The sequence below is a fragment of the Arvicola amphibius genome, chromosome 1 (genome assembly GCF_903992535.2).
Source record: "Arvicola amphibius chromosome 1, mArvAmp1.2, whole genome shotgun sequence".
Classification (NCBI taxonomy): Eukaryota; Metazoa; Chordata; class Mammalia; order Rodentia; family Cricetidae; genus Arvicola; species Arvicola amphibius.
Genome location: NC_052047.1, coordinates 122,662,149 through 122,950,506, shown reverse-complemented (window position 1 = coordinate 122,950,506; position 288,358 = coordinate 122,662,149). Strand labels below are relative to the sequence as shown.

Below are 288,358 nucleotides of genomic sequence, written 5' to 3'. Positions count from 1 at the left end.
ACACCACCAACGCACAAACCCACACCATACACAACACATTATACACGCACACACGCACACATCACACATGCAGGCACACATCACACCACACACAGACACACCCTCCCACCCCTCCATACCACATACCACAACACACAGGCACGCGCGCGCGCGCACATGCACCACCCCCCCCCAGTAATAGTCATAGTAGTAGGAATATTAAAAACTAACAAAAATGAAGATAAAGGACTCAGTCGTTAATCCAGGTCAATGGATCTGGGTCTGATGAAAGGGTTCGGGAGTGGCAGGGATCCGAGCCTCCTGCTGGCGGACTGAGCACGTCTCACACAGCTAAAGCAAGGGGCGGATCCCCATCCCGGTCGTCTTTGCCTTCCTTCCCCAGCCACCACACTCCACTCCGGCACTCACCTGGCTCGGGCTCCCGCAGCGCTGCGTTCTTCCTGAACCTCTTGGGTCTCGGCGCCAAAGCCAGCACCGCCCGCGGGACGGCAGCTCCAGTTGGGCTGGTCCCTGGGACGGCCCCGCCCTCTGCCTCCGCCCCCAGCTGTCCTGCCCGGTCGCTCTGCGCTCTCCAGCCTAGAGCTCGGCAGCCCCATCACCTGAGGGTGAGAGAGCGGTGCACAGGAGCTGCGTTTCCTGGTAGAGAAAAGAGGCGAAGGAACTGCGAAGCCTGCCCTGTCCCTCTCTGTTCTACTCACCAGTCACCGTTCTTCCACGCCGTTCTTTATTCCAACCTTCTCCTCTTCATCATTCCACCTGTTCCCCCTTCCAGCTCATCAGCCATTGTGTGTGTGTGTGTGTGTGTGTGTGTGTGTGTGTGTGTGCGTGTTTGATTATATGTATACCCCTTTGTCCATCCATCCAGTTATCTGTCAGTTTCATTTCTCTGTATCTGTCCTTTCAAACTCACCCATACACACATCAGTCCGTCTTTTCTTCAAACCATTCTTATGGTTCACTTGTCCATCCAACCTTCCATCTACCCAAAGCCGATTTCCATTCATTTATACACCTGGTTTCCTTCCATCCATTCATCTACCTAAGAATATTCTTACACTCTTTTACCCCCTTCTTCCCTGTGATGCTAGAGGCCTCACAAAATGCTGGACAACTGTTCTACCATAGAGCCACATCCTTGCCTCCACCGCCCCACCACTTTTTTTTTTTTAACATTACTTCCTCTGTAGCCCAGGCATTGAAGTTGTGATCCTCCTGCCCTCAGCTGCCTAGGAGAACAGGAATAAAGCCTGTGCCCCTAGGCTTGATTCCACTGTTCCATTTTAACGGATGCTTCTTTATCGTTGACTTTTCCTCTGTACTGGGGAGCAGAATGGCTTTTCCCCACCCCTGGAAAACTCCTATTTGAGAGACAGTAGCGGAAGGGCTGGCTTGTGTCCAGCTTTCTACACGTCTCTACAATAAGCCACCAGTTCAGAGTAGGGAGCGTGCTGCTGCTTCCTTTACTCTGAGAGAGACCCACAAATAAACTCTCCATCTGTATGAGCAAGTTCTACGAACATCAGGTGAAGGAGGCAAATGCCAAACTTTGGCCTGCTCCTTCCGTGTGCTAGGGAGAAGAGTGTCCCCATTCAATCTCCAGATTTGTTTCAGCCTCATTTTAGAAGTAGAGAAACAGGTTCAGAAAGGAGGCTCAGGGAGAGGTAGGCATAGGCCTTGGGGTTCTAAGATCTTGGCTTTGCCTCTTTTTTTTTTTTTTTCCTGAGACAGGGTTTTACTTGGTAGACCAGGCTGGCGTCGAACTCACAGTGATCCGCTTGCCTCTGCCTCCTGAGTGCTGGGGTTAAATGTATGTGCCACCACCGCCCCACTCTTTTTTGTTACATTTATTTATGTGTACGCGAGTGCACGCATGAGCCATAGTGCACACTGTGGAAGTCAGAAGACAATTGGCAGAGGTGGCTCTCTACTTCCATCGTGTGGGTTCCTGGGATTGCATTTAGGCCACTAGCCTTGGTGGTAGGCACCTTTACCTGCTGAGTTCCTTACTGGCCCTTTGCTACTTTCTTGCTGTATTTTTGGGCAGTTGCAAGGCTTCGTTTCCTCACTCACAGATTGGGAATGATATGTAGTGTATTCTAAGCCTATGGCCGATGTGATAGAGCGTGTGCAAACCCCAGAACACGGAGCTACTCAACAGTAGCTGCTATCCCTATCTGAGAAGGTTGGATGCAAACCCATTGCTCTCCATCACCACTTCCCAAGCCCGTGTCTTCCCCAACCCTCCATTCACAAGTCCAGCTGGACCACAGAGCTCACGTTTCTCAGGCAGCTGCCGGTGTCGGCCTGCCCTCTCGAGGGAGGCGTCGCCATTCACAACTCTGCCACCAAATTTGTGTCCCCAACCATACGTTTGAAGCCCCCCAATCCCTAGGACTTCAGACTGAGTCTATTAAACATGGGATTGACTTCCACGGGGGTTTTCAGTAGCGAAGGCTCTCCTTCCGGTACAAACAGACGTCCATTGATGAGGGCGTAAACTCGGGCACAGACACGAGCCCACCGGGAGAACGTCAGAGCGGGACGAATGGGAGCTGTACTGCGGAAGCGCAGTCAGCTGTGGGAACTTAGGAGCCTGGAACAGATCCTTCTCAGGGCCTCCAGGGAGCCAGCTTTGCCAAGACCTGGATTCTGGATCGCCAGGCTCCAAAACTGTGAGATAATAAATTTATACGGAGTGGGGGCTGGAGAGATTGCTCAGTGGTTAAGGTCATTTGCACACCAAGGTTTGGTTCCCAGCATACACAGTGGCTTATGACCATCCATAACTCCAGTTCCAGGGGATTCGACAACCTCCTGGGGCATTAAACACACATATGGTGCATATACATATACACATGCCCACAAAACACTCAAACATCAAATAAATAAATTCTTCTAAAAAAACCTTAGGGCTGGAGAGATGGCTCAGTGGTTAAGAGCATTGCCTGCTCTTCCAAAGGTCCTGAGTTCAATTCCCAACAACCACATGGTGGCTCACAACCATCTGTAATGAGGTCTGGTGCCCTCTTCTGGCTTGCAGACATACACACAGACAGAATATTGTATGCATAATAAATAAATAAATAAATAAATAAATATTTTAAAAAAAATCCTTAAATAACTATTAATGATTATTTTTTCCCAAGACAGAGTTTTGCTCGTTGGGTTTCAGGCTGGTCTCGAACTCTCAACATAGGCCAGGTTGGCTCTAGTTGACAGCAATTCTCCTGCCTCCTGAAACTGGGTGTTTTTATAAATAAGACATTTGTTTGGGCTTAAAACTTTTGAAAACTTTATGTTAATTTCATGTGTGGTGAGTGTTTTGCTTGTATGTATCTACATGTGCAGTGGGTGCTTGGTGCTCCAGAGGCCAAAAGAGGGCACCAGACCCCCTGGAACTGGAGTTAAGCATGATTGTGAGCTGCCATGCGGGTGCTGGGAACTGCACCCAGGTTCTCTGCAAGAGCAGCAAAGTGCTCCTAACCACAGAGATTTCTCTCCAGCCCCAGCTCAAAGTTCTCAGGGTGCATAGTTAAGATGCCTTCTTCCTGGCAGAGTTCTGAGTGGCACAGGGCAGAGGGCACGTCGTGTATGTGTGTCTCTTTTGACTCCTCTTACCCTTCCTATATAAAGTCACCAGGATTCAATCTTGGGGGATAGAGCCTCAGCACCTTGTCTAACCCTAGTCACCTCCCCAATGCTCTATCTCTGAACACCATAGCATATTTAACATGCAAATGTTTGAAGGGCATTTTCAAATCCTATCTAAACCACAGCAGCATCCTAATGAAATACTTCTCAGGCAAAGACAGGGCTTTGTAAGCTCCCAGCACCCTGGACGTTCACTCTGTACTCCCCACAGCAGCTATTACTGTGATTTCTGTCTCAGTGACAAATACACCTGTTCTTAAATTTCATAGAGAATAGTAAGCACATACTCTTAGGTTTAATTCCTCCTCCTCCTCCTCCTCTTCTTCTTTCTTCTTTCTCCTCCTCCTCCTCCTTCTCTCCCCCTCTTCCTCCTCCCCCCCCTCCTCCTCCTTCTCCCTCCTCCTCCTCTTCCTCCTCCTTCTCTCCCCTCCTCCTCCTCCTTATCCTTCCCCCTCCTCTTCCTTCCCCCCCCTCCTCCTCTTCCTCCTCCTCCTCCTTTTTCTTTTCCCCAGAAGCCCAGACTGGCCTTGAACTTGCTGTAGCCAAGGATGACACTGAATTCCTGATCCTCCTGCCTCCTTACCTCCTTACCTCCTTACCTCCGTTTTATGCAGGTCAGGATATCAAGGACCCAAGACTTCATGCATGCCTGGCAAGCTCGCTATCAGCTGAGCCGCACCTCCAGCTTGTGTTAGGCTTTTACCTACTCACTGTTTATGAGTTTGATACATCTTATTGAACACAGCGACTATATTTCATGCTCTTTTCATTGATTCATAGTTTGGCAATATACAGACATGTCATGATTTGTTTGCACACTGCACCATGGTTGGATACTGGGTGGTTTCCAATTTGGGGCTTTTACAAATCGAGCTATTGTACTCATTCTTGCATCCACACACTCGTTTCCTCTGGAGAAGGATTGTTGGGCCAAACAACAGATGTGCTCTGCTTTCATAGAAACTGTCAAATTTTCAAAGCGGTGAAAATTTACATTTCCTTTCACTGAGCCCATTCCAGCAGCAGGAGCCTTCCAGTCAGTCGCTCCAGTGTCTGAGAGTGACAGTTGTCGTGTGTGGAGCCGTGCTACTGAGTATGTCGCTGCATTTCATTGTGACTTTAATTTGTATTTCCACGACAGATGAGGCTGCTGTGTGCCTTTCCATCATTCTTTAATGAGGAGTGACAGGGGTTGGTTTTTTTTTTTTTGAGAAAATGTCTTAAGTAGCCCAAACCTGGCCTGGAACCTTTGATTCTTCTGTCTCCAATTCTCAAGTGCTGAAATGATGTTTATGCCTTACCCTGTCTGGTTCAACTCTCTCTCTCTGTGTGTGTGCATGTGGTGTACTGTGGGACAATGGTCTTGTACCCTGTAAAGGTTTGTCACTTGTATTGGTTTAATAAAATGCTGGTTGGCCAGTAGCCAGGCAGGAAGTGTAGGCGGGGATACCAGAATAGGAGAATTCTGGGATGAGTCTGCAGTCATCACCCAGATGCAGAGGAAACAAGATGAGAATACTTCACTGATAAAAGGTACCAAGCCACGTGGCTAACACAGACAAGAATTATGAGTTATTTTAAGATGTAAGAGTTAGTTAATAAGAAGTTTGAGCTAATAGGCCAACTAGTTTATAATTAATGTAGGCTTTTGTGTGTTTCATTGGCACTGAATGACTGCAAGACCGGGCAGGACAGAAACCTCTGTCAACATGTGTGTGCGTTTGTGCATGTGTTCATGTGTATGTGTATGTCTTTTGTTATTGAGGAGTGAACCTAGAACCTTGGGCACGCTGGGCAAGTGAGTCACACCTCTAGAAGTTAAGCATTTTTGCTTATGCATTTCCATTTGTGTTCATCTGAGTTTCTGTTAATTTTTAAAAATAAGTATATTTATCTTTTTCATATTGAACTTAAATCCTCTAGATAATCTAAATGAGGTTTTGATTTTTGTTCTTTGTTTTTCCAGACAGGGTTTCTCTGTATAGCTCTGGCTCTCCAGGACCTCACTCTGTAGACCAGGCTGGCCTTGAACTCAGAGATCTACCTGCCTCTACCTCCTGAGCACTGGAATTAAAGGCATAGACCACCAACACCCAGCATTTAATAAAGTTTTATCTCACTCAGAATTCACACACCCCAACACACAGACACCTCATTACCAGTACTCAAGTATTTCCAGTACTCAGGCATTTGAAATCATTTTGACTCTATTAGTAAAAGCAATTTTCTCATTTTAGGAAATAATACCAGATCATCTAACACATGATGCCCCCATTCATGTGTACATAGGATAGCGGGGTTCAAAGGATGTATCTGCCTTTCAGAGGCCATGTTGGGCCATAGTAGCCTCTGGTTAGGAGGTGATAGAGGTGATGTTGGGGCTTGGCTCTTGGCTGTGTCTTCCCCCAAGCGAGGCTGCTAGTGGCTGCTTTGGCCCATAGATCTAGATGGTAAGAAGTATAGGGAGGAACCAGGAGAAGCAGCCTCATTGGGCTGCTATCCAGAACTGGGTGCTCACTGCTTACCACGCCATTGCCATCTGGCAGGTTCTGGGATCCATGGACAGTTAAGACAGCAGCTTCTTGGGGTGGGGAGAGAACCATGGTCAAGACGAGTTAGGACATTGGGCAGGCCATCACAGTCTGCAGTGCTGAAATTTGCAAGAGGCACAGTCGGTCAGGAAAGCCAGAAGAAGAGGAAGGCCAGAAGCATCCTTATGGGACTGGAGGTCCTTAGCTCTGGACGGGTACCAGGGCCATCTTCACAGTGGAGCCAATGCCATCTGAGCTGTGCTTTGACAGATAAGCAGGAATCACTAGGCAGAGGGTGGCAAGAGAAACCTCTTAGTGAGCTTGTTCTAGAGTATATGGTGTGTGGAGGGACATGGCAGGGGAATGAGGGAGGCCCGGGAGGCCCCATACACAAGTAAAAGAGCCTCCCTGCCCTCGGCCTTCTGAGTGCCCTAGCAATAACATTTTATTTCCTGCAGGTAATCTGGGAGTCACAGCTTTCTCTGTCAGTTTACTCTTTAGGTCAGGGGTGCTCGGTGGGTGGTCTCTGGTGGAACAGCTTTTCGGGTCAGAGGAATCACAATGTCTGGTCCTTCCTCGCAGTTACACTTGTGTGTAAAGCAGCATATGCCTGGCCCCTTGGTGGGCACTGGGCAGGTGTAGCACTTCTTTTCTTACCTGAGAACATGTCTCTAGCAAAGAGCAACTTTCGGTTCCATGTTATTTTTCTTCAGGAGCTGGGATCTAGAAGGCAGAAGGCAAAGTAAAATGGTTCCCTGAGATGGTGGGGTGGGGAAAGGCAAATACCGTATGCTTTTTTCCTGTATGTGAATTTTTCTTTGAGACGAGGTCTTACAATGCTGCCCAGGAGCTATGTAAGGCAGGGTGGCCTCAGACTCACCTGCCGCTCTCTCCCAAGGGCTGGGATTAAAGGTGTGTCCATCTGGGTGGTCAGACAGGTGGAAGGGGCAGCTAGAGAAACCTACCTGAAGACCTGGGCTTGCTTGAGGAGGCTTCTAGCCTTGGTGACCTCCCTGCCCAGTAGCCTCAGGTCATCCCCTTCAAACAGTGGCAACTTGGGATCCTGGGGAAGGGGAGTGAAGGTAAAATTCAATACACTAAACAGACAAGATGAGACCTGACGATCTGAGGCCCCAGAAGATGGTTAGAGCACATCAGAAGTACCCTCTCACCAGAGGCAGGGGATCCTTGTGGCCGTGGTTCACCCATCTCCACCATCCAGGCAGCCACTCTATACACGGGATAGTTTGAAATTCAATGCCTGAGAGTCAGTGTGTGGGGTGGGGGCAAAGGAGGGAAGGGACCAAATAGTGCCCAAATTTCAGTGGATTTAACCCTTCCCTGGGCCCGTGAGATGAAAGTGGTATTACTGTATCTAAACTGCTGGTCAGACAGTAAAGTATCTTTTGCCCTTTCTCCACTTCTTCTAGTAAAATAGAGCTTCACAGGGATCTTTCTGAAGACAGTAACCGCTAAAACTACAGAGCCTGGCTCTAAACAGACTCCCAATGAACCAGAGACAGAGAAGAAGCTGCCACCAGCCTGGCAGCAGGTGACACCAGCTGCTCCCACTCTGCAGGCAGAACCCTTCGGATCTGGGAGGTGGAGCCCATCTCTAACCCCAGCACTAGAGGGAGGGAAGCAGGAGGATCATGAGTTCAAGGCCTGTCTCAATTACGTAGTGAATTTGAGGCCAGCCTAGGCTATGTGAGACCCTTCTCAAACAACCAAGGCCTGGGGATCTGCAGATGTCGGTCAATGGAAGAACATAGCCAGGCCTGGGGCTCAATTTCCAGCACTCCTGAACAAGAGAGGCAGAAGTTAAAGCCAGGCCTGGTGGCACACACCTGAAATCTAGGTACTAGGAAAGTAGAGGCAGGAGGCTTGAGAGATCAAGGCTAGCCGGGGCTACGCAGAAAAACACTGTCTCAAAAAGACTATATCAAAACGAAGAAAAGTTATATATATGTATCATCTTCTCTGCTAAATGGGAAGGGCTCTTTAGAACCTTCGGCTCCTCAGTTTTGTTTATTAACCAATGGAGGGCTCTCATTGGTTAATAAAGAAACTGCCTTGGCCATTTGATAGGCCAGACCTTAGGTGGGTGGAGTAGACAGAACAGAATGCTGGGAAGAAGGGAAGTGAGGCAGATGCCTCAAGCAGTCTCCATGACTCTCCTCTCTGAGATGGATGCAGGCTAGAATCTTCCCAGCAAGCCACCCCTCGTGGTGCTACACAGATTACTAAGTATGGGTTAGTCAAGATGTGAGAATTAGCCAATAAGAGGCTGAAACTATTGGGCCAAGCAGTGTTTAAATGAATACAGTTTCCGTGTAATTATTTTGGGTGTAAAGCTAGCCGGGTGGCGGGACGCAGCCCGCCACTTCATGTTTCGGGGCATAAGCTAGCCAGGCAGCAGGGACCAGGCAGCAGGGATGCAGCCCACTGTTCCTCACTACATGTAGTAGCTAACCAGTGACTTCATTACATGTTACTTAGATAAAATGCGTGTCTGTGTTCCAGAGAAAGAACACAGGAGTCCAAAGGACTAAAGCACAGTGGCTCTGAACCTTGTCGCAGGGCTCAGCCTTGCCCTCTGACTTTGGACACACACCTCAGCTTCTTGAGCTGTTTGTCTGGGTAGGGATGAGGATGTAAGAGTGGCTGATCCAAAGAGGTCATCGACTCCTTCGCACATTGTAAATGCTCAACAGGCGGAAGCCGGCCTGACATCACCATAGCATCTCTAGTCTGCTTCCACATTCAAGGGGAGCTGGCCTAGAGGGATAGCCATGGGAGAAACCTCCTCTTGATGAGCATTGTGTGTTACAAGAGAAGCAGAACTCTCAGGTAGAAGGAAGCCAGTACTTGTGGAGGCTCCTTGAGACTCACATTTATGACTGGTGACCTACCTTTTCCTCGATGAAGCCTCTGGTGAGCAAGCCTTGAATCCCGCTGAGGGTATCATCACTAACAGGACAGTGGTAGCGTCCCCCGCTGAGGGAAGCCAGCTTCCTCAGGAACTCAACTGCTTCTCTGGAGGAGGAAGAGAGGCTCAGGGACTCACAGGAGAGGCAAGCAGAGTCCCAGGCCCACAGTGGAACTGAAGTCTCGTGGGGTTTAAGGGAAAGCAGCCTGGCAAATGGGCCTCTGCTTATGCCATCAAGGTCATTGTTAGCACCATCAAGTACGCTCTCAGCTGGGGGATGCACATTCACCAGTGTCTGCCATGTGATGGGCCTACAGGGACACAAATACGGCCCTAATAGAATTCATAGTTCAGCCAGAGAGAGAGAGAATAGGTACCCAAGCAATCAATTTTATTAATAAATAAAGTTTATCTTGTTATTGGGGATTGGATTCAGGGCCTCATGCACTGTCACTGAGACATGCCTTTAGCCCTCACGATAAAGAGTTTTTTGAAGAGGCTGCGTCTTCTCTAACATATGTTCTTCTAAATGGCCATCTGTAATAATGATGATTCTGGCAAGATCAAGCCAGTTAAAATGGCAGCACGGAGTGGGAGGGGTTCCAGAAGGCCTACTACTGGCTGAGGAGCTAGTGAGAGTTGGCTAGGCAGGGAGGGAGAGTTGCTTTTCTCTGGGTGTGTGGCCATGGGTTTCTCAGGCCCCAGCAGATGGCCCTATATCTATGTACAGACGGGCAGCACAAACTGGACTGAGTGTTCTATTAATAAAAAAGAAAGATGGGGCTGGAGAAATGGCTCAGTGGTTAAGAACACTTGTTGCCCTTGCAGAGGACCTGGATTTGAGTCCTAAGATCTACAACCATCTATAATTCCAGTTCCAGGGTGCACGAACCCCTCTTCTGACTTCTGAAGGTGCCAGGCACTCATTGGCATACATACCTACATGCAGACAAACTTTCATGTGTATAAAATAAAGTCAATAATAACTTTTAAAAAGGAAGAAAAACCATGAAACTGAGAGGGAGATACTGTGGCGGGCCTAAGGGAAGTTGGAGGTTGGAGTTGGGAGCAGGTGTAATCATTCATGTATATACATCAATGAAATTTTCAAAGACTAAATAAAAATATTAAAAAGAATGCTATGATGAGGCTTTCTTTTCTAGTTTCCCCAGGTATTCATTCATGTTTTCCCAAGAAAAGAAGACTAGAAGGGAGACAGTAACAGATCCATGAACTGGGTGCACCAGTTTAACGGTGCAGAGTGACGTAAGAACGGTTTGTTGCTTGGTCAGCCTGGGGTGGGGAGAGGGCTCCTACTTTGCAGTTTCTAGGCCACGAATTAAAGCAACGCATTTCCTAATTCCTGTGTCTAAGGGAGGCCTTGGGTTAGTGGAGGCTCTCAGGCCTTCAGACCAGTAGCTCAGGAGAGGCGAGCTCAGCTTACTCCTGTTGCTCACCTGTCTGTGCTGCTCAGGGAGATCGTATGCACCTTCACGTCTCTCTCCTTGTGTAGCCTCTGCACAGCATCGAGAATAAGGCTGCAGCTTGTGTCTGGCTCCCCATCCGTTAGGAGATACAGGCCTTGCATGCCCTGAAAGCTAAAAGCTTTCTAAGAGAGCACAGGGAGGCAAAGTCAGGCCTGGGTAGGGAGGTTCTCTAGGAAGGATAGAAACAGCTCAAGGGAGGAGACTCTGTCCCCAGGGAAAATGTGTCGGATAGGATTCTAAAATTGCCTATTAAGATTGAGATTCTGTTCCAGGACAGCTCTAAAAAGCGCAGAGAAACCCTGTCTCGAAAAACCAAAAAAAAAAAAAAAAAAAAAAAGATTGAGATTCTGAGCCCCCAAGGACGGTTCGATGTGTAAATTGCTTTCTGGACAAGTCTGGCAACTTGAATTTGGTTCCTGCAGCCCAAATGAAGTTAAAAGGTAAAGAACTAACTCTGTGAAGTTGTCTTCCACACATATGCCAGGCCATGTTTGTCCCCACACAAATCATACAACACACACCACACACTCACACACACATACACAATGACAACAAATTTTAAAAAGATTGAGGCTGGATGGTGGTGGTGCACGCCTTTAATCCTAGCACTAGGAGGCAGAGCAGGTGAATTTCTGTGAGTTTTAGGCTAGCCTGGTCTACAGAGAGAGTTTCCAGGACCAGCCAGGGACTACACAGAGAAACTCTGTCTTAAAAAAAAAAATTGAAATGAAATTACACTTCCAGCCTAAGATAGAGAGCAAGGGAGCTGCTGAGGCCACTTTCTGTCTTTTAATCCCCGACACGCCACCCAACTTTCCCCTAAAGCCTCTGGGTCTCCTCTGAAAGTGAGAGCCCGTATCACCTGCTGTTAGGAGGATGACATGAAGCTACACGCTGCAAGTCCCAAAGCTTCATGGGCTACTGGTGTGGCATGGCACTGTTTCTGTGATGCTACAGGGTGGGGGTAAGAGGCAGCAATTGCCATTAAAGCTGATACGAAACGCGGTGTTCCCCTGGGCTTGCAAGTGGGCCCACCCATTTCATAGCCTCATGACACGCTGCATCTGTGGTCTCCACCAGAGTGTTCTGCCATGGCTTCAGGTCCTTTGCAAAGCTGAGCAGGTTTAAAGCTGGGGAGGAAGAAAAGAGCAGGGCAGAGGGAGGAAAAAATGATTGGTGAGAGCAGGCGAGTTTGTGCTGATGTTGTAGAAGTCATCTCTGTGAGGACTGTCGCTTGGAGACTCTACAGTGAGTCCAGACACCGAAAGGGGGAGAAGGTACCCCCTTAAAATGCTAGATGCATATGTAAGCAGTTTTAAAACGCTGAAGAGGTGCAAAAATACAGTGTTCTTTCTCTTCCTCTTTACAATGATTCAAAAGGGCAAGGATGCTCAGCCTGGGACACCAGGGGCCTGATGTGATCTTCTTGGTCCTACCCTCCCCAGCCCAGCCATCTACCTGTCACAGTGCTTCCTCAGCTGCTCCCAAATCAGCAGGACCATCTCTGTCTTCATCCACTGCAAGTGGGGGCTCATGGATCCTGACGTATCCAGTACAATACACACGTTGCTTTCCAAGATGTGCCAAACAGCCTGCGGCTCCCTGCTCCATGGTGGGTGGCAGAGGCCAGGGAAGGGGTAAGATGTTAGTGTTCCTCATGGTATCTACAAAATACAGAGTCTTAAAGCACCTACTGCCTCCCCGATAATTGGTCACAAGTTATCCACTGGGAGATGGCCCCGTGGCAGAGAGATGGGGGAGCCAGCTGTCCAAGGGCAGAGATAATCAGCTGTATGAGGTTTGGGAGATGAAGATTTCAGCTCTGGGGTGGAGGAGAAAGCTAGGGTGAGGACTACATGGGCACACCCGTGGGGGATGGGTGAGACATACAGAAAAGTTATTCAAGGCCTGGAGACTCAGTTCAAGGGGGTCTCTAGAGGGCTAGAACTTGTCCAGAACCCACAGCGTAGAGCCTAGGTTCTGTCTTGCGCCTCTCATCTACACTTTGGTCATGAATCCGCTAACTTTGGTCTTTGATTGCAGTGAGGAAGCTCAGCAAATATTTGGTGCGACCAGTGTCATGAACCCTGGTGCTCCCTGGGACAGCAGAAGAAAACGAACAAAACGGCTAGAACTATCAGCTAGTCACTCTCCATGAGTAAGTGACCAAGTTTGTTGGACCTTGTTGCCTAGGGTCTTCCAGGATTCACCTGGCTGTCACAGCGAGACTAAGAGGAAAGTCAGCCGGAGATCGGAAGCTGGCAGGGTGCTCTATGGGACTAGTCAGCCCTTCAAGGGTCGCATCCACAAACACCCCCATTTAGAACCCCCTGGCAGGACTTTAGTGTGAGCCACCATGCCCTGCCCATTGTCACCTACCAAATCCTCTCATGCTTGCCCATGCCATCTTTCTACATCCCCTTCTACTGGACCGGCTCTCTTCATCTCCCAAAAGGCTAGGACCAGTAATCCTTGTTCTGCTCTCTCCCCAAAGAGTTTCACTATCCACAGAGCGGCCAGAGGGAAGACTGCAAGGCTGGCTGGTCATTTTCTGCTTATGGGACACCCTGCTAATGGTTCCTGTTGCTCCCAGGAATGACAGTGCCCTGGCTGCCTTTCTGTCTCTCTCTGAACACTCTTTGCTTGGCTCCTCCTTCCCACACCGTCCCCTTCTTTTCAGTCTCCGAACTCAGAGTTGTTCCTTCCACTCAAGGCCTACTGCCCACAGACTGTCTATCTTTCTTCTTTTGTCCACTCAACATCTCCACAACTTTAAACATCACTTCGGGGCCAACCGCCCCCACAGTATGGCTGCCCCACCCCCATTTCCCCTGCCACTTGTCATTTGTGACTTTTTGGTTAAGATTTCTCTCCTGGAGCACACGCTCCATGAGCTCAGGCACCCTGTTGGGACTTGCCGTCTACCCTCTCCACACACCTGGAAGGAGTCCAACATTCTTCATTGAATAATGAATGAGTGAACAATGAATGAAGTATTCCCCCAGGTGAATTTGTGTGTGGGAGTCCTGGGGCCCCGAGTTGTGCTTGTAGGTGCTAGGCAAGCACTCTGCCACTAAGCGATAGCCTTGGCTCTCAGTGAGTCTGATGTACAGGGGTTTGGACATGGACCTGTGTGTGAGGTGAAGGTGCTCCATCATCAGCTTTTCCAAGTGGCTGGTGTAAGTTGAGAACAGGTCACTCTACTTCCCCTTTGAGCCGCCCCTAACCATGACCTGTCAATCACCCTCTGGAGCTTGGAAGAGAGGCTTTGGAAAGCTGCTGTCATAGCCACATGCTATGACACAGACTATTTAGAGTCTAATGAACTCCACAGGACCCTACATGACAACACGGGAGAGCCCATAAGGCTCTCTCATCCTGTTACCCGAAACTCTCCAGATCCCAAGGCTAAGTGTTTCCTATTTCATTTCCTTTTTACTTCAAGATGTCTGACCTCTTGGCCTTGATGCTCAGCTAAGGCTTGCCCTGGACTCCTGGTCTTCTGGCCTCTACCTCACAAGTCTGGGCTACAGGTAAGGACTACCACACTTGTAATATAGTTAGCACCTCTTCTGGAATATGAGCCTGGACCTCCTCATCCTGCCCCATTTGTGCATCGTTCTTGGAGGCACCTTGGTACCCCAGGGAAGAAAGATGTGGGATTCCCTTCCTGTATGCTGTGAATACCATTGATTGGTAAAGAAGCTGTTTGGGCCTGTGAAAGGGTGAATTGAGCTAGATGGGGAAAACTAAACTGAATGCTGGGAGAAAGGAGGCAGAAAAAAAGATGCCATGTAGCCTCCAGGAAACAGATGAGCCAGAATCTTGCCGGTAAGCCACAGCCACGTGGCAATACACCGATGAATAGAAAATGTGTTAAATTAAGATGTAAGAGCTAGCCACTAAGAAGTTAGAGCTAATAGGCCAAGCAGTGATTTAATTAATAAAGTTTCTGTGTGTGATTATTTTGAGTGTGGGCAGCCGGGAACAAACAAGTGGCCTCCTACAACAGAAGAAGTACGGAAGATATCTTCTGGGTTGGAACCTCTTCCATGTCTACCTTCACAAATGTGTTCAGGTAGGGTCCCCACTAATTACACAGGCCTTGCTCCTCTCATAATGTCGTTTCCTACTACCCAACAGCCACGGTCAGAACTGGGACATCCGCAGTCACGTACAGGGAGGCAAAGGAAGCAGCCAGCTTTGTAGGACGGGCAGAAACTCCCTCTGGTTCCCGTCCCATACTCTGTCACCTATCACCTTGCCTGATCCCTGGACCCTGAGTTTGCTAATTCAGTTCAAGGAGAATGGCTCGGATAAACCACTGGCCTGACGTTCCTGAAGAGTTGGCCTTGAAGGACTGACCCCTGAATTTCTGCGATAGCCTTCACCACTTCCTCTTAGGCTCCTCCCACCTTCCTGGGATGTAGTCAGACTCACCAGATATCAGCCACTGCAGCCTCTGCACATAGCCCCTCATCACCTTCTTCCATGGACGTGATATACGTCTCCATTTCCCACAGTGTCCACGGATGTGCCTCACTACTCCCTGGGGAAGGCACGCAGAGGCCCAATACACCCCATCAGTGTTGGTTCATAGTCTCAGCACCCCCAAAAGTGTTCATACCATTGCAATAAACAACTCTCCACATATTTTTATATATGTGGTGTGTGTGTGCGTGTGTGTGTGTGTGTTTGCATGATTGATCTTGAAGCAGAGTCTCACCATGTGGCCCATGCTGGCCTTGTATTATCATCTCCTTTTTCCTGCCTCCTGAGTCCTGGCATTGCAGACATAGAGCACCATGTTTGGGTCAGTTTTATTTATTGAAAAGTTATTTTAATTTAGATGTACTGCCCAATTCCATGATTCTGTGAAGGAGTGGGAACTAGGGTAATGGTGCTATGTCAAACAGAAACCGCGGTGGGAACAGTGTAAAAGTCACAACATCTCCAAGTTTTAAAACAGGAAAATCCTTATTCGAGGGCTAGAAGGTCCACACATTTCAAATGGAAAGATACCCTCAGCAGAGGGGTCAGCATGTGGAAAAGGACCCCACATTAAGTGGATAATTTTTTAGGCTATTTTTAGTTTCCTCTGATGTTGTATACACGGGTATCAAGGGGCAAAGAGAAAAAGAAGCCAATTTTTACTTTGTACTGAATGCACTTATTGCAACCCCAGAATAATGAGAAAACACCTCCCAAATAGCAAGCAGGGAAGAGAACCTGCTCCCTCCTGCCATCCCTACTGGAGCCATGGCCAGCGTTAGGGTGCTGTGATGATTTGAGTAAAGAACAGCCCCTAGGTGGCTTTCATATGTTTTGAATACTGGGCCCCAGTTGGAGAAGTGTTTGGGAAGGATCAGGAGGTGTGATCTTGTTGGAGAAGTTGCCATCCTTGGGGTGTGCTCTGAGGTTTCAGGAGCCCATGCCATTCCCAGTCAGCCTCTCTGTAAACTCTCAGATCTGCCATGCCTGTCCGCATGTCACCATGCTTCCACCACTAGGGTCACGGACGCTGACCCTCTCAAATGGTAAGCCTCACTAGACTCTTTTCTCTTACAAGTTGCCTTGGTCATGGATTTTTTTTTTAAATCCACAGTATCAGAAAAATAAAGACAATTACCAAGTGCTTTGGAGTGGCTACGTCGTCACGGATGGTTGCTTAGCATCTGCTTCTAGGTCTTACCATCTACTCCAGGGTGTGATCTCAGACCTGGTGGGGGGGGGGGCTTCGCTTATTTTTTTTTCTACCAGAAGTCTATATCTGCCACTCAACCGAGTGAAGCCCTACTTTAGGGAGTGAGACTATATAAGCAGAGAATAGATGTCAGTGCCTCCTGACCTTCTCGCTGCCACTAGCAACTGACAAAAGGTAAGGAACTGGGGGGTGAGGAACAGCATGTGTGACTTACGTTGATCTCTATACTGGGATGACAGAGCAGTGTTTGGCCGACACCGCCTTGTGTGCCAACTTCTGACATCTACAGCTGGGGCGAGGCATTTGGACAGTTCCAAGCTTCAGCTTTCTCAGCCGCAGGTGGCTATCCACTCAGAATAAACAGGTAAGGTGAGTAAGTCAGGCCTACGTGAGCAGCTGACTACGGGTCAAAAGCTCTTGTTTGAAATATGCTCCTGGTCCTCCCGGAGCATCGATACTTGCAGATTCTCTTCCCAAGCTCTGGGAGAGAGAGACACAAGAATGGCCAAGAGGAAACCATTGCATTGACCATATACTTGGCCTTGTTGATTCTGGAAGATATTGTTGATTTTTTAGCAGCCCAGTATAATCTCCTATAGTGGTTGGAGTTAAATGGTCTAAAGTTCAGACTCTAAAACCAATCAGGATAACCTCAGCCTCTTCATCCAATGGAGAGATGTCGGATGTAGGCTCCAATCCATTTGAGCCTGACATCCAAGGTCAGCCCAAGCAGAACCAAGGGCAGACGTCATTGAATGGTTGTGTGGAGAGTGATGGTTTGAACCAGAGGGGGATTTCTGTTGCTTATATTCCAAAGGATCTGACATCAATAAGGACTATGACAAAATACACTTTAGTCATGCCTCATACCAACCTTATGAGATAGGCACATCTTCATTTTATTTATTTATTTTTTGGACTTTTCTTTTTCTCTTTTCTTCTTTTTTTGAGATGGGGTCTCTCTATTAGTCCTGGTCGTCATGCAACTTGCTATGTAGACCAGGCTGGCCTTGAACTCATAGAGATGCATCTGTCTTGTCTCATAAGGGTTGGGAATTAATGGTGTGCTCCACTAGAGCCAGCTTATTTTCATTTTACACAGTGAGACTGAGTGCAGCCATGTGACTTCCCAAGGCTATCCAGCTAGGAAGTAGCAGACTCTGATCTTATTGCCATTACTGCGTGTGTCACAACCAGCAGTCATTTTCAAAAGGTTTGCCCTCTTTGCCAAGCATGCCCACCCTCCTAAAAGCCATGGTTGGTAGAGGAATTACTAAGGGGCGTGGCTGATGTGAACAACTGAATACCTCTCGACTTGAGCAAACAGTATCCTTCCTGGGCAGCTCAATAGAAGAGTTGGTCCTCTTAACCGACTTCCCTTGGGGGTACCTCTTGTACACAGAGCCTAGGAGAAGCACAGCAGAATTACCATGGATCTGCCTCTTCCTTCCTCCCTTTCATACCCATTTCCCTGAAGTCAAATTCACTGCCAATTATTTAGGTAGAACTTGCTGAAGATGTAGAAAGTAAATTCATGAGGGTAGGGCTGGGCAACGCAGGCTGCCCCTTCTCCATTTAGCAGGGAATCCAGCTAGATGGGCACCGAGATGGCTCCATCTTCATTGCTGAATTGCATGGATGTAGAGTCACCCTAGAAAGATGGGCCTCTGTGTGTATCTGTGAGGGGAAACTTCCAGAGAAATTTAACTGAGGGGGGGAAAAACCCGCTCTGAATGTGGTGGCGCCATGCATGAACTTGGGCTCTGGACAGAATAAATGGGGACAAAAGGGAAGAAGTACCAACATTCAGTTTTCTTTGCTTCCTTACTGTGGACACGGTATGACCAGCATCCTTGTATCTCTGCTGCTACAGCTTCTTCCTCAATACACTTTTCTACTAGGATGTCCTATAGCTCATCAATTGTGAGCCGCAAGACAGCCTTCTTTGTTTTTGTTTGCATTGGTAATATGAAGAATAAAAGTAACTAATACAGGTACCGTTTCATAATGACCCCATGGTGGTCTAGGGAAATTCTTCAATTCATCCCTCCCTTAAACTGTCCTCACGGCTCAGAGAAACTGCCTGTCCCAGAAGGCACGACTGTGTTCAAAGACAGCGAGAGAGCCCACCCGCTCATGCTCATTGCTTTAGCTGGGAGAAAATGGGTTGTTTAAGGTTAGGCCTACTTCAGAGGCTGAGTCCTGAGGGAGCTGGACAGGGCTACTATCCTCAGCAGGTTTGCAGAGGGCCAGGAGCTTGTTCAGATGCACGTATTGGCTTCAGCTTACCCACACGGTGTTTCCCCGAGTCTGTGTAGAAGAGAGAGAGGCTGGCTCTCTTGACTTGGGCTTGCTCTTCCTCTTCTGTTCCAGCATCCCTTCTTTCCCAGGATGGGCCGAGGCTGGAAGACATTGAGTTGTTGGTTGGGCTACTCTCTATAGGTCCCACTGATGGAGCCATGCTGCTAGGCTATCTCAATTTCAGCTATCATCTACCCGGACATGGAATGTTCAGGCTCCTGGCCCCATCTCAGGTTCCTTGCCCTGTCTGGACCGGTTAGGTAATAGCTGGAGCTACCATCCCCAGGTCCTTGGATTTCCTGGAAACAGTGTGAAGTGCTTAGCGTGCCTGTGCCATTTCATCGGCTGTTCCCCCAGATTACAGATGGGCTGATGAGAAACAGAGTGGAGACCTCCTGGGCTTGCTGCCTGAACCGCATGGCTATAAATCTTTTTCTTCAGAATGAGATACGTAGTCACAGGTTATTGAGGTACGTACTTCACAGAACAGTTATGACTTCTCTTGATGAACCCCGTGGGCCTGAGCCCTGTGAGTAAAATTACTAAAACAGGGAGCTGGCTGCTGAGAACTGAGGGCTGCAGGTCTCACGAGGAGCACCTTAGATAACGGCCTGGCAGCCGTCAAGCATCACACCATTCAGTCCCTTTCATTATTAATTTACGCCTCAGTGGTGCCTGAGCTGACCCTCCATCCCTTGCCTTTCCCAACCATGCCTTACCTGGAGAGGGGCTTCCTTCACCACCAAGGGGTAAACCCTTCAGAGCTTTCGGGTTTTCAGCTCTCTTTTCTCCATCCCGGGCATCTTTAACGCTCTAGAAAACAGGCCGTCTTTCCCATCAGAGGCCTGCTGCCTGTGGTGGGCAGTTCCCCCAGTCACCCTGACCTCAACCTGTCAATCAGAAGGTTTCCAGGGAGGGATCTAAGGGACTTAGCACCTCGGAAACATTTAGCCTACCTTCTGTAGCAGGATTTCACTCTGGGTTTGGGAGGGAAAAAGAGGATGAATGTGTGCATTTATGTATGTAGTATGGAGGAGCACTGTGTTTTGCCAGATGTTCTTTCCTAGTCTCCTTGATTCTCTTCCTACTAGACTAGATTTTTCTGGGCCTCCAGTACGACAAACAAGCATTTAGGTAACTTTCTGTGCTCTGTTTTGCTGCTGTTTTGAGTCAGGTCTCACTATGTAGTGTCTTGCTGGGCCTGGAGCTTGCTTGTATTGACCATCTGGTCTTGAATTCATAGAGATCTGCCCTGCCTCGACCTCCCAAGTGTTTGGGAATTAAAGCATGCACCACTCTGCCTGATGTTTCTATGTCCTCATGGGCCCCTCAGTTTTAGAGGAAGTCTTTCCTACTTGGCATAAGTAGAATGTAGAAATGGTTTAATAATGTCAGCCAAGGGCACCAGGCCAGCAAGGGATCCTTTTTTGAACTGTGGTGAGAAGGGCCTAGATGCTATCATTTTAGGGGGTGCTCAGCCTGACAAGATGACCTAATAGAGGCCATGGTACAGCCTAGCCCTCCTCACACTGAGTCAGCTCATGGCCCACTGAAGGTCCCACACAAAGGCCCTGAGATGCTGGGGTTCTCCCATAATGGGGAAATAGTAAGAGGGGTGGGAATGAGTCTGGGATGCAGCCTCGTGGATAAGCTATACCTCCCTAGGATAGACTTCCCCACTCTGAAATGTGTGTGCTCACTAGTCAGCCACCTGCTGGACAGTCTTCAGGTCTCACCGACTCTTCTGATCATAGACAGCCCTGGTTTGTGAAGGTCTCCCCTCTAAAAGGTCCTCTGACCACTTAGGTGAACAGTGAGTGTTTTATTAGGACACATTTGATGGCCATGAATGAAGACAATCCCCAGCAGGCTGAGGGTGAGTCTCAGAGTCCCATCATACCCCCACTAAGCTTGGTATGTAGCAACAAGATGCTATTAGACCTTACCCTTTCCCCCACAAACCCTCCCAGGGTGAGTTATCCCTATGTAGAGAGGAAGGTGTAGTTCCATGGAGATGTTAGAACTGGGCTAGGAAATGGAACTGAAGTCGGCATAACCAAAGTACAGGTGAGTAGGGGAGCCATAGGTACCCCCCTCTAAGCTAAGAGGCAGGTCTTCTTCCCAGGGACCCCGAGGGGAATGTCCCTCCCCGAGTCTCTGCCCCCTCCAGTGCTAGCTCTGGGGCCTGGCCCAGTCCTTTTAAGATCTAGGGAAAGACAAGGAGACAAACTGGAAACAAATCCTCTGTGTGTTATTAGGGAAGGGAGTCAAACATTCTGGCCACCGAGGGGGCTGTGGGCTTGGGAGGACAGAGATTCTTGGGCGGACTTGGCTTGAGCATCCTTTGGCTTGTCTTTCTGGAGGGCTGCGTTTTGCAGTTCTTTTCCCCGAGTGGTTCTTCAGAGAAGCCACGAGGAAGGCACACTGCAATGGGGGTGGGTGGTAGCACACACTGGCCATTGTGGGTAGACAGACACACATGTACATCAGGACAGAGTCCTCTGGATGCTTCTTTCTGCCCAGAGGATGCAGTTTGGGGCTTGGATTAATCTTATGAAGAATAAGGACTCCTTTATTGTATTGGACACTGGGCAAATTAATGTTTGGGGGTCTCAAGCCCTCAGGCCAACAAGACTCGCTAACCCCACTTTATAATCAAGTCTTACAGTTTTGAATATGAAAAGTCTTCTGCTGGCTCATGTTGGAATTCTTGGTCCTTTGCACTACTTTGAGAGGTTCTAGAAACTATAGGAAAGAGGAGCCTCGCTGGAAGAAGGTCATCTGGAGGCAGATCCGTGAGAACTAGGCCTCTCTCTGTCCCACCCTCTCTGCTTCTCCTGGCTGCCATAAATTCAGCTTTTCTGTTCCAGAACATGTCCCCCACCATGGTGCTCACCGTCATCTATGTCCCTAGCCGTGATGCTCAGCCTCACCTCAGGTCAATAGCCAAGGAACCAGCTTGGGTTGAAATCTCTGAAACTAGGAGCTAAAATAGTTCCTCCCTTCCTTAACTTGTTTTTTTCTCAAATATTTGTCACATTGATGAAGAAGCCAAGATACTGCTTTACAGAACAGGAACCAAAAATCTGTGAGCACAAGGTTCTTTTCCAGTAATGGAGGGAACTTCAAGTCAACTCCAGGGACTGAGCAAGCCAGCATGTAAAACCCTTGAGTGACCACACAGTCAGCTCACCACACCCCAGGGCCAACACAGACACTGGCAGAACTGCAGGCAGTGATTGTTCTTTTTGTCTAAACGTTTCTTCTCTATTCCACTACTTCACACTCAGAGAACCAAGGAAGACTTTTCAAACATAAACAAACATCCGGAAGTTTGAGATGGCATTTAAGAATCAGGGATTTACAGACCCCAGATGAGCCTTTTCAGGAAGAGAGCTAAGGCACATCTGGGAGCCTCCAGTTCACTGACCTAGTGGCCACGGAGCAAAAGAACATGAACCGTGGCTCTATTGTCTTGTGTGGCTACAGTCTTGTGTGCAGATGAGTCATCCTACAACTGGCAGGAAGTACCATTTGCAGCAGGATGAGACCTTCACAGATTCTTCCCTTGGCTTGACTATGGGCCCTACAAACACCCTGGCCATCCAGGCTTGAACAGCTCCAAATCTCTCTCTCTACCCTATATATTTTCCCATCTGCCTTCAGGCCATCCTCGGTTGCTATCTCATAGGCAAGCCTACTTTTCTCTTAGCTTTACCCCTGTTCCCCAAACTCTCCCACCATAGACTGCTCCTACATTCTCTTCACGTTGGTCAGTGACACTGCTGTCTGCTAGCTGTCCCAGAGAAGACCTTGGGGGACTGCTTTTAGGTTTCTCCTTGTCCTTCACCCTGTATGTTGCATCAGCTGTAAATTTGGTTCATTCATCTTTAGATGTTTTCCTGTCTGTTCCCTTATCCCCATATTCTCACTGCTCCCGGCATGATCCTTCCCAGCTTTCTAGTTGCACAGGTACTACTCAAATCTCCTTTGGGGAAGTAGTTTTTTAAAATGAATTTTGAATAACAAAGTGCAGGCCATGCATAATCTAGGAAGAAATAGCAGGCAGAGAATACAGCAGTTGCAAAGACTGAGTTTAGAGCCGGGTGGCGGTAGTACACGTCTTTAATCCCAGCACTTGGGAGGCAAAGGCAGGAGGATCTCTGGTTTAGAAAGCAAGTTCCAGCAAAGACCACTACATAGAGAAATGCTGTCTCGAAAAACCACACACACACACACACACACACACACACACACACACACACACACACACACAGAGGCTGAGATTAGGAAGGGGCTGGGTGTGATGAAGGAACTCAAAGGAGACCAGTGTCTACAGCATATTGATCAAAATTCAATGAAAGACAGGAAGTGTCCACGTTCCCTCTGAAGGTTTGGCTCTCAGTGGATCTAGACATGGAGAGGGAAGCTGGGGTGAGCTGATTTGTATCTCCTAAGATATGTTGCAAAGGGTAATTGCAAATATGACCTTAAAAACAATGTCTCTTGCAGCTGAAATTGAAACCTAAGTCAAGATGATGTCATATCGGAGTAGGGCGGGCCTTTTAATTTAATACGACTGGTGTTCTCGTGAGAGAGAAAAGACCGCACACAGAGGGTGGAGAGGCACGTGCAGGTGGAAGCATAGGTCAGAATTATGACTATACAGCTGAGGAATGCCCACGTATGGACCAAACTTTAGAGACACCTTCTTGACTAGGTAGGCTATCTCAGCTCAGTTTTAGCAAAGAATTGGCTTAGTAAGTTCAGCAAGGCCACTCTCCCCTTGATAGCCCTTATTGCCTATGCTTGAGTGCTAGGCCCTTGGGCTCTCTTTACCAGGAACCTCTGCACCCCTGAAGCCTAATCAACTCCCTTTTAGTGATTTTCCATCCATTGACTGTTCACTGGCTACAAACCCCCGCTATTTCGGCCGTGTTTGGGGTTTTGTGTTTGAACTGTATTCCCTATTGCAATAGCCTCAGAAACCCTCCATGCCATTTATAATAAGCATCCAACATACTTGTTTGTTTTTTTTTTGTCAAAACTAAAGGGATGTGATAACGAAGGGTACTACCCAAAGCCTACAGAAGGAACATGGCCCTGCTGCTAGCTTGATTTCAGACGTCTAGCCCCTGGAAACACAGAAGCATAAATGTTTTTTTTTTTTTGGTCCAAACTACTCTGCTTGTAGTATTTTGTTGCAATAGCCACGGCAGTTAGACACAAGGACCACACGTGTATAAACCCGAGCCCAAGGCACAAGGCATACCTTTTGGGAGTAGTTGAGGGCCTTTTCTATCTCAGACATGATGGCACTGACGTCATCACTCTCATAAATACCTGGAAACAAAGCAAATCTTGAGCTATAGGTAAGGTTGTGGCACTGGGCACATGTCAATATTGGCTCACAGGAAGGCCATGCGGAAGTGACATGCCCACAGGACAAGACCGAACCATAGTGGACTGAACCGACCAGCCCCAACCCCGTATCATCCAGTGGTATGTTGTCACCAAGAGTGCAGCTGACCATGGGACTCAGTGTCCTGGCCCTCACGGGAAGGGCAAGTGGGCTCGAAGGTTTTTGTCACTCTATGGAATGAGAAATAATTACTGACATGGTAACTATTTACGGTGACTAACATCTGCAGTGAACATATCAATGTCGCTCTTGAGCGGGACTCTAGTATCTGGCAAGTATGCTGGGCATTAATGTTGACCTGTCTGGGTTCAGCTTCTGTCCTTTAGGCTGAGCTAAAGGAGCAGGGCAGATAGTCACCTGCTTCATGGGGCTGTGGTAAAGATCAAGCTATATAGTGTCCATAAGATGCTTAAGCTGTGCCTGTCATCTTATAGCTGTTCCCTGTTTGTATTATTAGTGATCATTGCTGGGAATGTCAATGAACACAATCAACAAGTTCATAGCAAAAAAGATCTGCAAACTGCTCCAGAGCTCTGAGCCCAGGCATGTCTTGCCTCGAAGTCATTTCATCTGTGAGTCACAGAGTTGGCAAGGAATTAGTGTGTCCTAGGCTCAATCCCTCCCACATTGTAAGAATTTTTCCATATGTATAGCACCTAAGCCATCACTCATTTCATATATTTTAATTTAATTTTCTTCTTGTGCTTTAAGAGTACTTTAAAAATGAGGGGCTAGAGAGATGGCTCAGAGGTTAAGAGCATTGCCTGCTCTACCAAAAGTCCTGAGTTCAATTCCCAGCAACCACATGGTGGCTCACAACCATCTGTAATGGGATCTGGTGCCCTCTTCTGGCCTGCAAGCATACACATACAGAATATTGTATACATAATAAATCAATATTTAAAAAAAATGAAAATTCATTACAGCCAACAAAGTCAGTGTTTTTCTAAAATTTTAAAATGTTCATCTTAATTATCACAACGATTACACAAACACACGGAGTGATATAGAGATAGGGAGAGAGCATGGCCTTGCTCCATGTACCATGTACAGATATATTTATGGGTTCCTTATGAATATACCACACTTTTGAAACTATAATTCTAAAGGATCTTTACAATGTGTTCTAGATCTGATGTGTGTGTATACTGTAATTACCAACATGTACTATACACATACACACACACAGAACACACACATATCAATGTGGGGCATCTTTCACAGGGCTTTGTGCATGCTAGGTAAACACTCTACCACTGAGGTCACCCTCAGTGAAATATATCCGACATAAACGTCACCATTTACTTTTGGGGGGTTGGGTATTGAACCTGGGCATACAAAGGACTAACCTCGCCACTGAGCTGTGCCATCTGCTCATAGTCACCTCAGCTCTGTAGTTCAGTGGCACTAAGCACATCCACACTATTGCACACCCAACATCACTAGTCATTTCTAGAACATTAGTTTAACACTCGAGGGTTGAGGATGGAACCCACGGCCAACAAATGCTAAGTGTGCCTGCCTTTGACCATGAAGTTATGTCCCTAGTCTCTCATTTCAATATACCTTTTTATGTGTGTGTATGCATATACATACATGTGCATGCCGTAACATGTGTGTTAAGATCAGAGAACTACTTGTGGGATTTGCTTCTCTTCTTCCACCATGTGTAATCCAGGGATTGAGCTCAGGCTCGATGGCAAGCCCCTTTACCCACTGAACCATGTCTTTGGCCTCCTAATTTTATTTTTTTAGGATTGTTCTACTATTTTATATATATTTATTGCCTGCTTGTGTGACTGTGTACCATATTAGTGATAGATAGCTTGGAAGACCAGACCAAGGTATTGAATCCCCTGGAACTGGAGTTACATATGATATGAATTACCCTGTGGGTGCTGGGACTCTAACTTGGGTCCTCTGGAAGAGCAATCAGTGCTCTTAACAGCTGAACCATCTCTCCGGCCGGCCCTCCTGATTTAATAAATGTGACTTTCATATGTTGTTTCTTGGGATTATTTTAGTGTCAAGGGAACCAGTTGTTGAGACACCTTCTGGAAAGAAAGAGGCAAGGGACCAGGGAACACCCACACACCTGTTTCCCCAAACCAGTGCAGGCGACCTCTGGCAGCCCGGGTGATCTCTTTGTAGGCAGCAGCTGTGTCAGTCCTGCTGGCGTAGCAGGCTGGGGGCATGGTGTCCAGTAGTGGTTCTCCCACATAGAAGAGACAGACGTTCAGCTGGAGGTCGCAACCGCTGCAGGCCTCTGCCACATAGGTGCTGAGCAAGGACTGAGGGGAAGAGAGACAGGAAATCCACACCCAAGGGCCTGGGAGCTGCTGATCTTCCAATAGTTCGGCTGGTCATCTTCCTCTGAAACAGCAGTTTCTGATTGTGTGTGTCGGGCTGTGTGTGTGTGTGTGTGTGTGTGTGTGTGTGTGTATGTGTGTGGTGGGTATATATGTACGTGAACACAGGTTTCCATGGAGGCCGGAAGAGGGTATTAGACTCTCTGGAGTTGGAATTGTAGACAGTTGTGTGCAACCCGACATGGGTGCCGGGAATTGAATTTGGCCTTCTACAAAAGTAGTAGATGCTCTTAACTATTGAGCCATCTTTCTAGCCCTCTGTCATTTTTTTCTGAGGCCTACTGTGTGCTTGGTCCAGTGCTGTGTAGAGACAGAAAGACATGGGCCCGAGATTCTCCCCATGTTTTATCAGGGCATGTTTTAACTTCTCATGTTTTAACAGGGTATGGCAGAGAGTGAGGCCTGAACGCCTGATGATGCCACTTAGGGTCTGTAAGCAGCAGCACAGACATGCCGGGAGCCTGTTAGTGATGAGATTCTCATCCCCTGACTGAAACCTGCTGAGCCGGGCGGGAGCTGTGCTGTGACCATATCCCTAGGCTCTTGTCTTTGCTAAAGCGTGAGAAGAGGTAGTTTAGATACTTGTGCTGGGTTGAGAGGTGTGGCTCAGTGGCAGAATGATTGTCTAGCAAAAGCAAGGGCCTGGAGTCTACACACTGCAGAAAGTTAAAAAAAAGAAAGAAAGGAAGGAAGGAAGGGAGGAAGGAAGGAAGAGGAAGGAAGGAAGAAAGAAAGAAAGGGAAAGAAAGAAAGAAAGAAAAGGAAAGAGAGAAAGAAATAAAGAAAGAAAAAAGAAAGAAAGAAAAGGAAAGAAAGAAAGAAAGAAAAGAAAGAAAGAAGAAAGAAAAGGAAAGAAAGAAGAAAGAAAGGAAAGCTACAGAAGGCAGGGGCAGGCAGATCTCTGTAAGTTTGAAGCCAGCCTGGTTTATATAAGCAAGTTCCAGGCCAGCCAGGGCACCACAAGGAGACCCTGTCCCGACAACGAAAAAAGACAACAGATGTCTAGGAGGGAGGCTACTCACCATATCTTGGTCAGGGACACCCCCCTGTGAAGAGGTAGATGCCCTGAGACTCATGTTTGCCTTTATCCTTGAAGTCCACTTCTATGGCCTTCTGCAGGGCACCGAGGACATTTCTGCTTCCTTGACACTGTAGGCCCAGGGCCCACCTGGGGAGGCAGGGATGTAAGGCCTTGAGGCCCCAAGGACGGAGAAAAGAAAATTGTTTTCTGACATCTGCTCTTGGCTGCGGGAGGGCGGGGCTGCAGAGGACTACATCCAGGGAGAGAGGGGGACAGGGAAGACAATGCCACAGGGCAGCTAAGGTACAGCAACAGGAAGGCTCTGCCGCCGTCACCTACCGCCAGGCTCTCTGTAAGTTGTCATGGCTCACGGGAACCATCTCTGGCCTCCAGCTCTCCACTGTGCTTCCAAACCTTTGAGGAAGCAAAGGGGGCTTGTTTTTAGGAGGTGCGTCCATTCTGTGTGCCTGTTCTTTGGGCTTTACAGGCCTTTAGGGAGACGAGATTCTGGCAACAACCCCTCAAATGTTGGAATGTTGCTGGCCCAGGGTAGTCACTAAATTTTCTTGTTCCTCATAACACATCAAAGCCAACTCCCTGTGGGACAGAGCCAGAGTTCTCAAGCAGGGACAGTGCAGGCCAGCTTTGGCTGCTGCCCTCTGATACTATTAGGTTTCCCTTCTGTGCAGGAACTTCCTTTTCCCCACAGGGAACAATTCATTGTTTCCTTAAGACTCTTGGAGCCTGGCCCCTTCACAGCACTTTCCTGCTCAGGTTGAACTTTGAACTTTTTCTATAAATGTGCATGATCTCATTTTCTTTATAAGACAGCATTTAGAATTCCCAAGAGGAGAATTTATCCCTTTATGGATAACAATGTACCTTTCTCTGGGTCAAGATGGATCTCTCATACGGAACCCAGGCCTCCTCTGTGCCAGTCCCTTCTGGGAATCGTATAAAACTCCTCCTTAGTAGACACACGCCATGCCCTTTCCCATCACCCCATATAGCCGTGAGCCCCCTACTCTTTAGAACCCTGGGAAGCTACTCTGTCCCCCAGCAACTCCTCTCTCTTCCCTTTGACATGATGGACAGGCTCCCTGGAAAATGCACCACCCTGGCTCCTGCTTCAGCCCATCGCCCTCATGCTTCTGCCTGGGAAGGCGCTCTTGCCTTCTTCCTGCCACCTGCAGTGGTGCGTCTCTAGGAGTCAGTTCACAAAACTTCTATGGCCCTTGGGTGCTGTGGGAGAATGCTCTTGCACCCTGTAAAGATTTGTCACTTGTATTGGTTTAATAAAATGCTGACTGACCAGTAGCCAGGCAGGAAGTAAAGGCGGGGCAACCAGACGAGGAGGATTCTGGGAAGAGGAAAGGCTCAGTCTGTAGTTGCCACTCAGATACAGAAGAAGCAAGATGAGAACACTGCACTGAGAAAAGGCACCAAGCCACGTGGCCAGACATAGATAAGAATTATAAGTTAGTTTAAGTTATAAGAGTTAATTAATAGTAAGCCTGAGCTAATAGGCCAAACAGTTTATAATTGATATAAGCCTCTGTTTCTTGGGGACTAAATGACTATAGAACCAGGTGGGACAGAAACTTGTGTCTACAAATGGCGCCCAAATACTTGGCAATGTACATCCACATAAAGCCTCAAAAACTTAAAAAAAAAAAGGTTTCTAGAACTACAAAAATAAGAGTCAACTGGAACTTCTTGGTAGCTGCATTTTTTTCAGATAGGCTCTGTTTGCTGATGGCTAGCAGAGGCATGGCTCCTTTAAGAAAGACTTTCTGACTCAGTGTAAGCTGCCAAAACTGTGCAACTCAAAAAAATCAAAAAAAAAAAACAAAAAACAAAAAACAAAACAGGAGCCGGGCGGTGGTGGCGCACGCCTTTAATCCTAGCACTCGGGAGGCAGAGGCAGGCGGATCTCTGTGAGTTCGAGACTAGCCTGGTCTACAAGAGCTAGTTCCAGGACAGGCTCCAAAACCACAGAGAAACCCTGTCTCAAAAAAAAAAAAATAAAAAAAAACCCACAAAACTGTGCAACTCTTCAAGAGGCCCTGACACTAAACACTTAAATGGTGTTTATGAGCAGCAGGGGATGTGCTTCTTAGTCCTGGGACCAGCCAGAATGGGCTGAGCCTGCCTTCCACCCTTCACAGTCCATGGAACTTTCTACCTATTCATAGCAAAGGCTCACGGCACTCATCTCTTCATGGGTCTTCCCTACTAGGCCTTAAGTTCCTTGAGGACAGGCACTGTTTATACTCATTTCTGGATCCCAGTGCCAGTATACTACTGCCTTGCACACAGCAGGCTCTCAATGAAACCTTGTAGACTTGATAGGTAGACTAAACAGACAAAAATACTGTATAAAATGTTTCTCCAATGTCATAATACAGCCCATTATTTTTGTGTCATTGGTATGTGCTAATTAAAAAGGAAAATGTTGCCCTAGGCATTTCTTTTGATTTTTATATTAGATTTTATTAAGGAAAGATTAGGCCCTGGCCTGTTATTTAATACTATCTGTGACTTAATGGACTGAGGACACACCCTGTGAGCTCAAGTTAGGCCTTCTCTAGTTAAAATTGTATGTAATTATTTTTTTTTTTTTACAAAAAGTGTATTTTCTATTTTCAAAACAGGGTCTTGCTATGCATCCATGGTTGACCTGGTATTTACTATGCAGCCCAGGCTGGCCTCAAAATTGTAGCTCCCAAATGCTGTGATTATGGGCATGAACTACTGTACCTCACCTCCCAAATGCTGGGGTTGCAGGTTTATGCTACCATACCTGATACATAGTATCTTATTTAAATTTAATAACCTCTATATATGACATATAATTAGATATAACATATAGCATTTATTTGTTTTTTGTTAGTTTGGTTGGTTTTTGGTTTTTGGTTTTTCAAGACAAGGTTTCTCTGTAACTTTGGAGCCTGTCCTGGAACTAGCTCTTGTAGACCTGGCTGGTCTCAAACTCACAGAGATCTACCTGCCTCTGCCTCCCAAGTGCTGGCATTAAAGGCGTGCGCCACCACCACCTGAGACAGGGTCTGTCTATGTAGTTTTGGCTGTTCTGGAACTCACTATGTAGACCAGGCAAGCCTCCAACTCACAGAGATTCTCTTGCCTCTGCCTCTCAAGTGCTGGAATTAAAGGCCACCATGATAGCACATGCAATTTCAAACTATATATATATGCATAATTTGCAATTTTAAAGTTACCTATAACATGTAAAATATAACATATATATAATTTTTTAAAAATGAATGTATGTTTTAGAAACTACATATATAATTTTGAAATGATACATAGTTTTTTAAAACTATAGCTAAGCTATATACAGCTTCAAATTTTGTATACTATTTATTTATAGATTAAAATTAAAATTTAATTTAAATTGGAGTAACGAGTATTTGCAGTGCTTGCTAGAACCAGGCTAAGGCCAGGGCATGGCTGGGTCCCTCTCTGCTGTGTTTACTAGCTTAAAAGCCAAATGGGGCAATGGGCTGAATTACATCACCCTGGCTGATTAAATCATGTGTTTTGGGGTCACTTACCCCCTTTGCCCCAGTGGGATAGCCCTGCAGCCATTCAATTATTTAAGACCCCAAACAAGATCACCCGAATCAGATAAACCGATGGGCACCCTAGGGTGCTGGGCCCTCATAACATCGCTGTCTGCCCGAAGCCTCAGCCTGGTGGTGGCATCCGCACACAGCCTCTCCCCCCACGCCCGTGGGGACGCCGGGGACTTACGCGATGATGTTGAAGTGGTCTTTGTTGGACATCTGCTCCTCCAGCAGCAGACGCAGGGAGTGCTGGATGTGAATAATGTACATGGAATTGGTCACCGAGACATCCAGCAGTATAACAACCCTAAAGGGAAACACAAGCTTCAAGAGGCAACCTGAATCGCTCAGATAATGTTTGTTCCATTCCATTTTACTATTTAAAGATTTTTCCAGGGAGAGTTTGCATGCCAGACTCATAGCCGGCCAAGCGTCTCTGTGGGCTGAGCCCAACAGAAGTAGGCTTAGAACAGTAATGGAGGTGCACTGTGGGACCTTGTGTCTTTCCTCTGTGGTGAAATGTATGAAGGCAGCTTAAGTGCTGAGGGTACCTGTGGTGACATTCAAGTCACAAGGTCTCTCTTTCCGTTGGTGTGCCACAACAAAGTCTTTGCCAAACGATTCCTTATAGTCAGTTATAACGAATCAAATAAGGCATATTGGGATGTCCCTCCTCCCCCATATGCCGACCAATTCAGCGTCTGTCATCTCTTCTGCCAATGGCACCCTCACTTCTTCTCGGGAGCAACACTATCTCTATCAGTTCGTGTGAGCTGGGTGAAGCCGGCACACACCATGCTTAAGGGGTGGGCATTTGACCCTGGGAATTCAGAATATCATGTCTCCCTGGTCAGTCTGATGGCCCACGGATGCTCGAGCCCTGGAAATACAATAGTAGAAAGTGTTTCCACAGCTATAATTACGACCTGCAGGGAAAACCCTATCTGAAAACAAAGCCCACAGTGAGGAAAGCAGAGCTGGAGGAATGCTTGACAAGACTGACCCTCTGGATGCAGTCACACAGCTAACAAGCCTGGGCTAGAATTCTCAGTTACCTTCATCAGCCTGCTACCTTCCAAGCTCACTTTGAGCTTCAGTTGCGTGTGTGTGTGCATGTGTGCATGTGTGCTTGTGTGTGTGTGTGTGTGTGTGTGTGTGTGTGTGTGTGGTTTGAGTGCCAGGTCTTAACCATATAACCCAGGCTAGCTTCACATCCTTAACCCTCTTGCCTCAACCTCCCGGGAGCTGGGAACACAGGTGTGTACAACCACGCCCATCTCTCTGTTGCTTCTAACTGTACGAATCCTGAGATACAATGATGATGGCTGGTGTGGATGACGATGGCTCTGAGGGTGCCCATAGGGAACCATGAGCTGGAGAAACGCTGGGTCACACAGCAGACCCCACGAGGAACAAGAGCACACTTGGCAGGATAAATACCTCCTTTCGCAGACGGTTCCCCAGATTCTTCTGCTGCCCAGGGAGAGCCACTGGAGCCGCTGTTCGTACATCTGCACCACTTTCCCGAGTTGCTTCTGGAAACGCATGAGCTACTGTGAGTGAGTGTGCCAAGAGTGGCGATTAAAGCCTGGGGTTGTGAGGAGGGGACACACCCCAGATGACTTCTGGAAATGGTACCCGCAGGCAGTATAAATATTTTTGCTAGGTCAGGTGCAAGTGCATCGTGACAGTCTATCACAAAACTAGGGAAGGAAGAGACTAAGTAGTTCCTTCAAATGTGGGACAGGCAGATATCACCCCAAAGGTAAAGACTCTTGTTTGTGGTATCTATGTCCTGTATAGGGAGGTGTCCATAGGACACACAGGGAAGCTGGTCAAAGGCTCGTTGTCTATATAGCCCATAGCTCCTTCCTGCAACCCATATTTTAATAGATTGGACCCATTACTAACCTGGTACTCATAAAGGAAGGGTGGTTCCACATGGATATTCTTCACTGTCCCATCATGCCATTCAAATTGTACCATTGCTTTCTGACATGGATAGAATGGAGAACAGGTAAGCAGAGGCATGAATGGGAAATACTACATTTAAGTTGGGCACTGGGCTCTCCGGCTCGTATGCATGAGAGAAACAGGTTCTGAGCATATCTGGAGTCAGATTCCCTACCTAATCACACATATACCACCCCTTGGTCTTGTCTGAAGCCTTCAGGAGAAGGATCCCCTATAAGCCATACCTGACAGCAAGCCAGATGCCTTCTTGGGGGATCCTTTGAACACCAAAGCCACCAAGGCATGGTTCAAGTGTTGTGGTAACACAGGTGAGAATCAGAGATATTAAAACCTACTGACACCTAGGAGTGGTGACACATGCCTCTAATCCCAGCATTCAGGAGGCAGAGGCAGGCGGATAAAGCAAGTTCCAGGCTAGCCAGGCTATACAATAAGACCCTGTCTCAAAAAACAAAAACAAACAAACAAAAATCCATACCAGCTATGGTTTCTCACATTTGGGAATCCAGACAGGCCTTACAGACACTCAATGCCTATTTGTTATCCTGCTTGTTCGTGTGTCACTGAGGCGCCACTGTATCTGTGGCTTCAGTCATTGAGGTGGTCATTTTTGCCCTGCTAGTATTGCCCACCTTCCACATCTCCCCCTTTCCTTTCGCCTTCCATCTTTCCAATCCTTCTTCAAGTCTCATTCTCATCTTTCTAGTCTCATCTCGTCTCATTCTTCTACTTGGCCATCTCTCCACCCTTTCTTGAATTTTTCTTTCAACCTTTTACATTTTCTTTATTCCTTCCTGTTAATCTACCCATTTTCCCTTCCATGCTTCCATCTGTTCCAACTTCCATCCAGCCACTTACATTCCTACTCATTCATCAGCATTTCCTTCCATCCATCCATCCATCCATCCATCCATCCATCCATCCATCCATCCATCCACCCACTCACCCACCCACCTATCCACCCACTCACCCATCCATCCACCCACTCACCCATCCATCCAACCACTCACCCATCCATCTATCCATCCATCCATCCACATTTCCATTTATTTATCATTATTTCCATTTGGCAAGTAATCTACCCATTTATCCATTCATCTATTTGCTTTTTATCTATTTATCCAGCTAACCATGCACTTTTCTATGAATATTCACCAATATTTCATTCATCCAAATATACATAATTTTTGCCTTTCTTTCCAACTTCCCTTCCATCTTCCTGTCACTCTGCAATCCAGGAAACATTCATTGACTGTACTTGTACCAGACCTGGGGCCACTGAGTCAGAGAAGAGAGTCTTTTAAATGGTTCATATTTTGTAGGACTCTACATGGGGCTGAAAACCAAACTCAGGTCTTTCATGCTTGCAAAGCAAACATTCTATAGACTGGGCTATTGTCCCAGTCCCCATTTTCAGATCTTTGAAAATCAACAGTTATGGTAGATTTCTTGGTTTGCTTGTTTATACTTTGACTCTGGGTGTCGAATCCAGGGCCTCATGCATGTTGAATATACTCCATCCTTAAGCTGCATCTCCAGCCTCATTACTCTAGATTTTATAAGGAGTCCTGGAGGGAAAACCTGAATCCCACCCAGGCCCTCACACCCATGCTATGCCTTAAGCTTCCACTGTTCAATTATAATGTAAGATGGGATGTGGCATAAGGGAGCACTCCTGCAGGGTGCTGGAGAGAATCCGAATATAACATAAGACAGGACGTAGCGTAAGGAGGACTGGAGAAAAGCCTGACCTGAAATTACCTCATGGATAGTAGCTGATACTGTTTTCTGGAGAATGGGCACAAATTCTTCCACAGGATTGAAGGTGTTGGGTGCCAGAATCTGATAAAGGTTTAACTTCTTGGCTGAAAAACACGTTAGCTGTAAGGCATTGCCTGGGAGGCCTTGAAGGGTCCAAGCCTGGTCAGCCACCTGGCTCCGCCCTTTCTGGGGATTTGGTACCTTTTAGGCCATTGACCTTCAGCCATTCTGCAGAAGTCTTCTCCAAGTCTGGGAACTTGATGGTGAGGGGAGCTTCATGACTCGGGGGTTTGGGCAAGAGGCTTATGAATGGTCCTTTGGCGATCTCTGTAGAGATCTACGTGCAATTTAAAAGCTCTCCTTACTTCAGAGCTCATAAGTCCTTCCTCACTCTCACACACCTCTCCCCCACCCCTGCCATGTGGAGGTTTTAAAAACATTAGCAGGTGGCTTGAAGGCAATTCTCTGAGGATCTTCTGAATTTTCAGGGGACAGAAAAAGGCCCCCAGAAACCTGTTTCTCTTCCGTGTGTTCACCTCTCCCCCTCACCCAAGGTCCAAGATGACTGTCCACAGGCTTAGATCACAAGGTTTCTGGAAACTCAAGTGACAAGTTCACCATGCCACTGAGGAAGTCTTGGCCTGGCCCCACCTCCTGCTAGGCACAGATTTAGGGTGCACAAATGAGACCCCAAGAGGTTAACTCATAGCGAATGTGTCAGCAACAGAAAGGCAAGCCCAGACATCAGCAGTGGAGTGCTACCTACCTCCTTGGTCATGTAGGTCAGCTCCTCACATGGGCTGCTGTGACACAGGGCTTGCACCTGGCCGAGGAAGTCTTGAGCCTTCTGGGTTTCTGCTCGGAGCGCATCCACGTCCCTGCTGGTATAGAGCTGGGGTGATGGAAGCAATGAGTTATCCAGAGGTATGACAGGAGTTGTCAGTGTAGGAAAAGGCAAGCATCCAAATCAATTCCCAAGGTGGAGTGGCTGTCTGTTTAAAACTAGGGTGATAGACCGAGATCCATATATTAGACAGGACCCACCAATATATTTGTCCCATGTATACAGTATTAACTTGCAGAATTCTACCTTTACAAGGGAACATTTTAAGCCAGCTGTGGTGCACCCTCATTTTGTGTGTGTGGTTTTCAAGACAGGGTTTCTTTGTGTAACAGTTCTAGCTGTCCTGGAACTAGCTCTTGTAGACCAGGCTGGCCTCGAACTCACCTGCCTCTGCCTTTTGAGTGCTAGGATTAAAGGTGTGTGCCATCACCGCCCAGCTATAGTGCACACCTTTAATCCCAGTACTTGGAAGACAACAGTCAGGACTACATAGAAAGATCCTGTCTTCAAAAAAGGAACATTTTACATCCTCTGGGATGACAAGGATGATATTAAGAGCAATTTTTAAAAATTGCTATAGCAAGATGTTTCAGTGGGGAAAAGAGCTTGCTGTACAAGCCTGAATTTGGTCCCTGCAATTCATTTAAACATGAAAGGAAAGAATTAACTCTACAGTGTTGTCTCCTGACCCTCACATACATGCCTTGGCATTGAGCACCGCCAACATATGTGTGCACATACACACACTAATAATAATTTTAAAATAGTAAATATTGGTGGGAAAGTGGGGAATTAGAACACTTGTGTAGTGCTGGCGAGAATGTGGGATGGTGTAGCTGTTGTAGTTTCTCAAAAAAAAAAAACCATAGATTCCAAGTGTGCTAGTCAACATCTGTAATTTCAGCACTTGGGAGGCAGAGGCAAGGAGACTGCTAAGTTCAAGGCCTGCCTGGGCTATATAGTAAGACTGTCTTTCAAAAACCTACAAAGAGCTGTATCTGGTGGTATATGCCTGCAATCACAGCAATCAGGAGCCAGAATTAGGAAGATGGCTATGAGTTTGGGGCTAGCCTGGGCTATAGTGTGAGACCGCGTCTTTTAAAGTTTTATTTTATTCTATGTATATAGGTGTTTTGCCTGCATGTATGTCTCTGCACCGCATCTGTGCCTGGTCATGTTGGCAGCCAGAATAGGGTATCAGATCCTCTGGATCTGGAGGTGCAGACAGTGATGAGCTACCCAGGTCCTATGGAAAAGCAGTCATGGATTTAGTTTTAAATCTTGTCTTAAAACAAACAAACAACAACAACAACAAAAACCAAATGAATAAAAACAGAAAGCACATCTTCAATAACAAAGTCAAGCCTGGAGTTACCATGGACCCAGAAGTTTTACTTTAGCTGTGTGCTGAATCACTGAACACGGGGACTTGGGTCCTGTTCCTGCTTTCAGAGCTGCAGCATTTACAGAAGCCAAAAAGTGGACAGCCCAACGTCCATCGTTACTCTGTCTAGACAACGGAATGTCACCCGTCCGTGAAAATGAAGTACGACAGTGGCTACAGCATGCCATGCTGAGTGAGAGAAGCCGGATACAAAAGACGTATGCTTCCATCCGGGGGAAATGCTTACAACAGGCACGTCCACAGAGACCGAAGCAGCTGAGGACTGCCAGAGAGTGGGTAGGGGAAGTGATACTTATGGGTGCAGCTTCCAGTTTTTCCTTTACATACATCTATTATCCCTCTATCTATCTACCACCTGTCTGTCTGTCTGTCTGTCATCTATCTGTCTGTCTGTCTGTCTGTCTATCAATCTATCTATCCGTCCATCCATCACCCATCATCTGTCTGTGTGAATATGCACACACACACACACACACACACACACACACACACACACACACACACGAGTACCATAGCTCATGTGAGGAGGGCAGAGGACGACTTGTGGGAGTTAGTTCTTTCCTTCTATATCGGTCCTGGGAGATGGGATGCAGGTCATTAGGCTTGGTGACAAGTGCCTTGTAAAAGCAGTGACGAGCCATCCCACTGGCCTTTATCTTTCTTTTTCCTTTGAGACCAAGTCTCATGAAGCCCAGGCTGGTCTCAAGCTCTTAACATAGCCAAGGAACTCAATCTCTTTCCTTCACCTCCTGAGTGCTGGGATTGTAGAAGCCAGATTTTAAGATCTCTCTCTCCCCTCCCTCCTTCTCTCCTCTCTTCTCTCTTTCCTCTCTCCTGTCCTCTCCCCTCCCCTCCCTTCCTCTTTTCTCTCTCCGTCTTCCTCTCTCTCTCCTCTATATATATAGTCCCAACTATCCTGGAGCAGGCTGGCCTCGAACTCGCAGAGATCCTCCTGCCTCTGCTTCCACCTGAGTGCTGAGATTAAAGGCGTGCGCCACCATGCCCAACAAGATAAACGTTTCTTCCACCTACTGTTTTCTTTTTCTTTTTCTTTTTTTTCTTTTTTTGGTTTTTCGAGACAGGGTTTCTCTGCAGCTTTTTTAGAGCCTGTCCTGGAACTAGCTCTTGTAGACCAGGCTGGCCTCGAACTCACAGAGATCTGCCTGCCTCTGCCTCCCGAGTGCTGGGATTAAAGGCGTGCGCCACCACTGCCCTACTGTTTTCATTCCTTTCCTTCCCCAGCCCCTGTAGCCCGTGGCATCTACAATCAGAGCCGGACTGAGATAGCAAACGGACTGTTGCTTGACCTTGAGTCTTCAACATGAAAGCTAGACTTTGTGACCCCTAAATGAGGTTGAGAAATCTGGGAGACAACTTGTGTGGGGCAAACATTCCTTCACTTGGTGCCCTGGGTAGCTATTGGCAGGCGTGGCTGTTGACTGGTGGTTACATTCCCTTTGTTTTATTCTGAGACAGGGTCTCACTATGTAGCTGACTTAGAACTTGAGCTCTTCCTAATTCTCTACAACTACATCGGCATGCCTGGTACGAAGCCCCACAGCCCCCAGACTGAATCCTCCACCATCAGCCAGGGGGAACCGCCAGCTGGGACTGTGTTTACTAAGACCTCCTCTGATAACACAGAGTAGGCGGTGCTTAGCTGTCACCGGGGACAAGGACACCAATGCGTGGACTGCTAAGGAGTGGAGCACCCCTTCTGCCTTTCTGAGTCTCTCCCAATAGCAGGGGCTTATTTAGGGAAGACATTTGGAGCCACTGTCTCCGTCTGAAGGCTCTGGTGGGAGTTGAAACGAGCCTGGGCTATGTTCATATTATAGAAAGTGATGGAGGAGTCTGTTGAACCGGCTTGGAACTGCTCCTAGATTCCCAAGTGTGTGGCCAGTCCATCAGACAGCTTACCACTTCGGCTTGTCCCTGTTCTTTCCACATTTTCACTGTCATGTGATTTACCCATGTGAAGTCACTGAGCCCCGAGAGCCAGCATAATGATATGGGGGGGAGCAAGCTTGTGGCAGAGTCTGTCCCGGCCAGATCCCCAGGTACAGTCCCAGGTGGGAGGTACAGCCGGGCTTCAGAAGGCTTACCTCAGATTCTTGACTGTAGCAGTGGTAGGAACCCCCAAATGCATCCGTGAGGTTCTTCAGAACAGCCTGGGGGATGGTGACAGAGTCAGCCCTGGAGAGGCCACACCGATGTTCTAACAAACCCTTCCTAGTCTGAGCTTTCAGACTCTCCCACACTTCCTGTTTGCCAATGGGAGAAGCGGGTACAAGAGAGGTGTGTTCTATCTAGTCCACAGCGTGAGCGCCCCGCTCAGGCACAGTCTCCGAGGCCAGCCCAGGCCACTAGTGCCAACTGTAAAAGGGGAACTTTGGAGAAGTCCAGGTACTCACAGAGGGCACGTGACCATCGCATTTGTAGGTGGTGATATGAATGACGAGGTCCCGCCCTATGGTGGTCTGCTGGATGTAGTCAGACAGGAGTTCAGAAGGCTGATCTGGACTGGGGAGCAGAAGGAAGAGGAGGCATGGGCACTCCTGAAACTAGGCTGTGAACAACCCAGACCAAAGTGGTAATTCCCAGAGAACATCTCATTGTGTGTGTATTTGTATGTGCAAGTGTTCTTGTATGTGATTTTTACACGCATGTGTGTGTGCATGAAGAGGCCAGGAATCCATTTCTTGTGTCTTCCATCATTATTCTCTACATTATCGTCGAGCTAGGGTTTCTCACCGAACCTGGGACTCATCGACTGGCTAGTCTGGCTGGTCAGTAAGCACCAGGTGCCCCTGTCCCCACCCCTCCAGTGCTAACATTACAGGCATACAATGTTTTTTTTTTTTTTATGTGGGTGCTGGAGATCTGAACATAGGCCCTCATGCTTGCAGGCACTTTACTGACTGAGCGACCTTCTCACCCCTCTACTCATTCTTGACCGATCACCTATGTCCCAGGTCATCTGGGTTAAGATGTGGAGCTGGGTGGGCAGCAGCCCTAGCCAGCCCTGGCTGCCCTGCCACAAGTATACACAGGTAACCTAGGAAGAGAATTATAATAAGTGTGCATGAAGCATCACGCGTGGTAATGCTTTTTCTCAGACACGGCTTGGGTCATCAACTTCCTTCATGGAGTCTATTACCTGCTTAGTAAGGAAGGAGACCTACCAGTTTCTCAAAATGGTCACCAGAGAATTCAGCTCCTTGTGAGCAAAGGCTTTCTTCAAGGCGTGTAGCAGGTTGCTGCTTCCCTCAGGCTGCAGCTTCTTTACCCAGAGCTTGAGTTCCTGGAGGCTGGAAGGAGACACAGCAACCTAACTATAGTCATGTGCAGCTTAATAACCTGGTTTTCCAAGTGAAGGACTCCAGTCCACTTGAGCATGTGGCTTTGGCAGCTCTTACCCTTCCTGAAGCTAGCCCACAAGGTCCGTTCTCTTATTTGGCCACTTTTTCCCCCTGAGCTGACTACCAAGGTCCAGAAATCAAAGTCCTGAAGTCCAGCAATCGAAAGCCCCCTTTGGCTCACCTAATTAACATGCCCAATTAAAGTTAAAATACTTCATCCTACACAGGGTTTCCCATTTTACCTTATAAACTGCCACTTTCTCATGTGTCATGTCTGTTTCCTCTCTATTCAGAATCTTCTATTATTATATAATTCTCTATTATTTGTCCCTCTGGGGCAAATTTTCCTTCCCCCCTCTCCCTTGCCCCTTTCTCCCCTCTCTTTTGTTCCCTTCCACATCTCCCCCTTCTATCTCCTGTCTTTGTCTCTTACCCCTGCTCTTTGTCACTCTGGAGCAAATAAATCTCCTTTGTGTTGAGAATTTGGTCTTGGGAGTCCTGAGCCAATACTTTTTTTTTCTTTTGCCAAGGTTCCCTCTGACTTGGTGATAGCCTGAGAGATCCTATGCTTGGATAATAGACCAGGACATATTCTAAGAAATGTCTGGGTGATTTTACTGTCCTGTGACGTCACTGAATATACTTATACAAACTTAGACAGCAGAGCCTACCACATACCTGAGCTGTATGGGGTATAAACATGGTATAGCCTATTGCTTCTAGAGCCACGATGCACTGAGCTGCCAGCGGCCATTACCGTTTAATACAGCAGATAAATTAATATTCAGGTGTCAGCCCACCAGAAGCTCAACTCTGACAAGAATGTCTCGTCCAAGCAAGGCTTACGGGAATATAGACTCCAGAAGGTCTTTTGCTCATGCTGTGCCTTCATATTGTTGCTGCTCTTCTCTGGTTTCTGATATGTTGTATTTATATGTGGGGAGTCCCTTACTACCTGTATTGTAGTGTGTTTATCACATGATTTCATCCTGATCTACTGGGCATTTTTATTTGTGGATTGTCAAGAAGGTGACTCCTCCTTAAGCTGTATTATCTAGTTGATATTAAAAATGTTAGCTGATACAGATTTGATGATTAAAAATGGACACAAAGAAATGCTACCTAAGTCAGGGGTTATAAATTCCCATTAAAAGTTGTCTTGGAGGGGGCTTGAGAGATGGCTCAGTGGTTAAGAGCACTGACTGCTCTTCTGGAGGTTCTGAGTTCAATTCCCAGCAACCACATGGTGGCTCACAACCATCTGTAATGAGATCTGGTGCCCTCTTCTGGCCTGCAAGCATACATGTAGGCAGAATAATATATACTAAATAAATAAAATAAAGTTGTTTTTTTAAAAAAAAAAAAGCTGTCGGGCTGGAGAGATGGCTCAGAGGTTAAGAGCATTGTCTGCTCTTCCAAAGGTCCTGAGTTCAATTCCCAGCAACCACATGGTGGCTTACAAGCATCTGTAATGGGGTCTAGTGCCCTCTTCTGGCCTGCAGGCATACACACAGACAGAATATTAAATACATAATAAATAAATAAATAGATAAATAAATAAATAAATATTTTTTTAAAAGCTGTCTTGGATTACGGTTTAGCCTGACATTAAGAAAACAGCTGTATTTCTCCAACTGCCAAGATAGCTGATTTAAAACTTCAAAGCAGATTTGGATTAGACCAGGTGCATTGCCAATGGATTTTAAGATAAACTATTCCCAGAAAACCACAATCTTACTTACAAAGACATACAGTCAACTGTCACCTTTGTGGAGCCCAGGTAAAGAGTGTGTGAAGCAAATTATTGTGCCAGTCTTTCTGTGAGGTATGGCTGATAATCCAGCATGATTAACTCTCTGCACAAATTTCTAACCTCCATTTTATGGCTTTTGTTCAGATATACCACGGGGAAAGATTCCCTAACTGGCCAGGGCTACAAAAAGTTAGCTTCATAGCCCCAGGGAAGAGTACAAGTTTCCCTTTTTATGGTCAAGGGTTACATGCAGGACAGAAAAAAATATATCTTACGACTTAAAACGTTTTTAACGTCACTGTGCCTCGGAGAGTGCCCAGTGAGCAGCTTATCTGTGCTCTGCCCTGCAGCTCATGGTGCTGGGGGGCTCTCAGCGGCTGCTCAGTAGCACTCTCCCTGATGACACACCTCGCCCTGACATTTCCACAGCTGTTAATCACAAAAGATTAGTTTAAAATGTTTATTCACCTAGAAGTATAGGATATAGTGCACAATTTCCTTTTTTCCCCCCTTAGATTCCTTAGTAGTTTGGTTTTTAACTCCTTTAAAGCCCTTTCTTAACAGCTGCGAGTTATTAGCCCACCAATTAGGGATCGACTGAGAGAAAGTGCTCCTTCCTTGCTCTTGACCATTTATCTGGATCTGTTGCACTGTGAGCCGTTGGAAGGACTCTGCTTCTTATCATTTGCTTAAGAAATGGTATGTGACCTTCAGATGTAATGCCTGCAAGATTGTGTGGGTCTCTAAAAACTGTGAGGAACTGAGAGCTGGGCTTTTTCAGCATGAGAGACTAAAGAGAGATCATCAGAGCACATTAACAAATGTGTTAATTTAAGCTAAAAAGCAGCTAGCTAGAAAGAAGCCTAAACTAAAGCCGGGCATTCACAATTAATAAGTCTCCATGTCATTGTGCTCAACTATGTTCATAGTAGTATTATTTGGAATAGCCAGAACCTGGAAACAACCCCACTCAACAGAAGAGTGGGTAAAGAAAACGTGGTACATTGATACAACAGAGTACTACACAGCAGTTAAAAATAACGACAGCTTGAAATTTGCGTGCAAATGGTGGATTTAGAAAAAAACATATTGAGTGAGGTAACCCAGACCCAGAAAGACAAATATAATATGTACTCACTCATAAGTGGCTTCTAGACATAAAGCAAAGGAAAAAAAAAAACAACCTACCGTCCGCAACCCCAGACAACCTAGGCAACAAAGAGGACCCTAATAGAGACATACATGGATCTACATAGAAAGGAGAAAAAGACATCTCCTGAGTAAATTGGGAGCATGGGGGACACGGGAGAGGGTAGAAAGGGAGGTGGAGGAAGGGAGAAGAGCAGAGAAAAATGTATATAGCTCAATAAAAACAATTAAAAAAGAAAAACAAATGAAAAGTCTCCATGTCATGATTTGGAGGCTGGAAGTTCAAGAAAGCCTGCTACCTACTGTTTTACAATAAACATTTGTTATACATAGAAAGGGTTCTCTCTGAAACTAACTAAAAGCACAGACTAGGGGCTGGGGATGTAGTTCAGTTAGGAGAGGTTTAGCCTAGCATGGATGAAGCCCTGGATCCCATCCCTAGGACTGGAGGGGTGGGGTGGGTGGGAATAGCATGGTATAGTAGATCCACAGGAAGACAGCCGTTTACTGTCATTACCACGCGTTGCACACTATAACGGGGTTGCATTGTTCAGCTTCTATACGGCTGGCTGGAAGCGCAGCAGCTCTGCCAAGGTAGGAGGTGTTCTGCTCTGCTGTCTTTGGTTTTTATTCTTACTTTAGACATCTAATCTATCCATATAGCATGGTATACGTAACACACAGGGTCAATCAGAGACACAGCCATCATGGACAACAAATCTCTACTTCCTGGCATAACGGACATTCTTATGTACCTCCTTCCCGAATCCCACATGAACCTGTACGACTAGAGGGCATCCATGAAACAGAACAATATGTAGCTGTTACTACTGAAGTGAGTCTGTATGCAATGGTAGGAAAGAAGAAAAAACTGAGCGAAAAGGCCAGGACTATGAGCTCCTGCTTAGGCTGTTTACTTGTTGAGGCTCAGGTCATTTACTTGATGTGGTATTAGGGATAGTGCCTGAGTCAAGGCTCTAACACAAAGCCAAATGTCCTTTGCCCCTTTTTCCTCTCCCTTCCTATTTTGAGACAGGGTTTACGTTGCCCAGGCTAGCAACTCTATCTCAGGCTGACTTTAAACTCATGATCCTTTTGCCTTAGCATCTTGATTAGCTGCAGACATAGGCATGTACCACCAGGCCCAGCTGTCTTGCTTCTGCCCTAAACCATGTGGAACACGAATGTGTGTATGTAGCCTGTCTGTGGAGATAGACTGGGTGGTAAAAGTAGACATGTCAGGAGCAGGGAGATTCATTCGCTGTTATTTGTCCATTCAGATTGTTTGGGTTTCTAAAATTATGCATGTCTTATTTCATAAAAATAAAGCTATCATTTCTGGTTTGCTCTGTAGCAGTGGCGTCCGGACCTGGGGATGTAGCTCAGTGGTAAAGCACTTGGCCGGCATGCTCAAGGCCCTGGCTTCATCTCTGAATCATTAAAAATAAAACTAAGAAATAAGCAAAATAAAAATAAAAAAGCAAGCAATCAGGCAAGCTGTTTTGTGGTGGTCTTATTTTGTAAAAGTTTGTGGAGGTAACCATCTTTCCAACTGTTACCTGCCCATATTTCTGCAGTTGAACTCACTGCTGTGTGCTCCCCTACCTGCTGTGGTTTGGGGGTTTTCATCTTAAGCATTCAGGGAAGTGTTAGGGACAGAGCTCAATGGGTAGTGTTTGCCCCACATGTATGCAGTCATCAGCATGTATGCAGCCATCAGCATATGTGCAGCCATCAGCATGTAGGCAGTCGTCAGCAGGTATGCAGCCATCAGCATGTATTCAGCCATCAGCATGTATGCAGCCATCACATGTATGCAGCCATCACATGTATGCAGCCATCACATGTATGCAGCCATGGCCTCCATCCCCAGCATCTCATAAACAAGGTACACACTAATGGCCCTAGCACTCAGAAGCACTCAGAAACAAGAAGATCAGAAGTTCAAGGCCATCCTCAGCGGCATAGCAAGCTTGAGGCCAGCCTGGGCCACACTAGGCCTTGATTCAAATGAATGAACAAACCAACACAAACATCAACATTCCACTGGATGGAGAAGTGAACATCCTGGTGGAGAGCTGGCAGTCACTCACGTGGAGGTGCTGACTTCCACAGGGTCCGGCCAGAGGGGTTTGCTGGTGACACCGAAGGACAGGACATACAACTTTTCCTTGAGGCTCAGCTGCTCATCAATGAGACTCTGTGAACAAAAGGAGACGAGTTGTTCACAGAGCCAGGGTTCTGTGGCCCTGGCTACACAGTTACACCTAATATAGGCTGCCCTTATGGGTGGGGAGTTGCGCTGTGCTAACCAGTGCTGAATGAGGATGGCTGTCCCACATGGAGCCTTTAGGTTCTGCTCAACCTTCATAAAATACAAGCTGTTGCTGATGCAATTGGTGCCTACCCCAATCTATAAGCATTTCAATGGAGACGTGCCCTTCCACATTGCCTCACGTGTCTGTCTGAGCCAGATGTAGTCCTAGGGGTTCATCTATGGCAGCTGTGTGAGGGGGCCAGATTGTCCTCCCCACTTGCTTTACAGAGGAGATAGCTGGGTCATAGCCTGGAAGGGGTGGAGGGAGCCAGGATCTGGCTCCATGTTTCTGTTTTGGAGATGTCCAAAGAAGCCAGCATAGCTTCAGCATCTGGAAAAGGCCTGGAGCCCAGCGCTGTGTGGTTCTATGCTGCAACCATCCCCGGACAGATGAACGAGGAAGGAACAGACTCCAATCTACATCCTGTCTTGAGGGAACTTGGGCTTTTCTAGGGGTGGGGTGTCTATCTGGGAGGTTCTGTTGTGAGGAGAATACTAGAAGTTCACACTGTAAGTGAAAATGAGTCTGTGGGGAGGTTTACAGAATTCAACACATTTCTTCCCCTGGAGGTGTTAATTGAGTGAGGAACTGTTCTTCGTGAATGGCCCCGGTTTGCATTTGCTATAAACACAGTGAGGTTGTGCAGCCAGCGGGGGAGGGTGGAGAAGTGGGAAGCTGGGGAGGTGCCCCCTATGCAAGAGACTCACTGTGAGGTCATTTTCAAATTCTTCTTTCTGAGCGTCACTGCCAACCTGGGACGCACCGATGAGGAGTCCCACTCTTGCTCCCTTGATGAGGCCAAATGCCTAAAACCAAAGAGGAAATGTGCAAACAGCCTGGCCCTGCACTTTTGAGGCAGAAGTGTGAACAACACTCTCACTGCAACAGATGTGGCAAGGTGGGAGCCCCGTTCTACAAGAGAAAGAGCAAGACCCAAGGTCCTGCCCGGCTCCAGGTGCTGTCTGCTCCGGTTGATGGCAGCCTACTCTTTCTAGGCACCTCCTCTTCCTGAAGCTATTGGCCAGACTCATGCAATAACACACATTGTTACATCAGCCTCATACAGTAACACGCATTGTTTTTTTTTGTTTGTTTGTTTGTTTTTGTTTTTCAAGATAGGGTTTCTCTGTAGCTTTGGAGCCTGTCCTGGAACTAGCTCTTGTAGACCAGGCTGGTCTCGAACTCACAGAGATCCGCCTGCCTCTGCCTCCCAAGTGCTGGGATTAAAGGCATGCGCCACCACCGCCCGGCTAATAACACGCACGCATTGTTACATCAGCCTCATACAATACATACATTGTTACATCAGCCTCATACAGTAACACGCATTGTTATATCAGCCTCATACAATAACACACACTGTTATATCAGCGTCATACAATAACACGCATTGTTACGGAAAATTTATGGGAAAACACGCTTCAGTGGATGCGATGCCTTATGTCTAAAGCTATCAGGTTTTTTAACCTAATTCCTTTCTGTTCCTATTTATGTTTTGTCTTCTCTGTGAAAGACAGACTCCTGAAGCTCAACAGCGGCCATAATACCTCTCATGACGCCAGAAGCGGGCATCAGATCCCACTATAGATGGCTGTGAGCCACAGTGTGGTGGCTGGGACTCAAACTCAGACCTCTGGAAGAGCAGCCCGTGCTCTTAACTGCTGCACATCTATCCAGCCTATAACACTGATTTTTAAGTTGATGTGCTGGCTGGTTTTTATGTCAGCCTGACACAGAGTCTTCTGAGATGAGGGAGCTTCAATTGTGAAAATGCCTCCATAAGATCCGGCTGAAGGAAAGCCTGTAGGACAGTTTTTTTTTATTATTATTTTTATTTATTTATTTTTTTGTAGGACAGTTTTTTTAAGCAAGTGATTGACGTGGAAGGGCTCACTGTGAGCCGTGCCACCCCTGGGCTGGTGACCCTCAGTACTATAAAAAGAGCAGGCAGGACAAACCATGAGGAGCAAGCCAGTAGGCAGCACTAGGCCATGGTCTTTGTATCAGCTCCTGCCTCCAGGTTCCTGCTCTGAGTTCCCTTCACAATAGACAGTGATGTGTAAGGTTTTAGTCACAATGATGCAGCATCCACTCTCAACTCTGCAACATCAGGGCTCTTGGGCTTTGGCACGGTGGATGTCTGTGGCTGGATGTGTCTCTGCTGTGGCAAGCTGACCCAAACATTTCAGTGTGTTTAACAGTACCCTGGGTATTTCTAAACTAGATGTCAGGAGCACCTCCACAGCACCAGCTGTGACAAATGCCTTGCCAAATGGCACCTGTGACAGCAAAGTCACCACTAAACACACATCAGTTGAAACACTAAACACACATCAGTTGAAAAATCACTGTTCTACACCCATTCCATATATTTTTTTATTTTTAGGATTTATTTATCACATATACAATGTTCTACATGTATGTATGTATGCCTGCATGCCAGAAGAGGGCATTAAAACTCATTATGGATGGTTGTGAGTCACCATGTGGTTGTTGGGAATTGAACTCAGGACCTCTGGAAGAGCAGGCAGCGCTCTTACCCCCTGAGCCATCTCTCCAGACCCCTATTTTCTTCCTTCCTTCCTTCCTTCCTTCCTTCCTTCCTTCCTTCCTTCCTTCCTTCCTGCCTTCCTTAATAGAGCTGAGGACTGAACCTAGGACCTTGTTCTCACTAGGCAAGTATTCTACTACTGAGCCAAATCCCCAACCCCTGAACTCATGAGTCTTATGTTTCTCATCTGAATGCCTGTGATTACACCTAGGGATCTCTCTTGGACCTTCAGACATGTGCCACTGAGCCCTGTTTTTCACTCTATCTGGATAGTTGGTCCAGATACTTCTTAGGTCCCAGGCAAGGCCTCCTGATTCCCCACCCCCCCCAAACCTTTTTCTCCCTTAGCCTTTCACAGTTCAGTCAATAGCTTTCAGCACTGGCCTAGGTACCCACAAATCCCGCCTGCTTAACTATTTCCTGAATCTATTTCATTCCGTCTATAGCAGCACCTAACTTTAAGCCACCATGGTTTTCACCTCGCCTGTCCTGTCTTCCTTTCTGTGCACTCAACTGTGTGCCTAGACAGAAGCTAGGCTGCTCCTTGGAAGCATGTCTTCCTGACTAGCCTCATCTCCGGTCTCCACATTGCTTCTTCTAGCCTGAGACTGCCCTGCTTCTTGCTTCTGGAATGGTGCTGATATTTCTCTCATAAATATTCATTGTATTCTTGATTCACCTGATATTGATCCGTAAATATTCCCATATGGTACTTATGATCCAAATGAAGGCTGGATTTCCCCAGGGCATTGCCACCCTCATGGAAACAGAAGTTAAAAGTTGGAGCTCTGTCTCTTCCCTTTAAAAATGTAAGGAGGGGGCTGGAGAGAAGACTCAGCTGTTCAGGGTACTAGCTGCTCTTCCAGAGGACCTGAGTTTCATTTCCAGCCCCCACAGGGTGGCTCACAATGGTCAATAACTACAGTTCCAGTGGACCTGATGTTATGGCCCCCGTGGGTACCAGGCACACATCTGGTGCACAGATATGTTTACAGGAAAAACTCCCATATACAGAAAATAAAATAATTGTTTTTTAAAAACCTGTAAAAAAAAAATAAAGTGTAAAAAACGGCTTGAGGAAATAGCTCAGTTGGATAAGAGAGCTTTTTGCTCTTGTGGAGGACTAGTGCTTAGCTCCTAGTACCTAACCCACATCAGCTCACAATCATCTGTAACCTTTACTCCAGGGGATCCAACACCTCTGAGGGCTCGTACACACACACACACACACACACACACACACACACAGACAGAGAGAGAGAGAGAGAGAGAGAGAGAGAGAAAGAGAATAAATCTTTTAATGTACAAACGCTATCATAAGAGTTTGAAAACACACTATCAAAATTGTAGGATTTTCCCCATAAAAGTAACTGTAAGTGTATCTGAGGAGCCAGAGCCCGGTGGTACCAGTTTCCTTTTTCTAGAGAAGTCAGAAACAGGTCCCAAAGTAAACTAGGAAGATTTTGAACTCTGGACAATTAAGGTGAAAACTTTGGAGCAGACCTGCTGGGGGCTGCACATGGCTAGCTTGGAACCTGCTTTAGCCCCGCCCCCCCATGCCCGCCCAGATGCACGTATACTCTTTCCCATCTGGGAGCCCACTCTGCCTTTCCATGTACCGCCATCTGCCTTCTCAGTCCACGATGTCTGGAAGCGCTAAGCTTTCAGCCCTCCTTGTTTACCCCGCCCTCCTGCCTCTATTTCCCCAATCATAAGCACCGCCTCAGGCCTAGCCAGCTGGCATGCTTCATCCTTTGAATACGGGAACATAGTTTGTGAGCTAGGAAGTCTTTGTTTTAGTGGAAGCCAACTTTAGTTATAATGCCATCGTCTGCAGGGTAAAGGGCTCTACCCAAGCAGCCGGGCTGAGGATGCCGCTAGGAGCTCCCCCCCACCCCCCGTGTCATTACCTTCTTGCTGTTTTCTGTGAGCCACCGCATCCTCTGCTGATAGAGCTCAATAGTGCTGGGGAGACACCGGAGAGACTCATCACCGGACATTGTCACACACAGGGGAAAGGGGCTAGGATTTTACAAGTTCTGGTTATCTAAATTTTTAATTAAAAACTTTCTCTTTTACTTTATTTTTTTGAAACAGAGTTTCACAGTATAGCCCTGGCTCGCCTAGAACTTGCTATATAGATCAGGCTGGCTTCGAACTCACCAAATGCGGTCTGCCTCTGCCTCCCTGTTGCTGGGTTACAGGTGTGCACCACTATGCCTGGCCTTTTCCACATCTCTGAGGGAGAATCTTAGTCTGCAGCCCAGGCTGGACTCAGACTCTCTCTTTTATTGTTTTTTAATTCTAAAATTTAATTAAGCACTTTGTGTGTGTTTGTGTGTATGCATGTTGGGGGAGAGGAGAGGAGGAGGAAGAAGGAGGGAGAGAGAGTCTGTGTTCTGGGGCAAATGTGTTAGTGGGAGGAGTCAGCTTCCCACCACCACCTTCTGGAGTGAGTCCAGTAATCCGGCTCAGCAACCTAGGCCTGTACAGCAGCCTTTATTCATGGAGCCTTCTCACGGGTCCAACCTTGGACCCTGGTCCAGCCTCAGACACTGGTCCAATCTCAGATCTTTTGCTTCAGCCTCCCCACTCTGGAATTAGAGGCATGAGCTAACTTTTTGGCTGAATTTTTTTTTTCTTTTTTGAGACAGGGTTTCTCTGTGTAGCTTTGGAATCTGTCCTGGAACTTGCTCTGTAGACCAGGCTGTCCTCGAACTCACAGAGATCTGCCCGTCTCTGCCTCTCCACTGCTGGTATTAAAGGTGTGCACCACTGCCTCCTGGCAGAATTTTTAATTTTTAAGGCCTTGTGGAGAATGTAAGGCAAACATAATAAAGAGAGAGCTAAAGGTATGTGTTCGCCCAGGCACCATGCTGCAGTGGTGGCAGGGGGCAAGGGGAGGGGGAGGGCAGGTGGCACCTGTGCAGGGACGGGCTGGGCTGCAGCTCTCCTATGAAGCAAGGCAGGGTATGAATGAGCTGCTGGGACACAAGCCTGGGAGGATGGGGCAACATTTTCCTGCAGAAGGTGGAGGGGCAAGCCTGCTCTTACTCAGATGTCAGTCTTTAAAAAAATATTTTGTGTGTGTTTTCGGGTGTTTTCCCTGGATGTGTCTACACCATGTGTATGCCTGGTGCCCGAGGAAGAGAGAAGTGGATGATGGTATGAGACCTTCTGGAACTGGAGTTTTGGGCAGCTGTGAGCATTTGTGAGACTGCTGGAATACCAACTCAGGTCCTCTCTGCAAGGGCAACAAGGGCTCTTAGCCACTGAGCCTTCTCTCTGATCCCTCAGACATGAGTCTTACAGAAGACACGGTTCCAAGTATCCTGGGGACTGGCCACGGGGACAGTGGCAGGGAGCAGCCATTTCTTGGATTGATTAACAGAATTATCAGTTCCTAGAAAGAAGCCAAGAGGATGTACTGACCACTGTGCCTACAGCAAAGCAAACACCACCTTGATGGGGTGGACACCAGCAGGTGACAGGTGCTCGTGGGAAGCCTCAGTCACTTGAATCTTACTGAGCTGCCTCATGGACAGCAGCTGGGAAAGAAGAGCATGGGAGGCCGGAGGTTAATGGGTATGAATTCATGAGGCTGGAGCAGCAGGTAGAATCATGATGGAGACATGAGTGTGAACATATAGCTAAGACACGAAGCCGAAGCCTCATACTGAGACATGCTTGTGTTTCAGACTTTGCTTTGCCATTTACAAACTGTGTGAGCTTTGGAAGGTGTAGCAGTCTCACCGAATCCAAAAGGTTCATTATCTTCTATGTAAAGATAATCCCAGGAGTCTGTCCAAGTCAATGTGCCAAATGCCTGATTAGTTAAGCAGGTTCGACTATTCCTTAAGGATATTGGATTCCTGTCTTTCTTTGTCAGGATGGTGACTGGTACATTCCCCATGCTCCAGCGGGTGATCCCACACGGAAGCACATATGAACAGAACTAACTAGACTTAGTGACATATCCAAAGGAAGAAAAGGAGGGGCTATGACATGAAGTTGGGAGGGGGTGTTAGGGGAAGGATCTGGGAGGAAATGAAGGATAGATATGACCATATTTAATGGCATAATGTATTAGATTATCAAAGAACAAATAAAAATGAAATGTTGCACTTATAATTCAAAACAACAGAGCCAAATATTATATAACTTTAAATATGTTCAGGGACACATACTGTAATCCAGTAACTTGGGAGTCTGAGGCAGGAGGATCTCAAGTTGAAGGCCAGTCTGAGTTACATAGACCCTGTCACAAATGAAAGAATGAACTAACTGAACATCATGTAATTATTTAAAACCTTTTAAACATTCTGACCCCCAAAACTTTCTATAAAATTTATAGTTAAAGCATTTTGATAAACCCCACTAATTGGGTGCTGTATGGATCATCATTGAGCAACTGACTTTTGGTTAAAACTGGTTTGACTTTTGATAATTAGTTTGAGAATAATACAGTGTTTTGAGCAGTTATAAAGATGAAATAAGATTTTGTAGGCAGCCCTTAGCAGAGTTTTTGGCACATTAATAAATGTTAGCTATTAATTATCATCATAACCTTTTGGGATACCTTAGGCAGAAGTAATTATAGATCACAGATTACTGCAGCTACAGCTGGGATGGGATCTTTTTTTTTCTTTCTCTTTTGTATTTTTCAAGACAGGGTTTCTCTGTGTAATAGTCCTGGATATCCTGGAACTCACTCGGAAGACCAGATTGGCCTTGAACTCACAGAGATCCGCTTGCCTCTGCCTCCTGAATGCTGGGATTAAAGACATGCACCACCCCCTCCCAGGGACTATTAAGACTATTCTGTATAGTGATTATGGAAAGAAGTTTGTGAGTGTGTGTGTTTGTATATGTGTGTGTGCATGTGTGTGCATCAGTGTGCACTCAAGTGTCTGTGTGTGCTACTTGTGCTATCTAGATTGGTTTGGGTGGGGTTGGGGAAATGGCTCCTCAGTTAAGAGCACTTGGTGATCTTGTAGAGGATCCAGGTTCAAATCCCAGCACCCACCAGGCAGCTCATATCATCTGTAATTCCAGTTCTGGGGGAATTCAGCACCCTCCTCTGGACTCTGTGGATACCAGGCACTTATATGTGCACTCACATACATGTAGACAAGACACCCACACACATAAGATAAAAATAATTGGTTTGGGAGTTGGGTACATGCCTGTCTGACATACATCTGCAAAGGTGGGAGCCACACCAGTCTGGCAGAGCCCTAGGCTGTTAACCAGCGGATGAAGCTGGGACATCTGGGGCATTCATCCAAGGGCACCTGGGAGACGCTGATCTAGTCCAACGTTTTTTGTTTGAGAAGGGCAAATTCAAGGTAGATGAAATGAGCTTGTCTACCACTGAAATTGCTGATTGGTCCCTGTCACATGCAGGCCGTGAGATGAGAAAAGGCCTCAAGCACAGGGGCGCTGGAGGACTCTGGGAAACTTACTTGGAGAGCCTTGATTCAAAGTGCCGGATGGTCTGGGTGGAGAAATGCACTTTAGGCATGACATTGCCACGCTCGTCCCTAGAAGAGCAAAGCTTTATTTGGAGTTTCTCAGGCTCAGGACCGGGTGCGCCACTGCAGCCTTGGGGTGCTTGGGGGGAAGGAGGGGAGAATGTCAGACTTACAGCTCAGCTGTGCCGTGGCTTATCAGGTCAGGCAAGGTGAGCTTCTCAAACTTTAAACTGTGAGTTGAGAGCCAGTCTTCAGAGTCTTCCAGATCTGAGGCCTGAGTTTCATTTCCCTGCAGCCTCTGCAATGCACAAGCCAGAGTCACAAAGTAAACAGTGGGAATCGGGGACACGGACAAGGGTGCAATTGGTTCCCTTCACACAGACACCCAAGGGCTGCCAACTCTGGGAGCCTCTATCTCAAAGTATTCTAAAAACAATTCTCCCTGCTAACTGGGAACAGTGGTACATACCAGTAATCACAGCACTTGGGATGCTGAACTGAAGTTCAAAGCCAGCCTGAGTTACAGAGCAAGACCCTGTCTCCAAACACCAACACCAACAACACAGCAACCACAAAGCTAATCTCCTTGCTGAGAGAGCATGTGAGATGAAGCTGGTAACCCTGGAAACACCACCTTCATGTCAGGCCCCAAATGGGGTTCACAGAGCCAAGGGCAGCTTTGTGTGCATGATCAGACACAATGACCAGACAACCCGATAGTAGAATCACAACTTCTGTAAAAAAAAAAAAAATGCCCCAGAATGGCTGGGATTTCATCTATGATTGCTAGCTTCTCATGGTTTTGTGCCCCTGCTTCCAACCCAGGATCATCTGGAGAAAGTAAAATATGTTTCCAGAACCAATCAAGTAAAATGCCTTCTTCTGTTGAGTCTTTCCCCCAGCTCTCCCACACCGAGAGCTTATAGATGGAGGTGTTGGAGGAAGCCCTTTCTTCAATTTGAAGTTTTCTATTTCCTATCCTACTGTCAAATCCATGGCAAACACAAGTCACGTGGTCTGTCTCCCTTGTAGTGAGAGAGGTCTGGATATATTTCTGGTTTGTTCTCAGTGGGATGATCTTGTTTATTCCCACAGTCATGTACTCTGGATCTTTTCAGGTAAGTTCTCTCCCCTAGCATCCTAACAGAGCCTCAGAAAACACTAACTGGTCTAGCAGAGACCCGGCCATTCTAGCTCCACCCCAGAGACCAGAACCAGAGCAGTGAGTGGGTCCTATTCATCACAGGACTCAGCCGTCAAATGCATAATGGCATCTTGTGCCTAGTGACATCTGTGTCATTCAGCACTAAGCTCAGGCTGTGTGTGTGGTCCTGGTAGTGGAATTCAAGCCTCGTGACAAGCACTTAGCCCTGATGATGTTTTCCAGAGCCAGTGTACAGACAGTCTTGACTTAAAACTGAGTCTGCCTTCTCTCGTCTCTCTCTTCTGGGGTATTTCTGAGTCACTGCTTTGAACTGGTCCCATCCTTGGTGCCTGGGCTACAGTGCAAGTGAGAACATTCTTGTCTTCTCAGTTTGTGCTCTAGTGTGGATATGTGGTCAGTGAAAAAGAAAGGAAATCAGCATGCAGGAGAGTGTCAGAAAGGAGCATTTCTGCTAAGCAGCAGGGAAAGTGGCCAGAAAATGACTTGGGTGGTTTGGGAGGCTGCCTGGCTGAGCAGCAGTCAAACAAGGCCTCTGAGCCAGGCACTGAAGGCTAAGAAGGAGCCAGCCCTGCACACAGCCAGAGAGACACATTCCAACCGCAGCCATGGAGGTATGGAGGGGTTGGAGTGTGTGGAGGTGAGAGGGGCAGTCAAGTGTTGGGGTGTAGTTGTGGTGCTTTGAATGATTATGGTCGCCATAGGCTCATATGTTTGAATGCTTGGTCCCCAGCTGGTGAACTGTTTGGGAAGGATTGGGAGGTGTGGCCTTGTTGGAGGAGGCGTGTCACTGGGGGTGGGCTTTGAGCTCTCAAAAGTGTAGGCCATGCTAGTTGGCTCTCTTCTCTGTCTCGTGGTAGCTGTAGCCTCTGCATGAAAAGCTCTCAGTTGCTGTTCTAGCACCATGACGGCTTTGCCATGCTGTTTGCCGCGAGGGTCATGGGCCCTCTGTAAGCAAGCTCACAACTAAATGCTTTCTTTTGTAAGTTGCTGTGGTCATGGTGCTTTGTCAAGGCAACAGAACACTAAGACAGTGGGAAAGCAGAAGTAGTGTGATAAAAGTACAGACCGCACCGATACAAGCTGCACAAGAGCACGTGCAAGGCAGGGTCAGAAAGAGCTCTCTGGGTAACAGTGGCTGTCTATGGGCTACAGAAGGGTCTCAAAGACTGATGGAGTTGGACATAATTCACTTCACCTCATCTCAGGCAAAAGGCTGAGAAGCTGTTGTTCTCTAAGGGTCTGGAATCCAGCTCAGTCCCACTGTGAGACACATAATGAGAATATACAAACACATACACACACAGACACAGATACATACACACACATACCACACAGATGCACACATACACACACACACACACACACACACACACCACACAGAGACACAGACACACACAGCATACACACAGGCAGATTCACACAGACATATATATGTTGTGGGATATTTGTACAATCTATGAAAATGTATTGCTGTGATTGGCATAATAAAAAGCTGAATGATCAATAGATAGGCAGGAGGTACAGGCGGGGCTTCGGAGGCAGAAAGAGGACTTGGAAAGAAGGTGGAGTTGCCTGTCAGATACAGAGGAAGCAGTATGGGCAGTATGGAGAGGGGAGTTACAAATGTCACAGTTACATATGGCACAGTTACATATGGCAATTACATATGGCGCCCAACATCTAGGCACATAATTTCCACAAAGGTTCTGAGAAAGCTTAAACAAACAAACAAACAAATAAAAGGACATGGTTTCTTAGAACCTGATATTTGTAGTACAGAGAGGCACAGCTCCGCTGTATAATAAGCACTTGAGTAGCTCACGTACTAAGTAGAAGCAGCATGCTAAGTCAAAACGCTTGCCACATCGCAACAACTTCCCAGAGATGGGGTGGTTAAATGCAGCTCCTGGTTAAACACAGCTCCCAACCACACTGCAGGATAAAGGCTGGCTCTCATGGACAAAAGAGTGGGTAGAGCCGGTCAGCCATGCTAAGCAGAGTGGCAGGGCAGGTTTAAAGCTTGGCTCATGTGATGAGAGAAGGCACAGGAAAACAGATCAGACAAAAAAAAAAAAAAAACCAACCTTTAAACATATACAGTAAAAAAAAAGGGGGGGTATAGACAGTCATAAAATAATTTAAAATAATAAAATCTTTAAAGACAGAGTAAAATAATGTAAAAAGAATAAGCCATACAAATCCAGGAAATACACAGGGGATCTGGATCCTGTATGGTACTATGTTGACTTTGAATTTTTTGCATGCTGATGAGTGAATGAGTGAATGGCAGATGCTGAGCTGGATTGTCCCTCACGAAGAAACTGCTGAATTAGATCAGCTTATATAATTTAGGGATGTCTTAACTTTAGAATGGAAATCAGTATATGTGTTATGTTGGGGGAGAGGATATGCCCTTGTTTCCACAGGAAACAAAAAGCTACGGATCGCTTCAAAATTAACAAAGATCAGATTTTATGGGGGAGACTTCCTGAGGATCTTGGCTACAGACATGAGGGAAAAAGCCAAGAAAGACTGCAGGACAGGTGATGTATAAGTTGATTCCTTGTCAAAGAAACAGCTCTGAGACTGGAAAAGACATGATAAATCTTGCTGGCTACAGAGTTTTCATGACTTATTATTACATGACATCCTTTCATATGGTATAGATAGAGATTTATATTATAGTTATAAAGTTATGGTTATATTAAAGATACATAGTCCAGCCAGGACTTCAGATAAGTCCTGCACTTTCCCATTACACAGAGACTGGACAACAAATGATACAGCTAGGTCTCCCAGGACTTGATAATTATCCCAATTTTATCAGGGTTCCTTAAAGGTGCTATTACCCCGAGACAACAACAACAACAAAAAAACAGTCTAGAGAACACAATAACCTTATCTCCAATAGGTGGGATGGGTGGTTTTTGGTGTTTAGGTGGATTATGGATGTCCCTCATTATTTGAGGGGTTCATTAAAAGTTGTTATTGGTTATGATCAGGAAAAAGTTGAACAAAGATTATATTCAGGCATCTCTTTCTGAAGGGAAAAGGGAGATACAGAATGATGGGATAAAAGGGTGGATTGTTGAGTCTACTTTGAATTACCACTATTCTCAAATATTTGACACAGGTATGGATTTTTACATATTGATATAAATTTAAGGTTATTTTTTCTATACTGCATTTATGTTTCTACTCTTGTTTAAGGTACTGTACCTATGTAGCTCACTTAAAATGTAATGTATAATTAAGAAATATAGGTTAGTAGTTAGCCATCTCTAATGATTGAACTTGTAGTTATGTTAGGTATGTTTTCAAGGTTAAACAGATGTATACTTTTGATAGATAGGTGGTCTTCAGAGACCTACAGAATATGGTACTTAAAATGTTTTAATAATCTAAGGCTGTTCATGAGAGTGAGATACATCTGCTCCTGGTAGCATCAATTTATTTCAAAAAAGGATGATGGGCATTGAAGAACCTCCATATGGAGTTTGTTTTCACTATGGCAAAGTTAGCCACCTGGGCAAGAAACTGCCCTTGCCTCAATTGCTGACAGTATGCTGTTCAAACTGGACAAGCAGGGCACAAAAGAAGGTGACTGCTGAACTTTGCCAAGACAAGGTAGGACAGTCCTTCAAAACTCCTGCTTCACGGGAAAGTCTTGTTAGATATTCTAGGCCTGTCGGCTGAAGAAGGATGCTGCCAACACTGCAGAGGAGTGTTGGGTGACTGTCCAGTCAGTTAGATGTCTCTGTCATTTTTATAGTTTTGGAAGTTATTTGCACTTACTGTTTACTCAGGTAATATTATATCCCTCTTAGGTCTCTGATGGAGTTGAAGACAAGATAGTTACAGTTTCCCTTGTTACTAAATTCAGAAAAGAAGCTCACAAAAGAGGTATAAAGTATATAAGGTTGAGAAATATAAAAGCTTAAATTGTTTAAGAAAATGTTTTGAGGGGGCTAGAGAGATGGCTCAACAGTTAAGAGCACTGACTGCTCTTCCAGAGGACCCAGGTTCAACTCCCAGCACCCACATGGCAGCTCACAACTGTCTGTAACACTAGTTCCAGGGGCACCCTCATACAGACATGCAGGCAAAATACCAATGCACATAAAATAAAAATAAAAAGTTTTTTAAAAAAGAAAATGTTTTGAGGTCTAAAATGATAGTTTTAGGATAGTAATACAACTTATTATAGAAAAAGGTTTAGGCATAAAACTTTAAATTCATCAAGATAAAATATTATTATTATATTATCTATTTTCTTCAAACATGCCAAATACAAATGAACTAGACATGGTGAATGTCGTCCCTTCCCCGACAATTATTCTTATTGTATATAGTTTTACTGTGTTTGAGTCAAAACCTTTTCTTTTTATTTAGACAGTAGGGGGAAATGTTGTGGGATATTTGTATACAGTATGAAAGTGTATTGCTGTGATTGGTTTAATAAAAATCTGAACGGCTAATAGTTAGGCAGGAAGTATAGGCAGGACTTCTGGAGACAGAGAGAACTCCAGGAAAAAGGCAGAGTCGCCAGCCAGACATGGAGGAAGCAGCATGAACAGTATGGAGAGACAAGGTGACGAGTTACACACAGAATGTAGATTAAAATAAATGGCTTAATTTAAATTATAAGAACCAGTGGGACAAGCCTAAGCTAAGGTCAAGCTTTCATAATTAATAATAAGTCTCCGTGTCATTATTTGGGAGCTGGCAGTACAGAGAAAGACTCATTACACTTATACACACAAACATACACATACATACACATGCACACACATATGCACACATACACATTATGTGAAATGGAAATGGCCTGAATTCAGCTCAAAGGTCCCTTCTGGGTACATACTTGACCTTGGTGGTCTGTCTTTGGACTTGCATGTGTCAGGGCTCTCACCAGAGTGGGCAAGGTGCTGGTCCGAGGCTGAAACCTGTCTACTGCAGAGGAATGGCACTCTGCAGAGAACAGAGGACACAGAAGGAGCACAGCACACGGGCGTCTCTGTGTCTCCGCTTTCTTTCGAAGCAGTGCCCCCTTCTCCTTAGCTGTGTGAGGCTAGGGCACCTAATGTGAGTAACCATGAGCTCCTCTGCACCTAGTTCTCAAAGGGGGGTTCTTTGCATTCAGATTTGGTTGTCAGCGGAGGGTTAGCACCAAACAAAGACAGCGAAAATAAAAGGCTGTTAGCACATTCCAGCTCCCTGGTGTCGCTCACCTTGCATTCTTTCCCAAGACCCATTTAGTTCCAAAAAGAAATTAGCAAGTGATCTCAGGATGTGTGAAAACACACTCCTAATGACTGCAAACACTAACACCGCGCCTAGGATGTGCGGCGCACTCTCCATTTAATAAAATTAAGTAATCCCGGGAGAGCATCACTTTGCTGACAAGCAAGCTGAGGCAGAGAACTGAAGTCATTCGCCCAAGGTCACACAGCTAATGAGGGTGGCGGAGCTGGGGTTCACTGGAAAGCTCTATCAAGTCAAGCTTGTAGCCAGCACACTTCACGGCTTCTCTGAACATAAACTCAGTGTCTGCACGAGAGTCCTTCTCATTGTGGGATTCAACCCCAAGAAAGCCCCTCCTGCCTTTGAGAGGCTCGGTGCCAGAGATCACAGTCTCAGCCGTTCGCTTCAGGAAACCAGGCTCTGTATCCTGTGACCACTAGGTGGCACTGTTCCCTTCCAGGACACCTTGAACATGACACTGATCATGCGATGCACCCTTTTTCCATCTTGCACTTGAAATGGTGTGCCATGTTTTAGGCTGTGGCTTTTGCCCTGCAGATATCTGAAAGTCCATCCCTACATACATTGCTTGTGACTGAGGGCCTTGCCTCTATTCTGTTGAAGTGTACACTTTCCATTTTTCCACTTTATATATACACCTGTATATATGCATATGCATATATATGTGTGATGTGTGTACATATATCTTCCAGTACTATATATGCATATGCATGTGTGATGTGTGTACATATATCTTCCAGTACTATATATGCATATGCATGTGTGATGTGTGTACATATATCTTCCAGTACTATATATGCATATGCATGTGTGATGTGTGTACATATATCTTCCAGTACTATATATGCATATGCATGTGTGATGTGTGTATATATATCTTTCAGTACTATATTTATATTTATTATAAATCTATATATTGATTGTTCTAGACAAGGTCTCTATGTGTAGCCCTGCCTGTCCTGGAACTTGCTTTGTACACCAGGCTGGCCTTGAACTCAGAGATCTGCTTGCCTCTGCCTCCTGAGTGCTGGGATTAAAGGCGTGCACCACCATGCCCAACTCATACAATATATTTTCATCATGTTTTCCCCATGCCCGAACTCCTCCCAGATCTTCCTCCAACTTTATGCTCTCTCTCAGAAAAACTACAAAAACGAAAATAAAAACAAGCACACAAGAAACCATTAAGACAACAAACATGCCCAAACAAAACAAAAAATTCTACAAGTAATTAAAATAATTAAGTTCTTTTTGTGTTGGTCAACTACACCTAGGCATGGGGCCTGCCCAGGAGTGTGATCATCTCATTGGAGGAACTGACTTTCCCTTTGCCTGTGGGCATCAGCTGCAAGCAGGTTCTTGGCTGGAGTGGGACCTTGTGTCTGAAGTGGACACTTTGCATGGAGAACAGTACGGGCTCAGCACTGGGCAATCAGAACTCTCCCACTGCTGAGAGGAGAAACGAGAGACCTGTCTGCATCTGATAAAGTCAGGTGTGTCCCACATCTGGAAAGAGAGTTGCTCTGGTATGAAATCAGATGAAACAAAGATCCACGTCACTGGTAACTGGTGTCACTGAGTGATTTCTTCTTAGAACTACCCATAAATCCTCATTTCTTTTTTTCCTTTTTAGAAATGGTCTCATGTAACCCAGGCTGGCCTCAAACTCACTACACAGCAGAGAGCCGAGTTTGGCCTCGAATTCCTGATCCTCTTGCCTCCACCTCTAGAGTGCTGGGATTTTAGGTCAGTGCCACCATGCTTGGTTTCCTTGTTTCTATTACTTGAGAAAGGTAGACGCTGGCTCCTTTTCTGGTTGTTTAGTTGCTGGCATCATAACTATAGGACTGGACATCCTTTGACTGGTGTCTTTGTAGTCTAGTGTGGATTAGTAGGTGGCTGCTGCCTGCCTTGCACTCACAACCTAGAAGGACAATGGCTTCCACGGAAGAGAGAATTCTGAGTCGTGCGTGACTGTAGGAAGATAGTTCACGTTTGCTCGGAGCGAGCCTGAAACCAGCGTGGAGCTTTTGCTTTCTTTCCTTAGTTACGCCTTCCGCCCTGACTCTCCCGTTCCCACAGAGCTTCCTGAAGTGGACTTCAGGATCTAATGCTTACAGAGTCCTTCAAGGAAATCTCAGCAAGGGGAGCTTTCAAATCAAATGCTTCAGGCTTTGATAAAGAAAACAGAATTCTCACAGGCTCCTAAATACCTAACCATGTTCCTGGAGGCTGAAGGGCTCTATGGCCAGTACAGAAACTCCCTGTTTCTGTATAGAAACCTAGGGGCTAAGCCGGGCGGTGGTGGCGCACGCCTTTAATCCCAGCACTCGGGAGGCAGAGGCAGGCGGATCTCTGTGAGTTCGAGACCAGCCTGGTCTACAAGAGCTAGCTCCAGGACAGGCTCTAAAGCTGCAGAGAAACCCTGTCTTGGAAAACCAAAAAAAAAAAAAAAGAAACCTAGGGGCTAGAGAGGAATGCTCACATTCCTACTGAAGGAAGGGTTCAGTACATCCCACATCCCCCACAGATTTGAAAGCATCACTGGTGAACGGAAGCACTATGGTTCTTACCAGTAGGTCTTGGGTCTGGTTTATATGTGTAACCAGCAATCCATCATCTGGATTTTGGGCAAGTGCATTCATGGCCTTCTGGTCCGGTTGCTTCTGTGGATCTCTGTCAGTGTTTCTGTCCATGCTACAAAACAAAGTCATTCGATCAGTGCTCAAAACCATGGCAGCTCTCTGCCAGGAGCACCTCCCCCACCCCCACCCCAGAAACCCCCACCCCACCTCCTAAAAGGACCCAGAAATCGAAAGGATTACTACAGAGTTTTGATTTTAAAAAATGTGGTTTATGAGTTTTTGTTTTGTTTTGTTTTGTTTTGTTTTACAGTTTAGGTTGATCTCAAAAGCCCTAGTCTATGTTAAGATGTAGCAATGACCATTTATCTGGTCTCTCTTCAGGGTTCATTCCCCCTCAATGCTCATGAGCAAACTCTTGCTGCTGTTTTCATTTAGAACTCCAGAGAATCATATTTATTAGGTATTTCCTAGAAATGTATTACCCTGACTATGGAAGATATGACTGCTTTGAGCTGTCATCATGAAACCACCTAACCTTCCTCTCTGACTGCTGCCAGACTAGGAAACAACCTTTAGACAATGTTTTCCGGAGTGCACAGGAGACTCCTCAGGCACCTGCCGGCTGTAAGGCTCTGTGCTCCACGCTGAGGACACAGCAGTCAACAAGGTGACAGTCATTCCCTTTGCACTTCATTTCTTCCGAGACAGGGTCTCTCTATGTAGCCCTGGCTGTTCTAGAACACATAACATAAACTAGGCTGGCCTCGGAGGTCTACCTCTGCCTCCTGAATGCTGGGATTAAAGGCATGTGCCACCATGGTCAGCTACCCTTGGTATTTCTGGTATCTGGGTGAACAGCTCTGTTGTGGGGCTGCCCTGTGCACCAAAGGGTGTTCGATGACATCTCTGGTCTCTACCAGCCAACTGCACTTTGTTGCCTTCATTTTGACAATTGTGACCCCAAGTGCCCTAGGCATGTCCCCTGGGGTCACAATTGTTCCCAGTTGAAAATCACGGAGATAGACATTGCCTTTATCCTTGCAGTTTCTATTTCAAAAGAAAAAAAAAAGATTTACTTTGTGTGTCTGAGTGTTTTGCCTGCACAAACACAGGTGACCTGCATGCATCCCTGGTGCCCACCGAGGCCTGGATTCCCAACAACTAGAATTACAGGTGATTGCAGGCTGTATGTGGCTGCTGGGCACTGAACCCATATACTGTAACAGCAACGAGTGTATTTAAACTTTGCATTATCTCTCCAGTCCCAGAGCTTGTATTCTTGATGAGGAAGTTGCTATTAAAAGCATTAGTAGCGGGCTGAGATGGCCCAGCGGGTAGAGGATTAGCCACCAAGCCTGACAACCTGAGTTCAATTTTCAGAACATACATGGGAGGAGAGATCAGACTCCTGAAAGTTGTCCTCTGACCTCCACATGCATGTGCACTGATATGCATACATGCATATTAGTATGCGTACATACACATTCACACACAAATAAATTAATATCAGAAAGCTAACAGTTACAGGGATGAGCCTCCTTTTTGGCTAGCCAATGTGGAGTCAGACCTGAAACCATACACACACACCGAAACCAGATTCAGTCAGTTGTATTTATATATTTGCACACAGATGCACATGCACACCAATAATAATAAAAGAAAAATGGCTGTCAACTTGATGGGGACATGGAAAGGGTTGGATGGGTGATAGCTGAGGGGCTAGAGGTGGGAAAGGGAAGGGGAAAGTGACATAATTTCATATCCATTAAAATTACTTTTAAAAAAGCAGTAGTTACAAACTAGCAAATGCTACAAAGGAAAGAACAAGCCATCAGGAATAGGATCCTTCAAGGAGGGTGTCTTCTGAACTCAGACCTTCTGGAAGGATGGAGCATGCTAAAAGCTGGAGGAGCTGGAAGATCCTGCATGGGAAGAGCTCAGCCTCTACAGGGATGGGACTCAAGACTGCTGGGCCAAAATACAGGGATTTCAAGAGGGAGGAAGGGGAAGCATCCAGAGGAAGCCATGCTCTGTGCTCAAAGAGTGAATCCCTACAGGGTGCAAACTACAGTTGGACTGCCTGCTGGATAGTTTGATGTCGACTTGACAGGAGCTAAAGTTATTTGAGAGGAGGGAACCTCAATGGAGAAAATGACTCCATAAGATCCGGCTCTAGGCGAGCCTACAGGGCATTTGCTTAGTAAGGGAGTGATGGGGAGAGTTAACTAAGGCTGAGCAAACAGATCCTTTCTCAGGGAATTTGGGCTTCAGAATGGAGGGCTGAGCATGTGTGCTCAGACCAGAAAGATACACACAGGAAAGTGGGTGGGTGGCCATTCCATCTCATGGCTTCAGTGGAGCCCTTCTCTGGAGCATCTTCACTCCGTCCCTGTCCCACTCCCAGGCTCATCTCTCTCTGTCCCTCCTAAGTGATGTTCTCTGAGACTAAACAGTGCACACCATCCCTGTTATAGAGGTCCTATTGCTGTGATACAACACCACGACCAAAAGCAGCCTGGGGAGGAAAGGGTTATTTCTTTTTACAACTCTCAGATCATAATCCATCACTGAGGAAAGTCAGGGCAGGAAGTCAAGGCAGGAACCTGGAAGTAGGAACTAAAGCAGAGGCCATGGAGGGACACTGCTTACTGGCTGGATCCCCACGGCTTGTTCAGCCTGCTGTCTTATACTATATAGGATCCCCTGCCCATACTACAGATTTGCCTTTAGGCAGATCTTAAGGGGGCTTTCCTCAGTTTAGAGTCCTTCCTAGATGATTCTAGTTTGTGCTGTGCAGACATAAAACTAATGAGGAGAATCTTCTCTTGCCTTTGCTCTTTCGGGGTAATCTTACACAGGCTTAAGATTTGAACAGTAGCCACCCTCAGCGACTGTCACTTGTACATCAAGAACTCAGACATCTATGATTCCAGATTTGTATTCTGAACTAAAGAGCCACTCCTCCCCACTAGCCCCATCCCCTGCTCCCATCCCTCATCCCCCAAGCCACACCCTTGTTAGGAGACTTTCCAGGGCAGATTGATCAGAACTTTGTGACTGTGGAGAATTAGAATGGTTGAGATTTAAAATCAAATTATTTGGGGGCAGTCTTTAGTTCATTTAATTCTCCACTGCTGTGTCTGATCTAACATTCTTTGAACTGCCAGGCAAACCCTTTAGAATGTATTAAGAGACTCCTAGCTGATGAACTAACCTAACTCCATTTTAAGATTAGAAGCCTGGTGGCGCACGCCTTTAATCCCAGCACTCGGGAGGCAGAGGCAGGCGGATCTCTGTGAGTTCGAGGCCAGCCTGGTCTACAAGAGCTAGTTCCAGGACAGGCTCTAAAAAAGCTACAGAGAAACCCTGTCTCGAAAACCAAAAAAAAAGAAAAAAGAAAAAAAAAAAAAGATTAGAAGCCATCTTGTTACAAGGTCAAGATAAGTCATTCCTGTTTTCTGTAAAAAGTTCGCATCATGTCTTGACCCATTTTTCTGGAATCTGACTCAATCCCTGACTATATTCTGACCTCTACCCTGATAAAATAAAAATATCTGCCAAATAATTTTGAGATGTTCTGCCATATTCCTATGTAACTAAATTCCTCTGAAAATCTCAACCCTTGGAAACCCCCAAGCCTTGCAGTTTTGGGGCTACAAAACTCGACTTCTATGTTTGGGGCCGACCTCTCAATCCCACAGTTATGGAGAGACAGTCACCGGCCCAGCAATATTGTGTATATATAATAAAGTTTGATATAAATTTGGCTAATTTGGGTAATGGCCTTTACTCTTATTTGGTGGGATTAACACAGCTTCCAAAAACCTAAACCTAAGACTGTTATCTGATAACATGTATAGGTTTCCCTCACGGACTTGTAACCTACCTGATGGACCAGTATCATTGTAAAATGCCTTAGCTCAAGACTCTTATTCTTTGATTATGAAAGTTCACACACCACTTATGATGGAGGACTCTCATTGGTTAATAAAGAAACTGCCTTGGCTTTTTGATAGGGCAGGATTTAGATGGGTGGAGTAGACAGAACAGGTTGCTGGGAGTGAGGCAGACGCCTCGGGCAATCGCCATGCCTCTCCTCTCTGAACCAGATGCGATGAAGCTCCAGCCCAAGATGGACATAAGCTAGAATCTTTCTGATAAGCCACCACCTCGTGGTGCTACATAGATTATTAGATATGGGTTAAAGCAAGATATGTGAGAATTAGCTAATAAGAGGCTGAAACTAATGGGCCAGGCAGTGTTTAAAAGAATACAGTTTCCGTGTAATTATTTTGGGGCATAAACTAGCCAGGCGGCGGGGAGCCAGGCGGGAATGCAGCCTGCAGCTCCTCACTACACACTTACACACAGGAATTTTGTTCCTGGGCCATGGTCACTCACAGCAGCTCAGAAGAAGCCATCTTGCATTCCCTCTTAGTTGGGAGCCGTATCTTGAATCCAGTGTTCGCTGGCACTGGTTCTTTCTGCTGGAGAATTCAAACTTGCCTCACCCAAGATGGAAGCTGTAACATTCCATATAGACCTGTCCCCTTCTCCAGTTCTCTGGCTTAGAGAAGCCACCATCTTTGAGTCAAAACCTTCAACCTGTTCTTGACGCTCATTCTTCCAGATATGTAATCCATTCTCTAATCTCATTAATCTTACGTCTCCCAAATGTCTCCATCCACTCTGGTGTCCCTAGGCATTTTCTGCCCCTCCCAACTGTTTTCACAGGTTTTCAATCATATGTATTAGTTACATATGATAATGGGTTTGATTTTGACAGTTTTGCACATGTACATAATTTGTTTTGGTTTTTTGAGACAGGGTCTCACTGTGCAGCCCTGGTTGTCTTGGAACTCACCATATAGACCAGGCTGGCTTTAAACTCACAAAGATCCACCTGAGTGCTGGGATTAAAGACATGAGCTACCATACCCAGTTATATAATGTACTTTGGTATTTATCTTCCCCTTTCTGCTTGAAACTGTCAGAGGTTCCCCCCAATCTCTGACCAGTCTTGTCTTTATTTTAATTAATTAAGGTTTCTCTTGAAACAGGGTTTCTCTGTGCAACAGCCCTGGCTGTCCTGGAACTCGTTTTGTAGACCAGACTGGCCTCAAACTCACAGAGATCTGCCTGCCTCTGCCTCCTATTTGCCTTTATTTTTTCTTCATCTTCCCCCCCCCCACACATACAATTCTGATGACCCAGTGTGTTTAATCAGAGTTGCTCAGGAGCAGGGGCACCTTACGGAGCTGAGGGGCCCAAGCTTGTGGAGTCTTGTACTAATAACTGCATTTGCGGCGTTCAAGAGTTGCAATAGCCATGTCACACCTGAGAGAAAATCCTCCACAACCTTCCCCACCTCCCATGCTCTTTTTGCCTCCTAGTCTGTGGTGTTCTCCGAGCAGTGGAAGTCCTCTGACGTCCGGGTCACAGGTAGCTGCAGGGTACTGTGACTGGCCTGGCTGCGCCCCCTCAGGTTGCCTACCCAATTGATTCACTTTATTAGGTAGAGGGCTTTTTGTTTGTTTGAAACAAGGTTTCTCTGAGTAGCCCTGGCTGTCCTGGAACTTGCTCTGTAGACCAGGCTAGCCTTAAACTCAGAGATCTGCTTGCCTCTCCCTTTTGAGTGTTGAGATTAAAGGTGTGCACCACCACAACCTAGCTGATAGAGGTCTCATTACACAGAGAAAACCTGTCTCGTAAATCAAAAACAAAACAAACAAAAGCTTATGAATTCACTGTTAGCACCCATTTTCACTGTCCAAAGGCTTTCCTCTATTTCTAGGTGGAGTGTAACACCCTTAAGATGGCTTTCCAGACCCCACATAGTTGAGCTGCTGGCCACTGACCTCTCCAGAGCTCCCAACCCGTCACTGCTCTCCCACCATGGCCATGGGAGGTCCTACAATGACGTACAGTTCCTTTAACCATGGGACCTTTTCACCTGTTTTTGCCTGCACTCCAGAACATTCTCCTGTCCCCACACATTCCTTGCCTTTGATGTTTCAGCTGAGCCACCACGGCCTCTAAGGAACTCTCCACTCTTCCTTTCTGGCTCAGGATCCTTCCTTCTATGTGGATTGTCATACACCTTTGACCCTCCCTTTGAGGACATTCATTTTAGCTTGGGCTCACAATCACTAGTATGACATTTGAAAACCAGCATTGTAGCTGGATGGTGTTGGCACACATCTTTAATCCTAGCACTTGGGAGGCAGAGGTAGGCTGATCTCTGTGAGTTCAAGGCCAGCCTGGTCTAGAGAGTTCCAGGACAGTCAGGACTACACAGAGAAATCTTGTCTCGAAAAACAAGCAAACAAAAACCCAACCAACCAACCAACCAAAGCAAAACAAACAATCGGGCACCGTTCCCTTTATACCGTACACTGCATAAGAGTGGAAGATGAGACAAGAATTGTGTTTGTTGTTTAGGAAATAGTCAGGTGACAAGTCATGGTTTTGAAAGTGCAGGTTTTCCTGCCTCAGTCTTGTGAGTGCTGGGGTTACAGGTGTGTGGCACCATCTCCAGGGAAAAGACAAGGACAGAAGGGACAGGGCGGGTCTTGCTTCTTGGATTTCTATTTATCCCAGGAACTTGTAGAACTCACTCACTGTCTACTTTTAGGCCCTGTGAGATAGACGACTCATTTCAATTCCCTCCCTTCCCCAGTGAGCACGCTGGCTCATTAACATGTCTGTCACTGGCATCCCTCCCTCCCCACCAAACTCTAAGACATAGGCAGCGAGAGGCTGAACAGGGCTGCCGCATCACCGTGAACTCAGGGCTCCTTAGCTTATGCCAGCTGGCAGCTGTTAGTTCCTTTCTGTTCTGTGGCTTTCACTTAGCGGTTGCTTGTTTTCAGGGAAGCACCAGGACAAAGCGGCTTCTCCTCAGCTAGATTTCCTTGGAGATCATTTCCATGGCACGGAGGGGGAAAACCTCCCAGAACACCGGCACCTGCAACCCCGGGGTCTTGGTCCCTTTTCCTTGGGGAGTGATTAACAGTTTTCAGTGAATTTAACAGACCTAACCCTCTGGATTCTGGGTGACTTGTGGGCAAATGGAGGTCTGACCACACAAAGCTACCAAAGTAGTGTTAGAAAGAGCCCGGAACTTTTGGTTTTTCAGCTGAGAACTGGATGGGAATTGTACTCACCACCCTGCCCACTGACTCCACTGTCAAAAGCCGGTGGGGGGAGGGAGGTAGATGGATGAATAGAGGGAGGGAAACTGTTCAGACTATACTGTACGAGAAAAGAATCTGTTTAATAAAAGAGAAAAGTAATCTTTTTTTCATACAAACGAACAAAACCCCGACCAAAACCAAGCTGAGGGAGGAAAGGGTTTGTTTCAGCTTTGCTTGTTCCAGCCCATCCTCCAGGGAAGCCAAAGCAGGAATCCAGAGGTGGGAACTGAAGCAGGGGCAGTGAACAGGAAGCTCCCCATAGCTTCCTGTTCCGGCTGCTTCCTGATCCAGTCCAGAACCACCTGCCCAGAGGTGGCACCACCTACAGTGGGCTGGGCCCTTTTACGTCATTTAATCAAGAACGCGATTGAGGTATTTTCTCACAAGGTCTCCCTTTCCCAGACGACTCGAGTTTGTGACAGGCTGATAAGAGCAAACCGGCGCAGTTGCTAAACCATGAGCTGCACCTTGGAGCACTTCAGTGTTGGGTTGGGAGCAGTCACTCGCCCCTTGTACTTCTGTAGTGTGCCTTTTTGGGGGCCAGAGAGCGCTGCCTTCCCGTAGGCTTGTCTGAGCCCCCAACTGGAGCCGCACACCGCTGCAATGTCGCTCTCTTTTCTGTAGCCTGTGTCTGCATCTCACCTTCTCCGTGTTTACTGTCTGCTCCGTTTCTCCCCCTGGAGACACTTGAGGGCAGGAGCGCTGAAATGTTCACCACTAGGACTCTTGTGCGTAAACGGTGCCCAGCGTGCAGCAGCCGCTCAACAAAGCTCAATTGGGTAAAGAGTAGCACGGCCCTAGGGAGTGGGCTTGGGGCTCACGCACTTTAATTTTTACAAAGATTTATTTTATTCGTTTGAGCATTTTGCTTGCCCTGTATGTGTGCGCCTGGTCCTGAAAGGGGTCAGAAGAGGACAGTGGACCCTTGGAACTGGAGTTACAGTTGTGAGCTTCCATATGGGTGCTGGGAACTGAACCAGGGTCCTCTGGAAGAGCAGCCAGTGCTCTTACCTGCTGAGCACCTCTGTTCTCACCCTTAATCTACAGAGCCTGCTGCCTGTTGTCAGTGCATGTAATGTGCTGTCTCTTTGCTCTAAATCTTACCAAGGGAGAAAACCCACCAGATACAGGAGAATGTCAGGATGCCCCCCAGGACAAACTGGCCACTGAAGTGTACTTTTTATGAGAAACATCTTTAATCCATGAGGAAAAAACTTTAAAAAATGCTATTCTCATTGGACATAGGGGCACATGTCTTTAATCCCACCAATTGGTGGGCATAGGCAGGCAGGTATCTGTGAATTAGAGGATAGCCTGGTTTATATAGTGAGTTCCAAGACAGTCAGAGCTATATTGTGAGACCCTGTGTTAGGAAAAATAAAAATAAAAAATAAAATAAAATAATGCTATCTATCCTCATAACTCCTGGGGACCTAGAGCTGCTCTTGACAGCCTGATGGAAGTGCCTGTCCCTCTCTCCGTGGGTGTGGGATCTCCCCCATTCCGCATCTACGCTCTCTCTGCAGGTGCGGGGTCTCCCCCTGTCAGCATCTACCCTATCTCTGCAGGTGCGGGGCCTCCCCCTGTCAGCATCTAGCCTATCTCTGCAGGTGCGGGGCCTCCCCCTGTCAGCATCTACCCTATCTCTGCAGGTGCGGGGCCTCCCCCTGTCAGCATCTACCCTATCTCTGCAGGTGCGGGGTCTCCCCCTGTCAGCATCTACCCTATCTCTGCAGGTGCGGGGCCTCCCCCTGTCAGCATCTACCCTTTTCTCCTCCAGCACAGGCTGTTGTCTGGGGTTCCAATCAGTCTCAGCATCCATTTTCCAGTCACTGTGACGTCTTCACTGCAGGGGTGGAGTTCAGCAGGAGTGCACTGAGGATGCACTGCCCTGTGTGACTGCGGGGAGGGGGGGCAGAGGAGAGTCTTTGAACTGATCCCTTGGGCAGATTAGCATTTTGGTCAAAGCACATTGTTACTGTATAAAAGAAGGCCTGGGGCCAACTTCCCAGGTGGTTAACAGCTGAAGCTAGGATGCTCCCAAATATTTATTCATGAGAGGCTGTCCGGAGGGCTGACATTTTTACACTTATCTATGTTTTTATTTAGTGTATACGAATGTGTACAGGTGTGTGTGTGTGTGTGTGTGTGTGAATGTGTGTGTACCTGCACGTACATGCCAGTGTACCTGCAGTCAAGGGACAACTTGGAGTTCTTTCCTTCCACCATGTGGGTCCCAGGAATCAATCTTAGGTTGTCGGGTTGGTGGCAAAAGCCTTTATCTGCTGAGCAATCTTATTGGCTCAGAGCTTGTTTTGCTATTGATGCAGATTTAAATGTTTACTTTTACTTTATGCATATGATTTAATTTGCTTCTTTGTTTTCAAGACAGGGTTTCTCGGTGTAACAGTTCTGGCTGTCCTGGAACTCACTATATAGATGATCAGGCTGGCCTTGAACTCAAGAGATCCACCTGCCTCTGCCTCCTGAGTGCTGGGATTACAGGTATGTGTCACCACCACCCAGCTCGTATGGTTTAATTTTTAAAAAAGATTTATTTGATTGGTTTGATCATTTTGCTTGCCCTGTATGTGTGTGTCTGGTCCTGAAGGAGATCAGAAGAGGGCAGTGGACCCCTGGAACTGGAGTTACAGTTGTGAGCTTCCATGTGGGTGCTGGGAACTGAACCTGGGTCCTCTGGAAGAGCAGCCAGTGCTCTTACCTGCTGAGGCCCCTCTCCAGTGCCCAGGGCTTGTTTTTCAAGTGCGGAAACCCAAGGTCTGCCATTCCTTCAGAATCCATTCCTTGTTTGTCTCCTCCCCATTCACCCTTTTCTGCTCCCTGGCAGCTGCTGCTTACACACGTTCCTGTTCCCTAGCATCCTTAAGCCATGCTTGTTTCCATAAACACCCTTTATTCCCGCGGGCTGCCAAGAAACCCCAGAATCCGATTTGTTACCCCAAGCCCCACAGTGGAAACCCCGAAAGCCCTGCTTTCCCTGCACTCACACATACCCAGATGCATTGGCATCTGCCAGAGCCCCAGCACCTAGTACACCAATCTTTCCCATTTGGCTAATGCGTAACCAACAACCACTCTCTCTTTCTGCTTGCCAACCCTTGTGACACTCACCTGCATTTCTGCGTTTCATTTATGTACTCATCTTTGGGAGAAGGCACAGCAGGACGCCTCTTCTCCTGACTCCCACTTCACCTTGCTCCAAGCTCCTCCAAACAACTCTACGGTGCCACTTGCTTGTGAGATAAGTGTTAGCTGTCTCCAAGGTAACAGGCTGCACCTCGGCAGCTTGGGGCCAGGAATGGCAAAGAGCTTGCTCACCCCAGGGAAGAAGGGGCTGCTAGGCTGTTGCAAGCTTCCCTGGCAGGTTAACCTGCATTTCTTCCCCTCTGGGTCAGTCCAGTCTATGGTTTAGGCCGGTAGAGCCCTGCTGCCTTCTTGTGGTAGGACTGGAAGAAAGATACACCGGAAGCTTTCCTCTTCAATTCTCCCCGGGGAACTGGAGCAAGCCCAGGGAGAGAGATTTGGCAGTCTCCGCCCACACCAGGCCCAGCCCCACCCGCAGTCAGCTATGGACAGCAGGCCAGTGACTCCCGGGTGAGGTGCTGTGAGGTTATTCACTCCCGCAGCTCCTAAAGCCAGGGACTCAGAGGAATCACCTGGCTTTTCCGATCTCATTTAGGAGAGTGGCCCAGAACTGTGCTACAGTGTGGCAACGGGCCCTTTAACAAGGGCCTCAAGCGATTATGATGTAACCAGCGCTTGGCACACGGTGTCAGCCGCCTCTGAGTCCTTCTACAGAGGCAGACGGAGATGAAGGGGTTTACCCCATGTCCAGCAGCTAGTAAGTAGCTAAGCTCTTTGATCCCAGTCTCTCCGTAATCGGTCTTCATTCCTGGGTCCTTTCACTTCGGAAGTTGGAACTCCTGCTACTTGGGGACTTACCTTTCAGGTGTTCCGCTGGGTCAGCAACAACCAAACTTCCCAAACAGAAGCTGTTGAGTGATTGTAAGGTTCTCTGGGTTCCAAACACCCTGTGTAAATTTAGGGCATGCAGCACTCTGTTGACACCAACAAGGCAGGTGAGGGGCAGGTCAGAAAAAATCAGGAACTCACAGAGCCATGAGCACCCAGAGGGCTATGACCAGGACAGAGGAGAGGGCCCATCCACCCATCTTCAGAAGAATCCTAGGTGGAGGCCAAGGCTACAGAATTTCAAGTTCAAGGCCAGCTTGTACACAGTGAGACCCTGTCTCAAAATGCTGGGAGTGGGGTGGGCATGCAGGAGGAAAAAAAGAAAAACCCTGGGTGGAAGCTAACTAAGTTTGCAGCATCATAGTTTGAAACATAAGGTAATCTACTTTTCATGTCCCTTGCTTCTAAGATTCAGTTTTTTTTTTTTTTAACATTTCAAGTAAAATCCAACACTGAGAACTCCTGTTGCTTTCTCTTCTTTTCTTTTGGTGGGGAGATTTTTCTGTACAGCCCTGGCTGTCCTGGAACTCACTCTGTAGACCAGGCTGGCCTCGAACTGAGACCTGCCTGCCTCTGCCTCCCAAGTGCTGGGACTGAAGCATGCATCACTGCCCAGGTAGGAGTATCTATTTCCTTACCATTAGTTCTTGTGAGCTGATCAGAATCCATTTATCCATCTCTGGTCTTTCTTTTAAGGCTCTTACCTGGTAACGTTATTCCCACACTATGGTGGGATATATTTATTTCAAGCTGAAGAAGAGATACTTTTTGTGGGGTTAAGCAGCTGCATGAGGTCAGTTGCTTTAGAAAATTTTGTGTACTTTTTATGTATGAGTGTTCTGTTTGCATGCCAGAAGAGGGCACCAGATCCCATTACAGATGGTTGTGATTCACCATGTGCTTGCTGGGAATTGAACTCAGGACCTCAGGAAGAACAGTCAGTGCTCTTAACCGCTGAGCCATCTCTCCAGCCCTCAATCGTTTTTTTAAAAGCCAGAGCTGCTAAAAGAGTGACATGCTAAGGGAGGGGAAGTGAAGAACGTCCTTAATGTCAAGGGGAAGGTGGGAGCACATCAAGACCCTTTCGATTAAGAGACAGAACCTAACGCAAACTGCTGGGGGTGGGGACATATTTGTGTAAGTAACACAGAAGTCCAGATAGCTCTGGCTTTGGCTACTATGAGGCTAACAAAAACATCTTGAAGCCTCAGTTCCCTTTCTTCTGTGATGGCTCAATTCTCAGGCAGGCTCCTCGGGTGTGCCTGGAAAATCTGGATACAGTGGCACCAATTTCTCCCCCACCAACTTAGCAGCAGTGAAAGAGCTTTCTTCCCAGGAGATCCAGCTCAGTCCCAAGTCTGGCTCCTTGGTCCATACCATCATGCTTCCTGAACCAACCGTACGACTGACTGTATTGTCAGAGAGGCTGTGATCCAGCTCTGCAGCCAGGTGGACATGCACACATGTCCTGTCTTCCTCTACCACTCTCTACTGTCTTCCTTTAAGGTAAGGTCTGCGCTTGAACCCAAACCTCATTTTTTTTTTTTTTTTGGCTAGGCTGGCAGCCAACATGGCCTAGCAGTCCTTCTGTCTGTCCCCCACAGTGCTAGGGTTCCAGGCACACATGACAGCACACTTGGCTTGTTTCCTGGGTGCTGAGAACTGAGCTCAGGTCCTCATGGCTGCACAGCAAGTGCCCTTAACTAGAGCCAACTCTTCCTTCTTTCTTCTCTGCTTTTTAACTATGAGGTTCAAACATCTCTGAGGGAAGCCATAGGCAGAGGAAGTTCTCCAGAAGGCACCGAGAAACAAGAATATGAAAATGAGAAGGGGTAGAGGCATGCTCTACCCCTTTGTGAGATGGGAAGACCGAAGATGAGTCCTCGGGGTACAAGGGACGGTCCAGAGTCATGGGAGTTCCTGGCACTAGTTTGTCACACCCCATGTGTGGGTTGGGCACAAGAAAGACACTGCACGACCCGGCATGGGTCAACTGAAGCCTCATCAATATGTGTGGACAGACGACAAAGAGTTCAGAAATCCAGGGATGTCAGCATGATTTGTATACCACAGGAATGAATGCACGCCCACCTCTAGGGAAGAAGGATGTGGTTAATTTTTAAGTGCCCTTGCAGGACAACGGGTGTTGGGGACTGAAGACCACCAGACCCTGACTTTCTTGTAAACAACTTGTTTTCCTCTGCTCTGAGCAGCCTGCAGCTTCTCTGAGCATGAGACCTTGATCGCAGGCTGGTGGGGCTGCAGCTGAAAGATCCTGAGAACTAGGGCACGACCTGAGCTCTGTATAAGCTGTCCCTGAGCACAAAGTGGGCATTCTTGTATCAAGGATGTCCCCGTGGTCCCTCCTGTCTGTCTGTCTCTGTTTGTGTGTTTTAAATTTTCAGCCTAGTTCCTGTAACGCATAGTGAGTGGAGCGCGGCATGGAACCGGCGGAGTTCTACAAATAGGAGCAACCGGTTTTAAGATATTTTCCTGGGGGTTCAAATCCTGAAAAAGCCCTAGAAACCAATGGGTGGTCTTATTTAGCTTCACCAATTAAGGGTGTCAGCATTGTATAATACCACCGAACAGTGACTGCAAAGAGAAGCCTTGGCAAGAAACAGATAATGAGATACTAAAGACAATTTGAGCATATTATTCTATTTTTCTTTTACAAAGTAGACAATATTCACCAGGTGCTCTTAGTAGGGAGCAGCTGCTTCATGGGGGCCAACTTTTGTGGTTCTCTGCATCCTGCATCTAGAGACAAGCCATAGATTTAGCTTCTGATGCTAGAGCCAAGGAATCATGCAACTGGGACAAGCTATTTTTGCTTCCTTTAGACTAGCCAAACTGGCAATGCGAGACAGCAGGAGTCCTAAATCTGAAGTCAGGGAACCTGGATGGGAAACCCAGATTTATACCAATTACTACTTTTATAGAGCTCGGACAACTTTCATTGTTCTGACCCTCAGTTTTCAGCCTAGAGAGGCCCTCGTCTTACTGCGCAGGAGAGGGTAAAGGTGACACAGAAAAAACAAACTGCATAATTTAATGCGATTCTTTCCCTAAACATCCTGAGTACCAGTATTCAGCCACAGCACTCTGTAAAATATGAACTGCCTTAATAGACAGGTAGACTGTAAAGTTATTTTGGTATTTGGTAAATTGTTTTGTAATTGGAATTTACAGCAGCGTTCTTTGTTTTTATTAAGAATTTTTAAAAATACAATCTTTTCTCATTTTACATAGCTATCCCTGTTTTTAGTATTCAAGCATCTATACTGGCCTGACTTTGGGGTATATGTCTTCAGCCACAGACACTAAGAGCAACACCCGTGCACATTCACTACGTTCCTTTTTAAGGCCCCTGTTCACCTCCCATCCCTTCCTCCCTCCCTCCCTCCCCGTTTCTCTTCTGTACCCAGAGGCTGGTCTTCCCTCCCCTATCCAATTTCCCCCAATTAAAACAAAAACCCCCCCAAAACCCGAACTGTCACATGGTCTCTTTCTCTGCCCGCTGCTTTTTCTAAGTTACAACATTGGTTCCCTGATCGGGAAAGGGTCTTCTGGAGTTTCTTTCTGCCCACAGGCAATTTAAGGCACGCCAGAATCCAGGAACCCGGTCCACGTGACAGCCTCACTTCCCAGGATCGCTGGTCCCTCCATCCAAAACCGGCACGATTGGTGAGCCCCTCCCCTTTCTCCATTTTTGGCTCTTTCGCAAGAGTGAGGGATCGTCTAGTCTCTCGGATGTGTTTTCTTGCCTTTTGGCTTCATTAAGTACTGGTACCAGGCAACCATGACTCTTTTGGGCTCAGAGCCCTTGGCCCTCGCCCTTTGCCTGACGACCCACTGGGTGGTCTGTGCCAGTTGCATTTCTCAGACCCCCTTTGACTGATCACCAGGCAGCTTGTGCCTTCCTAGCGATCCTTGCTTGATTAAAAAGCCATTGGATCTTGTTCTGCTTGACTCATGGGAATAAGTCTAGCAGAAAATCTGCTTCCTAGCACTTTATATCGTGATATTTTACAGGACCTTTGCAACATTCTGCCAGCTATCCTGATCTCTGTGGCATGTTTGCTCAATAGCAGAGCTCACTGAAAGGTAATCACTTCACCCTACCCACCTGCTCCACCCCCAACAGATCTGCTCTTTTCCACCTGCAACCAATCTGCTTTCTTGTTCACAGGTGGCTCCGTCTTCCATTCCATATTGTCAGTTGGGTCTCTGGTGGGGCTACCCGCCTCTGACCTTTCCCCTGGATGTGAGGCTTCCTTTCTCAAGCACAGTCTTCTCCTCACCTTCTGGCTTTTCTCGAAGTCCTGTTACCAGGTGACTGTGTGTCTCAGGCTCAGAGCCCTTGGTCCCCACCCTTTGGGTGACGACCCTCTGGACGGGCCTGTGCCTATCTCCAAACTGACCCTCTCTGAATTCCTGGGACACTAGGGATTTGCAGACCCTTGGGTCTTCTGATACCTCCTTGCTCCCAATGGGATGTTTCTGGAGACCCCTGACCACTTCTAATCAGCTAGTGTTGCAGGAGGACTACCAGCTGCTGGCTGTAGAGCTGGAGGTGCAAGGACCATCAAACATGTCCAGGTGATGCTGTGGCGATGGGAAAGGATCAGGTGCTTTAAGCCCTCGGGAGTCGACTTGGATCCACGTTGGACAGCATTTGCCAGGCCCAAGCGGCACTTGATTGTACCACAGAGCATGAACAGTGAAGTGAAAACAGTTAGCTACTCCAGGATGTGGCCAGCACTCCAGCTTTCCCAGGTCCCCCAAAGATGAACAATGCCCAAATCAGCAGGAAGTAGTCCTGAGAATATATATGGCGTCCTCATCCCTACCTCACCTGCTACCCCTTTCTAATTCCTCACCTTTATATAATAAATAAAAAGGGAGGCATGTTAGTACTCAAGCCTCTATACAGCAGCCCCACCAGAGACCAGACTGACAATTCTGAATGGAAGGCAAAGCTACCAGTGAAGGAGAGAGCAGATCTGTTGAGGGTGGGGCAGGTGGATAGGGTCGGTGAGCTCCGCAATACTTGGGTTGTCCATCCTCTGCTGCAGACACTAAGAGCACCTCCTGTGCACATTCACCACGGTCCCTTTTAAGGGCCCTGCCCACCTCCCATCCCTCTGTCTCCATCTGCCTGTCCATCTGACCCCTTTTTCTTATGTCCCCAGAGGCCAGTCTCCCCTCTTCCTTCCCCCATTTTCCCATTGACTTTCTCCCAATAAAAACCTCTCCACCTGAGCTCTGTTGCATGGTGTCTTTCTCATGCCACTTTTTCTAAATTACAACATCTGTTCCCACTCCCTCCCCTCCTCCAGCTTCACCCTTCCTCCCTAGCCCCCCCCCCCCATTCACTCCTCAGAAAGGGTAAGGCTTCCCAAGGGGAATCACCAAAGTCTGACACTTCTCTTTGAGGCAAGACCAAGGCCCTCCCTCCTATACCTAGGCTGAACAAGGTATTCCTCCAAAGAGAATGTGCCAATTCAAGCACTAGGGATAAATTCTGGTCCCGCTGCCAGTGGCTCCACAGACTGCCCAAGCCTCACAACTGTTCCCCACATTCAGTGGGCCTAGTCTGGTCCTATGCAGGTTTCCCCCTATCAGTCCAAAGTCAGTGAGCTCTCACTAGCTCAGACGAAAAGCCTCAAAATCACTCAAGAACAACAAAAGCCCTCCCAAATCTCTCAAGGGAGAAATAACCTGCAGAGGAAATTATGTGTCCACACAAGTATTATTTATAAGATGGAATGCCACCTAGAAAAGTCCTGGTAGATGTGTGCATGTGTGTTTGTGTAAAACATTATCTCTTATATGGAAGTAGTGATGTACAACTTTAACTCCAGTACTTGGGAGGCAGAGGCAGGCTGATCTCTTAGTTGGAGGCCAGCCTGGTCTACAGAGTGAGTTCTAGGATAGTCAGGGCTACAAAACAAAACAAAACAAACAAACAAACAAAAAAAAACAACAATCACCTACCCGCCAAAACCCAAACCAAGCAACCAACCAAAAGAAAACAAAAAATAAATCACCTTATTAAGATGAACAGCTGTAAAATGCCTGTTGCAATACCCAATAAATCATGAGGTGAATATATCTGTGGAAATAAAATCCCTTTATCTTAGCTGAGGAGTTACTGGCAATTGATGGTTGTGAGGGATGGGTAGCAATTTTCAGCAGGGGTGTGACTGCTGGTAGGTTGCCCTTGTGACCTAGGCAGCAGTGACTGGACTTGATGGGCTGCAAGAAAAATTTACAAAGATATGAAGGTGGGAGGGTTACCTGGGAGGAATTAGAAGTGGGCAGGATCAAGACATACTGTATATATGTAAGAAACTATCTAAGAATAACTATTTAAAAATAAACTTTTTAAAAGAAAAAAGAATACTCACTAAGCTATTAACAATGGTTCTCAGGAAGGTGGGTTATGAGTGGGTACTTATCATGTTCGATACTCCTGGCTTTAAAAAGGGTTTTAATTTTTGTAAATGTGTGTGCCTGTGAGTATGCACACGTGTACAGTGCCCATGGAGGCCAGGAGAGGGCATCAGATCTCCTGGATTTGAAGTTGCAGGTTGGCTGCCCGGTGTGGGTGCTGGGGACCAAAAGGTCCCCTGCAAAAGCAGTTAGTGCCCTTGTTCTTAACAACTGAGCTCTCTTCTCAGCCCCTTGGGCTGTTTTGTTAAACACACATACACACACTTTGTTGTTAAAAAGAAAATCCTTTTATGTCAGCTTATACTTGTGAAAACTGCCCTTATAATAGCACTTGGGGCAGACGTTGCTGATGGTCCAAACAGTGATATTAGAGCAGTTAGCCTAAGGTGGCATTCCAACTAGTAAGTTCATCTTGCTAGTCACTAACCACATTAGTAAGTCAAGTAGGAGGTGAGCTGGTCAGACTTAAGATGTTCAGAGTAACTTTTACCCCACAACAATTATGGATGACCCAAAAGATCTTTGGTTCTTCAACTACATTTCAACAAAAAACAAGGCAATGTAAGAGGATAGAGTTGCTTTAATGGGTGAATAAATCTGTCTTATACAACTACTACTAAATATTTAAGCAATGTGAAAAAGTGCCAGAGAAAGGGGCACATTATTTATTTTATTAAAAAACTGGCCTAATCCATCCATGTCTTGGAATATTAATAATAAGCGCACTGTTATTTTTCCGTTGCTGTAATGTAACGACTAAAGCAACTTACCGAAGGAAGGAAGGGCTTGTTTGGCTTGGTTTCAGAGGGTAACAGTCATGGTGGGAAGCATGGCAGCAGGCATGACAGCGGGAGCAGAAGCTGGGGGTTTACTTCTTGAACTGCAAGCTTGGAACAGAGAACTGGGAATGGCATGTGGCTTTGAAATCTCAAAACCCATCCCCACCCCAGAGACATAATTCTTCCATGAGGCTACACCTCTTCTTAAACTTCCCAGACAGCCACCAACTAGGGACCAAGTATTCAAATATCTGAATAAACTATGAGAACCTGAGGCTATGGGGGACACTCTTCCAAACTGCAACTGTTCTTGTCAAAGACGAGCGAGGAGTGAGAGTGGAAGAGTGGGCTCCTCATATGCGGTGCTAACAACAACATCACCCAAGAGGCCAGGTCTCTGTGGATGTGCACAAGTGCTGTGAGACTGTTCTGTTGGCTTTAAGACAGGCTGGCCTCAGACTTCCCGCGTAGCTGAGGATTACCTTGAACTTCTGATCCTCATGCCTCTACTTCCTGGGCACTAGAATTACAGGCAAGTACCATGACACCTGGTTTATTCAGTGCTGGGGATTGAACACATGGCCTGGGAGAGCTACATCCCTAGGAGTAAACATTTAAAATCAAAGCTTATTAAAAGTAATAGAAGCCTTTTTAGTTTCTTTAGTAGACAATTTATTTTGATAAACTTGCTCAATAACAAAAATACAAGTGAAGAAAATTATGTTCACTTTATACAGTCGTATTAACAATTTGTTTTCAAACTATTAATTGAAAAAATGTTATAACCAATTAGAAAACAATTCTCAATAAAGTTGGGATAATATACAGATCTTGACCACAAACTAAAACCTCTCAAGGCAATACAACTAAAATCTCTGTGTAGGTAATTCTACACAGACCACCTTTTTCCTTCATATATTTTTATCCTTCAAAATTTTTCTGAAAGCTTACTGTTTTGACTTGTGAGTGAAAATTTAAAAGAAAATCAAAGTGGGTTGATAAAACAGTTACTGTAACCAGAGTAACCGGTGACTAGTAGTCTTTTAATAAAGACAAAATAAATGCAACACGTTCTTCTAACGAAGCCCATGATGCAAAATCATAGCTAAGAATAGATCCAAAGTTAGTTTCCACACCTTTTCAGGACCTTTCTTCTAAATCAATAGATTGCCTGTCACCAGGGCTATCTGCTGTTTCACCGAAGAGATTAAACAGTGAACTCACAGAACACCACACAGAGAAATCAAAGCTGTAGGCAAAAGGATAAAAACCAATGTGTTTTGGTCATCTAGAACATTACAAAGGAAAAAAAAGGCATCCTTCAAAAACAAAACAGATGGAACAGAAACTAGGTTTGTGAGAGATGAAGAGTCGGCAACGTCACACCCACACACGAACAACACAGAACATGGGTTACCTTTGGAAAGGATTGTACTGAAATGTTTGCTTTTAATGAATTGGAGATTTTTATCTTACAGATGTTTAGGTTTGTTCAATAGGAGCTTCCCCAAAACTCAAACTAATTCAGTCTTGTGCAAATAAAACCTAAAAATAGTTTTCAGCAGATTTTACAGTGATACTCTTAGGCATGAGAAGAGCGTACACTCTAAGACAATGTAACAGACAAAAATTTGACAAATGATTGCACCATAAGTGTTTTATATACATTTTACAAGATATGACTCCTGCTATAAATTAATACTGTGCTATGTAGTACTCATAGTGACCTTTTGAAAGCAGCTGCTGGCAGCTGGGCGTCCTTCCACTTAGAGGACAGATTATACGGATGAGCCCACTTCAGCAACATTTGGTCTGGGAGAGTTTACAAGGACGGGACTTCTCACACTACTAGATGGGATGGTCTAATCCTGGGTTAGAGCGCTGAGTGGCTAGAGAAATGTTCCCCCACCAGCTCGTCATGCACTGGTCCTCCAAGACAATGATAAAATTAAAGACAATTTAATGGTTTGGGTAATAGATACAAATAAAACCTAAAATTTCATGATCTTAACTGCAATCCCACTGTGAGAGGAGTAAACAGCGGGGATTCATAGCAGCTGAGAAACTTTCTCTCCCCATGCTCATGATCCAGTTAAAAATATCTTGAGAAACTATTTACAATAAAACCCATCTTTTGAAAGAGAAAAGCTCTTGGTCATGTCAGTTAATTTGAACTGTATGTTGCTAATACTTCATATCAGTGGTATAATGCCAACTACCAATGCTTTCCTTCAAAGTGACCCATCTGACTGAGGGATCATCAGAGCACAATCCACAGTGTGCACACAACAAACATGTCTAGTGGTGGCCTCAGAACTGACTGGATGTAATACTTGGTGAAGTGTCCTTCCTCTCATTTACAGGCTTCACACAGAAGGGTCTCCTCCAGGCTTCCTGGGTGAGCCCAAACACTGGCTTTTCATCCATAACTTAATACTGTGAGACAGGAGAACAAGCTGGCGGGAAGGAAATGAAGAAGCTCCGTTTTGGACTGTCTCTGAGGAGGCAACTCCACCTCTGAGAAACTATTCTGAGGAATAATCAAGCTTCTTAGAAATCACTCTGGCTTGTATGAAGCCCGGGCTGCGTGCGGCTCTGTTCTGTTCACCAACAGGAACATCTAGACTGCCATTCACTATAGAGAGGACAAACTCGGCTCCACTGCCATGAAACACCCTCCTTGTGACAAACTTCAAACGGCATTAGATAATGTTCACCAGGAAAAATCTAGGTGTTGACAGACATGGACATGTGGAGAAGAACGGACTGTGTTTTAAAATATTCATGAATTCAGGGTAAGCTGTACTGTTGCTTCTAGAAAAACCCTTAAGGCCGTGGATTTAATGCAGCCTTAGAAACAAATGCAAGGGTGTTAGCTTTTCAAGCAAACAAAGGTGCGAAGCATATAAAGGAAATAGTGTATTGCTCAAGTGTTTGGTAAAGATGTATTAGCAATGCTTATAGATAAAATGCCATTTTTATGGTAGAGTAGAATTAGTGTTGTAAATAGGCCAAGCAGCCAGATATTTGCTAGTGAACTTGTGTTTACATGAAGTTGTGTGCTTGAACATATATAACACATTATGAATGTAGAAGACTGTGCCAGTGGGGAAAACAATTCTCTATAATACAACAGATGACAGTTGCCAATCATTCAACAGTGTCAGATTCCCCAACCTATAAGGTTTGACATGACCTTACCTTTACTATCATATACAAATAAATTAAACCTAGAAAGAATCTTTAGCTTAACTTAAAATTGCACCTAGAAAGGTATGGAGTTATTTGTACCTATTACAGAAACCTGTCAAAATCAAGGGCTACTACAAAGAATGAGGTAAACTGAAGACTCTCTCCACTATGCAGCCTTCAGATAAATGGCTTTTTTCTATTGAGTTCTAGGTTGCACACCACAGTGTTTTGCTAGCAAGCATTCAGAGTTCTCTTCCAGGAACTGTTTGCATGTGTGCATATAAAAATGTACACACACATACACACACACACATATACACACTGTATACTGCATCAGCAAAATATATATATTATATATATATTTATATAAATATAAGGAAGATTTCCCCCACCCACCCCAAACTTGTTTCTTAGTGTTTTCTTTTTTCATTTGTACACAGAGATTAGGGAGTTTTAGAATTTTTACATACATTTTAGCAAACAAGTTTTGATCTATTGGCTTCTCGGTGCAGTAATGCAACGGCAATCCATTGCAGTGCCAAAGGCTCATAACATGACAAAGAAGTTGAGAACACTAATGTCTTAGGAGGTGAGGCCAGCCCCACACGAACCTCCAGCACCCCTCTGGTCCATCATGATTCATAAATACTAGGCCCCCCCCACGAATCATTAGACATTAAAAACAGATCACCAGAGTCACAAGGGCCACATGCTTTCAGTATAAAGCACTCTCCTTCACTAGGTCGCTATCACAGTGCAGACTGCCTGCCTGAATATGCTCAGGAGATTTAGTCAATATTGTATTTGGTTATGGAAAAGGCTCTCATTCTTTTTTAAAATCCAAAGTGCATAGTGAGAACAAATCAAAACATTTTTTTTTCCTTTTCAGCATCAGGTTCATCTAAGCATCTTCCTATGAGAGGACTGCCCAGACGCCTTCTTTTTGTCCTCCCAACCTCTAGAAATAAAAAATAAAATTAAAAGTAAAAGCAAGTTAAGCCATTTAGACATTCGTCAGCCTGGTAAACAGACTTTGCCAGCAAAGAGAAGTCCTACTATTGTGAAGAAAATCGATAAGACAAAAAGTACATATGACGACCCAACTACTGTGTTGTTGGGTAACTTATAAGGTTGACCTCCGACTTCATTGATGTAAAATCCTATTGGAAATATTAGGGCAGCCATACAGAAAAGGATCACTGTAAAACAAACCAAAATACAACATTAGTAACATGCTTTGGTGATGCGAAAAAAAACAAAAACAAAAACAAAAACAACAATGAAGATTTGGTACAAATCAATTTATATGTCCTGTAGATAACACGGCCACACCTGTGAAAACACGAGCCCCCTTGTCAAAAGACTTGTATGCACTACAGGTCACACCACTCCCTGAACACAGTCGATGCTGAGCCACAATTCTTTTTTTTTTTTTTTTTTTTTTTTTTCGAGACAGGGTTTCCCTGTAGTTTCTAGAACCTGTCCTGGAACTAGCTCTTGTAAACCAGGCTGGCCTCAAACTCACAGAGATCCATCTGCCTCTGCCTCCTGAGTGCTGGGATTAAAGGCGTGTGTCACCAGCACCCAGACATATCAGTATTCTTTTATGCTCTGTATCACTTTGGTAGATTATTCTATACTATACAGACAGAAAACCTAGTTCACTTTAGACAAATGACCACACAAAACAATATCATACAAGCAAATCTGAATTCTTTGTATTTTCTTTCTACAAAGGAAAAATGTAGGCGTCAGATTCCATTAGAGTTTTGGCCCTTTTGACTAGTTACCAATTAACAATTTTAGACGTGCTCTAAACATCCACTTATCAGTGTGAGTGAGAGGATGACACCAGTCTAATAGGAGCCATGGGGTTGAGGGAGGTGTATGTGAACCAAGTGCAGCTCTTGGGGGTGCAGGCAAGAACTCAAGCAGCAGACTAGCTTGAACTATACACGAGAGCCCGCATCAACACACTGTGTAAACACACACACACTTGTCCACTGGGGGCAAGACTATTTTTAAAACATTTTTTTTCTGATATTGAGCAACTTAGGAAACAGTAAAATAATTCAGAAACACTTTAGTAATATATAAACATTAGTTTGTGTTACTGTGCCAATTTTCTCTACTGAAAAAATTCTGTCCTTTATTAATGGACAATAAATACCACTCATTTAACAGCTACAATTATAGATAAAAATTTGAAGAGTATTTTCTAAACTGGTTATGAATAGTTCAACATAAGTGGAGAAAGCAACAGCTTCCTATTAATTCTGGTTTTAAGGCCTAGGAATGAGGTTCTCTAAACTTTGTAGGGTCTAGATTTATGTAGTTGGAGTTTCTATTTTAAGCTACTGAGAACTGTGAAGTTACTTCAGATCCGAAGTCACCAGTGTTTACAACAGCAGCTGTCACATGTGGAGATCAAGCTCACAGAGCCAGCATGTCTCTGCCATGAGACAGATTTCTTGGTAGTGACAACAGGAGCACCTGTACCTGAGGCTGTGATCAAGAGCGGTAAAAAGGGGGCTGTGGAAAAGGCTCAGTAGGTGAAGTAGCAGCTGTACATGGAGAGGTACAAGTTCAGATCCCCAGCACCACACAAACTGCTGGGTAAGGCTGGTGGAGACAGATGGCTCTCCAGGGCTTGCTGGATGTCCAGTCTAGCCAAATGGTGAGTACACCAAGTTTAGTGAGAGATCTTGTCTCAAAAGTTAAGTTGGAGAGTGATAAGGAGGACACCTGATAAAAACCTTTGGCCTCCACATGAGCACACACTTGTGGGTACACACACACACACACACACACACACACACACACACACACACACACACACGAGTGATAAAAGAATAGGGTCAAAATTAAAGAAAAGAACTCATCTTTGCTTCTCTTGTCCCCACTGGCAAGGCCCATCACATGGGGTTCTCCTGACAGAGGATCTGTCATTAGAACATTACTCTCACATTATTACAAAAACTACTACCTAACTAATGAAAAACTATATACGCATGGGCAGTGGTGGAGCACGCCTTTAATCCCAGCACTAGGGAGGCAGAGGCAGGCGGATCTCTGAGTTCAAGGCCAGCCTGGTCTACAGAGTGAGTTCTAGGACAGCTAGGGCTACACAGAGAAACCCTATCTCAAAAATTCAAAAACAAAACAAAACTCTATATACAGCAGGGCTCAAATACATCTTCACAGCTGAACCACTAGGGGGAGCTCAATTTCCCCCTGAACTGCTCCCCAGCCAGCAAGCACAGACTAAATGTCAACTTAAATTTACTCCAAGCTATTTTACGTTAAAGAATAGAGATAGAGAATGGAGACATTTTAGTATAAGTATGTATTTTTTAGAGTAGATATGAGTTTCTGTGTATAGAACACTACTCTTTAGAAACTGCTGGAAACAGCAAGGGCCTCCGGCAAAGAGGCTCTGAAGGCTGGTGGCAGTGAAGAATGATACTTCACTTGGTTACCATCCATCAACTTGAATCACTCCCATATGCACATACAATTTCAAAAAGAAAAGAAAAACACATTGCATTTTAGAGTTGACTATACACAAAGACCTTTTTGTTGAAGGGGAATGAAAAGCAAAGATAAACCCTAATTCCTCTCCTTTCCTGGCCCCTACGAGTGTCTTCCCGCTGTCCTTGCCTAATGTAAATTTGTCACGTTGCAGTTAGGTTTTTGGTCCCTGATATTATCTTACTCATTAGTGAGTGAATCAAACCTGGATAAATGAGTGTGTCTGTGAGTAGAAGATACAAGAGTAGATTCTCTTTATTAAGTCCCCATCAGCGCGCTTTCAGCTAGCAGCCTCCTCTCTACAATTGCCTCTGGCCTCACTCTCTGGAAAAGAGTTGTCTCAGGTCTCTGACAAGAACAAGAACAGATCATCAGATTGTTTCTCATTTTTAATAAGGGCAAGGAGGAGCTGCTTACCTCAAAGGCAATTTGATCTAGAGTCTACTATTCAGGAAGACGGTAAGACAAACATGAACAAAGTCGGAAGTAAAGTTCCACGGCAGCTGGAGAGACGGGAGTCCCGGAGGAACAGCGCTGCCCTGGGCTCTGAAGACAGGGTGAATATCTGGGCTGTCCTCGGTGGTGGGGCAGCACCCAAGGCCTCACATAGTTAGCAGTACTCTAACTCAGCTACATGTCTAGCTGAGATAAACTTAGTTTTACGTTAATAGGGTTACCTGAAGTTATCTTTTACTCTGGTTATAGTTGTTATAATAAAAACATTAAGCAGAGTGAGCTATGTTAAAATCATCTTTAGAAACGTATGCAACCTGAGATGAGCCTAAGACTCTGCACTGGAGACCTCAGTGTTCTGTGACCATGGCTACTGTGCACCAGACACTTCTCTTCATGGGGGATGTTCAGCAGCACACCTGGCCTCTGCCCACTAGCTGTGATTATAAAAACGTTTCCAAATATTGCCAAATATACCCTGTGGTGAAAAACTATTTTAGAGACAAAAGAGCAGAATCATAGAAATGTTCTTGTGTGTGTGTATTTGTTTTCCTTAAACTTGAAATAAGTTTCTAAAGTGTTCAGCAATTAAACCAGTTTTGCAAATTATAAGTGAATACTATATGAAATGGATAGATTCATGACACCACCGCGAATAGCTTAGTAGAATAAGAAACTGTGACAGTTACTAAAAAACTAAATGTGTTGATTTTTCAATGGTAATCCAACCCAGAAGAAACAAAAATCAACAATATTAAAAAGCAAATCATTGCCTTCATCTAAGTTATATATTTTCCTAGATTTATATTTATTTTGATAGAGGATACCAGTACCTTCATGAAGTGGAAACCACTTGGACTAGTGGTAGCTCCAAGTCACAAACCTGAAACACTATGTTACAAAGAATAAAAGTGAGCCTCATTAAAAGAGCATTCACACAGAGCAGTGACAGCTGTGGGTGTCCTGGTCCTGCAGTGACAACGCTGATGAGCTGTGGGACTGTGCGGTCTATCTCATGGCCACGTGAGTGGTGCTCCAGGAAGATTTACTGAATCCTTAGGACTGATCTTGATAATCTTCATACAAACGCCACTGTGCGTGCCTTCTAGACCAACTTAGTAAGCAGGGCTACTTACTTCCAGTGAATGCTATCCATCGAGCATATTTTGTAGCTTCTCTTCGCCAGTGGGAAGCCACCAGCAAACCACATGTGACAGTCAAGGAAATGATTCCCATGATGATAAAAAACAGGGTGGTGACCCATTCTGGGGGAAGCCGGGGAGGGATGCAGGTCCGGTCTCGTCCATGGATTGTTTGACACTGTCGCACTAGGCCCACCGTGAGTGCTCCTGGGAAGATGCAAAGGTGGAATACTTTAGTAAGTCTGGCACACCCAAGAATATTCCCACAAAACCTCTTTCACACTTAGATCTTGTTGGTACCTGGGTGGGTAATCCAAGCACTTAATTCAGAAGCTGTCTTCAGCAGTCTGATGCTGTTTATAATGTGGCAATGCTTGGATTAATGTAGCAAATGAACATAAGCAAGGAGAACAAGCCCCGAGAGCTGTAAAGCAGTCAGTCCGGTCATTTCCTGAACAAAAGCACTTCTTTCTGTCGTGGCTGCTTTTCTAGAGACAAGACCACAGTCCAGGTTAACTGGACACCTGGACACCATCAGGAGTCTGCATTCTAAATGCTCTTCTCCAAGTACTTGTGTCAGGCACTGATTGGGCTCCAGGGAAACATCAGCAAAAAGGCTGGCTGAGGCTCCTGCCCTTCTTGATCTTGCACACTGGCAGCAAGAACTGCATTTTTCTCTTTCTGGATTCAAGACTGTATAGTACTTTATTTTGACTGATGAAGAAGTATGTATAGGAAATTGAATGCAAACTTGGTATATACCTAATAATAATATCTAAAACTATTAAACACTAAGGTGAACTTATCAAAAGTAAAAGGTGTCGCTCACTATTTTTATCATTATGTAAGAGCACAGCTGCAACCTTACTGGCATGTGTCAACAGGAAAACAAAAGTGACCAAGGCAAACTGTGAAGTACCCCACTATCATTAATTCTCAAAACTTTATTATTTTATTAGTATCAGCCTGTAGGGCAGTGTGAGAGAGAAAGTGATGCGTGTGTGTGTGTGTGTGTGTGTGTGTGTGCATGGGCAGGGAGGCTGAGGTCAGCTCTCCTTTCTGTTTCCCTGGGTTCCGGGGATCACACTCACACAGTTGAGCTTGTGTGCAGTTTGCCTGTGAGCCCTCTTCCTGTTCCCTCCCATGAAGAGATGTGAACTGATTTCTCTGAAGCACCAAGTGCCATTTGGATGGAATTACTTTAAAGAAACCCAGATTAGGAAGGTAAGAGACTATTTTCTGTTTTCCACACAAAGAATTACAATTTACTTCCAAATAAGAGCTGTCCCCTCTGCAAAAGTGACTGCAAATGGGGAGCAGCTACTAAACACAAGCGTAAACCTCGAGAGCCGCTGAAGACAGCAGATTCCCGCCTGTTTCTAGGGAGGGCGCGTCTTTCTTGGCTGTCCTTTTGTTTCTAATATGAACAATCCCCTCCTCCTAGTTCACAGCAACACTCCTTCAGAATCATGGCATTCGGCAGGAACAGGGCCTTCTTAAGGACTGGCAGCAAAACGGGAGCAGCGGACGGGGGCTGGATCTGTCTGCAGAGTTCGCGGGTAGCTGGGTTTCTTAGGAAGGAGTGCTTGGTACAACTTGCATCTTTCCATCAATCCCATTTTAGAAATAAAGCATGTGTTAAAAAAGAAAGAGAAACATGGACTGGAGAGACAGCTCAGTTGTCAAGAGTATCTACTGTTCTTGCAGAGAACCCAAGTTTAGTTCCCAGCACTAAGTTGTGAGTAAGGGGCTCACAACTGTCTGTACCTCCAGGTTCAAGATCTGAAGCCCTCTTCTGACCTCTGTGAATAACTGCATTTGCTCCTACAAAGACACACACACACATAAACTATTAAGATCTTAAAGAGTAAAGTAAAGTAGGTTTTGGGAAGGGGCTCAGTGGGTAAAGTGATTTCTGAGCAAGCATGAATTTTGGATTCCCTAGCTCCCACTAGGGACAAAACAGTACCAGCTGCGATCCTAGTGTGGGGAGGTGGAGCTCAGAGGATTCTGCTGTCTTGCTGGCCACAGCCTAGCTCAATCTGTGACCACCTCAGTGAGACAGCCTGTCTGAAAACACTTGCAAACTCACATGTACCTTTCCCACACTATGTACATGATTAAAACAAAACCAAACACTAAAAAGATTTAGAAAAGAAGGGTGATTTAAAAAAAAAGTTCTCTGAAAAATGAATTATGGGGGCAGGAGAGATGGCTGAGTGGTTAAGAGTAATGCTGTTCGTCCAGAGGTCCTGAGTTCAGTTCCCAGCAACCACACGGTAGTTCACAAACATCTATAGTGGGATCTGATGCCCTCTTCTGGCTTAATGTCATACATGCAGATAGAGTACTCACATAAGAAATAAATAAATCTTTAAAAAGAGTTATGGTCTCCCCTCTTCTCCAATGCTAATTCTCCCTGGCCAGAACTCTGAGATGATAAACAAGCTGTACTTTTTCTTTTAAATCAAATAATCAGGTCCAGCTGCTGAATCCTGCACAGGTGCAAGAAACACAGACACAATATGGAGACTGTCAGGCAGCACGGAGACCAAAGTGAGCAAACTCTTACGGCACTGTCATCTACTACGTCCCCAGCTGCTGTGGGGAACCTAGAGACTTACAAAGAGCAGGCACCGGGGGTTACATTACTTCTGAAACAGTAAACGTTTCCTCTGAATGCTAAGTTGAGGCGGGGCAGAGCCTACCATGATAAAGCATTATACTGTAATTCTGGAAATAAAGAAAGCATTCACAGCTGTACCCACGAACTCCTAACAGGAAACCACTCCTGATCATTCGGCAGAAAGACTTCTAACAAACTACCCTCTCGGAGTCGTGGTTCCATTTAGGAAAGCTGAACTGTAATGATGAAAGACACTTGCACAAATGCAACACTGGATTTCCATTATGGAGGCAACTGTCTTCACCATGCAACAGACAAAGGAAGCCTTACTGGCAGCTGCACACACCTACTGACGAGATCTGCACTGAGGATTATCCAAACATTCAAACCCTGTCCACAGCATTAGAGGGAAAGCTCTCTCTCTCCTTGAGAATATTTCTGAGTACTCCCGTGTTCCCCCTCTGACTCTGGTTAAGAACAGGGTGAGGATGCCTACTGTGCCTGCCAATTGTCAAGGCTTTCAGAGTAAGACTTCTTTTTGCCGCCTCTTCTGCCTAGCAAACCACAGCACGAACAAGCAAGAAAATGGAAATGATGGCTATAAGCAAACTGGAGAAAACCCAGTGGATGTTCAGCTGTAGAGAGGCTCTGCTCCTGTATTTCTAAAATTCCGTATCACAACAAAGCAAGACCAAATACTCAGCACCTCTGAAGGCATGCAAAGCAAGCAGACATTTACAATAATGTCACTCACTCTGCGCTGTAGCTGCTCTGTAGCTGTCTGCAGGAAAGGTCAGTTAATTTTAATCAGCAATTAGATTGTATACTGCATAAAAGAACACTAATACCCAAATATCTTTCTGTGTGCTGGGTTTGTGTGTTCAAATGCATGAGGTCCCAGGTCCCATCTCTACATCCCACAGAGGATTCCTGCAAGGCTCTCAAATGCTCGGCTATTAGAGAACGAGATTCCCAACACAATACTCTCATGCTTCCAGTGAAAACAGATTTTCCTACAATAGAGAGGGGTTAGTATTAACAGTGGTCAGTCAATGTTGTTATACTTTGCCCTCTGGAGTAAGACTGTAATTCAGTAACATTTATGATGTACTCACACATATTCTTTTTTTTAAAAAATAAGATTTTATTTGTTTATTATGTATACAGCTTTCTGCCTGTATGTATGCCTGCAGGCCAGAAGAGAGCACCAGATCTCATTACAGATGGTTATGAGCCACCATGTGGTTGCTGGGAATTGAACTCATGACCTCTGGAAGGACAGTCAGTGTTCTTAACCTCTGAGCCATCTCTCCAACACCCTCACACATATTCTATGGGCTAACTGGGAGACTCTGCACACAGCCAATTGCTTGGAGATTTAGATTTTGTTAGTGCCCACACTTTGAACAGGCCTTTAAATTTCATCTTTATTTCAATGAATTATCTCTGGCCCATCTTTTACTGCCTCTATATTTTCTAATACACTCTGCATCGCACAGTCAAAGCTAATGTTAAAAAGCAGCTTTGAAGGTAGTGGTGGTCCTGAGTATTGAGTCCAGGGATTGTCTACCCTCAGAAGTGGGGATTAAAAAAAATAACAACACAGCTGGGCATGGTGGCGCGCACCTTTAACCCCAGCATTCAGGATGCAGAGGCAGGCAGATCTGAGTTCGAGGCCAGTGTAGTCTGCAAAGTTAGTTCCAGGACAGCCAGGGCTACATAGAGAAACCTTGTCTTGAAAAACCAGAAAAACCAACCAAACAAAACAAAAAAAGCCCACAAACAAACAAAAAAAGAATGCCATCTTTTCAGAGAAAAAAAATCCTTTGTGCGTCACTGGCGAATCATCAAATGGCCTGCAGCCGTGGATGCACAGCAGGAGTCAAATGGGTTAAAACAGCTACAATTAGAACCATGCCGCATCCCAGAGGTTCTCTGGAAAAACTGTTGTTCAGTGTGGCTTTTTACAGCACATCAGGTTAAGCAAAAGTCCAACCATTTACTAATTTTTGTTTTACACAACAGGATTTTTGTCTTTTTAAGGTGCCTGTGACTGCATTCCCCAAGCAGCCAATCTATGTTTACCCTGCAGTTGTTGCCTGGGTAACCAATCCATCCAAACAAGAGATTTATACACAATAGAAAAAAGGAAATCAAACTAAAGGTTCCAGCCTTCCACGAGCCTCACAGGACCGCTCGCGCCTGTGTATCATCCATGTGACAGGAGTCCCGCTCTGCTGAGTGTGCGACCTTAACTAAAACTGACTTTTGAAGCTCATCCTCTATAGCAGACAGTCTGAGCATGTCTGCTGCCACAGTGGACGTCTTCACTGGAGACAGAGGAGGTGTGTCATCACTGGGTTAAAGGCACTGCCACAGAAAATGTGTAGCCCAGAGCTGTGAGGCACGCCCACCAGAACCTGTGACAGGCAAATCATGTGACGTGCCCACCAATCTGGACTTATCCCTGCCATCAATGTGATTTCTGGCTTTTTACCAGAAAGCGTATCCTTGGCAAGCTGTTTATTGGTTACACACACCAAACAAATGCTTCACCACAAATGTCTTAATGACTGATAAAGGTTCACTTTCTGTTCTCCCAACAGCAGTGGTGTTTAAGCCAGTGACACCACTCCAATTTTAACTGAAAGGATGGAGATTCTCATTTTACAGACAGCTTGGGTAAGGAAGTTTAACAGAACTCAGGGCAGGTTTGGACAGAGACGGTTGGGGGTGGCTAAGGCAGCCAGGGATGCGCACACAGTGTACTCCTGTCACTGGGGCTTCTCGTCTCCAACCCCAACTTTCCTCTCAGCTGTTACTTTCCTTTCTCCAGTTGGTGACTTCTTTACCCATTCCATCCCGACAGCTCAGATGCTGAATGAGTGGTAGCACAGGTAGAGAAGCTCTAACACTTGCCAACAAGGGTTCAGTTCCCAGAACCCATGTCAGGAAGCTCAGGGATCTGGCCACTGGCACCAACATAGACACGGCGCTTAGCCTGGCCACTGGCACCAACGTAGACACGGCGCTTAGCCTGGCCACTGACACCAACGTGGACACGGCGCTTAGCTTGGCCACTGACACCAACGTGGACACGGCGCTTAGCCTGGCCACTGGCACCAACGTGGACACAGCGCTTAGCTTGACCACTGACACCAACGTGGACACAGCGCTTAGCTTGGCCACTGGCACCAACGTGGACACAGTGCTTAGCCTCACCCTCATGTTACTCAGGATTTCAGATATCCTAATATGCCGCTCATTAAATTGTCTCTTTGGCCTATTTGATTTTTGGTCAGTTCAATTTTTATAAACTTCTGTGTCCTAGCATAAACACAGAAGTAGCAGAAGAAAATGACTATTAGCTATGGTTCTGGAAGAGATATCTTGATGATATTGCAGAAACTAGTAAGTACACCTACCACAGGGTCCAAGGTATCAAAGTATAAACAGCTGGAAGCCTTTCCTGTAAGAGAATGCTGCTTGAACAAGGCTACCTAAGGAAATGATTCAAGTTCAGTTGCTAACACACCCAGAAACCACTGCGGCTATAAATCAAACTACTACTAAACTTAGTACCCAAACTACTCCTAAGCTTAGTGCTGTTCATGGGATGCTGGTTTTGCAATCATGCAGAACTGCAACAATTTACAAGATCACTAATGCTTCCATTCAGGTTTCAGAAGAAAGCCTGGCAGCCAGTCAATGTGTAGAAAGGTCAGATCATTGTGGGAAACTTGTGGGAGGGCACTTGAAACTGTGACAGTGAAGTTGAAGATGACACAGAAACCACAGGAAGCTGGAGAAGACAGGAACATGGACTGTCTGCCAGGGAAAGCCACAGGAAAGGAGAAACTAGCCCAGCAGAGAGGCCATGTGGGCTTTGACCAAACTGCCCATGGGGTGGAGCTGCCAAGTCCACTGGCACTCACCACATGCCCAAAGTTATGGTTTAAAGCTCCCCCTGCTGAGTTTTGGTCTTTGTCCCTATTCCTTTCTACACTGTTTGTAAGGGGAAGGAATGCTTACTCTGCTATTGTGTATTGTTTTGTTTTACCCCCCCCCCCCCCGAGACAAGGTTTCTCTGTAGAGCCCTGTAGACCAGGCTAATCTTAAACTCAGAGATTCACCTGCCTTTGCTTACCGAGTGCTGGGATTAAAGGCATGTGCCACCACTGCCTGGCGCCAAATTGACAGGCACCCAGCAGATTAATAAAGCACACCTCTGGATCCATCTGTGAGGGGAGCTAGAGAGACAACTAGTTCATGAGACCTCTCATCAATGGCTTAATTGGAAAGACCCTCAGGAGGTGTAGAACTTGGCTGGAGGGAATGGGTTCCTGGATGTGCCTTTGAAAGACAGGGCTCAGTCCAAGCCTCCTCCTGCTTCTCTCCGCCTTGAGTCATGAGTTGAGCAACCCTGCTCCACCACATGCTCTTGCTGCTATAATGTCTGTGTCGCCGCGAGCCCAAAGCAATGGAGGAGGCTGAGCATGAATGAAACCTCTCAAACTGCAAACCATAATAAACCTCTCCCCATTAAAATAATAATAAAAGTACTGATACATGATAGATGAACCCAGAAAGCATGATGCTAAATGAAAGAAATGAGACATGAAAGGCTACATATGGTATGATAGCACTTAAGTCAACTTTCCACATTAGGCAACTCCCAAGAGGCAGGAAGCAGATCTGTGGTTACCAGCAGAAAAGGACAGACTGAAGAGTGCTGAAGAAAGCTTACTTTCTAGCATTTTAAAAATAATTTTTATTATTTTAGTGTATGAGTGTTTTTCCTGCATGCATGTGTGCCTGGTTACCATGGAGGCCAGAGGGCATGGATCTAGAACTGTAGTTACAGGCAGTAGTAAGCTCCATGTGGTGCTGGGAACTGAACTTGTGTCCTCAGGAAGAGCAGCCTGTGCTCTTAACCACTGAGCCATCTCTCCAGGCCCTGAACTATGTATTTTAAAAAGGTAATTTTACCACACTCCTCAGTCTAGTTTGAACTTCTATTGAACTCAATAGCATGCCAAAACTCCTCCTGCCCTGTGTAATTACATTTCCTCTGTAGTTTCTGCACTAGGCAAATCCCCTCCTTTATTGTAAAGCCATCGGTAGTTTTATGTCTTTTTTTTTTTTTTTTACAAAAGAAAAGGTGGGACTGGGGAGATGGCTCCGTGGTTCCTCTTTCAGGGGGCAACAGTTTGGTTCTCAGCACCCCCGCAGGCAGCTCCAGAGGCCCCACTTCCAGCCTCTTCAGGCACCCGTACCCACATGCACATGTCATTCTCTCTCGGGCTTGGCTGGGACTGGCCTGTTTGAGAGAAGTCAGTTCTTAATAGTAGTGAGGATTCCTTGCATGTGAGAAAATCATTGTCTTTCTGCTACTTTCAAGATTCCCTTTAAGTCTTTCAACTATTTAGGATATGTTTAAGTGTGGGTAGTTTTAAATTTGCCCTATCTTGGGTTTGTTGACAAGCACTGACTCAAGTGGGGGATCTTCCCCACATTTTTCCCCTAGTGCCCTTACAGCTCCTCTCTTTCTGGAACTTCACCGCATGTACCTGGCGTACGTGGTACCACTACCTTACTCGCCTTCAATGCTCTGTTCATTTTCATTATCTGGATTTCTGCCCCGTGCAATGGGAGATCTCAATCAACATACTACTGATACTTTCTTCTGCTGATTTTTCATTTTGGATTCTGAACTTTTCCACTCCAGACTTTCTACTTTAAGGTTTTCTCCTTATCAGGTCACTGCTCACTTTTGGGATATATTTATAATATATATGAGAATCTCTACTTCAGCAGTTCCCAACCTGTGGCTGCAAGCCCCACAGGGGTCACTTACTGGATATCCTGAATATCAGATATTTATATTACAATTCATAATAGTAAAAAAATAGTGTTATGAAATAGCAATGAAATAATTTTATGGTTGGGGGCCACCATAACATGAGGAACTATATTAAAGGGCTGCAGCACAGGAAGGTTGAGGACCACTGCTCTATCTAGAGAGTCACAGACTGAGATTCCTCAGACTGGCTGCTTTTATTTATTTCCTCTTTATAAGCCATAATTCCCTGTTTCTTTGAGTGTCTTAGAGTTTTCGGTTAAAAATGGAAATTTTAGCCAAGTGTGGTGGTGTACACCTTTCACTCCAGTACTTACGAGACAGAAAGCCTGGCCTATACATAGCAAGTCTGAGGACAGCCAGAGCTACACAGAAAGATCCTACCTTTAAAAAAAGACAAAAAGCCAAAAACCCAGGAAAGGCAATTTTGCATAGCACACAATGTGCCACGTATACCAGGATGGGGATCATCTCCCTTCCTTTCTGTGATTTATTCTTGTTAGTGTTTGGCTCACAACCCTGATGGGATAATTACATAAAGTCTGCATCTTTTTGCCCTGTGTGGCCTTTGAGGTCTCTCATCCATTAAACCTTTGAATTTATCAGTAGAGACATCTCAGCCTGTGCTGAGGATGTGTACACAGGGTAATTTACAACTCTGCCTAAGCCTTCACTTCCTGTCTGAGCAGAAGTGGAAGGTCAGCTAGAGGTGAAGAATGCGAGGTGCCGTCTGCACCCCCTTTCTGGGCATGAGGACAGCCTGATGATGTCTCTGGTCATCTAGAGACTCCATGGACATGGTTTTCCCCTCATGCCTGCCTGCCTGCCTGTCCTTTCTTTCTTCCTTTCTGTCAGCCTTCTGTGATCTTCAACTGGTGAAAGAACTTTAGGTACCTCCTGTGTTACAAATAACTTGGCTCTGACTGTATCTAACAAATGTCATGTGGTCAAAAAAGATAAATTCTGAAAAGGGAGATGCTCAGTGAGCCAGCAGACAAATCAAAGCAGTAGCAGGTCCCTGGAGAAGGGTCTGTAAGTGTAACTAAGCTCTCAGCTCATAAGGGGGCAGCTATTCTTCAGAGCCACAGGGCTGAGGCACTGGCTCCAGAGCTGACAGGGAGAGGATGAGCGCTCAACTGAAGCCCCAGAGCTTGCTGTCCTTGCTGAGAAAGCTAGGGCTGCTTCAAGACCTTAATGTCCAGAGTTCCATATCTGACATTTTCATTTTATTCATTGATTTAGCCATTGGTTTTGTTGCTTTTGTAGAGAAACAGCTTTTTGAGGGTCCTTACTCAACTGTTCTGGAGTTAGACCCAAGCTGGTCACAACTGGAACCTAAGCTTTGCTGTTGGTTGGACAAATTATTGAATCTTTTTGCAAGCCTACTTTTGCAGCAAAGGAACACAACTTACCATTCAGTTTGTGTGAGAATTAAACAACAAATAATAGCCACAAAGCAAATGGAACTGTAAGGACTGAAAACTTATTGGGTCAGGGAATTAGGTAAACTTTTGTTTAGATTATTTTATACACACACACACACACACACACACACACACACACACCTCCCACAAACATAACAGGCAGCAGACATCCTAATTTAACATAGCCATTTACTTAGGAAACTAGCATTCCAAGATAAAAAATTGGCCATATGATGGTTGTTAAAGCTGCTAGTCATTAGAAAGAAGCCAGCTATACTCCTGTTCTAACTACTCTGCTGTATCATTCAGGCTGAAGACTATACAGGAATCAATGTCTAAAGAACTCAAAGAAGATATGAATATGTGCTGGAATGAAGACGACAAAAACACAAACACACAGCACAATGAAATAAAACAATTCAAGATAAACAGAATTTAATCAAAATAATTTCTGAATAAAAATCAAAAAGAAATAAAACATAAAGTGAAAAACAGAGTAAGTCAAATTAAAAGTTAAGTGGGAGCCTCACCAACAGTGCGGATCAGGTGGAAGAGGTGTCAGGGTGAGAAGGTAAGTAAAGGATTTGGGTCACTCAGCCAATGTCAAATCAAAACAAGAAGGACAACAAAACCCTTTGATGAAACATGCAAGAATCCTGAGACATCATAAAAAGACCAAATCCCGGGGGCTGGAGAGATGGCTCAGAGGTTAAGAGCACTGACTGCTCTTCCAGAGGTCCTGAGTTCAATTCCCAGCAACTGCATAGTGGCTCACAGCCATCTGTAATGAGATCTGGTGCCCTCTTCTGGCATGCAAGCATACATGGAAGGAATGTTGTATACATAATAAATAAATTAATCTTAAAAAAAAGACCAAATCCATGAATCACTAAGTATAGAAGGAGGAGAAGAAACCCAAAGCCACGTAAAATATTTTAAGGAAAATCATATAAGAAAATGTCCCAGAATCTAAGGTATCAGATGCCTATCAAGGCACAAGAGGCACACAAAGCACCAAGCAGAAAAAAAACTCCCCACATCATATAACATTCAAACATAAAATGCACAAAACAAACAAAGGATTTTGAAAGCTGCAAGAGAAAAAGACCAAGCCACATGTAAAGCCAGGGTCATCAGAATACCATTTTATTTTTCAGTGGAGACTTTAAAAACCAGAAGGGCTTGGACTGATATTCTACAAGTTCTGAAAGACCACAAATGCCAGTTAACCCAAGCTATCACACCAAGAAAAGTTATCCATCATGATCTAAGGAGAAAGAAAAACTTCTATCATAAAAATAGATTGAAGGTTTTACATAATAAAAAAGCATATTTATTTTTCTGAAAATATGGATGCTTTACAGAAGATTCTTCCTACAAATCATTTTTTGAAAATAGTAACAAAGAAATCAAAGCTATAAAGACAATATTGTCGATACTGAACTCAGGGGATGAGCTTGAACTTGTCTACAAGCTTTAGAAAGCACCAGTAAAGAAAACTCCATACTGACCTAAGCAAACATACGTAAGTGCAAGAAGTAAAAAGAGAATTTCTTCGTGTAGGGTCAAGGCCTTGTGGGCTTTTTTCACTGTCTCTGTCCAGTGAAAGCTGGGAAAGCTGGGAGCAAGAGGAGTGCCCTCCCCAGGGAGGAGCAAACCAGTTGGCTTGTCCAGTGCTAAATGGTCAGCCCTGAAAACATACAGACCTACAGCATTGTATGAACCGAACAGGTTGTATTTAGGAATATAATAGATTAAAGAAATTTACAACCACTAAGGTGGCTCTACAAAGGATAATAAAAGGAATACTTTGGCCTAAAGAGAGGATAAACAAATTCAAAAGGGAACAGGGAACAATAACCCCAGGACAGTTTAAGAAAATACTACAAAAAAAGCCCATGGTGGGAATCAGATCACACTGTCCAATAATAATTCTTAACAGCAACAGATACATTCTCCAATAAAGAAACACAAACTAACAGATTGGATTAGAAAACAGAACTCATCTTTTTTTTCCTCTAAGAAACACACCTCACCATCAATGATAAACACCATCTTGGGGTAAAAGGATGGAATAAGTGTTTCCAACAAATAGAACTAAGAAATAAACAGGCATAACTATTCCAGTATCTAACAAAAGAGACTACAAACCAAAACTAGTCAGGAAAAGGTAAAAAAAAAATCACCAAGAGGATATGACAATTCTAAATTTACATGTACTAAACACAAGTGTATGAAATAAACATAATCTGATTTAAAACAACAGATTAATTTCAACAAATTGACACTAGTGAACCCAAGACCCTCTTTCACCAACAAATAGGACATCCAGTCAAAAACTAAAGACATAGCCGGGCGGTGGTGGCGCACGCCTTTAATCCCAGCACTTGGGAGGCAGAGGCAGGCGGATCTCTGTGAGTTCGAGACCAGCCTGGTCTACAAGAGCTAGTTCCAGGACAGGCTCCAAAGCTACAGAGAAACCCTGTCTCGAAAAACCAAAAAAAAAAAAAAAAAAAAAAAACTAAAGACATAAACATAACAGTTTAATGATATCACAACCCGAATGGATCTAACAGACATCTACCGAACATTCCACCCATTATTAGTCCATGGAGACTAAGCAACACATTATTAGAATGATAACTGCATCAAAAAAAAAGCAAACAAGAAGAAAATTTTAAAAAGAAAATGAAAACACAACATATGAAAATCAAAGGGACACAATGAAGATATTCTAAGAGGAAGCTTATAGCATTATCTACATCAAAAACTTGAGGGGCTAGAGAGACAGCTCAACAGTTAAGAACACTGGCTGCTCCTGTAGAGGACTCAAATTCAGTCAGCACACACATGGCAGCTCACAACTGTATGTAACTCCAGTTGCAAAAGATCCAACACCCTCTTCTGACCTCTGAAGGCAGCAAACATACATGTGATGCACATACATACATGCAGACAAAGCACTTACAAAGTAAATAAATCTTAAACATATTTTAAGAGATCTCCAACTAATAACTTAATGGTGCATTTGAAGGCTTGAGTACATAAGAACACCCACCCACCCCCAAACAGAAGATAGCAAGAGATCAATAAGATCAGGGCTCAAACTAGTGAAATAGAAACAACACACAAACAAAAACAATACAAGGAATCAATGAAACAAAGAGTTGGTTCTTTTAAAATATTAACATGATTGACAAACCTTTAGCCAAATAACCAACACAGAGAGAAGAGCCAAATTAATGAAATTAAAGGTGAAACAGAAGCCATCACAACAACAGACACTTAGGACATTCATAGAGCTTTAAAAGACAAACAAACAAACAAACAAACAACTCTACTCCAAGGCCAGGCAAGGTGTACACACCTTTAACCTCCACCCTCAGAAGGCAAGAGGCTATAATCTCTGTGAATTCCAGGCCAGAAAGGGAAACAAATTGAGACGTTGTCTCAACAAAACAGAACAAAACAAATCTCTATTCTACTAACTGAAAAAAAAATCTAAGAGAAATGGATGAATTTCTAAATGTATATGATCAGTCAAAACTAAATGAATATGAAATAAATAATTTAAACCCATGACAACCAATGAGATAAAAAATTTCCCCACTAAAAAAAGCACAGGACCAGATGGCTTCAGCACAGAACTCTACCACACCTTCCAAGAACCAACTCCAACACTCCTCAGATTACTCCAGAAAAAGAAAAGGAACACTTGAAAGTTCTATTATAAACCAGTGTTACCCTGATAGTAAAACCAGAAAAAAAGGCCAAGCAAAAAAAAGAAAATTATAGGCCTATCTCTCTGATACAAAAATTCTCAATAAAAGACAAATTTTGTAAGACAAATTCAAAAACACATTATAAAGATCATTCACTATGATCAAGTCAGTTTCATTCCAGAGAGGCAGAGAGGGCTCAAGACAAGCTGCAGAAAAGGCTTCTGGCAAAATTTAACATCTTTCATGACACAAGTCCTAGAAAATCTAGGACTACAAGGGACACATCTCAACAGTAAAGGTAACTGCTGTATAGGACTGGTTTTTTTGTTTTTTTGGTTTTTTTTGTTTTTTTTTTTTAAGATTTATTTATTATGTATACAACATTCTGCCTGCACGCCAGAGGAGGGCGCCAGATCTCAGTACAGATGGTTGTGAGCCACCATGTGGTTGCTGGGAATTGAACTCAGGACCTCCCGAAAAGCAGCCAGTGCTCTTAACCTCTGAGCCATCTCTCCAGCCCCCTATAGGACTGTTCTTAGAGCCAAACTGCTACCTTCAGGAGCTCAGTTGACTCTGCTCACCAAACAGTATCACAACTGGGCTTGCTGACTATGACGGAGGGACCAAGAAGAACCATGGGACTCTCACTAGAGTATCCAGCCACCTCTCCCTAACTGTGCGTGGCCTCAGGGTCTCTGGGAAGGGCTGGATGATGTAGGCAGGGAATGCTTAGGGGAGAGGACTCCATTTATGTTGTCACGGGGGAGTCAACATCCATGCTGCGTGGAAACTTTCCAATGTGGCTACTTTAAAGTCACCCATGCTCCTACTCCAAACCCCTAACCCACTGACTACTCTCTTTGTAAGTAAGCCTAATAACTTTATCGTTTCCCCAGGGTAAGCTTTGGTGAATTTGCACCTTGGTTTGTCATTGGGACTGTAGGAGGAACAGGTAGATATAGCTTGTCTTCCCAAGAGAATGCATTTTAACACCACCATCTCACAAGTCCACAGCCAACATGATGCTAAGCAGAGAAAAACTCAATGCACTTCCACTAAAATCAAGAACAAGATCAGAAAATTCACTTTCTTCCCTCTTGCTCAATACAGTACTTGAAATTCTAGCTAGAGCAGTAAAAAAATAGTGAAGGTGATAAAAAAGAATACAAATAGGAAAGGAAGAAGTCAAATCATCCTCATTTACAGATATGATTCTATACATGAAAGACCCTAAAGACTCCATTAGAAATCTGATACAGCTGATAAAACACATTCAGCAAAGTAGCAGGATTACTTTGTACAAAATTAACATACAAAAATCAGTAGCCTTTCTATAAACTGACAACAAACAAAACATTCCATGAAAGAAATCAGGGAGGTAATAGATTCACAATAGCTTAAAACAAAACAAAACAAAAAACCTAAAAATGAGTGCTAACCCTAATCAAGGATGTGAAAGTACAATGAAAAATTTAAGACACTGAAGAAAGAAAGCAAGAAATATTAGAGAATAACAGAAAATGGGAAGACTTCTCACATTCATGAATTAGCAGGATTAGTACTATGAAAATGGCCATCCTACTAAAAGCAATCTACAGATTCAATACAATTCCATCAAAATTCCAAAGCAATTCTTCAGAGAAAGTGAGGTAATAATCTTAAATTTCATATGGAAACACAGGACAGCTAAAACAACGCTGAATAGTAAAAACTGTCTGAGGTATCTCCATGCCTGGTTTCAAGTTATTGTACAGCACAGTGAAAAGAATAACAACAGCACATCGCTGGCGTAAAAACAGATCATTGATCAATGGGATCAAACTGAGGACTCAGACATCAGCCCACACTCCTACGGCAACCTAGTTTTGGAAAAAGAGATTAAAAAATATATGTAGTGTGAAGCGGCGGGGCTGCGTCCCGCCACCCGCCGCTGGCTAGCTTTACACCCGAAATAATTACACGGAAACTGTATTCTTTTAAAACACTGCCTGGCCCATAGTTTCAGCCTCTTATTGGCTAATACTCATATCTTGCTTTAACCCATATTTAGTAATTTATATAGCACCACGAGGGGTGCCTTACCAGGAGAGATCTTAACCTGCGTCCATCTCGGAGAGGAGAAGCATGGAGACTCACTATGGCGAATCCCTGAAGCGTCTCCCCCACTCTCTACTTCCTTGTTCCCACAATTCTGTTCTGTCTACTCCGCCTACCTAATTTTCTGTTCTCTTAAAGGGCCAAGGCAGTTTTCTTTATCAATAATGAAAGAAACATAGACAGATAACTCTCCTCCATCATTTCCCCTTTTTCTGTTTAAACAAAAAAGAAAGGCTTCAACTTTAACATAGCAAAATTACATGTAACAAAACAGTCATCAAGCAAGTATTACAGTTACAATATTTAAATCTATTTTATCTTTTATCATAACTAAGGAAAGCTATAACTATCTATTTATTCTTCAACTCCATCAAAGACTCCAGAAGGATTCAATGCTACCTGAGTAAATAAGAAATAAGTAACTTATAAAACTCTAGAAATGACAGAGACAACTCGCTGCCTGGACAGTCACCCAAAGTTCCTCTGTACCGTTGGGGCATCCATCTTCGGGCTTCAGGCCCACAGTATCCAGCAGACATTTCCATGAAGCAGAAAAATTTCAAAGACAGTTCAGTCACTTTCTGCTGTGTCCTGCAGAATGTCTCGCAGACTCTTTCATGAATCAGGAACCCCGAAAGACCATCTCACCTTTAGGCAAGTTCAGCAGTCCTCTTTCTGCGGGTTTTTTGTGTCCAGTTTATGCAACAGTCCAGCCAAGAGCAGTTTCTTGCCCAAATGGCTAACAAACTCCATAAGTAGCCTCTTCGATGCCCATCTTCCTCTTGAAGTAGATTGGTGCTGCCAGGAGCAGACGTGTCTCATTGTCATGAAAAACCCTAAGTTATTAAAACATTAAATGCCATATTCTGCAGTCTTTGAAAGATATGAAGAATGTCTATCTAACTGAAATATATCTCTACATATCTAGAAAATCTAATAACATGACTACAAGCTTAACTATTATCAATGATTATCCATTAACAACCTATATTTCCTAATTATACATTACAGTTTTTAAAATGAACTACAATCACAATAGCTTAATCAAGATAAGAAATACATATACATATAACAAAATTGACCTTAAAATCTATACCAATGCAAATTATTCATATCTATATCATCTCCCCCTTTAAATGTAAAAGAACATTTATAAACAATATTTGGGAAAATGGGCGCAGTTATTTCTCTCCAAACTGCTTCCTGCTGAATGGGGGCGCTGTTATTTAGGTCTTTCATGGTGTAACCTGTCTGCTAGGTTCCTCTCAGTTGGCAGTTGAGTGAAGTAATTTTTTGAAGATGTTCACAGCAACCTTTCAGGAGGGCGTGGTCTATCATACCATATTGGGATAGAAGCAATCCACAGAGTCTCGTCCTCTGTGAAAACAAAAGAAGAAACTCTTTTCCAAAGCATCATGTTCTTAGATCCAAATCCTGAAGTCATACCGTTAAGATGTCCATTCTGGTCTAGCCTGGCAGCCCATATAATGAAATGTCTCTCTGTACTTAGCTCCTTTACAGTCAAAAAAATCAAAGAAAACACAACAAAATACATAATCCAGACTCTCTGTGAATTTTCCATTTTTACGTGGCTTATTTTTACTCTATCACTTTACTTCTTTTAATCTATAACTATCTATATTCTGTCTCTTTAAAGACTTTAACCTTTTTTTTTTAAGGCATTAACTTTATTCTCTATATTTTCTTTTTCTCTCTTTTAAACCTACGTGAGCCATTTAAAGGCCTTCTATGTCTGAATCTTTTCTATTGTGAATCTGTAATTTTTTACTATCCAGGAGCACTTCTTAAAAGGTTAACCACTTCTTAAAATCTTAAGTTGCGCCAGGGGTAATACGGTACTGCCTGTTTACAGCCAAGTCTAAACCTTAACTGCGCTGTTATTATGGTAATTGCGATAGACCTGTCTGAGCTCAGCACAGTTCAGCATGGCGGAGCAGAGCCAGAGCTGCTCCTGCCTCAGTCATTTGGTGCCCCTGAGCTGCACACAGTTACAGGTACACAGCAGTCCACATTGGAGCTGCACTCAGCAGTTTAATTTTGATACTGAGCGTGCAGCACAGAAACTCTTTTAATCCAAGTTACAGCCAAATCTGACGCGCAGTCTGAAAACATCTCTCTCTCTATGGTGGCAGGAATCCGCCATGCTCTCCCGCTCGCCTAAGCCTGATTCCGCCATCTGCTCAGGTGCAGGAAGGGAGCAGTGAGCCATTGGCATGGTCTCAGAGAACTTTCTTTCCGATCCCAAGCGGGCAAGGTTTTTAAGTGGATTTAGTCACCACGTTGGAGCGCCAATCTGTAGTGTGAAGCGGCGGGGCTGCGTCCCGCCACCCGCCGCTGGCTAGCTTTACACCCGAAATAATTACACGGAAACTGTATTCTTTTAAAACACTGCCTGGCCCATAGTTTCAGCCTCTTATTGGCTAATACTCATATCTTGCTTTAACCCATATTTAGTAATTTATATAGCACCACGAGGGGTGCCTTACCAGGAGAGATCTTAACCTGCGTCCATCTCGGAGAGGAGAAGCATGGAGACTCACTATGGCGAATCCCTGAAGCGTCTCCCCCACTCTCTACTTCCTTGTTCCCACAATTCTGTTCTGTCTACTCCGCCTACCTAATTTTCTGTTCTCTTAAAGGGCCAAGGCAGTTTTCTTTATTAATAATGAAAGAAACATAGACAGATAACTCTCCTCCATCAAATATACAGTGGAAAAACACAGCATCTTCAACAAGCGGCTCTGGGTAAACTAGACATCTTCACGGAGAAGAATGAAACTAGATTCCAAATGGACCAAGGACCTCGATATAAGACCTGAGATACTGGATCTGCTAGGGGACACATTTCAACTTACAGGAAAAACTTTCTGAACAGGACCCCTATAGCGTAGGAATTAAGGCAACAATTTAATAAATGGGACCCCATGGAACAACGACGACAAAAAAATCCCTTCTATACAGCAAAGGACACTATCACTCAAGCAAAGAGGCAGCTGACAGAATAGGAAAAAATCTTTACCAGTTATATATCTGACAGAGAAGACAGGTGTCTAAAATGTAAAAAAGACCTCAAAAACTAAACATCAAGAAAACAATCCAATTAAATATTGGGACACAGACTCAAACAGAGTTCTCAAAAGAAGAAATAGAGATGGATGAGAATATGAAAAAAAAAAAAAAGAAAAAAGCTCACCGTCCTTAACCACAGAGAAAAAAAATTAAAACTACTTTACTCACATCACACCAGTCAGAGTCGCTAAGATCAAAGACCTGACGACAAATGCTGGTGCACATGCGGGAATGTGGAAGGCTTACTAGCTGCCAGCAGTGCAGACCGGTGCAGCTACTATGGACATCAGTGTGCAGGTTCCTCAGAACACCAGAAAGACCACCATGTGGTCTAGTTACAGCACTCTTGGGCCACACCCAAAGGACTCTGTATCCTACAACAGAGATATGACTCATCCATGCTCATTGCTGCTGTGTTCACAACAGCCAGGAAATGCAAATAAGTCAACCAACTGATGAATGGGTAATGACAACGTGGTACATTTACACAATGGAGCATCATTCAGCTGTTTAGAAAGTGAAATTAGTAAATAAATGGATGGAACTGGAGTATTCTGAATGAGGTAGCCTAGACTCAGTAATGCTTTTTCTCCTATGTGGATCCAGCTTAGAAGTGAAGGCACTACTAAACTGCAGCAGGGAGAGGCGGAGCTTTCAGAGGAGGGAGCTAGAACACTGTCGGTGGTATAGATGAATGGGGAAGGAATTGGAGGAAAAAATGGCGAGTTGGCTTGATCAAAACATATACGCATATATGAAATTCTCATACGATGTTTAAATGTTAATGAAAAGTGCTTTGGTTTTCTAAACAGGAAAGTCCTGTGACTACGGCAAAGGGAAAGGCATTGAGCTGTGTGATCAATGAGGTTAAAGCCCAAGAACTCATGTCATCAAAATAACTGGAGCCATTCAAGAAAAATGAGTTAAACTTGCATTCCTGGTAAGTACAACATGGTGTGAACCTGTCTTCACCGAGGAGTACCAGTCCTTGAAGCTCTTAGCATGGAACACACAAAGAACTCACTAAAGAAAGGCTTAGCCTGTATGTCTCCAGAGCTCATACACTGAGTGTACAATATGTGCAGGGAGGCTGGTCATCTTCCTAAGAATGGTTTACATTAGCTGAACAGGACTGAGAGGTGATGTTGGCAGTGAGTTAAGAACTAATTACACCTTTAGCCAGGCAGTGGTGGCACACGCCTTTAATCCCAGCACTTGGGAGGAAGAGGCAGGTGAATCTCTGTGAGTTCAAGCCGGGACTGGACTACAGAGCTAGTTCCAAGATAGTCAGGGCTGATACACAGAGAAACCCTGTCTCGAAAAACAACAACAACAACAAAAAAAAAAAACAAAAGAAAATAAAAAAGAAATTATGCTTTTTATGCTCTCTATTTGAATGTAGATATATTCACATAATTTTATCCTTAGACAAAAGGTACTTGTCTAATATTTTAACTTCTAAAATGTTTATAGAGTATTACAAATTGTAAAATGGATCAAACTGTATCTATATTACATAATGTGAAATGTTCTAATTATTCACGGATTTGAACAGATGCTGTGGATTTAGAAGAAAATATGAGTACAAAAGGAAAACCAGGAAAAAAAGAGAAATTGCGACCTCACCACAGAAACAAGACTAAGCTGAAGTTATCCGGACAGAGAGGTGGCCTCTACACTGCTTTGTTTCTACCACACCCTGAGACAGCTCTGTGGAGAACTGTAAGCTCGCACTGCACACTGGCTTACCTGGCTTGGCAGAAGGAACCAATTGTTTCCCTTGATGAACACCTTCCATGGGAGACGGGGCTGGGCGACGCTGACAAAGAATGCAGTCCAACAATCCACTCAAACAGTCTGTGCGGCCAGAAAGCTACAGACAAAAAGGCTGACTGCTAATGACCAGTGGCCTCCAATCTCCAAGGGTTCAGCTCTTAGCTGCCAGCATGGTGGCATACCTGCAATTCGACTGCCTCTCAGTTCCCTCTTAAATGGAAGAGCTCTGAGTAAGGGGATCCGAACTGTGATAGAAGCCTAGGCTTATGAAACCATTGCCTACTTCTCTTGTCCAAAGACGGAAGGAAGTTGGGAGGGATGGAGGGAGGAAGGGAAAGGAAGAAAGATGGGCTCGGTCATAAGCAGCTCCTAGTCAAAAGGAGCCTTATGATTAGGGAACTTAGGGTCAGGCAGAGCTGCACAGACCCCCCCCCCCCCCCCCCCCCCCCCCGCCGTCCTAGTGACCTTGAAGCAGGGCTCCAAAGACACTCAAGTTCAAACACTAAAGGATCAAAGAGATCCAAGTAACTGGTAGTTCTGAGGCTAAAATAACAGGTTTTCCTTTTTAAATTATTATTATTTTTAAATTATGTGTAAAGCCAGGCGGTGGTAGCGCAAGCCTTTAATCCCAGCACTCAGGAGGCAGAGGCAGGTGGATCTCTGTGAGTTCCAGGCCAGCATGGTTTACAGAGTGAGTTCCAGGACAGGCTCCAAAGCTACAGAGAAACCCTGTCTCGAACAAACAAAAAATTATGTGTACATGTGTGTGTGTGTCTGATGTGTGCATGTGAGTACAGGTACTTGCAGAGGCCAGAAAGGACACTGAAACTACCCAATGTGGGCGTTGGGAACTTAACTTGGGTCTTCCGTGTGGGCATTATGTACTTTTAACTGCTAAATCTTTCCTCTAGTCTCCACCCAATAATTCCAAAACTCAGATATTTTTTCTTCTTCTTTTTCTCGCTCTCTTTCTTTTGTTTTTCGAGACAGTGTTTCTCTGTGTATCCCTGGCCGTCCTGGAACTTCCTCTATAGACTAGGCTGGTCTCAAACTCAGAGATTTATCTGTCTCTGTCTCCTAAGATGTACACCACCACTCCCCGTCAAAAGTCAGGTTTTTAACCAAGTACTTCAAAATAATCCCCACCACATGACACTATCTTCCAAGTTCACTATTCACTGAGTAAAGAAAATGAATAGGAGCCCTAAAAATACCTCCATGAACATTCAGGTTTCTAGCAGAGCCGACTTAAATTACAGTTTCGTAAGTGCAGTGATAGTGGAAGTGAAAAACTGCACACTAAGAGGAAGACTGTGCTTGGCTTTCTCCCTCTGAAATGTGGCCTCCCACGCCCTTCACTCTTCCTCACCAATCAATGTCTAAACGCCTAGCCTCTCGTCCTTAAAGAACCATCCATAGGTCACTGCCTCAAGAACAAAGATGCCTTGGATCAACTTTATGACTTTGCCTTATCTTCAACACCAAGTGAGCATTCATATTTGCCTTAGTTTCTATTGTCCAGAAGTTGTGGACCACTTTCTCTTCAAAAAGAATGTATGATAACCACAGATTAGCATGCTTTTACAAGAAGAGAAACTTCTTGTAGGAGTGGGCAGAGATTAATGCAAAGGCCAATAACTGGCCAAAGTGCTAAGAATAAGTGACTACTAAGTGCTTAGCCCTAAATAGGACATTTATAATATATACCACTACGCTGGCTAGGTTTTTTTTTTTTTTTTTTTTTTTTTTTTGTCAAATTGATACAACCTAGAGTCATCTGAGAGAATACCTCTATAAGATCAGAGGTAACTCTGTGGGACATTTTCTTGATTAAAGATTGCCAGGAGGTGGTGGCGCACACCTTTAATCCCAGTACTTGGGAGGCAGAGACAAGAGGATCTCTTTAAATTTGAGGCCAGGCTGGTCTACAGAGTGAGTTCCAGGACAGGCTCCAAAGCTACAGAGAAACCCTGTCTTGAAACCACCCCCCCCCCCAAAAAAGAAAGAAAGAAAGAAAGAAAGAAAGAAAGAAAGAAAGAAAGAAAGAAAGAAAGATTGACGTGACAGAGTTCAGCCCAAGGTGGGTAGTGCTATTCCTACGTAGGTTGTTCTGGGGCCATTAAGAAAACTGAGAAAGCCGGGCGGTGGTGGCGCACGCCTTTAATCCCAGCACTTGGGAGGCAGAGGCAGTCGGATCTCTGTGAGTTCGAGGCCAGCCTGGTCTACAAGAGCTAGTTCCAGGACAGGCTCCAAAGCCACAGAGAAACTCTGTCTCGAAAAACAAAAACAAAAAAACAAAAAAAAAAAGAAAAAGAAAACTGAGAAAGTCCAGAGAAACATACATTCCTCCATAGCCTCTGCTTTATTTCCTGCCTCCAGATTTCTGCCCTGACTTCCCTCAGTGATGGATGTGACCTGTGAGTTATAAATTAAACCCTTTCCTCCCCACGTTGCATTCAGTCATGGTGTTTTATCACAGCAATAAAAACCCGAAGACACAGACAGACAGACAGACGAACGGAAGGATGGACACACACGCGCGCGCTGGTGAAGAGTGCTATGAACCGCTGCTTCTGACTTGGCGTGGCTGCTGCACTGGTGATCTTACAGCAGTGCGCACCTGTACAAACCTGCCCAAGCTGGAATGCATCAACATTCCAGCCTGGATGGCTGAAGGCCAAGACACCCACTCCTGGTTGAGGAGCTACTGGCATGTAATAGCTGTTGGAAGAATGGTAGTAATTTTCACTGGGGGTATGGCCACCGGTAAGTTGCACATTCGAGCAACCCTCACTAAAGTCCCATTAAGTTTGTATGTGTGTATTTTATGTCCATATATGTAAAATGAAAATAGGAGTGTGCTGGGAAGGACTCTTGAGGAAGTAAGAAGGGGATAAAAGAGGGAAAGGGGAGGTGAATATGATCAAAATATAATCATGTATGGCACTGGCAAAGCATAAATTTTATTTTTAGAGTGAATGCATAATTAAAATAACCAACTTTCCTGAATTTAGCAAAGGCTCATGTTACCAGGCCCGTCAAGATCACTGTTGGGTTGTTTTTAAACTAGTTTATACCTCAGTATTAAACAGCTCTAAATTACTTCTCTCATACATTATACTTCCTTACTTTCTTTAAGCACAGTAACACTGACAGCAAACCAAATTCTAAACTATGCAGTCATATATCCATCATATTGTCAAGGAAAGGAGAATATTAGTGGTTATTCAGTCCCTGGATGAAGAATAAAATCTATATCTACCCCCACCAGACATCAGAACTGGGCAAGGCTATTTACTCTGTGGGCCTCAGTTTCCTCGACTAAATAGAGATAACAAAGTGATATTATAGTACTATGTGGAATAAGACAGACATGTATATAAGCACTCAAATATTTCACAGAGTCTTACTCTTAACCCATTAGTGCTACACAGTATTTAAAAATAAATAATAACCATAAAAACTTGGAACCCTGCAGATGCAAGAAAAATATGTTTAACACCAAGATGAGTGTTTATTCTGGGCCATTAATATGGTCCCTCCATTACAGAAGAGGATGGATTTAGAGTGAGCGCTTTGGAGAAAGCTGCGAGTTCTAATTCTGACAGCTGTTCTACTTAAAGAGGAACCTGTGCTTTTACTGCAGTTATATTTGGCTTCGGATTAAAATGTAAGATGATAACGCCTTCCATTTTCAACATCAGAAACACTTCTTAAACTTTTGTAGGACTAAATCAATCCCTTGTTAATTATCTTATATTTGTGGGAGATGTGATCTCTTGAAAAAAGAGACAGTGGTGTAGGGAAACCGTTTGTTAAAGATGGTCTGATGAATTTCATAAATCTGAAACCAAACCATGAACCATGTCTGACTGTTCTGCCTGAGTCAACTAGGCACGGTGTGCCACCTCACACACCATCAGCAAAGACTCACTGAGCACACATTCTATGCAAAACAATATGGGAAGTCTTAAGAACACAAGCTTCACCAGGCGGCGGTGGCGCACGCCTTTAATCCCAGCAATCAGGAGGCAGAAGCAGGCGGATCTCTGTGAGTTCAAGACTAGCCTGGTCTACAGGAGCCAGTTCCAGGACAGGCTCCAAACCTACAGAGAAACCCTGTCTCAAAAAACAAAAACAAACAAACAAACAAACAAACAAAAAAACCCCAAAGAACACAGACTTCATTTCTTTATTTCAAGAGCTTTGAGTGTCAAGACACATAGTTAGTAGTGGGACTGGGAATCGAGAGGTAACAACCACAAAGCACACTGTCCATGTAATTGAGAAAATAACTTCGTATCTTCATGCCCTTTTATGCAAATGAGGTATTTTCTAAAGCTTTACTAGGGTATAATTTAGAGTTAATAAAATTTATCATTAAAAAACGCACAGTTTTGGGCTGGGTACACATACCTTCAAAGGTCTCAATAACTCAGGAGGAGACAGGTGGATGAGTCCCAAGACAGCCTAGTCTACATAATGAGTTTTAGGATAGCCTGGACTATGTAGAGAGACCTTGTCTCAAAAAGAAAAGAAAAGAAAAGAAAAAAGAAAAAAAGGGAAAAATTTCAAGAGTAGCATAGTCTTATCTACATGGATTTGGTTACAGAAACTTAATAGAAAAACTGTAATGGAGTGTTCCCTAAACAATAAACACACGAAAGGTCTGGCTCGGGTCTGCCTCTACATCACTGGTCATCACACCCAGATCTGCTTTCTAGCAACACAGCTTTCTCCTCTACAACTCTGCATAATGAAATCATACATTATTTGCTACAATGAATAAACATTTGTATACAGCTCACTATGTACTTACACGTTTTTATCTTTCTTATGTTATACCCAGGGGTGGAAATGCTCGGTCATAAATGTCTATTTAAGTTTATAAGAAAAGGGACTAGAGGGAGCTCAGCAGTTAAGAGCACTGGCTGCTCTCGCACAGGACCAGCATTCAATTCCCAGCACCCACAGAGTCTCACAATGTGAGCGTCTTTAACTCCAGTTCCAGGGATGCATGTCCTCTTGTAGCCTTTCTCAGCACCAGGCACACATGTGTTACACACAAACATGCAGGCAAGCACTCATGCACATGAAATACATCTTTAAAAAGCTACAAAGCAGTGGTTTCTAAGTGCTGTACCTTCTGCATTCTCATCAGCAACAAGAATTCTAGCTGTCCCTAAACTCACTAATGCTTGGTATCATCAGCCTGGTGAGCCATTCTAAAACTGTATAGGTGAGGACATAGAGAATTCATTGTGGTTTTATGTCCCTGTAATGTTCAATGACAGAATGACATATGTACGTGTACGTATCTGCCATCTTTGGTCTACTCAAATCTTTTGCTTATTTTTTAAAAATCAAAATATACTGGTGAATCTAAGAGTTATTTACATATTCTGAGTAAGTTGTTCACTGCCTAGCATGTGGTTTACAAATACCACAGCTGGGCAGGGCACACACCTGTAATCTTAGCATTTGGGAAACAGAGGCAGGTGGATCTCTGAGTCTGAGGCCTACCTGGTCTACAAGACTTAGTTCCAGGACAGCTAGGGCTACACAGAGAAACTTGTCTCGAAAAAAAAAAAAATCCCAATATCACCACTTATACTCACCACTTATATTTGAATTTAAATGTTCTTAACACTGTTTTTGAAGGAGGAACAGTTTTAAATTGGTCAATTCTCTATCACCCTCCTTTCTTGACTTCTACTCTCTCCAGTGCTGGGGACTGAATCCAAGGAAGGGCCTTAAGCATCCTAGGCAAGTGCTCTACTTCTGAGCTATACCTCCTGCCTTACTTTGTCAACATCTTATTTCCCCTCTGTGGCTACTTAGTATATATGTGTGTATAAATCTCCGTGTGTGTGTGTGTGTGTGTGTGTGTGTGTGTGTGTGTATAGAGAGAGAGAGGGAGAGAGAGAGAGAGAGAGAGAGGTTCATTCTATGAGTTCTGTGACTTTAGGGAACCCTGAGTAATACAAGTTTATCCACGTTTGTGAGGGTGTGTGCACATGGAGGCCAGTGCTCTCCACCTTACTTTGTGAGACAGGGTCTCTTACTGGACCTGCAGCTATAGATTTGGTTAGGCTGGCTGATCAGTGAGTTTCAGGCATCCCCCTGTCTCCATGGCCCCCAGCACAAAGGTTAAAGACACTGCACAATACCCAGCTTTTCATGTGGGTGTTGGAGATCCAAGCTCAAGTGCTCAGGTTTGTGCAGCAGGCACCTAACTGATGGAGCTATCTTCTCAGCACCCCATAATGCTACCTTTCTTATGCCCTTTCCTCTCATTTGAAGCAGCATTTGAAAGTATGTTTAAAAATACCTAAATGTCACACTATGAATTAACAAAATCACAACAGAATGGACTCTTTTCTTTCACTTGGTTATATGTTCGCTGTTATACACATACTTGTCAGATAATGTACAGTTATAAAAATGTTATCATTTTGTCTGCCAGAGAAATGAACCTGCTCAATTAAATAAACATCATACAAACAACAACAACAAACCAAACCAAAAGAGACTGGGAAGACTGAGACAGGAAGATAACCAGAAGTGTAAGGCCAACCTGGGCTTCATGGCAAGACTCTATCTCAAACTAAACAACAAACCAAACCAAAAGAGACTGGGAAGACTGAGACAGGAAGATAACCAGAAGTGTAAGGCCAACCTGGGCTTCATGGCAAGACTCTATCTCAAACTAACTAACCAACCGGTTAATCCATATCTACTATGTTTAATGCAGAGAGAATAAACATTTTCCAAGACCAAGAGTAAGACAAGGATGTTTGCAATGAAGTTCTAGCAGGAAAATCAAGAAAGAAAATTAAATCATTTAAAATACTATCAGAAGTAATAAATGGAAGCATGATCAACATACAAAACAAAGTATATTCCTCTATATGAGCAATTAATATGCCAATATTTAAGAAACTAGTGTCTTTATAACAGTAATTCTTCCAAACCACAAGGAAAACACATGGGCATAAACTAAACAAAGTAAGTAGTAACTTCTCATTTCCAGTCAGCATGTGAGGGCTGAGAAATGTCATCCACTCACAGAACAAGGAGAGTGTTGAACAAACTAAATGCCACAGTTCTTAAAATCATTGGAGAACCGGAGTTACAGGGCAAATCATCACCTGTAAAACTGGACAGACAGACAGATGTAATGAGTTTACTAAGACAGAAATGTTAATATTTCTGTGTAGTGGTAAACGTCTATAATCTTTGAAGTAGAGAGACTGAGGCAAGTGAATCACAAATTAGTTCCAGGCTACAAGACAAGAACCCATCTCATAGAACAAACAAAATCAGGACGAGAAGCTGGTCGTGGAGAAGAAAAACCCCAGCCGTAACCTGATAGGCTTCTGAGGGCTGTGTGGTCAAGGTCTGAGAGTAGGAAATTCCAAGAGGGCCCAGCCTGTGGTGAGAGGAGCCAACTTCCTTGAGTTTGTCTCTAGGAGCTTTTTGGGGCCCCCACAGTGATGACCAACAAGGGATTGCCTCATGCACACAACTGGTGAAAGGGAACAGTAACTGTATTGAACGAAGCCCAGAATATCTGTTCTTAGACAAACAACAACAAAAAACAAACAGACTGAAAAGAAATCTTTTCACTGGAACCTAACTAGGCACCCATCTCAAAAAAAGAAGGCACTTTAGCACACCTTAACTGAACAGCAAACTCTTCCAGCCTCCTGTCTCAGAAGGGAAAGGACCAGGAAACACCTGTGAGGGCCACGACCCAGCACATTCCTGAGACTGTGACCTAATTATGGGATCACAGAATGCTTTTATGCCCTCTGTCATCATAGGGCTCCTACAGGCTACAATGTAGAGAACAGCAGCTCTCAGGCCTTATTTAAGAAGTCTCAAGCAGATGAAGGGATGGCACACTAACCGACAGCACTTGCTGCTATTGCAGGAGATCAGCAGAGTTTAGTTTCAGGTAGCTCAGAACTGCCTGCTAACCGCAGCTCCAAAGGTCTCTATTGTCCTCATCTGGCCTCTGACATCTTCCTCTGGCCACTCATATGCATATGAGCACAAACACAGACACATTAAAGAAAAAAATAAAACTTGACAAATCTTCTTCAAAAGCCCTTAAAACCCACAGAAATAAAGGAGGACAAAGTCTATACATATAGTCAAACTGCAGAACATCAAAAAGAAACTGGCAACTTCCCACATTACTCATAGGCAAGTATAAGAGTGGTGTGGGAAGTCCTATATTTGTGTTACTTTTATTGGTTAATGAATAAAGCTGCTTTGGCCTATAGCAGGGCCGAATATAGCCAGGATGAAAAAGATGTAGGCGGAATCGAGAGATACCATGTAGTCGCCAAAGGAGACAGACACCCAGGAACTTTACCGGTAAACCACGAGCCTCATGGTAAAATACAAAATAATAGGGATGGGCTAATTTAAGATGTAAGAGTTAGTTAGGAATATGCTAGAGTCATTGGCCAAGCAATGTTGCAATTAATATTATTAGTTTCTATGTGATTATTCGGGACTGGGCGGCCAGGAAATGAACAAGCAGTCTCCACCTACATAAGAGTGACTGGAACCACACTGAAACAGGCTTACTGCTCCCTTAACAGCCAGAGAATTACTACCCTACTCAGCAATATCACTGCTAGGTATATATGCATGAGAAATAAAAATCTCTGTCCGTATGAAAATGTGTATGGATATGAATTTTCATAACAGGATCGTTATAGTGGCCACAAAAGATGGAAATAACCCAAATATCCATTAACAAGGTACCAGTTAGAATAAGAAAACTGTAGAATGTATCCATGAATAGCAACCAAAGGGAATTAAATTTTCATGCATACTATACGGACACTACCTGAAAATGTTTATGCAAAATACCAATGATAAAAGAGCACATATTATGATTCCCTTTATATGAACTCTACAAGGTAGAAAACAGAGTCAGAAAGTAGACTAATATCTTCCTAGGGCCGGGGTAGGCGGGGTGAGGACTAAGAGTTCTACAATTGGCTAAGTCTAAGCTGTTGCTGGGTGAACAGCTGTGACCATACAAACCAGAGAACGTCAAACCATACGTTGAAAGGTGTGGGTTGAATGGCATACAAATGTATCTCAGGAAATCTCTTACAATAAAACCATGCCCTTCATGGTTCAGGGCCTGTGTCCCTGTCCACAGTCACTGATGCCAGCCTTCACAGTGCAGTTCAGCAACACACCAAGCTTCCAAGCTTCCCACATGAAAAGTAGTGGGGAGTGGAGAGGCCTCTACGGCCTCGCATGCATGTTTCCATCTACCCAGGACACTCAGGTCCCTTCTTTCTTTGGCCAATTCATACATGATCTTTAGATATTGCCTTAGTCATGAATTTATATATAAATGTAGAAGACAGGCATGGTGGCACATCCCTTTAATCCCAGTATTTGGTAGGCAGAGGCAGGTGGTGAGTTTGAGGCCTGCCTAATCTACAGGGCAAGTTCCAGGACAGCCAGAGATACACAAATAAACCCCATCTCAAAAAATGGAATCAAACCAAACCAAGCCAAACAACCAAAAAACCACTTACATGGAGCTGGAGAGATAGCTTAGTAGTTGCTTAGAGTGTTCTTCCAGAGGACCCGGGTTCAATTTCCACATGGCAGGTTACAACTGACTGTAACTCCAGTTCCAGGGATCTGTCACCCTCACACAGACATACACACAGGCAAAACACCAATGCACATATAATAAAATAAAATCAATCATTTAAAAAAACAAATAACTTTAAAAATTTTAAGTAATAACAACAATTAAAGAAAAAGAGGTCATGAATTTGGGAGGGAGGATATATGAAAAGGGTGGCAGGGAGGAGAGGTAAGAAATGACACAACTATTTTAATTAAAAATAAATATACATATTTAATTTTTAAAAGGAGGGAAAACTGTGATTTGTCTTGTAGTCGTTGCTAACCTTCCATGTCTCAGAGGCAGTCAGTGAGCATCCACAGCAAAGAGCACATGGAGCTGTCTCAGTGCTTTCCTCAGTGGCTTCCCAACGACCCGTTTAGGTGTTGGGATCACCCACTAGATTCGGCCTATTGTCTTGTGTCTGGGCCTACAGAAAGTAAATGACAAGTACTTTTTGAAGATTAGTATAAACCAATCATCTGTTTTGTGAACCTCTGCCATCTCATAATAAAGGTTAAAAAAAACCCTCCCCTTCTAAGAAGAGTCACATAATACTGGAAATATTTAATGGTAAAGAAAAAAAGGACTGATACATAATTTAACCAACAAAATACATGAGGTAGTTAACGTTCAGACATGCTAAGCAAACTCTGAAATGGCAAAATAAAGATCTGTCTTATGTGGATAAACATTTTTCAGATATAGCCACGTTTAAACTGACAGGAAAATAGAGATTTTTAAGTAGGTCTTTTATTTATTCTTTGACAATTTTATAACATGTAAACAGTGTGTCTTATTAGGGTTTTTGTTGCTGTGAAGAGACACGATGACCACTGCAGCTCATAAAGGAAAACATTTAACTGGAGCTGGCTTACAGTTCAGAGTTTAGTCTGTTATCATCCTGGTAGGAAGCACAATGGATGGCAGACATAGTGCTAGAGAAGGAGCTGAGTGTTCTGCATCTGAATTGGCAGGCAGCTGGGAGACCCACACGTGACACACAAGGCCACACCTACGCCAACAAAGCCATACTTCCCAACAGTGCCCTATGGGGGTCATTTTCATTCAAACCACCACACAATGTGTTTGATCACCTACACCTCCCCATTCCCATTCTCTTCCTACTTCTAATATATCCCACCCCATTTTCATGTGCATCCCCACCAACCTCCCTGCTTTTGTGTTTGTTTGATGTGATCCAATGAGTCCAACTGGTATTGCCTGTTGGAATGTGGACTGATCTTGTTGGTTTGACCTTGTGCAGGTGGCCACAGCTGCAGTGAACTCCAGACTGCAACAGCTATATCATGCCCAAAAGACAGCAAGAAAATGCAGCTTTGATTCTCAAATACTTCTTCATATTTGAATCTTCTCCTGCAGTAATGCATGACAGGTTGTAAATATCTACTTACGGGAAGGTCTGCAAAATTAAGCCCAAGAGAATACTAGCTTGGTGCATTCTTACCAATGATGGATCAGGACAGTTAGTATAGATTCCATCTAGAGTCTGAAATGACATGTGATGGCCTTTGTATAGATTTTCTTCATGGTTAATGGAATTGAAAAGCGTTTTGCCAGGAAAACTTCAGAATTTGGGCATAGGATAGAAGCATGTAGAATAGAAACATGTAGGATAGAAGCATGTATGGCAGGAGGAAGCTGAGGAAATCGTCTTTCCACACTATCAGTAGTTTTTGTGAAGATGCTTAGCAATTTGATAATTAAGAAATTCTCTTCCAGAGCACCAAACACCTGCCTAAAAGCCTCTGAAAATGCAATAGCATATTTTCTTTTGAGCAGATCTCAGTGTGTAGAGTTCCAGGCCAGCTGATGCTAAATATCACATTTTGAAGTCTAAATTAATGGAAAAGTAAAAGTTGAAAACAGAAGAGTTCTAAACAAAGGTAAAGCAGCTTTCCTTAAACCACAAACTAGCAATAATACACATGACATTAAGGTGAGCTGATTTCCCACCGCCAGGCAGGTGACAGGGCCAGTAGACTAAATGGCATCTTAACCGAGGAGGAACTACAGGAACCCTCTTTCATTTTATGAATCCTGCTTACATCTAACAGCTCAGAGAAAGAAAGCTTTCAGAATCAGAGGTATTTCAAATGTCAGGAATGTGCATTAAACAATCTGCCTTTGTGGCTTTAAAAAGCATGAACACTACAGAAGGGCGGAGAAGAAATGCTCTGGTGACGTGTGCTCACTCAGGTTCTCAGGGGAGGAAAGCTAACTGAAGGGTAAACGCAGAGCAAGAGCTGTGTGATCTACAGTCTTCCGAGAAGCAAAGTTTTTGAAACATCAAACTTAAAAAGAAATACCACGAAGTAAATTATATATAGCAATTCCAAAAGCAGACTCAGTATGCTAATAGGTCAGTTAAAAAGGTAGCAGTTGTTTCAGAAATAAGCTTAAAATAAACTTTGATTTTTTTTTTGAGTATTCAATTGTGTGCTTCTGATGTTAAAAAATCCTTTCTCAATCCCAGAGTTCTTATCGATAATGGGGCTGCAATGATTACAACACATACTTCTACTGCATGAAACTAAGTAATTACAATAAAAAGGCACATTTATAGTTATGTATGCAGTAGTTATAGGAACCTATTTAAACTCACGTGGCCATCATGGCCAATCTGTAATTCCAGCATTTTGAAGGAGAAGACAGGGATCCCAGGAGCAAGATGACTAGAGAGACTAGCTGTATCGGAGCTCTCTGGGTTCAGTTGAAACTTTGCCTCAATGAATAGTGTGGACAGTGATTGAGAAAGACTTCCACCTTCAACCTCAGGTCTCCACACACGTGCACAGGTACACAAACACACCTGCACACACATGAATACACATACATTTGCATGAAAATGTGTATAGTATCCACATGTTCCACAACCTAGGATTCAACCAATCCCATATTGAAAATATTCAAGGGGTAAGGGAAGGGAACAAAGCTGCACCTACACTGAAGATACTGACAGCTTATATTTTTCCTTGCCATTAACCCCTAAAACATTACAATGCACAACCATTTATACAGCTTTTCCACTGTATTATGCATCATAAATAATTGAGATGAAAAAGCAAACAGAAGGACAGTCTGGTTTATTAGCAGATAGTATTCAGTATTACATCACAGACTTGGGCATCATGGCAGTGGCTCCTGACCCCAATCAGCATGAGCACTGAAGAATGCATGCATGCATACATGTATATAACGCTCAGTATAAGGATTCTATTCTGGAAACTGGAAAACAAGAATGAAAATTGCTGTGGGAATTCCTTTGTGCTAATAGTTCTTTGGATACCAGCCTTAGGGTATGGTTTCTGTGTGAGAATATGGTCTCTTATGAAGGAGAGGAAGGGTCTCTTGCTCTTTTGGGAGGTGGGAGCAGAAGCAAGCTTGTGCAGCTGTTTACATCTCTCCGGTAAAATGGCGGGACATGGCAGCTTCCACCTTGTTCTGTATTCTGTGAGTCTGTTTCCCTTTGAATTCCCATTTCCTTTTGTGGCCCATAATAAAGACAATTTGTAACTCTTGCATTATCTCTCGCTTTAGAATATCTGGATAGTTTAATTGAAAGTAAAAATTTCTATTATCACCTATATATACTTTTGTTTTCTGGGTGAGAGACTATATATTTCTTGAATTGGATGGTAGCACCTAGGAAAATAACAACTCACTGTGAATCTAGAAACGTGCAGGTATAATAACTTCAAAATGAAAACTGTATTCAGATGTTCTACTCAGGGTTATGTTAACGAGCCATAATAAAGGCCCTGAAGATGATCTGTTGGCTTAGCCTGTCAAGTATCTGCAAAGGACAGAGACATTTCCATACTGAGGCAGGGTTGCTGCAGGCAAGGACTAGGGCAAGAAACAAATTAGAGATTCAGTCTTCTTGGGATTGCACAATGGAGTAGGTGTTTAGCAGTTTTCTTTCTCACCTCTCAAATGGGATCTCAAGTGTTTCAGTTCAGAAAAAAAAAAAAAAAAAAACTAGTTCTGTCCTCAATTCTACCTTAAAATGCTAATACTGAAATAAAGGCCACTCAGGCTGGGAAGACGCCTCAGTGGTGAAAGTACTTTCTGTGTGAGTGTGAGGACTGAGTTCAGATTCCAAGAACCCAGGGATCCCAGGAGCAAGATGGCGAAATCCTAGCTGTATCGGAGCTCTCTGAGTTCAGCTGTAATTCTGCCACAATGAATAGGGTGGACGGTGATTTATAAAGACTTCCAACTTCAACCTCAGGTCTCCTCACACGTGTACAGGTACACAAACACATCTGCACACACACAATACACACATGTACACATAAAGAAAATAAAAGCCACTCAAAAATCACTCACAAAGTTAGAGAGAAAGGAATAACAGCTGTCAGTATACTGCCAACACTGACAGTACACTGAGAGCTTGAGAGCCACAATACATTACTGCTTCATAGGGGCTCATTTAACTCTCAATTTAACTGAACAAGGGACCTAATAACAAGTTACGTACTTAGGTGTTAGCTAGGAAGAACTGGTTAGGAAATGCCCCAGGTCAGCTTCCAGTCAGGCTCACAGTTTATTATTTGGGTATATCTGGGCAGAACAGTTCAATTTTTCTTGAACATTTATCTAAAGACAAAACCTTAGAAACCTCAGCAAAGATATTTCATCAATACTGACATTTACAAAGCGGGACATTTCCCATGAAGAGCTATTTTGGACAGAAAATTATAAAGTAATCTAGTGCTTTTGTACTTAATAAAGTAAGTATAGTATTACTTTATAGTTTTAGTTCTGATAAAAAGCACATTTTCAAATTAATATAGTTGTCAATCTTACTTCCTTTTAAAATTTTATAGAAACTTTGGGCTTAGACCTTCATGACAATTTCTCTGATATATTACATAAATTACTTTTTAGAGCCACACATTGCAATGACTTCTCAGGGGTAGTTTAAACAAAATGAAATTCCATTTGATTAAGCTCATTAAAGAAGAGACTTTTCAAAATAATGTAATTTAAAAATTGTTTGGAGGCTTATCACATAAAAAAACATCCAACCAAAATTGTCAGCAGTTCTGTTCCTCCCATCAGTTTACTCAGTGCAACCCAGCAGTGGCCTGGCTCCCCAAGTTATTTATTTACACTTTCCCTAATCATCCCCTTTCCACAGGACTCGGAGTTCATTAACAACTGGTTAATACACTTTTATTTTATCACTATTTTTATTTGCCTTCCTGAATGGGTGAACCATCTCAAAATAGGTTTTTCCCCCCACAATCTCATGCACCCACAGATCCACCAACTGCATTCATTGCCACTCTCTTCCTCTGTCTCTATGTTGTCTCACACAAACACAAATTATCAATAAATCAGTGTCTATGAGAATGCAGCTCTAGCACATAAAATTACTTAGTTATTGGTATCAGACAGATCTAAAATGAAATGATCCTGGCACCAGTTGAAACTCAGGAAACTAATTGCTGGTGAAGCAGAAGGAATGAGAATGTAGATCAAAACTGTGAGGTAATCTTAAGAGATTATCAACTGCTCTTTAATTTGAGAAGGCGGAGTTGTAAAAGGTGGGTATGGTTGCAGGGAATGAAATTCTTTTGTGGGAAGGTAGGGGCACAGGGTTCTTCTGAATACAGCCCTGGCTATCTTGGAACTCACTCTGTAGATGAGACTGAACTTGAACTCAGAAATCTGCACCTGCTTCTGCCTCTGCCTCTGCCTCCCAAGTGCTGGGATTAAAGGCTTACGCCACCATGCCTTTAGAGAAGGTTCAAAACTGTGGCTCGAATACTCCCAGTAAAGGAAGGGGAGTACTAAACAGACCAGGGTGGGGCAGGATTCACCTGAAACAATGCCATAGATTCCTTCTCTGAGCATGAGCAGCTCTAGGAGGACTGCACCTACAGGGGGCAGTGTTTCTCTGAAATTCTTTTTGTCCTCAGGCTGTATCTCATAAAGGGAACACAACCAAATTCTCTGTCCAAATGCTACAGGTCACCTGAGCAGGTAAAGGCTCTTGCCACCAAGTCGGACAAGCTAGCTGGTTCCCAGGACCCATATGGTGGTGTAAGCAGAGGATGGACTCCCAAGGCTGTGCTCCTGTCACCACATGCACACCCCCACACAAATAACAGAAGAACTTGTAATTAAGTGTTTGTTGTTGTTGTTTGGAGACAGGGTCTCTCTATGTAGCCCTGGCTGTCCTGGAACTCACTATGTAGACCAGGCTAGACTCGAATTTACAGAGATCGCCTGCCTCTGCCTCCTGTAATAAAGTTGTTTTTTTTTTTTTTTTTAGCTAAATGAGTTAACTTTTTTTCTTAATAGTCATATTATCAATTTGGTATATATTTCTGTTACCCAATTTCAATTTGTATTCAGTGTTAGAATTTACTTTTTGTTTAAGTTTTTAAGTTTTTGAATAGTTGAAACACATACACAATTCAAATAGAACTCCTAATTCACTAAAGTGGCGGCTCTGTTCTCATATAAGCTCTGCATCGGCTGGAATGCCTACTCCAGTGCGGTGACCTCTACACTTACAACATAAAAGTACACAGTATTTATAGTCAACTCTAAGACGGCTGCTTGTAGCTACTAAAAAGACTATAGCTATGGTGGCGCACGCCTCTAACCCCAGAACTTAGGAGGCAGAGGCAGGTGGATCTCTGTGAGTTCAAGGCCAGCCTGGTCTACAAAGTGAGTTCTAAGACAGTCAGAGCTGCATAGGGAAACTCTGTTTCAAAACAAAAACAAAAGTTCTTCAAGAGTTAGCCCCATAAATTTTGTATGTGTGCACACTTGTAATCCTCAAACAGACCTTTGAGTTATGTTGCCCATGAACACATGCTAAGGAATGGCCCAGGCAGAATCTGAGCTCAAGCTCCAGATACCAGCTTTGGATGATATAGGGGACTGAATTTCGGGGCCTTAAATTTTTTGGTCATAGTAAAAGGTTTCTGAAAACCCAATAAACAAAAATCAGACAACGACCCTGAGGTGTTTTCAGTCATGCTGGCCTGTGTTCTGCACCCTTGTTTCTAAACACATTTGCATTAATTGCTGTCTTTCCATGCAAAGTGAAGAACACTGGCTGCAATACCTCAGTTCAGGTTTGAGACTCCTCTATGTTGTGAACTGTGGTGCTTTTATTGTACACACAGACATTTCTGAACATAATGGAAAACAAAGACTTTTAGTGTTTTCCTGTTATCATTCTTCAGCATTTATCAAATTAAGTTATCTTTGGATTACACTATGTCAAAAAATGTTTGATTTTAAAAACTGTTTGAGTTGCTGACTTCAGTTTCATTAATGAAAAGTCATTAAATGAATTTTGGCTTGGGATTAGGACAGAATTGCCAAGCACTCCTGCAGTGCAGAACCTACATCTGCCATTCTGTACTATGTATTATGTGAAGTAGCGTTCTCAGCACTGACAATCATCAAACCAAAATCCTGATCAACTGAAAAATGTCGATGACACTCTATGCTGTCTTACAGTTGCAAATATTCAGCCAAGACGGAATTCTCCATGGAAAATAAGTATGTCCTTCTCATCAATATGTAAAGTTGCTTTTGTCTTTGTTATACAGTAAAATGATATGTATACTAACGGGTTATTTTAAAAATAAATTTCTTGGGGCTGGAAAGATAGCTCAGTGGTTAAAAGTATGAGAGCATGGGTTTAGTTTCCAGCACACTTGTCTGGTAGCTCATAATTGCCTGTAACTCCAGCTCCAGGGGATGCCACACCCTCTCCTGGCCTCTGTGGACACTGCAATCATGTGTGGACACACACACACACAATTAAAAACATAAATCTTAGGATAAGTGTGGCTAATTACAATTAAATGTTTAGTTTGCACACTTCTACCACAAGCCTACTATGATGCTTAATACTGTCCACTCGACAGGGTCTAGAATCACCTAAGAGATAAATCTCGGGCATGTCTATAATGAGTTTAAGAAAGGGTTAATTGATGTCAGAAGACTCATCCTAAATGTGGGCAACACCATTCCAGGGGCAAAGGTCCTTGATTGAATAAAGAGAAGGGGAGCTACGAGCCAATTCATCTGTCTCTGATGCAAATACAAAATAAAATAAAATAAAATTGAAAACACTTTGCAGTCCTGCCACGATGGACTGACCCTCAAACTGTAAGTCAAAACAAACCTCTCCTTTCTTAAGCTGCATTTGTCAGGCATTTTGTTAAAGGGATGAGGAAAATTATTAACACATACACCTACATACATGGGTCCTGGTGCAATGGGGTTGCTACTGGAGTGTAAACATGAGCAATCTACCCTCCCTCAATCTCCAAATACAGGATCTTGCTTTGAACCCCTAGCTGGCCTGGGCTGTGCAGTCCAGGGTAGCCTCTAACTTGTACTGCTCCTCCTTGCCTATGATCCCAAATGCTGGGACTACGGTGTGCTCTTCTATGCTTTTCCCTTGCGTTCTTGGCTAACTACATACTTCTTGCTATAAATAGGTGTCACAGGACATAAAACTTCTATGGAGCAACTAAGAAATATGCATCCTTAGGAAAACCACTATATAATACTTTCCCATGATTAATACAATTTTCAAAGAAACTAGATAAATATGCCCTGAATCTCTTGTGTGTCTATGCATGTATGAATATTAGTCTGAAACAATTGCATTAGTTAATAAATTCAATCAACATTTATTAAAAAAAATCTCCTTCAAGCTCCATTGAAGTGACTGAAAATTCAGACAGAGCGACAGACAAATTAGAATGAGGAAAGGGCAAGGATTTGTCAGAAAAGCACACAGTTAATAAGTTTCTGGGATGTCTAAAAGAGAAGCAGACTAACAGAAAGGAAACTACTGTCCCTGTATCAACATGGGCAAAAGATGGTCATTTTTATTACAGAAGTGAATGGATTCTCCAAAAACACCCAGCAAAACCACCAGGTCAGAAAACCAGCAGCTGAGTTCAGGAACAGGCTGTGCATCAAGTCAGTGGGAACTGAGCACTGGGAACAGAACTTTCCGACTGGGTATGAACTGCTTGAATAGTCAGGTTGGGAACTTGCTGCAACTGGCTCTTAAGAAAGAGGGCAGAGAACAGTGAGCTATGAAGGAGAATAAACACGCTATTATAGTTAACTTTGGGCTAAAAAGGGACAAAAGTATTGTCAACCACTTCCAGAGGCAAAAATAAATAAAAGAAATAGCACAGTGCAGGAAAACCTATAATGCACCTACCATCTCTGATAACAAGAATGTTAAACCTTAAGTGCAAGTTAGTTCATTTAAAGCAGACACTATACACTGACTACCAGTGTGGTTGTAAATGGTAATAGGTGGATATTAGAAATAGTCCTCTCAATTTCCCAGGGCGATGACATACAAGGAGGGCTTGTCTTCCGATCTAAAATCTAGAGGGGGTTCCAAGAGGAGCCCATTCTATGGTCCACAGTGTCACTACAGGGCTGGAGACAGCTCGGTGAATAAGAGCATGCACTGCTTTTGCAGAGGGCCCACATTCAGACCCAGTACCCATGTTGGGTGGCTTACGCTCATCACTAATTCTATTTCCAAAGGGATCTAGTGCCTCTGGTCTTCACAAGCACCTGCACTCATGTGCACATACATACACATACATATAATTAAAATATTTTTAAAAATAAGTTTGTTAAGAAGATTTCAAAGTCATCCTTGGTGATAATGAGTCTAAGACCAAGCTGGGTTACAAGACCCTGTCTCTGCAAGCATAAAAAAACAAAAGTGTATGTGGGGGCGGGGGGTTAACTTGAAACAAAGCAAAAACAAACAAACAAAAAAAAAAACCCTCAATCCAGGCACAGTAGTGCACACCTTTAATCCCAGCACTTGGAAGCCAAAGGCAAGCAGATCTCTTTGAGTTCAAGGCTACCCTGGTCTATATAGTAAGTTCTAGGACAGCCAGAGCTACATAGTGAGACCCTGTCTGGAAAACAAAAACCAAGCCAAACCAAAACCTCAGTGAAATAGATGTACAACAGAGAACAAATGTTTCAAGCTCTGAAATCAAACCAGTAGATTAAAGAATAAGCTGAAGACAAACAAGCTACTATCCCCTATTCTTTTTAAAATGCTAAATGTGATTGCTTTTTTGGTTCATGAAAGTCAACACTGGGTGCTCACGCCACTGCGTGACATGTGACTCTTTGCAAACCTTATTGGGATGCTGGCACATTACCTGTCTGACATAAAAAAAAAAAGGGGGAATTAAAACATTGCATTGTGTTTATTTATAGAAGTAAAGAGCTACAGGATGATCTTAAGGACTAGTTTAGGAATCTAACTAGTACTGACCAAGACAACCGATCAACTTATATATTATAATATTTATATAACATATATTTCATCTTATATTGTTTTAAAGTTGGGAATGATATAGGGTAGCTATACCTTATTTTTCAAATGAAAACCAACTGATGTATCCAAAAAATTAGCCTATGAATACATAACTACTGAATAACTTGATATATATGCACACACACACACACACACACACACACACACACACACACACACACACACAAAACAGTCCTCTCTCCTGAATCCCAGCCCCTTTCCCCTTGGTGTTCTTACCCTTCCTGCGTACAGAACATATCTAAAACAAACTCCTCGCTCAACCACTGCACTCTGTACACACCTACTCCTACCCTTCAACTCCGGTTCAAAACCTTTGCATCAACCATGACACTTCCTCTTTTCCTGCCATCTGCAAGCTTAGGCTGAACACTACCTAATATACAAAGAATAACACATCATATCCCCTTTCTCAAGGAATTTTTTTAAAAATCCTGTACTGTAATAGCTGGGTATGGTGGCTCACATCTGAAATCCCAGCACTAGGCAAGCTGAAGAAGGAGAATTATATTGAGTTCTAGTCCAGCTTGTAATTTACAGGGTTATTGTGTAAGACCTTGTCTCAAAAGAAACCAAAGCAAGAAAACAAAACAAGAAAAATCTATCTATCTATCTATCTATCTATCTATCTATCTATCTATCTATCTACCTACCTACCTACCTACCTACCTACCTACCTACCTACCTACCTACCTATCTACCTACGTATACATACATATACATTGCAAGAAACACACAAATAACGACGACACAGGCATGGCACCTCAAGAAATGTACAAGTTGTTAAGGTGAAATCACACAGGCTTTATAGAGAAGCCAGTTGAAGATGCTTGCCAGATGGCCAGGATGCAAATAAAATAGTGATCAGAATGAACATGAGGGCTTTGCAGGGGGAGAAAATGTAAGTAAAATACTTGGAACATAGTAACGAAGAGATGTTAGAATACAGAGCTCTTTAAGGAGAAAATGGGACCAAGGATTGAGGAGAGAGTGAGGCACGCTCATAACTGCCAAGTGCCTTTTGTTTTACGCATGTAGATGCACTCGTGGTGTCTGTCCTAGTACACATGCAGTGGTTAAAGGCAAGTCCCATAACTCTTTCATCTCTCTGCATGGTGAAACAGTACTTATATAAGGATATTGCAAGGATTAAATTAGTTAACACTGATAAAGCCTGGAACAGTATCTGTCACAAAGTGCTATGCTAAGTATTTACTATGACTATACTTGTACTCTGAAAAGATATAATTAGCAGCAATGTAGAGAAATAGACTGGAATAGAAATTTCTTTGCTATACCTCCTTTACTCATGCAGTTCCACCTTCAAGGACAAGTACTGCAGAAGACCTCCTGATTATTTAAACGCGCATTATTAAATGTGTCACCTGTTATGTTCAAAACCTACTTCCTTTTCACTCATCTGGACCATCTGGGCTATTTTATCTTTGCGGAGTACAGGTACTTCAAGGATATTTTTTTTTCATGTGCTTAAATATAATCCTTCTGAATAGGAGCTGGAGCTGGCTTGGTGGTTGAAAGTACCTGTTGTTCATGCAGAAGACTGGGTTCGATTCCCAGCACCCACACAGTGGCTCACAACACTCTGTAACTCTTAGTTCCACTGGATCTGGAGTTGTCTTCTGACCTCAGTAGACACTAGTCATGCAAGTGGTATGCATATAAAGATGCAAGCAAAAACATTCATATGTATCAAATAAAAAATCTAAAAAAAATTCAGGGCTGGAGAGATAACTCAGTGATTAAGAAGAGCACGGGTTGCTTTTTGAGAAGATCTGATTTGATTCTCAGTCTCTACATGGCAGCCTACAGCCATATGTAACTTCTAGTTCCAGGGGATTCAACACCCTCTTCTGGCCTCCATAAGCACCAGACTCACAGAAAATACACCAATATACAAGCAGGCAAAACACTATACACATAAAATAAATGAAATATTTTTAAATTTAAAAATCCTTTTGAGTATTCAATACAAGTTCCTTTTGAACCAAAACACTTCTGTATCTTTTGTTGTGAGAATGGAAATAAGTCCAGTGATTTAGGGAATACCTGTGGGAACAGCAAGGAACATTTGTAGTAAGATAAAGATTTGCTTTATCAAAATGATGGAAATTAATAAAGGAAATAGCCACATTTTGCATCATCTATGAGGGACTTGAGACTCACCATTGCAAGTTAGCGAACTGATTAACGTAAGTGACCTGAATATGGTCTATTTTTAAAGAGAACGTCTATCATCATAGGTGAAACTGACCCCATGAGGCTACAAAGTAAACAATACCTTGCAAACAAAGAGCCGAAACAAATTGCTCTTCCCTTTTCTTTTTTAAAAAAGATTTATGTATTTATTCTGTATACAATGTTCTGCCTCCATGTATGCCTGCAGGCCAGAGGAGGACGCCAGATCTCAATACAGATGGTTGTAAGCCACCATGTGGTTGCTGGGAATTGAACTCAGGACCTTTGGAAGAGCAGCCAGTGCTCTTAACCACTGAGCCATCTCTCCAGCCCCCCTTTTCTTATTTGAGTCATCCAACAGCACTTTTCTTTACTCCTGTTTAATCTCTGGCTATAGGATAAGGGCCTTAGCTGAGCAGATCTATATTAAAAGTCAGCAGCTGCCTTTCTGCTCAATATATACAGCAGCAAGTGTCAAAATGCCAAATGTGACATTTTATTTATAGCTGAGTCACATAAAGAATCACATAAAAAAAGTGCAGCACGTTTCTAATTAAAAATAAGTCAATTAAAGGAGTAATTCAAAGAAATGTCTACCTCAAAACTGAACTGTGGTCATACACTGAAACATACAGAAGCAAATCATACATGCTGGCTGGTGCATACTCACAGACACATGGACACACAGATAGTCTCTTTGTCAATTCTGGAGCAGTCAGTCTCAGAGGGACATCATAGTTCTCCTTGCTCTATGAAAAGCTGGCAAGTACTCAGTGTAACTTACAGTTAACAGAGCACACAGAAGGCCAGTATTAGGGACATTACTGAGAAGTGACTCCTAGTCAGGCACTTCTTTATTGGACTATGATCTAAACAAGAAACTACCCCTATTTGCTGTTACAAAGTGGAACGGCTTCTGTAATTATTAAGCTTTTTAGGGGCTAGTTGCTTAGCAGGACAAGGAAAATCTAGGAAGTACTTAAGAACCAACCAAACAAAAAACATCAGTAGCACAAGTTTGAAAGAAAACATTCTGATAACCAAAGCATTACGAGCGGATAAAGCTGTATGAACTGACACCTCCATGCATGAGTATAACTGACACCTCCATGCTGCCACTGTGTGACCTGAGCTCCTGGGGAACAGATGGGAGGGTATAAGGTCAGTCTATAAAAAAATTACCCACAGGTTACTTAAGTTCTGATTTATGATGCAATAACAATTTCACAGACAACAGCATTTCACTACGCACCCAATGTCCCCCATAATGTTATATATGATGCCCACTGGCTAAGCATATGCAGTGAAGTGTGGGGAAAATAAACTCACGTGTATTACAAAAGCTGTGGACAAAATAAATAAAAGAGAGTAAAGAAAAAAAAAGCTGTGGACAACCAAAAGAAATACTCAAAGAGCTATCTCAGCCAGAGTGATGGCCACACTTGTAATTCAGCACCTGGGAGGTCATCCTCAGCCTGGAATACATGAAACCCTTTTTTAAAAACAAAAACCTGCAATCAGTCTAAAAATAGTAACATGGCTAATATTGCCTATATGCTGCTTTGTTCTAAACCTGTGCATCTCTCTTATGATGTTCGGATGCCTCTGACTTGGAAAAATTTTCACTCTGTTCTAGACACACATAAACCCAAGGCACTCTTGGTTTGGGTACTTACATGTGTCCCATTAAGTTTATATTGCCACTACACTACTGTGCAGTCCTTCTGCTCAGATTGGACCCAGCTGGGTTTCAAGAATGTTCAACTACAGACATACCATGCTGTCTTAAATCTTCTTTTGCAACAAGGCAGGACATAAGTAAACAAATAAGACAGACAATTCAAAAGAGAAACCCTCAAAAAGCCAGGTGTCTGGCTTTCTCTATAATAGTACTAACTACGATAATATCCAGGCGTTTGCTGTGTATCAGACAATGTGTTGATCCCTCACTGCTGCATTTTTCTCTTAATGACCATCTTTTGAGCAAGGCAAAAATGTCTCACACCTTTAATCCAACACTTGGGGGGCAAAAGCAGGTGGACCTGAGTTGGAGGCCAGCCTGGTCTACAGAGCAAGTTCCAGGACAGCCAGGGCTATACAGAAACTCTGTCTTGAAAAATAAGACAAAACAAAAATCATCTTTTTTTAAAAAATATTTATTTATTTATTTATTATGTATACAATATTCTGTCTACATGTATGCCTGAAGGCCAGAAGAGGGCGCCAGACCCCATTACAGATGTTTGTGAGCCACCATGTGGTTGCTGGGAATTGAACTCAGGACCTTTGGAAGAGCAGGCAATGCTCTTAACCGCTGAGCCATCTCTCCAGCCCCCAAAAATCATCTTTTAAGCTAAGTATATCACCTCTGTTTTATAGCTGAGAGATATTGCATGCATGCCTCAAATCATGGAACTAATAAAGAGACTCCAAAAATCAAAACTAAAATCTGCCTGCCTCCAAATCTTACTGAGCCATCTTACTACAAGATAGCTCTAAAACAAACCCTCATTTGTCAAGCAACGAGTCAAACAATGACACTGGTTTGGTCATGCTAAATAGTAAAGGACTGATTCTTGTGACTATTATTAAATCACTTTTAAGTGGGACTATGGCAGGTGCCACCAACCTAATGAATACACAATCAGCCATCACTTGGTACTTGGTAATTTCTTTTTCTTCTCCTCCTCCTCCTCCTCCTCCTCTTCCTCCTCCTCCTCCTCCTCCTCCTCCTCCTCCTCTTCCTCCTCCTCCTCCTCCTCCTCTTCCTCCTCCTCCTCCTCCTCCTCCTCTTCTTCTTCTTTTTTTTCCAGTGACAGGGTTTCTCTGTAGGCTTTGGAGCCTGTCCTGGAACTAGCTCTTGTAGACCAGGCTGGCCTCAAACTCACAGAGATCCTCCTGCCTTTGCCTCCTGAGTGCTAGGATTAAAGGAGTATGCCACCACCGCCTGGCCTGAATTTCTTCTTTTAATGATTTTTAGTTACTTCTGCTTTTCTTCTCATGCTCTTAGTACCAATTTTGCTACAAAACTTTCAGGCCTATTACACTGAATCTCTGGTTACATCCCTGCTGGTACTGATAAAAAAATAAATTCTGGAAGACCATAAAAGGAAAATCAATGCTTTGCTCAGGAACTTTAATCTCTTATTAGGAAATCTGGTTTACACTGTAAAATGCAACATCAAATGATTTTAAGCTTTGGCCATATCCTATGATTATTATAAAAGACTTGTCTTTGAACTTTATCCACAGTTCTTATTACTTGATATTTATATGTTCTGATAATATCACTTTAAAAAGATTATTTTTTACTTATGTGTACATGTGTATATCTGTGTGTGCACATGAGTGCAGATGCCTGTGGGGGCCAAATGAAGGTGTTGGATCCCCTGAAGCTAGAGTTACAAAGCAATTGTGAGCCACCTGATACAGGTGCTGGGTACTGAACTTGGGTCTTTCACAGAACAGCAAGTGTTCATAACCACTGAGCCATCTTTCCAGCTCCACCATTTTACTTTTAAAAAGAACACTGGTGGATTACTTTATCATTACAGAATTTCCTTCTATCAACTGATGAATGGGTAAATAAAAAGTAGTTTACTGCTATAATGGAATATTACTTAATAACCACAAGTATTTTAAAAGTTCAATATTGATGAACTTTGAAAATATGCATGAAAACGCCAATCACAAAATTCCACACATCTAAAGTATCCAGAACCTGCAACTCTCTCGGCAGAAAACTAGTGGCTCCTTTGGACAGAATGTTCAGGATGATGGCTAAGAGGGATGAACATGCTTTTTAGGATAATGAAAGCACTCTAAAATTGATGTGGTAATACTGGTACACCACTCTGTGAATAAACTAAAACCACTGACTTGTATACACAAATTGAGTAAACTTTATGATGTAAATTGTACCTAAGTAAAGTTGTCGGAAAAGATTCTATTGGAGAAAGACTCAAAAGACTGATGTGAAAATATTATTGGTGCTCTCTACAGCAGAGAACACATCATGAGAACATATCTTGAGAGCTTCTGCTCTATTGGTGATAGACCTTGTTTCTCTCAACAAGTCCCCATGGGACTGACAGGGTAAGTAAGTTCTGAGTAAGCTGGCTTCAGCAATAACATCACAGAGCTGTTTCATGCCAGATGTCTGTGAACACTGGAGTTATTGCTGGCTTTGCTACTATTACTCAATAATAATTTCCCCGTACTTAATCAGTGAGTCTGCTTAGGTAGATGTATTTTTGATGGAGGAGAGTTATCTGTCTATGTTACTTTCATTGGTTTATTAATAAAGAAAACTGCCTTGGCCCTTTAAGAGAACAGAAAATTAGGTAGGCGGAGTAGACAGAACAGAATGCTGGGTGCAGGAGTGGGGAGACGCTTCAGGCATTCACCATAGTGAGTCTCCATGCTTCTTCTCTCCGAGATGGACGAGATGGACGCAGGTTAAGATCTCTCCTGGTAAGCCACACCTCGTGGTGTTACACGGATTACTAAATATGGGTTAAAGGAAGATGTGAGAATTAACCAATAAGAGGCTACAGATAATGGGCCAGGCAGTGTTTAAAAGAATACAGTTTCCATGTAATTATTTTGGGCAAAGCTAGCCGGGTGGCAGGACGCAGCCCCGCCACTCGCTTCATTCTACATATTTTAACGGTTTTAACGGGTGTATAGGCCAGGACCAACATGTGGACGTTGCACCTGTCTCAGAGAACTGCCCACTATGCCAGTTAAGATGAGACTTAACTGCTTCCTTTGGGGAAGATGGCAGGAACCAAGGGAAATGATACCTCTTTTCCCAAGCCTCTCCATCCCCCAAATATCTCCCAGTCTGTAGACTTGAAAAAAAAGGAAATATATCCTCATGAAACATTGGACGTTTTCTGAGCATAAACAGGCAAGTTTCTATCCATGAAAGACAGGGGCAGCAGGGAGAGCAGGGAGAAGGGATTGATTGACAATCTGTTAGTATAAGAGACAAAACCAGGCATATGCAGCCCAGGCTGTTGCCTGAGAAAACACCTCAGTTTTTCCCCTCTGCAGGTCCTACAGGCACAGGTTTCCACTCTGCTTAGGACTAAAGAGGTAAGTCTACATCTGGGGTCCAGTAACAGGAACGTACTCATCTCCAAATAAGAGTCTCCAATATCCTCTTTATAAGCACTAACATCACATTTTAGTTCCTAATTATCTCCCCCTCGATAAATTTAAAATAGGAACAGGGATAAATCTGGTGGTCATGTTGGCACATGCCTTGCAATCCCAGTGACCAGGATGCAGAGGCAGGGCAGTGGGCTGATCTGCCTGGGCTACACAGAGAATGTGATAATTTTATCAGCTTGACCAGTTCTAGAAACAGCCAAGGGACACATCTTAGGGCTGGTCTGTGACTGTATTTCCAGAAAGGATAGATGCTCCTCAGAGAAGGTGATACCTGGAGGGCAGCCCACATCAGGACACACCAGATCAGAGGAAAGCAGCGCTGCCTGCCTGCCTGGCTTCTTTCCACAGTCTGTCCTGCTGCTGCTGCCACCTTGGGCATCCAAGCCTTGGGCCTTTCAGGCCACTAGAGTCAGTCTGGGCTGCTGAGGCATCTAGTCCTGGACCAAGCAGCTTCTCAGCCTCTCCAGCACACAGACGGCAACTGAAGAACACCCAGTCCTGTTGGCTGTAGGCCAGCCTAGGACATCTTCTCTTCTAATATACACACAGCACTGGTTCTGTCCTGTCAGAGAGCCTTCATTCAAACAATGAACTCAGGACCAGTGGACCCTGTCTCAAAAAACAGAAGAGTAGCAGGGATGAGGATGTCAATGTCTGAGTTCCCTCTTCAAACACCAACATCCATCAGAACAGAAAGAAGAATGCAAACACGCTCAGGAGCAAACGCAGTAGCCTTTCCTTACATGCCCACTGGAGAGACTTTGGTTAGATGGAGGGGAGAAGCTCCAGCAACCTTCACAGGAAACAGTAGGTCAGTCTGTTTAGGGAGATACCGAAACTCCTGCTGTCGAGAGATGACACCCCCAGACAGGAATCAACAAAAAGTATGCTTCTTTAGGAATCAACAAAAAGTATGCTTCTTTAGGAATCAACAAAAAGTATGCTTCTTTAGGAATCAACAAAAAGTATGCTTCTTTAGGAATCAACAAAAAGTATGCTTCTTTAGGAATCAACAAAAAGTATGCTTCTTTAGGGACCAAAGGAAAGAGTGACAGTGAGGTTAAGAAATGTCTATGGAGCCAGGTGGCGGCGGTGCTTGCCTTTAATTCCAGAACTCAGGAGATAGAGGCAGGTGGATCTCTGTAAGTTCGAAGCCAGCCTGGTCTACAGAGAGAGTTCTAGGACAGGCTCAAAATTACACAGAGAAACCCTGTCTCGGAAAAAAAAAAAAAAAAAAAAAAAAAAAAAAAAAAAAAAAAAAAAACAAATCTAAAACCATTTGAAGACTGAAACTCAAATCTGCCTCTTTCCTATTCTGTAATCTGGCAGAAATTTGAATCTCTAAAGAATTTAATTTAAATTAAACCTCATTTAAGACAAATGAGAACTGTAGGTAATATCTGAAGGAAGAGATTCCTTCCCCGTACTCAAACTTGACCTCCTGCATACTGGGCAAGTGCACTACCACAACCTCTATACCACAGCCCCAGCAAAGTTTTCTTAAAAGGAACCCTGGTCACAATGACACGCACATGCCACATACAATGATGAAAAACAGGGGAACGTGGAGACAACAATTCCACACCTGCCAGATACATGAAGCCAAAGGGATCAAAGCAAGCAGTCCTCGTCTCTGGGCTTCAGATACCACACAGCACTACATAAGCAACACCATTGTTGATGCTGAGTCCACTAGCCTGCAGGAATCTGCCCTCCACAGAACAGAGTATGTAACTGTGTCACTATACCCACCCAGCATTAAATGTTCCTGGGTGTACTAATGGCCACTGCCAAGGGTCCTTCTTAAAGTGCCTTCCCCAGGCACTTTCCCTTGCAAACAGTTTCATTATATTTGGAGAAGCCACAGCTATCAGAAGAAATGCAGGAAAGGTTCTCACAGCTAGGTAGAAATACGCACAATGTACCCTTTCTGTGTTGGACTAGTACACAGAAACTTAAAACTCAGCCAAAGTGTGGTTCCCAGTCTGGTAACCCAGCTTATCAGCTGGGGTAGTTGTGTGACAGACACTGCAGAGCACCAAGGTTAGAGCATGGGGATGAGAAATGGAGCGAGAGGAACACTACAGAGTGATGGAGCAAACACAAAACAAGACGGTATGGTACTCTTGATACTTACTATTTCCAAGAACATCTAATGAAGTCATTTCCCACAGAAAAAGTTTAAAGATGAGTGCAAAACAGCAATACGAATGTTAAGCACCACTTTTGTTTGTTTGGTTTTGGTTTTCAATACAAGGTTTCTCTCTGTAGCCCTTGCTGTCATAGAATTCTCTATGTAGATTAAGGTGGTCTTGAACTCATAGAGATCTGCCTGTCTCTGCCTCCTGAGTGCTGGGATTAATGCATTTGCCATCACTAGAAGCCAAGCAGGTGGCCAATGTCCTTGTTTCACAGAGAAGGAAGCAGATATGGAGAGGCTACAGGACTTGATCTAATGCCACAATGCCAGGAAATCGATCTGAATCCTGAGCTTTCCTTAGGTCACTACAGTGGTTTTCAAACTACACTGTCCAGATCACCTTAGTTCCAAGAGTTCTGCTGGAGATGTATTTTTTTTTAAAATCATTTAAAATTTGTAATAAGATGGCTGGAGAGAAGGCACAGCAGTTAAGAGCACTGGCTGCTCTTCCAAATGACCCTGATCTGATTCCCAGTACCCACATGGTGGCTCACAATCCTCTGTTCCTTCACTCTCAGGACAACCTCTTCTGGCATCACCCGGTACCAGGCATGCACACAGTACACAGACATACATGTAGGCAAAACACCCACAGACATAAGATAAAATAAATGTTGAAAGAGATTGTTATAAAACACCACAATCAAAATGTATATAGACTAAATATAATACATTGAAGGGAAATTGCTAATTTTTTGCTACCAAGGGAAGTCATTCTAGTGGAGACCATGGAGTGAGACCAGTCCTACCAGCCCACATCCTTTATTTAATTTTTGAGGGCTGCTTTTAAGTTTAAGACAACATCTGTCTGCTCAGGTAAAACTGTTTACTGAGCATCCAAATGAATACCCAGCTGAAGAGCGCCTTATCAGAGAGGACACTGAACAGAGGAGGACTCCAGTCCATTCGCCCCACCCCCAGCTGCCCACAGAACCCGGGGGCTCGGGCACCCCAGGCAGGTGCTTAACAAGAACCTGCAATCCATCTTTAGTTTTTAACTTTTAGGGGATCTATTTCTTGACCCCCTTAAGGTAAGAACTAGAGGAATTGTGAAACCTTTTCCTATCGTCTCTTATTAGTCCTCTTTCTGCCACAGAATATTTAACTGAAGGATACCCTGGTATTGAGGGAAATTATTAGGTGGACAAAAATCATCTCTAAAGTGTAACACTTCATTTCGACACAGACCCTCACAGACACGCTGGGTCTTATGTCCACCATCCCCAGCCACCACACTCTGCTGCAGCAACCATTCCCACTTTGGTCGTCAGTTTCATCATGGCCACAATTCTACTGATCATGTACCACCTGCTGCTTGGCTGACCAGTCCATCAGCTTTTTCCTTCACCTTTAATGTTTACTGTGAAATATCATACACAGTTACTTGGTCAATACCCTCAACACCTCAGCTGCTTTGTTTCTCTCTCTCTCTCTCTCTCTCTCTCTCTCTCTCTCTCTCTCTCTCTCTCTCTCTCTCTCTCTCTCTCTCTCTCTCTCTGCGAATACGAAAACCTCCAAACTTGGTAAGGCATCTATTCGATTTTATTTTGATTTTATTTTGAAAACATCATTTTGATGTTTTCTTATTCCCAAGGGTATTCAGAAAATTCACTACCTAAGCCACACCAGTCTCAAAGCAGCTGGCCACGACAAGAGGCCAGCGGGGCAGCAAGGTTGTCACACTGTCCACGCCTAACCAGACGTCCACAGAGCTTCGGTGCTGCCTGCCTGTCCTCCCATCTGGCATGCTCTCCGCAGCTATTTCCTTCTCTTCAAGCATTTTCTACTCTCTCCAAACTTTGGACTCCTGCCTTTGCCGACTCGCGGCCGAAGACTTTACCTCCGAATGGGAAGCCACCGCACTCATTCCGCTCTTGCTTTCTGTTGCGTGTGCGTGGCCTCTGCAACAGCATCCAGGACCGCCGCACCACTGCCGCTCTCTCTCTTATATAACGTATAGTAACAGCTCCCTTCCCGAGTCTGTCTCGCTCACCGGCAGTCCATCCACCACCCACAGGGATTCCACCTAAAAATCTCTTTTCAATAAGGATCTCCCTACTCAACAGTGTGACCCTTTGCTCCTAAGTATCTAAAGCCCCAAAGAAAAGTCTTAACAAAGGAATCACTACACATACGTTTAGAGGAAAAAAAAAAAAAGCTGGTAATGAACTGAATGTCACACATACTGCTGAAAAAAAAAAAACTGTCTGGAGTCAGCAGCACTTTCAGAAACAGCCCACAGGTATTACCAAATTCCACATGATTCCAAAACTCCCTTTCTACCCATTACAATTAAGAGCGCTGTTGAATTCTTTAGTGTTATTTTATAACCAGCTAATCTGACGGGATGACTTTGTGATGCCAGGTCTAGATTAGGAAGGTGAGGGAGGAGGAAGCAACAAATGTCCCAGCTACAGCCTTTTTTTTTTTTTTTTTTTTTTTTTTTTTTTTTTTTTTTTTGAGCTAAAAATACTGCTGGATAAACTGAGAACCCTAAGTGACAGTTACTAAGTTGACAGCATGGCGATACATTTTATAACAAGCCCTGTGAAGGAGCCCTGACATTCCCGCTCCTCGTTCCCTTCACCTGCACTGAACAAACAGTTCAAAAACAAGACGGTTCCTTAATTCTGAGCGGCTCTCCTAATAACTGTTTACGTTAATTAAAGGTTTGGTCTCGCAGGTGGGGGGGGGGGGGTGTGAGAGAAGGCAAAGAGGGCTGGAGCCGAGAACCCTGCCAGCGCATTCACCTGGGATACCCTTCGGAAAGATGCCCGCCTCTTTCTGGAGGGCACCCCCACACACGCCCCCGCCTCCAGCTCCAGTGTTCCAGCAGGCAGTGCCTCTGGGGCTGTCTGCGACTCGAATGCGTTATTTAATTTTCTAACTACTATTAAGATAGCTCCAGCGTGTGTGTGCGTGTGTGTGTGGTGTGTGTCGTGTGTGTGTGTGTGCGCGCGCGCGCGTGTGCGTGAGATACGCTGGAATGAAAGATGCTCCATAAAATGAAGTTTATTATTAGTATTAGTATAGCTCCCGGGCCTAAAATAAAGCAAAGATTAAAACCACATACACTTCAGAGCGGAAGGGGGGAGCCACAGCTAAGCAGTCTCCGCCCGCCCCCACCCTGGCGCCGACCTTTAACCCTCGGGACCGCCGACCCGGGGGACGGCCGCCCTCCCGGCCCGCGCAAGCCGCTCACCCGCCGACTCCCCGGTGTTGATCCAGTCCGGGTTGGCGATACTGGCGATGGCGAAGATATCGGCGGCCAGAAAGAGACATCCTGAGATGATGGTCAGTTTATCCATCGCCCCGCCCCGCTCCCCCCACCCCCCACCGCAGGGCAGGCCGCGGCTTCACGCCTCGCGCCCCATGGGCCGCTGGGCCCCGGGGGTCCCCGCGCCGCCACCCTCGGCCCTCGGCCCGCGCCGCGCGCTCGCGCCCTCCGCGCCGGGACCCGCAGCCGCCGCCCGCCCCGGAACTGCTCGGCCTGCCCGCCCCTCACCCGGAAGCGAAACCGCGCGCCGGCCGGCGGCGCCCAGGACTGCTCTGCGGAGTCTTCCTGAGGGGGCGTCGGCTCAGCCCGGCGCTGTGGGCGGCTGTGGGCTCAGTGGTGGTTCGAGACAGAGGCCACTGAGATCCTAAAGATTTGTCCTGCGAGGTTCAGGTGCAGACTGTTCCAGAGTCAGGAAACAGGCACTGGGGAGAGAGAAAGCGGAAAGATTGTCGTGTTCAGGGACCTGCTAAATGGCCCGTGGGACTAGAGTGGTTTGAGGAAAGGTAGACAGAGGCCAGAGGTGGGATTCGGGAGGGCACGCGCCCGTAAATCCCAACCCTGAGGAAGCCGAAACTGGAGAGCCATCAGTCCTATGGCAGCCTGGGCTAAATAGTGAGATCCTGTCTTTAAATTCTCTAACCAGCCAAATGTGTGGTGTTTGGATTTTGTTCCAGACGCAACGTGAAGGAACGGGAGGGTTTTCGGCAAGGAGAGTGGCGTGACTTCAGTTTGTGAAGATCTGTCGTGTAAATAGATTACAGTGGGTGAGGGGCAGTGAATGTGGAGACAGCAGAAGTGTCCGGGTAGTCTAAGACAGAATTGCGGCTTTTAGCTAGAGTAGTCAAGATAGAGAAAAATGGGCGGCCAGCAGTGGGTGTTTTGCAGAGGGGAGGACTTGGTGATAACGGAAGGAGAAGAACCTAAAGTGCTTCTTAGTTTTTGCCAGCCAGAGGTTTATTAATACTATTTACAGAGTGAGGTGTGGGGAGAGCCTTCGATTGGGTACATAAACAGGAAACGGTAATATAAATTGTTACAATAACAGAGGATTTGTCTATGATTTTGCTATGCCCCGGAGGTTTCTTTCCACCAGGGCTCTCTGCTAAATCACCATTAACCTTGGCTTTAGATCCATCTCTTTCTCAGCACCGCATAGAGCAAGTGGAGATGATTTTTCTTCTTATGTGCCACCTAAGCTGTCTCTAGAAAGACCTAGAAGGGTGACATCTGATTCTATTTTTGGAGTGCCTACATGTCCACAAAACTCAGCAGGTTTCAAATTCCACCAAATCCAGCATTCTTGCAGAAATGTGCCTCTATGATATCTGTGCACATTGGGGAGAAAGCGGTTGGGGAGAAAGGGTCGTTTAAGACTTTGCAGCCCTAACATTGGTCTCTTGGGGTCAAGTAATTTTTTTAATTACATAATGTATTTTTCCTCTGCCATAGATACTAATATAACTAATTCATATGTTTGGGGAATCCAGATAGAATGCATACCAGTTTACTGCAATGGCTCTTCACTTTCATTTTAAGTACTGGGCAAGTTTGAAGGAGTCATAGTTTTGGCCTCTTATCTGCTCTTTTGATTGCCCAGGATAAAAGAATAATAATGATACAGTGATGAATTCACTATCCACTGATGTTCATAACTGGCCAGGGTTGAGTGTCGGGACAGTTTGCAGCTGTTATGACTCCAGCTCAGTGGGACGAGGCTGCCTTAATTATGGTGTTTAAAAGATACAAGTCTAGGGCTGGAGAGACGGCTCAGTGGTTAAGAGCATTGCCTGCTCTTCCAAAGGTCCTAAGTTCAATTCCCGGCAACCACATGGTGGCTCACAACCATCTGTAATGGGGTATGGTGCCCTCTTCTGGCCTACATGTAGACATATACAGACAGAATATTGTATATATAATAAATAAATAAATATTTTTTTAAAAAGATACAAGTCTAAACTCTTCATTTTACTTTAACAGTATTTTCCAGAACTTCTTGGTGTGTATTCCTCCATCCAAGATTCTAGACCACAGATTAAAGTGTGTGTGTCAGAAGGATTAAAACATCTTTCCTATCAGCTAGTGGCTGTATATCATTGTAGGTATCAGTGATATGCCTGATCTCTTCCTGCCAACTAGGATGGGGGTGTGGCTATAAGGACCCGAATGCGATGTTCACGGAATTTCCCCTCTCTTCCATTTTAGTACCGTACTGTGTTCTTGTTTTCCAATAGCGCTGATAGTTCAGAGTTCTATGCCTCTGAAGTTTATAGGGCAAAGCAGTTCCCTTTCCTGCAGCTCTATCTGGATTTTAATAGAAGCAAACCTGAGGTCCTTTGGAGGGAGGGTGAGGTAGAGCAAAAAGGATGCAGAAATACCTTCTAATCCCAGCTCCGCTGCTGACTTGAACTTAAAAGAATCCATGTCCTTTCTTTGGGCCTTTTTCTCCCCCCTCCCCCAACAGACTCTTCATGATAGAAATATCCCATCACTCACCTGAACAGAACAGCTGGGATCTTTCTACTCAGACGTGAGCCACCATGCTCTTTACGGCAGAAACTCCTTGGGGACCCAGAAGATCATAGAGGGCCCCAGGAGGGATCTATGCAGGCAGCTTGAAGACATAAATAGCCACAATGTGGCTGTTAAAGGGCTGTGAATACGGTGTGCTTTATTGTGATGGATGGCAGGACTCAGCCCAGAAGAGGCTGAATCTGGATGGGACTTCAGGGAACACTGGGAGACATTGGGCCATTACTCTGTGCTTGAAGGAGTATCTTTGCTCTGATGGGATAACGAGCACGCTTTCTCTCTGGGGGCCAAGAGTGTGGTAGATAGGTTGCATATGTGTACCTGGGATTCTTAGGGTTAGAGAAAGAAATGTCAAACCTAGAGGTGAGGGAGGATCTTATTATATACCCATGGCTCAAAGAGCAGTTTGTCTTGTAGGTTGGTTCTCTTGGAACTGCCTCTGAGATGAAAAGTTATTGATCGGCCGGGCGATGGTGGCACACGCCTTTAATGCCAGCACTCGGGAGGCAGAGGCAGGCGGATCTCTGTGAGTTCGAGACCAGCCTGGTCTACAAGAGCTAGTTCCAGGACAGGCTCCAAAGCCACAGAGAAACCCTGTCTCGAAAAAAAAAAAAAAAAAAAAAAAAAAAAAAACAAAACAAAAAAACAAAAAAAAGAAAAGTTATTGATCGGTGGTGTGTAGGAAGTTTATAGGAAGCTCTTTTAGGAAGTTTATAGGAAGCTCCTGTGAGGGGAAGAGGAAGTGGAATTGGGCAGAAATCAGCGGCAGGCACAGGAGGCTTTGGCAAACTGAAAGAGTCTCAAGCTAAGGTGGGTATTTAGTTCTGTCAGGACAAAGTGATGAAGTCTTCTAGTATTGACCAGGCATGAGGTGCCACCCTAGGGAGTGGGTGTAGCCTTGGGGAAGGCAGACCACTCAGCCAAGAATATTAGCAGAGGGTTTGGGGAGATGGCTCAGGTGGTAAAGTGCTTACTGTGCAAGCGTGAGGACTTTCTTAGAACCCACTGAGCCCAGGCACACCACCTGCGACCCCCCTGCTGGGGGACGTGGAGCCAGGAGGGTTCCTGGGACTTGTTGACCAGATAGTCTAGCCAAATTGATGAGCTCTAGATCCAGTGAGAGACCCTGTTTGGCTTTTGTGGTTTTGTTTCTGTTTTGTTTTTAAAAGGTGGTGAGTGGCACTCCCTCTGTCATGCACATGCAAGTAAACATGCACAAATACCCTTAAAAGACACATAGCTGAGATCAGTCAATCTACAGCCATCCCCATAGCCGAGAACCAGTGCCCACTGTGAGGGGCACCTGAGCTGTGCAGACCAGCATTTGCTCCACAGGTGCATTTTGCAATATATTCTGTAATCATAAAGTGTTTTTGTTTTTTTGATACTTGAGACAGGGTTTCTCTGTAAAGCTCTGGCTGTCTTGGAACTCAGTCTGGAACACTAGACCAGGCTGGGCTTGCATGCAGAGATCCACCTGACTCTCTGCCTTCTGAGTGCTGGGATTAAAGGGATGCACCACCACTGCCTGCCTTCTGATGGGATCTTATATAACCCAGGCTGGTATGGAATTCAGACCTCGAATTTTACTTTGTAGACCAGGCTAGTTTCAAACTCAGAGAGATCCACCTGCCTCTGCCTCTTGAGTACTGGAATTAAAGATACATACCCACATACCAAACTAAGATAAGTTTTGCAAAGTATATACAAGGCTAGGTTTAGGGGCACATGCCTGCAATCCTTGTCTATGTCAGGCTGAGGCAGGAGGACTATGAGTTCTAAGACCAGCCTGGGTCACCTAGAGAGACTGTCTCAAAAAAGAAACAAGAAGCTTATCATTTCTTTTTATGGCTTAGTTCTCAGTTTTGATTTGCTTCTTTTAAGGTCTGAGAGCAGCTCCCACAGGACCATGGTGGCCCTCTTATGGGGGGCACTGCTATCTTGAGACAAAACTAATCCTTCATCATTTTCCTCTCGTACCCACAATTCCTCTTATCTCTTGTCAGAACCTCTGATGTGACTTATGTGTTGTGGTGACTTAGACCCTCATTACCCCAAATGTTTGTGGCTATGCACTTGCTACATTTGCCCATTTACTGTGAGAAACAGGATAGGAGAGTACTGTGGCAGGATGGATTAGCTGAGTGCCAAGCATTGCCCCCACCCTCCGTCAGTGCAGCAGTCTGCGGCTTTTCTGGAGGTTGCTATTGTTGACAGCTCCTGGCCCGAGGGCTGTTTTATCATGTGTTCATGATCCAGGTCAGTACATTTTCTTCCTCTGTTACTCCATCCCATTTATAAGAAAACATTTTGCATTCTAGGGCTTCCCTGTGCCCGAGACTGCCCAAGTTCTCCTCCTAACGATTGGTCCTCCTTCCACTGGGTGGTTCAGCTCCAGAATCCCTTCTTAGCAGCTATGCTATCTCGAGCACTGGGTGCTGTGGGTTGGCTTCTCTAGAGGAGGTTGAGTTATTAAAGAATGCTTTCGGGCTCCATATCTCTGGGTGGAGAAAAAGAAACAGGACTGCACAGAGGGTCAGGTTATAGGGCAGCCATGGCAGGGCCACAGCTAGGCTTGCTGGGAGCTCTGGGATAACCTTGCACTGGCCACTCCCTGTTAGCTGCTCTAGGGATGTGGGATCCTGGGCAAAGCACTCTCCAAAGCAGCAGTATGAGCTGGAGAGGTCAGGGAGGATGGTCAAGTTATTTAGCTTTGCAAGGAAGTCTACACAGTAGACTTGAGACTTTGTGTCGCACATTCCTTCTAGACAGTGTGCCCTTGGCATCTACTTGGAAGAAACTTTTCCCACCAAGAAGGCTAATTGCATCATCCCACATTTGCCCATTATTCTCCGACTGGCAGGAAAGTGGGGGTAGAGGATGCATGTTGTGATTAAGTACCCTTAGCACCTGAGTAGATTCCAGCCAGACTGAAAGAGGCAGCCTGTCTCTCCTATGACACATGCAGCAGGAGGTAGGTACCCTTGGCACAAAACTCTAGAAGATGGGCTCTAGTCAATGTAAATCTGTCCTGGTGTATTGTTTGGCCAGAGCTAGAGAAACAGAAGACTAGACTGAGACCTTTCCAGGTTCACCCTAAAAATCTTGGCACAGCCTGGCTTTCAGTAGGCACTGCTTGCTGTTTGTTAAAGGGTGGGATGCCCTGCGGCAAGGGGATTGCTTTTTCTCTTGTAAGAGTGGCAACCCACTTTATTATAGTATTTTCTCTTCTAGAATTTATTTTTCATAATTTATAGTTTCCTAAAATTCTCCCCTCCATCTGTGATAAAAATACAAGTTCTGGCCCTGCAGTGGTGGCTCACATCTTTAATCCCAGCACTCAGGAGGCAGATGCAGGTGGATCTCTGAGTTGGAACCCAGCCATGTCTATAGAGTGAGTTCCTGGACAGCCAGGGATACACAGAGAAACCCTGTTTGGGGAAAGTGTGTGTGTGTGTGTGTGTGCACGTATGTGTCACGTGTTTGTGTGTGCACGTATATGTTTGTGTGTGCACGTATGTGTGTGCACATGTTTGTGTGTGCACGTATGTGTTTGTGTGTTTCAAGAGGGTGAAGTCAATGTTTGTCTCATATACTCTCATGTCCTCAGCATCCCCAGAAGCCACAGACTGCCTTCCAGTGAATTTTTGTTGTATGAGTGAATGTGACGGGGAGGAAGGATTATTTCAGGAAGACGAAGGAGCAATAATCATTTTCTAATAGTGACTCATTGTTTTGGGGCCATCCTTGGCCCTTTCCCGTCTAAAACAGGCTTGAGTAAAGTGCACTGGCAAGGCAGTTAGCGTTGTTGATGTAACAATACTTTAATGCCACTATTTAGGGAATTCTGGGATGGTCTATGGTCCCCCGGTGATGTTGCTGCTCACATTTGGAGGCCCTCTCCCCTCTATGCTCTTGCTCTGGCCCCAGTGTTTTCCCACCAATGAATGAAGAACCTTGAGTGAAGCGGCACTCTGCTCGTTCCTGCAGAAATTTCCTCCCCGTCCACCCCCGCCCCCCCCCCCCCGTATAAATTTTCACACCCTACAGTGGAGTAGTTTCCGGTTGTGCCGTGGTTTTTCAGGGTCTGCTGAAGCCTTGAAACAACTCTCTGGCTGCCCCAAGTCTGGGAAGCAGCCTTGCAGCGCACCCTCGTGGCCATTTAGAGGGACGGGCGGCGCCAGTCTTTCCCGGTGGCCCGTGGTCCTTCCTGATCTTCCGCTTCCAGGATTCCAAACTGTTGGAAGTTGGACAGATTCCAGCCTGGGCTCCCGGGAGGATCGACAGAGTCCCGCCCTGGGCAATGGAGAAGGCCCCCGTCAAAAGCAAAAATGGTAAATGTTTAAATAGGAAAGGTGATGCCTTGGATTCCAAGCCTTCCTAGATCCGCCTCTCCTGTAAAGGGGCGGTCACACACGGGAATCCCTCACCGTTGTTCGTTCATCGAGACAGAACGCGATTCTCTTTTTTTAGCGGACACCTCCGTAAGTTTCGACAAGTATATACCACTCTTAGCCCCTGCCACAATCAAGTGAGGAGACGTGTTCACCTCCCTGCTCTTTCTCCACCCCGATTTCTTGTACTTTCAATGCTTTCTAAAATTTTGCTTTTTCCAGGGAGAATGGCTAAACGTGGAATCATGTACAGAAATTTTTTAGTGATTCCTTTCACTCTGCTGTCTTTACATTTTTAAAAATTCTATTTGTGTGTGGGGGGCGTTGTGGGAGTCAGTTCTCTCTTCCATGTGGATACTGGAGACGGAATTCAGGATGCCAGGCTTAGCTGCAAGCACCTTTACCTGCTGAGCCGTCTTGTCCACACCACTGCTATCTTATAAAACAAGATTACTTTATTAGTAACACATTTATTTTATTAGTAGCACTAATATTATTACTGTATTAGTAGCACATTTAATTTGTAAGCTTTAGTTCTCCAACTGAAGTCGTTAGAGTTGTCCAACAAGGACTTTGGCTTTGAGGACAGCCATGAGCCTCCTGGGGAAGCCTGTCTCAGCAGTGATCCTGGACACACCACAATCACACAACTCGGCCAAGGCCTGGTGAATGTCAGGGCACCACTGGCCCGTGTGTGGAATGGTGCATTTTCTCCCAGATGCTGTGCGGATCTACCACTGTCCATTTCTGTTCCCAGGGCTGTGACATGCTTGAGTGACTGCTCTCTGCTCTTCCTTCCCCATCTCCATGCCACACAGCAGCCGACGTGGTGATTTTATTTAAAACAGTGACAACCTGATCATGTCCAGTTTAAATTACTTCCAAGATTTCCTTAAGGTAAACCTGGTGGGCAGCCCACCTGCCAGGCAGTACACCTCCCACCACCTGTCCGGTGCTGCTCCTTCGTGTCCCCATCAAGGGGGACAGGAACCAGCCTTCCTGTCTTAGAACCTTGACTCTATTTGCCCCCTCACATCTAGTTTGTCAGTTCTCTCACCTTGATCCGTATTTACTCCTTCAGGGAAACCTGGTCCCAATCCCTATGTGGAACCTAGGTTCCCTGTTGTTTAACCTCGGAGCGTTCTGCCTTCCTATTTAGCATCTAATTTGTGTTTACACAACTGACTGACAGCTCTGTCCTCTACCAGCTGTAAGAGCCACAAGGGCAGCCCATCTAGTTCACTGCAGTAAACCCAGGGCCAGAGTACATGATTTGCATCAATAAGCATTTGTCAAGTGAGCGGAAAATATAACTGATTTAAGCACCCGTGATGTACTGCACTGTACAGTAGCCCTGTAACTGTCCCATCTCATTTCCACACCCTTTACAACACGCATTTTCTCGAAGGAAACTGAAGACTAGGATGACCACGTAAGTGCCCCCAGAGTCTAGTTTCAGAACTCCACAGCACCGCTGCCTCGCCGTTGTCCTGAGAATGACTAAAACAAGTTCCTCTTGTTCTGTTAGAAAAAGGACCCAGCTTGAAAGCCAAGGTGTCTGTACACAGCTTGAACAAAATGAGGCAGACCAAACTCACCGTTGGCAGCCTGGGATTGGGCCTGATCATCATCCAGAATGGACCTTACCTCCAGATTAGTCACCTCATCAATAAAGGGGCCGCGGCCACTGACGGGATACTCCAGCCAGGTGACTGTGGTCTCCACACGCCTCCTTCCCACCTGCCTTCAGGGAGTCAGCATGAGGATATGACATTGTCTGAGAATTTCAGTTGCTACCACTTGTATGCTCATCAGTTACTCGCTATTCATTTGGTGTTTAGTAACACCCTAGGCAGGCATGGTCTCACTCTCTTCCTTTGCAGGTGAGGGAACTGGTGCTTAGTGGCAGAGCCTTCCTCGCCAGGTTCACTTTCATCCCGTAAGTGGGAGGCAAACAGACCGGGCGTCACTCCCCAGGTCATGACTGTGCATCAAGATCCCTTCTTTCCTGGGAGGTGCTAATCACAGCTAACATGGAGACGCGTGATCTCCTTTCACCTTCTCAATAGCCCCAGGAGTGTATTCTGCGCTAAGCCACTATGCAACTCTAGCTACCAAGGAGCTTGCCGGGTTATACCTAGGAGTCGGAGTTTAAAACTCTCCCTCTCAGTTCCCAAGGCCGAGACTTTCATCAAGATCACCTACCTTCTGAGGTCTCTGGGGGACGCATTTCTATCTAATGCAAGACATGTTTCCCCATATCAGCTTTGGGCCCTGGTGCTAGCAGTGGGGGAGACACGGTGGGATGAAATCACGAGAGGGAAAATCACTCCAGGCCATTTGTTCTGAGATGTGTCACTTTCTGTGACCTTGGCAAAGTCAATCTTTGCAGCCTCGGTGACTTCACTTCCACGTTGGGAGAATCGCGTCTCTGTTCTAGGTTGTTGGGATGTGGTAAAATGCTGTGGAGAGCTTTGAAAACAAGCACTCTAGAAGTATTCTTATGGCTTCTCTATAGCCAGTTGTCTTAGAGATCAGCTTTTCTGCATTTATGTGTGTGAGGAGTATATAGAGGCCACAGACTGATGTTGGGGGGTCTTCCTGGATCCTTCTCTACCTCACATATATAGCATAAGGATTGTGGACAAAGGTAAGCTTTGAATCCATGACCTCCTAGGAAACCCATACCATGTTGCTAATGACCTAGTGAGCAGAGTGTAATTCCCCCCCCCTTTTTTTTTTACAATGGGATTTCTCTGTGTCTCTGTGTAGCTAGCCTGCCTCTCCTGGAAAGAAGTGAGATTTCAGTGCAGATATTCTGGGCACCAAATCTCCTCATGAAAACCAGTTACTATTCAGTGTCTAGGTTTCAAAATCTGCTTTTCCATCATTTTTGACAGCGATCATGGGATTTGCTATTTCCTTGACACCCACCAACCCTATTATTTCTCATTCACGTGTTCTAAAGTTCTTTGTCTTTGGTGTTTTATCTTGATTTGCTAATTTGGTATTAGTTTTCTGTGGCTTTCTGATGTACAAAGTCTTAAGACACGACTACAGCTTTAAAATATTAACACAGCTTTGACAGTGGACAGCAGCCATGTACTGGCTTCATACATTTAGTTAGCCATACCGACGCTCACTCATTCACTCATTCATTCTGCATTTCTTAATTCCTTCCCATGTCCAGGTCCTGTGCTTTCTAACAGTGGAGAGCTAAACAAATGCGATCCTAACCACACAAGATGCATATCGCTTCCGTCCTAGTTGGAAGGAACAGAGACAAAGCAAACCTATCTTCCAGCAGTGATGAAGCTGCTGCATAGTTGATTTAATACGGGCAATCTAAACAGGCTCATACAGTGTCATTCCTACAGCCTATTAAAGCAGGAGGAAAAGGTGCATTATGAGGTTATTGTTCATAAATACCAAATTGGTGTTGATGAAAGGCAGTGTTAGTATCTCCTGCCAGAGCCATCACGTTCCGATCCCGACACATTTGGCTTAAAGCCAGAATGGTCAGGGAATTGAGCTGTTTAATTTCTATTCTCTTGATAAAAGTCACCCTCTTACAACGTAATTAAGCAGAATGTCAAGCCATAGCTTTCAGCTATAAACACCCTTTTAACATCAGACCCATGAGCTCATCCTAAAAGGGTAACTTTGTTACTATCATTAACCGCAGCAGGAAGAACAGCCGTTTCAACAGCACAGGCTGCAGGTAGCTCCGAGAGAAACCTTGCTTCATTGTGAAGCTAGTCTCAGTACAGCTTTTGTTATTGTTTGCCTTGCCTCTTGAGACAGAGTCTCACTGTATAGCCTAGGCTGGCCTTGAACTGTCTATCTATCTTCCTCAGCCCTTTGGGTTTTGTTTTTGTTTTTTTTTTTTTTTTTTTTTTTTTGCGAGGCAGTGTTTCCAGTGTAGTCCTTGCTGTCCTGGAACTCACTTTGTAGACCAGGCTGTCCTCAAACTCTTAGAGGTCGCCTGGCCTCTGCCCCCAGGTGCTGGGATTAAAGGCCTGTGCCACCGCCCCCTGCTTCCTGCCCCCTCCAGGCTTTTGAATACCGGTTTTACAGGCACCTGTGCTACTGTGCCCAGCTCAATGTGTGACTGGCTTTATCTTCATCTGCTTCTCAAAACCAACACAGAAACATTCCTTAGACTTTCTAAGTGCTAACTTTCTAGAACAGTGGAAACACGTTTCTACTGGGATCTCACCCTAGAGAAATGTGCCCCCAGCCATGCTTGGACACTCCTCAGGACCAGTGTTGGACACTCCTCAGAACAAGTGTAGGATACTCCTCAGAACCTGTGTAACTCCTGGCTAGCCTGCAGTGGGACCCAGCACCAGCCTTTCCCTCACCCCCTCCCTGAGTTTGAATGAGGGTTACTGAGGGCTCCAAACCTCACATGCACACACAGATAACCTGGCATCCTGTATCAGTTATAAAGTTCTGACAGCATTACAGGTATGAGGACATGCCAACACTGAGGGAACCACAGACACATAGAGAAGCTGGGACTGGGTGGGCAGTGCTCACTGTGATGGAGGGTACAGCACAAGGAGGAGGAGTTAGTCTCAGTAGGAGGTCTCTGTAAAGGAGGAGCCAGGCTGCGGTCATCCTAGGGGAAGCTGCAGGTGCTAGTGTTTGCACACTGGTCAAAACACTCAGACTTGGACCAAGGCTTTGCCACATCCATGGGTATTTGGGTCCTTGACAAGGCCTTGCCTGTATTGGGGTCCTTGACAAAGCCTTGCCCATGTCAACAGTACACTCAGGACTTCATCTGCTCCCACTGAGACGTACTGACAAGACTTCTCCAGACTGAATCTGTCCTTGAAGTGCAAGCCTTCTATATTCCTCCTTCCGGGCTTGGCTGAATGCTAGTATTCATGCTCCCTATTGCAAGCAACAGGAAACAGTATTGTTAAGGCATTTAATTTAGGGCAGTATCTGACTAGATTGCCCCAAAATCTGGAAAACCAAGCTTGGAAAACGGGGAGAGACCAAAGGATCCAGAGATCTGGATGTTCCAGTCGTCCCAATGCAGGTTCAGACCCAGACAGGAGTGCTGGGTGACCCGGTTGAGTTTACAGATCTTTACTGTAGCTGGTGGGAGGCAGGGGTGGGATGGGTTATGTCCATACAAGTGAATAATTGGTCCCTTTAGTTTTCATTTTGGGAACCTAGGTTTTTGTTGCTGGGGTATTTATCTCTTTCCGCCTGCTGAGTGCCCAGAAGCCCTCTGGTCGACCATCACAATTCCCCACACAGCGTGTTTACATGAGGGGTCCTGATCTCAGTGTTCTGAACCTGTTCTGCAGGTTGTAGTGGGATACGCTGAAGAGGCAGAGGCAGAAGCAAGAGGAGCACAAGTTTAGATTCCTTGGAATCAGCACAGTTTCTGCATTACATATCATAAGCATAATTAACACAAGCTAATTTATCTAATATTACATAGTTATTTGGTCAGTTGGCTTTAGGACAGGGGCAGAAACTCCAAGCGAAGCCTTCATGCTTAGTTTAGGTTATTTGCTGTGAAGGGCTTGGTGATCTCAGGCAGTCAGAATGGAAAGTGGCTTACATTTTACTAGTTATAGCCGCTCATTTGACTGTGTTTAGAATCTTAAATCTAAATGGTTTGGGTTTAAAATGGTTTTAGCCTTTTACCAGAGGCTAAGAACTTACCAGCTAAGAACTGTCTCAAAAATACTATTAAATGCCTATTAAAAATTAGGGAAGGCATCTTTATCATGCTAAGAACATTCATACTGTAGGAGAATGTCCTTAGTAAATTAAGATGGAAGCCAGGCTTTGGTCAGAATAAATCATTATATAAATCCATAAAGTATTTCAATAAAGCCACTGATCAGTATGGCTCTTTTCAACCCATTATCTTAATTGAACTGTTTTTCCCTTTTCAGGTGACGTTCTGGTTAGTGTTGGGCATGCCAACGTGTTAGGCTATACCCTCCGTGAATTGTTAAAGATTTTGCAAAATATCACCATAGGAACAGTGCTACAAATCAAGGTTTACCGAGACTTTATTGACATACCCCAGGAGTGGCAAGATGTGTATGATTTAATCCCCGAGACCAAATTTCCAGTCCCACAGTAAGTAGTTTACTTTAGAGCGATGCTATGAACCCCGGGCCTGTGACGGGCAGCGTTCTGGTTTAATGTGGGAATCATGAAATGGTAAGAACCGTGGGAGGAGGTCGGTGACACTGCCATGGCTTAGTGAACTACATTCTGCAGAGAACAGTCTGCAGGGCCTCCTGTGAGGGGATGCTAGTTATAAAGGCAACTCGGAGTTAGGAACTCAGTCAGCAGTCAGTGATTGGGTATTTTGTCCCCAAATCTACCTGCACTGTCCCTGCAGACTGTCTAGGCGACCCTAAAGCACAGGTTGAGATGGACCGGAAACTGGCTTAGTAGGTAAAGAGCTTTTTGTGCCTAGACCCTGGCACCCATGGAAAAGCTGAATGTGGTGGAATATGTCTAACTCCAGAGGTGGCAGGGAGGACAAAAGAGGGCCCTCAGAGCTTGTTGGTCAGCCAGCCAGTCTGGCCCAATTGGTGAGCTGCCAGTTCAGGGAGAGACCCTTTCTCAGAAAGGTGGAACATGCCATCAGCCTGCATATACAGAGAACTGAGAATTGCACTTCCTCTTCTCTCTTGCATTAACGTCTGGATCCTTCTCAATAGCAGTTGTTCCGGTCTTAGGTGCAGTGTCTATTGCTATGATAAAGCCTGCATATACAGAGAACTGAGAACTGCACTTCCTCTTCTCTCTTGCATTAACGTCTGGATCCTTCTCAATAGCAGTTGTTCCGGTCTTAGGTGCAGTGTCTATTGCTATGGTAAAGCACCGTGACAAAAGCTATCTGGAGAGGAAACGGTTAATTTTGCTTATACTGCCACACCACAGTCTGTCGTTCAAAGGAGGTCAGGGCAGAAGCTGAAGAAGAGGACGTAGAGGAATGCTGCTTACTGGCTTTCGCAGTTTGTTTATACCGTCTAGAACATCTGCCCAGGGGTGGCACCACCCACAGTGGGCTAGGCCCTCCCACACCAAGGCAATACCTAACCTTATGGAGACGATTTTCTCAATGAGAGACCCTCTTTCCAGATATGTCTAAGTTGGTGTCAAGTTGACAACACCTAGCTAGCTAACTCCACTCCTCTTCCTGCTCTTCCTGTTCTGCTCTGATGAACAAGCCCACAGAGCTCTGTTTCCTCAGGAGACACACATCGCAGGCACTCCACTAGAGCCTTCCCAGGTCATCTGCTGCCTTCATACGGCAGCTCCAATGGACTCATCTTTACTTTGCTTGCCTTTTAAGCAGCACCAGAGTCTTCACAACTACCCAATCCTTTTATTCCTGTCCGTGACATATAGTCCCAATTTTTTTGTTTGTTTTTCAAGACAGGGTTTCTCTATAGCTTTGGAACCTCTCTTGGAACTAGCTTTAGACCAGGCTGGCTTCAAACTCACAGAGATCTGCCTGCCTCTGCCTCCTGAGTGTTGGAATTAGAGGTGTGGGCCACCACCGGCCGGCCTATTCCCCCGTTTTCTGTGAGATCAGTCTTCCCTCTTTTCCTTTTACCTCTGGGTTCTTCCTCTTGATGTTTTAACAGACTCGAGTTCCTCAAAGCTGTCTTTGGCTCTGCTGTTTCCTAGGCCGTCTCGGTGCCTGTGGTTCCTGTTGCTACCCACTCTCTGAGCGCTACCCGCTCTCTGAGCGCTACCCGCTCTCTGAGCACTTGCAGTCTATTCTCTCCACTCACCTTAGATCAGCCGCATATCTCCATTTAGATGGATGTCACCCCCCCCCCAATTTATTCTTGAAATCAAAAGCCAGTTGTATTCGTTTATTTTTTCTCTCTCTCCATTTATGTGACCAAAAGACATACCAGAATAACTCTTGATTTCAGAGAGTTTTGTCAATGGTCATTTGTTCTCATGTGCTCTGGCAGAACATGGTGATAGTGAGACGTGTGTGGCTGAAGAACCTCACTTCATGATGGCATAGACAGGGAAGGGCGAGGGACAGCATCTCTCAGAGAACATTCCCCCAGTGGCCTATTCCCTCCAGTCAGGCTCTACTCCCAAAAGCTTCCAACTCCCCAAATACCACCAGCAGCTTGGACCACCTTCTCCACCCACCCAGAGCTCTTAGGGTATATTTCATACCCAAACCACAAGCCCATTGGGATCCTAATGGGATATTCTGCCTAGTTAAGAGGCCTAAATTTTAGGGTTATGCTTAATTCTTCTGTCTCTTCTATCAGCCCCTCAAACAAGCACTAAGACTGCCACTGTTTGGTATCTCATCACAATACTCACTATCTCCCTCCCCACCCCCTTCTCCTGCTACCATTGTTCCAAAGTCACCATTTGATCTCTCCACTCCTGTCCTTGATTCTGATTGACGTTTTACACAGGATGACCCTTTTACAATGCAAATATGACCATGGCATATTCCAGGTTAAGAACCTTAGGATCTCTTGTTCTTAGGATAAATACCAAAGTCCTTGCACCGTTTTTAATGCTGTTCTGTGGCCTGGATGGGTACCATTCCAAGTTCATCTCATTAGGCCCTCCCCATCCCTTTAGTTCTCTGGGCTTTCAGCTCTTCACGCTCGCTGCTCGTCTGTCTATGCCGTGCTTACACTGTCGTTCACCTCTACAAGGCTCAGTGCAAACTTTCTGTGAGGCCTTCCTGCAAGGAGTGTGGGTACAGTCAGAGCCACCTGTCATCTGCGTTCATAGCACCGTTGTCTCTCCACAGTGATTCCAATTTTAATTAAATCATCGACATGATCAGCTGTTGACTGTGTTTCTCTAGGAAAATGTAAACTCCATGAAGATAAGAACTGGTCTTGTTTTCTTAAACTTAGCATGGAACTTTCTCAGGATGAAGAAGTGACCAACTTCCTAACTAACCCCGATATCCTGTCTCTAACGGGAGCACAGGGCCCTTCTAGAAGAGGTGCCACGGGTGCTTAGAACACGAGGCTCTCTCTTCAGTGTCAAATCCAGGGCTTTGCTACAAGAGCAGCTCTCAATCCACAGGGATTTCTCAAGAGCTGGTTTCGTAGCTGTGCATTGCTCAGAAATATGGCTAAAGACCAAGATTAGAAAATGACCTTTAGCTCTAGACTGACAGCTGGGGAGCCTGCGTGGGATTGAACTAGGCCTTTGGTATGTGGGTGACAGTTGTATAGCTTGGTCTGTTTGTGGGGCCCCTGACAATGGGACTAGTATCTATCCCTGGTACATGAGCTGGTTTTCTGGTGCCCATTCCCTATGGTAGGATGCATTGCTCAGCCTTGATGCAGAGGGGAGGGGCTTGGTCGAGCCTCAACTTAATGTGCCAGGCTTTGTTTGACTCTCTATGGGAGGCTTTACCCTTTCTGAGGAGCAGATGGGGATTGGGTTGGGAGGGAGATGGAGGAGGGAGTGGGAGGAGGGAGATGGAGGAGGGAGTGGAAACTGTGGTTGGTATGTAAAATGAATAAAATTTTTTTTAAAAAAGGTTAGCAAATTATTCACACACACACACATACACACACACACACACACACACACACACACACACGAAAAAGACCTTTACATATTAGCCTTACTTCATATGCCCAAACTTGGGCCCCACGGCTCCGATGTAGCCCACAGGTGTGACTTGCACAGCTCCTCACCTAGAAAGAGCAGGGACTTAGCAAGGAAGACATATGGAAGGTTCAACCAGCAGCTAGAATGGTATTTTTTTCCTTTTTTTGGATTTTCGAGACAGGGTTTCTCTGTAGTTTTTGGTACCTGTCCTGGAACCAGGCCTGCCTCTGCCTCCCAAGTGCTGGGATTAAAGGCATGCACCACCACTGCCCGGCTAGAATGGTATTTCTTGACATGAGTGGTAGCCATTAAAGGGTTTGTAGAGTCTTAAAAATTATTCTGTTTTTTCTGCATATTTCAAAAAACTTAAAATGAAAAGTATCTGAATTATATGCCAAGTCTGCAAATATTTCATAGAATCAGTATCTTTGATGTCCCCCATGCTCCAGTGTGGGGGCAGTGCAGGCCCGAGTGGAAGGCAGCTGCCCTCCAGATGGAGCAGACTGGAGAATATCTTCTTAAAGCCAGTATGTGACTATAACCATACATGACAGCGAACATTTGTTCATTGCTTACTTCATGCTGTGCACGCAACGAGGTTTCTCTACGTAGCCCTGGTTGTCCTAGAGCTATGTAGTCTAGGATGGCGTTTGATTTAGATAGATCTGCCTGTTTCTGCCAGGATTAAAGGCAGTGCTGGGATTAAAGGCATGTGTGTGCCACCACACCCTGCTTTTATTTATTTATTTATTTATTTATTTATTTATTTATTTATTTATTTATTATGTATAGGATTAAAGGCAGTGCTGGGATTAAAGGCATGTGTGTGCCACCACACCCTGCTTTTATTTATTTATTTATTTATTTATTTATTATGTATACAATATCCTGTCTGTATGTATGTCTGCAGGCCAGAAGAGGGCACCCGACCCCATTACAGATGGTTGTGAGCCACCATGTGGTTGCCGAGAATTGAACTCAGGGCCTTTGGAAGAGCAGGCAATGCTCTTAACCTCTGAGCCATCTCTCCAGCCCCACACCCTGCTCTTGTCACCCTTCTTACCCTCACTTAGAAGGAATGAAGACCCCAGACATATGCATAAACTTGCCGCAAATGTGGCTATTAAGCACTTACATATGAAATTAAGGAATTTAAAATTTTCTCCAAATGTAATTTAAAATCAACAGCCACATGCTGAAACCCTCACACTGGAGAGTATTACTCCTAAGTATTTTATTGTTTCTTTCTCTGAGACAGGGTTTAGCTTTGGTGCCTTTCCTGGAACTAGCTCTTGCAGGTCAGGCTGTCCTCGAACTCACAGAGATCCGTCTGTCTCTGCCTCGCGCATGCTGCGATTAAAGGCGTGCACCACCATGGCCCAGCAACTCTTAAGTATTTGTATCATACTGAAGAATTTGAAGTCAGAGTATCAAAATTTAAGGACAGCAACTTTTTAGATGGCCGATGCCCCTAAACAATACCATGCACATTCTGAATTCCTTCCTCAATTGAACAAAGGACACTTAAAGAATCTTAGTGACATATATGATGGGGACAGGGAAGGACAGAGGTAGGAAAGGGTATTTCAGTCAATAGACTGTTCAGGGCAGATGGCTGTGTGCACATGGTAAAGGCTACTCCTCTCATCTGTACTCTGTAGAGGTCAATTGTTTACAGCTAACCCTGAATTGCTGGTTGGACCTTTTTATCATCTAGTGCCAAGTTAATAAGAGCCTAGACCTATCATGTACCCTTGGTTACTGTCTAACCAAGGATACATACTCAATCTGAAAAAAAAAAGAGTTAACACGATTGTTTTTTACCTCCATTCCTAGGCTGTTCAGGGAGATCTGTGTGTGGCAGAGACAAACAGCTGTAGCCCCGAGATCTTTAGAATCACTTTCACACCCTTTAAGACTAGCTGTGTGTAATAAAACTCCACTCAATCCCATTATTATTAGAAGAGATAAACTTTAGGAAAAGTTGCTTAAATTCTTTCTTTCTTTTTGGTTTTTCGAGACAGGGTTTCCCTGGGTAACAGTCCTAGCAGTGCTGGAACTAGCTCTGTAGACCAGGCTGGCCTCGAACTCACAGGGATTCACCTGCCTCTGCCTCCCGAGTGCTGGGATTAAAGGTTTGTGACACCACGGCCCGGCGAAGAGTTGTGTAAACTCTTAGAAACAGAGCCGTAACCACAGGAGCAGGAGCACCAGGATGAATAAGGTCAGGGCCTACCAGCAAAGTGAGATAGCAGAGTCCAAGCATCATCCATGTCTCAACAGTCAAGCCACAGACAGGAGCGAGTTCGAAAAGGAAAGCCTTGAAAACTTGGTGGCAGCAGATGTGGGTTAAGAGTGCTGTACAAGGGCTGCAGAGATGGCTCAGAGGTTGAGTCCTGGCTGCTCTTCCAGAGCTCCTGAGTCCAACTCCCAGCAACCACATGGTGGCGCACAACCATCTGTAATGAGATCTGGTACCCTCTTCTGGTGTGCAAGCATACATTCAAGCAGAGCACTGTATACATAATAAATAAATCTTAAAAAACAGAGTGCTGCACAAAGCCCTATCTGTGACTCACAACAAAAAGGATGAATACTGCATGTGCAGTATTGTCTAGGGGATAAGAAACCTTGGAATTACTAATGGCTAGCATGCTGAAGAGTCTTGAAGCTCACCATTGCCTGACTCCCCCGGTAATGGGTTATCTTTTGTTATTGTTATTTTGTTATGGGTTATAACCCATAAGAACAGAGTTCTGGTTTAGAGGGCCAGGTTGAACTGTCACTCAAGGTACAATGAAATTAGTTCATCCTTTAAAGCCTCATTCTAGTCTAGTCAGTTGATGGAGGAGGGTCACCTGTCTATGTGTTACTTTCATTGGTTAATAAACTGCCTTGGCCCTTTGATAGGACAGAAAATTAGGTAGGTGGAGTAAACAGAACAGAATGCTGGGAGGAAGAAGGCAGTGAGGCAAACGCCATAGCTCTCCTCTCCGAGATGGATGCATGTTAAGATCTTCCCGGTAAACCACCACCTCGTGGTGCTACACACATTAATAGAAATGGGTTAATAAAGATATGAGAGTTAGCCAGGAAGAGGCTAGAGCTAATGGACCAAGCAGTATTTAAAAGAATATAGTTTCCGTGTAATTATTTCGGGTGTAAAGCTAGCCGGGTGGTGGGATACAGCCTGCTTTCTACAGTCAGTGGTCTGGTTTAAATCTTAACGTTTTCAGCAGGGTGGTGGTGGCTCATGCCTTTAATCCCAGCCCTTGGGAGGAAGAGGCAGGCGGATATCTGTGAGTTTGAGGCCAGCCTGGTCTACAAGAGCTAGTTCCAGGACAGGCTCCAAAGTTACAGAGAAACCCTTTCTTACCCCCTGCCCCACAAAAACCTTAACATTTTCTTTTAAAGTAGTGTGAAATAATTTAAGGCAGGAATTATATTTATGATTGGGGAAAAAATTAAAAGGTATTTTAAAATGTGATCCTGAGCCTTTAACAGACATCTCTCCAGGTACTTCTAAAAAGAGAGAAACTTCCCAGCACCTGGGAGGCAGAGGTAGGCAGATCTGATTGTTTTAAGCCAGAGATAGGATGGGGTAAGCTCTACAGTAGTGGGGGAGGTGTGTGTGTGGGGGCAGCCTTGTCAATGAATAAGAAAAGTACTGACTTATGTCTAGATTATCAAAGAAAGCTACAAAATGTTTAAGTACCTACTATCTATCACTGCAGTTCCAGCAGATATGACAACCTCAATTCACATCCATGGACAGCAGGATACACACGGCACATATATATACATGAGGTAAAACACTTATACACATAAAATAAATGAACCTGAAAGTATTCAAGCACCCAGAATCCATTTAGTCAACACTTGATGATGCAGAAAGTAATGAAAGTAATTTCTATTTTTAGGTTTTCACAAAAAAGAAAACAATGGCTTTATTTTTGATTTTTTTTTTTGTGTGTGTATGTGGGTGCGTGTGTGCACGCAAGGTGAGCACAGTGCCTACAGAAGTGAGAAGGTGGCAAAGGGTCCCCCAGAACTAGTTACAGGCAGTTGTGAGCTGCCTTATCTGAGCCATCTCTCCAGCCCTAAATATTTCATTTTTTAAATTTATAAGAGAAAGTAGTTTATAAGAATCTGATAGGGAATTCTGTTAAAACATTAACAATATATTGCATTCACTCTTCATTTCAGCACACCAAAGAAAACAAAGGAGAAGGCAAAAGATGAGCCTTTTGCAAGCAGAGATGACCAGGAAGATGTCGTTTTAGATAAAAGACTGAAGTATTACAGATATCCTCGGTCAGTCTGGAATCACCCTGTGAGGACACCGATATCAATCTCCACAGAATGGCATGGATATAAAAAGAAGGACCACACTATTAGCGTTGGCAAAGATGTTAATTGTGATGTAGTAATTCACAAAGATGACAAGACAAAACCGAGGTCCCCTTCTCCATACTGGACAATGGTGGAGCACGACAAAGTCATCTCCTCCTCGTCCTCCGCAGCTTCCTCCAACTCAGATGCCTTTTGGCTGGAAGACTGTGCACAGGCTGAGCAGGGGGAAGGTCAGCAGGAATCAAAGTTTGGTTAGGCATTGGTTTGCAAATCTGTGGCCACAGGAATTTTTATTTTTAAATATCCACTTTGTGCCTTACTATGTATAGGTTTGTAGAATTCCTACAGCTCTTCCAGACAGTAGAAAAAAGCATTGGTAGACTTCTTTCAGATAATAGCTTAGGACTTCCTTCCCTCTGGTCTAGCAGGCTCCACAGATGTTCCAGAATCACATCATCATTTACTCAAGCTTTTTAACATCAAGTACAAACCCAATCACCAGAATGCTGACCATGTGTCTTTTAAGGTGAAGTTTTCTTTGCATGTTTCTGGCCTGGTGGTTTACCTTACAGCCCTGTTCCCAACCTTTCAGTGACACGTTTACTTGGAATATTGGGCTGAGAATTATTTAAAGGAGACAAGACTGAAACAGGTGAGCTAGAGACAGAGAGAAAAACACTGTCACAGAGAAGGAAAGTCAGACATAAATAAATGAAGATGTTTCTTAGAAACATAGCTTCACAAAGGGGGGAAAAACCCAGACTGTTTGATTGTTGTTAGCCACAAATGAGCAATTTAAAACTTGTTTTTATTTTAAAAAGAGACCAATAATCTGGAATTTTTACTTTCAGAGCTGTTTAGCCTCAAAAGTTTCTGAAATTTCTTAATTGATGGAATTGGTACTACTGTCTTCTTTAAAACATTGAAACCAAAGATCTCAGCATATAATAAATAACTGCTGACTGTCTAGAAAGAATGCAAGAAAAACACTTACACACAATGCTTTATTTGTTTTAGGGAAGCTGGGAATAACTATCCATATTTATATTCTTAAGTACTTCATTGAGAAAAATGTCGAATGTTAAATTAAGAGACCTGACTTTGATGTGTTTGCTTGCTGGTCTGGGTTGAGAAAACACTTGTTAGAGCTCGTCGAGAAAAGGTGTGTGTCCCAAGTTTCCACTTGCAGCCATTGACTTCTTGCCAGAAACAAACTTTTTTGCAGCCTTAAACAAAACACAGAAAGTTAAATCATGCTATTATCAAGTAGTAAACCATGTACTTTGAGTTCAGGAACAAGACATTCTAAGTCCGCAATTCTATAATACAGCCTCATAAGACTATCCATAAATAAACACTGAGATGGTCAGTGTTTTATTCTGAATGTGAACAACATCACGTGTCCAACTAAGCAAGCAGGAGGTCTCCAGATGAGGAAAGTTCTGAAAGGAAAATAATAAAAACCCACTGACAGTCAAAACCAGGACAGAATGGCTAGGCTGCACTTTGTTCTGTATTATGATGGCAAAGACCTGAGCCGACCAAAACACCCTCACTGCTGACAGAGAAGTAAAATTTATGTCTTGGGGTTCTTTTTATTTTGGAAGAGGGGCTGCTGGTGATAGGCTGAGAAGACATAGTCCACGTTGCTTGAAGCTCACAATCTTCTTGCTTTAGCCTCCACAATGCCGAAGGGCTCCAGGATCTGTTACCATGCCTGGTAATAATACCTGGTATTCTCCATGTCATTATTTCAAATTCAAAGGTTATATTAAGTGTATTAGCACACGGTAGGAATAGGTGGAGCAGGAGCGCCTATGTTACCCTGGTTAGCTTTTCTGATGCAAGAGAGGTGGTGGAAGTGGGCCAGCAGAGATTCACACAGCCCTTACACATAAATATACTTTTCAGATTACGTTCAGATGAGTCTGGGGCCAACTGAAATGCAGGCAGGGTCAGCATCTACAAACAGCCGTCTCTTCTATCCCACTGTCAGCACACAATGGGATGCTAAGACACCTACAGTGGAAAAGGGAGTGATATCCTTACTGCAGAAGATGTACACTGGAGTTCACCTTAGTAGTTTTTTTTTGATTTCTCGAGACAGGGTTTCTCTGTGTTGCCCTGATTGTCATGGAATTTGCTCTGTAGAGCAGGCTGGTCTCGAACTCAGAGATCTACCTGACTCTACTTCTCAAGTACTGGGATCAAAAGCATGCACCACCATGCCTGGTTGTAACAAACAACTCAATCTTGTAGGGAAAAATAATATTTAAGAGGGGGCGAGGAAAACTAGCAATAGAAGGTCTTAGGCTATAGAAAACCATGAGACCCTGCATGGTAAAGAACTGGCAAGGTGCTTCTTGGGGGTGAAGGAGCAGCAAACAGCCATGAAACCTGTGAGGTTGTTTATCTGACTCTTCCTGACCACCAACAATTTAAAATGGCTCAACCTAAAGGGAATTTCCTTGAATAAGAAGACACATACACCCATGTTGCTGGGAGGCTGACTGTAGACATGATGGAAAGAGTTCTCTTGCTCTCCGCACTAACACACAGGCCCCAAGGAAGCTTATGCAGTTCTTCTGAAAGTGGGTCATGAAGGCTAAGCAATCATTTGCTTACCTTTATGATATCAGCATCAGCCACAGAGTCAATTTGTTGAAGGAAGGTGGGTGGTGACATATAAGAGTCAGCAACTAGAGCTTGTGACCCAATCTCACTCAGGAGACCCTCTGAAGTCTCCACAGACATCAGGTATCCAGCTTTCAGCTTGTTCCTGTTCAAATCAAGGCAGGAATCAGTTTATATTTTAACAGCAAGATAGTACATGTACTTCAAACAGGCTAAAAGCCTGCTGTGCTTCTTTAGTTCAGCAAGGTCTTCACTCACACCATTAATCGTCATCAGGAAAGCTGTACACAAAACATCACTCACACACAACAGGCTGCCTTTGATTCTGAAGTACAGCTCAGACCTATGTAAAACTTTAAGGTGAATTTTGATCCTGAAGCAACTTTTTTTTTTAAAGATTTATTTATTTATTATGTATACAGTGTTCTGCCTGCATGTACATCTGCAGGCCAGAAGAGGGCACCAGATCTCATTACAGATGGTTGTGCGCCACCATGTGGTTGCTGGGAATTGGACTCAGGACCTCGGGAAGAGCAGTCAGTGCTCTTAACCTCTGAGCCATCTCTCCAGCCCCCCTGAAGCAACTTTTAACTTATGAAAAAGAATGTGCTTGTTCTTGCTACTCTCTCTCTCTTTTTTTTTTTTTTAAGATAGGGTTCCTATATACCCTTGTCTGGCACTCACTATGGCTGGTTTTGTACTAAAGAGATCTGCCTGCCTCTTCTTCTCAAGCATTAGGATTAAAGGTGTGCACTTCATGTCTGGCTATGATTATATTTTATTTAGTTATTTTTATTTTTTCCAGGCATTTATAATAAGGAAAAATATCTACCTATATTTACTCTTAATGCACCATCCACTTGACTGATAATTACACACACACACACACACACACACACACACACACACACACACACACACACACACACACACACAGCACCAGATCCCATTACTCCACCAGGATTTATCTCAATGACGGAAGGGTATGATGGAGACAGCAGGTAGGAAAGTATGGTGCAATATGATGACTTCTATGCCCCACAGCTTAAATATGGATACAAAAGCTTCATTTTTTAATAAAACAGACAAGCTCAATTCACAATTATGCCATAAAGAAACTGCTATTCCTTACAAACATCTTCAAAAGGCATCTGAATTACCTATACTGGAAATAAATTATTGGGGGTAAAGGTGCTTGCTGCCAGATATAATGACCCAAACTCAGTCCCTGAAACTCATACAGAGGAAGGAGGGAACAACTCCTCCATGTTATCTTCTGACCTCCACACATGTGAAATGGCATGGTGAACCCGTGCATACAAAAAAAGAAAAAACGATGGGGCTGGAGAAATGGCTCAGTGGTTAAGAATACTTGTTGCTCTTGCAGAGGAAATAGGTTTGGCTCCCAGCACCCACATAATGGTTCACAGCCACTGGATCCAGGGGATCCCACACCCTTTCCTGACCTGAGGGCATCAGGCATGCATGTTATGCATATACATGCAGGGAAAACAACAACAACAACAACAACAACAACAACAAAAACATCAGAAGGGAAACAAGGGTCATTTCTGCAGTGCTGGGAATAGAACCCATGTCCTGTACATGCAAGGCAAGTCTCCAATACTAAATTATAGCCTTTCCTTTTTAATACTCTTCTTTACTTTTCAATTCTTATGAGTAGATAGTATTGTCTTTTTATCAGCTTTTAAGTAACTGAAGCATGACATACATAATTAATATAGAAACTCACTTGGCAGCTTGGACATCTGCACTGGAAAGGTTTCCTTGAGCAACTGCTTTTACTTGGTTGTAGGCGGCCTTGATAACCTAGGTACACAAGTGAAAACTGGTCATCAGTGGACAGCGCCTGGGGCTCCCAGGGTAATCAGTGTGCCTGTACTGAGGCAAGAACACAACAGGAAAGTCTAGTATCCACTGTGAATTCTGTGGTCACCATGTGCTCCTTAAAGTCACTGTCTATACAGATTTGTGGGATTCCTGTGAAATGTTCTCCTATTGCTCCTAAGTCTGAACCTGGGCCCAGCTGGTGGTGCTCCTACTCTGAGAGCATTTGGGACACTGCACAGTGAACAGGCATGGCTACTGGGCCTGAAGGGACCCAGCTCCTTCTGTTCCTGTTTCCTGCATCTTAATCCAGAGGAGGTGAGGAGCTGCTTCTGTGACTCCTTCACTACACCTTCCTTTCTACGACACACTGAAACTGAGCCAAAATAAAGCCTTTTCCTTTAGATGCTGACTCTGTCACAGCAATGAGGAATGAAGCCGCACTTATACACACATACATAATATATAAAGGCACAACTGATAAGTCTCCACGCAGCCAAGCTTCTTACAAACCTTAAGTGGCATAGGCGGAACTCTTTCTCGAGAAGATAGAACAGACTCCATGTTACTATTATTTACTAGGAACACATGCAAACATTAACTTGGACCCCGACCTGGCATGAATCCTATTACCTACCTCCTTCGTTTTCCTATTAGGGAGTAAATGCCAATGAAGAAAGCTTACAAACCAAACCGGGATGATTATACTACGAGTCCATGGTCACTGTAAGAGACCCTGACATGCTGCAGGTATTTCCTGCTTTAAGCCATTCACTCCCCCAAGTCTCATACTTTCAAGTTCTCTTACCCTCCATGTGTGACTTAGTACTGCCTTCCAACATTAGCTTTTGTTGCTGAACTAAAATGTCCTGTGTTCTGGATTATATTTGCTCTTTTCCCAAATTTGAACCATTTATTGTTTTCTAATTTCTGTATCTGCTCAAATATATCCTTATATTTCCTTCAACCTTTCATTCTTTTGCACTCAATACCATTTTCTCTTCTCTTGCTATTCCTTCCATACCCCCAAATCGTGCTGCTTCCCAGAACCTCAACCACTTCTCTTTTCCTCCTCCTCCTCCTCCTCCTCCTCCTCCTCCTCCTCCTCCTCCTCCTCCTCCTCCTCCTCCTCCTCCTCCTCCTCCTCCTCCTCCTCCTCTTTTTGTTTTCTTTTCTCGAGACAAGGATTCATGTAGCTCACAACAGCCCAGAACTCACCATGTGGCTGACATTGACCTTGAACTTTTGATCTTTCTGCCTCCACCTGCCTAGTACTGGGATAAAAAGTACTAGATTATAGGCATGAGCCACCACACCCAGTTTATGTGATGATGCTAAACCCAGGGCCGCATATGTTATAAAAAAGCACTCTACTAATTGAGCTACACCCTAGCCTTCTTCCTAACACCATATTTACAATGAAGACCCATAAATATGCATCTTAGACTTGACCACTTCCAGGTTCTGAAATACAGATGTCAGAACCATATGTCTAAGCAGAACCATAGTATGCATTTCTCCTTCCTGTAATCATTAATAGACATTTTAAAAAGTTTTCCCTATAACAGAAATTTCCAATGATATCATACCATAGAGATCCTTGACAAGACATGGTATTAGGACATTTCACATTTAACTAAAAGACAAGGCAATGGGAGAAAAGCTCAGGAGTTATGAGCTTGTACTTACATCACCAGCAGCTGCAGCTTGGGAAATAGTGTAGATTCCAAAGAGCCCAGAATCCGAGTAGTTGGCATTAAATGCAGAAACCTGAAATATAATGGAACTTTATAATATTTTTCCTGTTAGAAGAGGTCACAATTTTCCCAATGTGGTTTGATAAAAACTTATACCTCTGTCTTAAAAGCAAGACAGATAATAACTTAATCTGGTGAGGGCTGACAAGTTCTATATAAATTACCCTTTCAAAACTGCAAAGATTTACAAAGTTTTGTGTCACTTAAACCTTCCTAAAACAACTGCTTATCTTCCTGTTTTTGGGCTTCTCCAAGCTTCTCTTGATGACTAAGGGCAGTACAAATATAATTACAGCACACAATATGGTCAGGTGACAAAGACTACAGCGTGTGATAGACTTGATTTTTTTATTCTGCTGATGGTACCAACAACTGTCTCACCAATTTACTTTACTTCTCTTATAAACAAAGGCAAAGGGTTAAATACAAATTTTGCCTAATGGCCATAGACTTCAAAATTTAAGTCAAAAGATATGTTACTTTGGGGGAGAGGTTATTCCTTCCACAGGAAATGAGAGGCTCTTGATTCATTCTGGGTTAAGAAAAATCAAGTTTGATCGAGGAAGACCTCCTTGAAAATCCTGGCTACAAACAAATAAACCTAAAAGAACTACAAGAAACATGATGTATATTTTACCTGCTCAAACACATAACAACAAAAACAAAAAAATCATCTTTGACTGACTTGTGTACAATGCCGAATCTATACTTGTACAAATACAGATATGTAGATTACTTTTAAAAGTTTATATATTTTCAGAGCAAAGGGACCAAACACCAATGAAAACGATGGCCCAGATGATCCAGCATCCAGAACAGCTTCCAGGCTGATGACTGAGATGATCTAGCCTCACAAAACACTACAGCCAAGACTTAACAATTTTCTTAAATTTTTTCAGGGTCCCCCAAAGATGACTAGCACCCCCAATCAGCAGGAAGTAGTCTAGAAAACTATGCCCATGTTTCCAAAATAATGGTTATAAATGTTTGTTTTCATTTAATGGGGGGTTAGTTATAAATTGCTATTGGTCACAGTCAATCTTTCTAGAAGAAAGGGGAATATGATATAAAATGATCAGAAAAAAGGGTAGATTACTGAATATACTTTAACCCCAAAACAAATGTTAATCTCAAAATATTTTACACTGATATGGATCTTAGTTTATCGATAGAAATTTAAAAAGTTAATTTTGTTATACTGTATGTGTATTTCTACTCTTGTTCAAATTATTGTGCTTATACAGCTCAATTAAAAATGTAATATATAAATAAGAAGAAATCTTTCCTTCTTTAAGAGAGGGTGTTATGCAGTCGGGGCTGGCCTCAGACTCGTCACCTATATGGGCCTGCCTGACTCCTCTTCCTACTGTCTCGCCATCCTGTGTTCTAGGTTACAAATGTGCAACATCCTACTCAGCTAAAGGCCAAGGAGTTATAAATACTTGGTTGACAGTTCACCATTTCTTTTTCTTTATCACTCGAGGCAGGGTCTTAGTATGTAGTGCAGGCTAGCCTTGAACTCCTGATCCTCCTGCCTCACCTTTCAAGAGATTACAAGTGTATGCTACCATGACTGGTTGACATTTCATACATTCCTGATGCAAATATCATATTTTCCTGTCATGAAAATGTCAAAAGTTAACATAGCATGATGGTACACACACCTGTAATCCTTCTATTTGGTAGGTAGAGGTGAGAATATTAGGTGGTCAAGGCCATCTTCAGTTACATAGCAAGTTTTGAGACCAGTGTGGGATACATAAAACCATGCCTCCCCACCAAAAAAAAAAAAAAAAAAAAAAAAAAAAAAAAAAAAAAAAAAAAAAAAAAAAAAAAAAAAAAACCAAAAAACCCCACGAAAACGTTATCATGAGCCTTCTGTTTTTTTAAACATTTAAAAAAATTATTTATGAGCTGGAGATGGCTCAGAAGAGCACTGGCTGTTCTTCCAGGTCCTGAGTTCAATTCCCAGCAACCACATGGTGGCTCACAACCATCTGATCTGGTGCCCTCTTCTGGCCTGCAGGTGTACATGCAGGCAGAACACTGAATACGTAATAAATAGATAATAAATCTTAAAAATTATTATGTATACAGTGTTCTGTCTGCATGTAGGCCTACAGTCCAGAAGAGGGTGCCAGATCTCATTACTGATGGTTGTGAGCCACCATGTGGTTGCTGGGATCTCTGGGAGAGCAGCCAGTGCTCTTAACCACTGAGCCATGTCTCCAGGCCACTTTAAAACATTTAAAAAAAATCATTTATTTATTCTTATCTTATGTGCATTGGTGTTTTTCCTATATGTATGCCTGTGTGAGGGTGTCAGATCCCCTAGAACTGGAGTTGCAGAGAGTTGTGAACTGCCATGGAGATGCTAGGAACTGAACCCAGGTCCTCTTAGTAGCCAGTGCTCTCCGGCCTGAGCCTTCTGTTCTTACTGTCATCATTCTTGTAAATTTAATCTCAAGCTGGAGGGCTATGTCTGTAAACAATCCATTGGTTTTTTTACCCCCCCCCCACTTGTTTGGAAAACAAAGATCAGCAAAACTGAGAAAGCAGCCTCAGGAACAGGAACAGGAACAGAAAGGAAGATAACGATTAGAATCTAGGAAAATAAGGAAAATGAAGTCTTTCTTTTATAAGCATTTTTGTTCTTTATATATCTAATGTATTTGTATGTAACTGTGCATATGTGCTTGTGTGTAGAGGCTGGACAACAAAGTTGGGTATCATCTGCCAGACAATGACTACCTTGTTTTTTGAGACTAGGTCTCCTACTGGCCTGAACTCACATAGCAGGAAAGGCCGACTGGCCATGGAGTCCCCCAGGACCTACCTGTCCCCACCTCCCAGCACTAGGATCACAAGCATGTGCCATCACTTTAACCTGCACACATGGTTTCTGGGGACTGAATTTGGGTCTTCATGCTTGTGAAGTAAGCACTTCCCTTTCCTTCTGCTGGAATACCAGGTTTGAGCCACCCAATCAAAATCAGACTATCATTAATAGACAAACAAAATTATATCAAAGTAACATGTTTCTGAAAGCTAAAACAGAAATACTGACTGCTTGGACTCACTGCTTAGACTCACATCAAAAGGCTGGTGACTTCCTTTGGCAACACTCTGGCTTAGGAGGCTGGTGGTATTGTTGCCTCTCTTGATATGTGGTCCAGCACCAAGAAGATGCTGAAGTACACTGAATGCATTTGCTTCTGTACTTCCAATGGCAGCACTTTCTGCTACAATAGCAGCGTGGACCAGGTTGTCTCCATTTTGCTCTCGAATTTCACCTGGGATCATGCAAGGAGGGAGGAGTAAGAAAAGTAGCTTTATTACATTGGTTTTATTCACCAGCATTCTCTATGACACAGTATTAATGAATTAAGATTAGGGTCTGTGCTTTATCTGGTCTTTCCCACTCAAAGCATGTTTAACATAATACCTGAGTCATCTAGTGTTTTTGTTTTTGTTTGTATTGATATGGTTTGGTGGTAACAATCAAGCCAATACTGCCCTAACATGCTATTTCTGCAGAGAAATGCCACTGGCATATGTTATTAAGTCTAGGAGAAAGAATACTTACCTCCACGGTATTTGGCTTTTGCACCAGCTAAACCAAGGCCACCCCTCATGTTGAGAAATTGTTCAGCAACCTGTTTTAGGATAGAATGACTCACACCTATTTCAATGGAAGCAAAAACAAAGTTAGGGTCAATATTTCTATAATTATAAAGCATATATTTTTCCTTGCTTTAAAACATGTAATCATTAAATGCAAATATAGACCTCAAGACAGCTTGGCAGGCAAAGGCACTGCATTAGTTTTGAGACCAGAGCTGGATTTCTGGAACCCACCTGAGGGTGGACGGAAAGAATTAACTCTACAAAGATGTCTTTGACCTCCACACATGTGGTGCTGGTGGCATGTACTCAGCTGCTAATTATATATACATACATATGTATTTATGTATGCATATTTATTATAATATATAATATATAATCATATAACATACATACTAATAAATTATTTTTTAAACCCAAAAGTTGATAAATACTATAGAAATAAATAACAAAGAAAACATGGAATCTTCTTGCCAAAATACCACTCTTCCTGGTAACAATTTACAATTTGTTATTAACTATTATATTCATCTAGATGTTTTTCTGTATAGTTAATAGTATATGCTCATTTTCTTTCCCCTTTATTCTTTATTTTTCAAGATAGGGCCTGTCTGTAGCCCTTGCTGTCCTGGGACTCACTCTGCAGACAAGGCTGGCCTTAGAGATCCACCTGCCTTTAATTCAGTGCTAGCCACTGAATCTAAGGCATCAAATAAGATAAATACAAGCTTTACCACTTACATACCAAGACCCTATTATAAAAGTGGTATTATTTCTTTAATGTTTCTAACTTGTCTTCCATAATTTGTATCTTTCTAAGTGGTTAGAAATGGCTATAAAATATTCCACTCTATGGATGGATCATTTATTTAATCAATACCATTCTAACTGACATTAGTATGTTTCTAATAGCTGTTAGAATTTTGTGCTTTACATCAAAGGATAACCAAGAGTGAAAAGACAACCCATGTGATAGAAGGTATCTGCAAGCCACATTCTTGATAAGGGCTATATAGTATCCGAGATAAAGAACCTTTAATAGATATATTCAAAGAGCGTCAATTTATACTTCAATAATTCTTTTTCTTTTCAAGATGGACTCTTAATATGTAGCTCTAGTTGGGTCTGGAACTCACTATGTAGACAAAGCTGGTCTCAAACTCAGAGAGATTTACCTGCTGCTGGAGCACTGTGTTAAAACATGAGCCACCATGCTCAGCATACCAATAATTGTTGACAGCATGTATTTCCCCAAATCCTAGGTAATACTGGGAAGTGTTAGCCTTTTAATTTTTGCCAATCTCAGAGTAAAATTTTCTTAGTTATAGTGACGTTCTTTGTTTATAAAAATTTACCTTTGTCACAAATTTTGCAAATACTGTCAAGTCTATAAGGGAAGTAGCAAAATTCATTTGTTTCCCAAACAACTAGCAAAACCCTATTTATACTGTTTTCTTAAGAGTTTCAAAATGTTCAATCCCATGCATATGCCATATGCATATAGTTTAAGGGTTTGCTTTTGGGATGTGAACTGTCACGCACATGCAGGTAATTTCAGACTTACCAAGTCCAACCAAAGCCATTCTTGCACTTGTGAAGTGGTTCTGAACAAAGTAATGTAACTGAGGAAGTAAAGAAGAGCGATTAGGCCACATTAATACAGGCGCAAAAGCCACAAGTGCACAAGTGCAGCACGCAGGAAACAAGTTCCCACTCTGAATGTGGACACAATGGACTGTGGAGGACTAGGTATTGCTCAGCTCACTGACTTTATCCCTAAAGAACAGCTTAGAAGAACAAGACCTTCATTGTGCTTATGGCTCTACAACTCTCATGAAAACTCTAATAAAACCACTGATTTTAAACAGAACGAAAGGTGTAAGAATTCTATCTCAATTAAAACTAAATGAATTGTTGGGAAAAAGTGATTAGCACAACTGCCATACAAGTGTCAAAAACAAAGTCTGGATTCCAGAATCCATGTAAGAGCCAGGCGGCATGGTGGCCTGCCTGTAATTCCAGCCATGGGAGGCAGAGACAGGCAATCCCAGAGTTCTCAGTGTGGTTAAGAGAGCCTGCAGCAATATATAAAGTGGAAGAGTGATCGCAGACGACTCCTGACTTCAGTCTTGAACTTTCATATGTATATCTCTTCATACACACAAAACATGCACACACATACAGACATCACACTGCAGATACAAAAATGGAACATAAAAAATGAGTGAAAACATATTAAAAGTATACACTGGCTTGGAATCAAGAATGAGACAAAATTCATGCCCTTAGTATTATAATGTAGCATTAAACAGCACATATAATTTACTGTATTTTTACACTAAAAAAATCAACTGAAGCTGGATGCAGTGGCACACACTCTGGGGTCCTGGCATGTAAGGGGCCAAAGCAGAGAGGACTGAGTCTGAGGTCAGTCTAGGTTATTATACAGAGAAGCAAACCCAACTACTCATTCATCTAACTAGCTACATGTGGTTGTCAAAAAAAATCAGTGAGATTTGGGAATCTTGGTTTATATGACTACCTTAGGCTAAGCAAAGAGCAGGACTAGCTAGCATCTATCCTATTACGAGTAATACTACCCTCAAGGGGTTGAAGATTTGTTTTGCAGCCAGGAAAACCCCCTCATTTTATAGGAAAAACGTGCTCCAGTTTCTAAGCAGAGACACACTGTTCTGCACTGCAAAGACACAGTATTTCCTGCAGGGCTTCGGAGTGCTTGAAAGTGGCTTTGACGAGAGACACTGGGTCCACATGTACCAGTTTGTCAAGAAGTTGTGATCTAAGAATGGTAAACACCTGTGGAGTCACCTTAGATGGCCTTATCTTTCTATGGATGTTTTTCTATTGAATTGCTAAAGTATATTATGCTAATTTCCTTAGCCTTTCCTAAGCCTAAGAATACATTAAAACAGAAAACCAAAACATTAATGACTTTTGAGACCATCAAGTTCATCATAGTTAATATCCTAGTATTTGTCTATGAATAGTTTATTGTTTTAAATGTGACTTTTTGGTCTATCCAAATTCATAAACTGCCTTTACTTAAAATATACTAAGGAATGTTCACATATTGTTTCCTTTTAAAAAATTAATTGCATTAATTATTGGGGTGTATATGAGTACAGGTATGCCTGCGTCATGGCGAATGTATAGAGGCCAAAAAATGATTTTGAGGAGTTGGTTCTCTTCTTTCATGGTGGGATGTGGGATCAATGTAAGGTGACTGGATTTGTGTGGGAAGAGCTTTTAATCGCTAGTCACCTCACCAGCCCTAGCTAAATTTCTCAATGTATACACACAATGTGCCATTCTACAACAGGGAGCCTATGTAACTAATCTCCTAATGTTGGATATTAATTTGTTTCTAATTTTTACCATTATACAGTAATGCTGTCTACACATCCGTCAGGGCAGTGTTTTCCTGTGAAACACTATAGCTATCCATGACATTTCTTCACAAAAGGGAATCTGAGTTCCGAAAAAAATTTATTCAAAACTCATTAGAAGCTAATCATATGAAAAGTGTTGCTAATTCTAATCCTATGATATGAATTATGGTTTCTCCTCTAGACAAGTCTTCACTCAGTATCTCAGAGTAGCTCAAGGTAATTCTCCCAACTCAGCAATCCAAGTGTTGGGATTACAGATTTGCTTTTTACAAATTGCAGTTTTTGAATAAGTGCCACAGAATAGCACTTCAGATTACAGACTGGCAGGTCAAACAAGAAGGAACTATACAGTTTTCTAATCGCCACCTAGAAATGAGAAAAAAATCTCAATACTTGAGTCAATACTTAGAAGGCACTAATAATTCTAAAATTCTCTCTTTTGTATATACTGCAAACACACATGTAAGTTACAGGCAGAGGAGAACTCAGTGAAATCAGTTTTCTCTTTCCACCTTTACATGGCTCCTGGAGATCAAACTCAGGTCACCAAGCTTGTGTGACAAGTGCCTTTACCCATTAACTCATCTCTCCAGGCTTCCAAATTTTCCGATAAAAAGATAGCTGAGGTAAAAGTAGGCAATTAAGATTATATTCACCTATCTACACTTACAGTATGTTCACCTGTGCACCAGATACATGCATGACACTATAGAAGCCAGAAAAGGGCACTGGATCCCCTGGAGTTATAGACAGGCATGAGCTACCATGTGGGTGCTGGGAATTAAACCTGAGTCTTCTGGAAGAGTAGCCAGTGCTCTTAATCTCTGAGTCGGCTCTCCAGCTCCAACAGTCAATGTCTCTTACTTTAGGCATAGGTTTTTCTGTGATTGGTGATGAATCTGGCCTGCTGACTAGAAAAGGTAAATAAGCAAGGCTGGGCTAGAGACTAGGAAGTAAGGAAGCGGGGTTCATTTCATACATGTCATCAGAGGCACCAAATATTTACAACCATGAAGTAATTTACTATGATACTTAACCATTAAATTATTTAAAAAATACAATATCTGTATACACAGAAAAAGTTTATAGAAGAAAATACATCAGGTATTAACATTGAGTGCCTTTAGGCATCTAAGATAAGATAGTTTCTGGCTCTAAGTCTTTATTCTTGGTGTTTCCTCTGCTTAAAATTGTCTTCTCCCAGCATGTGTGTGCATGCGTGTGTGTGTGTGTGTGTGTGTGTGTGTGCGCGCGCGCGCAGTATACGCACATGAAGAGAGCCCAGAGGAAGATATCAGATGTCCTGTTCTAGCATTCACTGTCTTATTCCTTAGAAACAGGGTACTGCACTGAATCTGGAGCTAGGTCGGCAGCTAGCCCTGGTGATTTTCCTGTCTCCACTTCACAGCTACCTCTAGACCCAGTGAGACAATTGTCCTTCATTTTGTTTTAGATTTTCATTTTATGATTTCTCTGGCCATAAAAACTTTTTAGTTCTCTCTCTCTCTCTCTCTCTCTCTCTCTCTCTCTCTCTCTCTCTCTCTCTCTCTCTCTCTCACACACACACACACACACACAAAAGCAGGATTTCTTTCTTTTCTCGGTTTTCCAAGACAGGGTCTTTGTGTAGCTCTGGCTGTCCTGGATCTCGCTCTGTAGACCAAGCTGGCCTTCAACTCAGAGATCCAGCTGCCTGCCTCTTCCTTCTCAGTGCTGGGATTAAAGGTATGAACCACCACTGCCTGGATGTATTTCTTAAAATTAGGAGGTAAAATAAACATCCTGAAACAGAAAAGTTTAATATAACACGGTCTGGTGTCTAGGTGTCAGAAATTATAAAATGCAGTTCCATCACTTACCTCCTCTGATGTAACTTTCCCCATCCTATAGTCAGGACAATACAAGGGATTAGCCAAGGTATTCTTGTAGGCAGCATCATGCAACTTCTCAATGACACCTAAAAGACAGAAGAGCAACAGGCCCTCAAATGTATGGATGACTATGATATTTTTAAAAGTCAGCAATAAGTCTATACAGATTTGAGATTCAAATTTTCAGAGATTTGAAATTTGTTACCACACAACCTTTAATTATTTTTAAAGTGCTGCCTGTAAAATGCACAGAAAAAAGGAGACTGGAAGCAGCTGTCTCTAAGATAAGTAAAATTAATCTAACCTGAATCTGACTTTACTTCCAGATTCCCTTCCTGGGTAACGAGGAAGTTTCCAGGACACATGGAGCCATGAATGTGGCAAACTTAGGTTAATCACTAGTTCTGGAGAGTCAAGAACTACCATTGACCTGGACTTACTCTTTACTAGTGCCCCAGTACTGCTGTCCCCGCCTTCTGGCTTCTGTGCCTTCTCTGGAACTATATTTCCTACATCTGTTCATTATTTGGGCACACCTTCAGATGCCAGGCACTGTGCTAGTTACCAGAAACCTAGAGACGAGTCAGGTATAATGGCCAATCTCAAAATCTTGAGGGGGAAAATTATAAAATTGTTATGAGTACAATGTTAGCAGGAAGTGTGCAGCTGGGCACATGAAACAACAGCAGAAAATAGAAAAGAGCGAAAGAAAGAAAACCTGGGAAGTCTTCTAGATGATTAATTCCTGGGTGAATAATTTGTGAATAGCACAAGATGCAGAGGAAACAGACAGAGAAAGTCTGGGGATGGGGGAAGTTGGACACTAAAATTGGTTTACTAAAATGCTGACTGGTCGGTAGCCAGGCAGGAAGTATAGGCAGGACAACCAAACTGGGGTGATTTGGGATGCTAGAAAAAAGAAGAGCAGAGTTAGAAAGACGCCAGCAGATGCAGAGAAAGCAGGATGTATAAAAAATGAGGTCACAAGCCATGAGCCAGAGGGTTCATTTCCTTATATCACATTAATGTAGTATTTTATCTCACTCCTATCTCTTTGGGTTAGGGTATTTTAAGCAATTAGAAATTAAACATGGGCAATTTCAGTATTCACTGGAACTCCCTCCTGGTACTAGTCTATGTTTTCTGTTTTTATTATAAATGTGTCTTTGTATTCTTTATTTATATTTCTAATCCCCACATTCCTACCCTAGCAAGTGGTATTTTTGTTGAGGCTGCTCCCTGACAAGGGGATTGGGGATATAGAAATGATAGGATAAAAGGGTAGATCATTAAATCTACTTTTACACCAAGGACAAAACAAAATAAAACAAAAACAAAAAACTACTAGTCTTAAATATTTCACATTGGTATGGATCTTTTTTTTTTTAATATTTATTTATTTATTATGTATACAATATTCTGTGTGTATGCCTGCAGGCCAGAAGAGGGCACCAGACCCCATTACAGATGGTTGTGAGCCACCATGTGGTTGCTGGGAATTGAACTCAGGACCTTTGGAAGAGCAGACAATGCTCTTAACCGCTGAGCCATCTCTCCAGCCCCTGGTATGGATCTTGGTATAGTGATACAAATTTAATTTTGTTATACTGTGTTTATTTCTATTCTTGTTTGAGGGATTGTGCTTAGGCAACTCATTTAAAAATGTAATATATAATTAAGAAATACAAATAGTCATGTATAATAGTCAAACTTACAGTCCTATTAGGTATGTTTTCAAGGTCATACACAGATATGTTCAGATAGACAGATGGTCTTCAAATACTTCAAAGACCTACAGTATATGGCATTTAATATGTTTAATAACCTAAAGCTTTTCATGACAGCGAGACATCTTTGCTCCTGGCAGCATCAATTTACTTCAGAGAAGATAACGGGCACTGAAGAAACTCCAAATGGAGCTTTCCCTCCTTAGGGCAAAAACTAGTCATCTGAGCAAAAAGTTACCCTTGCCTCAACTGCTGACAATATGTTGTCCAAACTGTATAAGCAGGTCACAAAGAAAAGAGACTGCCAAACTTTGCCAAGACAGTTCTTCAAAATTTCCTGCTTCAGAGAAAAGTCTGTCAGATATTCTAGGTCTGTACGCCAAAAATGGATGCTGCAATGTTGCAGAGTAACTTAGGGTGATTGTTTAGAAGCTAGATGTCCCTGTCATTAGGCAACATTTCACCCTTCTGGGGTCTATGATGGAGGGGAAGACTAGATAGTCATAGTTATGGTAAAAAATAAACTAGGTATAAAACTTTAACATAACAAAGATAAAATAGATAATGGAAATTTTTCTCTAATTTTGCCAAATACAAAGATTCTATAATCAAACATTACAAATATCAACACAAAAAATTATTTTAAGAATTATGGAGACTGTTTTTTCTTATTTTTTTATTGTCAAAAATTTTCATACATTATATTTTAAAAGTTCATGTTTTTCCACCCAACTTTCTGTTCTTCTCCTTCCCTCTTTAAATACAAACAAAACCCAAGAAACACACATACCACTTCTACAAAAACAGAAATTAAAATAAGAAAAAGATCAGTAAGGCAAAAAATGTGAGCTGTACTTTGGAAGGATTCTCCAAGGACGAGTTACGTGACAACAGCAACACGTAACAGTAAATCACAACAGCAGAAACAGTAAAAGAAACTGCTACTGGGTTTGTTCTCAGTAAAACAACAACAAAAATATAACACAATCAGGGAACAGGGAGAGCACTCAAGGTTGCACTGGAGAAAATACAAATGTTTAATAACAACAAAACAAACAAGACTCTAAGAATATGGAACATATTTTGGAGATATTGTCATGCCCGTATAGGATTTTCTTCACAAATACATCTTTTCAAAACCTAGAAGTAATGAAATGGGATTGGCAAAAGTACTTACGAGTCTGTGAATTCTGAAAGGCAACAGCTTTGTCAATCTTTAGCTGAGACTGAAGGTCAGCTACTTCCCAACGGCGAAATTCTGGTGCTGTGGTGACATTGAGCAGAAACTCCATCAGGATTTCACTACAGAAAATAAGTGAAGAGGTACAGGTCAAAAATTTATGCTGGTGTTAGGACACATAACTTTAACCCGACATCTGGTGGGTGGAGGCTGGAGGACTTTGTCTCCAGGCTAGCCTGAACTATGAAGTAATACTCTGTCCTGAAAGATCAAGGCCTTGGGTGGGAGCTCGAGGACAGAATGCATGCTTGGCATGCCCAACGCTCCAGAGCAGTGGTTAACAGCCTTCCTAATGCTGCCACCTTTAATGCAGTGGTGACTCCCAGCCATGAAACTATTTTTGTTGCTACTTCTTAACTGTAATTTTGCTATTGTTCTGAACCATATGTAAATAAAATCTGTGTTTTCCAATGGTTTTAGGTGACCCCTGTGAAATGGTGGTTTGACCTTCAAATGGGTCATGACCCATGGGCTGTGAACCACTGCCCTAGGTGATCTCCAGGACCACAACAAAATGTGAAGACATTTAAGATAATAAACTGCAATATCATTTGTGGCTAGGAGACTAATCAATCCCAGGTTTGTGAATAATATTCCAGAATCAAAGTCTAAGGTCACAGTGACAAAGTCAACTAAGTAGTAGTTTAGTCTTTGTTTTATTTTCTAAGTTAGTATACAAAAATATTAGGTTTCATCATGGCATTTTTAACACATTTTATTGATCCACCCCTCATCCTCTGCCCTATTTCTCTGCCCCTCTCCACTTGTACTTTTCCAGACTGTGGCTTCCTTTCTCCTTTCATGCCACACATGCTCTACTGTCCTTGTCTTCTTTAACATCTGTGGTTCCCTTTCCAGTGTCATGAACTGCATCCACACACATAAACATTAAAAGCTAGGACCTGCTGAGAGAATATGGTATTTGTGTCTAGATCACCTTGTTTAATACGTTTGGCACTTTTTAAAAATTAATTACATTTTGTTTCCACTTATTTTACATATTGACCACTTTCCCCTCCCTTCTCTGCTCCTGCTCCCTTTCCTTGCCTCCAATCTACCTCCCTCCCCATCCACTCCTCCTCCATCTCTGTTCAGAAAGGGGCATCAGTAAAGCATGGGGCATCAAGTTGAGGCAGGACCAAGCTCGCCCCCTGCATCAAGGCTGGGCAAGACAACCCAGCACGGGTAATAGGTTCCCAAAAGCCAATTCAAGTACCAGGGACAGGTCCTGATCTCATTGCTAGGAGCCCTACAAACAGACCAAGTTTGGCATTTCCTAAAAGAGCAGATGTTACGTCTATACGCTTCTGTGTATAGGTTTATAAATTTGAGTCTAGGTACCCATGGAGGTCAAAAGAGGGCATTGGAGTCCCTTGTGCTGCAGTTACAACCAGTTGTGAGTCTCCAGACGTGGGTGTTAGGAATAAATTTAGGTTCTCTGCAAGAGCAGCTATGCACTCTTAACCACTAAACTATCTCTCTGGTTCATAAATATTTTCCAAATGATTTTTTTAAAATAATAATAGGTTTCATTATGACCCATACACTGTATGTACTATCTATCTCTAGTATTCCCATAAAGCAGATGCTCTAATACATGCAAGTACTTACATATCATTGCGCATGCCTTCTACAGTGTAAGCCATGGTTTCCCTTGTTGCAGTCACACTGAATTGAAAATAAAGAGCAGTAAATAATCTGAGTCAGAAAATAGCTCTTCTTATTCTTTCCTAAAGCACCCAATTCTTTGTACTACTGGGAAAATAATATTTATTCAACTAAAATTTTAAAGTAATTTTTTAAAAAAAGCAAATAAATCCACCTTAAAAAGTAATCAAGTTTTGACATATGCTGCAAAATGGATGAACCTTGAGGACCTTACATTAAGTAAGTTACTAATGGACATATCTTAAAATAATTTATCCATATGAACAACAAATGACAGCAAAATGTAAAGCTAACCCTTCAACAAAAAAGGCAGTCAAAATCAAAGAAAATATGATGGTGGCCAAGGAAGAAGGGAATAGGAAGTCCCAGTTTATTGGACGAAGTTCCGGCTAAGGACAATAATGAAGTTCCAGAGGTGGAAAGTGGTAATGATTTGCAAATGCTACTTAATGCCATGAGACCGCATATACATTTAAAGCAGCAAGTTTATGTTCCACATACTTTACAATGAAAAACAAAAGGGAAATATTCAAGACGCCCTTAACTTCGATAACAATTCTCTTATTTTCCCTAATTCTAGTATTTCATCTTTAAAACTCTTTATGTAGATATATAGATTTATTTTACTTCCTAACTGCTCTGTAGTTAGGAAGTGAACCATTAGTTCTTTGTTCAAAAAAGATCATTCCATTTTTATGTGTGCATGTGCCATGTATGTGCAGGTGCCTACTGAGGCATGATGCTAGTGTGAGACCCCTGGAGCTGGTGTCACAGGTCCCCTGGAGGAGCAATATGCATCCTATTTATAGCCCCACACTACCAGTTCTTCATAGTTCTAGCATGGCTACCACTCTTTACCCATTTCCTGGAACTGGTCTTTTAGCTTCTAGTCTTTAGAAAACAGCGTAGGTGTGGCATCACAGCACCATATTGCCGATACTATTCCTGTTTCCTCTTTGGGGTATAGCCATTTTCTACCTTTGTCCCCTTTCCTTTTAGTTTTTTTTTCCTTTTCTCCCTGATTTATGATTTTTACTTTTCCAATCAGATATCTTTTGCAACTGCATATACTATAAACATCTACTCCCAATCAGTCATATATCTACCACATGCACAGGCATGCTTCACATTTTTGATGACGACTTAACAACTTTCCCTGTCTAAGAGATCTTCAGTCCCTTTGTTAACAAAGAGAAGCTACCCTACGAGTGGACATTTCTGAGTCTCCCACCCCCTTTGAGACAGGGACTCACTGTGTAGTCCCTTTCTGTAAGCCTGGATCTTACAAAGACTCACCTGTCTCTGCCTCCCAAATGCTGCTGTAAAGACATAAGCCACTGTGTTCAGCTCCCTCCACAACAGAGCCTCTATTTTCAATTATGTGTATGTGTCTGTGAGGGGTTATGTGCACATGAATGTAACTGACTGTAGTGGCCAGATGGTATTGAGCCCTGGAACTGGAGTTATAGTAGCTGTGAGCTGTCTGATGTGAGTGCTGGAAACCAAACTGGGGTCCTCTGCAAGAACAATGCACCTTTTAACTCCTGAGCCACCACTCCAGCCCTGGCTATTTCTTGTTACTATTTAACAAACCTTAATTTACCACCAACTGCTTCAATTCCACGAGTTATCTTGAAAGATGAAGCTCCTTTGGTAGTCTTGAAAAAGAAAGGATGCTTTTCTTAATAGTTGTTCAATGCCAGGTCTGCCATACATTACACTATATCACAATCGATGGTCTTAACTGTTATTAGCAGATTCAAAAAGAATTTTACTAAGTAGGTCCTAACTAGCAGGTAGTTTTAAGAGTTATGAGATTCAACAAAGCACATTGCTTGCAGTACACATACATGTGTATTTTTGTTTTGTATTTCTGAGACAAAGTCTCCTTACACAGTTCAGGCTGTCCTAAACTTTTAAGTAGGTCTGGTTTATCTCAAACTCTAGAATGGACTTTACTATCTCAGTTTCCTAAGTACTACAATTACAAACCACATGCCACCATATCCGGCTTAGATTTTAATATAAAATACACTTGTGTAAAAATTCTATTAGCAAATACAAGCTTACTAGACTTGTAGATAGGTGAGACTTTATGGGTGTAGCTTCTGACATTCCTAGGAGACACAATCTCACAGCAAACTCCCTGATCCTCTGGCTCTTACAATCTTTCCGAAGCTTCTTCTACAATACTTCCTTAGCTTTAGGTGCAGGGGTGTTTTGTAATGTATCCAACAAGGGTGACTCTAAATGCATGTCAAAAAGGGGAAAAGTCTAAAGAAAGAAAGAGCTACAGGCAACTGAAGAAGGCTGGGAGTGGAGCAGGTGCTCTTCCCCATACATAGAACATACCAACTGGATGTCTAGTGACACATGGTCAGCCTTGAAAACATGCATATAATGTACAGACTGAGCAGATCATATTTAAGAATATATGTGTGTGTGTATATACATACACACACACACACACACACACACACACACACACACACACACACACATACATGTAGTAACAATTAATAAAAGAGGCCATGAATTTGAAGGAGATCAGCGAGGGTACATGGGAGAGTTTGGAGATAGGAAAGGGAAGAGAGAAATATTACAATTTCAAGGGGTAAGATGACAGGGAGGCTTTATTTTTTAAACTTTTGTCACATTCTATGGAAAGATTTGTTTTCCCCCTACTGATTTCTTACATTTCAATACCAGCATCCAACTGGATAATAACAATTATTGTCTGTGGCCAATATCCTGTGGTTTCACATGTTATCTGATGGGATTTTACAGGGTTGAACAGCAGCCCTGTTCATGTCCACTCAGAATCTGGATATGTGACTTTATTAGAACAGGGTCATTATAAACGAATCAATCCTGGATGAGCAGGAGTGCTAAGCCCATTATGATAGGTGGCCTCATAAGAGGGCATCTGGACACAAGGACAGACAGAGGTCGGTTAAGTGACAAGACAGGTGGGTACTGGAGTGACGCAGACCGGAAGCTAGAAAGCGGCAAGGAAGGACTCTTCCCTATGGAAGCAAGGACCTGCTAATGCCGTGACTTATATAACACTGTGACTTTTAACGCCTAGCCTTTAAAACTGTAAGAGGATAAAAACACTTTACGCTAAGGCAACCAGTCTGTGTAAATAAGACACAAGAGCTCAAGGAAACAAATGCAAGCCACTGCTTTCAGGTGTCTGCTGCTGTTTTATCAAAACAAGGTTTGGTATAGCTCAGGCTAGTCTCAAACTCTTGATCCTCCTGTCTCCATCTCCCCAGTGGATTACAGGAGTTAATGCCTCGGTTGCTTTTATGTATGTTCACAGGCCAGAGAAAATAGTGGCATGTTTTTTGTTGCTCTCTGCCTTAGTTCCTGAGACAAGGCCTTCTCTTAGTGGACCTGAAACTAGCTTTTTTGTCCTGGCTGGTAGACAGCAACCTCAAAGGGTCTGCCTATCTCTGCTAGGGGTATAGGGATGCATGGCTATGACTGGTTTCTTTACAGGGTGCCATTTCTTTTTTGTTTTGAGACAGGGTTTCTCTGTGTAGCCTGGGTGTCCTAGAACTAGCTCTGTAGATGAGGCAGTCCTCAAACTCAGAGATCTGCCTGCCTCTGCCTCCTGAGTGCTAGGACTAAAGGCATGTAGCATCACCGCCCGGCTGGTGCTGATGTTTGGACTCAGCCTCTAACACTCACACAGCAAGGACTTTACTAAGTCATCTCTTCATTCCTTTGTTTTTTAAATTCCCTACAGGCCGAAGATCACACACCATTTCCAAACAACAAGGTATTAAAGATACTTACCAAACTAGATGCAAGACGTAGTAAATGAGTGGTTCCTAAGTTGTTGGAGTCCTCATATCTACTTCCTGCTTTAATGAATAAGCCAATTCTTGATAGAGGAGCATAGTTTTCCAGAGAAGCAATCACCAAACCATTAGGTAACTTGGTAAACTATAGTTAAGACAGAATAGAGATGTGAGCCATGCCTGTCTTTTACCGAGAGTTAAGTAAAGCAGATGTGCTCTCCAGTAAGCAGTGAGACTCACCTCAAGATCCTCAGGCTGCAGAGCCACTCCTCCAGGGGCGGCTGAAGTTTTAACCTTCGGGGCAACTTTGAGGGAATAAAACCTCTAAAAACAACAAAGACAGGTTATGTATGGTATCACAAGAACAGTCCTTTTCATGTAAAAGCACTCCATTAGCAATGCCACACAACACAGTGATCTCATCTTCATGGGAAGAACCACCACGTTCATTGGAAGTTCCACACGTATTTCACTAATAAGTTTATTAGCCATTCAGTCTACCCAAGTCAATTTTCCCCCTATATATAGCTTTTCTTCCATTATTTTTGAAAAACTTCCGCAATGTAGCCCAGGATGACCTCAAGCTCACGATTCCTCTGGGACTACAGGTTTCTACTACGCCTGGTCTAATTCATTTTTTAACCTCTACCTATCCTATTTGTGATTTATAGAGAATACTGGTTCTCTACAATCTTTTTTAAAAAATCATGCATTTTCTTTACTTTTTAATTATTTCATTAAAGTTTCAAGTGTTTCCTTCTACTTGTAATGCTTTCAAAGTTTTTGAACAATTGCATTGTTATGTCAACACTTTAAAAAACAGACTTCAGCACTATTTCTTCCTCAGTTCGCCAGTCTCTTTATTTTCCAGCTAAAAACCCTCCATCTCCTTGGTCATTTTAAGGTCCTTTTCTCAAAGCCCCTAACATATCCACTGTATTTCTATCCTCTTACATGCTATACTGAGTACATTCAACCAAGAAAGGGTCTTAGCTTTTTGGTCAAATATCTACAGCATCCTAAACTCAACAAGGGATTAAATCAACAGCAGATTCTCAGTATAATATGTAATAACTTGGATGACAGATTGAAAACGCATTGACTTTACTCACATATGAAATATATTTAAAAGTTATACATAAGAGCATAAAGTTATTCTGACATTCCATCTAGGGTTCACAGGGTTATTAATGGACATGCAAGCAAATACATTTTCACGCTGCTAAGCCCCAATAATCATGCTGCCATAATTTGGCAAAGGCCGCTGTAAAGGTCTACAGTGCTCCTACTCTGTTCTGCCCTGGCGCTGGGCTAATCTGGCTGCTGGTCTTCATTTGCTCCCAGTATTACTACTTTCCCTTCAGCCCTGCATTTTAATTATGAATCAAAATGAGCTCTTTGTCATTACCAATTCAGTTTTCTGGATAAGGTGTATGTAGCCACTTGTGGTTTTCGGCTGTGATTTCCCAAGATATAATTATGCAATATCCAAGTATAGTAGCCCACATATGAATAACCCACAGTTCCATCACCAAGGAAGATGTAGGTGCTTCCGGAGAGTGACATTTCAAAAATCCTGCACTTGTTGGGGGGTTCCTTTCAGGAAAGACTTATCCTCCCAATTGTCATATAATTTCTATTTTGTTTAAATAACACATGGCAATTTATCCCCATGGAAAGTAAGAAAGACAGTCCTGCCCTCGAAGGGCTGTTAGCAAGTGAACACAACTATAGCCAAAATGTGTACAATTCTACAATACATTTATGTAAGTACAAAGAACAAGGAAACACCATTCCCCAGAGGTGGACTTTTGCATCACTGTCTAGGTCTCTCAACACAGACACTACTGGCATTTTGGCATTGCTAATTCTATGCTGTACGGGCTGCTGGTGTACAGTTAGATGTTCAGCAACACCTCTGACCTCTAGGTGCCAGGAGCAACTTCCCAAAGGAATGTTAGACCAACAAGCTCAACATGTCACCGGCTAAGCAGGGGCAAGTTAGCCCTTGCTGAAATTTAAATGCCCCCGTTTTCATCTCTTGATAGCCTCTGTTTCAGTGATAACGTCCTGACACAGGAGGTACTTAGTGCCCCCTCTCCGAGTGACAACTACATAATTTCGGGTTCGGAAGGAACCTTGAGGAACGACAAGAGACCGAGAACATAGCGCGTTACGAATGCCGGGACTCAGCACCGTCAGGAAGGAAGGACGCATTGGTCTTTCTAACACTTGCAGCGGGGAAACTGATGCTCCAGGACAAACTCGGGAGCAGAGGCCGCAGCTGGGAAAGCAGAGGGCTGGGTGTCGCCGGCCTCCGCCCTACCTGCTTCTCGAGTGACCTTCAGGAGTCTCCCGAGGGTCGTTTCGGCGCCACTCTCAAGGCTACCCTTCTCTGCGGCTTTCCCGTGTTAGCTCTCTCCAGCTCACAGGACCGGCTGAGCTTCCCCGGGGCCCCAGCCCGCCGACAGCCCGCTTCTCCGCCGGGTTCACCTGAAGGGCAGACCCAGGCCCGAGGCCAGGGCCGCACACCTCGTCCCCAGCCCCCGAGTGACCGACAAGCTTCCCCCGCCCTGCCCCACGCGCGTCTTCGTGCTCACCGAGAAGGACCCGGCCCGGCTGAGGAACTTCATGGCTCTAGCGTGTGCCCTTTCCCACGGTCACCGCTGCCGGGAGGGAAGAAAGATGGTGTCGGAGGACCGAGTTTCCCGGCGTGCCCTGCGAGCTTGACCACGCCCCTTTGGCCGGGCGACTCTCTGCGCACGCGGTGCTCCACTGCTCCCGGAGGCGGGACGGGTCCAGCTCCTGCCGGTGATAGGCCAGCGGGCTTCTGGGCCAGCGCTCTGCGGGGAGCGGCGCTTTCTGTGTTCTCTTTCCTGCAACAACGCGCAGACTAACTACGTCTGCAACCGTCACGGTCACCCCAGCCGCACTGGACGCTCGTCCCGGACCTGACCGTGAGACCGGGCCTGTCCGTGAACTCGGCGGCACTTCCTGTTCGCTGGAGGTCCACCCCCGCCAGCCTCACTGTTCTCGGCGACCTGTGAACTCGGTGACCGTCGAGACAGGCGAGACCAGTGCCCCGCTGAGAGGTCGCCTGCGAGTGCTCCAGCTCGTGGAATTTGCGTCCCAGGCTGGGTACTCACGCAGAAAAAGAAATCCTTATGAGACAGAGAAAGGGAGGGAAGGAGGGAGGGAGGGAGAGAGACAGAGACTCGTACTATACTACTTGCGTGATTGGGAAAGGGACGGTACCGTGTGTGTTCTGCACAAATGTACCACTTTCCAGGCGCTACACGATCTTGTCAAACTGCTTGTGCCCTAAACTCTTAGCATTGTATTGCAGATAAAATTCTTTCAGCATAGAATCTGAAAGGCCTGACCTTCATGGCTGAGTTCTCTTTGTCTTTTATCCTAGCAGGGTTTCCAGTCCCACTGCAGGAAGAGATTGGTTTCCTTTCCTGCTGCTAGATCTACAGGCAAAGCACCACTCACTGATTCTTTGTTTTTCTGTTTTATTGATGTCAGTGCTGAGTGATTATTTCTTGCCAACTACTCCTGAGTATTATTTCTTCTTTTTGTTCTAGAGCTTCCAGGTGTGCCATTAAGTCCGTTTCTCTGTAGGCACTTAGTACTATGACTGTGAGACCACCTTCATTGCGTCCTACAGGTTTGAGTATGTGGTATATTTATTTTCACTCAATTATAAAAAGTTATTTTTTTCTTGACCCATTTCCATCACTAGTGAATTGTTCAGTTGTTCACTTTCCATGAATTTGTAAGCTTTCTGTTGTTGATATTCAGTGTGGTGAAATCTGTGGAGGTCAGATTAGGCTACATGGTGTTTATTTCAGTTTTCTTGTATCTGTTGAGACTTGCTTTGTGTCCAAGGAGGTGGTCACTTTTGGAGAAAGTTTCATGAACTTCTGAGTAGGTATATTCTTTTGTGTCTGGGTGGAATGTTCTGTGAATTCTTCCCAGGGAAATTTGGTTTGCTGTATACTTTACCTCCAGAATTTCTCTGTTTAGTTTTTGCCTGGATGACCTGTCTATTGGCTGGAGTCAGATATTGAAGTCACCTGTTGTCATTGTGGAGGTCACTATGATTTTAGCTGTGGTAGTGTTTCTGTTATGAACTTGGGAGACATTGCTTTTGGTGCAGGAATGTGTAGAACTGCAGTATCCTCTCTCTGGGTGGATTTTCCTTTGTCGGGTATGTAGTGTTCTCTTCCTTATCTCTTTTGATTAGTTTTGATTTGAAGTCTATTGTGTCAGGTATTAAAATGGCTATACTGACTTGCTGCTTGGGTACATTTGATTGAAATACCTTTTTCCATCCTTTTACCCTGACGAGATGTCTATCTTTAATGTTAGTTGTGTTCATTGGATGCAGCAGCAGGATGGATCCTGTTTTTCGAATCCAGTCTGTTAGCCTTTGTCTTTTTACTGGGGAATTGAGACCACTTATGTTGAGAATTATCAATGAGCAGTGTTTGTTGATTCCTGTTATTTTCTTCTTGTGGTACGGGTTTTCCCCTCCTTTTGATTTGCTGATCTGGGATTATTTATTCCTTGTGTTTTCTTGGGTGTGGTTAGTCTCTCTAGGTCGAAGTTTTTTCTAGCACTTTCCATAGAGCTGAACTTGTATATAGATACTGCTTAAATTTGGTTTTATGGTGGAATGTTTTTCTTTCCCCATTTATTGTGATTGAAAGTTTTCTTGGGTATAGTAGTCTGGACTGGCATCTGTCCGGGTCCTTGTGGCTTTTAGAATCTCCATTAAGAAGTCAGGTGTAATTCTGACAGGTCTGCCTTTACATGTTACTTGGTCTTCCAGTCAGGTGTAATTCTGTTAGGTCTGCCTTAGACATGTTACTTGGTCTTTTACCTTTGCAGCTTTTAATATTCTTTCTCTATTTTATACATTTAGTGTTTTATTATTAATGTGTTGTGGGGAATTTCTTTTCTGGTTCTGACTGTTGGGTGTTCTCTATGTTTCTTGTACCTTGATAGGCACCCTCCCCACCTCCCCAACACAGGATTTCTTTATGTAACAGCTTTGACTGTCCTGGAATTTGCTTTGTAGACCAGAATTACGTTGAATTCCCAGAGATCCACCTGCCTTTGTCTGGGATTAAAGGAGTGTGCCACTATGCCCAGCTGGCACCTCCTTCAGGTTAGGGAAATTTCCTTCAGTAATTTTGTTGAAAATATTTCCTGTACCTTTGACCTGGGTTTCTTCTTCTTCTACTATTCCTACTACTCATAGATCTGGTCTTTCATCATGCCCCTGATTTTCTAGATTTTTTTTATGCCTGGATTCTTTTATATTTAGCCTTTTCTTTGACTGAGGTATACGTTTCTTCTGTCTTATCTTCAGTTCTTGAGATTCTCTCTTCCTCTTGTACTCTGCTGGTGAATTAGAGTTTATTCATGTTGTCTTTGAGGTCCTTGAGCATATTCATAATTGCTATTTTGAAGTCCTTGTCCTGTGCTTCAGCTATATTGTATTTCTTTTTTTTTAAAAAAATATTTATTTATTATGTATACAATATTCTGTCTGTGTGTATGTCTGCAGGCCAGAAGAGGGCACCAGACCTCATTACAGATGGTTGTGAGCCACCATGTGGTTGCTGGGAATTGAACTCAGGACCTTTGGAAGAGCAGGCAATGCTCTTAACCTCTGAGCCATCTCTCCAGCCCTATATTGTATTTCTTAGTGCCCAGCGTAGTAGGAATACCCTGCAGTGAGCTGCAGGGGAAGGTTCTTTGTGACAGCATTTTTGTTTGTTTTATATATATATATATATATATATATATATATATATATATATTTCTTTGGAAATGTCACATCATGTACCCCAATCCCACCTATTTCTTGATCCTTCCTCATCTGTCCCTCACCCTTGTGGTGTTCCTCTCAAAGGAAAGCTAAAAAAGAAATAATAAAAACAAGATAAAGATATTTTAAAAAAAGAAGAAATAAAAATAATACTAATAAAACAAAAAAAGAATATCAATTTCAAAAAACCAAACAAACCAACAAAAACAGGCAAGCAAACTAACAGCATAACAATAACAACAATAACAACAAAAACCCCACTTTGCTCCTCTGTCTCTGCCTCTCCATTGCCTCTTTATTCATCTTAGTGGCACTGGGAGCTGCTGGTTATCACGCAGTAGACTCTTTTGTCTAAACAGCTTTGCTTGCAAGTCTTCATTATCTAATGTCTTGCTGGTCTGGTTCAAGGCCTCTGGCCTCCAATACACCATCAACACTGGGCCCCCATGGAAACTCTGCAGACATCCTGCTATTGCCCCAAGTCATGTAGACCATGCAGCCATGGCTCTGCAGGGCCAGTCCCTTCAATTTCTCCAGCAGATCATAGATGGAGTAGGTGTTGGGGTGTGCCAGCTCAAAGCCCTGGGTGTGCACCTGGGGGGCTGCTGAGTTGGTCATTCTGTGCCACTGGGACCCCCCACCCCCTTCAGGTAAGGGGCAGGGCCAGCTCTCCCACACCCAAGGTAAGGGGTGGGGCCATCTTTCCCAAGTGTGGACAGGGGCTGCTCTCCTATGGGCTTGGGGTGGGGGAGCTCTCCCTGAGCCAGTGAAGAGCTGAACCAGCTCAGTGAGGCCCTTGTATTTCAACTCATGGTTCAACACATGGTTTGCATGGGCCACTTTGGTAACATGGGCAACAGAAACAGATGTCAACACAGACTCCAGCTATAGCAGGTTCATGGACCCAGACTTGGCCATCAGCAACATCTTGGGCCTGGAGGACCATGGACCCAGACTTGGCCATCAGCAACATCTTGGGCCTGGATGTCACCATGGCCCCTGGTGGCAGCACAGGCTTCTCAGATTGGCATGGGCCCAGCAGCACCATAGTCCCCAGACTCCAACATGGTCCCGAGTGGTATTAGAGACCCTAGGCATTCACACGGCCAGTCACATGGCCCCTGATGGCAGCAGGAGCCATAGACTCTGGCTATGGTAGGACCATGGACCCAGACATGGCCCCTGGCCACAGCTCAGCCTGGATGTCGGCATGGCCCTAGTGGCAGGGCAGGTTACCGCTTTCTTCATGGCAGCATGATCCTTGGGCACAGACATGTTGTCAGGTGTCAGCCCAGATCCCAGGCATCTGCACTGCTTTTAGTGGTAGCCTGAGCCACAGACTTCAACACAGACCCTGGCTGTGGCGGGGCCATGGACCTTAGCAGCAGCCCAGGACTGGATGTTACCATGACCCTGGATGGCAAGCAGGCATCCTACACCAACCTGTTCCTTGTCAGATCCACCTCTCTCCACAGGACATGAGCCTCTGTACCTCTCTCTCCTTCCTGTACCTCTCCGTATATTTGCTCACCATAATGGCACCTGACCACCCATGCCCTGTGGCACTGGGCAGGCCCTTAGGTTCTTCCTGCCTGCCCAGGGCAAACTGCCCAAGTGCCTGAATTTTAAGACATTTTCAAAAGAGTGAAGCAGGAAATAGGAAATTCCTTCAGCAAAAGTTGTTTTTATTTGAGGAAAGGGCTATAAATCAATGTTTGAAGTTAAAAGCATAAAACTTGAAAATTCTCTGAGTTTGATGGAGGTGTAATAACTGTAACACATCAAAGCGCTGACCGTGGGCGGAGTAATGCCCACATCTGCAGGTGCGTTCATGCTGGTAAATACTGGGAAAGGAAAGTAAGCCTCCGTCAAAATGATTGTTAATTCTGGTAAATGATGGATGACAACTTGGCTGTTTGGATTCTGTTTAAGTAGCTGGAAATTGGGCATTTGAGGTATGTGATATATATTTTCACTTGTAAAATACACTAAAAATTAGTTTATGCCAAGAAACACCTTAAAAATAGGATTAAAATGTGTGTGTGTGTGTGTGTGTACATGGATACACTTATATGCAGCTATGTTTGGAGGCTAGAAGAGAGTGTTAGATCTCTTGAGCTGGAGTTACAGGCAGTTGTGAGTCACCTGACTTGTGGGTACTGGGAATTGAATTCTTTTATCCTCTTCAAGAAGAGCAAGTGCTCTTAACCACTGAGTGATCTCTCCAGCCCCTAAATACAGGATTTTAATAATACATATATGACACAAAACATGTTCCTTCAATAAAGTTATCACAATATATTTAATGGGAAATTACTAAAATGTTAAATGAACAGGTCACTCAAATGTCTTCTTTCAGAAAACCATATTTATTTTCAATCCATACATATTTTTGTTATCTTCCTAAAGTAGATCTTGTTATTTAGATCCTGAAGGATAAGCTTCTAAGGACCAACACTCAAGTTCAGCTGCAGCTAGAAAGAAAAAGTAAGAATTACAATCTTTACCTCATAGACTTCACAGTTAACAGCAGGAGTCAGTAAAAAGAAAGAATAGACCAAGAACCAGAATAGATAGAAATGACAAATGTGTGCGCATCACTACAGCACAAAGCTGAAACAGGACGGCTCGTGTGCACACTGAGTTAATTATCGTCAGCGTCAGCGCGCACTCCCGTTCCTCACTTGTGTCCTGAGCCACTGTGATGAGCCACGAGACAGCAAGAGAAGAAAAGTTCCAGCTCTCAATGATCATTTTGTTGTATTATATCCCTACATCAGACGAACTTGCAGTTTCTATACAGAGTCATAGATTTTTTTGACAGGTGAAGTACAGGAAGCTCTGGAGCACTCAGAGGGACTTCCGTGCCAGTGTCGTGTTGATATTGGAGTTCTCTGGTGGAGGTGTCCCATAAGCTGATGTTGGGGGAATAACGGAGAAAGCCTCGCAAGCAGAGGTGAGGGAGAGCACGACTAGTCCGCGGACACTAAGAGCAGGAGCAGCTGGCCAGAGTAGGTGAGTGGTGTGAGAGGGCAGCATAAAAACAACAGCCATTCAGAGTTGTGTATTTCCAGTCTGCATAAGGAAATTGGTATTTCCTCTTCCAGGCTAAAGGTAAGCCAACGAGAAGTAAGTAATGGGATTTCAAATGATACTTGTCAAGGACTACTCAGGAAGTGTGATTGACTGACTAATATTAATAAATAGATGGTTGTTGTAGTTTTGGGGGAGGTTGAGTACAGATGTGAATGAATTGTTGAGGAAGAATAAAAAAGGTTTTGAAAAGCCATGGAGCGACAGAAATGCAGGATGAGCAGTACTCACTTGGGATGCCCGCTTTTGTATGTTTTTAGTGTAGAATTTACAAACCAAGGGGAAGGATTCCATTTGCTTCTTAAATTTGTTTTGTAAAATTACTCTAAATTGAGCACATACACATAGGCAACATACCTTTATCTACCTCTTCAGTTATGTCTTTTACCATTTGCTGCTGCTTCTGAAATGTCAGATTTTATAACATTAAAATCAAACAAGTGATATTGTGGGAATGACATAATATATCTTATATTAATAAAATATATCTTAATAAAATATATCTTTCATTACCCCTCAAGACCTATTAAACTAGAAGCTTCTTAAAGTATATACATATATGAAAGAAATAGAAATGGAATCACTAAATAATGGGGGAGATAAAGCCCCAACTACACATCTCTTGCCACCAAGTGAAACCTCCAATGCTAGGATTGGGTTACAGATAACTGAGTTGTTGATCAGAGGGGTCTCATGGAAACCTCCAAACAACTCAGGTTATTCCCAAAACTATTGGTTGCTCTCTACAAACTGATGGTAAGACCTTATTGCTGAAGACAATACCTACATATCCCACTGAAGAATGAGATACCATGGAGAAGTTGAGCTGGTACCTAACTAGAGCCTTTACCTCTGCTGACTAGTGTTCGTGGCATTGGAAGGTACTTTGCATGCTACTAGAGGAGAAAAGTAAACACTAACCCAGCCATAAACCCTTTGATCTGCAATGGTGCTGGGCCTGCAAGATAAGCTGGTGCAATAGTGGCATAAATGTTATGGGAATAACCAACTACTATCTGATTATAAAGTTCTGCTCTATGAGATGGAACCTATCCTAGTTATTATTGCTGTGTTGAAACACCATGACTGAAAGCAAATTGGGCAGGAAAGTGTTTATTAGGCTCATACTTCCACATTGCTGCTCATCATTGGAGGAACTCAGGACAGGAACTCAAGCAGGGCAGGAACCTACCTGGGGACAAAAGATAATGCAGAGGCCATGGAGGGGTGCAGCTTACTGGCTTGCTCATCATGACTTGCTCTGATTGCTTATAGATTCCAGGAGCCCAGGGATAGTACCACCCACAATTTTCAGGGCCTTCCCTCATCAATCACTAATTAAGAATATTCCCTACAGCTGGATCTTATGAAGGCATTTTTCTTAACTGAGGTTCCCTCCTTTTAGATGACTCTAGGTTGCGTCAGTTTGTCATAAAACTAGCTAGGACAGAACCCAAGCCCCACACTGCTTGGGTGGCCAAGAACCTGAGACTCCTGGGAAAACCAAATACTGTTGTTCTACTAGAGAAACTTAGCAATAAAATGACTCCTAATAATTCTGTTACACCCATAGATCAGAGCCTCACTCAGCCATCAGCAGACAAGCTTCCTTCTGCATTAGATGGGGACTAATCCTGAAGCCCGTAAATGAACAATGTACAGAGAGTGAGAGGCCTTAGAATACTCCTTCCTAAATGGGAGGTCTTCATCAAACTCCTCCCTTCAGGGCTCAGGGAGCTATGCAGAAGAGGAGGTAGAAAGATTGTAAAAGCCAGAGGGGATGCAGGACACCAAGAAAACAGTGTCTCCTAAACACAGCAGGACCAACACACATGAACTCAGAGACTGTGACAGCATGCACAGGGCCTACACAGGTGTAAGTCAGAGGGGGTGAAATTGACACAAGCCCCCATCCCTAACCAAGGTGCTATCTCCAATTGACAGCTGCTTGCGAAGGAAAAATGACTTTTCTCCAGTTGAGTATCACTGGGTTTATAAACCACGTTTAAGGGTAGGCTTCATGTCCTTAGTGGATGGGCAACACGAAATGAGCTGACTGGTATTTTTGTAGGGTTTTTTTTTTGTCTTATATTGCTTTGGACATTTCTTTTTGACCTTCTAGTCTTCTGCTTGTATATTTATATTGTGACTCATTTGTGTGTGTATGAATTTTTTGCTGTGTGTTTCTTATGGTTTTTCTTTGTGAATTTAAACATTTTTTTAAAAATTTTTGTATATGAGTGCTCTATTTGAATGTATGGCTGTGTTTTAGTTAGGGTTTCTATTACTGTGAAGAGACACCATGAGCATGGCAACTCTTATAAAAGGAAAACATTTAATTGGGGTGACTAACAGTTTCAGAGGTTTAACTCATTATCATCATGATTGGATATGGTGGTATGCAGGCAGACATGGTGCTGGAGAAGGAGCCGTGGGTGCTACATCTTGATTCACAGGCAATAGGAAGTGAACTGAGTTCTACACTGGAAGTAATTTGAGCATAGGAGACCTCAAAGCTTACGTCCACAGTGACATATTTCCTCTACAAGGCCATACCTACTTCAGCAAAGCCACATTTCCTAATAGTGCCGCTCCCTCCCTGTGGGGCTGTTTTCTTTCATACTATCACAAGCTGCATGACAGAAAAGGGCATCAGATCCCACTATAGATGGTTGTGAGCCACCATGCAGCTCCTGGGAATTGAGCTCAGGACTGCTGAAAGAACAGCCAGTGCCCTTAACCTCTAGCCATCTCTCTAGCCCTTCTTTGTGGATGTTTATATTATTTTTATTATTATTATTATTATTATTATTTCTTGTTTTCTAAAGAAAGAGGAAGAAGTTGTGGGTTTGGAAGGGTAGAGAGGTGGGGGAGATCTGGGAGATGAGGGGGCATATATTTTATGAAAAAGAATTATTTCCAATAAAAATAAAATAAAGGGGAGGGGAAGGCAATGATAAGTTGACCCCTGAGGCCCATTGGCTAGCTAGCCTAGAGGAATCCAGAGCTCAGGTTCAGTAAGAAACCCTGTCTCAGAAAATAAGGTGGAGAGTACTCTGGTTGAGGAAGTCCCCAGTGTTGATGTCTGGTGTCCTCACGTACAAGAGCACATGTGTATGCAAACTGTCATTACAGAGACAAATCCAAACACACACACACACACACACAAATAATGACAATGATAGCAATAAGAGTTTCTCACAGAGAACGTGCTTTGTTTCCTGACGTTACCAGGGCATAGACACTACGTGGTGAAGCCAGTAAGACTTCTTAAAATATTTAAATTTATTTAGATTTATTTTGACATGTGTATGGGTGTCTTGCCTGCATCCATGTCTGTGTACCACATTCATGCAGTGTCTGGAGGGCAGAAGAGGGTGTTGGAATCCCACACAGTTGCAACTGTTATGCTGGTGTGTGTGCTGGGAACGGAACCCAGGTTCAACTGTTATGCTGGTGTGTGTGCTGGGAACGGAACCCAGGTTCAACTGTTATGCTGGTGTGTGTGCTGGGAACGGAACCCAGGTTCAAAACAAACAACAAAAATCAACAACTTTCTATTTAAATATAGATATATTTAAATAAAATTTTAGAACCTAGACCTAACTTGAATATTACTTATGAAAGAAAAATGTTATTAAAATGCCTGTGTATTTCAAGCTTAAATCATACAGACTATATGTGTTATATTGTTTAGAATAATTGGGTAAAAAGTACTGTAAGTTTTGATCTATTAAACATTATTTTACAAGAGAATGTTGTCTTATTAACACAAGGCTCTTCATTATCCAGCTCTTTATATTACACAGATTAGCTGATGAATCTTAGCAAAATTCTATGCCTTATGAAACTTGGCCGAGCTTTTTCACTTCGGCAGGTTTTTCTTTAAAATAAAAATTCCACTGCGCTTTGGATAGCAGAGAGGAAGAATACACGCTCTACGCTGTCAATGTATGCACGGACTTCTGAGTATGGAAAGGGAGAAAATGGTTTGTCATATGAGAGTTAGGTTGGTGAAGGTTTAAAAGTCATGTGCTCTAGATTACAACTAATCAATTAATAACATGATATTGCAGGAAAGTCATTTGAGAAAAAGGATGGAGGTAGGTTGAAACCTGTTTTCAGATTAGATCTGAGGGGTATAGGGTGGTGCAAGCCAGTTTTCAAACTTATCTTTCTCTGATCTATGATTTTCAAGAGTTGGAAACAAGAAAAATAATATGCAACTCTGGGGTCAGAGGCTGTGACTCATTTGGGAGCGTGCTTGGTTGGCCTGCATGAAGCCCTGGGTTCCATTCCCTGCACCACACAAAAAAAAAACGGCATGTTGGCATGCTGGTAATCCCACCACTGGGGAGGTGGAGGAAGGAGGGTCAGAAGTTAAGGTCATACCCAGCTGCATAACAAGTTCCAGGTCAGCCTGGGATACACGAAACCTGTCTTTACAAAGTTCAAAAACATAAAATTCCTTAGTTATAACTGATTTGTTTTAAAAAAATAAGAACCAATTTTTAAAAAACAGCTGACTAATTATAGTTAGCTAATTAATTACAGAGTATGTGGGATGCTATACTCTATATTGTATTACCCAATTTAAATTGGTGTTACTTAAATCTTTGAATAGAAGCTGCTGTCTTATTAATGCCTAGGGTCTGACTCTTAGCGCAGTAAATACTTTGTGGTTATAATAAGGAAGTGATATGTAACATCTATAAATTTTTGGTGTGAAGATTTCTTTGATATTTTTAACTTTTGTTGATTAAGGATTTTATATCATGCATGCTGATCCCACTTATCTCCCCATATCCTTGCATCTGCTCTCTGCAATTGCAATCTTCCCCTCCCCAAATCAAAACCAAATTTAAAAAAAAACAAGAAACAACAAAACAACAACAAACAAAAGAAAAAAAAGAAAAGAAAAGAAAGAAGAGGAAGAAACACAGTTTACCTCCTAGTTCATGTTTACTTAAAAGAGTTCATTGTCATGAGTCATTGTCCTGGCTTGAGGCCTCTAGTTTCTGCTACACCACTGATAATGGGCTCTCACTGGGGCTCCTCATGGATAACCTGCTATTCTGTGTCATGGAGATCCTGCTGTTTTGGATCTGTAGGTTCATCCCCTTCGCATGCTCCAACAGTTCACAGATTCACTGGATGTTGGGGTGGACCAACTCATAACCCTGGTTTTGGGCCTGGGTGGTAGCTGGGCTGGTTGGCTTGTTAGCTTCCCCCATCATCACTACTTGGAGGAGCTCTCCAGCTCTGCCTTGGCTAGCTCACCCAATGCAGCCTACAGAAAGGATGGGGGCCAGTTCTCTTGCTCTTGGGCCCTCGGATTTGGGTACCCCTTACTCATATCATCAGGGCCAGCATTACTGTTTTGCCCAGGCAAGTTGCAGTGCCCTCTCTCCTGATTGCTGTATGGGGCATAAAAGGAGGGGCAGGTCAGCTCTCCTGCTTTCATGCCTTCAGGACTGGCTCACCTGTGCCCTGACTGCAGGGTTAGCTCTAGTGTGCATCCCAGGAAAGGTGCACACCTATGGTGGGGCCATCCTTCCTGAGTGGGGGGAAGAGAATGGAGGACTCATCCCTTGAGGAGTAGGGCCAGCTCAACTGCTACAATAACCAGTGAGGGGCAGGACCAGTCATCCCAGGGCCAGTGAAGGGTGGTGTCATCTCAACACAGCATGGTTCCAATGATCTCCATGCTAACACAGACTGTGGACATTGCCACACACCCTAGCTGCAGCAGGACCATGGCCCCAGACATGACCTTCAGCAGCAGCTTGGCCTGAATGCCACCATGGACCTAGTGACAACACAGGCCACTCATATCAATATGAGCCAGGTGGCAGCATGGCCCCTGGGCACCAACATGGTCTCAGGAGGCTGGCAGACCTGGGCATCTGTAGAGCCCTCAGTGGCAACTGGAGCCATGGACACCACCCTAGACCCCAGCCTCCCCAGGGCCATGAACCCAGACTTGGCTCCTGGTGGCAGCACTGGCCACCCAGATCGACATGACCCTGGTGGCAACATGGTCCCCGGCACCAATATTGTCCAAGGTGGCCAATGAGACTCTGGTCATCAGCGTGGCCCTCAGCGACAACAGGAGCCTGTGACATCAACTCAGACCCTGGCTGCTATAGGGTCATGTCCCCAGACATGGCCCTCTGCAGCAGCCCTGGCCTGGATGACACCATGGCCCCAGGTGATAGTGCAGGATACTCAGATCACTATGTCACTGGTGCAGGGTGGCCCTCGATGCCCACATGGTCACAGGTGCAGTGACAGATTTTTTAAATATTTCCTTTTCGTGACATTTCTATGACAGCAGCATTAGTGACTAGTCCTGTAAATGGAACAGCTAAATACTATATGAAAGGAAACTACTGAAATCTCTAACAAACCAGGTATGACGACACATACCTGTAATCTTAGCACTTTGGAGGCTAAATAAATCTTCATTTTTTTTAGAGACAGACTTCCTTTTTTCCTTTTTTATTGATTTTATTGAGCTATACATTTCTCTCTGCTCCCCTCCCTTCCTCTCTCCTCCCCTTCTACCCTCTCCTATAGTCCCCATGCTCTCAATTTACTCAGGAGATGTTGTCTTTTACTACTTCACATTCAGATTAGATCCATGTATGTCTCTCTTAGGGTCCTCATTGTTGTCTAGGTTCTCTGGGATTGTGATTTGTGGGCTGGTTTTCTTTGCTTTATGTCTAAAAGCCTCTTATGATTAAGTACATATGATATTTGTCTTTTTGGATCTGAATTACCTCACTCAGTATGATGTTTTTTAGATCCATGCATTTGCCTGCAAATTTCAAGATGTCATTTTTTTTCCTGCTGTGTAGTACTCCATTGTGTAAATGCACCACATTTTCCTTACCCATTCTTTGGTCGAGGGACATTTAGGTTATTTCCAGGTTCTGGCTATGACAAACAATGCTGCTCTGAACATAGTTGAGTACATGTCCTTGTGGTACGATTGAGCATCTTTGAGTATATACCCAAAAGTGGTATTGCTGGGTCTTGAGGTAGGTTGTTTTCTAATTTTCTGAGAAATCACCATATTGATATCCAAAGGGGCTGTGCCAGCTTGCACTCCCACCAGTAATGCAGGAGTGTTCCCTTTTCCCCACAGCCTCTCCAGTGTAAGTTGTCATCAGAGTTTTTTGATCTTGGCCATTCTTACAGATGGAATCTCAGAGTTGTTTTGATTTGCATTTCTCTAATGGCTAAGAATGTTGAGATTTCATAAAGTGTCTTTCAACCATTTTAAATTCCTCTGTTGAGAGTTCTCTGTTTAGGTCTGTACTCCATTTTTTTTTTACTGGACTATTTGTTCTTTTGATGACTAATTTTTTGAGTTTTTATATATTTTGGAGATCAGCCCTCTGTCTGATGTGGGGTTGGTGAAGATCTTTTCCCATTCTGCTGCCATTTTGTCTTGTTGACCATGTCCTTTGCTTTAAAGAAGCTTCTCAGTTTCAAGAGGTCCCATTTATTAATTGTTTCTCTCAGTGTCTATGATACTGGGGTTATATTTAGGAAGTGGTCTCCTGTGCCAATGCATTCAAGTGTACTTCCCATTTTCTCGTCTATGAGGTTCAGTGTGGCTGGCTTTATGTTGAGGTCTTTGATCCATTTGGACTTGAGTTTTGTGTGTGGTGATAGATATGGATTTATTTTCATTCTTCTACATGTGGATATCCAGTTATGCCAGTACCATTTGTTGAATATCCTTTCTTTTTTACATTTTATATTTTTTGCTTCTTTGTCAGAAAACAGGTGTTTGTAGGTGTGTGGATTAATATTGGTTCTCCTGAGATAGGGTTTCTTTGTGTAGCCCTGGCTGTTCTGGAACTAGCTCTGTAGATCAGGCTGACCTCAAACTGCCTGTCTCTGCCTCTCAAGTGCTGGGGTTAACAGGCAAACACCACCACTGCCCAGCGTGGATTTCTCTTAATCCTAGCATGATAAGGAAAACTAATACCCCACAAGGAAACACTAGATCTACACGTTGGAACTATTAGGATAGGGTTATTTATGCTCCAACTTAGCTAAAAATACTGCAGTCGGGGAGAACTTGGGGCTTCGGGCTGCAAGCACGATGGCTGCAGTGTGCCTGACTGCTGGCAGGACAGCAGGCACTGAGGCAGAGTATTGTGCCGCAGCGGGAGTTGTGTGGGTCCTGCCTCAATCTTGTTTCCCAGATGCACAATCACCCTGACCCTGAGCAACAACAATCTGTGCTGCCATTGTGTTGATCACGGACCGTGTTGATGTTCACGGTCTGTGTTGCCACTGGGCATAATGTAAATGTTTGCCCGTGGTCCATGCTGCTGCTGGAAACCATGCTGATGTCAAAGATCCATGCTACTGTTGGAGGCCATGTTGATGTCCGTGATCCATGCTTCTGCTGGAGCCATGTTGGTGTCCATGGTCCATGCAGCCACTGGAGGTTTCTGGAGACCAAAAACCATGAGGAAGTCTATGAGCTATGCTTCTGTAGCTGATATGACCAAGGAAGCTTCTTTTGCAGTGGTATCTATGACTGTAGACTCATAACTGAGAGTGAGAGACATCGAAGTCTTTTGTGATATTCCCCCACCCCCTGCCAAAAAGAGAAACAGTTTAGACAGTAAGCAATCGAAGAGAGCACTGAAAAATTGTGAAAGGGATTCTGAAATGTAGCTCCTCACAGTTAATAGCTTCTCTTGGTGTGTGGTGGGGAAGAACTCATTTTTCTTTAAGGGGCTAGCCACTGGGAGTTTGAGCATGCTCCATTGAATATATGGGCAACACAAACTGGACTTGATGTTTTTTATTTTATTTATTTATGGGGGAGGACAGAGGGTGGGAAGGTGCACTTGGGAGAATGGGAAGTGACTTTGATATCCAGGTGCATTGTATGAAATTCCCAGATCATTAATTAAGAACTTCAGCATTGGGCAGGACATCCAGCCCAAAACAGATCTCACACTCTTCAGCCAAATGGCTCCACCACATCCTGCTGCAGCAGCAAAGGGCCATCCCCTGTATGTGACTCCGAGTACCTCCAGCTGTTAACTAGTTCCCCCAGGCCCTGGACCGGCACACAGCTACCCAGCTGCTTCAGCTCAGACACATAAAAATGTAAACAATGCAAACAAATGTTCTCTTCTTAGAGAACACTGACTATTGTGATCTTTACTGGACTTGCATAAGTCAACTAAATAGTTTACTGTTGCACCAAATGAAGAGAATTGGCATTACTATCAGATAACAGAGTTGGAACGCCAAGGGACAGAAGAGAATACCACTTACCTTGAGCAGACTCCTTCTCCTAGACTCAGAACGCTGAGGGCTGGATGTAGAAGGCTCTGGGGTTCTGCTTGTCATGAAGCTAGTGTTGCATTTTACACAAGTATTACACTTTGTGGCGCCAGGACATTCGGGGACAGGTCTCACACTGAGCACACTCTGCACAATTCTGTTGCGTTCTGTCTCCAGCAGAATGGCTGTTCTGACCTTACTCAGTTTGCCGTTAGTCCTGTGGAGATTGAAAGGGCAAATCCTTATGCTCTTGTTCCCTAAATGAGTCGTGTTCTTTAGAAAGTACTTTATATTTCCACTTGCTAATGTCTTAAAGCTGAAAATGTGTTGGAGTGCACCTTGGGCGCTTAAATTTGTTCTAAAGAAGTACATCTATTCCCAAGCTAACAAGTAAATCCAGAGTAGGAGAGAGACAAATGCCTGCCAATGATGAGATGCTGCTATGCTCATGTTCTTGACTGAAGGGACGGTAGTCCACTTGAATATGTGACCCTGCCAGCCCTTGCTCTTCTCCTACATTTCCTCTGCTTTGCTAAAAACTGTTAGATTACGTCCCTAAAGTTAACTATCAAGGTCTGTTCCCTTATTTGCATACTTTCTTATGCCAGACTCATTCCTGAGGATGAGTACCACCAAAGTCCAGAGATCAAAAGTCCTCTTTGGTTCACCTAATTAACATGCCCAATCTAAATATCTCACCGCATCCTAGCCCGTCCTAACACAGACCTTCCTTTTTCCTCCTCTTAAAAATTACACCTGCAGTTGGGCAGTGATGGCACACGCTTTTAATCCCAGCACTTGAGAGGCAGAGGCAGGCGGATCTCTGTGAGTTTGAGGCCAGCCTGGTCTACAAGAGCTGGTTCCAGCAGAGGCTCCATAGAGACAGAGAAACCCTGTCCTGTCTCACCGACTATAATAACAATTGCACCACAGGAAACCACAACAAACAGTTGTGTGGTGATCCACAACAAAAGTATACAAATGTACAAAATGCACACAATTTAAAAACAAAAGTCACAAACTAGTTAGAAATAGTTGTGTGCAGTAAAAGCAGTTTTGGATTCAAGAGCTATTGGATGAACAAATTTTTAAGTTTTTGCCCTCACTCTCTACAATTCACCCATAACTTGGGAAAAATTAAGCATTTGGTACAGAGGGAAATTCAGAGAAACAGCCTCTGGTATGGAAGATGGTTCTCCTGAGGATTTAAAAAACAAAATGAGTGGTTCCTCGAGCAGTTAGCATCTTAAGTCATCTCAGAGATGATACTGGCCCAGGGGATATGTTTAACTACATTGTGAACGGTATTTTGTCCATCACTGGGTTAGCCCTCCCCTAGGACTCTGCCTGGATGCACAGCAGAACAGCTGTAAAGCCAACAGGTAGCGCTGACGGTGACACCAGACACGATAGGTGCAGTTCCACAGTGTGCCTGGAGGGGCAGTGTCATTGCTGTGGGCCCCTTTGGGTGTGTTTCTAAAAAAGTAGTTAAATTGTCAATGTTTCTATTTGAGAGAATGTTAGCATAATTTTATGACACTATAACTGCCTTAATTAGCTGAAAGACCAATTTATCATTAGGAGGGAACAACATATACAACTAAAAGTTAAAAGTGGGGAAAGGTGTAAGTTCATTTTCTGACATTATTTTCCAGTTATAATTTTCAGCTTGCTTACATATCCTACTTAATCTTACAAGTCTGTTTCCGTGAAGATCACATACTAGAGACTAGTGAGTCTTTCCCGGCTTACTTGCTGAGCTTCTGTGATAATATCTTGCTGAGCTCCCTTTCTTTGACACGGCACTGCTTGTATTTCTCTGCCTTTCTTGCATTAGACTCTCCTTCAGCTTCCATTTTCTCAAGCTCTGATTCAAGATTTTTTCAGCCTGAGTTCCATTTGACTCATTACCGAATCATTATTACTGTCTCTTAGTGCCAATTCATATTTTTTATCTTCTGATTTTGCCTATGGAAAATTGAAAGGATATACTTTTAAAACAATTACACTAAACACTCAAAATACTTGCTGTTCTTGCTTTAGTTTTGAGTAATTGATTCCCAGAGTAATTTTAAATATATGAAATAAGATGCCAGAGTTTAAAATATCAATACTAACTCCATTAAAACCAATCATAAAATGATACTGAACCTTGTTTGGTCTGATTGGATCATGAACCTAGGGCCTCCTGCTGTTTCTGAGCTACAAGTCTTGATTCTGAATTATTCACAGATTTGTCCTTATATAATCAGACAGTTCACAGAATAGAATTGACTCAACTTTCCAAAAACCCTGAACAGTATAATGTAATTTAAGAACAATTCAGAAGCATGGTGAAAGTTCTATATCCCAGTTTCACTTTCCCTTCTGGTGTCTTGTTTTATGCTAAATTGCTGAAAAAGTTGAAAATTATTATTCTAAGATATCAATTGCATTTTTTAATGATGGAAACTGAAGTACTTAAAAAAATTAACTGCTGTGGGATATTGTTCTCATATCCTGTAAAGATTTGCCACTCATATTGGTTTAGTAAAATACTGATTGGCCAGTAGTAAGGTAGGAAGTATAGGTAGGACAATCAGACTAGAATTCTGGGAGGAGGAAAGGCAGAGAGTCAGTCACCAGCCAACCACAGAGGAAGCAAGATGAGAATGCCTTACTGAGAAAAGGTACCAAGCCATATGGCTAAACATAGATTAGAATTATAGGCTAATTTAAGTTGTAAGAGCTAGTTAGTAATAAGCCTGAGCAATATGCCAAACAGTTTATAATTAATATAAGCCTCTGTGTGTTTATTTGGGACTGAATGGCTGTGGCACCAGGCAGGAAAGAAACTTCCATCCATAATTAACTGATGTTACCTGCCATCTGGAAATCTCCAACACCATCTGTGATGAGACACACAGAGGACACACCCATCAGTTATGTTGCAAAAGTGTTTGCCTGTCTCTTATGTCTTCTAAATGATGACTTCCTCCCTTCAGCCCCCTCCCCCATTATCACTATTTTCTCCTCACACTGACCTACCATGTTCTCTTGTAGCTGGTGCTGCAGGTCTAGCACTTCTTTTTCCAGAACCTTCTGATCCTTGTGGAGCCTCTCATATTGCTTTTGTGCTATTTTTATTGATAACAACTCCTGCTCAATGTATTTAAATTGTACATTCAGAGGTAGATATTTGGCGTTTATAGTCCCCCATTTTTCTTTCAATTCATGGATCTACATGAATAAAGTCACATAGAGTGGTATAAAAAGGATTTAGTTTAGAAAAGTATTATAATAGAAAAATAAGAGAAACTCTGACTCAGTTGCAATACATTATAGTCAATAGCAGAGTTAGAATGTAATCCATGGAAGTTTGTACAAAATCAACAGAGTGAAAGTCACAATAAATCACAAAAGTATGCTTTAAAAAATAATGTTTCTATTAATTCTTTGAGAAATTCATGCAGTGCATTTTGGTTTCTATTAATTCTTTGAGAAATTCATGCAGTGCATTTTGGTTTCTATTAATTCTTTGAGAAATTCATGCAGTGTATTTTGAGGATATATAATTCTCTCCAGGTCCTCACAGATCCACCCCACCTCCCTACCCAGACAACTTGGTGCTCTCTCTCTCTCTCTCTCTCTCTCTCTCTCTCTCTCTCTCTCTCTCTCACACACACACACAACACACATTCTTTGTCTTATTCTCTCTCTCTGTCCTCTTAAATCCATTGAGTCCAGTTTGTTGTTGGCCAACTTCTCTTGAGTGTGGATCCTGCGCTGGGGCATGGTCAATATGTCAGGGGTCACACCAGCAAGAAAACTGACTCAGAGGCTGGACAGAAAGTCCAGTGGTTAAGAGAACTCGTTGCTCTTACGGATGATTTGAGTTTGGTTCCTAGCACCTATCTGGTGACTGACAATCATCTGTAATTCCAGTTCCAGGGGATCTGACCCGTGTAGGCACCAGGCATGTATGTGGTACACATACATACATTCAGTTAAAACATTCATGCACATAATATTAAGTAAATGAAATCTTTAAAAGTAGAAAGAAAGGAAGAAAATTGACTCTCTTTTTCTCAGCAGCTATCAAAATGCCAGTAGCTTCTCAGCTAGGAGTGAATGTTTGTGTTCTCTCTCTTCCATGATGCGTTTCACAAAAATACCTGTCTTTGTCACAAGATATCTATACTGGACCTCAAGCTTTTTTTCCTTCTGATTTGTCTCATTTCTTTGCTTCATAAAATTGCCTCTTAGTAAAGAATCTCTCCCTCTTCCATCTTTGATGCCTATAATTTTTGAGGAAGTTTTAGGGGCACTGGTTTTCAGTTGTTTAGGTTTGCATTAATAAGTGACTTCCAAGCCAGGCAGTGGTAGTGCACACCTTTTATCCTAGCACTCAGGAGGCAGAAGCAGGCAGATCTCTTGAGCTGGAGCCCAGCCTGGTCTACAGAGATAGTTCCAGGCCAGCCAGGGCTACACAGACAAACCCTGTCTTGAAAAACAAAACAAAACAAAACAACAACAAAAAACCAAACAACAACAGCAACAACAGAAAAAAAATCCCAAAGACTCCCAGAACAAGAGTCTGGAAATTAGAGTGTAATTAATTAATCTGATAAATGTGGAGTTCAAAGTTGCACATCTTTTTCTGAGTTGGGGATGTTGTGCTCATTTGAATGGCTGTCTTAATTTTTTCACTGCTGTGAAGAGACATTGTGACCAAGGTAATTTACCAAAGAAAACATTTCTTTGGGGAATGGCTACAGTTTCAGAGGATGAGTCCATAGCCATCATGGTGGAGAGTCTGGCAGCAGACTGGGAACAAAACCTCCAAGTTTACCTCGGTGACACACTATCTCCAAACAGGGCCACACCTCCTAATCCTTCCCAAACTGTTCCATCCACTGGGAAGCAAGCACTTAATATCTGAGCCCACAGAGGCCATTCTCTCCAGAATATCACAGCCACATTACAAGAAGTACTGATTTTCAGGAAGGCCTTTGAAAAAATCTCCTAGTACAAAAAATCTAGTGATCGGATCCATCTATCTGTGAACAAGAATGGCTTAATTCAATAGCATCATGTAGTCATTTAATCTTTCCACCAAATAAAAGGCAATTGATTTTCAGCATCTGTTGCAAAACAAGTGTGAAAAAAGTATTTCTAACAAGAAATAATGCCAAAGCGTCTGGATATCCACATGCAAAAAATAAAGTTGCACTCCTATTAAATAACATGCTTACAAAGGAACTCAAATTAAACCTGCAAAGTGGAAGAAAACAAAACCCTACAGCTTCTCATTGTGCTTCTGAGCACACTGTCAAAACCGTCATGACTGGAACTGGTATTTAGGTCTGTAATTTACCAAAAGCAGAAAAACAGATAAAGTAGGCTTCAGCAACTAGAATTGTGGTTGAAAAGCTACCATGAAGAAAGTGAAGGGTAGGACTGGAGTGATGGCTCAGGGTTATGAGCACTGGCTGGTCTTCTCAGGGGATCAGAGTTCAATTTCTACCACTTTCTATGCTGGCTCACAGCTTCTGTAAGTCCAGCTCTAGGGAGGCTGATGTCCTTTCCTGGTTTCCAAAGCCACCAGGTGCACAAGTGGTGCACAGACAGACATGTTGGCAAAATATCCATACACATAAAAATTCCATACTTTGTTTTTCCTTCTAAAATATGAGACCTCTATTCAGAAAAACCCAACATGAATGTCTTAAAGAAAGGAATCTGTGTTCCTACATGTGAGAAATGTGTTTAAAAACACTTGATTACATGTCATGTCAGCGTCAAACAGGATGCGAGAGTTGGAGCACAGATGAGGTATGTCAGATGAGGGGCTGTCATTTATGCATAGTGACCATAGTAATTCCTAAGAAAGCACTTGAAAATCAGACCCTTGATAAGGGATTCATATCCAGAATAAAGGACTCCTACAAATAAAGAAAACACGATTTAAAACTAGAGGTGTCGGGGCTGGAGAGATGCTCAGGGGTTAAGAGGACTGACTGCTCTTCCAGAGGTCCTGAGTTCAATTCCCAGCAACCACATGGTGGCTCACAACCATCTATATAAGATCTGGCTCCCTCTTCTGGCTTCCAGGCATATATTCAGGACAGAACACTGTATACATAATAAATAAATAAATATTTTTTTTTAAAAAAACTAGAGGTGTCATGAATGAACGTGCCTTCCCTGTGAGATATCACTCCAGCACTTAGAGACCAATCAAGAAAAGCCTCTTTAATAACAGTCCACAGCTGGTTCTGGCTAATGCACAAGAGGGAACTCACCCTGCACAGAAACTCCCTTAGCTTATCTAGTTTTACAGCCCCAGATTACACTTCGGGCGATGAAAAATAATACACAGTGATGGAAATTCTAAGCTGTGGTTGTCTGAACAAACTGGGAGCTTCACAATGTAAAATACTGTCACAGTCCCCCTTAGACAGACCAGGGCTTGCTTTTCCCAGGCGGCTCCCTGCCAGGGTTGTTCTGTCTGCTGGGCAGAACTACGCTCTTCCTTATCAGAGAATCAGGGGTGTGACTTCAGCTAAATTCTACTATGTGTAACTTGACGTTTCCTAAGATGACTGGTAGATCTGTTATGACACCAGTTTACCATTCCCAGTTTCTCCTGTATCAGAGAAAGAATCTACATAGACATTTGTCCAAAGAAATACACAAACCACTAGTAAGCACCTAAAAGGCACGTCCTCATACTACCCCCTTAGTAAATAGTTAAGTGCAGACAAAAACCGTCCACAGTGTGTGCTTCATGTCATGAGGATGGAAAGCTTTTTTCACTTGACATGGTGAACAAGAGCATGGGCAAGGCGATAGAGAAACCATGACCCTTATCCAATGCTGTCACCTCAGAAGACTGAGCAGAGTTATCACACGACTCAGCTATTGATTCATAAGTACTCATGAAAGGAAACCTAAAACATTGGGGACTTCAGACCACCAGACCCTGAATTTCCTGTAAACAACTTGTTTTCCTCTGCTCTGAGCAGCCTGCAGGTGCCCTGAGCACAAGACCCTGATGGCGGGAAGTGGTTTCTGGTGGACCTGCAGCTGAAAGATCCTGAGAACTGGGCATGGCCAGAGCCCTAAATAAGCTGGCATTAAAGGGGGGCATTCTTGTTTCAAGGATGACCCGTGTCCCTGTGTCTCTGTGTGTTTGTATGTTTAAATCTCCAGGCCCTTGCCGGAGGCTCATGAACCATCCTGTAGTGCAACTTTAAGGAATGGATAAAATGTGTAGTATAATCCACACAACGGATGATACTACCTGGCAACAGGAAGAAAGAAACAGTGTTTGGTTATGTCACTTGTTTGAAGATGGACTTGGGTGCTGTGGGACAATAGTCTGTATTCTGTCAGTTATATTTAAATAAATGTTGATTGGCCAGTAGCCAGGCAGGAAGTATAGGTGGGACAACCAGATAGGAAGTAGAGGGTGGGTCAATGAGAACAGGTAATTCTGGAAGAAGGACAGTCCTAGTCTGCAGTCCTGACCCAGCTACAGAAGAGCAATATGTAACTGCCTCGCTAAAAGGTACCAAGCCATGTGGCTAATATAGACAAGAATAATGGGCTAATATAAATTATAAGAGTTAATAAGAAGCCTGAGCTAATGGGCTAATCAGTTTATAGTTAATGTAGACCTCTGTGTGATTTCTTTGGGACTTAATGACTGTGGGAACTGGGCAGGACAGAAACCCCCACCCCAACACTTGGGTCACGTGGCCTTTTATCTGCTCCTCTTCCCAATGTGAACATTGATCAAATATCCTCTCTCTGTTTTTCACCAATTATTCATCTCTTTGGTGTATGGTAAGATTACAACAGGCATGAACACTGAAAACATAACACAAACAAAAGGAGCCAATGAAAAAGAACCTAGACCACTTTGCGATCCACGTATGAGACAAGTTCACAATAGGCAAAGTGATGGGAACAGCGGATTGGTGGTTCCCTATGCTGATCAGGAAAAGGGGATGAGCAATGCCTGCAGGGTGTGTGGTCTCATCAGAGGGTGGTGAGAGCAGTCCAACTGGAGGGTGCTTGGAAAGCCGTTGCAGCTGCATCAGACGCTACTGGCCTGCCTCTGTTAATGACCATGTTAGCTATGTCCCAATAAAACAGTAGAGGGAACACTAGTAGAATCATTGTCTCTAGGGCAAACATTAAATATAGAGTTGTTTCAGAAAAGTACTCAGGCCTTGGAAAGATCATTGTGGAAACAGTGGTTGTTTCCTGGGGTTTAGAGAATATTTTTCTGAAGGAGTTTCCCAGCTTTTGTGTGACTTTAGTCACATGGCAACCCTGGGACACCTGGAGCGTCTTGCATTATTGGGTACAGCAAACAGTCCACCAGAAGGACTAAAGTGGCAGGGCTGTGACGTATTCCTTCACAAATATGAAGATTAGATCAGGGCTTTAAAAATTAGGAACTTGTTTCACCCCCAAAACAACTCTTGTGTAACAATCAATAAATTCACTTTCGTACAGCTGTTGTTGTGTTGTTATATTATTATTATTATATATTATTATTATGTATACAGTGTTCTGTCTGTATGCTTGCTGGCCAGAGAGGGCACCAGATCTCATTACAGATGGCTCTGAACCACCATGTGGGTGCTGGGAATTGAACTCAGGACCTCTGGAAGAGCAGTCAGTGCTCTTAACCTCTGATGCCATCTCTCTAGCCCCTCGTACAGCTGTTTGAAGTTCAGTTCTTGAAACTGTTTTCTGCTGCCACAGAGCCTGGATTACATCTTGGAGTGACCTTCTTTTATTTGATAGTCCCATTCAACATATAGTAAAATAACCAAATAAAGTCAAATAAAATTGATGCTATTTCATGATTTAGTGGTTGTAAGGGTGTGTACTGCTTGGCTGCATGTACCAGCTTGCATTCAACAGAACAACTATTTCAATGGAAAATAACTAATTTTCATTGACACCAAGTGTGAACTTTGAGAATTATATTGTTGGTCTCTAAACCAAATAAAAATTACCTCATTTTTTTACACATCCACTGAAATATTCACTTCAAGTTCTTTAGTTTTTAAATCTCCCATGGCAACTAAATTCTCCATTTTCATGATCATTCAATTTTCTTTTCATTATTTCTAAGTGTTTCTTTATTCTGCAAAAGTGTATAGAGTTAGTATGGGAAGTCTTGTAAATAGTAAATGCTTAACAATTTTTTTCAAATGGATTGTATAAGCTATCGTGTTCTTACATACATTATTTCTTTTAAAATGAACCTACACATTATGAACTCTCATTTGTTTCAACTTAAAATTATTGAAAGTACTTTAATAAAATCTTAGGTAAATAATATAAAGAAAAAACTTACGGTATTTATGTCAGATAAGAATGAAAACTATAACCATATACCGAATTGTTTCAACCATTTAGTGTAGGTATTATAGAATGAAGGATTAACTAATTATTAACAAATAGGAATAACCCATAGATCAGTAATCAAGGTAAAGTAGTATGTGTGAGCTATATGCACATATATAACACTTTACATACAAGAGTTGACTAGCCATAGACTTTGGTATTTGTGGAGGGTCTTAAAAACCAAACTTCTGCAGATACTAGGTGTGACAATATTTTAGTTGTTTGTATGCATATACAGATACATACAGATATTTATATATGTAGATTGTAACAAACAAGTTAGCACATGTATACTTCATGTAAAATGAGTGACACCCATGGAAAAATAATGTGTCTGTATAATACCATTGTTGCAAAAAAGAAAAGCAGAAAGAAAATAAAAACCAAATCAAGCCAAAACCTGTCTCAGCAGGGAAAGAGGTGGTGGACATGAAGCCTCCCCTCTCTGGAGCGGGGCAATAATAGCTCCTGGGATACAAGAGTCAGAGTTCTTGAAAGTGTGGATGCTGGAAGCCAAACACTTGCCAGCGGGAGGCCACACAGTCGAGAATCTATGAGCAGCATGAATTAGAATTGATGGGTACAAAGTTGAGTGTATGGGGAAGGGGAGGATGGATCTGGGAGGAGGAGGAGGGTAAATATCAAAATAATGTAGGAAAACTCAAAGATCAAAAAATAGAAAGAAAAAGAAAGAAGTAAGAAAAATTGAAGGTAGATGAAGAAATGCCTAGAGCCATACCCAAGGCATCTCCATTACTGCTTTCAGGATCATTAGGGAATAAGCATATTTAGCATCCAAATTTTCAGATTGATTCATGAGTTTTTGAAGTAAATTTTAAAAAAAACGATAACTTTTGGTTGTTAAAACAGTTATAAAATGAATTCATATTTAGGTGTTAATAAAATCAGTTAAGTATGTCCGGTGAGTGAAGAGATTTGAAATATTAAAATCTTACTCGGTGAGCTCCCTCTCCAATTCTTCATTTCCACTCTTCTTTTGGTCCAAAGAACACTTCAGACATAGTATGATTTTGTTGAGTTTCTTTAGCTGTTCCTCTTTGTTTCTCGTCTTTGGAAAAAATAGAAAAATTACTTATAAAACTTGACATAAACTATTCTTTCTTAAAGTAGTATTTATTGCTGGGCAGTGGTGACACACACCTTAATCCTAGCACTTGGGAGGTAGAGGCAGGTGGATCTCTGGTCAGCCTTGTCTACAGAGGTGAGGTCCTAGGATATCCAGGACTCCATAGAGAAACCCTGTCTTAACAACAACAACAACAACAACAACAACAACAAAACAAAAAACAAAACAAAACAACAACAAAAAACTATGCTTTAAGACAGGTTATCAAAAATCATTATCTTATTCATTCAGTCAAACCTCCTATAAAGCAAAGAGGATTTTCACCCACAGCAGGAAGTGGCATTAATATGAATACATGAAATATTGTATCAGTGGGTCTTTTCACATTTCCTGAAAAGTTTCTTTTAGGGAAACATGGGACAGACGTGAGACAAGGACCCGACTCACCAAGCTTGCCCACAGTTCCTGAAGCTCTGCAATTTTCTTTCCTTGTCTTGTATTGTAATCTGCCTCAAGAACATTAGCTTGAAGCCTAAAATGGTGTTTATAAACAATTATTCTTACAGATGATAATTTTTTTACAACATTGCTTAATGACAAAGGACGTAAAAGTCTTAAAAAATTGAAGAAAAGTAGATAGTGTTTCATTTCTAGCTGCATTTTATAGAAGAATGTATAAATTTTAGGTGATATGATCAAATATCACAAAGCTTTTTTTTTCTTCCCGTGTGGTGATGGAACTCAGGGCCGTGGGCATACAAAGCATGCCCTATTCATCCCACTGAGCTGGGTCCCTAGACCTAAGGAACACAAAGCTGAGATTTGTCCCTAGGTCTTCACAGAGCTATCCTTATTGTAACCGACTATGGATTTTCACATTCTACTGACAATTGCTTTGTAAATACTCAGGTTAATTGTATGCTCCTTTAAATCATACTTCTGCAAGCGATCCTGAGTCTTCTGAGAACTCTGCGTGGACTTGCTCTTTGTCGATCCTGTGCCTCTTGCAACTAAAACAAAGGATTAAAAAGAAAGCTTTCCTACTGTTCTAATACAAATCTCCCTATCATATGCTTCACACTAAAATCATTTTAAAAATGTTTTATTTTATATGTATTTATAGATCTGTGCTTCAATGTGTGTAGATGCACCACAAGCATGAATATGCCTATAGAGGTGGGCATAGGATCCCCTGGAGCTAGGGCAGTCACAGGCAGTGTGAGCTGCCCTATGTGGATTCTGGGAACAGAACCCAGACCCTCTGCAAGAGAAGCAAGTGCTCTTAATTGCTGAACTGTCTCCCTAGCCTCCTCATGCTAGGATCTTATCACTACACAGCCATTATCCTTTACCTGCACACTAAGGGGACTTTTGTGATGTCACTGTGGAGTTTACTGAGTTACTGCAGAAGGGATCTTATCCCCCACAAATCTAAAATACTATGATCTGAGTCACTGACCTGTCCTGTGACTGACTGAAATATGGTATGCTTATTTGAAATTGTATTTTCTCAGATACTCAAATTGATAAAATTGGCAAATGAGAAAAATTTGAAATCTTATTATGGTGAATGTTTACATGTTCAAAGTGCCATCTCAAGTATAATTTTAATTATTCATGTAGACAAATAACTAGAGCTATTCAAGCAATGATTACAAAATAACAAGATACTCCAGCAGAGGAACAGGATGCTAAAGAAAGTGTGGGAGGCAGCTTCTAAGTGAGATGCCAGAACGCTTTGTGTCTGGGGCCCAAGCTCCTGTTTCTAATAGCTATTGTCTTTTTTAAAAAAACAAAAACAAAAACCAAAAAACTAGTTTTCTGAGTTTGACTATCTCATCAGTAGAAGATGAGGCAATTACAACATCTAACACTGGACTTTATGGATGATAGATTAGAAAATAAGCCAAAAGTAATTAGAAGAATTGGAAAGAATAGGAGTCAGGTAGCATTTGCCGCTGGCATCAGCACTTGTTGTTCTCACACCACCCTATCCTGTAAGCAGGTGGCATGTTCACAGAAGCCTCCTGTTGTAGGAGGTGGACCTAACTATGAATAAACATTCTCTTCCTCCGTGTCAGCCAGCACTCTGATGAGCGGAGGGTGGTTACTAGGGGTAACAGGCGAGACATGGTGCATCAAAGAGCTTTGATGAGAGCCTCTCTGTTGTATGACTCACTACAAATCTAAACCACAGGTCAGCCTCCCCTGTAAAGGTAGGAAAATCTCACTGTTTCCATTGTAAGAAAAGTAGATGAAGTTTTATATTTAAGCTTTCAACATATATTTAGATGAAACCTCTTTTTAGATGAAAACTCTGGGATCAGAATGTGTGCATCATGGAGCGTGGAGCTGCACATGTATCGGATGCCTTCACTGTGGAGTGTGGAGCTGGCATGCATATCAGATGCCGTCATCGTGGAGCGTGGAGCTGCACATGTATCGGATGCCTTCACTGTGGAGCATGGAGCTGCATGTGTATTGGATGCAGTATTGTTTTCAGAAACCCCTTGTTTTGAAATAGGATTATTTCTCTGTAAAGGAAGCAATGAATTGAAAACAGGGTATCTGCTGACTGTATGTGTCCCCTTTCCTTAGCAGTTTGCAGTAGCAAAGTACGAAGCATCCTTCTAGATGACCATGGCAAGGGAGTGGAATCGCTGTCACAAACTAGAAAATCCATCATTGGTGGCAAGGGGGTTTTGCGGGTCATGGGAAATCAGCTCCTGTGAGAAACATTAAAGCCTTTGCTTTGGCAAAGCTCTCACGGATGTTACTATTCCAACTGCTGCAGACTGGGCACTGAAGACTATCAGCTTGTTCAATGGGAAACGTGCCTCTAGCATCCCCAAATGCTTTACATATGCACATAGCTGGCTGCAGAGATGCATCAGTGGTTGAGATCACTTGTTCTTCCAGAGGATCTAGGTTTGGTTCCCAGCACCACATTATAGCGGCTCCCACGATCTGTAATAGCCAACAGTATTCAATATCATTTATGGCCTCTGTGGGCACCAGGCATGCATGTAGGGGACACACACACACACACACACACACACACACACACACACACCACACGCAAGCAAGCAAAAACACTCATACACATAAATAAAAATAGAAATAAAGATGAAATCTAAAAATTCTGTTTTTCACTACACATGTAGCTTCCTTTTTTTTTTTTTTTTTTTGGTTTTTCGAGACAGGGTTTCCCTGTAGTTTCTAGAGCCTGTCCTGGAACTAGCTCTTGTCGACCAGGCTGGTCTCGAACTCACAGAGATCCTCCTGCCTCTGCCTCCCGAGTGCTGGGATTAAAGGCGTGCGCCACCGCCGCCCGGCGTAGCTTCCTCTTTGAAACACGTGCACATTCACGTGTCAACACATCAGTCAGCTGCAAATGACTGATGAAAAGCGTCTGCACTCTGGGTTTCTCTTGTGTATTGAACTTCTTTTGCTTTCTATGGTGATTTTGCAAAGCGCAGCCTGGTAAGAGTCTGGCATTTGGTTCTCTGTGAGTTTCCAGTCGGTGCTGTTTTCTTCTTTGTAGTTAAAGGTACGCTTCATGAAGGTGTAATCCCACATCATTTGGTGGCAAAAAGCCTGAAAGCTTAATTAAATGTAGAACTTTCAAATAAATCTATGCAAAGAAAGCTGGTTAATGCCCAGGGAGAGACTGTCACTCCACATGGGAACCTTGTCACAGAGCGAGGCCCAGACACGACTGTGAAGGGCATTTCTTTATGAAACACGGAACAAGTCTCTTTTACAGTTGTAAAGCTCATGAGCCTGCATTTTGGCATAAAAAGTGCCTAGTTAACATTTATGACAGCATAAATAATTCCTCATCCATTCCCTCCAGGATTTACTGTAGCTATTGGCTATATTGCCATTATTCCATTTTCCTTAGATTTCAATTAAAACAAGTTTATATGCCTGTGTGTGTATGCCATGCATGTGCAGGGGTCCCTGGAAGCAAGGGAAGCACGAAGAGGGTCCCAGATGTTCCACAGCTAGAGTATATGCGGTTTTAAAATGGCCAACAGGAGTGCCAGGAACTGAACTTTGGTCCTTTGGAAGAACAGCATGGTCTTAACCACTGAGCCATCCCACCCATATCCTGAAATAACATTTTGTTAAACACATACATAGTAGAGCTATGGATCTCATGACGATATTTTGGTCAATAGTAGATCAACACACAATGGTAGTCATGCGGTTATACTGCCTAACAATACATACATATATGCTTTTTAATTAGAGATAGTATAACTAATATTGATAAAATAAAGTCACATACATTAAGCATAATTAATAGAAAGCAATTAATTTACCTGACTCAAGGTCTGCTTTGCTCTCATGTACAGGCTCCCCAGAGCCACGGCATATTGCTGGTCTTCGGTAGAAAGTCTATCTTTCCCTGGCAACTCGGTCTTCACGCATTCATTCTCTTCCTTCTTCTCTTTGTGTTTTAATGCAACTCTGTGATTAAATATACTTAACTTAAAATTCATCTTTTCAAAGACAAAATTCCACAGTTTGACCTTGCTTTTTATTATTCTAACAAGATATTATCCTAATATCTATGTTTCAATATTTTTTTCTAGATCCTATGTTTTCAATTTCTCACTGTAATCTTTTCTGGAGATCGTATATACTGGGAAAGTAATATTGAATGATGTTTTTTTTTTGATGGATAAGTTTCTGTTAAGATAAACTTTGGTAGTTATTTTGAAAAAGCCATCTTGAACACTATCCAACAATTTGACAAATGGAACATGACTGTTTGTACATAATTTGACGTCATTTTCTACATAGCCCCTAAATAAAACAGGCAATGTAAAGTTAACTCCTAAAAACTGTTGCTTGCAAACAAGCATGTGAGTTAGCTAGAAACAAAATTTTATTTTTAAAAAAACATTACATGCACCCCTCAAATAATTTACAATATAAAAGAGCCATTCCAAAGCTTTCAAACAATGAGGGTATGCACATTACGAGATTTTAAAGGCAAGACTAGGGAGTCTATTTTACCTTTTACTAATGCATTTGATTCATCTTACTATTATTTTGATAGCAATTTAAAAATCAATACAAGAGCAATTGATTCGATAATAAAATGTATCCGTTCTTTCAATATAGAAAGTAGAATTTACTTTATCAATGAGAGACATGTTTAATAAATTAATAGCTATCTACTCTATTTAGCACGGTTCAGAACAAAGGTGTTGGGTCTGGAGAGATTGCTCAGTGGTTAGGAATTCTGGCCTCTTGCAGAAGATCTGGGTTAGGTTGCCAGACCCACATGGCTCCTCACAACTGTCTATAATTTTAGTTTCCGGAATCAATGCCCTCTTGTGGTCTCTCAGCCTGCATATGTAGTATACATACATACATGTAAATGTATATTGTAGTATACATACACACACACAACAAATAGATAGCTATATATATGTGTGTATATAGCTATATACATACAACACATGCGCGCACGCACACACACACACACACACACACACACACAATAAATGAATAGCTGGGTGGTAACTTAGCATTTACGGGCTGACCTCATAAAGAAGAAGTTTAATCTCCAGCACCAAAAGCAGCAGCAAGCAAGCAAACAAACAAACAAATAGTACCACTGCATAGATTCTAAAACTTCTGTTGAGAAAATGACGGCTTCTTACATTTGTGGTGGGACGTGTAAGTTAATACAGCTTTGTGAGAACAACTTAGGCAAATGGATCAAAGTCGTCTTTACATTTCTATTTATTTTTATTTTTTTGAGACAGGGTCTCACTCTCCAGTGCAGAGCGGATGGAGCTCATACTATGTAGCCCCAAGCTGGCCTTCACCTTCCTTATGTTTCCGACTCAGCTCCTCAGGGATGAGATTACAGGCCATCACACTCACCTTATTAATCAAAGTCGTTATTTAAGGCAATAATTCTGTATTTTAAAAAAATCATTAAAAACACAGAAACACCACCACCACACACACATGCACACACACACACATATACCACACACACACACACACAACACACACACAGTCTATTAGAAACAGCATGCTTTCCCAGTGAGGAATCACTCCACATGCTTGGAGATGAAGAACGAGTGTGTCTGGCTTGGCTGATGTCCAAGAAGAGCTGACCTTGAGCAGAAGGTGTCAACTAACTAATATCCACCGTGGGCTTATGCATTTCACACACTCTATCATCCTTAAGTCTCCTTTAGGTCCTGGCCCTAGGCTATCCTCTGAACAAATTTCTACAGAGCCAGGCGACTGCAAATCTGGCCAAGTGGCAGATGGGGAGATTTAACAGCAGCAACAATTGCTGGAGTTATTTCTTATGTACACTAGAGTGTCTTTTTTGAATTGTTGTTACCCGTCTTGGTTATGTGGTAGAATTAAGTTTTTTTTTTCTAATAAAAGCACAAGGACTTCAAGGCACACCAGAACTTGATGATGGTTGTAACCCGACACAAGACAAGGAAGTTTTCTCTTATACAAAAAAACCCGAAGGGGGTGTTTACACAACCAGCAGTTTCCATGGATCTCCTCCCCTAACATCTCTCAAAGCAATCCACCCTAGAACTATACGGGCTCTTTCCTCTCCAGGCCTTTGGGGCTAACCTTGATCTCGCAGGCTCTGCTTTCATCCCCTCTTCTTCAGCTTCTCTGTTTTCCGTGTTTCCAGTTTCCCGGTAAGTAGCTCCCAGGGCTCCTTTCAGTTTCTGTTTGCTGTCTGTTAGGACACAGGTCTGCCATCTTAAGATGGACCAGTGGTCATTTTTCTTTTAAAATTGAAGACACAGTTTTTTTTATGTGATATATTCTGATCACGGTTCCCCACATCCCTCATCTTCTTCCAGATCCTCCTGCCTTCCACCCATCCAATTCACAAGTCTTTCTCTCTTTAAAAAACAAACAGGCAAATAAAAAGCCCAACTCCCACAGCCCAAAGAGCCACAGCTCCTCACAGCTCTCTCCAGGATACAGCTAAGCAGTCTGTGCAGGAACTCGACACCTCTTAAATCTTGTTTCTAGTCTCTTCCATGCTCTTCCTCAAGCTGTGAGACTTCCTGCCAGATAGCCCTTCCTGTGAATTACCCAAGTCTGATCCTTCCTTCGTTCTTGAGATTTTGCTCAGGGTGCTCTGAAGACTGCTCATGACAGCCCTCTCTTTCTCTTCCTATCCTCACTCTCTTCTGTTATTTTTGAGGCCAGAGTAAGTAACAGCATGTAGTCCAGGCTAGCCTCAAACTCAGAGATCCCCCTGCCTCTGCTTCCCGAGTGCTGGGATAAATGCAGGCGCCACTATGACTCACTTTATTCTCACTCCAGGTTTTAAATGGAAGCTTCTCCTTTCTCTTTAGGGTCTGATCGTGTTTAGATATCTATATATTTATACTGTTTTTGCCAAATGTTCTCTTGTCAACTCGGAGGCTCTTTCTCCTAACAAACTACAGTTTCCTGAAGGGAATTGTCAGTTTCCTTCCCAGCTGACTGTTTCTGCTTTACAAGAACTTCTGTGTGCAATACTCCCTGTATGAATGAACTAAATCCCAGAATTCCAAGGCCCTGTATCAAACAGGAACCAGTATAGAAATACAATCTATGAATGTTTTTTGTCAAGAAAGGGCTATATGTAGTATTCACTAATTCTGAAACAAATGCATACTGGAGATGCCCACAGCATGCAACACGGGGTAGGTACTACGGTCTGCAGATAAAACGAAGAAATCCTGATGTAAGAAATGTCTGCTATCACTTAAGGGCACTTGATCTGCACTGGGCTCTGGAATACTGTCCAGAGAAAGAGATGGCCAGGCCGAGAACGCAGGAAGACAACGGTCAGTCAGGCAGAGGGTGGAGAGCGCACTGCACCACAAACATTACTGAGACTCCATTCCCAGTGGAGTGAAAGGCGCAGATTTCGTTTTCACCTGGAGCAACTCCAAACACATATGGCACGTGAAAGAGCAGTTTGAAGACGAGGATTTGTCTGGTATCATATGAAGCTGGTCTTTCAAATGTCCAGCTGCCTTTCCTGAGAGAGCTCTAGGCTGTGACACAAAGAGAGGGAACATGACCCAGGAAGGCTACCTGAGAAATGATCAAGATGGGTCTGTTAACAGCCAAGTGGGCAGGGATCACAGGACACAACACCAAAGACCTTCAGGGTCCCTTTGACTGTGAGTAGGAAACAGTATCTATGTGCCAGGAGAAGAGGGCATTGTCCTCTGCTCGTGCTGAGCCAGGAAGACAGTCTCTTCCTGCTACACAGGCAGGGCAAAAACACAGGTCATCCAACAGTGGAATTCCCCAAGGTGGAAGGCAAACTCTAGACTCAGCACAGTTCTGATATCCCCACTCAGCAGTAGGAACAGGACTGCCCAAATCACATTGTTTATTAGCATTTTAACAGTGTTTGAAAAGAAAACACAAAAGCAGGAGTAGACCTGTGAGAGGTATTTATGTGTGTGTGTGTTCATGTATGCATGTGGGAGGGAGGTCTTTTTGCACATAAATGTGCCTGAGAGCCTGCCTATATGTAGGCAGGAATGCCAGAGGACCACCCTTTTTGTTAAAGATTTATTTATTTATTATGTACACAGTGTTCAGCCTCCATGTATGCCTGCAGGCCAGAAGAGGGCACCAGATCTCATTACAGATAGTTATTAGCCACCATGTGGTTGCTGGGAATTGAACTCAGGACCTCCAGAAGCGCAGTCAGTGCTCTTAGCCTCTGAGCTGTCTCTCCAGCCCTGCCAGAGGCCAACCTTGAGTGTTGGGATAGAGAGAAAGCTAACTAAGAATGGCATGGACTTTTGAAACCTCAAAGCCTGCTCCCCAATGACATGCGTCCTCTAACACCTCCTGACTGTTCCCAAACAGTATCAGCTGGGAACCCAGTATTCAAATATCTGGACCACACAGGCCTTCACCTTCCTCTATTGCCTCCTGTCTGATTAGACTGGAAGCTTGTAGTCTCAGCTAGGCCTGTGAGTTCCTGGGACCTACCTTGCCTCCATCTTGCAAATTTCAGTTTAAAAGCATAAGAAACCATGCCTGAATTTTTATGTGGATGTTGGGGATTAATATTAGGTCCTCATGTTAAAAAAACCCAAACAAAACACTAATAAAAAGGAATGGTATTAAGAATGTGTATGTATGTACACACACACACACACACACACACACACACACACACACCTCAACAAATAACAAGCAGCGTAAAAAGAAATGAAAATTCACTAGGAAGCTATACAGATGAAAACAATTGTATTCTCAGCACTGGCAGCCATTGTAGCCATTGTGATATGCACAAACAGCCACCCATGAGATCTCTACTGTACTGTGTGTGAAGAAAGGAAGGAATGTGAATGCCAAATTCTGTTGATATAAATGGAAAATGGTGAAAATATGTAGCTGGAGATCTTTTCTCTCTCCTGTCTGGTCCTACTAAACTCATTTCTCTCCCACCCATCAGTCCCTGCAACCACTTATGAAATAATCATTCTGGGGTTTAATATCAATTATAATTGTTTGGCTAATGGCTCAGGCTTCTTACTGACTAGCTCTACATATAAGTAAACCCATTTCTAATAATCCACGTATTGCCACGTGCCCCATGGTTTCCTGGTGATGCTCTTCCAGTGGCTGCTGGCGTCTCCCCGATACTGCTTTCTTTCTCCCTGTCTCTCTGTCTGGATTTCTCACATAGTTATATTCTGCCCTGCCATAGGCCAAAGCTGTTTTTTTTTATTAACCAATGGTAATAAAACACATTCATAGAAGGGTATCCCATATCACAAATATTTTCTTAAAACAATTTGGCAGTTGCTTTTTAAAAGGAATAGTTTATTTTTATTTTTTTTTATATTTTCAACAGGTAGGCTAGCTTCAGATGGTCACTCTCCCCACTCTCCTCTAAATCCAGTCCCCCAGTCTCATCCCCAGTTCTGCAGCAGACCACCTGCTGTGGGTTCTCCTCTTTGCTGCCATTCCCAGGGAACTAAACAGGTCCTGGTAGAACACCATCCCTCCTGTAGATTCCCTCAGCTCCCCTAAGCCCATTTTTGATACCCAATACAGACACCCAGAGACATATATTACCCAGAGCCCACAGTGGCCATACCTATTAGGAACCTAGAAGAATTCCCTACCAGGTAACACACAGCCACAACCTTCCAAGAACCAGAGAAGGCAACAGAAACCAAGAAACAGACCACCTACCCAACAAAGACAAAACCAGATATCAGCACCTAGAATAACAATAGGCAATAATAGTTTAAATATAATCAAGCAATAGCCGGGACTGTATGTCTTCACTAGAGCCAGGCAACCATGTCTCAGTAAGCCTGAGAATTCAGCATAGCTGAAACACTCTTGTATGAATATGACAGAAGTTCTTAAGGAGTGAATGAATAAATCCCTTAAAGAAATCCATGGAAACACAAAACACAGTGGAGGGAAATGAATAAAACAGTTAAGACTTGAAAGTGGAAACAGAATCAACAAAGAAAACTCAAACTAAAATAAAACTGGAAATGAGAAATTTAGGTACTCAATGAATCTCAGAGGCAAGCCTCACTAACAGAATATAAGAGATGAAAGAGAGAATCTCAGGCATTGAAGACACAAAAGAAAAAATTGATAAGTTGGTCAAAGAAAATGTTAAATCTAAAACAAAATGTTCCACAAAATTAAAAAAAAATCTCTTCACTGAATGCAATAAAGATGAAGGGAAGAAAAGAAAAAAGAAAAAAGTTCACAGATACAAAACACAAGGAAATCTGAGATACTATGAAAAGACCAGCTCTAAGAATAATAGATATAGAAGGAGAAGAAACCTATACCAAAGACACAAAATATTTTTTAACAAAATCATGGAAAAAATTTCCCTAACCCAAATAAGGAGATGCCTATCAAGGTACAAGTACATACAGAACATAAAATAGACTGGGCCAGAAAAGAAATTCCCCTCAGCACATAACAATTATAATACTAAACATACAGAACAAAAAAGAATATTAAAAGTTAAAAGGGATAAAGACCAAGTAACAAATAAAGGCAGAGCTGTTAGAATAATACCTGACTTCTCAATGGAGAAGGGCCTGCAGGGATGTTCTACAGTTTCTAAGAGATCACAGATGCCAACCCAGAACACAATAGCTAGGAAAACTTCCTGTCACCATAGGTGGAAAAAATAAGGCATTCCATAATAAAATCAAATTTAAGCAAAATCTTTCCACAAATCCAGCCTTATAGAAGGCACTAGAAAGAAAACTCCAAACTAGAGTTTTCCACAACCAAGAAAACACAAGGAATAAATAATCCTGACCAGCAAATCAAAAGAGTGGAAATACACACACACACACACACACACACACACACACACACACCACACATTCCTCAAACCAACAAAATAACAGGAATCAACAAATACTGCTTATGGATATCTCAACACCAATGGTCTCAATTCCCCAGTAAAAAGGCACAGATTAATAGAAATGAATTGTAAACAAGATCCATCCTTCTGCTGCCTTCAAAAAACAAACCTTAACATCACAACTCCAGGTAAAAGAATGGAAAAAGCTATTCCAGTAAATGGACCTAAGAAGCAAACTGGTGCAATCATATTAATATCTGAAAAAGAAACCTCAAAACCAATTAGAAGAGATAGCGGACACTTTCCTATACAGCAAAGAAAAAGCCCACCAGGAGGACAGTGCAATGCTTAACATCTGCTCATCAAACTCAAGGGTAGCCAAGTCTGGGAAAAATACTACCATAGCTTAAATAATATATTGACCCTTACACACTGAGAATGGGAGATTTCAATACCCCACTTTTACCAGGAGATAGGTCAGACAAATCTAAACAGAAATGCTGGAGCTAACAATGTTATAAACAAATGGATTTAACATGTTACAGAACATTTTACCTGAACATGAAAGAATATACTTTCTTCTGAGCAGCTCATGGAATTTTCTCCAAAATTGACCACATACTCAGACACAAGGCAAATCTTAATGAATGCCGGAAAAATGAAACCAGCATCCTGAATCCTACCAGACCACCACAGGTTAAAGCTGGATATTAACAACAAAAGAAACAACAGAAAGCTTACAAACTCATGGAAACTGAACAACTTAACTACCGACTGGAAAATGGGTCAAGACAGAAATTTGAAAGGCTTTATAGAATTGAATGAAAATAAATACACAACATATACAAACTTATGAGATACAATGAGGCAGTTCTAAAAGGCAAGTTCATAGCATTATGTGCATATATATGTATATTTATACACACACACATATGTCTAGAGTGATCCTATACTAGTAACTTGATGGGACACCTTAAAACTCTAGAACCAAGGGCTGGAGAGATGGCTCAGAGGTTAAGAACATTGCCTGCTCTTCCAAAGGTCCTGAGTTTAATTCCCAGCCACCACATGGTGGCTCACAACCATCTGTAATGGGGTCTGGTGCCCTCTTCTGGCCTGCAGTCATACACACAGACAGACAATTGTATACATAATAAATAAATAAAAATTAAAAGAAAACTCTAGAACCAAATGAAGAAACCATACCCAAAAGAAGTAAATGACAAGAAATAATCAAACTCAGGGATGAAAGCAAAAAAATAGAAACAAGCAACAACAAAACAATAAAAGAATCAATGAAACAAAAGTTTTTTCTTTTTCCAGAAAACCAGTAAGATTGACAAACCCTTATCCAAATTAACTAAAAGGCAGAGAGAGAAGATTCAAATAAACAAAATTAGAGATGAAAGTGGGGACGTAACAACAGACACTGAGGAAATCCAGGAAATCATAAGGACATTCTTTAAAAAACTGTACTCTACCAAATTGGAATAGCTAAAAGAAATGGATATTTTTTTGGTAGTTACTACTTTGCAAAGTTAAATCAAGATCAGATAAGTACTTTAAACTGACATATAACCCTTAGTGAAATAGAAGCAGTCATTAAAAGTCTCCCAACAACAACAACAACAACAACAACAACAACAACAACAGCAGCAGCAGCAGCAGCAGCAGCAGCAGCAGCAGCAGCCCAGGGCCAAACAGTTTTGGCACAGAGTTATAATAGGCTTTCAAAGAGTAAACACCAATACTTTTCAAATTATTCCACAAAATAGAAACTAAGGGAACATTGCCCAATTAATTTTATGAGGCCATACTTATCCTGATACCCAAACCACATAAAGACCCAAGAAAGAAAGAAAATTACAGACCCATTTCCCTTATGAACATAGAAGCAAGTATTCTCAAAACAAAACAAAACAAAACAAAACAAAACAAAAACAACTTTCAAACTGAATTCAAGAACACATCTAAAAGATCATTCACCATGACCAAGTCGTCTTCCTTCCAGAGATGCAGGAATGATTCAACATATGTAAATCAATAAATGTGATCTGCCATATAAACAAATTGAAAAAAACCACACATGGCTATCTCATTAAATGCAGAAAAGACTTTTGAGGAAATTCAACACCCCTTCATGATAAAAAATCCTAGAAAGAGTAGAAACTAAAGAGACAGCAGAATCAATGCAAGCCCATACACAACCAACAGCAACTTAAATAGAGAGAAGTTTATAGTGGTATATTATTTGTGTTTTAATAAATAAAGCTTTCTTAATGATCAGAGGGTGTAGTAAGGAAGCGGCGGGCTGTGTCCCGCCACCCGGACTAGCTTTACCCAAAATAATTACACGGAAACTGTATTCTTTTAAACACTGCCCTGGCCCATAGTTTCATCATCACCTCTATTGGCTAATTCTCATATCTTGCTTTTAGCCCATATTAGTAATTTATATAGCACCCACGAGGGGTGCCTACCAGGAGAGATCTTAACCTGCGTCCATCTTGGAGAGAAGCATGGCGGCTGCATATAGCGACTGCCTGAAGCATCTCCCCCACTCCTGCTACCCAGCATTCTGTTCTGTCTACTTCCGCCTACCTAATTTTCTGTTCTCTTAAAGGCCAAGACAGTTTTACTTTATTAATAATGAAAGTAACACATAGACACTCTCCATCATTTCCCCTTTTTCTGTTTAAAAACAAAAATGAAAGGCTTTAAACATAGTAAATTACATGTAATGAAACAATTATCAAGCAGAATTACAGTTACAATATTTAATCTATTTATCTTTTATCATAACGAAGGAAGCTATAACTATCTATTTATTCTTCAACTCCATCAAAGACTCCAGAAGGATATAATATTACCTAAGAAACAAGTCATTGCAACTTTCAAACTCTAGAAATGACAGAGACAACTCGCTGCCTGGACAGTCACCCAAAGTTCCTCTGTACCGTTGGGGCATCCATCTTCAGCCTACAGGCCCATAAGTATTCAGCAGACATTTCCATGAAGCAGGAAATTCCAAAGACAGTTCAGTCACTTTCTGCTGTGTCCTGCAGAACGTCTCGCAGACTCTTTAATGAATCAGGAACCCCAAAAGGCCATCTCACCTTTAGGCAAGTTCAGCAGTCCTCTTTCTGTGGGTTCCTTGTGTCCAGTTTATGCAACAGTCCAGGCAAGAGCAGTTTCTTGCCCAAATGGCTAACAAACTCCATAAGTAGCCTCTTCGATGCCCATCTTCCTCTCGAAGTAGATTGGTGCTGCCAGGAGCAGACGTGTCTCATTGTCATGAAAACCCTAAGTTATTAAAACATTAAATGCCATATTCTGCAGTCTTTGAAAGATATGAAGAATGTATCTAACTGAAATATATCTCTACATATCTAGAAAATCTAATAACATGACTACAAGCTTAACTATTATCAATGATTATCCATTAACAACCTATATTTCCTAATTATACATTACTTTTTTAAATGAATTACACAATTACAATATCTTAATCAAGATCAGAAATACATATACATATAACAAATTTGACCTTAAAATCCATACCATTGCAAATTATTCATCTCTATATCATCTCCCCTTTAAATGTAAAAGAACATTTATAAACAATATTTGGGAAAATGGGTGCAGTTATTTCTCTCCAAACTGCTTCCTGCTGAATGGGGGTGCTGTTATTTAGGTTTTTCATGGTGTAACTTGTGTGCTAGGTTCCTCTCAGTTGTCAGTTGAGTGAAGTAATTTTTGAAGATGTTCACAGCAACCTTTCAGGAGGGCGTGGTCTATCATACCATATTGGGATAGAAGCAATCCACAGAGTCTCAATCTCTGTGAAAACAAAAGAAGACCCTCTTTTCCAAAGCATCATGTTCTTAGATCCAAATTCTGAAATCATACCATTAAGATGTCCATTCTGGTCTAGCTTGGCAGCCCATATAATGAAATGTCTCTCTGTACTTAGCTCCTTTACAGTCAAAAATTTCAAAGAAAACACAATAAAATACATCATCTAGACTCTCTGTGAATTTTCCATTTTTACGTGGCTTATTTTTACTCTATCACTTACTTTATTCTGTCTCTTTAAAGGCTTTACCCTTTTTTTAAAGGCATTAACTTTATTTTCTATATTTTTTCTTCTCTTTCGCTCTCAAGCCTACGTACATTTATCCAACATTGTGACTCATTTAAAAGTCTTTTCTGTCTGAATCTGTCCTATTGTGAATCTGTAATTTTTTTTCTCATGGTTTATTTTTTTTGTATTTAAAAATTTCCATCTCCTTCCCTCCTCCTACCCCCTCCCTCCCCTCCTCCTCCCCCTTCCCTCCCCTCCTTTTCCCCCTTCCCTCCCCTTCCCTCCACCCATACCTCCCCTCCCTCCCTCTCAAGGCCAAGGAGCCATCAGGGTTCCCCACTCTATGCTAAGTCCAAGGTCCTCCCAACTCCCCCCAGGTCCAGGAAGGTGATCAACCAAGCTGAGAAGGCTCCCATAGAGCCCGTACATGCAGAAGAATCAGAGCCCAGCGCCATTGTCCTTTGCTTCTCAGTCAGCCCCCACTGTTGGCCACATTCAGAGAGACGGATTTGGTCGCATGATCCATCAGTCCCATTCCAACTGGAGTTGGTGATCTCCCTTTAGTTCTGTCCCACCGTCTCCATGAGTGAACGCACCCCTCACGTTCCTGACTTTCTCCCTCATGTACTCGCTCCTTCTGCTCGCCAGCTGGAGGTTCCCTCACGGTCCTGACTTTCTTTCTCATGTTCTCCCTCCTTCTGCTCCTCATCAGGACCTTGGGAGCTCAGTCCGGTGCTCCAATGTGGGGCTCTGTCATTTTCTTCATCTATCGTCAGGTGGAGGTTCTATGGTGATATGCAAGAAATTCATCAGTATGGCTATAGGAAATGGCCTTTTCAGGCTCCCTCTCCTCAGCTGCCCAAGGAACTAACTGGGGGCGTCTCCCTGGAAACCTGGGAACCCCTCTAGGGTCAAGTCTCTTGACAACCCTCAGGTAGCTCCTTAAATTAAGATATATGCTTCCCTGCTCCCATATCCACCCTTCCTATATCCCAAGCACCCCATTCCTCCGAGCTCCCCCCGTTCTCCCCTTCACATTTTTCTCTCCCCATCTTCCCTTGGCCCAGTCTTGCCCAACCCTCAAGTTCCCAATTTTGCCTGGCGATCGTGTCTACTTCCAATATCCAGGAGGATTACTATATCTTTTTTTGGGAGTTCACCTTCTTATTATCTTCTCAAGGATCCCAAATTTATAGGCTCGATGTCCTTTAATTATGGCTAGAAACCGATTATGAGTGAGTACATCCCATGTTCATCTTTTTGGGTCTGGGTTACCTCACTCAGAATAGTGTTTTCTATTTCCATCCATTTGCCTGCAAAATTCAAGATGTCATTGTTTTTTACCGCTGAGTAGTAGTCTAGCATGTATATATTCCACAGTTTCTTCATCCATTCTTCCACTGAAGGGCATCTAGGTTGTTTCCAGGATCTGGCTATTACAAATAATGCTGCTATGAACATAGATGAGCATATGCTTTTGTTGTATGATTGGGCATCTCTTGGGTAGATTCCCAATAGTGGAATTGCTGGGTCCTGGGGTAGGTTGATCCCGAATTTCCTGAGAAACCACCACACTGCTTTCCAAAGTGGTTGCACAAGTGTGCATTCCCACCAGCAATGGATGAGTGTACCCCTTACCCCACAACCTCTCCAGCAAAGGTTATTATTGGTGTTTTGGATTTTAGCCAATCTGACAGGTGTAAGATGATATCTCAAAGTTGTTTTGATTTGCATTTCCCTGATAGCTAGGGAGGTTGAGCATGACCTTAAGTGTCTTTTGGCCATTCGAACTTCTTCTGTTGAGAATTCTCTGTTCAGTTCAGCGCCCCAATTTTTAATTGGGTTAATTGGCATTTTACCGTCTAGTCTCTTGAGTTCCTTATATATTTTAGAGATCAGACCTTTGTCAGTTGCAGGGTTGGTGAAGATCTTTCCCCAGTCAGTAGGCTGCCTTTGTGTCTTAGTGACAATGTCCTTTGCTTTACAGAAGCTGCTCAACTTCAGGAGGTCCCATTTATTCAATGTTGCCCTTAATGTCTGTGCAGCTGGGGTTATGCGCAGGAAACGGTTCCCTGTGCCCATTTGTTGTAGAGTATTTCCCACTTTCTCCTCTATCAAGCTCAATGTGTTCAGATTAATATTGAGGTCTTTAATCCATTTGGACTTGAGTTTTGTGCATGGTGATAGATATGGATCTACTTTCATTCTTCTACAGGTTGACATCCAGTTATGCCAGCACCATTTGTTGAAGATGCCCTCTTTCTTCCATTGTGTACTTTTGGGTCCTTTATCAAAAATCAGGTGTTCATAGGTTTGTGGTTTAAGATCCGGGTCTTCTATACGATTCCATTGGTCAACTTCTCTGTTTTTATGCCAATACCAAGCTGTTTTCAATACTGTAGCTTTGTAATAGAGTTTGAAGTCAGGGATGGTAATGCCTCCAGAAGAACCTTTATTGTATAAGATTTTTTTGGCTATCCTGGGTTTCTTTTTTTCCATATAAAGTTGATTATTGTCCTCTCAATCTCTGTGAAGAATTTTAATGGGACCTTGATTGGGATTGCATTGAATCTATAGATTGCTTTTGGTAGAATTGCCATTTTTACTATGTTGATCCTCCCAATCCACGAGCAGGGGAGATCCTTCCATTTTCTGGTATCCTCTTCAATTTCTTTCTTCAAAGACTTAAAGTTCTTGTCAAATAAATCCTTCACTTCCTTGGTTAGAGATACTCCCAGATATCTTATGCTATTTGTGGCTATTGTGAAAGGTGATACTTCTCTGATTTCCCTCTCTGCTTCCTTATCCTTTGTGTATAGGAGGGCGACTGATTTTTTGGAGTTGATCTTGTAACCTGCCACGTTACTGAAGGAGTTTATCAGCTGTAGGAGTTCTTTGGTGGAGTTTTTGGGGTCGCTTATGTACACTATCATATCATCTGCAAATAATGAAAGTTTAACTTCTTCCTTTCCAAATTGAATCCCCTTGATTCCCTTATGTTGTCTTATTGCTATTGCTAGAACTTCAAGCACTATATTGAAGAGATAAGGAGAGAGTGGACAGCCTTGTCGTGTTCCTGAATTTAGTGGGATAGCCTTGAGTTTCTCTCCGTTTAATTTGATGTTAGCTGTCGGCTTGCTGTAAATAGCTTTTATTATATTTAGGAATGACCCTTGTATCCCTAATCTCTCCAAAACTTTTATCATAAAAGGGTGCTGAATTTTGTCAAATGCTTTTTCAGCATCTAATGAGATGACCATATGGTTTTTTTCCTTCAGTTTATTTATATAATGGATTACATTGATAGATTTTCGTATGTTGAACCAGCCCTGCATCTCTGGGATGAAGCCTACTTGATCGTAATGGATAATTTTTCTAATGTGTTCTTGGATTCGGTTTGCCAGTATTTTATTGAGAATTTTTGCGTCAATGTTCACGAGTGAGATTGGCCTGTAATTCTCTTTCTTGGTTGAGTCTTTGTGTGGTTTAGGTATCAGGGTAACTGTAGCTTCATAGAAGGAATTTGGCAGTGACTCTTGTGTTTCTATATTATGAAATACCTTAAGGAGTATAGGTATTAGGTCTTCTTGGAAGTTCTGGTAGAATTCCGCATTGAAACCATCTGGTCCTGGGCTCTTTTTGGTAGGGAGGTTTCTGATAACAGTTTCTAATTCTTCGCGACTAACAGGACGATTTAGAGCATTTACCTGGTCCTGGTTTAACTTTGGTATATGGTATTTATCTAAAAAACTGTCCATTTCTTTTACATTTTCCAATTTTGTGGCATACAGGCTTTTGTAGTAAGATCTAATGATTCTCTGAATTTCCTCTGTGTCTGTGGTTATGTCCCCCTTTTCATTTCTGATCTTAATAATTTGCGTGTTCTCCCTCTGCCGTTTGATTAGTTTGGCTAAGGGTTTGTCAATCTTGTTGATTTTCTCCAAGAACCAGCTTCTTGTTTCATTGATTCTTTGGATTGTTTTCTGTGTTTCTATTTTGTTGATTTCTGCCCTCAGTTTGATTATTTCCAGTCTTCTACTTCTCCTAGGTGAGTCTGCTTCTTTTTTTTCCAGAGCTTTCAGGTGTGCTGTTAAGTCACCAATGAGTGCTTTCTCCGTTTTCTTTAAGTGGGCACTTAGTGCTATGAACTTTCCTCTTAGCACTGCTTTCATTGTGTCCCATAGGTTTGAGTATGTTGTGTCTTTGTTTTCATTAAATTCAAGAAAGACTTTAATTTCTTTCTTTTTTTTTTTTTTCTTTTTTTTTTTCAAGTTTTTTTTTTTATTTTTTATATTTAAAAATTTCCATCTCCTCCCCTCCTCCTCCCCCTTCCCTCCCCTCCTTTTCCCCCTTCCCTCCCCTCCCCTCCACGCATACCTCCCATCCCTCCCTCTCAAGGCCAAGGAGCCATCAGGGTTCCCCACTCTATGCTAAGACCAAGGTCCTCCCAACTCCCCCCAGGTCCAGGAAGGTGATCGACCAAGCTGAGAAGGCTCCCACAGAGCCCGTCCATGCAGAAGAATCAGAGCCCAGAGCCATTGTCCTTTGCTTCTCAGTCAGCCCCCGCTGTTGGCCACATTCAGAGAGACGGGTTTGGTCGCATGATCCATCAGTCCCATTCCAACTGGGGTTGGTGATCTCCATTAGTTCTGTCCCACCGTCTCCATGAGTGAATGCACCCCTCTCGTTCCTGACTTTCTCCCTCATGTTCTTCGCTCCTTCTGCTCCTCATCAGGACCTGGGAGCTCAAGTCCAGTGCTCCAATGTGGGGCTCAGTCATTTTCTTCATCTGTCGCCAGATGGAGGTTCCCTCAACGGTCCTGACTTTCTTTCTCATGTTCTCCTCTCCTTCTGTTCCTCATCAGGACCTTGGGAGCTCAGTCTGGTGCTCCAATGTGGGGCTTCTGTCATTTTTCTTCATCTATCGTCAGGTGGAGGTTCTATGGTGATATGCAAGAAATTCATCAGTATGGCTATAGGAACTGGCCTTTCAGGCTCCCTCGCCTCAGCTGCCGCAAGGACTAACTGGGGGGCGTCTCCCTGAAAACCTGGGAACCCCTCTAGGGTCAAGTCTCTTGACAACCCTCAGGTAGCTCCTTAAATTAAGATATATGCTTCCCTGCTCCAGTATCCACCCTTCCTATATCCCAAGCACCCCATTCCTCCGAGCTCCCCCCATTCTCCCCTTCACAGTTTTCTTCTCTCCCCATCTTCCCTTGGCCCAGTCTTGCCCAACCCTCAAGTTCCCCAATTTTGCCTGGCGATCGTGTCTACTTCCAATATCCAGGAGGATTACTATATCTTTTTTTGGGAGTTCACCTTCTTATTATCTTCGCAAGGATCCCAAATTTATAGGCTCGATGTTCTTTAATTATGGCTAGAAACCGATTATGAGTGAGTACCATCCCATGTTCATCTTTTTGGGTCTGGGTTACCTCACTCAGAATAGTGTTTCTATTTCCATCCATTTGCCTGCAAAATTCAAGATGTCCTTGTTTTTTACCGCTGAGTAGTATTCTAGCATGTATATTCCACAGTTTCTTCATCCATTCTTCCACTGAAGGGCATCTAGGTTGTTTCCAGGATCTGGCTATTACAAATAATGCTGCTATGACATAGATGAGCATATGCTTTTGTTGTATGAATTGGGCATCTCTTGGGTAGATTCCCAATAGTGGAATTGCTGGGGTCCTGGGGTAGGTTGATCCCGAATTTCCTGAGAAACCGCCACACTGTTTTCCAAAGTGGTTGCACAAGTTGCATTCCCCACCAGCAATGGATGAGTGTACCCCTTACCCCACAACCTCTCCAGCAAAGGTTATTATTGGTGTTTTGGATTTTAGCCAATCTGACAGGTGTAAGATGATATCTCAGAGTTGTTTTGATTTGCATTTCCCTGATAGCTAGGGAGGTTGAGCATGACCTTAAGTGTCCTTTGGCCATTCGAACTTCTTCTGTTGAGATTCTCTGTTCAGGTTCAGCGCCCCATTTTTTAATGGGTTATTGGCATTTTACCCGTCTAGTCTCTTGAGTTCCTTATAGATTTAGAGATCAGACCTTTGTCAGTTGCAGGGTTGGTGAAGATCTGTTTCCCAGTCAGTAGGCTGGCCTTTGTGTCTTAGTGACAATGTCCTTGCTTTACAGAAGCTGCTCAACTTCAGGAGGTCCCATTTATTCAATGTTGCCCCTTAAAGTCTGTGCAGCCATGGGGTTATGCGTAGGAAAACGGTTCCCTGTGCCCATTTGTTGTATAGTACTTCCCACTTTCTCCTCTATCAAGCTCAATGTGTTCAAATTAATATTGAGGGTCTTTAATCCATTTGGACTTGAGTTTTGTGCATGGTGATATATATGGGATCTACTTTCATCTTCTACAGGTTGACATCCAGTTATGCCAGCACATTTGTTGAAGATGCCCTCTTTCTTCCATTGTGTACTTTTGGCTCCTTTATCAAAAATCAGTTGTTCATAGGTTTGTGGTTTAAGATCCGGGTCTTCTATACGATTCCATTGGTCAACTTCTCTGTTTTTATGCCAATACCAAGCTGTTTTCAATACTGTAGCTTTGTAATAGAGTGTTGAAGTCAGGGATGGTAATGCCTCCAGAAGAACCTTTATTGTATAGATTTTTTGGGTATCTGGGTTCTTGTTTTTCCATATAAAGTTGATTATTGTCCTCTCAATCTCTGTGAAGAATTTTATGGGACCTTGATTGGGATTGCTTGAATCTATAGATTGCTTTTGGTAGAATTGCCATTTTTACTATGTTGATCCTCCCAATCCACGAGCAGGGGAGATCCTTCCATTTTCTGGTATCCTCTTCAATTCTTCTTCAAAGACTTAAAGTTCTTGTCAAATAAATCCTTCACTTCCTTGGTTAGAGATACTCCCAGATATCTTATGCTATTTGTGCTATTGTGAAAGGTGATGGCTTCTCTGATTTCCCTCTCTGCTTCCTTATCCTTTGGTGTATAGGAGGGCAACTGATTTTTTGGAGTTGATCTGTAACCTGCCACGTTTACTGAAGGAGTTATCAGCTGTAGGAGTTTCTTTGGTGGAGTTTTGGGGTCGCTTATGTATACTATCATATCATCTGCAAATAATGAAAGTTTAACTTCTTCCTTTCCAAATTGAATCCCCTTGATTCCCTTATGTTGTCTTATTGCTATTGCTAGAACTTCAAGCACTATATTGAAGAGATAAGGAGAGAGTGGACAGCCTTGTCTTGTTCCTGAATTTAGTGGGATAGCCCTTGAGTTTCTCTCCATTTAATTTGATGTTAGCTGTCGGCTTGCTGTAAATAGCTTTTATTATATTTAGGAATGACCCTTGTATCCCTAATCTCTCCAAGACCTTTATCATAAAAGGGTGCTGATTTTGTCAAATGCTTTTTTTCAGCATCTAATGAGATGACCATATGGTTTTTTTCTTTCAGTTTATTTATATGATGGATTACATTGATAGCTTTTCGTATGTTGAACCAGCCCTGCATCCTCTGGGATGAAGCCTACTTGATCGTAATGGATAATTTTTCTAATGTGTTCTTGGATCGGTTGCCAGTATTTTATGGAGAATTTTTGCGTCAATTGTTCATGAGTGAGATTGGCCTGTAATTCTCTTTCTTGGTTGTATCTTTGTGTGGTTTAGGTACCAGGGTACTGTAGCTTCATAGAAGGAATTTGGCAGTGACTCTTGTGTTGTTCTATATTATGAAATACCTTAAGGAGTATAGGTATTAGGTCTTCTTGGAAGTTCTGGTAGAATTCCGCATTGAAACCATCTGGTCCTGGGCTCTTTTGGTAGGGAGGTTTCTGATAACAGTTTCTAATTCTTCGCGACTAACAGGACGATTTAGAGCATTTACCTGGTCCTGGTTTAACTTTGGTATATGGTATTTATCTAAAAAACTGTCCATTTCTTTTACTTTTCCAATTTTGTGGCAATACAGGCTTTGTAGTAAGATCTAATGATCTCCTGAATTTCCTCTGTGTCTGTGGTTATGTCCCCCTTTTCATTTCTGATCTTATTAATTTGCAGGTTCTCCCTCTGCCGTTTGATTAGTTTGGCTAAGGGTTTGTCAATCTTGTTGATTTTTCCAAGAACCAGCTTCTTGTTTCATTGATTCTTTGGATTGTTTTCTGTGTTTCTATTTGTGATTTCTGCCTCAGTTTGATTATTTCCAGTCTTCTACTTCTCCTAGGTGAGTCTGGCTTCTTTTTTTTCTAGAGCTTTCAGGTGTGCTGTTAAGTCACCAATGAGTGCTTTCTCGTTTTCTTTAAGTGGGCACTTAGTGCTATAACTTTCCTCTTAGCACTGCTTTCATTGTGTCCCATAGGTTTGAGTATGTTGTGCCTTTGTTTTCATTAAATTCAAGAAAGACTTTAATTTCTTTCTTTATTTCTTCCTTGACCAGGTGTGGGTCAGTAGTGACGTTCAGTTTCCATGAGTTTGTGGGCTTTCTGGGGGTAGCCTTGTTGTTGAATTCTAATTTAATCCATGGTGATCCGATAAGACACAGGTGGTTACTAATATTTTTTTGTAACTGTGGAAGTTTGCTTTGTTACCCAAGTATATGGTCAATTTTCGAAAAGGTTCCATGAGCCGCAGAGAAGAAGGTATATTCTTTCCTATTTGGGTGGAATGTTCTATAGATGTCTGTAAGTCCATTTGGTTCATTACCTCCATTAAGTCTTTCAATTCTCTGTTAGGTTTCTGTCTGATTGACCTGTCCATTGGTGAGAGAGGAAGTGTTGAAGTCTCCAACTATAGTGTGTGTGGTTTGATGGGCTGCCTTGAGTTCTAGAAGTGTTTCTTTTACATAAGTGGGAGCTTTTATATTAGGGGCATAGATATTCAGGATTGAGACTTCATTCTGATGGATTTTTCCTGTTATGAGTACAAAGTGTCCTTTCCATCTCTTCTGATTGATATTTAGTTTGAAGTCAACTTTGTTGGAAATTAGTATGGCCACACCCGCTTGTTTCTTAGGGCCATTTGCTTGATAAACCTTTTCCCAACCCTTTACTCTGAGTAGGTGTCTGTCTTTGTGGTTGAGGTGTGTTTCTTGTAAACAGCAAAATGTTGGATTCTGTTTCGTATCCAGTCTCTTGCCTGTGCCTTTTATAGGTGATTGAGTCTATTGGATATTAAGTAATGTATTAATGACCAGTGGTTGTTCACTTCAGTCATTTTTAGTAGTAGAGTTTGTGTGTTTCCCTTCTTCTAGTTGTGCTGGTGAAGGGTCGCTAGATGCCTGAGTTATTGTGGGCGTTGCGGACTCCTTGGTTTGTGATTTTCCTTCTATTACTTTCTGCAAGGCTGGATTTGTGGCTGCGTATTGTTAAATCTGTTTTTGTCCCTGGAATATCTTGTTTCTCCATCAATGGTGAATGCAAACTTTGCTGGGTATAGTAGTCTAGGCTTGCACTCCATGTTCCCTTAGTGTCTGTAGCACATCTATCCAAGCTCTTCTGGCTTTCATGGTTTCCATTGAGAAATCAGGTGTAATTCTGATAGGTTTCCCTTATATGTTTATTTGACCTTTTTCCCTTGCAGCTCTTAATATCTGTTCTTTATTCTGTATGTTTTGTGTTTGATTATTATATGGCAGTGGGGATGCTTTCTTTTGATCCAGTCTATTTGGGTTCTGTAGGCTTCTTGTACCTTCATAGGAACCTCCTTCTTTAGGTTGGGGAAGTTTTCTTCTATAATTTTGTTGAATATGTTTTCTGGGCGCTTTGAGTTGTAATTCTTCTCCTTCTTCTACCCCAATTATTCTAGGTTTGGTCTTTCATGGTGTCCCAGATTTCCTGAATGTTTTGGTGTTAAGAATTTTGTTAGAGTTGGTTTAGTTCTTTAAATCTGTGAGTTTATTTCCTCTATAGTATCTTCAGAGTCCGAGATTCTTTCTTCCATCCTCTTGTATTCGGTTGGAAAATACTTGTCTCTGAAGTTTCTGTTCGGTTTACTCAGAGTTTCCATTTCCAGTCGTCCCTCAGATTGTGTTTTCTTCAATACCTCCATTTCATTTATCAGGTCTTGTACTGTTTCCCTATCTGTTTGATTGCTTTTCTTGTTTTTCTTGTTTTTCGTGGGTATCTTTGAGAGATTTATTTATTTCGTCTACCTTTTTGTTTGTCAACTCCATTTCTTTATGGCATTTTTTACCTCCTGCTTAAGGTCCTCTATTATTTTCATAAAGTACTGTTTAAGGTCGGATTCTTCTATATCTTCTGGGGTAGGGTGTTCAATTCTTGTTATGTTCGGGAATGTCTTGATTGTGGTGATGTCATGTTGCCTTTCATGTTGTTGGAGGAGCTCCTGCATTGGCGCCTGCCCATCTCTTCCTTCAAAAGGAGCCCGGAGGCGTTTGGTGTCCTAGACCAATCTTTGCTGTGACTGAACTGGTTGGATCTCCCCTGTGTCAGAGGAGGACCTATTCCTTGCGTCACAATCTGAAGAAGCCCGCACTCCCTTGCAGAATCCCCCAGACCTGCCTGGAGGCCAGAGTCTGATTCCTCTGGGTGGATGGCCTTAGAACAGGAGCAGGACACCAGTTCAGGTAGAACTGAACTGGTGGAATACCACACAGCGAACCTGGCAGCACAATCTGAAGGAGCCCGCACCCCTCCGCAGGAATCCTCAGACCTGCCTGGAGGCCAGAGTCTGACCCCTTTGGGTGGATGGCCTTAGAACAGGAGCAGACACCGAGGACACTAGGGAAAGCTTGGGAGACACAGGGACGGGAGAAACAGACACAAGCCTGCAGAGGGAAGTGGGGGTAGGGGGTCTGTGCTCTCTTCCAGGGCAGGTTGCCCCAGGGTCCGCATTCACTCACCAGTTCAGATGGAATGTCAGTGCACAGGATCAGGGATTCCAGGCAGCCCAGGGTCGCAGCCCAGACAAAAGGGCCAAGGTGGGGGCAGGGCGGGATGGAATACCACACAGCGAACCTGGCAGCACAATCTGAAGGAGCCTGCACCCCTCCGCAGGAATCCTCAGACCTGCCTGGAGGCCAGAGTCTGACCCCCCAAAGAATGATGGATCCTTTGGCAGACTGTCAGGTCCCCTTGCAGGCCAAGCAGCTCTCAGACAAAGGCCTACCTTGCCCCAGGCAGTCAAATGAAGGAGGGGACCTCCCACCGGCCTGGGTGCACTCAATTCCAGGTCCCCAGAGCCCAAACAGGCTGAGCTGTGGGATTTTGTGGCCCCAAAGATGGGAGGATGAGGCAGGGGAGGGGGGAGGATTCTGGGTGCAAGCTGGGAAGGGACAGGGAGAGAGAGGCGGTATCCGGGGAGAATAACCCTGCAGGAAGAGCAGAAGTGTGCTGGTGGCAGGGGGAGTTGTGGAGTGTCTGTGGTCCCTCTCCGGGCAGCTGCTGCGGTTCGGGCACTCACTCCTCACTCACCCCAAAGAATGATGGATCCTCTGGCCTGTAATTTTTTTACTATCCAGTAGCACTTTTGTTTTGCAGTTTTAAATCACTAAGCACTTAAGAATCTAAGCTGTGACATTCCTAGGTCAAAAACTGGTACTGTGAGTTTGCCACGCCCATTCCAACATAGCAGAGCCACTTGTGACTGAATCAGTTGCAGCTCTTGGCTGCAGAGCTGCGAGCTGTTCTGGATGTTGGCTCCACCTCTCTCCAATTTCAAAATGGAGGATGTACCATTTTCTAGTAGCTCTGGGGCCGCCAGGTAGGAGCTGCAGTCAGCACTTTAATTCTGAGACTGAGCGTGCAGCACAGAAACTCTTTTCATCCAAGTTACAGCCAAATCTGACACACAGAGCACCGCGCAGCCTGGAAACATCTTTCTCTATGGCGCCATGTTCTCCCGCTCGCCTAAGCCTGATTCCGCCATCTGCCCAGGTGCAGGCAGGGAGCAGGGAGCCATTGGCCTGGTCTCAGAGCACTCTCCTTCTGATCCTGAGCGGGCAAACAAACATCCAGTCCATAAAAGCCACTGAAATGCTTTATAGCCAGAGTTTGCACTGGCGGCACAGCACCAGGAAGCTGCGTTTTAAAATGACTCAGCTTTTTCTCTGCCGCTTTTGCCGAAACAGGAAATCTCTCTACAGCACGTCCAGCAAACAGCAAAAAGCTGTGTTAAACTCTCTCTCTCCTTTATTTAAAGACAACTCAGGTTTTAAGTGGATTTAGTCAACACGTTGGAGCAACCAATCTGTAGAATGGAAGCGGCGGTCTGCGTCCCGCCACCCAGCCACCGGCTAGCTTTATCCAAAATAATTACACGGAAAACTGTATTCTTTTACAACACTGCCTGGCCCATAGTTTCAGCCTTTATTGGTTAATTCTCATATCTTGCTTTAACCCATATTTAGTAATTTATATAGCACACGAGGGGTGCCTTACCAGGAGAGATCTTAACCTGCATCCATCTTGGAGAGAAGCATGGCGGCTGCATTATAGCGACTGCCTGAAGCATCTCCCCCCCCTCCTGCTACCCAGCATTCTGTTCTGTCTACTCCGCCTACCTAATTTTCTGTTCTCTTAAAGGGTCAAGGCAGTTTTCTTATTAATAATGAAAGTAACACATAGACACTCCTCCATCAAGAGGGCAAAGCAGCCACACTAGTTGGCTATACAGTGGCCTTGGACTAATAGAGATTTGTCTGCCTCTGTCTCCCAGATCCTGGGATTAAAGGTGTGTGCCACCACTCCCTGGCCCGTATGGGCTTGTGTGGTTTTCTTTTTTTCAATTTGTTTATATGGCAGATCACATTTATTGATTTACATATGTTGAATCATTCCTGCATCTCTGGAAGGAAGATGACTTGAAGTGTAAGCCAAATAAAAATAAACCCTTTCCTCCCCAACTTGCCTTTCTGTCACGGTGCTTTGTTACAACACAAAGAAAATCTAATTAAGGACACCATCCTATATACAATTTACAAATGGTTTGCAAAAAAAAGTTAAGGAAACAACACCTTTCCCAATAGCCTCAAAAAATATAAAATATCATGTGGTAACTCAACCAAGCAAGTGAAAGGCTTGTATGACAAAAACTTCAAGTTTTTTGAGGAAAGAAATTAAAGAAGATATCAGAAGATAAAAGATCTCTCATGCTCACAGATCAGAAGAATTAATACAGGAAAAAGAAGCCATTCAACCAAAACCATTCTCCAACTCAATGAAATTCCCATCAAATTCCAACACAACTCTTCACAAATATTGAAAGGAAAAATTTTAGCTTAATATGGAACCACAAAAACTCAGGATAGCTAAAACAATCCTGAACAATAAAAGAAATGTTGGAAATATCACCACTTCCAATCTCAAGTTGTACTACAGAGCTTTAGTAATAAATACCACATTTGGTACAAAAAAATCAAAGATATGTTCTGTTGATCAATAGAATTGAATTGAAGACCCCTAGACACACTAAGTACACTTGATTTTTGATAAAAAATCCAGAAACCACAGCAGTGGAAAGAAGATGGCATCTTCAACAAGTAGTCCTGAACAAACTGGACAGCTGAATGTAGAAGAAGCCCAGATAGATCCATACTTAATCACCCTGTCACAAAACTTAACTCCAAGTGATGGATCACAGACCTCAACATAGAACCAGATACACTAAGTCTGATAGATATGAAAGTGGGGCAATAGCCTTGAACTCACAGGAAAAGACATTCTGAACATAATACCATTAACACAAGCACTAAGATCAACAATTGGCAAATGGGGCCCCATGAAATAAGAAAAAGACACTGCCATTCATACAAAGTCGCAGCCTTCAGAATGGGAAAAGATTCTTTTTTTGCCAACTACACATATGATAGAGGGCAAATATCCAAAATATATGAAGAATTAAAAAAAATCTAGATATAAAGAAAAACACCCAATTAAAATATGGGGTACACATCTAAACAGAATAATCTCAATAGAGGAAACTTGCATGGTTGAGAAACACTTAAAGAAATGTTCAATATTCTTATCCATCAGAAATGTAACTCAAAATTACTTTGAGATTTCATTTTACACCACTTAGAATGGCTAAGATCAATAACAAGTGACAGCTCATACTGGTAAGGATGTGGAGTAAGGGAAACACTCATCCATTGTTGGTGTGAGTACAGACTTGTACAGCCACTGTGGAAATCAATGTGGTGCTTCCTCAGGAAGATGAGAATTGATCTACCTCAAGATCTAGCTATGCTATTCTTGGGCATATACCCATAGGTTGCTTCATCTTAACACAGAGGTAATAACTCAACTATGTTCATAGCAGCTTTGTTTGTAAGAGCAATAAATTGGAAACTACCTAGATGACCCGCCAATAGAAGAACAAATAAAGAAAATGTGGTACATTTAACACAATGGAGTATTACTCAGCTATTAAAAAATAAAACCAAGAAATTCTCAGGTAAATGGATGGAACTTGAAAAATTTATCCTGAGTAAAGTAATCCAGACCCAGAAAGACAAATATGATAGCATTCCACCAGATATCAAGTTAATAATAACCAAGCTGCAGTCTAGAACTGCAGAACATAGCTATAGAGTTTGGTACTGGTATGGGACAAACAGGTCTCTCTTGGAAAGGGAAGTAGAATAGATAGTTATGGATGAATTCTGGTTGAAGGTGAGGAACTGGAACGAGAGGATCAAGTGGAGAGGGGAAGGGAAAAGGAGGACGAGGGAGGGATACAGGGAGAGACACCTAAATGTAACCCAACACAGTAGAAGCTTCCTAAGTATACGCATATATGAAGGAGATCTAAATGAAATCACCAAATGATAGAGGAGACAGAGCCCCAACTGGACATCTCTTGTCATCAAATGAAGCTGTTAGTACCAGGCTTGAGTTACATCTAATTGAGCTGTTGGTCATAGGGGTCCCATGAGAATCCCTAAACATCCAGGCCGTTGCCAAGACTATAGGTTTCTCTCCACAGACTGAAAGTAAGGCTCCGATGCTGAAGACAACATCTACACAACTCATTGAACTTGGAGATGTGGAGCTGGTGCCTCTATAGCGCCTTCACCCTTCTGTTCTAGCATCATTGGTACAGGAACGTAGCAATGAAGGCTATCAAAGAAGAATGTAAACACTGCAGGCTACAAGAGAAGAAATGTAAACACTAACCCAGGCATAAACAATTGGTCTATGGTGGTGTCCTGCCTGCAAGATACACTCGGGCAATGGAGGCACAAAGCTTGTGTGATTACCAAACCAATATATGATTTGACTTAAGGCCTACTCCATGAGTAGGAACCCATACTTGATATTGCTTGGGTGAGTAAGAACCTGAGACTAGATAGCCCAGGGATCTAGGGCAAAACCAAATAATACCGTTCTAAAAACAAACAAATAAACAAACAAAAAGTGTAACATTATAATGACTCTTAATGATATTTTGTTTTTCTTCTGGCTCAGCCATCATTAGAGAAGCTTCCTCCTGCAGCAGATAGGAACAAACATAGAGACTTACAGACAAAGTGCATAGAGTGAGAGATCCTGAAACACGTATTTTTATTTTATTGTTATCCCTTAGGAGCCTGTTTGTTTTCTAATAAAAGTCAGAAAAGGAGTGCATTGGGATGGGGTCGGAAGTGGGAAGAGCTAGGAGGAGGAGAAGGAGGGGAAAGTGTAACCAGGATACATTATGTGAGGAAAAAGATATTTTCAATAAAAGGAAAAATTATTTGGGACAGTAGCCCAGTACCCTGATAACTTACCGGCCTTGGCAACTTACCGTCCTCTGAGGACAACTCAGATGGCTGAGTGAGGTCATCAGCGTCTTCCACAGCATCCGTTTCTCTTCTGACCTGTAGAACAAGCTACACTAGATCACAGTTTCCTCAGACAGTGATGACACACACAACCAAAAAGACTAGCTAAGCAGGAATGTGGACACTTCTGAAAAGGACTGATTTTTGTCAAAGGGTAGTTTTATCACTGGCCTCTGGTTCTAATCTCTCTTTCTAAGCAAATGTCTTCACATAAACAGAAGGTTCTAACCCTTTTCCTCCTTCATTTTAATTTTTTGTGTCTGAGTGTTTGAACTAAATGTATGCCTGTGACTACAGATTGAGAACCATGTATGGCAGAGATACCGCATGGATCTAGCTAGCAGATAAATGAGTAAGGAACTAGTCTCTCAAGGTCATCAGGTGGGATCTTGTTTGTCTGTACGCTGGAATCTGACCTCTTCCTGCGTGAAGGGTGACTAACCCCTGTGCTAGCAGACGTGGCCAAGCAGCATTCACTCGGCCCCACTGCTGTTTCTTCTCTTTTCCATTATGTAGTCTGTGGATTTCTGGAACCTAAATTGGTTACTGAAGTGACAGTGGGACCCGCTTCGAGGTGGCTGCTGTCCTTGGGTTTCATCTCCTTGAGTTCTGTCATCCTTTCTCTAGGTCTCCTCTCTGCTGTCTTCAGCTAATGGAGACCCCTGCAGGGACATGGTGGCTCTCACTCTGTGCACCTGGCTGTTATCACTGACTGCACCCACAGGGTACTGTATGCAGGGAGGCTGGAACCTTTGCTGGCGTTGCTCAGCCAGGCTTTAGCAGTTTGCACTCTCTTTCCATTTGCACTGTTGGAGTCTGCCGGTCGAATGTGGACCTGTCCTGGGGCCTGAACCTCTGCAACGGTTGAGGTCTGTGGCATTTCTACTCTCCTCAGTCGGATCTCCACCTGAACCGGAAAATTTGCTCCCTCCAGACCCTTTTCTCCTACAGAGCAAAGCGCCTTCCCGGGCTGATTCTTCCCAGTGCTCGGAACACATCTCCCTGGGTGTCACCAAGAGGAGTCTTGGTGAAACCATATTCTTGTCTTACACAACGTGTTGTTTCCTAAGTCTTCCTTGCTATGTCCTTCTTGTCTGTACAACTGGGCATTGCCTCTGGGAAGCCACCCAGGCCACATTCCTGCAGAATGCCCACGGGCCTGGTTTGAGGTGGGCAGTGCTGAGGGTGTCATTGGGTGGTTGCCAGGCGACGGTGATGCTGGTGGACAGAAGCTGTGGCTTCTCCCAGGAGGATGGGATGACGTAGGCTGCTGCCCATTGTAGAGGGCTGCCTAGGGCTGTGTGGGTGTGCTCTGCTCCCACTACCAAAATCTGGGTTTGAGTTCTATAGTACCTTGTGCTTTTCCTTTGATTTTTGATTTGCAGACCTGAAGAAAAAAGAACATAGAATCCTTTCAGACAAAATACAAAAAGTCTTTTTTGTATAAAGTCTCTGCAATTGTCATTAATTTCTTCTCATCATGAAGTTACAGGTTGTTTATAGTCATTTTCTTTAAGGCACCTGAGTATAAACAGAAAATCAACTTGCTCTATTTCCAGAAAATAAAACAATGCTGCTACCCCCCTAACTTCCTGGGGAATTTACAGTTTTTACCTTCCTTTATCAGGGCTGCTGTCATTTAAACTGCAAGTATCCTTCACTCTCAGGAGATGAGCCGCCAACTCAGACGCCCCAGCCGTCAATTCAGTCACAAAGTCTCCTGATGACCAGTTTTCATGCTCTCTTTTCTTTTCTTCTTTTATATTCAAGGCAGAACCACTAATTAAAAAATCATAAAAGATAATACATTCTAATAGTTCTGTGGACTGAAATTATGAAAACGATGCCATAAAATCCAACGCTTCTCATCCTACTTTACTTACTAATTGAAAGAAGTTATAAAGTAGCAGCTGAAGATGAGGAAACAGATCCTCCTTGCTTAAAGACAGACGCCAGCCAGGCCTGATACAGAGCTATATGTGAGAGCTGGCCCAGGAAAACCTTGGTCTGAGAGCAAGGAAGGGTTTCCAGGGGACACAGACTACAGAAGAGCCCAGCAGGAAGACGAGAAAAGCACTTCTTAAATAGAATGGAAATGCCAAGATAAGAACGGGTAGATCTCTCAGTTTGGAATTGGGGGCATTTTAGGGGCCACGTAGAAACCTAGTACAATGGAAATTCCCTGGAATCTATGAGGCTGACCCTAGTGAAGTCTCCTAGTAATGGGGATATGGAACCTGAGTTGACCATCTTCTGTAACCAGGTAAGGCTTCCAGTGGAGGGACTGGAACGTCAACCTAGTCACAAAATCTTTGATCTACAATCTATCCTGCCTACAAGATGTGCTGGGGGTAAAGGTGGCACAGCAATTGTGGGAGTGGCTAGTTAATTACTGGTTCAACTTAGGCCTATGCTATAAGAAGGAGCCCATGTCTGACTTTGCCTGGAGGTCCAGGGGTCTGGATGGATAGCCCAGAGACCAAGGAGAGAACCAAACATGACTGGCATTAAAAAAAATGTCAATGAAATGATTCGTAATGATATTCTTCTATGATGGAGCCCAGCCCAATTGTCATCAGAGGCTTTACCCAGCAACTGATGGGCACAGATGTAGAGACCCACAGCCAAACTTTAGGCAGAGCTTGGGGAAATCTGAGGAAGAGGGGGAAGAAGGAGCCGGAAGGGTCAAGCCACCACAAAGAAATGGCCCACAGAATCAACTAACCAGGGCTCATAGGGGGTCACAGAGACTAAAGCAAAACTTACAGAACCTGAATGGGTCTGCGCTAGGTACTCTGCATATATGTTATGGTCATGCAGCTTGGTGTTCTCATGGGACTCCTAATAGTGGGAGTGGGTGCTGTCTCTGACTCTTTCCCCTGCTTTTGAGACCCTTTCTTCCTACTGGATTACCTCATCCAACCTTAATATGAGAGGATGTGCCTAGTCTTATTGTAACTTATTATGCCATGTTTGGTTGACATTTCTGGGAGGCCAGCTCTTTTCCAAAGAGAAATGGGGAAGGAGTGGATCTGGGGAAGAAGGGAGGTGGGGGAAGAGACTGGGAGGAGAGGAGGGAGGGGAAACTGTAGTTGGGATGTAATATATGAATAAATAAAAAAGAAAAAAAAGAAAACTGATAAAAAGAATTATGAACACTTGAAAAAAAGAAAAAGGAAGAAAAAAAGCAAACTGTCAGTTACTGATTTTCTGGAAACTTGTGGAACAAAAGAAAGTAACCGGAAATGAATGCCATGCTAACCTTGAATACTTCACTGAGTGCCCGACCTCCCTGCCTATGAGCAATGGCCCTTGGACATGGGAGAAATAACTAGACTGGGGCCACAATTTTGGTTTTATTATTTAAAAATGTGATTAATTCAAGTGTTGTTTAAAAATTACATGAAAGAGGAATTGGGGAGTGGCTCAGAGGTTCAAGCTCTTGCCACAACGTGTGAGGACTGCAGCTCAGATCCCTAGAACATGTAATTCCGGGTGGGCATTGAGGACTGCCTGTAATTCCAGCTGCTGGAGGTGGAGGCAGGGAAGCCCTGGAGAACGATGTCTGGAAAACTAGACTAGCCACATCTGGCATATCCATGAGCTCTGGGTTTGACTGAGAGATCTGCCTAAAAATTGTTTACCAAATGCAAATGATTCCTGACACCAATTTCTGGCTTCCATACTCAAGCACAGACACTTGTGAGAGAAAGCATCACCACACACATGTGCTACAAGTACAAAACATGCATACATATGCATGTACAACCCTTCCCCCACAGACAAAAATGGAGAAGGAAAAGCAAAATAAAACATTTAACATGAAAGAAGAGAGAAATAGCTTGTGCAAAATTTTGCTTTTAAAATATTCATATACTCATAGAGTGGACAAAAACTTTTCCAATTATACATCTGATAGAGGATTAGTATCTAGAATATATAAAGATCTAAAAAAAACCTGAATATAAAGAAAACAAACACTCAGTTAAAAAATGGGCACAGAACTAAAAGGAGTTCTCAAAAGATGAAACACAAAATGACTGAGAAACATTTCAAAACACAAATTAAAACTATTTTAAGATTTCATCATACGCAAGTCATAATACCCAAGATTAACAAAACAAACGATAGCAGATGTTGGTGAGGATGTGGAGAAAGAGGAACACTTTCCTGCTGCTGGCCAGAGTGCCAGCTTGTACAGCAACCAAGGAATTCAGTGTGGTCATTCCTCAAAAGGCTGAAAATCAGCCTGCCTCAAGACCCAGTTACATCACTTTGGGCATATATCCACAGGACTTACATCCTACCACGGAGACGCTACCCTACTCACGGTCATTGCTGCTCTATTCATAACAGCCAGAATGTCCAGCAAGTGGTGAATGAATAATAAAAACGTGGCACATTTACACAATGGAATATTATCAACTGTTAAAAAATGAAATTATGAAAATTTCAGGTAAATGGATGAAACCAGAAACAATTATCCTGAGAGAAGTAGGTCAGGCTTGGTAACTCTTAAATGTGAATATTAGTTTTTAAACTTTAGATGTGTGTATTTAATTTAGAGTAACCACAATGATTTCTGTCCTCTCGTTGGTCCTTTATGGTGTGCATGAGTGTGATTACGGGTCACATTTTCCTGTAGAATTGTTAATCTGGGTGTGGTAGTTCACACTTGTAATCACAGAACTTGGGAGGTTGATGCAGAAGAATTTCTGCAAATTAGAAGTCAGCGTGGGCTACAGACAAAGTGGGCCTTGTCTCAATTTTTTAAAAACCTCAAGTTTCAAGATTAAAAATTTGATATATAGGAAATCTCGAATGAATATTACCTTCAAAGATTACTTATCCATTTCATTTGGGGACAGTGATATTACCTTTTTTACACATCTTCCAATCCTAGTTATTATTTTTATACAAAATACTTACCAATGTGATCAGAAAAACTTTATGATTACTTATTTGTTTTTTATAAACATTTGCTTTTATAATGCCCAGATATCTTAAGTAGAAGTAAAGTTTGTTAATCTAAATTATAATTTAATAGAACAAAACAGTGTCCTCTGGTGCAATATCACCACATTCTTACCCATCCTGCTCTTTGCTGTCGGTACTAGGAGACCGCTGGGAGCCAGATGTCCCATTCTTCCTTGTTAGAGTTGATCCACCGTCACCATGGTCAAGAGCGGCAGCGCACAGGCTCTCTGACGCTTCCCCTCTGTCCCATCCCTGCTTCCTTTCTTCTTCAACCTTTAACGAAGGCTTGAGACAAAAGATGGCTACTAACTTTTCCACAATTAACACCGACTGTTTCAGTTTATTTTTATCACCTGACTCTTGGTTTCAAGTAGTGGAGCACAAGTGCTCAGTGGATGGTATGGGACCGTGGGAAGCGAGTGCCTCTTAAACAATAGGAGCCAAGATCCACACCAGCCTTCCCGCCTTCTCTGAATAAGAGAATCGCCAAATAAGGCCTCAGAGTGATTCACTCAGTGCTCGTAAGGGGTGTTGCCTGCTTTGTGTGCTAGTAGCTTTTTTAAAAATTCAACTTTTGGATTCATTATCTTTTCTACAACTGTGAGTCTAGGCAGGTGACCAGCTTTCCAAGGCCTGACCATAGCACCCCTGCCCCGGGAATTCCTCTGTCATATCACCCTTTCTGTTTTCTCCACAATTGCACCTTCAAAAAAGATTTTACTTTTACCTCATTCATTTAACAACTGCCAATTAGTCTTCTCTCGGCCAGGTGTAGGTTCCACGTGGCTTGCCTACTCTTGTTCACTGGCCTTCCCCGCACATGGCATATATTGAGAACTTTAATTAACTGTTTCATTCAGGTGAAGACTTAAAGGAGCTACGAGGAGGGAAGTGATCAACCTTGGCAGGAGGGGAGGAGGCTCAAAGACACTACCTAGGTCAATGCCAAAGTTTTTAAAATAAAAACATGGAAGACCCAAGGACAAACGGGTTTCTGAGGATTGGAACCCAGAGGTTTGTTTCATTCTGCACGTTAAATATTTAAGCAGAGGGCTGGAGACAGGGCTCAGTGGTTAAGAGCACTCGCACAGGGAGCAGGCTTGGTTCCTAGTACTGAGAGGGCAGCTCAGAACTTCTGTTACCTTCACCTCCCAGGGGATCTGTTGCCCTCTTCTGGCCCCTGTGGGCACTTAAACTAGTGGCTTATCTTCCAAAGCCGTCCAATCTAGCATTTTTTTTTTTTCTCCGAATGGAACCGTTGTTTTAAACGCTGTTCACCTGTTTTGGCGCACTCTGCACAGACACTTGGACCCGTGTTCAGTCAGTCCCTGTGAGAACAATGGGACTGGGAGAGGCGTGTCCAGATTCCTTTTCTGTCATGTTGTGGTGCACATTTTCTGCATATTTCATTTTTACTGCTCGGTAGGTCCTAAATATAGACTCGATATCAGAAACTAAATTATCTCAACCATTACAGCCATCTGTTTGGGTCCAGGCATCATCCAGAAAGCAGCAGAAACGCCAATAGCTTATGATTGGACATAGAACTATCTTTTGCATTCACATTAAACAACGGGCCCAGAATTCCTCAGTACTGATCACCTGGCCCACACAAGCTCTTCAAAGGGCTGAGATAAAACACCACTTTCTTGAAGCATCCTGTTTGTCTCTTCGGGTCCTTCTCTTGCACCCCTCTTGGCTCCGGAAAGAGGTTCGTTACTGCATCTGCTCTTCACTCTGGGCTTCCGCTGGGAAAATGGAAGTTATACTTGTGTCACCTCCCTGCAGGATCAGCTGACGTTTTAGCTTTTCTGTCTGGACTGATTTTTCTGGTATTTAATATCTGAACACATATGACTAACTGTAAATCTATTTTTGCCATCAGGTGCCCAAGCAATTCTTCATGCCATGGGGCACAGACGCCACCTTTCCTCTTCTGACACACCTTCACAATCAGCAATGCTTCTTCAGACGCAGTTTTCCTGGAGGTCCTTCTGTCTATGTGTTGCTTTTATTGGTTAGTGAATACAGCTGTTCCGGCCAGTGACTTAGCAAAATAGGGCAAGGCGGGAGTTCCTAGCAGATAGAGGAGGAGGGAGTAAGCAGAGTCAGGGAGAAGCCATGGAGCCACCACAGGAGACAGGTGCCTCTGCCAGAGCCTGCCGAAACTTTGCTGGTAGGCCACAACCTCGTGGTGATGCATGGATTAATGGAGATGGGTTAGTTTAGGATATAAAAGCTAGCTAGAAATACGTTAAAGCTATTGACCAAACAGTATTGCAAATAATTTAGTTTCTATGTGATTATTTCGGGAGTCTGGGCAGCAGGGAAATGGACAAGCAGCCTCCCCCAATAGTTACATGACACCGTATATTTTATTACCTAACTTTAAAAAGACTTACTTTTATTATTTTAAAATTTTGCATAGATGTGTGCCTGTGTGTGGAAGGTGCACGTGGATTCAGATGTTAAGAAGCCCAAGAGAGGGCATGATCCCAGGAGCAAGTTATAGGTGGTGGTGAACTGCCCAGTGTGGATGCTGGGAACCAAGCTGGACTGGGTCCTCGGGAAGAGCTGGATGTGCTCTGAAGCACTGAGCCAGGTCTCCATGCCCAACCTAACATTTTTTGATATCAAAACATACGATACAATTAAGTTTAGATCAAAAAATTACTTGATAATGTGATTGAATTTACCAGAAAAACTTAGAAAGTATGACTTTTACAAGGTTATTTGATGCCTCTTTGGGCAAGAAGCATCACCTACCATTACTTTTGAACTTATCTCTTGATTTGTGTTTATCTTTACAAACCAATGTATCTCAGAACTTCGGTGTTCTCTTTTGGAATCAAGTGCCAAGTGTCTGCTTGGGAAATGTTAGAGTCATGTGAGAAGCCAACATTCCAGGATTCTCCAAACTTTAGCAAACATAATTAAATCAGAGAAGACAGTGTTAGCTATCAGGTAAGAGTGAGGCACCACACACCTGACACTGCTTATCTTCACTTCTGGCAGGCCCTTTGTGCTCTTCCTCCGAAGTCAATTCTAAGCCTGGCTCTGCTGAGAAACGTGTGTATAGTTAAAATTTATTACTTAAAAACAGTTAAGGCAATAGGTATTATGAGACTGATAGAAAATAATAACTGATAAACAATGTTTTTCTTTTCATTTTCTAAATTAAGAATTTTTAGCTGAATGTTACTTTTGTAGGACATGCTCCTTATTATCCAAAAATTGGGAAATAATTACAGTTGTCCACAATTTTAATAGTTTTGGAGATATACTAGATGCCACAAACTCTCTAATAAAGATACTTACTTTCAAAAACATTAAAAAATGAGAGAAAAATACAAATTCACATTAAATCTTGTCTACTTTTTGATGATAACAGCCTAGACAGAATGCTTATTAAAATGACTTTCAATATTCTTATTCCTTTCATGCATTTACCAGTGAACAAACATCTGTCCTTTTATCTGAAATGTTTTTGTCTAGTATTCAAAATTTCTTTTCTTTTAAATTCAGCATGAAATACTACACAATACTATACTATACTATATAATAAACTAAATATGGTTCTTTCTTTGGTGACCTAGTTAGTTTTCCATTGCTGCAATAAATATCCAAAACAACTTGAGGAAGAAAGGGTTCATTTCATCTCACAGTACATTATTGAAAATGTCTGGATAGAGATTCAAGGCTGGGACCTGGAGGCAGGAGCTGATGCAGATGCCATGGAGGATGCTACTTACTGCCATCCCTAGCCCCCGTACCCTGCTTTCTTATAGAACCCCGGACAATTCCCAGGAGTGGCATCACCTACTGTAGTGAGAAGCGGCGGGGCTGCGTCCCACCACCCGGCCACCGGCTAGCTTTACACCCAAAATAATTACACGGAAACTGTATTCTTTTAAAACACTGCCTGGCCCATAGTTTCAGCCTCTTATTGGCTAATTCTCATATCTTGCTTTAACCCATATTTAGTTATCTGGGTAGCACCACGAGGTGTGGCTTACCAGGAGAGATCTTAACCTGCGTCCATCTCGGAGAGGAGCAGCATGGAGACTCACCACGCGACTGCCTGAAGCGTCTCTCCAACTCTACTTCCTTGTTCCCACAATTCTGTTCTGTCTACTCCACCTACCTAATTTTCTGTTCTTAAAGGGCCAAGGCAGTTTTCTTTATTAATTAACCAATGAAAGAAACATAGACAGATAACTCTCCTCCATCAACCTACAGTGAGCTGGGCTCTCCCACGTCAATCATTAATCAAGAAAATGTACTAAAGACTTTACTGTAGACCAGTCTGGGGGAGGCATTTTCTTAATTGCCGTTCCCTACTTCTAGATGATTCTAGCTGTGTCTAGTTGACAAAAACCAATGTACACATCTAGAAAAAGAGTTGCTTCTTTCTTTGCAGCTGCTTTCATTTCCTAACAGTTCTTCCTAGCATCTTTATTTACCATTTGAACTGAATTGGAGGAAAAGTTGGTCATCTTTGTATAAGATTACTGTATTCAACAATTATTGGGTTTCTGTGAGCTGCTAGGTATGGGAATTTAATCCTTCTACTCCATTTGTGAGAAAAAATGAATTAGAAACAAGAAGAGAGATTTCTCCATTGGTTTAATAAATTTTTCTTCAAAATAATTTTTATTTCAAAGTTTACCTGGTGTGAATGCCTGTGCATCCCTAACTCCTTTCATTTGCTCAGGGAGAGAATCTCTCCCTTTTCTGTTAGGCTGGATGAGATTTGAAACAAGATGGTTAATACATATTGCATGCACATACTTAATAATTTGAGATAGAAGGTAAATGTTATTACCAGCCAATGAAGATATTTCTCTGGATTTTCTAAAATGAAAGGGAGACACGTGGTCAGTTATTTTTAAATACAACAAATCCAGATATACATCTGTGCATTCCTATGACAGAACTAGATCTCTGTGTACTCCTTTGAGAAGGGCTATTACAGGAATCAATCTTTTGCAAATTTGCAGGTAACATGATATATATTGTAAAGAAAAAGACATAGGAATGTAGGTTCAATAAAGCGTGCAGATGACATGTCAGAAGTGAGATTACATTTCCAGTAACCACAGCCAAGAGGAGAGAGAATGCAAACCAGTGTGGCTCTGCTGACTGATACAGAGTAGTGATCTCCCATTAGAACAAATCATGACCTTCAGACAAGAAATGCCAAAGATGATGGTGGGATATTATGGTGTGTATCTCTAGTGCATCACATATTGATCATGTATTCTATTTCTACTGCAATTTAGAGGACCAAAAGCTTTCTATCACTTTGGCCTAAGATAGAATTCATTTCAGGCTTCCAAATTGTTTCCTTTTTTCATGACCATGTTTGCCACTGAGCCTGGCCCGAAGTTCCTTGATCCACCCCATGCAAGAGTTTTTAAACCACAAGTAGGAGATAATACATGTTTTCAACACTGAAATAAAATTTTCAGATGGAAAAAATTGTACTTATTTCCCCAAGCATATCTTAGTAAGTTTCTATACTTTAAAATCAGTGCCATATTTAATAAAAGTAACAAGAGTATCAAAAGAATGTGATTAACTTCATAATGTCTTTTGTATCTGAAATTACTATGGTTTAATATGCCATAAGACAATTTAAAGGATTTTTTATTAATCAAACTTGTCTTTTGATGATTTTGTAATGTACACAATGAGTTCTGACTGCACACAATCTATCTCCTCTCATCCACAGGAAATACCCCCTATTACTAGACAATGCTGTTAATAAAGGACTTTTTATGAAGCAAACATCTTAATGAACATAAGTTCTCTTTTAAAACACCAGTCCAATGCTTGAGTATTCCAATTAAATTTTGTAAATAATTAATATCAGTGAATCTCTGGCTTTGAAGACTGATATCTGAGATAGAAAAAATGAGTGGCTGAGACTTGTCCCAGTCAGCAGCAGTCCTTTCTGATCCCAGCATTCTCTGGAGCTCTTATCATACCAAATCCATCTCATGTTAGTAATCTCAACCCGCTCCTCACCCCCTGCCTCCGTGAAAGCACCCAGACAGCACGGTTTCTTTGTGCTCTGCTCCCCTGAAAACTTCTCCATGCCAAACAGTTCTCTACAGCTGTGGGTCTGTTCCTAATACATGATAAATCTTCACTATCACCACTTCTCCACTGAGCAGAAGATTATAGATTTATCATATTGTCATATTGATCTGCTACCTTATGGAGACTATGTAATACACACACATGTACATATATATGGTACATCATAGCTTATGGTACAAGCATTTGCATCTTTCCCCCCACTTAGCCTCTGTACTCTAGGCTTTTTTATTCTTCATTCCCACTTTTCATATTCTCAATTCCTCCCATTCCTTTGGTCTTAGAATCTTGAACAGGAAATAATTATTCTTAGAGGGTCTCCCTCAACGGAACCCATGGCTAAAACCAGAGAAGACATATGACTTAGTATCATCTCATTTCTCCATTTCCTTTCTGTGCATTCAATAGGAAACAACCCTTGATTGTTAGTAGACACCCATGGTCATGTTTGAATAAACATTCTTCCAGGTCAAATGGCAGCTTTAACCACACAGCTCTTACCTACTGCTTGGCCATTTACTTGTAACATTCCATCAACACCAATACGAATAAGTGGAAGAGTCTCAGAAACACTCTGCAAAATTTAACACCAAGAGTGAGTTGCACAGAGCACTTTCTGAACAGATAAATGCTATTTCAAAAGGTATTTGACATAAAAATAAAACAAACATATCCTCAAAAAGCCAAGATTTTTAATGGGTAATACTAATGCTCTTTAGACTGGCTGCTGCTCTTTTATCTTCAGTGGCTCCTGACCGCCATCACTGTGTTTACATGGGGAATACTTACAGATGTGCAGACTGCTCCAGGGTTAACTTCAGTGGCTGCAACTCTACCTCTATCCCTCACCTCAAAGTAGAGGACATAGTCTCCCCCCCAAAAAAACAAACAGGGTTTCTCTGTGTAGTCCTGGCTGTCCTGGTACTAGCTCTATAGACCAGTAGACCAGACTGGCCTTCAACTCAGAGATCTGCATGCCTCTGTCAAGTGCTGGCATTAAAGACATTCACTGCCACCACCTGGTCAGAGGGCTTTTTTTTTTTTTTTTTTTTTTGTTTGTTTTTCAAGACAAGGTTTCTCTGTAGCTTTGAAGCCTTTCCTGGAACTAGCTCTAGCTCTTATAGACCAGGCTGGTCTTGAACTCACGGAGATCCTCCTGCCTCTGCCTCCCAAGTGCTGAGATTAAAGGCATGCGCCACCACTGCCCGGCTCAGAGGGCATGTTCTTAAAAATACACTTGCTACAGTACAGCAACTATATGCTGAAACACTATAATCTTCCCACACAATTTATCCCCGTGTTAAGTCTTCTGACATGATGCTTTGTAGTGTATCTCAGGCACAAAAAGGACATTGAAAAGTTCCTTCATCTAAGTGAGTAAGAACTTTCAAAGTATTTGTATAGGAAAAATATTTGATAAACATACCAAGTTAGTATAAAATGAATTGTTATATTAAAATACACACATACAAATGTTATATATTATTAACTTTATCCCAACTGTAATATGACCATTAAAATAGTATCAAGACGTAGTTAAAAGGAAGTCTAAGAATACTTGTGCATTTTCTCTTCTACACAATTCAAGGCAAAAAATGAGATGGGTGGTGGTGGTGGTGTGTGCTTTTAATTCCAGCACTTGGGAGGTAGAGGTAGATGAATTTCTGATGAATGATTAATAAAAATTCAGAGAGAAAAATTGGGGTTCAACCTGAAGGTCAGAAAAGCAAAGCAGCTAGCCACTGGCTCTTACCTCTACCTCAGTCTGAAATGGCGATCCTGCCTCCAAGAATCTCAGAATAGGACTGTGTCTGAGAGCTGTCTCCTCCCGTTTTATATTCCTCTCTAGTACTGGGATTAAAGGTGTGCACCACTGGGATTAAAGGCATGCACTGCCTTGTTTCTATGGCAACTTGTGTGGCTACTGGGATTAAAGGTGTGTGTTACCACAGCCTGGTCTGTAAGGCTGACCACTAGAGCTGTTTAACTCTCTGAGCTTCAAGCAAGCTTTATTTATTAAAATACAAATGAAATCCCACTACAGATCTCTGTGAATTCGAGGCCAGCCTGGTCTACAGAGTGAGTTCCAGGACAGCTGGAGATAAATCTAGAAACCCTGTCTCAAAACACCAAAAAAAAAGATTATGATAATTGTACTGTAATTCCAAAATTATTCCAAGTTATTCAAGGCACAATGACGAACAGACAGGATACACTCTTCTGTCCAGAACATTCTCCTCAAATGCAGAGTTTCCCAAGACTGACTCCTCTTTACTCAAGATCTGTGACTGCAGAACTCCTTTATTCCCACCCCATCCTATGTACAGAGCCCTTCTGCATTCTCTAACCCAAATCATCTATTTTCGACATAAAAGCCATTTAAATGACTTTTACTTCTGTATTTACTTGCTTTCTTTTGCTAGTGATGGGGCCAGTTACCCACAGATCCTAAGGGAAAGTCTCCCAGTGACTCACTCCACCAGCCCATTACTTGTAGACGTTTGTTGCTGCCTTGATTTTCTACTTGGTTACTATAGCATAGTCGTCCTTGGGCATTTTTACTATCTACCTGCCAAGCACAGCACACAGTGGTCACACAATGATAGAAAATTCATCAATTTCAAAAATATTTAAAACCTTATAAGAAAGGACTCAAACACCACTTTACTCTATTTCAATTGAATATCTTCTTTAACAGTCTATTCAAACTTATAATGCTCCGAATGTGAAGTGCTGGTGTGCCTTTCAACTTTCCAGGTCTGGTCTCGACATGACTCATTTTATTCAGCTAGACAAAGTCATTGCTATTTCTTTTCCTCTCTCTCTCTCTCTCTCTCTCTCTCTCTCTCTCTCTCTCTCTCTCTCTCTCTCTCTCTCTCTCTTTTAACACCAATGATGAGTCCTTTTATTAAGTACAAAGAACATCTATGTCTCAAATGAAGAAGAATTTGGGAGCTAGGGCTTATGTCTTAAATTGTTTTTTTACTTTTGAGAACCTCATGCATGTATATAATAAAATATGATCACATACACCTTCATATTCCCATTACAAATCCCAGCCTATTCCCCCTCCTAGGTGCATGGCTTTTCTTTGGTAACTAAGTTTAGTTAGTCCTGCCAATGTGCATGGGTGTGGGGCCATCCACTGGAGCGAAGGAAACCTTCAAGTGGCCACATGTTCAATAAGGAACGACTGTCCCTCCTGAGCAGCTATCCATTGTCACTAGTCATGTTCAGGAGACAGCATCTCAGACCATTCCTTCACACCCTCCAGGTTATGTTCTTTGGAATGGAATGAACTTCCATCCACAGTGCTGCATTCATTCTTAAGTTACAACTATAACTGAAGTCAGCTTGCTTTATATTTTAAAATGAATTTAACTTTCAAACTGTGGTAATTTTTTTCTATAATTATAAATATATAGTTATATAAATCCAAAGCAAGATATTGTACCATTTCTGTGGAATAATGAGGCCACTAGAATTTCAATAGGATAAATAACTTTATCTAAGAATACAGAGTTACTAAAAGACAGAACGAAAGCCTCACATGCTTGACTTTAAACACTGTGCTGATACATCTATGCAGATGACAAACCATGTTTACAGCTAGGTCACTACAAACACAGCTGCCACCAGTTCACTTTTAAAACTCTTCACTAATTTATTCAGGCATACGAAAGGAAGTTAATTTATCATCATTGTCATCAGTATCATGCCCCAATACATTTATGATACCCTGATTTTCCTTCTTCTGAAATACTCTCACATACACATAAAAACCAAGAGCACCAGCCACGTCAAGGCCAAGAATTATCCTATGAAATTCCAAGCAGTGAAGAATTAAAGTCCTGTTGCTAAAACTCCATCCATTGGGGAGATGTAAACAGCACCTTCTCCTGGAATAGTTCCAGTGAAAGATGAAGGTGCAGTTCCTCTAAAGTTCACTCTGTGCAACAGTGAATTGATTAGGCTTAATTACAGTCATGGGTAATAGGTTATGGGCAGGAGCATCCGTGACTTTAAGCAGCCACACTGAAAGGCCTACACCCAGGAGGAAGGATGGCTTTCCCATGACTATGCAGATGGAGTCCCCTCCTCTAATCCACTCCAGCCAATATTATCTAGCCCTTCCCAGGGACCCCCAAACGACATGCAATTAGGGCAGAATTGCACACAACTGGTTGAGAGGGGTGGGTGAACACACAGGTGAGGGTTCCATGACCCTCCCCGCCTCCTCCTTCCACGAAGTCATGATAACCGTTAACAGCGCCTGCTGTGATATTCTGGAAGCAGGTTCAGCGGAACTCCTGAGGGTGATGGCAGTTCTGCTCAGAGGATAGCTCTGTATAACAGGTCTAACCGAATATTAGGACTTTTACATCCAACAGAATCACTCAACCATGGTAGACCCGGTGCACGCCTTCAATTCTAACATACAATTCAGAGCCACGTCAAGTCCTTTGTACTCACAGCCTGGGCATTTGCCCTGCACTGCACAGCCTTTATGACATGAATCCCATGCAGTACCAGACTTGTTCTACCCTGCAATAACATACTACCACATAATGTCCTGATGAATGCCAGGTGAAATACGTAAGAATGGCGGAAATGAGGAAGTCAAAACATGCCTTTCAGTGCTAACTTCCCTTAATAGTCATTAAAAAATACTAACAGTACAGATGATACCTCAGAGTCCCAGGATGATTCATCCTCAGCCTCTTTTTCTGTGGCTAATGTGCATGCCATTTCTGTAAAAGGAAGACCAAAAAAAAAAATGGGGATGGGTGTCATTTGGATTTACACACAATTAGTCCTTTTGTACTTGCCCTAATATTTTTTTCCCTTTACAGTTTTGATATTGCACCCTGCCATGTACCCCAGGATATCCTAGGGCTTATAATCTTCTGACTCAGCCTTTCAGTTTCTGGAATTACAAGTGTTTGATCAGCCACCTTTGATTATCTTAAAATCACACTAAAGCTTAGAAATTCTTCATAGATATTGAGTTCCATTTACTGTTTTTGTCTCCTCCCCCCTGTATGACGCAGTGTGAGTTGTGCTTTTATCAAACACTACCTTCATCTTCTTTGCTAGCCCTTGGCTCGGTTGCACCTTCCTATTAAAATCAAAAGAAGAAAGGATGTCATGAAACCTATTCATTCACTCACTAAAATAAATCGGTTGTTAAGGCCACAACTTATCAAACAGTAAGCATAGCGCAATGAAGCTGAGGACAGAAGACAGATTCTGCTCTCTAGTCAAGCTGAAGTAGAGTTATGATAAAAAATGAGATGAGTCATCCTTTATTCCTATAATTTAAATGATTATAAGGGAATGTGGAAGGGAAGAGGCAGTTCTACCTGCAAAGCAGGAGGAAATGCTATCCACACAACAAGAGTGGTATTGTCAGAGTCAGGGAAGGTACAGGGAGCTGTGAAGGTCATTCTATGCCAGGGCAGCACAACCCAAGGCAAATGAGGGCTGTGAAGGTTCCATTCTTAAACTCTGGATCATGGTACCCATATAGAATGGGCAGCTGACAGATAATCATGAACAAACCACAATGACATTGTGTTTTTTTCACCGTCTTGGAACTTGCTATGTAGATCAGGCTGACCTGTCCTACAAAAGACCTTTTTAATGTTATGATTTTGCTGTTTCTGTTTCTTTAAAAATATGTAATTCATTTGATATCTGCCAAAGTTAACATGAAAAGAAAAAACCTTACATATCATAATTCTATAAAATGGCTTTTTTTTCCTGGTCCATTCTCCACATAAAATAATAGACAACTCCTGAATTTTGGTGAAGACTTTTGTAGTGAATTAAATACTGAATGACTGAATGAACAATACATTAATTTAGTTAGGCATTGAAGGTGATCAGAATTATCCACAATAAGAAACTAGTTCTGTAAACTGAGCACTGGGGTCTGCTAACATACAAGGTTATGGAATAATGACTTATCAGAATCCTGTGCAGGGGCCTCTTCTCTTAACCACTGATAGCTTCAACCGTAATAACAGTGCTCAGATTTTTATTCCAACTTCTTCATCTGTGAGGAAGCTCCACACATGCATTCAGAGAAAAAAAATTCAATTAAAATGAAGTTTAGCTCTAAGTTGCTGTAGAATCTGAGACATATTTAAGTTTTATAACTGGTGTCTAACACTGCAGGGGATAGTACCACATTCATGCTCATGAAGACAAAGAGTCCTGGTTAAACTCACTCAGTGTGTCACAAACAAAAAGGAAACAAAACAAAAAGCTATGCTAGGGGAAGGGGAACTTGTTGGGAGGGGGAGTTTTGTGGTGGTAGGAAGGTGATAAGGGGTGGAGTAAGTGTGACCCGAATGTGTTATATACATGTGTGAAATTGTGAAGAATATATTAATAGTTATGTAAAATAAATACTAGATAGGAAATTATGGCATAATGATTATTAGGTAATTTCCTTTTGATCTATGCTAACCTACAAAATGAAAAGAAACAGCATTAATTAGAGAGAAATATAGCTAGAAGCTAACACAGACCTGGAGCTGGTCATCTCCTCTGCCATCGAGCCTCCTCGGGTCGTGCACGGATGTCACCCCTCCAGCTGGCTCTGCTGACAAATGCACATGTGTAATGAGAGGCTGCTCCCTAGAATTGTCCCACAGGGAAATGAGACATTACAAAATAGAGAACGATAAACAAGGACCATTTTCATTTTCTCTTTGCAAGTGGGAAATTTTAATTCAATATTAATTTTAGATAAATATATAAATATATTTAAATAAAAATATTTCTAATTGTCCAAATGTTTCATCTTCTTGGGGACACATTAGATAGCATTCAGCATCAAAAAGATTCTTCCATAGTAGGATGGCAGACTAGAAGCAGCCTCTGTGAGCTGCAGTCAAGGGGAAGAGTCGGCATGACTAAGAATAAGCTTTCTAGAGAGGAGCCCGATTGGAAGTGTTGGAAATTGCAAAGAGGGTAATAGAGTGAAGCATGCTGAAGGGACACAGGCACCATGCTTGAGTCTACACACTTTGTCTTTATTTTGCTTTCATTTGTTTGTTTGTTGTTTGTCTTTGTTGCTGTGAGACTGGATCTCTGTGTACTCCAGCCACCCTGGAGCTCACTGTTCTCCTACTTCATCCTTTTAATTCCGGATTCTATAAAAGTGTTCCACCCTGCGCCCAGGGCTGTCGTAACTGCATTCTAGCTTAGCAGACTTTCCTAGATTTATGCTGGCTTTATTTTGATGGCTTTGCTGCCCCCTTTTTACACAAGGCAGAGTGTGATTACTGGGTGTGGCTATTAGCGTGTGGTTCCTGAAACACTACCTTGTTCTTTCCTTCCAGCTCCTGGTTCAGCCAATTCTTCCTATCAAAGATGAGAAAAGGGAACACACAACTGTGAAAACATTTATTTACTCACCTACTCACCCACTACAACAAGTAATTGCTGTGTTTACCAAGCCACAACCATTACTCAAGCTGGAAGCAGAAGATTATTTTTTCCATCCAAGCTTTAGTTATGTTTAACAATTGAGAACAGAAGTGAATAATTCATTATTCCTACAGCTGAAATGATTATAGTGAGGAACATATAGGAAAGTCAGTTTGAGCTGGAGAGACGGCTCAGTCATTAAGAGCACAGACTACTCTTCCAGAGGACCCAGGTTCAACTCCCAGCACCCATGTAGCAGCTCAAAACTATCCGCAGATCCAGTTCCAAAGGGTTTGACACCTTTATAAAGACATTACACTTTGGCGGTAAACTAATGCACATGAAATAAAAATAAATAAATCACTTAAAAGATTAAAAAAGAAAGAAAAACCAGTTCTGCCTCCGAAGCCCAGGAAATGCTACAAACACAGGGTGATACGTGGAAGCAGAGAAAGCAAAGGGAAGTGTGACAGTTACTCTGGACCAGGAGAGCATGAGCAGAGTGACAGGCATGGAAACTCGGCAAGCAGGGGCTGTGGAATGGTGTGTGTGAGCCAGAACATGGTTACTGGGAGTGAGATGGGCAGCTCAGACAGAGAATTGAAGCCACGCCTTGTAAAAGGCATTTTCAGGCTACACTGCAAATTTTTGCATTCCTGTGACTGGGATCTAAGTCCCACCATCATAAATATACACCGGATAGTTCATCTCTCACCAGAGAGAAGGGGTATATTTGTTGTTGGCTTGAAAGCATATTCCCTTAGTAAGGCATGAAGAGTTGTCATCCAACACGGAATTGGAATGAAGTTGCTTGTGAGTAAGAAGTAGACGTTGTCAGGGAGAAGGATGTCCTCTGCTTCATTGTTTCTACTCTACTTGTGTGGGGTGGGAAAACAAAACAGAGAATGCCTCAATGAAGAGTCTGGGAGGAGTCAGAGAAGGTCGGGTCAATATCTCTACAGGTAACTTCTTAAATTAAGGCAACTAGGCACTTAGAAGACAAATTAGAATAAATCTGTAAAGTGTAGGAACTGAAATCTTACTCAGAGAAAGCATCATGGACTTCAAGAAAAGAATTATTTGCCACATACAGTTAAATGCTGCGGTGGCTTGAATAGGGATAGACCCCAAAGATCTGAATGCTTGATCATTAGGGAGTGGAGCTGCTTGATAGAGATTAGGAGGTGTGGCCTTGTTGGAGCAGGTGTAGCCTTGCTGTCAGTGTGTCATTGGGGGGTGGACTTTGGGGTTTCAAACACTCAAACCAGGCCCAGTGTCTCTCTCTGCCTGCTGCCTGAAGATCTGGATCTAACACTTTAAGCTGTCTCTCCCTGAACTATGCCTGCCTGCACGCCACCATGCTCCCTGTCATGATGATAATGGACTAAACCTCTGAAACTGGAAGCCAGCCCCAGTTAAGTGCTTTCCTTTATAAGAATTGTGACGGTCATGGTGCTTTTCACAGCAACGGAACACTGACCAAGACACTGTAAATGAATGATAGAAACCAACCAAGAATGCTGAAATTTTGACACCAAAAAGAGAAAGAGTATAATTAGGGAATCCTGATATCTGTCGCAGATGCCAACTGTGAAACTGCATACACAGTCGTGTGTTACCACACATGATATTTACTTATTTAGAACTTTATTCTAATTTGTATTAGTACTTCAGATAAAATATATTATTGTAAACCAAAAATTCTTTATGCTGCAGGAAGGTTCCTTAGTTCAACTATGTTTCCAAAAGTTTCAATTTCAATTATAAGTGAGGCTTATGCCAAGTACACATTGTCCAAGCACTCAGCATTCAGAGAAGAACATTTGAACTGAGAGGTTTCAGGTCTTCCTGTTCAACAACGCAAGGGCTCATGGCATTTCTGTTGGGCAGAAGGCATCTTTCCAGGGGCAAGGGTCAAACCTAGGCTTTGCACATGCAGGCCAGTGCTCTGAGCCTGACTCCATCCCCAAAAGCTTGCTGTTGTGAAACAGGATCTCGCTATGTAGCTCAGGCTGGCTTTGGACTGGTGGACCTCCTGGATGCCACGAGTAGAGACATGTGCCCCTCTACTTGGCCGAAGAGGAGATCTTTACGTGATCATAGAATGAGGCACTACAAGGATCACTACAACATGAGAAAATGATTTTCCAGTTCCCCACACAAGCTCCACACCAACACCGGTTTCCTATCCCCACACATGGTGAGACAGCCAAACACTTCAGGTAGGGCCTGTGTTTAAAGGTAAAGCTACACTTCCGGGTTGAACAAATCTATTCGGTCATGACCAGTAGGGTGAGCTGCATGACAGCCTTGTTTCTCAAGAGGAGGAAGGAAAGAGGAGGAATCTGAGTCAACGGGATTCTTGGCTTCTTAAGAAAACCCAGAAAATTTACATGTAAATATTGAAGAACTATGAATACTGGAGCTAGAACTTTACTGAAAAGTAGGAAACATGGGTTAAATTTTAGGTTCAAAACCCAAATGACAATGAAGACAATGACATCATCCTTATGTCGTCGTCGTCATCATCATCATCATCATCATCATCATTTTATTACAGGAATATTGAATGTCCTCGTGGTTGTGGTTATTAAAAAGAGGGAAATTCATCTAGGTTTTCTCGTAAATATTTTGTCACTGTGAATTTTTTGTCAATTATGTTCTGCTCCCAATTTTCAAAATATTTATCATTCATTTTGCATCTGCCAAAGCCAACATGTAAGGAAATGTTTACATATCATACGATGGGCATATAGTAAATTGAAATTAATACATTTATGCTGTATTTAAATGAGTTAATATATAATAATGTTTACTTAAATTAAACAGCCCCAGAAGATGATCAGAATCCACAATTAGGGATTACTTCTGTAAACAGGGCACTAGAGTATGCTAACACAAAACCACAAACACAAGGTCTAGAGTCAGGTCTCCTATAGGAATCTAACCAGTGGCCATGACACAACCATGCTCAGCTCCAACTCTGTAACAACACGGCTCAGAGTTCATCTCACCTTCATTGTGTGAGCTCATTACACAGAGAGAACAACAGGAAAGATTCAGAGAAAGCTTCTTCCAATTCCAATGGCAGCTGCTAGAAGTGACTATAGATTCTAAGGCGAGCTTAAGTTTTATAGCTAGAATGACGAAAAATAAATGCTGGGTGTAAAATTTTGATAATAATTATACTATTTTACATAGAGAGTAATTTTATTTGTCCCCTGCTACATTATTAGATGAAAGGTACAGAATTAGAGAGAAATATAGCTAGAAGCTAACACAGACCTGGAGCTGGTCATCTCCTCTGCCATCGAGCCTCCTCGGGTCGTGCACGGATGTCACCCCTCCAGCTGGCTCTGCTGACAAATGCACATGTGTAATGAGAGGCTGCTCCCTAGAACTGTCCCACAGGGAAATGAGACATTACAAAATAGAGCACGATAAACAAGGGTATTGGGAAAATAGAGAATTTTGTTTATTTAGTTAAAAAATATATACTTTTAAACATATTTAATATATTTATTTATTTATTTTATGTGTGTGGGTATTTTGACTGCATATGAGAGGACTGTGTCCACACCTGATACCTATAGAGGGTGCCAGGTCCCCTGGAACTGGGGTGGTTGTGAGACTCCTCTGGGAATTGAAACTTGGTCCTCTGCAATAGCAGAAAGTGCTCTTAGCCACCAAGACACTTCTCCAGCTCCCAGAGAAAAAAGATTGAATTGCTTAAACTTGCCATAGTTATCCAGGGAATCACTGGTTATCATGAGGCAGTGAACAGATTCTTCCACAAGATTTTTGGGGCAGTTTGGAAATCACCCATATGCAATTTTATAAAAGAGTCAGAGAAAACAAGAACCAATAGGTTCTATAGTGAAAAGCCAAATTTCAATGAGCAATGAACATCACAAAGGGGTAAAAGGGTACAAACATTGTAAAGAAATGGAGATTATGGTTGGAGCTACATAATTTATATTTAATTCCTTCCTTCCTTCCTCCCTCCCTCCCTCCCTCCCTTCCTTCCTTCCTTCCTTCTTTTTCCCTTCCTTCCCTCCCTTCCTATCTTTTTGTGTCCTGTTGAGGTTGGCCCCTACAATGTGCTCCAGGATGTCCTTGAACTCCTATTCCTCTAACCTCAGTCTCTTAATTCCTGAAATTAGGAGTGTAATTAATTCCACCTTTGATTGTCTTAAAATTTTCACTGTAGCTTAGCAGATTTTCATAGACATCCACCAGCATCATTTTTAATGCTTTGATGACCTCTTTCAGCACAAAGCAAACTGTGATTTCTTTTACCTGAAACATCACCTTTTTCATTTTTTCCACTTCCTGGCTCTGTTGGTCCTTCCTATTAAAAAGAAGAGAAAAGAACACTTCAGAGAGTACATTAACTCACCTACTCACTCACCAAAAATGCAACTACCGAGACCACAATGTTTATTGTATTGCCAAACGATAGGCAGCAATCCTGCATCAAGCTGGATGGAGAAGACACAGTCTGTTTCCCCATTTAAGCAGAAATTACTAAATGAGAACAGAAATGAATTTTCTGTGATTTTTGCTTTGGAAATGATTATTGCTAAGGATAAAGTTGTTATTTTGAAGCCCAGGAAATGCTATAAACACACACACACACACACACACACACACACACACACACACACACACACACACACATATATCAAGGTCAGAGGAGGTAAAGGCAGGTGTGGAGGCTGTTTTCTGGACCATAGCAGGGTGAGCACAAGATAAGGCATGGAAACGAGGAGAAACAGGTATGAAAATGGTGTGCCTAAACTATAATATAGTTACTGGGGATGGCATGGATGGCTCAGACAGAGTCCTGGCCAACCACAGAGACCTTTTTTTTTTTTTTTTTGTGGGCTAGAATATAAATGTCCCTTTTCCTGTAATGGATATCTATACATAAGTGGGTAAAAAGTCACTCTTCCAGCTGTGTAACATATATGAACATAACGTGGGAAGACAGGATAGGAACAGATATTTATTTTATGTATTTACAGATTTACTCTTTGAAAACTTTATCATTGTGTACACCAGAGGAAACGATTCATGAAGAAAATATAAAATGATTCTTTCATGTTTTAAGAGAGGGTCTTGCTACATAGGTTGGGTGGCTTATTTTTCCCTGTATAGCCCAGATTGACCAGAAACTCATGGCAATCTTTCTGCCTCAGCCTCCTGGATGCTGGCGTTACGGACATGCACTACTGTGTCTCGTGGGGAATTACTTTTAGGGTACCTTACTTTTGGGTCGGATGATGAACTGGGACGCAGAGAGACACTCTGGATGCTGGCTAGTCTTCGTTTGAACTCAGTGTACCTGTTCTCCTCCTCCATTATCGAGACACTTTCAGATGACAAATAAGGAAGAAGAAGGCTTTAGACGCTAGGACTCAAGTTCAGATCTCCTTTCTGTCACTTACCAGGTACAGACGAGTCACTTCCTTATTTGTGAGTTTAAGGTTATCTATCAAAACAGTATTTTGGGTAAGGAATAAAAACAGGTCAAGGCGCTGGCAAGATGCCTGCTGCCCAGCTTGACAATATGAGTTTGATTCCTGAAACTCACATGGTGGAAGGAAGGAAAGGAAAGAAGTTGCCCTCTGGCCTCCACTTGGACACCATGGCATGTACAGGTATTTTCACCAATAAGTAAATAAACAGATAAATAAGTAATGAAAAACAGGTTGACGTACCAGAGTATATTTTGATTATAAGTTTATTTAAAATCCTTAAATTCTATGAGCTTTTGCTTCTATCTACAGACAAGTAGGAATATGTAACTGGCAAAAATGAAAAATAAAAGATTATAAAGTGTAGCAGGCTTTTTTTTTGGACTGCCAACAAGTTCTCAAATTATGACACATAGACTTACTATTAGTTATGAATGTTTGGTCTTACCTTATGCTAGTACCACTAGCTGTTTTTTTTTTAAAAAATTTAATTATTTTTAAAAATAATTTTTTTTCTCATTTTACATACCTATCCCAGTTCCCACTCCCTCCCTTCCTCCCACTCTCTCCACTTTCCCCCCACCTCACTCCCCATCCACTCTTCACAGAGGATAAGGCTTCCCATGGGGAGTCAACAAAGTCTGGCACATCACTTTGAGGCAGGACCAAGGCCCTCCCTACTATGTTTAGGCTGATCAAGGTATTCCTCCAAAAAGAATGGGCTCCAGAAAGCCACTTCATGCACAAGTGATAAATCCTGGTCTCACTGCCAGTGGCCCCGTTGACTGCCCAAGCCACACAACTCTTGTCCACATTCAGAGGGCCTAGTTTGGTCACATGGAACCTTCCCCTGCTATCAGTCCAGAGTCAGTGTGCTCTCACGAGCTCAGGTCAGCTGTCTCTGTGAGTTTCCCTATCACAATCTTGACCTCTTCGCTCATATTATTGCTCCTCCCTCTCTTTCACTGGTCTCTGGAAGCCTGGCCCAGTGCTTAGCTGTGGATCTCTGCATCTGCTTCCACCACTAGCTCTTATAACTTAAATTAATCTGTTTCTCTTCATCTACATTTTGCCTCAGGGCTTTTTACCTTTCTTTCATTCTGTATGTCCTACTCCATGTCTGTATGTCTGTCTGACAGCTACCTGACTGGCTGGCCCCAGGCATCTCTCTTTCTTTCTCCCTAGTTCTCTCTTGTTCTTTTCTCCCCCAGCCTAGATTCCTCTTCTTCTTTCTCCTCCTCCTCCTCCTCCTCTTCTTCTTTCTCCTTCTCCTCTTCCTCCTCCTCTTCTTCTTTCTCCTTCTCCTCTTCCTCCTCTTCCTCCTCCTCTTCTTCTTTCTCCTCCTCCTCTTCTTCCTTCTTTTCCTCCTCTTCCTCCTCCTCCTCCTCCTCCTGCTCCTCATTCTCTCTGCCTTCCAGCACCACCTACCCCTCTACTGCCTAGCTATTGGCTGTTCGGCTTTTTATTCGACTAGCCAGGTGCATTAGGCAGGCAAAGAAACACAACTTTAAATCATTAAACAAACTCAGCAGGGCTGGGGAGATGGCTCAGTGGTTAAGAGCACTGACCGTTCTTCCAGAGGATCCGGGTTCAATTCCCAGCACCCATATGGCAGCTACAAACTCAGCATAAACAAATGTAACACATCTTTATATCATTAAGCAAACGCAGCATAAACAAATATGACACAGCTTTATACAATTAAAGTGTAATATTCTACAACATAAAGAAATGTAATACATCTTTACATAGTTAAAGTAATATTCCACAACAAGAAATTCAAAGAAGAGCTGAACGAAGCAAAAATAATTAAGAAAAGATTAGTCACTGAGGGAATAAAAGGTATTTCATAACAGAGGGGAACACTTCAGGGAACGAGGCATTGGCAATGGCCTAAGGAAAACCATGCTGGGGAAACAGTAAGTATAGAAATAAAAAAATCCACTAAACTCATGCTTAGTATGATTAATTAAACACTGTACTTAAGATTTTTTTCATGTCTGTTAAAATACTCCCACTCCAAACTTTCCTGATCTTGTTTACATAAACCAATGGATCCATGGCCACAGCTGAGTGAGAACTGCCGTAAAGCTTTTCATGGTTGAAAACAAGGTCCTGAGACTTTAGCAGGTGTGGAAAGGGATAAGAGACAGTGAAGAGAGGTGAATGTGGTCAAAACACATTGTATATTTATATGGAATTGTCAAAGAAAAAATAAAGATATTCCAAAAACCAAGCCAAAAAAAAAAAAAAAAAAAGGCCTTAGTACCACTGCATTTGTCAAAAATGGGGACACTTTCTGGGACTGGGATGCTCAGGAAAATTTCAAAGCAGGCACTTCATGACTGAATTTTGCAGTTTGAACTGAACTGATATGGACATGAATACAGCATGATACAACCCCATCATTCTATGCACAGGGACAAGAGAAAGCATAGAGAAGCCAGTCAGACTACAGTCAAATCTGGGTCAGCTGTATGTCAGTTAGGAAATCACGAACCAATTACTCAACTTTTATGCGTGACCTGACAGTCACCTAACTGGTATAAAATAGACTACAACTGTTATGCCCAAATCCGCGAAGTCCCCTCAAAAGCCAACAAGGAGACTGATTCCCACATGTAAAAAGCAAAGAGCCTTTATCTTATGTAAGTTGGCAAACTCTGTCTCTCCACATGTCCAACGTATTGGAATAGCCCCGAGCTCAGTTAGAGTTGGGTTTTTATAGTAGTAAAGGTGGGGGTGAGGTGTTTCTGAGGTTCAGGACCCCTGATTGGCTGACATTTGTCTAGGGGTGTCCTGGTGAGTGTGTGCTGGCAGGTGATCCTATCTACAGCGGTTGGAATGTTAGGCATTTCCTTTGGATGGTTTGTTTTTGGGTGGTGCTTGGGTAACCTCAGTTTGTGGTCCTTCCTGCAACCAGGTATTGCTTCAGGGTAAACTACTGAGACTCAGGCCTCCATTTAAATTTATTGATGGCCAGTTCTACTCTGGCAGGTGATAGATAATGGTTGGAAGGAAAGAATTTCCTTTGGGTGACCTGTCCATACTTAGCTTATCATGGCTGACTCCCACAACAACCACAAAGACACTTTTCAAAGCTCTGGTAACGACAGTACGTCCTTCCAGGCTAAAGCATTCAAAACATCACCTTCTTCTCTGCTATCTAATCAGTTAATCAAGTCTTTAGAAATGTGTGAAATCCTACCTTCTGGAAGAGTCCTCTTCAGCACTTTCCTCCACTGTTAAAGACAAAAGTAGAATGCATTTGTGGGCTTCAAGAGGACAATGGGAACATTAGAAGTGTAAGACTCTGATATTTTGTTAGGAGTATTTCCTCGAGACTGAACCTGAAGAGTAGCCTAAAATGTACTCTAACTATACTACTTATAGGCCATGAATGTACAAAACCTCTCTTGCTTCCTCTTCTGTAATTATCAAATGCGAGGAAGAAAATTGACATCTGTGAAACTTCAGTTCCTTAAAGTAAACTGCCATGTGCAGGGACCATGATACCATCCCAGCACTGACCAACAGTGGTCTCATTAGCAGAATCTCTACCATACACCAGCACTGTCCACAAATAGTGCGATCTTTCTGAACTAAGGACACAGGGACACTCCTAAAAGACTGCAGCTATTTCCTTAAGACAGCACAGCTGCTTCAAATGTTCAATCAAAACTGTTCATTTAGGGTGAAACACTATCACAAAGATGCCCGGCCCATGGGTAATTGTACTTTGCAGCATGTCAGAAGACAGGAAACAGACCGGGCACAAAGACCCTGGCAAAGACTTTCTAGTTGCCATGGTGACAACCTCATGCGAAATAGTTAAAATCTCAGCAGGGAAAGGTGAGGAACTCCTGAGTGAGGCAATACAACATTTCCAATGGTTCCTCAATAACCCAAATCAAAGATACTATAATGACTGAAATGCCTAACTAAGAATTCAAAGGCATAGAGGTAAACAATAATCAGCAATAATCAGCAGAGTCAAGGAGGATTCGAAAAAGCAAATAACTAAAGTAAGGAGGCCAGTTCAGGTCCTGAATAAGAAACTTGACAACATGGATGAAAACTCAGCAATAAAAATGACATTTTAAAGGAGCTAAAGAACCCAGAAATGTTAGAAATGAAGTCCAGTCAACCAAATTAAAAAAAAAATGTAGAAGAAAACATCATGCATAATTAGGTCAAGCAGAACAATAGTATCAGTAATAAAACACAGCTTAAAAACATTACATTCAGGTAACAACAAAAACAGATATTGAGAATGACCACCATATTAAAAACTCTGGGATATGATCAACAGACCATGTCTAAGAATCTGTGGGGTAGAAAGAAGTGAGATAAAAACTAAGATATAGAAAACTGTTTAATGAAATTTTAGCAGAAAACTCCTTAAATCTATGGAAAGATATGGACACAAAATACAAGAAGCATTAAGAAACTCAAATAGATGTGACCAGAAAAAAATTTGTCCTCATCATATTATAGTTAAAGCTTTAAGGATCCAGGATAATGAAACAACATCAGAAGCTACAAGAGAAAAGTCTTAACTCACTAAGTCAGTTCATTCCAGTAACACCAGATCTCTCAGCAGAAACCCTAAAATCCAGAAAAGTAGGGAATGATATAATTCCAGCCCTTACAGTATACTGCTAAGTTATTTTTCAAAATAGTTGGAGACTTTCAATACAACTGAAAACTTCAACAACTCATGAACAGTAAATCAACTTTGCAGAAAATACCGAAAGGAATCCTACAAGAGGAGAAAGAAGACAATTACAAACATGATCTTCTAAGAAGAATAAGTTTCATGAGCAGAGAAATAATCAAATAAGACCCAGAAAAGAATCAAACATCTTGAACTCAAAATCCAGCAAGCCTTTATGACCAATAAGAGAAAAAGAAATAAAGAAACAATCTGGGCCAATTAGATTTTTTTAAACAGAAATTAGCAAATACTTCTCAGCAATAACCACAAATGTAAACAGTTTTAGTTAGACCATAAAGAGATGGTGACTAGCAAGTTGATTAAGACACAGAATCTAACTGTAGTCTGCAGTGACAGATACACAGAGAAAGCTGAAGGATTGAAAACAATACTCTGTGTAAGTGGAATATAATGCCAAGTAAAAGTAGGCATACTTGTGTTTGGCAAAATAGTTTTCATGCTCTAAATAATCATGGGAGATAATGATCATATATATTAATAACAGGACTATTATACCAAGAAGACATGATAGTCTCTGTATATGCACCAAACACTGATATATCCAATTTCATAAACCAGTGTTTGACATAAAGAACAGATAAGTATGACATTATACCATGGATAACTTCAATACTTATTATTATCAATAGGTTGGCTATAATACAAAAGCCAGGAAAGCAATGCCAGTGTTAATTTATGTCATAGATCAAATGGACTTAAAGATATTCACAAAATATTCCATCCATCCACGCGACAGCTATGAAAAAATGCCATTCTCAGCATCTAATGAAATATTCTTTGAAATATATCTCACATTAGGCCATAAAGCAAGTTGCACAAATATAAAGGACTACAATATTTATATCCCTTATCTAATCTAATGGAATGAAACTGGAAGTCAATAGCAAGGGAAACCAGAGTGACTCTACTAACACAAAGATGAAATAACACACCATTGGGCCATGGAGAAATCAGAAAGAAAGACTTAAAATTGCACATTCAAGCAAGAAAATAATGGATAATAAAATTTTAATTATAAACATCATGTTTCACCAGAAATTATTTCATAATATTCATCTAGTAATTACAATCTAGTTGTTTCAAAAGTTAAAAGGAAAACATGTTTTTTTTTTAAAAAGAAAATATGTTTTTAGAATAAGCCTAATTGCTTCAGTGTAACTGCCAAGAAACTAGGCAACATGGTAATTTGAAAATTGTTTTCTATTTATAAAAATAGACACAGAAGAAAAAATGAAAAAATAAAAAGATATACACAGAATTTTAGTTTCCAGAATAACTAAATGGAGTTTTCTTCAGACAATATTCATTCAGGATGGAAACATCTATAAATAATTTCTTAAAAACATGTGAATTCTGAGCCAGGCGGTGGTGGCGCATGCCTCTAATCCCAGCACTAGGGAGGCAGAGGCAGGTGGGTCTCTGAGAGTTCGAGACCAGCCTGGTCTACAAGAGCTAGTTCCAGAAGAGGCTCCAAAGCTACAGAGAAACCCTGTCTCGAACCCCCCCTCCCAACATCAAAAAAAAAAAAAACCCAAAAACAAAAAACAAAAAAAACAAACATGTGAATTCTGGACTGCCAATAATGAAACAAAGAACAACGTAAGGTATTTTATGCACTGATATTTTTAAACCTGCTCTTATCAAGATAGTCTCTTAGTTTTTAAAATCTAGGGTAGCCACACCTGGAGTAACTCTTACCTAGGTTGACTCTTTCAGACTTCTCATCTCTCTTCTCTTTATATTCAAGAAGGATTTTCATATTGCTTTGTAAAAATGATAATTAAAATTAATACTGATGTAAAAATCATTTGCTCAGTGTGTTAAAATTTTCATGGTATTGCCTCATAAAGCCTCAACTGTTAAGCACCTCAAGCCTTTACGTCTAAGTGTGTGCTGTCAGAAGACCCCAGACTGGATCAGCAGGAACAAACTGGCAGCTAGCTGTCTTCCTGGACTTCAGTGACAGCTTTCATGGCAGCCCTGAAGCAAGAGACTCAACAGAAACAAAGCCCTCCCCCGCTTCCCTGCTCCATCTGACACTGGACTTGAGCAAACCACTAGCTTTCAGGGACATTTAAGCAGGTGGTTGTGGAAAATGGATTCTGGTGGAAAAAGCACTTTAATGCTAATCTATTTTTAGACTTAAATAGATCATTAGAATAGATCTAATAGGATCAATAGAATCACAGATGTGGCACTATTTCTACTCTGTTCTATAGGGGAATACTTGGGATAAACAGTGCTGGGATTTCCAAGAATAAAGATCTTAAAAGTCCTAGGATAGAGGTTGGTGGTAAAGTTCAGTGTAGAGCTTGGTAAGCTTGCAATTCCCAGTACCACTAAAAACAAAGCAAAACTAAACAAAACAATGAAGGCCCAAGATTATGAATCTGTCACTCACTGCTACTTCCAGGGTGGCCTTTGCTTGGTACCTGCTAATAAATATAGACTAACTCCTTGTCATTCTAAAGCCACCTGAACTGAGTAAGAAGCTCGCCCTGAGGTATAAGATGCACTATTGTAATTTATTTTGAATCTCCGTTTAATAGTAACTAGTATTTAATGTAAGCACTTACGCATAATATTTAAAATCATCAGCATAATCGAATGCAGTCAATCCAAAGTCATCTTTGCAAAAGAGGTCTCCACCTTGCTGAAGAATAAATCTGACTATATCTGTTGAGTCATGACTTACAGCATGCATGAGGGCTGTTCTGAAAAAGCAGAGAGATACGTCACTCTTACTACTTTAACAAAATGAAGGACTAGTTTGCTATACTTTTTTCTAATTATTGTCTAAGTAGAATTGGTTATTAACAGATAACAGCCAAACATCTTGAGGTCTTGAGACTAAGAAAATAACGTACGGAGCCTCCTACACCCCTGTGTCAACTCATCATAGATGCTGCTAACTTAGGCATGTGTCCGGGGCTGGTAAAATTTAAATGAAGAACTCTCATCAGGTGTGATGGTGCATGCCTGGGATCGCAGTACTTACTTAGGTGGCTGAGGCAGGATTGTGAGGTTGAGTCCGGTTTGGACTGCATAAGAAGTTCTCGGTAAGCTTGCCATACAAAGCAAGACTGTCTCATAAACAAATGAACCAAAGCAAGCTACCAAAGACAATATTTCCTTCACTTCATGTGTAATGTGCTAAGATGCATTATATATACTTCATAGGCAGTGGAAGGGCACCTAAGAAAAAGCTATTTACCAGATTCAAGGCATATCATCCGTGAATGGCGGTACGCACTTGTCGTTCCAGCACTAAGGAGGCTGGTGTGGGAGGATCACTGCAATTTCAAGGTAATCTTGGCCAACAAAGTGAGGCCAGCCTGGGCTACACAGTGAGACCTGTCTCAAAGGAACAAGTTAATACAGCAATAATTGCCATAGTGACAGTCAGTGATTTGAGTTGCAGACGTTTACAGTAACTTGCTAGGCACAGAGCTAAATGCTGCATACAGAACCTTCCATCAGCAACTTTAGGATCGATGACCCTGCTTTTCACAGCGGGAAACATGGTTAGCGGTAAGTAGTGTTCCTAAAGTCATACACATGGCAAGTGGGGAAGCCAGGCACATAGCCCAGTTTTACGGGACTCTGCAATCAATCTCCCTTACTTTCACACGACCTCTTCGTCTTCATCAAAGGTTTATCCAAGCCCAGCTCATTTTCTTCCCCACGCCAATGCCAACCCCAAATAAAAATATCCAGGCATGTTAAAAATAAAAATAAAAATAAAAAGCATCTGGAACTAAGAACTAATAGTCATTTAGGGTTAATATGGTTAAATGCTTTTCAGACTATAAAAGGACAGTTCTTTGAAGGAGTCATTCCAAAGACAAAACAATTTTAGCTCCTGTTTCTGCTTACTCTAGCTTTTAAAGCAAAGTGTATAAAAAGCAGAGGTTAAAAATGCTATGAAAAGATTAAGAAGATCAATATTGAGGCAAAAATGAGCTGAGTCTTTGTTATCAAAGTAGAATAAAATTCATGTAATCTCCAGTTGCTAGTTTACAAACATCAATAAATATGTAAGGGGCATATGCTTTAATATACATGGTTCTTTGTGTTGCCCGTTCTGAATAATTCCTTTTCTGCATAGCACTGAGATTTGTGTTGGGTTCTCATTAAATCCCAATTATTATAACTTGTTCTATTTTCTATTAATTCAATATTTCTGAGTACTTGTTACCACTGTACACTACCACTAAGGTTTAGAGGATTATAATACCTTTTCTGGTTGTCAGTTGCATGCACATTAGCATTCTTCATTGATAAAAATTTTGCCATCTTCAGTTTGTTTTCACTGACAGCCAGTAAAAATGGCGTGAAGCCACTCTGTAAAATGACAAAAAGCATTTAACTCACAAAAAACATATTTGTCAGCTGAGTTGAAAAAAATGTAGAAAAGCGATACAAACACATGATGAGGACACAGAAAATATCATCCCTGTGCCTCCCACCCCATGTACCATGGGAGCCTCAGTCCTCTCCAAATGCCCACACTCTCTGTCCCCAAGAGTGTTTGTTTTGATTACGATGTTTACCAAGGCAGTCAATCGACTGCTCCCATGTAAACCCACATCTTGTTTTATGTTAATGCCCTCAGATTCTAAACCACAGTAGTGAAGTTAGCAGGCTATGCCCTCATCTCCAGAACAGTGTATAAATTTTCCTTCCCAAAAATATCTCCTTCTCTAGAAATGCTGAGTCTCACAGAAAAGTAGTAATATTTCTCTGGGAACTATTATAAAACTGTATATTATACATCCAGTATTAAGAAAATATTTTTATCTTTGCTCAGTCCCTACTTGAAAAGTACAGTTGTGAAGTAGAACTGGCTTTAGAGGAACTGTAGCTGTCTGGACACACCACAGAGAGCTTTCTAATGATGCGGGAGTTCACTCCAGGATGCTAAGGAGTCTTGCTTGCTTCTCTTCTTTTATGGTGTCAGGATCCCAGATGCAAATATATCAGGCATTCCTTCTGCAAGGGGCTCGTAAAGAAATGGCTTCTGAATTAAAAGACCCTGGCTTCAAAGGAACTTTGGTTATGACTAGGTGGTTTGCGAGTTTTCTTTTATTGTGTAGCTATTAGAAAGCTTAATACAAGGGGAGATTGTTCAGTGGATAAGGTTCATGAGGACCTGCGTCCAGACCCCCAGTGCCCAGATGAAGTCCAGATGTGGCAGTACATGCCTGTAATCCCAGTACTGGGAGGTAGAGAGAGGCAGGAGGATCCCAGGGTCACTGGTCAGTCAAAAGAGGAGGAAAGCGATAGAGGAAGACACCTGGTGGGTAAACTCTAGCCTTTACGTGTGCACACACGTGCATACATACTCAAAAACCCAATACAAAATCTTATTCCCATAATGACAATTCTGAGACCATATTTCACAAGTATTTTCATATATCTTTGTGCAATGTCTACATTCTAAAACTCAATCCCACTTATAAAAGACTAATGTTAAATATTGATGATGTTCTTGTAACTTATTTAAAAAACTGCGCTGTTTATCAAAACAGTGTATAAATCAAGAGCTGCAAAGTGAAATTTGCTTGGAGGAGCAGAGCAAGCGACATGGAGTTGGGTCATGAACCTGTGGCACAGGTGTGCCTCTCACGCAGGGAGCCAGGTCCTCGGCATAGGTATAAAACAGTCATGCGGGCTCAGAGCTATGTCCTCCACATATGTGCAGTCACACAGGCTGCGTGTTTGAGTCCTCAGCACAGGTATAAACAGTCAAACAGCTTTCCCTTTCTGGTTGGGGTTTTGGTTCAAAGAAGAAAAAAAAAAAACAGAAAAAGTCACTAACTGGAAATTGTATTCAGTCTCCTTGTGTAGGGTTCAGAGATTGGTCAATTCAAAGTGCAACTTGACTTCACTGTGTAAACTCTGGAGAGATATTGCATGTTTGAGAATTTACAGCTTTAGCCCAGCGGCTTTTCCTGCCAGAAACGTCTAACAGGAAGGAAATACTTGTTCTTCACTTGCTTTCCCTCTTAATCATCCCCAGGTCGTCAACCTGGCTTCCTCAGCACCATCGTGAAATTGACTTCCTCATCTACTTAGGACTCCATGAATTTCTTTCCCAAACTGAGGTGCCAAGATTGAGCATCACCTTGACGCACAGCTGGGGAAATTTCAACTACGTTGGTCTTTCGCTCAGTTGCCTTGTTTCTGAACTGGCCTGTGCCAGAATGAATCTCTGATTCATTCCTACTCCAATGTGTCCTTTCTAGCCTTAGCAATGAGAGAGAAGTCTCTTCGATATAACTGGTGTCCAACTCAAGATTTCTTCTGGTCCAATGCTTTAGCTCTGAGTTTTAGGGTAAAGCCCACGTGCAAGGTAAACGATGCTTGCCTGTGTTGGCTTGCAATGCGCAGGAAACCCAGATTTACCTTCAACATTTCAATATTTCATAAATATTTACAATGAATGTATACAAGAAGACTGTGCCCTCTGACACTTCCTTCAAAGTATCAACACTTAAAGAGCTGATGTTGGAGGCAGAGTTTGGTGGCACATGTCTTTCATCTCAGCACTCAGGATGTAGAGGCAGGTGGATCTCTTTCTGAGTTCAAGGCTAGCTTGGTCTACACATTGAGTTCAAGACTCGTCAAGGTATAAAGCGAGACCTTGTTGAGAAGGGGACAGGTCATCTTAGGTACACTTGAGCTTCTCAAGATGGAAGATGATGCCTGTGTGTCTGCAGACAAGGGTTCTCCACACACTTTACAGACATAGTGGGTCAACTGACACCTTTCTTTTTTTTTTTTTTTTTTTTTTTGGTATTTTGAGACAGGATTTCTCTGTGGCTTTGGAGCCTGTCCTGGAACTAGCTCTTGTAGACCAGGCTGGCCTCGAACTCACAGAGATCCGTCTGCCTCTGCCTCCCGAGTGCTGGGATTAAAGGCGTGCACCACCACCGCCCGGCCTGACACCTTTCTTATGTATGGTCTCTACCTTATTCTTTTCTTCAATATTCACTTCATGTTCAAGCAGTCTTGCAGCAAGTGATGTATTCTTATAATAGACAGCATAGTGGAGAGCGCTGTTGCCCTGGGCATCCACAATATTCGGGTCAGCACCGTTCTCCAGCAGAATGGTGGCACATTCTTCTTCCTGACATTGCACAGCCTGTTGGAGTTGCACCAAGAAACAGATCACAGATTCAAAGAATTGCGGATAAACATCCTACAGGATTCACCGTCTGTTTCTTTTAAATGAACACAGACTCCTTCCCATTGCAGGCATTTTAATGCTCTACGCACCTTCACCAGACCTGTGCATTTGTCACTGTCAACGGCGTCGATCTCACACTTTCCCTCGATCAGGGCCATCACTACCTTTGGGCGGCCGTAAGCACAGGCAATGTGGAGGGCGGTCCTGTGAAAATGGAGGGAAGGCTTTTTAGGAAATTATACAGCATGACCTGAAAAACTCAGTCTCGCGGGTGATTTTAAACATTAAATCACATGCAACTCCTCTGTCTTCAAACCAAATATTTATGGAGTGGTGCTTTCCTAGTGTCTTATCATATAGTACCACATAGACTGGGCGTGGTGGTAACATACTGACCTACGGTGCCACATAGACTGGATGTAGTGGTGAATGACTCCAGGCTAGCCCTGAAGATGTGAAAGCAGGAGGATCAGAAGTTCAGGCATCCTTCACTACATAGCAAGTTTGAGGCCAGCCTGGGCTACATGAGACTTCATTTTAAAGGAAAAAAGCTTAAATATTTAATTTTCTTCCACAGAAGTTATATTTATTGCTAATGAGCCTTATTCCAATGAAACTACAGTGTATTTGGATGAAAGGTGTGTGTGTACGCATGTACAAGTATAATGTATGTGTGTATTTTAAGCATTGTACAGGTTAGGTTTTTGTTAATTTGGCATAAGCTAGCATTATCTGGAGGAGAAATCTCAATGCAGAAAATGTCCCCATTAGATTGGCCTGTAGGCAAGTCTGTGGGGGGCACTTCCCTAATTAATGACTGATGTGGGAGGGCCCATCCCTCTGTGGGTGGTGCCACCCCTGGGCAGATGGCCGCCTTGCATTGAAAGACACTATTAGCAGAAACACCACTTCAAGCACATGTCACACTCTCTAATAGAAGTGAGCAATCTTGCCTGAGAAGGGTTCTTATTCCCGTTCTTCCCAAGGGTTGTTGTAATGATAAGTGTTTACTACAACTTTAATGCATGTTCATTCTAAAAGTCAAGGTAAGTAGGAAAGAGCAAGTGTGTGGGCAACTTCCTTCAAAACCAACTACACACTGCACTAAGACTCTGCAAAGCCCAACATACAGAATTAATACAGGAGTATCTTCTAGCTTATGAAACCAAGCTATGTGCAAACAGAAAGAGAACTGATTCCTCTGAGAACTGGAACTATAACTAAGAAATTAAAGCTGAAATTTGCATGTACATTTTAAATGCACGAAAATAATTTTGAGAACAACTTGTCATTGCTTTGGCTGGTACAGGAGCAGATATTTGTGTGTATGTGTGGCCTTTCAAAGTGACGTTCTTCTCACTTCTTACCCAAAGTACATCTTCCACCTGTGCAAACCTCAACCCATTTCTATTCTGTTGCCGAAGCTCCATCTTTCTCTATCCTATGGATGTGCTGAGGTGTATTTGTAAAATGTGTTCTGTTGGTTATTTTTAAACACATGCCATTTTAAATAATGATGATAAAGAAATTGCATGTACACTCCATTATTTCCTAAAGATATTTCAATACGGTAGAGTACATAAAAATCCCTTCTCTTACCAGGGTCACTAAATACTTTTCTATCTCTATATAGCATTGTAGATACTCAAGCCTGTACTTTACTCAATTTTAGTTATAAATCTAGGGCTTGGAGTAGAGTGTTTTTGCTACTACAGCAAGGCCCTGGCTGCTTTCCACAGCATAAATAAGTATGAATAATTAAGAGTTTAATGTTTTCCTTGACTTGAAAAAGTTCCTTATAAAATGAAGATATATTTTCCATTTGAGACATAAGTAGTAAATATTTCATGTCCGGAGGCTTTCTTGTGCACAAACCCCGCCTCCTCCACAACCCCCCACCCCACCCCCGCCGGGCCCTGACACCTCTTCTTCTTGTCTCTGTCGTTCACACCGCATTTCCCAAGCAGGAGCTGCTGTACTCTGGCTGCGTCCCCGACACTCGCAGCCTTGTGGATCTTTCTCAGATCCTTGTCTTTGAGGCGATACTTGGGCGAGAGGAGGATATTGGCACTCTCAAACCCAGTGCCCAGGGAGTGCCGTTGCTGGTCGCGCAAGGACTGTAAGACTTTCTGGCTTTTCTTGTAAGATAAGCTAGCCACTTTCGACATGGCACAGGCTGCTGGACCCAGAGGTCCCTTCCCTCTGTCTTCTGTGTCCCATCGCCGACCCTGATGCCCAACAATGTGATAGATCGCCTCTGGAGAAGCTAACAGCTACAGCGCGTGCAGTGGCCACGGAATCCCAACTGAGAAGTTCTATGGTTTGGGATTGCTTAAAGGTTAGCAGGTGCAGTTGCGGTGGGTAGCAACTCTGTAAGCACACCTGCTCTGGTACTCAGTTGTCACAGCCAAGCCGCCAATGCTGCTCAGTGAGCACCTGCAGCTCTGGTCCTGCCAAAGCCCTACTTTCAAAGTTAAGCAAAGGCATTTAAATTACAAAACCAAATCTCCACATTATCTCTGGAGAGTCAAAGGAATGGAGTGACAGCCAGGGTTATCACCACCAAATCCTCTTCACCCAGAGCCTACTTCAGAAGACCCCTGACCTCTGGAGACGACCACGTCCTGAAAATACTGTCGTTAGCAGGGGGGTGGGGGGGTGGGGTGGGGGGATGGGGAGGATGTAGTACACGGCCTGAATGCTAATAAATTCGAGATGTTCAGCTGTCTCTTGATTAAGGGACATGGGTTTTTGGAAGCACTGAGCCTGACAATAATACCCTTTGCAGAAAAACAGACTATAAAGATGTACACTTTTGACATCCAGGCCGAAGTTGTCGGGGGTCACCTGGCACTGGTTGGACAGCTAGCAGGCAGCAGACAGGGGCATTGGTCAAAATCTGCACAGATAAGAGCGACACCTGGGTCTGCTTGCACTTCAGGCAGGGCCTGGAGGAAGCCACTCACACCCGGTTGTACCTCCACACTACCCAGAGCAGGGCTCACTGCCAGGTGGGTGGAAGTCTTGGTATATTGTCATGGCGATGGGACCCACAGCATGACTTGAGGTGTACTCCAGCTAGGCCTTATTAATTTGGAATGAGAAGGACATTTAGATTATTCTGGTTTGGGTCTCTGCCTTTCAATCAATTGCTGAATGAAGGTTCTATGGTAATATTTAAGATATTCATCAGTTTGACTACAGGGCAAGGCCAGGTCAGGCCCCCTCTCCTCTATTGCTTAGGGTCTTAGCTGGGGTCATCTTTGTGGATTTCTGGGAATTTCTCTAGTGCCAGGTTTCTTGCTAACCCCATAATGGCTCCCTCAATCAAAATCTCTTTCCTTGCTCCCATCTCTGTCTTTCCTCCATCTCAACTATCCCATTTCCTCAAGTTCTCCTCCCCCTTTCCCCTCATTTTCCTCTTCTGTCCTCCATAATACCCCCACCCCCATGCTCCCAATTTTGTCAGGAGATTTTGTCTGTTTCCCCTTTCTAAGAGGATCTGTGTATGTTTTTCTTAGGGTTTACCTTGCTACTTAGCTTTTCTAGGATCATGAACTATAGGCTCAATATCCTTTGCTTTACAGCTAGTATCCACTTACATATCATGTTCATCTTTCTGGGTTTGGGTTAACTCACTGGAGATGTTTTTCTAGTTCCGTTCATTTACATGCAAATTTCAAGACGTCATTTTTTTTCCCCATTGAATAGTACTCTAATGTGTAAATGTGCCACATTTTCTTTATTCTCTGGTTGAGGGGTATCTAGGTTGTTTCCAGGTTCTGGCTATTACAAATAATGCTTCTATTAACATAGATGAACAAGTGTCCTTGTAGTATGATTGAACATCTTTTGGGTATATGCCCAAGAGTGGTATTACTGGGTTCTGAGGTAGGTTGATTCCCAATTTTCTGAGAAACCACCATATGATTTCCAAAATGGTTGTATAAATTTTCATTCCCACCAGCAATGGAGGAGTGTTCCCCTTACTCCACATTCTTTCCAGCATAAGCTAACATTTGCGTTTTTGATCTTAGCCATTCTGACTGGTGTAAGATGGTATCTCAGAGTCATTTCAAACTGCATTTCCATGATGGCTAAGGATGTCAAACATTTCCTTAAGTGTCTTTTGGCAATTTTAGATTTTTCTGTTGAGAATTTTCTGCTTAGTTCTGTATCTCACTTTTAAAATTGCATTATTTGGAATTTTGATGTCTAATTTCTTGATTTCTTTATATATTTTGAAGATCAGTCCTCTGATGTGGGGTTGGTGAGGTAATGTCTGCCTTTGAGGTTGAGGTGTGTTACTTGTATACAGCAGAAGGCTGGATCTTGCTTTCATATCCATTCTCTTAGCCTGTGTCTTTTTATAGGTGAATTGATACCATTGACATTAAGAGATATTAATGATCTCTTAATTATTGATCAGTGGTTGTTAACTCCTGTTATTTTTTGGTGGTAGTGATTGTGTGTTTCCCTTTTTTGGGGTTTGCCGGTGTCACGTCATCTGTTCCCTGTGTTTTTATGGGTGCAGTTAGCTTCCTTGGGTTAAAGTTTTCCTCCTAGTACTTTCTGTAGGGCTGGATTTATGGATAGGTATTATTTAAATCTGGTTTTGTCATGGAATATCTTGTTTTCTCCATCGATGGTGATAAAACTTTGCTGGGTATAGTATTCTGGGCTTGCATTTGTGGTCTCTTAGTGCCTGCAGCACATCTGTCCAGGACCTTCTGGCTTTCATGGTTTCCATTGAGAAGTCAGGTGTAATTCTGATAGTTCTGCCTTTATACATTACTCGACCTTTTTCCTTTGCAGTTTTTAATATTCTTTCTTTATTCTGTATGTCTTGCATTTTGATTATTATATGGCGAAGGAACTTTTTTTTGGTCCAGTCAATTTGGTGTTCTGTAAGCTTCTTGTACCTTCATAGAAATACCCTTCTTTAGGTTGGGAAAGCTTTCTTCTATAATTTTGTTGAATATATTTTCTGTGCCTTTGAGCTGGAGTTCTCCTCCTCCTTCTATTCCTATTATTCTTAGGTTTGGTCTTTTTATGGTGTCCCAGATTTCCTGGATGTTTTTATGTTAAG

The 288,358-nt window shown here is 43.1% G+C and overlaps 4 protein-coding genes, 1 long non-coding RNA gene and 1 other non-coding gene across 8 annotated transcripts; 3 read left to right on the top strand and 3 right to left on the bottom strand.

Annotated features, from left to right (window-relative positions):
• Positions 1 to 73,425: 73,425 nt before the first annotated feature.
• Positions 73,426 to 79,005, top strand: LOC119827209. 2 transcript variants are annotated; one of them, XR_005287565.1, is made up of 4 exons: positions 73,426 to 73,666; positions 77,390 to 77,484; positions 77,833 to 77,904; positions 78,341 to 79,005. It is a non-coding gene; the product is annotated as an uncharacterized LOC119827209 (long non-coding RNA). The 2 variants fall into 2 exon arrangements; XR_005287563.1 differs by lacking the exon at positions 78,341 to 79,005 and having other exon boundaries at positions 77,833 to 78,011.
• A 2,521-nt stretch (positions 79,006 to 81,526) lies between these two features.
• Mosmo (modulator of smoothened) lies at positions 81,527 to 142,912 on the bottom strand. The gene is made up of 3 exons (XM_038310846.1): positions 142,794 to 142,912; positions 89,348 to 89,560; positions 81,527 to 85,426 (listed from the first exon to the last, which is right to left on the bottom strand). Exons 1-3 carry the CDS (start codon positions 142,897 to 142,899, stop codon positions 85,242 to 85,244), a joined length of 504 nt encoding a protein of 167 aa, XP_038166774.1. The 5' UTR covers positions 142,900 to 142,912; the 3' UTR covers positions 81,527 to 85,241.
• LOC119806121 lies at positions 129,747 to 129,851 on the top strand. Its single transcript, XR_005284151.1, has one exon. It is a non-coding gene; the product is annotated as a small nucleolar RNA U13 (small nucleolar RNA).
• Positions 142,913 to 149,700: 6,788 nt separating the features above from the next.
• Positions 149,701 to 164,018, top strand: Pdzd9 (PDZ domain containing 9). 2 transcript variants are annotated; one of them, XM_038335688.1, is made up of 4 exons: positions 149,701 to 149,731; positions 151,320 to 151,499; positions 155,719 to 155,908; positions 163,616 to 164,018. In XM_038335688.1, the coding sequence occupies exons 1-4, from the start codon at positions 149,701 to 149,703 to the stop codon at positions 164,016 to 164,018; spliced, it is 804 nt and encodes a 267-aa protein (XP_038191616.1). The 2 variants fall into 2 exon arrangements, with proteins under 2 accessions (XP_038191616.1, XP_038191621.1); XM_038335693.1 differs by lacking the exon at positions 151,320 to 151,499.
• Positions 164,019 to 164,752: 734 nt separating this feature from the next.
• On the bottom strand, positions 164,753 to 190,104 carry LOC119818376 (cytochrome b-c1 complex subunit 2, mitochondrial). The gene is made up of 14 exons (XM_038335673.2): positions 189,951 to 190,104; positions 187,591 to 187,674; positions 187,346 to 187,495; positions 185,135 to 185,199; positions 183,485 to 183,541; positions 181,811 to 181,935; positions 178,895 to 178,992; positions 175,190 to 175,247; positions 173,588 to 173,683; positions 173,095 to 173,294; positions 169,934 to 170,014; positions 168,150 to 168,226; positions 166,388 to 166,541; positions 164,753 to 164,988 (listed from the first exon to the last, which is right to left on the bottom strand). The coding sequence occupies exons 1-14, from the start codon at positions 189,981 to 189,983 to the stop codon at positions 164,905 to 164,907; spliced, it is 1,362 nt and encodes a 453-aa protein (XP_038191601.1). The 5' UTR covers positions 189,984 to 190,104; the 3' UTR covers positions 164,753 to 164,904.
• A 5,506-nt stretch (positions 190,105 to 195,610) lies between these two features.
• LOC121676961 (ankyrin repeat domain-containing protein 26-like) lies at positions 195,611 to 285,437 on the bottom strand. The gene is given in 35 exon segments (XM_042054068.1): positions 195,611 to 195,666; positions 196,643 to 196,688; positions 205,601 to 205,826; positions 207,362 to 207,492; positions 207,494 to 207,577; positions 208,637 to 208,828; positions 214,627 to 214,677; positions 214,679 to 214,757; positions 215,977 to 216,089; positions 216,555 to 216,639; positions 217,045 to 217,088; positions 217,091 to 217,117; positions 218,859 to 219,074; positions 220,436 to 220,583; positions 222,738 to 222,849; positions 247,304 to 247,376; positions 248,694 to 248,727; positions 248,955 to 249,119; positions 252,430 to 252,590; positions 255,304 to 255,377; positions 256,987 to 257,059; positions 257,143 to 257,171; positions 258,921 to 258,993; positions 263,109 to 263,170; positions 263,499 to 263,538; positions 264,956 to 265,026; positions 265,754 to 265,793; positions 270,171 to 270,210; positions 274,548 to 274,581; positions 277,776 to 277,840; positions 278,654 to 278,791; positions 280,315 to 280,421; positions 283,051 to 283,224; positions 283,359 to 283,473; positions 285,193 to 285,437. Coding segments are annotated over 35 exon segments (3,423 nt in total).
• Between the last annotated feature and the right edge of the window lie 2,921 nt (positions 285,438 to 288,358).

Bases quoted from the DNA above. Each gene is read 5' to 3' on its own strand.
- Mosmo (XM_038310846.1), bottom strand. From the start codon at position 142,899: ATGGATAAACTGACCATCATCTCAGGATGTCTCTTTCTGGCCGCCGAT. The intron at 89,561-142,793 runs GTGAGCGGCTTG...GCATCTTCCCAG, and splicing joins CAACACCGGGGAGTCGGCGG to GAGCACTCACGGTGGGCCTA. The intron at 85,427-89,347 runs GTAAGTAGCCCT...TTTGTTTTACAG, and splicing joins ATGGATAGCATTCACTGGAA to TGATCCTTTTCTGTATGGCT.
- Pdzd9 (XM_038335688.1), top strand. From the start codon at position 149,701: ATGGAGAAGGCCCCCGTCAAAAGCAAAAATG. The intron at 149,732-151,319 runs GTAAATGTTTAA...TTGTTCTGTTAG, and splicing joins CCCCGTCAAAAGCAAAAATG to AAAAAGGACCCAGCTTGAAA. The intron at 151,500-155,718 runs GTGACTGTGGTC...TTCCCTTTTCAG, and splicing joins TGACGGGATACTCCAGCCAG to GTGACGTTCTGGTTAGTGTT.
- LOC119818376 (XM_038335673.2), bottom strand. From the start codon at position 189,983: ATGAAGTTCCTCAGCCGGGCCGGGTCCTTCTCG. The intron at 181,936-183,484 runs GTAAGTACTTGC...TATTTTCTGTAG, and splicing joins GAAGGCATGCGCAATGATAT to TGAAATCCTGATGGAGTTTC. The intron at 170,015-173,094 runs GTGAGTCTAAGC...ATTATATTTCAG, and splicing joins GAAGTCACCAGCCTTTTGAT to GTTTCTGCATTTAATGCCAA.